Genomic DNA, 288,358 nt, shown 5'->3' on the forward strand with positions numbered 1-288,358 from the left:
GTCGTTAGTGTCAAAGTAACTTACCACAAAGAAACCTCCAGCAACACTTTATGCAGTGTGCAAGTGGGAACAGGGTCAGAGGCGGGGTGACCTATTAGGTAATGAGGAGGTTTCTCAGCAGAAAGAGCCGCCAAAGGACGGCAGGACTGAGAGAGGGCATTCACCTGTGAACTGCGACGTCCTGGTGCTGTTCTGCCCCCCCCCCCCACACCCACCACCACCACTCGGTACCCATGGGCCTTTAAATGATAATCCATATGCAGATTTGGACTGGGACCACAAATAGACCCAGGCATCACTAAACGGTTGACCACGTTTTTAAATCATGACATTTCATGCAGCATTGCTGAGGTGGTACCAGGTCAGGCACAAAGTGGGTATACAGCGCAGTCAGTCAGGGCATACTTGTCTTCTTGGGTCATGAACCCCTAAAGGCTGCACGCTTCACTTCTAAGGGTGTAATGCCTGCCTGAGGTTGTGCCACTAGGAACCGGGAGTAAATGTGGTCCAGGGTACGGATTACCTTTTAGAAAAATACATGGAAGAGTGCTTCCTTTGTCTGTCAGATCCCATTAGATGGTAACAGGGCAGTGAGAGGCTACTGGCCCTCAGCCATGGGGCCTGGAGGGTTTGGTCACTGCTGTACCTGACCCTACTATGGATGTGCAAAAAGGGCCAATTACAACCCATTCAGCACTTGACTCAGTACTAGTGATAGCAAATAGTTATAGGATTCTCAGGGAGGTTAGTGGGTTACAGCCTCTACCATTAACACCACACCCTCGAGCCCAGTAATATTACTGTCAAGCCCAGTCTTCCTCTTTTAAAGCACACAAGTACTTTGTTTTACCTATATTCTTTGGGCTTGGAGTTCAGGTAGTGTAATCTCTAGATATGGTCCCCCTTCTCATACAGTCACTTCTGTTGCTAAGTAGCTTGTATATTCTCTCTCCCATTCCTTTTCTAGTGGCATAGACATGCACGTGGTCTGGGTGTAATGACTGATGGTGTGCAGGACCAAGCACACAGCTCACAACTGTCCCACTCATGAGGGTTGCTGCAGGCCACGCATCGGTTCTTCGAAAGAAAGCAGGAGTGGAGGCTTCTGGGAGAGGAGCTATTCCATGCTTCGGCAGACTTTCACCAGAGACTGGCCTTGCAAGCAGGGCTGCCTGGAATCCTTTGGTGAGTATGCTGTCAGTCACCATGAGGCCATCCTGGTTGGAGGCAGTTCCACAGACCTCTCCAGATGTGAGGCTCCTGCAATGACAGAGTGCTTCTAGGTGATGTTTGGGGCAGAATAGCAGAAGTCCGATTGGGTACTGCAATCTTCAGCATCTCGGTTGCCAGACTATAATTTGGCACATAGTACCTTGAGGGGATGGCCTAATTCGTCAGAGAAATGTAGTCCACTCGGCACCCTTGGCGGTCAGTGCTGGGCTAGTCATTGACTGACACTTCTCTCTAGGGGCACAATCTTCACTTTCTGGTGGCCAGGACTGCACAACACAAACTCAGCAAAGCAAGTTACATCGCCTGGGGTCACATGAAAGCAGCAGGTGCCATGAGACAAATGTCAACCATGGCTTCAGTAAAGCCAACCAATTGGGATCACTTACATGAGTGCCACTGGGGCAAGAACGGGGATGACATGGGAGGCCACACAGGCATGCTTTGGAAGTGCCATTATACCTCTAAGGATCTCATGGGCTCTCTGCAACTTTGGACATGCCAGTCACAGAGTCTGTAAGTCTCTGGTGGACGGGCCCCTGCACACAGCAAACTGCTTCTAGCCTCTTCCAGATGTCAGCTTGTCGGAAAGTAGCCTCTTTCTAGCCTTGTTACCCCCACTTTTGGCCTGTTTGTGAGTATATATCAGGGTGTTTTTACTGTCTCACTGGGATTCTGCTAGCCAGGGCCCAGTGCTCATAGTGAAAACTCTATGTTGTCAGTATGTTTGATATGTGTCACTGGGATCCTGCTAGCCAGGACCCCAGTGCTCATACGTTTGTGGCCTATATGTGTTCTCTGTGTGGTGCCTAACTGTATCACTGACTAATTTTACCAATTCTCATTGGCACATTGGAACACCCTTATAATTCCCTTGTATATGGTACTTAGGTACCCTGGGTATTGGGGTACCAGGAGATCCCTATGGGCTGCAGCATTTCTTTTGCCACCCATAGGGAGCTCAGACAATTCTTACACAGGACTGCCACTGCAGCCTGAGTGTAATAACACCCACGTTATTTCACAGCCATTTTCACTGCACATAAGTAACTTATAAGTCACCTATATGTCTAACCCTCACTTGGTGAAGGTCAGGTGCAAAGTTACTTAGTGTGTGGGCACCCTGGCACTAGCCAAGGTGCCCCCACATTGTGCAGGGCAAATTCCCCGGACTTTGTGAGTGCGGGGACACCATTACAAGAGTGCACTACATATAGGTCAATACCTATATGTAGCGTCACCATGGTTACTCCGAACATGGCCATGTAACATGTCTAGGATCATGGAATTGTCCCCCCAATACCATTCTGGTATTGGGGGGACAATTCCATGCATCCCCGGGTCTCTAGCACAGAACCCGGGTACTGCCAAACTTGCTTTCCGGGGTCTCCACTGCAGGTACTGCTGCTTCCAACCCCTCGGACAGGTTTCTGCCCCCCTGGGGCCTGGGCAGCCTGGTCCCAGGAAGGCAGAACAAAGGATTTCCTCTGAGAGAGGGTGTTACACCCTCTCCCTTTGGAAATAGGTCTGAAGGGCTGGGGAAGAGTAGCCTCCCTCAGCCTCTGGAAATGCTTTGATGGGCACAGATGGTGCCCTCTCTGCATAAGCCAGTCTACACCGGTTCAGGGATCCCCCAGCCCTGCTCTGGCGCGAAACTGGACAAAGGAAAGGGGAGTGACCACTCCCCTGACCAGCACCTCCCAGGGGAGGTGCCCAGAGCTCCTCCAGTGTGTCCCAGACCTCTGCCATCTTGGATGCAGAGGTGGTGGGGCATAGTGGACAGCTCTGAGTGGCCAGTGCCAGCAGGTGACGTCAGAGACCCCTCCTGATAGGTGCATACCTTTCTCAGTAGCCAATCCTCCTCTGGTGGGCAATTTAGGGTCTCTCCTCTGGGCTATTCCTCGGGTAACGAATGTAAGAACTCACCATAGTTCCTCTGCACTTCCCTCTTCGACTTCTGCCAAGGATCAACCGCTTACTGCTCCAGGACACCTGCAAAACCGTAAGCACCTCATCCTGCCGGCTTTCTCGACTGTTTTCTGGTGGTGCATGCTCTGAGGGCTGTCTGCCTTCACCCTGCACTGGAAGCCAGGAAGAATTCTTCTGTGGGTCGACAGAATCTTCCCCCTGCCAACGCAGGCACCAAACTTCTGCATCACCGGTCTTCTGGGTCCCCTCTCATCCTGACGAGCGTGGTCCCTGGAACACAGGAGCTGGGTCTAAGTGTCTCCCACAGTCCAGTGGCCCTTCTGTCCAAATTTGGTGGAGGTAAGTCCTTGCCTCCCCACGCCAGACAGTAATCCTGTGTACTGCGTGATCTGCAGCTGCTCGGCTTCTGTGCACTTTTCCACGACTTTCTTTGTGCACAGCCTAGCCCAGGTCCCCAGCACTCTGTCCTGCATTGCCAAACTCGCTGAGTTGAATTTCAACATATGGGACCCTCCTTTGTGGCTCTGAGTCGACCGCTGTCCTCATATCTTCTAAGTGCCTGTTCTGGTACTTCTGCGGGTGCTCCCTGCTTCTGCGGGGGCTCTCTGAGTTTGCTGAGCGCCCCCTCTGTCTCTTCCTCCTCGTGGTCCTTCCTGGGCCCCAGCAGCACCCAAAATCCTTAACCACGACTCTTGCAGATAGCAAGGCTTGTTTGCGGTCTTTCTGAGTGGAAACAATGCTGCATCCTCCAGCACACTGTGGGACATCTTCTGACCGCAGGAGAAGTTCCTGGCACCTTCCGTTGTTGCAGAATCTTTGGCTTCTTCCACCCGGAGGCAGCCCTTTTGCACCTTCATCTGGGGTTTAGTGGGCTCCAGCCCCCCCTGGACACTTGCGTGACTCTTGAACTTGGTCCCCTTCCCTTACAGGTCCTCAGGTCCAGAAATCCGTCTTCAGTGTTTTGCTGGCAGTTGTTGTTCTTGCAGAATCCCCTATCTTGACTTTACTGTCTTTCTGGGGTAGTAGGGTAACTTTACTCCTACTTTTCAGGGTCTTGGGGTTGGGTATCTTGGACACCCTTAGTGTTTTCTAACAGTCCCAGCGACCCTCTACAACCTACCATAGGCCCGGGGTCCATTCGTGATTCGCATTCCACTTTTGGAGTATATGGTTTGTGTTGCCCCTAGGCCTATTCCTACCTATTGCATTCTATTGTGATTCTACATTGTTTGCACTACTTTTCTAACTGTTACTTACCTGATTTTGGTTTGTGTACATATACTTTGTGTATATTACTTACCTCCTAAGTGAGGGTATCCTCAGAGATACTTTTGGCATATTGTCACTCAAATAAAGTACCTTTATTTTTTGTAACTCTGAGTATTGTGTTTTCATGTGATATAGTGCTATATGATATAAGTGGTATAGTAGGAGCTTTGCATGTCTCCTAGTTCAGCCTAAGCTGCTCTGCTATAGCTACTTCTATCAGCCTAAGCTGCTAGAACACCTCTATTCTACTAATAAGGGATAACTAGACCCGGCACAAGGTGTTAGTACCACAAGGTACCCACTATAAGCCAGGCCAGCCTCCTACACAGCTCCTCCTTCATGTTCGACTCGCACCCTCCCTCTCGTTCAGACAGGACTCTCCGAGTACCCAGGCGAAGTTAGGCAGTTGTTCCTCAAGATGAGACTCCAGTTGATGTCCCTGCATCTATCGGAAGATGGCTGTCAGGCAGACACCAATGCTGTTTGTGCAATTTACTTTGGACATGCTGTAGAGCCCCCCTTCCTTGGTTGGAGAGAACTTGTAACTGGAAGAACAAGCTGGTTAGTAGCTCCCACTTTTATACTGTGTTGGTAGAGTTGGGATGTGGATTCTCTGCCTTATGAACCAGTTTGGATCGATTCCCTTTTCATGAGTCCTTCTCAAGATGTCTTCAAGCCTCCACCTGTCTTGGGTAATGCTCTCCACAACAAGGTCATCGCCAGGCTGGAGCCCCCACAACAGCGGCACAAAGACTACTTAACTATCAACAGCCACACTTGATAGTGATGAGGCAGAGAACACAAGATTTCTCCTTTTCTAAAGGACCCTTCACACCCTGAAAAAAAGAAACTGTAGCCTCAACCCTCAGCCCTTCCACCCAAGAAATGGCAGTCACAGCAGCTCTCTGTGTCAGAAAGGACTAACTGAATATCTAAGGTAAAGCCTGACTACCCCTTGCCCACTTCAGTGTCTGGGTTCCCTCCCACCAGTCTACGAAAAGTCAGTTTACATTTCCACTGTCTGGAAAAGCAACATCATCCCCATCTTGTGTATATAAGCAGGCTGGGGGCTTCCAAAATAGAACCCACAGGCCTGTGTCAAACTTTATTACCTCCATGCATCCATAATCAAACGCAGGGGATATCAGTGTTAGGAATCTGGCCTCATCCTCAGCAGAAGAACATTAGGTGAATGGCCAAGTAGGCTTCCATTCACATGACAGGTAAAAAAAAGTATTGTTGTGCTATAATTACTGCAAAAATTGTTATCCTGTCACCGCCGTGTTACATGTGTGAATCAGTATCACGGACAGTAGTTCAGTTACTACAGAGGGTCCTTCTGGTGCATCCTCCTAGGTCCAGGACAGGCTACTGGTGTAACGATACTGGAGGGGGGGGCCCTGAGAAGAACACAGAGGGGGCCCACTAGCTCCGGAATCACTCAGGAAGGTGCTGTGCTCAGGAGGCTCTGTTAGAGCTCGCCCAGGCACTGCGGGGACTGCAGGGTCCTTTTTATGCCACTGGGACAGGCTCTAGACCAGTTGTAATTCAAGGGCAGGTGTAAGCTTTCATGCACATCCTAGATTGATGTGACAGTAGGGCCAAAAATTTGAAACCCAGAATACCAGATACTCGCAGTCAGGTATGCAGGTCAGGGGTGTTGGAAAATACCAACTTTCTTGGCATGTTACCCCCATTTTTACCTGTATGTCAGTATGTTTTTGCCTGTCTCACTGGGATCCTGCTGGTCAGGATCCCAGTGCTCATAATTTATGGCCTAATGTGTGTGTTGTCAGTAGTGCTTAACTGTTTCAATGAGGCTCTGCTAACCAGAACCTCAGTGTTTATGCTCTCTCTGCTTTTAAATTTGTCACTATAGGCTAGTGACTTCATTTACCAATTTTAATTGGCACACTGGACCCCCCTTATAAGTCCCTAGTATATGGTACCTAGGCACCCAGGGCATTGAAGTTCCAGAAGATCCTTACGGGTTGCAGCATTTCTTTTGCCACCCATAAGGAGCTCAGACAAACCCTTCCACAGGCCTGCCATTGCAGACTGCAGGAAATAGTGTAGACACTATTTCACAGCCATTTTCCCTGCAGTTAAGTAACTTATAAGTCACCTATATTCACCTATAGTCACCAGTATATTCATTTACTGAAGGTTAGGTGCAAAGTTACTAAGTGTGAGGGCACCCTTGCATTAGCAAAGGTGCCCCCACATAGATCAGGGCCAATTCCCGGGACTTTGTGAGTGCTGGGACGCCATTACACACATGTACTACATATAGGTCAATACCTATATGTAGCTTCACAACAGTAACCCCGAATATGGCCATGTAAGGTGTATAAGAGGGTAACACAATCGCTTCAGAACTTTACAGAGATTTCACTTGAAGCCTCGGCCGCTACTCTCTCCTTCTCATATCCCGCACCCGCAAGCAGAATTCGACCCGCAAAGTCTACTCTCGACTTGTCAATGGTTCATCCTAGTGCACTTTAGAACTTACCAAATCTCCATTGAAGGTTTCACTCACACACTTTGACTCAAACTTGACTCGTCAACCACGCCCGATTGACCTATTAAACCGTGAAAATTACAACGTAAACCAAGTGTCTCAAACACTTATCAATATACTCCGGAGTCTTAGACCACGCCAGGTCCGTAGATCACCAACAACCACGTGGACAATTTTTGAGCACAAAGCGCCACACTCACATGAAGTTCGCTGACTTCCCTACTCTCATACTGCGGAGTACGCCCACTCCTACTAAAACATTAGCTGGCCTAAATTCTCATAAACCTCATAATTCACCTGCGATATGCATAAGCTGAGCAAGAGCAAATTCTACGTCACGCATACCTATCACTAGAACGCCGAGAACATCCCCAACTCACTTCGGCAAGCTCCGAGATTCCGGGAAAGTCATTTAGGACATAGGGGCACATCATACCTCAAATTTGCATTATTTCGAAAATACTTCTAAAACAGTGGTCCCTCATCCTAGGGCCCCAAAGGGCCTAAACCGTCCTTTGCTACCAGAACTGTTAACGCGTCCTGTCTTAGATAATTTACTTGTCTGGGACTCGTTTTAGGCCAATTAATCTTTTGACTCTGACTGAAGACACCTTCGGATGAGACAACTAATCAGCATATAAATCACTAGGTCAATAATTTTCTCAATATCCAATATGTCAAAGTAAACCAATCTAGATAGATGCATTAATAAAGTTTGATCACACCATGACCTTTCAACCATGAATGACCACACAAAAAATTTGTAAGATTTACGTTATTTTATTCCCTATTGGTTACACTCTACTAGCAGGTTTATTAGTCTCAAAACCAGAAAACACATCAGCAATGTCACAATATGGCAACTAGAATAAGATTTCATTAACACAAAGATCATAAACATCAGAACAAAGCACGACGTCAACATAGATTAATTTAGCAGAGTATCATTAGCGCATTATTCAACAAAGCATTGATTCAGTCATTTTGCCTATTTGTGTCCATTTTAGTGAACTCCTTAACTAACCCCGAATTAGCATTAGCATGTTGGGCTTCATGATAAACAATTTAGCAACACAAATTTAGAAAACATCTAACTATGGTCTCTATCAAAAGGTAGCAGTTGGTACCTAGAAAGGAAAGGCAAACAGACAATTACAATTTCATTATCATATACTTACCCTCCGTAATGGGTCAGCATACAGAGTCAGTCTTCGTCCTCAGGACATCAGTCGATTCGCCATCAGCCAGGAAACACAGCAAAGTTCAGCAAGACAGGCAATACGGGACACTTCCCTCATAAGGAGGAGAAGTATGAATCGGGCAGAACAAAGATAAGGATGGTTCGAAGAATCAAACAGCAAAATCAGAGTTACAAAGTGGCTAGGTGATAGGAAAAAGGCACGTAATGGCTCATTTCTCCTTGTGTCAAAGGATTATATCAATCTTCTTGTACAGTCCCCTAATTTCCAATTGGGCACATTTTGGTGCATCATTATCTCCATCCAATAATCAGGTAGTCACCTCATTAGGATTGCCACTTTAGAACAGTTCTCACGTAGTTTATTGGCTCTTGTAATTGACGTCTCCAACGGGTAGAATGTTAGGTACGAACTTTATTCTCTGAGGCTCAGTCAGTAGTACCATTGTCTTAAACCAGTTCAGGCAACATTGTACCTGTTGCAAGTTTACACTGTTGCATTCAGCAAGAATGTCTCCTTGAGCAAGTCGAGTCTCATGAGAAAGAATTTACTACGGTTACACACATCTTCTAGCTTCTGGAAAAGTACGGCTACATGTCCTTCAGCAAGTCAGCACATCGCACGTTAGAGAAACACATTTAATATGAGACCGGCAGCTAGGCCCCGACTCGTGCTAACTAAGGCCTAGTTATTACATTTTTGCAACATCTTAACATATAACTCTTGATGCTAGTACAAAATCATACATTAGTACATTAATAATTCATCGTTAGTGAATTTCATTTAATCATCGTATACATTGGTGGGCACTCCCCGTGGGCACATTTCGAACACGCGTTTAGTAAAACATAGCAATACAATTTCTATGCGGCATCATTAGGCATTAATTTGTAAACATTTCATGTTAATTTTGATTCTTAATAACTACACCCCAACAGGAACATCAGGTTGAAGGGAGTTGGTGAATTTTAAGTAGGAGAAATCTTTAATACGTGAAGTGTAAAATTTGTACCCTAATTAGGCATAACAAAATATTCACTGGCCTCTACTTCCAAACTGTTAAAGTCTTTTGTTTAGTGTTTTTATTCGCTTTAGTTCTACACATACTACCGCCTACAACTTTCTGCCCAGCGAAGAAACAATTCACAAAGAAGGAAAATGAAATACCTCAAAACCACAATCACCAGCTCCCTGCTGTCTACACCATCGACCTGCCCCTTCCCATCCCAGGGTATCTGGTATGGACAGTGCTTAATTTGTGCTTGTTGTTTCCGGTGCGGAGCACCGGCACTCATTTTTGAGGGCCGGTGCTTATTTTTCTGCCTCAAGCATTTACTTGCGAGAAAAAGACACATATCTGAAAGACGGAGGAAGAGAAAAACGAAAAAGTGTCACAATGGGAAAAAGCAGAAATCCGCAAGTGTAAGCTGAAGGGGCAGGGAGAGCCTGTAAATGGATTGAAGAGGCCCGAGATGGCTTCAGGATTACGCTGCCTCTGTATTCCGTGTTCACACATTTAATTGCAGCAGCTGCGTGTTTAAGAGGAGTGCTTTGGACATCGGCACCTTTTTATTTACAAATTAAGCACTGAGTATGGCCCGCCCATGAGAGACACTAGATATACAGTAACCAGTATGGTTGTCTGTAGAGGAAATGACACAGTTGAGTGAAAGGCACATGCTTGTTCATTTAAAGGGCTTTAAATTTTAAGGGAATATGTGGAACACTTTAGGATATCAAAGGTAAATGTGATTCCTATACTTGAGAGGACCAACTGAAGCGGAGACCGGTCAGCCTCAAATGACTTAAGTCTAAGGTCCAAAGAATAGGAGATATTTTTCTACTTTTACAAAGGCAAAGGTGTTCCACAATCAAACCAGCCAGAAGGTATGCTTTGTTTGCTTCACCACAAGATTAGGGTAGTTTGATAGCAGAGGTGAGGATCACAGTAGGTAACTTACCCCTTTGGGACTTTCCCATGGGAACAGCAGCCCCAACAGGACTACCTAAGTTCTCATGGGATCTGCAATTAGAACATCCCATTCATCCTGCAAAGTACTTCATCCCAGTAGCTACTTAGTTTCGTAGTAATGCTGGGGTAGATGTGTAAGGGTGCCCATTGTGCACAACCCCTCTAGCAAGTGCTTGTTTTGACCAGTCCCATTACGTATCTCTATCTGAGATTTGTTACTAATAAGAGAGGAATTTGCAACATTGCTAACATTGTGGATGGATACTCTTGCATTTCACAAGGATTCCCTCTCTCCCAGTTTTCTTTCCCATCAATTCTGGCCTCAACTTCTATCAATATGAGTCACCCTTTGTTTAGTGTATACCCTGTTGACATCACATCCCTATAGAGACTCCCATTCTTAAACCCATTTCTAAAGAAAATGAATAATGAGGCCAGGCCTTCAATTGAAGATTGAATGATCCAGTGCCAGACCGCAAACAGTGGAACCGCTCTGAGTCTAGCAGGATGTGCAGTTTTATGACGTTTTCAAAGGCCTTAATTTTTCTGTTGGTGAAAGTTGAGCCTACCATTATACATCTAGCTTTCTTCCACTAATAAAAACCATTTGTATCCATTGCTGGAGTAAACTTTGAGTTGTAGCATGAAGAGAGCAAAAAGAGGTGACTTCCAGGCAAATGCACAGTATTTATCATAATTCCCAAGGGTTGCTCTGTGAGTGAGTGACAAGAGCAAACCTGAGCTCCCTTGGGCACGCTGAAGCCATCAGACCAACCAGAGGGGGTCATTTGTAATCAGGTGGTTGATGATTCATCCCTTTTTTGCTACATCTAGTTTCTCCCATTCACATAAAAAACAACAGTGGGCAGAAAGGAAATAAGTCAACAAGTGTGGGAGATCGAGCCCTCCCTGGGATGTTGCTCAACACAGGAGTCTACTGGAAACCCTCAGCCACTTTCTCTGCTAGACATAATTGTTGATCATCAACTGGAACTAATTGCCAATTGAGGGCTGCTGAGATTCCGGGATCACATTGAACAGATATATCAACCACGGAAGAACCTTCTGTTACTATTTCCCATCCTTGTCAGTCCTAGATGGAAAAGGTAGTGTCGGTTCTGTCAAAGGGTCCAAAAAAGACACCATGAATTTGTCAGCAAACACTGTCAGCTTGAAGGCGTCTCTTCAAGCTCTTTCTGCATTCTCTTGATGCTCTTGCTACTCCTAATAGATTTTGCCAAGTGACTCATGGGTATGATCAAAGAGGAGCTGTGACACATTGCAACAATGTGGAACTTCAAGTTTTAAGTACACATGTGACAAGCTGATACCATTGACCATAATGTGGAACCTTGGAGATGAATAGCTCGAAAGGAGACAATTTATAAAACGATCAAACCCCACATTGGGTACTACCTGGGCTATGTACATCCAGATTACCCTGTTGAACACCTTGCCAGCATCCAGTAAGAGCAGCAGGATGTTGCTTCACATTCTATGGGTATTTTCCAATATGTGGAGGATGTTGTTGTGTTGTCTCCACATTGGTTGTCTGGCTCCACTACATCTCATAAGAGAGGTCGTAACTACACTTCCATTATGCTGGTAAGGATGTTAATGTTCATGTTAAGAAGATACATGCTCCTGTATGAGGCAGAGTATGTTCCTTGCCCTCCTTGGGAATCATTACTACGCCAATATCCAATGCTGGTCATTGAAGAGATGTGTTCAGTGCTAAGATTGGAGCCAGCAAATCTACAAAACACTTTATATAATACAGCAGGGTAACCATCTAGGCCTGGCCATGTCCTCTTTGTAAGCCTACTGATGGCACTTATCACTTCTTGCTGTGTGATGGGTTGTTGAGGGATTCTTACAGTCAGAGGATGTCTTCCAACTGAAGTGAGTGTGCAGAGAGACCTCACTATCGGAGAAAGACACTGCTTCCTCATTGTAAACATTATGGTGAGAATCCTGGGGGTTTCCTGTTATTGGCGTCCCCTATATCAGTATTGCACCCTTCATAGCCTTGATTGCTCTCATCATAGCCTACTTATCTTTGTCTTTAATTAAGACACCAAAATCTTAATTATTTTATTTCCCCAGGGGTCGTGTTTCTGTGTAGACCTGAGGAGCGTTTATCCAGCAGCTTTGAACTTCAAACAGATGGGGGCACGTCAAAACAATGACATTGGAATAATTATTTAATTGATGTCCAAAACAATGGTCAGTTTTGAATACTAGAATTATTCACTGTTGGTTTAAACGGACCAGTTGTAACAATGAAATTTCAGTTACATCGAAAACATTCAACATGGGTTTTGTCTCAAAAAGACTTTCGCAAGGCTCTGAGAGTGAATTCAAGTTTTAGAAATATTTGTTTGATGATGGAGTAACTGGTTTGCTATAATCACGATAGGATCAAGGGAGCTGTAGATATGCTAGTTGTAAGCTGATGGAGAGTATCTAAACTTGCCCGTGACTATGCGCAAACCCACATCTTTCTTTTTCCAGGATATTCTGTTTTCTCAGACTGGAAGCAGTTTGTTTCTTATAGAGACTTTGGTGATCCCTGATGGACCCATCTCTCTTTGTGTATAGAAATTCAGTAGTAACATGTCATTCAATCACCAAAGTGGATAACTTTCTAATCTTCACGTTGTTTAGTGTCTTTTTCACTGAGGAGTAATTGCACCGAGAATAACACACTAATCCTGTCCAGCTTCTCTTCCTGGTCAAATTCCCAGTCTAAGTCATAAATCTGACTTTTTTTAAATACTAGAGCTGCATAACAGCTTCCTAGCCAATTGCGCAGCTACTGAAAGCATGCTGCTTTTCCACACACATAATAAGTTACTCTAATACTAACTTCAAGTTCAGCAGCTATTCTTTTTTTGCTAAATAGCTATGATCTCATTCAATCCAACCAATATATTTGTAACTGTCTGATTAATTTCTCGCATCTGTATTTCGGATAAAGTTCTCTTCTTGGCTAGGTCTAAGCTCAACTTCAGATGTAGATTATTTCCTTGACTGTCTTCCTTCTTCACCCTCATTTCTGCTTTAACCTTTTTTATCCTCTCTAATTTGCATTCAACTCATCTACCACGTCTCTATCATTTTGACCAAGCTTATAGCTTAATTCATTCTGCTCAGTGTTAGTGAGGTTTGTATTAGTCAGCGGGGTAAAAAATCCCATCATACACTTACTCTTGTTCACTCACTTATAAGCTTTTAAAAATCGATAAGCTTGCTTAGTTGCCCATATACACATATTTGAACCATTTGACATAGGAACACATTCTAAGGGACACACATAAATGGAATAAAACAGCTTGATCAAGTACTGATGACAGAATAAGTTGAGGTCCATACTACAAGAAAAAGCATACAACAGGAGTAGGTGAAAGTAAGATGAACCCTCTGGAATCTAACATCCACTGAACTATAAATACTTCTACTGCAACTTTCAGAACTACTAAGACAGTTTTACAGCTTTGCTGCTTCTAAACTCCATGTTAATCTTGTTCCAGGACGAGGGAAAGGGTTTCTTCTTGTTACTTGCAATGTGTCAGACCTCTTTTCCTACTCAATCATCTCTCTCCTAGCTCAAAATCTATTGTGGCAATCAGCTACATCAACCGAATGACCAAGGCTCTGACGTTCTCTGACCATTACCGTAATCTTGCTAAGTTGGTGCTTGACTTTTGTCAGTCTTTGGTCAAAGTGTCTGAGACGTCTTGAATGCCTTTTTGTCACATTGACTCAATTAATGGAGGCTTGTCAGTCGCAGTCAAACAATCAACTGACTCATTGTTCTACACAGATAAGTCCAATCAGGACCTGTGTACTTCTGATTAAGTCTTCACTCTCTTTAGTCTTTTGCTCTCTATCTGTTCAAAATCATCATCACTGATTTCCGTTTGTCTTTGGTCTTCAGGCTCTTTGTCAATTGTCTTTGGTCTTGTCACTTTGGACAGCATCCTCTTTCTTCTACGTTCACTTTTCGGCCAGTTTTCTTTGCAAAGCACTCTCCCTTCTGTTGTACTTGATAGTTCAGGCTCATGAGACATTAGTTTGTCATCAAACACCGGATCGTCTCATGAGGTTCCTTCATTCCTTGCTCCAGAGTAGCTTTCACTTTTTTCTGTTTCAGTTCTCTAAATACCTCTGGATTCTCTGCATACTAGGAGGCTCAGCCTGTGATCTCGGCTTTTACTTGCTGCTGTGGATTCTGCTTCCTCAAATTGAGGTGGACACGTGGAACTAGTGGCTGTTGGCTCCCCTTCTTCCTTTTCTCATCTTATTCTTTCTGTTTGTGAAGTGTAAATCAAGCTAGGTAAGCCTGCATATTTAATGGCGGTGTTGGTTACTAGACTGGCCTGGTACAGCCCTCGCCAATGCTTTTCTAGTCACAAATTGGAAACATGTCTCCTCGCGTGAACCAAGTCCCCGGGGTTCAGGTCGTGGCAGGGGGCAGTCTCCACAGCTTCCACCTTCTCCCATTTAGCTTTTTTAGTTTCAGGTGCTTCATGATGTAATTTTCTCAGTTCATTAAAGATCTGCAATGTGTAGAATAACGTATTTGATACTGTTCCTCTCTCCATACTGCAAGATTTGTGTAAGTGAAACATGCTGGACTCAAGGGCACAATTTTGGGTGACTTTTGTCACATATCGGTTACCTCTGGTGACAAAGGGCCAGATTTAGAACTTGATAGATAGGTTACTCCGTCACAACAGTGACAGGTATCCTGTCCACTGAAATCTAAATCCCATAGGCTATAATGGGATTCAGATTTCAGTGAACAGAATATCCGTCACCATTTTGACAGAGTAACCCATCCGCCAAGTTCTAAATCAAATTCCAAAGTCAACACCACTCTTGTGTGAAACACACATCATGACAGGGATCTCCCTTGGCAACTGGGGTACATTCAGTAAATTTAAGACAAACAATCCATTCTGAATGGGAGAGCCAGATGACATCAGAAATTCTCTCTGTGATCACAGTTGTCTACAGCTCCAACAACCAAACAACAAACAAGCAGAAGGGCAGTAAGCAGTACATTAAAACATCACTAAAGCAAAGCCAGATGAAAATATAATACATTTTTTGCCTAAAATGTTCATTCTAGGCAAACTCTAGGTGTATAGAACAATATTAGCATATCTAGCATACTGTAATAAAAGGCCAAAATACATTTGTTTTTACAGCCAAGTGGACTAAAAAGTCTGCAGACACTTGAAAAAAGTATTACGAAGTGATTTCTGTGCACAGTGCTGAGACTCTCTGCCCACCTTCACTCCCTTACTGAGTTTCCAATGCTGTTCCTGAAAAGGGGAAGTTTTGAGACTGGACCACTCGCAGTAAAAGGCCAAATGCCTTAAAAAAATTAGGCCATTATGCACAATGGCAGAAACTGGCTGCAAGATACACTCAAGAAAACCACGTGACTATCTCCTGTGGCTCGCGCACACCACTTGGAGAGCAGAGACTAGTGCCCCCTTCAGATGACTCCCACAACAGGTGAGGCAAGGCTTCAGATCTACGACCATTGGTATAAGTGAATACAAGGATATTATATGATAGAAGCACCCCTGCTAATTACTCACATTGCTCTACATGCACAGAGACAATGATCTATGTAGAATATTGTCGTGTATGTAGAGAGGCTTTTGTGTCCATGTTTGTGCGTGTGCTTAAACTGAATGATTAGTTCTCCCAGGTTAGGTATACGCCCCACTGTACCTTTGAAAAGAGTTCCACGAAAGCGCTGAGTGATACATTTTTAGAATTTCTCCGAGTTCCATATTAGGCGTAGGGGTGAGTACTATATTAAATAGCAGCTCTACAGGGAGGCAGGTAAAGGGGCCTTGAGACTTTTACTAAATTTGCTCTATAACACCACTCATTTGAAAATGTTCACGGCCGTTTGCTGCACAATCGTAAACGCACTGCATATTTAGGGGTGCATGCATTAGTAGAGTTTTTTAAAACAACGTTAATACCGTAGTCCTCAAGTTACCTTGCACAGAAAATAATCAATATATTCATTATTATCTGAAAGAGAGGGATAATGCTTCGTACATAAAAAGGTGAAAATCTCCAATGGCTACAAACATGTTGAACCCATGACATTCAATTTGCTGGCATATAGGAACAGGATGAACATTAACCCTCTGACCAACTCTATGGCTAGGCCTGCTGGCGAGATTCACCACTTGCTCGAACAGCCATTGGGTATGACATCTTTGCAGCGTTTTTTAGTACTCAGCACAGTACTGGCTTTTGCTACTGTCATGCAAGTTTAACCGACAAGGTGTACGTTCGAGTTGTGCATAGGTAGCTCATAAGGTTTCAAACCTGCTGAAAAGGCCTGCTTGTAATAGATGCATTTTAATATAGTCAGTAAGGTCGGCAGGAGACGAACACTCACAACTAGCCTGTAGTGATCGTCAACTCAAGAACTTGAACGCTGGTAAATCCAACTCAGCTGTTCAACCTTCTCAGGTTGGTAAATTGGGTATCATTAAATAGACTAACAGTGCTTTAAAACGGTGAAAGTATGTTATGCAGTGCTATAAAAATTTCATTTTGCATTTATTAAACCCGAGCAGAGGAAACTAAAGCTTTCATTCTTCTGGGACTGATAAAATGAGTATCACGATTAGGGTGAACATTGACAGGCATTATGAATCACCAGGAGAAAGTTGTGTGTAGTGTTTTATACTCCTGGTCACCATTACTATGATTGTTGACCTAAGCCTACATTACTCTACATATGATGTACATTTTAGACGCATTGTATTTTCCCTGTCTCTTCCAGAAGACAGAATGCAGCACATCTTTTAAAATGTCTACAGTCCCTCACTGTTATTTTCATATTTTGTTAACTTTTATTTCAAAAATTGCCTACCTTTCTAAACAGCTTGAAAATGTGTAATGGAGTCACATCTTCCGTTCAGCATGAGTTCACTGCTGGACTGGAGCAGCATATAAAGTGGGAGGGTGGCAGCCCTCCGAGGGAAGCTGTTAATTGACTGTCAGGCCAGCATTACAGGGAGGGGGCGGGCTGCCTTTTAGCTTCACTGTTTACGCTCCCTAAAATGTCTGTATCCCTCTATGGGAAAAAGGGAGAAGTGTCCTCTTCTGGGTCTTCAGAAAAAATCTAGAAGCTAGCCATGGAGCGAAGGAGGCAGTCCATCCATTACAAACCAAGGGAGGGCGGGCCTTTGCAGATATCGGGGTGCTAGCCTGAACCTGTAATTTCAGTTTAGCAGTCTTTAACCTAGTCCTCAAGGTCAATGCACGTGCTGTATAGTTCATTAAGAAGCCTGGACTAGCCGAGGATGTCACACATCATCTGGGACACTTTGGGGGTCATTCCGACCCCGGCGGTCAAGGACCGCCGGGGCCGGGGTCGGCGGGAGCACCGCCAACAGGCTGGCGGTGGCCCACAGGGCATTCTGACCGCGGCGGTTTGGCCGCGGTCAGAACAGGAAAACCGGCGGTCTCCCGCCGGTTTTCCGCTGCCCTCAGGAATCCTCCATGGCGGCGCAGCTTGCTGCGCCGCCATGGGGATTCCGACACCCCATACCGCCATCCTGTTCCTGGTGGTTCGCCCGCCAGGAACAGGATGGCGGTATGGGGTGTCGTGGGGCCCCCGTAAGAGGGCCCCACAAAGAATTTCAGTGTCTGCTTAGCAGACACTGAAATTTGCGACGGGTGCAACTGCACCCGTCGCACCTTCCCACTCCGCCGGCTCCATTCGGAGCCGGCTTCCTCGTGGGAAGGGGTTTCCCGCTGGGCTGGCGGGCGGCCTTCTGGCGGTCGCCCGCCAGCCCAGCGGGAAACACAGAATCACTGCGGCGGTCTTCTGACCGCGGAGCGGTGTTCTGTCGGGGGAACTCTGGCGGGCGGCCTCCGCCGCCCGCCAGAGTTAGAATGACCCCCTTTGTTTCCTTATAGTGGGACAACAGCTGTAATGGAAAAACACATCTTACAATAAACCTAGCAATGTGGAAAAAATCCACTGTGTGATAGTATAGGGAAGGAGGGAATGGGAACTAAGGATAAAAGGTTGTGGGGAGGAAGGGGCTCTGCTTCTACCCATCGTTTTGGGCACTGAGTGAGCAGCCCCCTATCTCTTAGCAAAACCAGAGTCAGTCGGAGCCACCCTAAAAATCCTGGGGCGGAGCGGTGTAAGAAGCGCAAATGGATCCCTGTAGTGCAGAATAGCATCACACAAGCTGGCATCTAATTCTAAGCAAGGGTTCCCAGCTCGCCTTCCTGCTCTCTGTGTGATAGTTCCTTTTCGCTGGATGAAGGGTGATGAAACCGTATCTCACATGGTGGTGCCATATAAGATGAAGGGTCTGCTAACAATGCACCAAGCTGTTGACTAAAAAGCCAGAAAGGACTGAAGATGACATATTGTGCAGTGCAAAGATATCTGAACACCTCTCAAACATTTTGAGTCTCCAAATAGTGTGAGATTGCCTGATTTTGGAGGGCGAGCTCACTGAGATCAATGGAGATGATAAACAGAGGTGGGGTGCCGAGGGAGACCTGGACCAGAGACGAGTCTAGGGTCTGACTTGGCTTTAAAAGCCTGTGCACAAGCAGGGTCCTGAAAATATTTGGCATGTATGTCATGCAACAAACATCATGATAATGTCGTAGTTTGACTCTTGCTCTAGGCAAGACTATTGGTTTAGGAATGAAAGCACTTTTGTTTGTAGGCGACTAGGCCAATTCTACAACAATTTGCATCTGTTGGCCCAACACTCCCGGCTCACAAGCAGAACCTCACCAAGAACCCCAAACAGTAAAAGGTGATTTGTGGCAGCCTTTACGCGTGGACTCAAGAGTACGACATCTCAGGGGAGTCATAGTTAAACAGAGATTACCCTTTTCTCACCTGAGCAAAATGTCTCAGTCAAGCACAGGCAATGAAGGAGATGCAGTAACATTTTCAATAGGATTTATTAACAAGACTGCAATCTACTATAAATTGCTAGGCATCCAACGATTAGGATAATGAACAATGCAAGAAACAGGATGGTAAAAATGAGGGTGATGATTACAAAGACTTCCACCATATTGCAATAATATAAGATGTAAAGCAGGTGTAAAATAAACCCTAATACCCTAGCATGATGAACCTAATCTCTAACCTAAAGAGAGCTAGGTGTCTGAAGCCCAATCTGCCAGTACCATGTCCATGAGAGGAGCCCCCCCCCCAACCTAGTTCCCTTGGAATGAGGTCTCTAGATCAGACTCAGTGGTGACACGAAGGCTGGGTCAGCATCAAGGTGACGTGTAGCATAGACAGCGTCGATGGCATCGGGTGGGAATCGCTCTGATAATCTTGCCTGAGTGAGATGTATTTATACAGATCTTATAGGACCCCTGACGCAGACCTATGTTCCCAAACAATAGATAAGAAGGCATGCTTGGGGCAACAATTATATAAACAATTCCCTGAAAAGGTACATTATGTGACTGTCACAGGTTGGTGGGAAGGTACATGATGTGAATACCTACGTATCTCATTTATCTTTGACACTGATAGTGATGCCTTTACCAAGTGGTACTGATAATGTGAAACTACAACATCTTAGCTATAAACATGGCAGCCGTCTTGGAAGAAATAAATAAATGTGCTAAAACAGAGCAAGCTAAGTAGTAAAGGGCTAATAAGTTGTCATATGTACCCTCGATATTGGTGAAGATTTTTGTTGCTGATGAAGCAACATTGTAGCAACATTATAGTATATCAAACAAAAACAAGAGGTTTTGTATAACACACAGGCTGAACTCCTAAGTGTTGAAGGCTCTCTCAAACATGATCATGAAACCAAGGAAGTCTTTGTGAAAAAATAAAATATTTGGCTAGGATCACACAATTTCCTGAAGTTGGAGTTATTGTTTACAGTTGTGCAATTCCGCCACTAGACGGGTACCTATTTCGCTCCTGTCCGGTTTACATCCAAGGTTTGCTGTCAACGCTTTCTCTGTATTTCTTGGCGCAGGAGAAGACAGCTTGAGTGACAGACAGTAGCCATGTGAGAACTCGAGGGGGTCAAAGGGCCGAGCTGCGCCAGAGCCAGGCCTCTGGCTCGAGCCTGGCTCTAGCTTTCAGTGGCTCGCCTGCTGTAATGATAAATATATTGGGCGGATGAGGAAGGTTTTCTGGGTGGAGAACCTCATTGCAGTCTATGGCAGGAAGCATTCCGGCTGTCTGTATAGGGAGGATGCGCCCATGGAAGCAGACACCCTCCAAAGGAGAGTGACTTGAGTGTACATGCACAGGTTCTGGGAGGATGCGGTGGTGGCTGCCTCACAGAATCATTCTTCTATGTCTGCACCCTACATTACGCCCCCGCTCACCTCCGAGAAATAATCGGATTTCTGAGCCTCATTTTGTCTTTATCTAAATCGCTTCTCCGGATCTCGGCGGAGTGTTAGTGAAAAAAGCGCCGCGCTTGTGCTGGATCCGAGCTGCTTAGCAGCCATCACACCACCAGCCCCATTAAATGACAGCCGGGCTGGGAGATGGACAGATCCGCGCGCGCTGCCGCCTGATGCAGTGAGTCACGTGCCGGGCGAATGCGACAGAATGCGGAGGGGGCCCGGGATGGGAGAGGCTCGCGCCCGGACTGCGCGGAAGACAGAATGCCTTTTAAGTGCTGTTGTATCAGTCTGACGGTCCGAAGCGTGAATCACCCCACTTATGTTCAACTCGCAGCGGCGCTTCCAATTAGGCCCACCTTTGCCTCGAAGAACAAGCAAATTAGAGTCTGCTAATGGACTCCGGCAGAAGTCTGGGAGCCAGAGCTAAGGCATGACAGGTCTGCCGCGGAGGGGTGTGGCTGCCACTATTACACTCAAAGCGACTGCTAAAGGGACTCTCTAGTGAAAGGGGGAGGGGGCGGAGTTGCGGGAGGGTTGACCAGCCAATCAGTGATCACCGAACAAAGACACAGCCTGTAAAGCTGATTGCAGTCTTATCAGGGGAGCGGCTGCCATCAGTGCACCAGGTGCAGTGGTATCGAGGCCCAGGGCTTTCAGGGGACCACTGCACTCAATCGTTAATAGCACTACTCCTTCGATTCTCAAGGGTGAACTCCAGATTTTCTTGTGGAACATCCAAGGCCTTATAAACCTTACAACCATTAAGGTCTCTGATACATTTGGTATTCCACTGCTGGTTGTCCTGGAGAGGTGACAAGAGGTTTGTATTTCCTTTTCACTGGCTGTCCCTTGAACCTAACTGTGTATTTAGTAACATCTACTAGGGCTCAGTGCCTAAACCGGTGCAACCAAAGGAAGATTGTGCGGTCCTGACAGGCAGCGCATAGCTGCCAAGGTTTCAGATTGCTTATGTGTGACATTTTCATAATTTCAGTGTAACTATGAGGGACACTTTCTCACAAGCAAAATCAAGCAATGAAGAGAAGGGAAATATATAAATATCAGAAATTACACCCATTTGACCAACAAAAATCTCAGCAAAGACCTTAAAACTGTTGCAAAGCATCAGAAATGGAAGGACACTAAACTAGTGCCCAGTTTACTTAGGCCTGTGACCATGACGCGCTAAAAGTAAATAAATAAGGATTGAAGAAGGTACTGTTAGCGCTTCTGACCTCAATAAGTAAATTTACAAGGGGACGCAAATTGGTCGATGAACATTTTGACTTGCAGTTAAGATGTTCTTACCATAGCTGCAATACATAATCAATAACCAATACACAATAATCAATAATTATTAGCAATCAATAGCAACAATAATCAATAGAGTCAGTAATTGTCACACACCATGACCTTTCAGTCATGAATAACCACACCTTTTAGTGACAGAATATTTATTTCCCTATATTAACAATACTAAGGTCATGTAGATCAATCTCAAAATTAAATGAAACACATACAGAAACAATATTGGCTGTCCAAAGCGGCGGAAGAATCGTAATCTAGTCAAAGCTTTAACTACAACACATTCCAAAGTTACGGTGCAAATTAATAACAAACGCAACTGCGTCAAAGTAATCACATTCATTAAGTTTCGCAGAGAAATTCATCAAGCATTAATCCCTATTAGCATGATTTCATTAGTGAGGATCCTTAACTAACACCAGATTAGCATCAGCATACTGGGCTTCATGCAAAACAATTTAGTAACACAAATTTGGAAAAACATCTAATCATGGCTCTATCAAAGCAATGCAGTTGGTACCTAGAAATAAAAAACAAATACGCATAATAATCAACAGTCTCATTTATAATACCTATCCTCAGTGTGGATCAGCAAGCAGAGACAGGCTTCATCCTCAGGACATCAGTCGATCAGCAAGGCATCAGGATTCAGCATCAACATTCAGAAAACACAAGTCTTTAAGCATTAAAGTTAAGCACGTCTCTTGTCAAGACACACAAGAAAATGTTGACCTTTTGGCCAGCAAGAAAATGGGCAAGGAATCTGTCTTCTCTCAGTGCAGTGTTGTTAAATTAAAACTACTAAAACTACTTCCCAAATGCTTATTGGTCAGTTAATCGTATGTTCACACTTTGTCCAATAAAACTAAAACTCCAAATATATGAATTCTACAATTACTCCGTTCACATGTCGTTGATTGGTTTGTCCTGCAATGTCCTCATCATCCGGCTTGTCAGGTAACAATATTGTTGCAGTTTCCACTCCAGTTAGTACCTCCATTGTTCTCCTCCTGAGAAAATCAGTCTCACACACATTACACATAAAATGTTACATTAGTAGGAACAGCATCTTCTAGCAGTCGGTTCTCATGAGAAGCAATTCTCAGGTACGAGCACATAATGCAAAATGGAAAATCACAGCTTAACTCTCTAGGACAGCCATTTTATTAAAAGTTTAGAAATACAGCTTTAACATGAGGCCTGGCAAACTAGGCCAAGATACTTGCTAAGTTAAGGCCTACAATTAATAAAGCTAAAGCAAAATACATAACCCTTAATATGACATACCACTACATTAGTCAAACATATATTCAACATTTCACAGTATTAATTCTACTAATAAGTACACTTTGTTGACATTGGTGACCACTCTTCATAATCACATTTTCAAATGCGTGCATTTTTCTCTGTTATTTTACTTTCTACATAAGTAGTTTATTCAGAATACATGAACACTCGTTAATAATTTTTATTGATACACCTGCACTAGCAGTACTAGTGGCACTAACTAGTCTGTAGAGAGCATCGCCGTGGTAAGATATTGGATTTATTTTGCCACCCATACACTACAGTTCTACAGTCAGTAAGTGTTAAGCCACCCCACATAGTTAGCCCCAATACTCTTACCAGCAGCTGCAACATAGTTCTGGAACACTCTCAAACCTGGTCAGGTAAGAGTGCCTCTTCTCAGGTGCTTATGTAACCTTGCCTATGTGTCAGGAGCACTCTTACGGCTGTTTTGACCAACAGAGCTTACTGCGACTAGGTGTCACTGTCCGGCAGATAATTGAAAAGAGTAGAGCCATTCACAAGGCAGGGAATTAAAGATATCCCTCTTAGCTTTCTCTTCATCTTGTTTGCGTGACAAATTTCAAATCATGCGGTAATGGGGGAACTTTACTTAAATTACGTTACCCTAACACGACATGCGTGCCACTTGGCAGGACTGGTAGTGGTTGTAGTGATGCTGCATGAGGGAAACAGAACTGGATACTCACTCTGACCCCTCCACCCCTCCCCCATTTTGATGCCAGGTAACTGAATTTCACAAAACTTAATGAAATCCGCCATTTTTACACCTGGGGAGCTGGGCCTTATCAGATTTAAGTACCTTATCCGTCCCTTAATGTGTTGCATTGTGGGACTTGTGTTATTTTCTACCATTATAAATGTAGGACAACACAATTCAGAATGAAAAGAGACAAGCATTGGAAAATGTAATAGGATTCCCCATTTGATTAAAAAATATATATATTTTTTAAGTTGGTGAGCAGTTGTGCAATATGAGTGACTGAAACTCTGTACACGTGTTATGACTTGTTTATTGAGAACCTTAATATATTGTGCACTTCCTGATGGTAATATAAACAGGGAAATGAGGTAAAGGGCGGAGGACAAATTAAAACAAACATGTAGCTGATAAGCATGCTTGAAATGGGTGCAGCCACGGGGAGATTACGTAAAGGGCAGAGGACGAACCAAACAAGCTCAGCGCAAGCGCGGGCAAAACCTAAACAAGCAAGGATCAAAGTAATCGATTCAAAGATATCACCCACCTGATAAATAGTACAAGTAACAGGGAGCAGCATGTACGGAGTAACACAATTAGAGGCAGCACCCAAATGTACTGTTAAAGCAATTCAGAAGTGGCAGTTAAATACAAAATAAAATTGCATACAACAACAGGGAGCAGCGTAAAGATTTATCATATAAAGAGTTCACATGTGGCACACCCTGATGCAAAATGGAGCATTTTACAGATCGCCTATGCAAAACCTACTGGCTTTGTTAATGTTTTTTTACATGTTGCATATAAGCATGAACTACTGTGCAACAAGGCTTAAAGAAAAAAAACACTTACACTACCAACACTGACCCTGATCATAGCACTTGTTACTTTAAGCCATGTTGCACAGCAGCCCACGCTGGAGTGCAACATGTAAAAAAAAATAGTGTGGGTGGTTTGGGAAATGAGAGAGAAGGGTGGGAAACGCGATAGAGAGTGGGGAGGGTGTGGGAGAAACAAGGATGTGTTAGAAACCACAGGAAAGGGGTAGGGGCTAGGATTCAGCAGCAGTAAAAGTAGGAGGGTGTTTGAGCTGTGTTCAACATATGTAAATAGAAACATAAGAGTAATTTTGTGCCTGATGTTTTCTCCCCAGAACTGCATCGAGGAGAAAACAAAGATACAATCCTGAATTTGTGAAACTTAATTAGGACCAGAGATTGTACACATCTTCCTAACTTGCCCCTTAACAGATATTTTCTCATATGGGATGGGCAGAACCAGTTGCCCCCAGAGGCATTTGACTTTCTAAAGATCTCTCCTGATGGTCAACAAAAAACAGGTGTTGTTATTCTGAACATTATTACCTTGAAGGGGTATCATGCTGCATTTCGTACCTTAAATTAACAGATCAAAGTAACATGCAAAAGACAGCAGCTAAAAATAGAGAATAGGCCTTTCTGAAGAACCACGGAACTAGCATAATGAGGGACATAGGACAACTACACAGAAAACATATTCAGAACAGTTATTAACAATCAGAAAATGTTCAAATCAGGAAATTACTTGTACTCTAAAATGTTTATTTTATCCAAGGGAAGTTAACTCACATAAAATATGAAGTGCAGGGGCCAGAGTCAAGTGTTTAACACTGATGGAGGACAGGATCTTCAATCAATCAATCAATAAGGCATTATTTGTATAGCTTGACTTGTCACCGAGTGTTTATCCAGGCACTTGATTCAGGAGTTCATTTGAAAAGCCTGGTTGTCAGTCCATTTCTGAAGTGGCTTTTCAGGCTTTGACAGCGAGTGGAAAGAAAGAGCACCCTCAGGCGTAGTAGTGGCATATGCATGGTATCTTTGCAAGACTGATGTGTGCCAAGCAGAGGTTCCTGGTCGGTTGGTGGAAGTGAAGGCAGTGGTTCAGGTAGGCGGGTACTTGGTTATGGAGGGCTTTGTAGGCCTGGGTCAGGAGACTGAAGTGGCATCTTTTCTTGATCGGAAACCAATGGAGGTCCTTCAGTGCTGGGTGAGGTGCGTTCTGGATCATTTGGAGTCTTCACATGTCTTTGGTGGTGGTGCCTGTGCAGAGTGTGTTGCTGTAGTCCAGTCGGCTGGTGAAGAGGATCTGCATCAATGTCTTCCTTGTGCCACTGGGGAGTCACTTGAAGAATTTGTGGAGCATGCACAGCATGTGGAAGCTGGTTGAAGAAACGGAGTTGATCTGGTGTTTCATGGAGAGTTTACTGTCAAGAATGATGCCGAGGTTGCTGTCTTGATCTTTTGGTGTGGGGGTGGGTCTGAGCTCTGCTGGCCACCAGGAGTCTTTCCTGAGACTTGAGTGTCTGCTGAAGATCAGAACCTCAGTTTTATCTGTGTTGAGCTTCAGGCAGTTTTTCTTCATCCAGGCGGATATAGTCTTCATACAGTTGTGGAATTTGGTCTTCGTCTTGGTGGGATCTGTTGAGAGCAAGAGGACGAGTTGCGTGTTAGAAACATAGGAGATGACGTTGATGTTGTGCGATCTTGCGATGTCTGTGAGTGGCGTCATGTAGATGTTGAAGAGTGTTGGGCTTACAAAAGAGCCATGGAGGACGCCGTAGATGGTGCTTGACCTGTGAGGAGAAGGGGGAAGGCTGACTCTCTGGGTGTGTCCCATGAGGAAGGATGTAATCCATCTGAGCGCATCATTTGTGATCCTAATCTGGCATAGTCAATAAATCAGCGTGTGGTTGAAGACGGTGTCAAAGGTGGTGGAGAAGTCGAGCAGGATCAAGACAGCTGCTTCTCCTCGGTCGAGCAGGATGCAGATGTCATCTGTAGCAGCAGTCCTAGCTTTCTCAGTGCTCTGATTGTCTCTAAAGTCTGATTGGGAGGGGTCTACCAGGTTGTTTCTCTCCAGGTGTTTGGTGAGTTGGAGGTTGATGGTCTTCTCTAGGACTTTGGCATGGAATGGGAGCAGAGAGATCAGATGGTAATCCTGGAACTCACTGGGGACTGCAGAGAGCATCTTGAGGAGGGGTCTGATCTCTGCTTGTTTTCAGGCTTCTGGAAAAGTGGCAATGATTAATGAGGCATTGAGGATGGTGGTGACCTTACGGTTGATCTTGTTTCTTCTGAGATTGAAGATCCTGTGTGGGCAGGGATCAGTCGGTGCTCCAGAGTGGATGGAGCTCATGAGTATGATCATGTTCTGTGTGCTGAGTTCAGATGGTCGGCAGTGGAGGATGGTGGGATGCTGGGGAGGTCGGAGGGCTGGGGATTGAAATTACTGTCGATGTTTTATATCTTGTTGAAGTGGTTGGCGACGAGTTCTCTCTGACAATGATGAAGAGTTCTTTGGTTTGGTTGGCGCTGTTCTTGATCCGGCAGGTCATGTCCTCTTTTTTTGCAGCTTTGATCTGGCGGTGGTAGTCATTGTGGGCCATTTTGAAGGTGGCTCGGTCGGTGTGGTTCTTGCTGGTGCACCATCTTTTCTATGGTTGTTTGCATCTGCGTTTTGATTTGCTGAGTTCCAGGGTTCATGTCTTCAACATGTTGTCTTCACAGACCGCTACATAAACAAGCCTAACCAAAAGAAGACATAATTTTTAATCAAAGCCATGCTGTGTCATTTATGCAGTATAAATTCCTGAAAAAATATAATTCTTTAGCAAATGTTCATAGTATAAGTTAACAATTATCAAGCTGAGGTAGGTTTCCAAGATTCTGCTCCATTATCTTAAAGAAAGTTATATTGTATCATGATTGACCATTGAGGCAGTCCATAACACTAGTTATTTGACACCACCTAACTTAGTATTCAAGCCATAGTACAGGATATGTAAAGGTGTTGATGAAGCAATTGACACAATTGAGAACTAAGCCACTGATGACAATGCTTAATTTGCAATCATTAATATTAATTACTGGAATAGGTCTGCTAGTGCGTTATTCTGAAGCTGCCGCTTCAATTCCCCTTTGACTTAGTGACAAGCCTGTTATGCCTTAAACTATTCTGGTGCAAAGGTCCTTTGCAAGGTCCTTTGCTTGTGTTTGTAAAGCTGTGGTCTAAAGCCAGCTTTTTTGCCTGCCAGGCTTCTGTAATAAAGATAAACAAGTTTCAAATAATGTTATTAAGTAGTAGCACACAGTACTTGTGTCAGTTTCCAGAGCATCTGACTGGCCTAAAAACACATTTTTGTAGCTATTTTAGTTGTCTTATTATTGAAACATATACTGCTTCTGTTTGTCATTTATATATCAGACTAAATTGTAAGTGAGAGAACCGGATGAGACCTGAGTGACCACAACTTCCCTGAGAAGCCCAGTATGTCATGCACCCGGCTGCCCAATCATCACCATTCTCTGATGGGGATGAGGCACTGCTAGTTAGCCGGAACAAAACCCGGATTGGAGCGACAGGTGTCACCCGCAGTTGGTTGAACTTAGTCTCCCACACCACGGGCGATTCTTCCGCTCAAAATCCAGAAGTCTTATTAGATTAATGAGAGCCTACGCGACACAATAAGCAGTGGAAGTCAGGAATGCAGAGCAGGATAATGTAATCAAATTGATCTGATATAGGAGACCGCAGTATCTTTGCTAACATAGCCTGTGAAAGTTGTTCTCTTCTTACCTCGTGCTACCTTGGAGTTCCCCGAAGGTGTACGTGCAGCAAATCTGGGAGCTTCCAGCCCTCAATAACACACTTTGGATTAATGTTGCCCAGCGCTGTGTAGTAATGTTCATTTTTTTCTGATTCTGTATTTGTTAATTGTTTGTTATGTCCCGCATGGGCCAAGCATGAGAAAGAACCCTTTGATCAGTTTACTCTATTAGGACAAAAGTATGCATTGTTTCAGAGTATCTCTGAATAAAGGAGTCACAAGTTCTCATTCTTCAGCAGATCATTTTTATTACGTTACCTCACTGAAAGTTACTATAAAGAAATTACTGATGCTGAATTAGCTTGAAAAGGGGACAAGTCATGATATGAAGACCACATGTGTGTTTTGCTAGTGCAGATGTATTTCTCTTTTAAAAGGAATAAACTGTCTCAAAGTAAACTAAAAGAAAATCACTTGATCTCCCTGTGACTGAAAATTAATGCTTCCATCTGTAATGCAACTGGCGCCCATGTAAAGCACTCGATACATTCGGATTACATTCACTATTTCTAAAATTGCTTGAAAAAAAAAGGACGAACATCTGGAGGAGGCGGTGATAGGGAGCACAAGCAGTGGGAAGCGTAGCAGTACGAAGGAGCTGTAAGGCAGAGAAAGGGCAAGAGTGGCATGAAGACGACGGAACACATACTCGTATGAAGTGCAGAGGAGAAAGCATAATTAAACAACATTGACTTGAGTGCCAATCCTCTGCTTCGGTGCCTTACTTTAACTGCATTAGCATAGGCCACTCCAGCACATATGCTGAAGGAAAGAGAAGTTGGTAGGCTTATTGCTATGGAGTAGCCTTCAGAACTAGTGCTAGCACCCTGCCAGAGCCGGTCAAACAGAGAGAGTGTCTTATGAGAAACAGTGAAGCTGACAATGTACTGCATACGTGAAACTTTTAGCAACTACATTACACTCCAAATTCAACTATTTTACACAGTAGCAATGTATCAGCGCAATACACTATGCTATGGTAGGCATCACTTGTAAACATTACCCAATATTTCTTTGAGCATAGACACAATATTAGTTCCATGTGCTCCCCAAAATGTCACTGAAACCCCACCATATTTATACTTATAAGGATACACTTGGATACATGGAAAGCTTCTTAATTCAGTGTCTGAGATCTTGAGCGACTTTCACCTGGTTCTCCTCCGTCACATCACTAAAAGCTGGGACAGTCATGGCGCAGCCGATTCAGGGGCTGATTAGAAGCACGCTGCCCCTGCAGAGAGTAAAGCGGAAAAGAGAGCAGACCAGCTCTACAGGTATTTATTTCGAGGTCAGAGCTTTAGCGCCTGACTCTGCTGGGACATCCACATAAACAATAGACTCGTTTTTTTAAAATGGAGACTCACACAACCGCCAGTTTACAAAGGCTACAAAACCATGCACTGCCTCGTTAAAAAACAAGAACACATACAACAGAACTATTAATGGTGACATTGTGCTTACATTTAAATATACCTGGTCAGTGTTGCAAATTTTTGGGCTTCACAGGAGTCTTTAGGAGTCAACTTTATAAACATGCACTCATTTGGAGTGCAGGCGTAAATTAAAATAAGCATGCTTGATGTGTGTGCAGCCAGGGGGAGAGTGTGTAAACAAGAACAGCGCAAGCACTGTGCAGGCAAAAGCTAAAAAACGTATTTCCACAAAAGCAGATGGAAATGAGTACAGAAGGAAAGGGACACTGATAAGAGAAACAACAGGAAATAGTATACTATAGCCAATATGCTACAGCCAATAGAAATGGAGGAAAAGTAAGTGGCAAGCATACAAACCAATGAAAAGTAAGGGAGGGATGTAAGCCCCTTGCAAGATTTATATTAAATACAATAGATTTCACAAGCACGGCGGCAACACCTAAAAAACAATTGTAATAGTTACTCAAAATTAACATGGGACAGCTGTAAAGCCCTGTCCTTAAAGATAAGGGGGTAGCATTATACATCCTTGGGTGTGTAGCCTTATAAATGTGATGGGGAGCCCACACTGACAAGTCCCAGAGTGGCAACTGTCCTTAGCTTTAAAACAACAAGATTTAGCAAAGCCAATACATCTGGCTTATTATTAAGGGTGTGTTTGTTAATGGATGAGTTTGTGTGGGTCCCCAGTTGCCATAGGAAGTAAGTAGCATAATGAAACATCATCACGGTATAAAACATCCTGGAAGAAAGTAATAGGGTCCCTATTCTGAATTAAGACTACATTATCAGAGTTAAGGTGCACCTTCAAAGATTAGTGTCATAAAAAGGAGCCAGAAGGTGAAGTTTGCAATGTAAGTTGTAAAATTAAAAGGTTTATGTTGGACTTTTTGCCTTACGCAGGGTCATCCCCAGTCTTTTTGCCTCCTTCCTCCTGGTTTTTCTGACCTCTTGCTGTTGGCTCTAGGACTCTGAGCACTTTATCACTGCTGACCAGTGCTAAAGTGCAGGTGCTCTCCCATCTAAAGTTGGTATGATTGGCTTATACCTAATTGGCATATTTAATTTACCTATAAGTCCCTTGTACAGTGGTATCTCTATACCCCGGGCCTGTAAATTAAATACTACTAGTGGGCCTGCAGCGCTGCTTGCGCCACCCACTGAAGTAGACTTTCAAACCTGTCTCAGGCCTGCTAGCGCAGGGCCTGTGTGCACAGTTTTCTGCCACAGGGGCCTGGCATCTAAATTTACTTGCCAGGCCCAGAACTCCCCTTTTACTACATGTAAGTCACCCCTAAGGTATGCAGTAGCTAGCCCTATGGGCAGGGTGCCATGTATGTAGAAAGGCAGGACATGTGCCATATTGCATGGCCTGTTCTAGTAGTGACAAACAGCCTAACTTGGTGTCTCACTGCTGTGAGTGCTGCCTTGAGACCCGCACGGGTGAGTAGCGCGCTTTATAAATGTTAATGATTTGATTTGATTTGATTCTCATAGGATTGCATTAGAAATGCCCTGCCTTATGTGTAAGGGGTATTGTCTGATTTATGAGGGGTAGCGTAGGCGTGTTTGGTATGGTTGTGATGGTGATAATAAATGCTGCTTACTGGTGTGGGTGTATTTTTTATTACTATCACAGAAATGCCACTTCTAGAAAGTGCGCATTTATCTGTGCTTATGACTCTGGTGTTTTGCAGCTTGACTCCAATCCACGTCTGGGCAGAGTGACAGTTGGGGCTTTGTGCATACTTTTCAGACAGCCTGTACACAGGGAGGGTGGAGGTGTCACAGAGGTGCATCTGCATACTGAATAGTCTTCCTGGGCTGAGAGGAGGTAGAGGAGGGGCACACCTGCATTTGTAAAGATTGTGCCCTGGCCTCACACAATAGGGTCGTTAACCCCCCACTGATGTTTGGAGCCTGTGCTGAAAGGAGAGAGGGGGCACTCCCAGAACCAGTTGTAACTGGCTTGAACCTCCTCTCCCTACCATTTGTAAAACACTGTAAGAACTAACTATAAGTACAGGGGAATTTTCCCCACAATTTGGAGACTCTTGGAATCATCTTGGAACTGGACACCAAAGGCTGAAAGGACTCAACAGGAACCGCCATGGACTGCTGCTGCTGTGCTGACCTGTGACCTGCCTGGTCACTGTGAAGGACTTGCCACTTGCTGCCTTTCCCTTGTGCTGGCCTGTAGCTGTGCCCTCCACCTGAGGACCTTGTCTTAAGATTCTGCTCCCCAGGGGCAGGGTGCTGTGGCCCCTGACCCCTGCATCCATTTCTTCACGAGGGTGCTTCTCCGTGGTTTGCAGCGTGCTTATGGAGCCTTGGGAGCTCATAGGCTCCTTGCTGCATTGTGCCCCTTTAAATAAGATCACCGCAGCGGCCCGGGAAGCTGGAAGAACACTCGTGCATCGCATCGGGTGCAGGCGAGTGTCTGCTCGGGCCCCAGGAGGGGTCTGATCTTCTTGTGGCTTCACGGCAGGACCAGGGGAAGGCGCAGGGCGTGCCCCCTTCCCCATGGCCTCTGCGTTAGGAGCAGGACGCTCCTTTTCTGCTGTTAGGTAAAACTGGCATTATTGTGGGCCCCCCCCTTGGTGGAAGGGCCAGTAGAGGCCCGGGGGGGCCCCCAGAGATCACGGGTACTGGGAGGGGCCTGTCATTAAACCGGAGGGGATGCGTGGTGCCCCCCTCCTGGCCTAAGCTGTTTTTGCTGGCTTTGGCCCCCCTCGTGAGGGCCCGTTGAGGTCCTGGGGGGCCCCCAGTAATCACGGTCCCCAGAGGGGCCTGTCTATAAAAGGGAGGAGGTGCATGTTGCCCTCCTCTGTCCCCAGAGTATAAGGGAGGCCCCCGTTTTGCGCATAGGAGCGCCGGGGGCCCCATTGTTCGCCTTCTAGGCACTGGAGGTGCCTTCATCCAACCAGGTACTGTTTAAAGGACCAATATAGTTGCAATCCAAAGTTCTTTCTACAGACTTTTGTTTGATTCATATATTTCCTACCTGCGTTTGATGTTTTTACATATGTGTATGCAAATGTTCCTTTTATGGACACGCTTGCTAATATGTTTTTCTAACTTGCCATATGTTTTCTAATGTTCCTACTATGGGCATTTTATGATATTCTTATGACAAGTGCTCTGATGTAATAACGTGTTTTCCTGACTACTGCTTATGTTGCAGAATACTGAGTAACCTGTGTGTTATGTGTGACTACTGCTAGGTTGCAGAATAACTAATGTGTAACGTTCTGACAACTGCTAAGGTAGCAGGATAGTACTGATGTGTGATGTTTGGTCTGATAATTGCGTTGTGTACAATACAGTATATTTTCATATAATCTGGTGTTGTGTTTCCTTTGTGGTGGGGATATTGCGTCACATGTGTTGTGTGTGTTGTGCAAACGCTTTACACATTGCCTCCGGGTTAAGCCTGACTGCTCGTGCCAAGCTACCAAGGGGGTGAGCAGGGGTTATCTTGGACGTGTAACTCCCTTGCCCTGACTAGAGTGGGTAAGTTCTGCCTGGCTGAGGTGCATACCCTAGCCAACCAGAAACCCCATTTCTAACAGTTTACATCTCAAATGTTGAATAGTAGATCCTTTTAATAGGGGGCAGTATTGTAATTATTTCTTTAAGAAAGTCTATGTTTGTACATGTCAAAAATCAATTAATCCAACAGCATGTTATTATGACAGCAAACTTCAACAAATAGCACACATTTCTTATCCGACGCTTAGGTATTAAAACATCAGACACACATGCACTGACTCTAAGTTGGTCTACAAGTCCTGTCACATCTGCAAACAAAGGGACTACTGTAAGCCACATCGCTGCACCTATAGGGATCACAACTGGAACAATGCAACCATCAATAAAATACCATACCCTTGATAGACAGTCCATCCAAGCAAACAATGAAAACACATGAAGGACAATGGCTGAAGGAGTTGGCTCAAACCCCACTCTCTCCTTGTTGACATGTAGTCTTCGAGCTAGCTAAATTTGTCTGTAGTAAAACCTAAATATCAGGGCTTGCTCAAGGTGTCAAACAGTCTGACAATTGACGGCTATGTAAGTGAATGATATCATATCATTATAAGAGTCATTAGGAAACTCCATGTCAAAGTTTAGATCCAATTTAAGAACATTTTTCTGTTCATCATGCCACTCCATACACCCAGCACAAATGAAGATACTATAACGTGCTCTGACCTCTGTAAACAGCTTACCTGCTCATTGTGGGCATCAGTACCATGACCCACAGTAGGAGGTGACAGAAAATACTCCATTCGATTTCCTCTGCACAAGCACATTCTTCACTATAATGTTCTCTGCTGCCCAACCCTCATCAGCTTAAAATAGCTGCTGGCCCATGTTTACACTAAGAGCACTATGCAGTAACTCTTCCAAGTCTACCAATCTTCCTCAATTCCAAAGCCTACTCCTACCTTAGCCATCTCTCACAGTGGAACACTGACGACAAGACATTGACCAAATGACATGGATAACATCTGAATGTGACCTGCAGGTCACAGGTTCGAATGCTAAGAGGGCCAACTCAATCTTTCATCATTCTGATGTCTACTGAGTGCCAATACATCAGATAGTAATAATAGTTGTTTGTTGCAGTGCTATGAAATGACAACATTGTAGTAGGAAGCAGTATGCAAAAAACAAGTTCACTATTTCAATAAAAGTAGTTCTTCATCAACCCATCCTCACCGCAAAGATAAGAGACCTGAAACATGGCTGGAACTATTGAAATCACAGGAATACATTAAAAACACACCAGACTTTAATACAGCTCTATGGCACCACTAAGGCAATGCAGGAAGTTGTGGACTCCTCTTTCACAACACGCACGGGTTGTTGAGTCTTCAGTTAGTCTCTGAAGGTTATAACACCCGCATCTTGGGTTTGTTTGCTCTGGATGGGAAAATCCCCATTGTTAATAAAGTTGACATTGATGATCTGGTGCAGACCGTTGAATAACTTACCCAGGAACAGTATAATGCAGTAACTTTCTAATGATGAAAAAAGAAAGCAATTCCTTTTGGCACTATTTTATTGCATGTAGAATACCGATTGAAACAAGGTAAGATTTCCCCAGTGCGTGTTACAGAAAAGTGCTCAAAAGCAAAACTAAGAAAATGAATTGTTGCTAAATATTTATGATGCAACTTTTTGCTTATTAAATACATTTACCTGTAATAGAGGTTTGAACACAGAACTGCTCATCTTTGTATAAGCTTGGTAAAAAAAAATCAAAACTTGATTACGCATTCTTTTTGGTATCTAATAAAGCAGAAACTAATAATATTGCCTCAAGTTTATCATCATCTTTCACAACTAAAATGGAAAAAATGTGTTTAATCAGTTTCACACTTAATGTACACTCCGTGATAACACGAAAGCAGCTCCCTTCAATATTAAAAAAAAAAGAAAAAAGGCAGTAAAGAACCAGAATATTATGTTTTAAATACCAAAAACATCAGAGCAAGAATGTCAACTACCAAATACCTGGAAGGTAAGTATATATAAATAACATAGATGGACTATACTTAACTCCACATCTATTGTTACAGATAACAATAATAATTGTCCTACAACTAATACTATAATAATTGTAAAAATAATAATAACCAGAAGAATAAAACAATGAAATAATAATAATGATGACGATGATAGTAATAATAATAATAACTTATTTCCTAATTATTCTTCGTTTCATTGGGCTTTTGTATAGCGCAGGCAGGTAGTCACAAAAAATACACATTCTCGTCTACAGAGAGCACACATTTATTTGTGCACAGATTCATGCAGTCTCATACCCAAGCTAGAAACCTCATCTCTCTGTCATTAATTTCCTTTCTCAAGTTTTCATGACCTTTTGCGCAGCCCATTTAGAGAATGAAGATGCATAGTGTAACAGTAAATGAAGCTGAAGAGGAAAATATGTGAAATAGAACTCCAAAGGTGCCCTGGCATTTAATGTCAGATAAACACCTTACACAGTTTGAGATTAGTCACAATAAGACTTTCTATGTGAGAAGAGTGGCAGTATCAGCTAGTCCTCGGTCGTGGTATTTTACTGCTGCTTTCATGATTTAGAACCTGTCCAGCCTGTACGAGGAAACACTGAGAAACAAATAAACTAGATCACAGCCGGCTTTAGCTCTTTTTTGGATCTCTAAGACCCGTGCTTTAAATGGGCCGGTACTCTCCAGTACTGAGTACCGGCACTTTTTTATTTTGAGAGGGAGAGTACCGGCACATCTCAAGAAAAACGTAATACTTTTAATTGGAGAGTACCGGCACTTCTAAGAAACAAGCAGGTACTCTATTACAGAGTACCTGCACTTCTATTTTTCCATTTAAAGCACTGTCTAAGACACAAACAATAACCTACTGAGCAGTGCACGTGAATGCAGTTCTGTGATCTGCATGGTGCACATTCTTTGCACAAGGCATATTAACCTGATGTGCTACTTTATGATAAGACAAAACTCTCACTAGATAAAACCCCAATCCCTTTCCAGCAGGAACACAAATCATCAGCGTTACCTTGATATTTTTATTTTTACCTGAAAACCGCTGGACATACAAGGACCTCGGCAGCAGGCCGTTTGAAACCCCTTAGTTATTTGTAATCAAAGCTCCCAGAGCTCAGCGCCATGTGGGGCTGCACCAGTCGCATTACTTTAAAGCCGGCCTTGAACTAGCACACCGTAATTTTCCATGAATCAAGCTTTATCATACTGCCTGCGTCCATCATGGCTACTGTAACAACAGTGCTGTCTTTAAAATGGCACACAAATGATCGGAGGAAATACCATATGATGACTTCCTCCAAGTCATATATAACCTCCACCAGCTCCTGTCAGGCATCAGAAGAACAATCCTTGCAAACACATGGACCTCTGGGTCCTTTATCTAAAGAAGATGAAGCTACTTTCTCAGTCAACTCATCCTGAAGCTGGAACACCGGTGAACCATCCATGAACAGGCTCCAAAAGAAGAACAGAAAACGACTGAGGAAGTTAAACAAAAGGTAAAAACAACATATGAAACTAGACCAAAAGATTCGCCCCGTTTTCAAAAACACATTGCAGGGGAACAATACAGTAAATATATCCCGAATGAAGGAGAAACCACTTTTTGAGGGCAGCACCTCACTAGGTAGACAGCAACCTTCCCTTGAGGATTTAAAAAACACTTCCAGTTGTGGAAAAAACTAACATCAGAGAGATCTCCGACATGGGTGGCTGGGCCATCTGCCACTTAACACTCTTTCTAAAAAAAGGTGATGACTGTCGCGGCCCACAAAGAGGAACTCACCACCAGCTCAAGCTCAAGCATGCCACGGGGCTCCACGGCACAAATATAGGAACTGCCAAACAGATGATTGGACACCCGACGATCCAACATGAATAAATGCACAAGGGATCAACTGTTTCATTGTATCCATCTAATCAAAATGGATGGCGGACATCAGAACTCTTATCAGACTGCCTGTACTAAAAGTAATCCGATGTCACTGGCCACTCAATCTCCTATAAAGCTGCTCATCAGATCTAATAACTCGGATTTCCAGAGCCAGACATGGATTGATCGATAGTGTGGGCTCCAATGTCTCGACCGTAGCCGCTTCCTATTACCACGTCTCACATGCAGGAATTCCAGAACACACTTCAGCCAGTGTGAGTTCAAAAGCATGGTCCCAAAAGTCAAACCTGACCACTGCACTTGCTCCCAGTAAGCACAACTCTGATTATCGGACAGTAGAGAGCCTGGATGCGACTTTTATTTTTCATCCGGAATATACTTCTCGTGGGTACGAAGGTATTCTGAAAATAAACAACTTACTTAAATTGCTTTCAACCCTCCCTGGGTTGGGCACTCTTGAATCCAAATATCTGGATTATATTGCATTTACCCCAGGTACCAAAGCCTCCCCAAAGGAGGCAACTAAAGTGCAATTGTTTTTGATCCTGAGATAGCAAGACGTGTGGGGGGCCACTCCATTATTTTAGCAGTATGGGAGATCATCATTTGCAAAGTATCAAAACCAAAAGTCCCATGGCTCCAGGCCGAGTCTAGCATCCATCGTCGGCAGAGGGACTCTGTCCTTTGCTGCTCTAGATGTACACAAATTCCAAGATTCGGAATGGAGCCGATTTGGATCAAGAAAGAACATGTCGCCAACAAAAGAACATGCTGGTTGGCATCCAGCTCACATTGAAAATCAACAAACTACGACCCAAAGCTGCAAAACATCACCATTAATAACACTACTCCTTCCACTCTCAAGTGTGAACGGCAGTTTTGCTTGTGGAACATCTGAGGCCTTGATAACATTACAACCAATGCTAATGCAATGGAAGAAATTAGTTTTTAAAAAAGGGCATTTTTGCTTGCAAATAACTTGGCAGTTGGCTGCTTCTTCATGGCAAGATTTTCTCAAACTCTTCTCAGCAGCCGAACCTTCTGTCAAAGGGGGCCACTCTTCTGGAAGTGTTTCCATCTTGATACACAAATCCCTGGAACTCGAGGTAAAATTGCTGGCTAGTGGTCTGGGTGCATATATCCTTGTGATAGCAGCTGCTCCAAATAAAGCCCACTGTAGGAAGACACCCCCAATTGTCACTGGATGTCTCTACATAAATACTAAGGCCCATATTTATACTTTTTGACGCAAAACTGCGCTAACGCAGTTTTGCGTCAAAAAAATTAGCGCCGGCTAACGCCATTCTGAAGCGCCATGCGGGCGCCGTATTTAAGCAATGACGTTAGCCGCCGGCGCTGCCTGGTGTGCGTGGAAAAAAACAACTTACACCAGGCAGCGCCGGCGTAGGGGGATATGGGGCTTGGGCGTCAAGAAATGGGGCAAGTCAGGTTGAGGCAATTTTTTCCCCTCAACCCGATTTGCGCTATTTTTTTTCACTCCCAACCCCCATAGAAATGACTCCTGTCTTAGCAAAGACAGGATTCATGCCCCTTGGCCCAATGGCCATGCCCAGGGGACTTCTGTCCCCCGGGCATGGTCATTGGGCATAGTGGCATGTAGGGGTGCACAAATCAGGCCCCCCTATGCCACAAAAAAAAACCACTTACCTGAACTTACCTTAATGTCCCTGGGATGGGTCCCTCCAGCCTTGGGTGTCCTCCTGGGGTGGGCAAGGGTGACAGGGGGTGTCCCTGGGGGCATGGGAGGGCACCTCTGGGCTCCTTCAGAGCCCACAGGTCCCTTAACGCCTGCCTTTTGCAGGTGCTAAAAAACGGCGCAAAAGTGGCCGTACGTCATTTTTTTTGACCCGCCCACTCCCGGGCGTGAATTTTGCCCGGGAGTATAAATCCGACGCACATGCCTCGGAGTCGATTTTTTAGACGTGAACGCCTACCTTGCATCTCATTAACGCAAAGTAGGTGTCCACGCTAAAAAATGACGCAAACTCCATGGACTTTGGCGCTAGACGCGTCTAACGCCAAAGTATAAATATGGAGTTAGTTTTGCGTCAAAATTGCGTCAAAAAAACGACGCTATTCCGGCGCAAACGGAGTATAAATATGCCCCTAAACAACCCAAGAAAAAACAGCAATAGGCGAAGTCTTAACAGCTATTAAATTCCTAAGACATCAGTATCTCGCAGCCATGTGGGTAGTGGGTAGTGGAAGTGGGTAGTGGGTATTAGGAACAGCAGAATCCTCCATATGGCAACAGGAGGAAGCCATCGCCTGGCACATCTTAGAGATTGTCCTGGGGAAAATCAAGAAGATAAGGCTGGAGAAAAATGTACCACTACTGTCAATTCATTGGGCCTTAGAATCCTGAACGGCAGAGGTGCACTAGATCTACCTCCATCTTGCACACACATTTCAAGTTCAAGCTCTTCCTTAATTGACTATATTTGGGTATCTGCACAGAGTTATTCTCAGGCGAATAATTTCCAAGTCCAGCACAGTCTGATTAGTAACCACACAAAGCTAACCTGCACCCTCTCCAGGACAATCGCTAGACTCCCACAAACTCATACTATTGGCACTGAAGAGGGCATCTGCAGGCTTCACCAAACAAAATGGTCTACAGCTCCATCAACTATAAAAATGGAAGAGCTGACAGAAGCCCGAAGACTAGGGGCAACGGTGCAATCTGCACCACTCTCAAATTGGGCCCGGTTTTCGAACACCTACTCAGTAAGTTTGTGAGTATGGAGAGTGTTGTAGGAAGCAAGCAAGCAAGCAACCGTACTCCGTAACTGAGACCCCTAAAACAAAAATTGAATCAACTCTTGAGGACAGCTCGTAACAACAGCCCCTTCCTCCCCATAGTGGAAGAGATTCGGAATGCAAGAAAGTCCTACAGAGTAAAAACAAGGGAAATTGCCAGATAAAAAGAAGATTCACTATGGGTAGAACTTTATGAGGCCACAAAAAACAAAAAAATCTGCAGAAGTTTGGAGAACGGTCCAGAAAAGATCAAATGAAAACAACATGAGTGTCATTCCATCCATCTCAGCTTTAAAGTGGATTGAATACATTTCCAACCTGTATCATACAGTGGAGGTGGGGTCTAACCTTGAATCATCAGTAGCTAATTCTGGCCATCTCCATGGAAATCTCGAGCAATAGGGCAAAGACATGGCCAGTAAAGACAAGGTTAAACAAATACTAGCATCTTTTCGAAGAGCAGGGACCCTGGGACCAAATGGCATCCCATTCCGAATATTTAGATCTACAATTAAGAAATTGGTCTGTCTGCTAAGCCCTCCTTTCAAGAACTTTATCATGTTAAATGTTGTGACCGACAGTTGGAGAGGCTCTATTTTAACTCCAATTCATAAAAAGGGTGCAAATGATCAACCGGCCAACTGGTTAATTGCTCTCCTCGACATTGATGGGAAAAGCTTCACAAAAATCCTAAATAATGAACTAGAGGAAGGGGCCAACTCAAAGGCCTTAATTCCCACCACCAAATCTGGTGTCAGACACAGCCATGGAACTGAAGACATCCTGATCATTCTCTCCTCTCTGATCAAGGCCGTCTCCATCAAAGATGCCCCTCCTCTGTACATAGCATCCATCAATTTTACCACTGCATTTGACAAAGTGGATAGAACAAGACTATGGCAAAAGTTGCACAATTGAGGAATCCCAGAACGTTTACTAAGATCCATCAGGGGCCTGTCTACCAAGACTTGGGTGAGAGTGAAAGCATCGGCAAACAGGGTGACAACGCACAAGTTCTGGATAAACAGTGATGTAAAACAGGGATGCATCTTAGCCTCACTTTTGTTAAATCTTTACTTGGCTGATATATATGATGCACTAGCTGTATCCCATTCTTTCCCCCATAAATGTGTGGGCACTCCCACCCATTTCCTTTAGCATGCAGATGATACGCTACTATTTGATCACACTGCAGTGGGGCTCCAACGATCTTTGGATGCACTTGCACAATACTGCAAGGAAAAATAATTATTAGTCAATCATTCCAAAACTAAAATCATGGTCTGTGTAGTCAGACTCACCAAGACTTCCAATAATTCCAAATTTGTTATGAAAGACATAGATTTGGAACAAGTATCAAATTTAAAGTACTTGGACATCCACTTCAATCACCATGGCTCGCACACTACACAGCTTTGCTGCCTAAAGTAGATCTCACTGCCCATGATCATGAGCTTCACAAAATCTGTAAAAAGGATGCATGGCCTAGATTTTGCAGGCTTTTGCAAAGTAATTGATGACAAGTTCAGACCAACCGTAAATTACTGCTCAATGATATTTAAAGACTGTATTGCAACATGGCTGGACAAAGCTCAAACCTGATGCTATAGGCTCCTGTTCCATCTTCCAGATGCCACTCAGTCGACCCAAATACGCTTGGAATTTGGCCTCTACAAACAATCAGTCATGTCAAAGACTCAGTACATGGGCTACTATGTCAAACTCAAGTCAGCCCCCAAATGATCCTTTAAAGAATTTATTTGACTAGGTATTCAAGATCATAAGCTCCAAGGGGAATCCTGCATGAGGAGCTCAATAGAACTTTTGGGCTCATAGAGCATTATGGAACAAAATCTTCTGCCAAAGGTAACCTAAAAAATTCTAGCCAAAAGTGAAAAACAAAAATATTGGGAGAAGAGGACAGGCAAAAACTAGCATGAATGACTCATGTGATTCTATGCATGCTTCTTTATCAAGATTTGTGGAAAGCCTCAACGTATCCAGCCACATGAGACTGGTCTTCAAAAAATAACTTATGAGGCTCTGATTGGGACTAAAGCATACAAATGTGGGAGCCTAAAAGGCTCCTCTGATTATAATTGTTGGCTGTACAAATTTGAGCAGGAATCTTTGATGCACATTGTTTCTCTTTGCCTTTGTTTAAAAATCTTAAGGTGCTATTGGTTAAAGCCAATATTCCACTGTTTGGGCATATATCAATGTAACCAGGCTATCATTGCATGCTTTAGTGGTGTTGATGTGCAGCTTTCAGTTAGGTGTGTGGAATTTCTCAGGGAAGCTCTTATCCTAAGGCAAGCCTCTTGGATAGCTTAATGGGCATTCTGTGTACTGCCACCAGGCTCTAGCCTAAGACTGGTTCCTTTTGTGTCTGTTTGCAAGCATTTGCACAATGCACTTTACCTTTGGACGGCTCAAGCCCGGTGTGACCGCACTGTGCATTTTAATCCCCAGGTAGCATCCTGGTTGTAGCACGCTGGCCATGATCAGTGGAGATCCAGCACGGTAAGCTCCCCTGGCACCAAAGCCCTTAAGTTTGTGGATGGAGGCCCTCCTGGCACTCAAAACCCACTTATAGCAAATCTGTGCAATTCATCATTCAAAACACACACGTCATTGAACAGGGCACCTTAATCATTATTCATTTCGCCGTTATCATTGGGCGTTAAGCCTGATGTTATTACACTAAACACTTTATTCGCCGGCCCGTAGCCCTGTCAATGAACCCTGGCCAGGACTAGTGGGGAATAGATGCTTTTAGCTCAGTTTGAGGATGTGACAAACTTGACAGGCCATTCGACATTGCAAAAGGCACTCTCTGAACCTGGCTTCAAAAATCCTTCACTTCAGTCCGACCAGGGCGAGCTAGGGGTAGAATTCCCTTTGTTATTGCTTTTAGTATTTTTAAATTCCGACGGGCATTTGTAACCTTATGGAATTGTTCAGACCACACGGTTAGCTGGTATAGATAGCGTCTCCGTTGGCAGGTTGGATGGCACACACTGCTCGTCGTGTTTTAGGTCCGTGACCTGTCAGATAAAGTAAGCCATTTCCTGGATAGATTGCCCAAATGTCAGGAGTGGCTCTCCGGGCACTCCAGCCTTTAGATTCAAATGTTACAACACGCCTATTGGCTTCAGTGGTGCTACTTGCCAAACTTCCTTTCCTTTGTATATTTTTTAATTGAGCAATTTTGGTATACTTTGAGATTATTTGAAAGCCCATTGCGTTTTATGCTTCAATCTGAATGTTGTCAATGAATCTCTTGGCAGAATTGTAACTCATAATGATTTTATTTTGACAGGAAGACGTAAACATGAAGTACTTTTATGACATACCGAATTGGCAGATGTATGCTTTGAACTGATTAATCATGACACAAAGGACTCTGCTCTGTTTTAACGAATTTTTATTTGCTTTACTAATTGTTAGGGTTTAAATAGCTAGAAACAATACAATCTATCTATCTATCTATCTATCTAGCTGTCTACACCAGCTGCCAATCACAAATACAAGAATCCCGAATCACTGCATCCTCTTTATTTCCGATGGATTTCCAAAGAATTACATTATAATCAAAACTAAGATGACGATGATGCTATTCTATGTGGCAGGTCTCTGGGAGGCAAATCAAGAGTTTTCATCTCAGATCCAGCATTCTGCCTTGTTTTCTTTTTTTTTCTTATTATTGGGAGTCTTCCGCCAGGGCATGCCTTTTCAAAGGTCTCCTGATTCTTAAGGGGTTGCTTTTGCACACAGCAGGATGTGTTTCCCATTGTCTTGAACTGACCTCACTCAGCCACAGGCAGCCCAAGGACACATTTAGTGCATATCCTGTGTGTTTGTACTTCTAAAAGCTGACCATGAGTCCAACTGCTCAGGGAATTGAGAATCATCTGGGGTGTTCTGATCAAGGCTGAAAGCATTAATGTCAATTAGGGGTGGTCCCTGACTTCCCCATTGTTACCACAGGCCTGCCCTTGCTAAAGCTGTTAGAAACATAAAGCAAACAAGGCTCCAACAGCCACATTTACTTTTTATTGATTACAATCCTTGCTTATCCACTAGCCCCTCAGCTAGAAACAGGAGCATGCAGGGAGGCTAAGGATGAGACAAGGGATGCGATGTCATCTGCATCAAAGGGTTTGTGATTCCAATTCTGTTGCTCTTGTCCTTTGGTGAATTGCAATCCATGAGTAGAGGTAACTCAATAAGTCATACACATGGTCTACCCTTGATCAGATTGTAGGCTTGACCAGGGACATGGCTATCGTTAGCGTAGCAGCTGCAGCAGTGCCCCGCCCCTGAGTTTTAGGGGCCTATATGCCTGAATACGGCTGTATTTCACTACCTAATCATAGGTTAGGGAGCTCATTTTGCCTTTTTGTATTAGGGCCTTTGGTAATCCTGCTACAACACTGGGCCTAAACGGCAGGTCTAAGTAGTGATCTCAGGCCAATCTGCTTAATTTCCTACCACACCAAAGACCTAGAGAAACCCGTCAACGCCCAGCTATCTAACTACCTCAAAACAAACCACATACTGAACCTTTCCCAGACTGGCTTCAGACCTAACCCCAACACAAAGACAGCCCTCATCGCTACCACTGATGACATCGGCTTCATTATGTACAAAGAGGACATAGTGTCACTCATCCCTAGACCTCTTGCAAGCATTGAAAAGCGTCTCCCACACCATCCTCATTCAGTGCCTCCATGAGGCCAGAATTCAGGGCCCAGCACTATGACAGATCAGCTCCTTCCTTTCAGGACACACCCAGCCTGGCCCCTGCTTGTCCAATGCTTCCAATCTGATCTGCAGTGTCCCATAAGGCTCCACACTGAGCTCCACGTTCTTCAATAACTACATGACCCTCCCTCACCACCATCATTCACTCCTAAGAATTCAGCATTGTCTCCTACACTGATAATACTCATCTCACTCTCTCACTATCTGAAGGCACCTCCACCATCTAAGCCTACTTTGTCAGATGCATGTCCTTGGTAGCAGACTGGATAAAAAGGAGCTTCCTCAAGCTCCACAGTGACAAAACAGAAATGGTCCTCTTTGGCAAAGACACTTCACATTTAGTCCCCAGGTTATGTGACCCACCGAGATAGAGCCAAGTCCCCGCCCATCCAACACAGCCAGAATCATGGGTACTGTTATTTACAGAACAATCCCAATGATGATTCAAGTCAACAGAGCCTCCTCCCCTTGCTTCCACAGCCTCAAACTACTCAGGAATATCTTAAAATGGCTCCCTTTGGACACCTGTAAACCTGTCACTCAAGACAGAAGCCTCGACTACTGCATGGCCCTCTATGTTGGCATCACTGCTCAATTCACCAAAAGGCTCCAAGTAATACAGAACACCAGCAAGACTCACACTCTCACACCACACACCCCAATGTATACAAAGGTTTCCACTGGCTCCCAGTACACAGGCATGCAAATTTACAAACCCCTCATGCACAACAACAAATCACTAAATATCCAAGTCCCAGCATACCTCAACAACCATATCTTCTTCCCCACCCCAGCCAGACACCTCTGGTCTGCCAGACTCCTCCTCACCCAAATTCCATACATCTACTAGACCAGAGCCAGAGGCCAAGCTTTCTCCTAACTCGCCCCAATGTGCAGAACTAACTCCTATACTACATCAGAGCTTCTGGAAGAAACAAAAAATGTGCCTCTTCCAATAGAACCCCAGACGGGCCAGTTCCTCCACTTCACAGGTGTCATGTTACTCCTGGATGATGTGTGGGCCCTACAAATGGAAATAACATTAAATAATATCTTAAAAGTCTACCCACGTGTATTTCTAGATTTTTTGCAGCCTCTAACCATGCAGGTATAAATGACATAAATTGATTCTGCCAGGGAAAAGGAATATGCTACAATGTAGAATTCCACATCTAGGAACTTGCATTTGCTCCTTCTATGTCCAGCCATCGTCACCATAATTCGATGGAATGCAGACCGTCATGACTAGCATCTAACCCTTCCCTTTTCTATTGGCTCTTGTCCGCATGCATGTGATATTTCAGGTGATGAAATAGATGGCATCACCATTAGCCCATATCAAATTGTTTTTTTGCAGTAAAACCCCACTCTGCTGATTGCTCAGATAAATACAAATCACTGGTTGTCCCTCACTATAATGATGTCTAATATTAAGCATAAAGATTTCCCCTTCATAAGCCGCACACAAAAAATGTGAATGAGAAAATAAAATTTTAAAGATTTTGAAAATTTAAAAGTAATTTTAAGCAGACTGTGTTTAGTCCATTGTATTTTGTTGGATGGAAATGCTTCTGCTTTCACTCTTAAAAGTGGAATATAAACACTGATTTGCTGAAGCACTTAATGTTAACTAATATCATGTGAATGCACTCAGAGCAGGCACACTGTCAATGACCTGTTTTCAACTTTGATTTGTCAGGTATGTTAGAAATATTATGGAGGCATTATAAAGTTTTACGGACTGTAGGTATTGATAAAAGTCAATGGCAGGCTATGAATGAAGTGTTTTAAGAAATGGAACTAATATTGAGGATATGTTAATAGATACAGTAGGACTATTTAGAAGGGGGACGTCTCATGAAAGGAGGCAAATTAGAGGCCCTAGCAGCACACTGCGCCACCGTATCGTCATTTTATATGCTATGGTGGAGCAGTGTTCCAGTCCATATTTATAAGGCCACGCATAGGCACCTTGCGTGGCTTTTCATGGCCTGGTAAATATGGACCCCTTTCACACACAACACTGCATGAAAGTGGCATTCCATGGGTGTTGCTTGGACTTTTTGCACGCAAAACCCATGAAACCAAAAGGAATCTGACACATTTCTGGATTTACAAGTCTGGGAATGCGTCAGATTCCTATGCCACCTCCGGGGTGGCGTAAAAATTATGCAACTGGAAGAAAAATCTTTTTTTTTTCCCTGTTTTTTCCTCTTTCTATTTGTGCTGCATTCTGCAACACACATAGACAGAGTAAAACACCTCTTCTGATTATTTTTGTGCCAGAAGGTGTAACTTCCTGCACAAAAACAATCATCTCTGCAATGCAGGCATCCTTGTACCATGGTGCGAGGATACCTGCGTTGGAGCTAGGCAGCAATTTGTGCGCAAGGGCAGGAGGAGAGGACAGAAATGCGCCACCCTGTGCCACAGGCCTTGTAAATGAGGCCAGTAGTCTTATATTAAAGAAAACAGCAGATCACATGATGGCCTACATGCCTAGTACTGATGACAAGAATTTTAAACAAAGAAATATTCTGTAATGCTCGGATTACTTAACAGTAATCTTCATTACTCCGATTTTACTTCCTCATCTCATTCCGAACAAATTCCTCATATCACTTCTAGAAAGGGAAGAAGGACAAGGAACATATAGCCTCTCCTCTCCCCCAGAATTACCTGTGTATCACAAAGCACCACAACATTGGCTGATGAAAGAACAGAGAGCGAGGGACGTACGGAATAGGACAAGGAAAGAATAATCGTGGTAATGAAGATTACCGGTAAGTAATCCGAGCATTACCTCCTCATCGTCCTTCCCCGTCCAATTCCGAACGAATGGAGGAATGCCTCAGCAAGACCACTTTCAGCAGCCAAACAAAAGAACCACAAGGAACACAATCAGTGCAAAACTTGAGGGGGCACAAAAATAACAGAAGTCCAGGAACAGAACAAACCACAAGTCAATGACATGAACAGTCCATACACAAGAAGGCGCTTCAGGAGAAGGAAGCAATGGCGAACAGGAGCTCGGAACCAAAAGACAATTCGGAACCCTGAGCAATGTGTAACCTATTATGGGTAATGAAAGTGGAAGGAGAGGACCAGGTGGCAACCTTGCAAATATCCCAGACGGAAACCGCGGACCATTCAGCCCAGGAAGCAGCCATACCTCGTGTGGAATGGGCTGAAATCCCACCTGGAACCTCCCGACCCAGGGCCTGGTAAGCTGAAAAAATAACAGACTTAATCCAAAGGGACAAAGTGGAAGAAGAAGGCTAGCCGCCCTTTCGCACAGTACCAAAGCTGACATAGGTGGTCAAAGAGACGAAACTCGTAAGACCTAGCCAAACAGATCTTCAAAGCAAGGACAACATCCAAAAGAGACAAGGAAGGGTCAGAGACCAAGGCCCAGGCAGGACAGGGAGAACAATTTCCTGCTCATGATGAAAGAAAAAATTCACTTTACGGCGGAACTTAGGATCCAAGGAAAGGACGACCCGGTGCTCAAAAATTTGCAGGTAAGAAGGGCGACAAACTAAGTTATTAAGTTCTCTCAGATTCCAGGCAGAGGTAATGGCAACCAGAAAAAAACATTTCAAAGGAGGGATTTAAGACACACTGACTCCAGGGGCTAATAAAGCGGAGACTTCAATTGGGAAAGCACCACAGGATGGTCCCGGGGGGAAAAGGGCTCAGAAGAGGAGGACAAAGAAGGTGAAATCCCCAGAACAGCTTAGAGGCCACGCCTGAAAAAGATGTCAGATAATCCAATGCAGCCAGAAAAGTCTTAACAGGTACCACTGAAGTTTCAGAGTAGCCACGGAGAGACCCTTATCAAAACATTGCTGAAGAAACTGAAACATTGCAGAGGAAGGGGCAGACACAGGAGACACAGACTGGTCCCTGCACCGAGCATCAAAGGAACCCCAATGATGCACATAAGTCTTGTTAGTGGAACCCCGTCTAGAAGACTGAAGGGAACTGGAAACCTGCAAAGAAAGACCCTGTTTCATAGAGCCCTCCCTCTCAACCTCCAGGCTGTGAGAGGCAAACGTGCCAGAGTCTGCAGAGGAAGGAGATGGACGTACAGAGGGGAAGGCATCACAGGAAGACACAACTCTGGCCCCACTGCCAGGAGATGGAGAAGAGGGAACTAAGGTCTCCGAGGCCAGAAAAGGAAGGATCACTACCACCTCCGCCACCTCTCAGAGAAGGCGAGACAGGAACTGCTGGATCAAGGAAATTGGGGGAAAGGGATAATTAAGACCCATAGGCCAAGGACCGATCAGGGCATTGGTCCGCAATGCACCCCGAATGAGGAACTGGGTGAAGACGAGGGGAAGCTTGGCATTTAAAGGGGTAGCAAAGAGATCCACTGTTAGAACACCCCAGCAACTGCAAATCTGGGAAAACGCTGAATGAGCCAGAACAAACTCCAGGGAGGATGGGAACACACAACTTGGAAGAGCCACCTAACAATTAAACACCCCCTGAATGTGAATGGCCCCTAGCCTGAGAAGATGGAACTCTGTCCAGGACACTATGAGGCGGGCAAGGAGATTGAGGGAGGAGGACCCGGTGCCGAACGGGCGATTTATATACGACATCGCCACCAGGTTGTGCACCCAGACCATCACCAAGTGACTGCGAAGAGGGGGGCAAAGACCTGGAGGGCATTCCAGACGTCCCATAAAAACCCTCCAATTGAAAGACATTGAGGCCTCCTCCAAGGACTAGAGGCCCTGAGTAGAAACATGAATAAGAGCCTCGTAGGCATCTCAGGCCGATTTTCAGTGAAGCAGGATGTGGTGCACTACCGGGCCCAAGTGGAGGCGCATCCAGGGCACAACATCCAAAGTTGCCCCTGAAAGAAAGAAGAAAAACAAAGTAGAAAGGGAGTAGCAAGAAAATGGCAAAGAATGGGGAGAATCACTGGAAAATGTGCCCCATCTTACCACAAGACCCTGAAGATGCAGCCATTCCCTCACAGAAGCTTCCTGAACATACAGGAGATGCTGAAAAGACTGACGGAGTCGGTCAAACCATGAGGCAGGAAGGGACACTCTTCCTAGCTCCATATTGAAAAAGTCACTAATATACTCCAGTTTTCTGAGAGGGACTCAGGTGGGACTTGGAGGGATGGACCAGGATTCCGAAATTCTCCAAAAGGGACACTGTGGAGGCCATATCTGGCAGAGACTTGTCCAGAGAGAGAGCATGGATCAGAAGGTCATCGAGATACGGGGGACCAAGATACCTCTGGAATGAAGAAGACCCACCTCCAGGGCCAGAACCTTGGTATAAATGCTGGGGGAGGACTCAAGCCCAAGGGGAAGAACCCTAAATTGCCAATGTTGAGAGCTCACCGCAAACCTCAGGAACTTCTGAGAGGCAGGAGCCACCCGAACATGAAGATAGGCATACTGAAGATCTATCTTTGTCATCAAATTCCCCAGAGAGACCAGCGGAATCCCCTGAAGTGGACATCCGGAAATGCAGGGTTGGAACAAAGCGGATCAGAAACTGCAGGTCGATGATCAGTCAAAATTCCCTTGTGACCTTGCTGACCAGGAAGACACTGGAATAGCAACCACACCCCCTCTCCTGAGGAGGAACTGAAAGCAGGGCACGTTTCAGGATCAGGGAGGTGACACCATTGGCTAGGGCCAACTTTTTCACCAGATCCCAAGGCCTTGCCGTCTGCAGGAAGAGGGGATCCAGAAACGTAGAAGAAACGTCCAGACAAACACCCTAAGAAAGCGCCCTAAAGAACCCAGGTGTCTGTGATGGCAGCAGCTCAAACAGGAAAAAACTGACCCAGGCACCCCCCAATGGGAGAAACAGAGGGGATGGCCCAGTCAGGAATGATGTTTTGGACCCTCTTTACCACCGGATTGACGAGAGGCATCCCCTGAAGGGGGACCTTTACACTGGAACTGTGAGCGTATAGGCTGGGAATCAGGGCGTTGTCTTAGAAAATGATCCACCCGTCTCCTACCACCATCCCAGGCTTTAGGCTTCTGATGGAAAGGTTGGACATGTTTCTGACTTTGAAGGACTTCCTGAGGACCTCATCCAGTTCATCCCCAAAGAATATAGAATCACTAAAGGGCATGCGCAACAAACAATTCTACTGAGACAAAGCAACCCTCCAGCCTCTGAGATGAAGATGACGTCTAGCAGAAACAGAACCAGCAGTGGCCATTGCAGAAGCCCGAAGAGAGTCAAAGGCAATATCAGAGAGACATTTCGCTTGAATGTCCATACCAGACAGTAAATAAGAGAAGTCTTCACTATCCTGAGTAGCAGAGGAGAGAGACTGAAAATCCTTGACCACGGACTGGGAAGTATAGACCCCATAACTTTCAGAACATAAGGAGAGACTGAGTCCAGCATGAAAAATTTTCAGAGCAGCCTCACCCTTCTTATCAATGGGATCAGTCACATTAACCTCCTCTTAAAGTAAGGAAGGCTTCCCCGTAAGGTTAGAAATCAAACGATCCAAACTGAGAATTTGAGGAACGAAGTCTCCCCTTGGGACAAAGGATAAAGGCAGCCCATTAAGCGAGGAACAGAGACTATCAGGGTCCTTCCATTCATGTTGCAGCAAGGACTGAACAGCAGGGATAACAGGAAGCTTGGGAACGGAAGGACCCTGGAACTGACGGAACCCTTTTCCACTAGTGCAAGGTTGGTCCAAATCCATAGGGAGCTGGAAATTGGATGACAAATAAGAGACCACCAGCTCCAAATCCTCCTTCAGAATATTTTTCCTCTTAGCAGAGACACCAGCCAGAAAACCCAGGCCATCTTCATCATATTTAGGAGACAACCAGGTGGACACCGAAGAAGGGGAAGAAACATACCAGGCAGAACCAGAAGAAGATGCAGGAGAAACATGGGAGGAGTTCCCCTGCGGCAAATTATATGCGTCTGACAGCTGATGAACCATGTCTTGGAGTTGGGAGTCAGAACCCAGGGGTCGAACCCCACCATCATGCACCCCTTTAGGGGGCAAGTCAGGAGAAAGATGGTGATTCTTCTAAGCGTGTTCACCCACGTTGCCAGAGTGAGGAACAGAATTAAAAACACACAGAACAACCTGGAATAAAAGGCAACCGAAGACCCCAGAGGAATACCAAAAAAAAAGAAGGACCCCCGGGCAGATGAAAAAGACACCCAGGGGGCAGAAAAAAAAGGCAAGGGGCTGGAAGGCAGTAACAAGTCCCCACTCCAAGACCCCAGCCACCAGGTAAGGCAAGCCAAGAGCAAGACCATAGGGCCAAGCAGAACTGAATACACCAGGCCCGACTAATTGTGGCAGGCTGCAGCAACCGCAAGCTGCCAAAAACTGAAGGGTAAGGGCAAACATGGAAAAACGGCAGACCCACCCAGGCAAGCACCAACAGGTCTTGGGACAAAGGGTGGCCCCACCGCCATGCCAGGGGCCCAGCTCTGCACAGTGCCCTGTGCAACAAACTGCAACCAAAAATCAGGTACCTGCCGGACGGGAGCCCCGCGGCCATCATGAACCAACCGGCACACCAATGATACGTCAGAAGAAGCCCCTCGACCACTACAGGTTACATTAAAGTACAGCCTGACATAAGGAAGGCTCTAAATTCAGCCAGTATTTCTAATTCTGCAAATAAATATTTAATAGTAACGGCTGGAACAGCAAAGTCATGTGGGATTTTACACATATTGTTAGTGAATTCTGTTCAGGAAGATTAACTCTTGACCTTATTTGATTGTCCTCTAAGGAAGATGCCAGACAGTTCCAGGCTTTGCACTGTAGACCGATATTTCTCCAATGTTATTGCAGCAGTGCCCCAGTTATACTAAAACAGCAACTGGCACACCCACAACCTTTAATTGGTAATAATTCACTTCCAGAGACTTGATCTGGTCTTTTTTGGACTCTGGCTTCATCTGTTTAAACAAACAGATTGTTATGCATAAAATTACACAGAAACCACCAGGTCAATTATTTTACTTATGAACGAGTGCCAGGTTGGAGAGAGCCCTGTGCGCATGTGTGTTGGGCCGCCCCGAGACAGCCAGCAAAACATACATGCACACTGAGGGGAGTGCTTTGTGCACTCCCCTCAGTGCTCGTCACTCCCATGGCCCTACCCCTTTAAAAATAAAATGGTAATAAACATTGTTTATTATCGTTTTATTTTTAACGGTTTGCAGCTGCTGCTGGCGGGAGGGTGACTCTCCTCTGCCACAGCAACGGAGCCGCTGCTGAATTTGGTATAAGAGGGAGCTAGCTCAAACATGCAGCTGCGAGCCTTAGAGAGAACATTTCTATTGTATCAGAAGCTTCTCGAAAGTGTGGTGCTGGCTGAGTGAGTTCTGGTTGAGAGCAGATTGCAGAAACCATATGTAGTGGCCACTTGGAGATGGAGCATGCAATCCGAACACACACGTCGGAAGCTTTTCACGTGTTTGCAGTTTGAGGAGTTGCGCGATCCAGTGATTTGCACAGGATAACACAATCTGTTGGTCAGATTTTGAACTCAGCATTTGAAAGCAGACTCTCCTGTTTCCCGCTCATTGATGTGACTATATGACCCGCTCTCCTCCCATGGATTGGCTGGAAGCACTCGCCCCTTAGGAGTTGAATGAAATATTTATTTTTATTTTTCTGGGACTAATATTAAATGTTACCAAAACGTTCCAGCATACTTGAAGGACCCTATCATGATGCCGTTTTCCGCACTGTACCAGTGCAGAATGCGTCTGTGCTCTTCTTTTTTGGTGACTTCAGCGCATATATTAACTTGAAAAATCTTCAGATTAATACATCATTTTCTGACAGCAGATCTCGGAAACACCTTAAAAAGCAGCATTGTATTTTGAACAGTAACACATGCAGCACTTCTCGCTCTGAGCTACTAATGAAGTGACATAGATGGCGGCAGCTTCCTAAAGCTTCCTGCTCAGAGAGGTGCTATTAACCCCTTCGCTGCCAGGCCTTTTCCCCCTCCTGTGCCGAGCCTTTTTTTGGCTATTTGGAGCAGTTCGCGCTTAGGCCTTCATAACTTTTTGTTCACGTAAGCTACCCACGCCAAATTTGCGTCCTTTTTTTCCAACATCCTAGGGATTCTAGAGGTACCCAGACTTTGTGGGTTCCCCAGAAGGAGGCCAAGAAATTAGCCAAAAAACAGTGAAAATTTCGTTTTTTGTAATAAAATTGGAAAAATGGGCTGCAGAAGAAGGCTTGTGGTTTTTTCCCTGAAAAGGGCATCAACAAAGGGTTTGCGGTGATAAAATCACCAGCTTCCCAGCTTTCAGGAACAGGCAGACTTGAATCAGAAAACCCAATTTTTCAACACAATTTTGGCATTTTACTGGGACATACCCCATTTTTACGATTTTTTGTGCTTTCAGCCTCCTTCCAGTCAGTGACAGAAATGGGCATGAAACCAATGCTGGATCCCAGAAACCGCAACATTTCTGAAAAGTAGACAAAATTCTGAATTTAGCAAGGGGTAATTTGTGTAGATCCTACAAGGGTTTCCTACAGAAAATAACAACTGAAAAAGAAAAATATTGAAATTGAGGTGCAAAAAACCTCAATTTTTCTCTAAGTTTTACTCTGTAATTTTTTCCTGCAATGTCAGATTTTCGAAAGCAATATACCGTTACGTCTGCTGGACTCTTCTGGTTGCGGGGATATATAGGGCTTGTAGGTTCATCAAGAACTCTAGGTACCCAGAGCCAATAAATGACCTGCACCCTGCAGTGGGTTTTTATTCTATGCCGGGTATACAGCAATTCATTTGCTGAAATATAAAGAGTAAAAAATAGCTATCAAGAAAACCTTTGTATTTCCAAAATGGGCACAAGATAAGGTGTTGAGAAGCAGTGGTTATTTGCACATCTCTGAATTCCAGGGTGCCCATACTAGCATGTGAATTACAGGGCATTTCTCAAATAGATGTCTTTTTTACACACTGTCTTACATTTGGAAGGGAAAAATGTAGAGAAAGACAAGGGGCAATAACACTTGTTTTGCTATTCTATGTTCCCCCAAGTCTCCTGATAAAAATGATACCTCACTTGTGTGGGTAGGCCTAGCGCCCGCGACAGGATACGCCCCAAAACACAACGTGGACACATCGCAGAAAACAGACCTGTTTTTAGCAAAGTGCCTACCTGTAGGTTTTGGCCTGTAGCTCAGCCGCCACCTAGGGAAACCTACCAAACCTGTGCATTTCTGAAAACTAGAGACCTAGGGGAATCCAAGATGGGGTGACTTGTGTGGCTGGGACCAGGTTCTGTTACCCAGAATCCTTTGCAAACCTCAAAATTTGGCTAAAAAAACACATGTTCCTCACATTTCTGTGGCAGAAAGTTCTGGAATCTGAGAGGAGCCACAAATTTCCTTCCACCCAGCGTTCCCCCACGTCTCCTGATAAAAATGATACCTCACTTGTGTGGGTAGGCCTAGCGCCCGCGACACGAAACGCCCCAAAGCGCAACGTGGACACAGCCAAATTTTTGAAGGAAAACAGAGGTGGTTTTTGCAAAGTGCCTACATGTAGATTTTGGCCTGTAGCTCAGCCGCCACCTAGGGAAACCTACCAAACCTGTGCATTTCTGAAAACTAGAGACCTAGGGGAATCCAAGATGGGGTGACTTGTGGGGCTGGGACCAGGTTCTGTTACCCAGAATCCTTTGCAAACCTCAAAATGTGGCTAAAAAAACACATGTTCCTCACATTTCTGTGGCAGAAAGTTCTGGAATCTGAGAGGAGCCACAAATTTCCTTCCACCCAGCGTTCCCCCACGTCTCCCGATAAAAATGATACCTCACTTGTGTGGGTAGGCCTAGCGCCCGCGACAGGAAACGCCCCAAAGCGCAACGTGGACACATCACAGAAAACAGACCTGTTTTTAGCAAAGTGCCTATCTGTGGATTTTGGCCTGTAGCTCAGCCGCCACCTAGGGAAACCTACCAAACCTGTGCATTTCTGAAAACTAGAGACCTAGGGGAATCCAAGATGGGGTGACTTGTGTGGCTGGGACCAGGTTCTGTTACCCAGAATCCTTTGCAAACCTCAAAATTTGGCTAAAAAAACACATGTTCCTCACATTTCTGTGTCAGAAAGTTCTGGAATCTGAGAGGAGCCACAAATTTCCTTCCACCCAGCGTTCCCCCACGTCTCCCGATAAAAATGATACCTCACTTGTGTGGGTAGGCCTAGCGCCCATGACAGGAAACGCCCCAAAGCGCAACGTGAACACAACCACATTTTTGAAGGAAAACAGAGGTGTTTTTTGCAAAGTGCCTACCTGTAGATTTTGGCCTCTAGCTCAGCCGCCACCTAGGGAAACCTACCAAACCTGTGCATTTCTGAAAACTAGAGACCTGGGGGAATCCAAGATGGGGTGACTTGTGTGTCTGGGACCAGGTTCTGTTACCCAGAATCCTTTGCAAACCTCAAAATGTGGCTAAAAAAACACATGTTCCACACATTTCTGTGGCAGAAAGTTCTGGAATCTGAGAGGAGCCACAAATTTCCTTCCACTCAGCGTTCCCCAACATCTCCCGATAAAAATGATACCTCACTTGTGTGGGTAGGACTAGCGCCCGCGACAGGAAATGCCCCAAAGCGCAACGTGGACACATCACAGAAAACAGACCTGTTTTTAGCAAAGTGCCTACCTGTGGATTTTGGCCTGTAGCTCAGCCGCCACCTAGGGAAACCTACCAAACCTGTGCATTTCTGAAAACTAGAGACCTAGGGGAATCCAAGATGGGGTGACTTGTGTGGCTGGGACCAGGTTCTGTTACCCAGAATCCTTTGCAAACCTCAAAATTTGGCTAAAAAAACCACATGTTCCTCACATTTCTGTGGCAGAAAGTTCTGGAATCTGAGAGGAGCCACAAATTTCCTTCCACCCAGCATTCCCCCACGTCTCCCGATAAAAATGATACCTCACTTGTGTGGGTAGGCCTAGCGCCCACGACAGGAAACGCCCCAAAGCGCAACGTGGACACAACAAAATTTTTTAAGGAAAACAGAGGTGTTTTTTGCAAAGTGCCTACCTGTAGATTTTGGCCTGTAGCTCAGCCGCCACCTAGGGAAACCTACCAAACCTGTGCATTTCTGAAAACTAGAGACCTAGGGGAATCCAGGATGGGGTGACTTGTGTGGCTGGGACCAGGTTCTGTTACCCAGAATCCTTTGCAAACCTCAAAATGTGGCTAAAAAAACACATGTTCCTCACATTTCTGTGGCAGAAAGTTCTGGAATCTGAGAGGAGCCACAAATTTCCTTCCACCCAGCATTCCCCCACGTCTCCCGATAAAAATGATACCTCACTTGTGTGGGTAGGCCTAGCGCCCGCGACAGGAAACGCCCCAAAGCGCAACGTGGACACATCACAGAAAACAGACCTGTTTTTAGCAAAGTGCCTACCTGTGGATTTTGGCCTGTAGCTCAGCCGCCACCTAGGGAAACCTACCAAACCTGTGCATTTCTGAAAACTAGAGACCTAGGGGAATCCAAGATGGGGTGACTTGTGTGGCTGGGACCAGGTTCTGTTACCCAGAATCCTTTGCAAACCTCAAAATTTGGCTAAAAAAACACATGTTCCTCACATTTCTGTGGCAGAAAGTTCTGGAATCTGAGAGGAGCCACAAATTTCCTTCCACCCAGCGTTCCCCCACGTCTCCCGATAAAAATGATACCTCACTTGTGTGGGTAGACCTAGCGCCCACGACAGGAAACGCACCAAAGCGCAACGTGGACACAACCAAATTTTTGAAGGAAAACAGAGGTGTTTTTTGCAAATTGCCTACCTGTAGATTTTGGCCTGCAGCTCAGCCGCCACCTAGGGAAACCTACAAAACCTGTGCATTTCTGAAAACTAGAGACCTAGGGGAATCCAAGATGGGGTGACTTGTGTGGCTCGGACCAGGTTCTGTTACCCAGAATCCTTTGCAAACCTCAAAATTTGGCTAAAAAAAACACATGTTCCTCACATTTCTGTGGCAGAAAGTTCTACAATCTGAGAGGAGCCACAAATTTCCTTCCACCCAGCGTTCTCCCATGTCTCCCGATAAAAATGATACCTCACTTGTGTGGGTAGGCCTAGCGCCCGCGACAGGAAACGCCCCAAAGCGCAACGTGGACACATCACAGAAAATAGACCTATTTTTAGCAAAGTGCCTACCTGTAGATTTTGGCCTCTAGCTCAGCCGCCACCTAGGGAAACCTACCAAACCTGTGCATTTCTGAAAACTAGAGACCTAGGGGAATCCAAGATGGGGTGATTTGTGTGGCTCGGACCAGGTTCTGTTACCCAGAATCCTTTGCAAACCTCAAAATTTGGCTAAAAAAATACATGTTCCTCACATTTCTGTGGCAGAAAGTTCTGGAATCTGAGAGGAGCCACAAATTTCCTTCCACCCAGCGTTCCCCCACGTCTCCCGATAAAAATTATACCTCACTTGTGTGGGTAGGCCTAGCGCTCGCGACAGGAAATGGCCCAAAACACAACGTGGACACATCACATTTTTTCATAGAAAACAGTGCCTACGTGTGGATTTTGGCCTCTAGCTCAGCCGGCACTTGGGGAAACCTAGCAAACCAGCGCATTTTTGAAAACTAGAGACCTAGGGGAATCCAAGATGGGGTGATTTGCGGGGCTCTGACCAGGTTCTGTTACCCAGAATCCTTTGCAAACATCAAAATCTGGCCAAAAAACACTTTTTCCTCTCATTTCGGTGACAGAAAGTTCTGGAATCTGAGAGGAGCCACAAATTTCCTTCCACCCAGCGTTCCCCTAAGTCTCTCCATAAAAATGGTACCTCACTTGTGTGGGTAGCCCTAGCGCCCACAAAAGGAAATGGCCCAAAACACAACGTGGACACAACATATTTTTTCACAGAAAACAGAGGTGTTTTTTGCAAAGTGCCTACATGTGGATTTTGGCCTCTAGCTCAGCCGGCCCCAGGGGGGGGGAATGCCCTAAAATAAATTTGACCCCCCACCCCCCCAAACCCCCCCTGCCCAGGTGCGACCCATGCCTACGGGGTCGCTACCCCTGCGTGACATTGGCACCAAAAAACAAATTCCCGGTGCCTAGTGGTTTCTGCCCCCTTGGGGGCAGATTGACCTAAAATCGACCAATCTGTCCCCAAAGGGGGCAGAAATGCTCTAAATACAGTTTGCCCCCCAGGGAAGCGACCCTTGTCTGATGGGTCGCTCCCCATCTCTAAAAAAAACAAACAAACAAAAAACAAAACAAAAAAAAAAAAAAACATTTGCCCTGGCGCCTAGAGGTTTCTGCCCCCCCTGGGGGCAGATCGGCCTAATAATAGGCCAGGGGGGCAGAAATGGCCTAAAATAAATTTGCCCCCTGAACCCCCCCCCCCCCCCCCCTGGAGCGACCATTGCCTACGGGGTCACTCCCCCTGCGTGACATTGGCGCCAAAAAACAAATCCCCGGTGCCTAGGTGCCTAGTGGCTTCTGCCCCCTTGGGGCAGATTGACCTAAAATCGACCAATCTGCCCCCAAGGGGGGCAGAAATGGTCTAAACACAGTTTGCCCCCCAGGGGAGCGACCCTTGTCTGATGGGTCGCTCCCCATCTCTAAAAAAACAAACAAACTAAAAAAAAAAACAGAATTTTTTTTTTGCCCTGGCAACAAGAGGTTTCTGCCCCCCCTGGGGGCAGAAATGGCCTAAAATAAATTTGCCCCCCAAACACCCCCCCGTTCCCCCCCCCCACCCCCGGAGCGACTCTTGCCTACGGGGTCGCTCCCCCTGCGTGACATTGGCGCCAAAAAACAAATCCCCGGTGCCTAGTGGTTTCTGCCCCCTTGGGGCAGATTGACCTAAAATCGACCAATCTGCCCCCAAGGGGGGCAGAACTGGTCTAAACACAATTTGCCCCCCAGGGGAGCGACCCTTGCCTGATGGGTCGCTCCCCATCTCTAAAAAAAAAATAAAAAAAACAAAAAAAACACAAAAAAAAAATTTGCTCTGGCAACAAGAGGTTTCTGCCCCCCCTAGGGGCAGATCGGCCAAATAATAGGCCGATCTGCCCCCAGGGGGGCAGAAATGGCCTAAAATAAATTTGCCCCCTGAACCCCCACCCCCCCCCCCGGACCCCCGGAGCGACCATTGCCTACGGGGTCGCTCCCCCTGCGTGACATTGGCGCCAAAAAACAAATCCCGGTGCCTAGTGGTTTCTGCCCCCTTGGGGCAGATTGACCTAAAATCGACCAATCTGCCCCCAAGGGGGGCAGAAATGGTCTAAACACAGTTTGCCCCCCAGGGGAGCGACCCTTGTCTGATGGGTCGCTCCCCATCTCTAAAAAAAAAACCAAACCAAAAAAAAAACACAAAAAAAAATTTGGCGCCTACAGGTTTCTGCCCCTCCCTGGAGGCAGATCGGCCTAATAATAGGCCGATCTGCCCCCAGGGGGGGCAGAAATGGCCTAAAATAAATTTGCCCCTGAACACCCACCCCCCCCACCCCCCGGAGCGACCCTTGCCTACGGGGTCGCTCCCCTTGCGTGACATTGGCGCCAAAAAACAAATGCCCGGTGCCTAGTGGTTTCTGCCCCCTTGGGGCAGATTGACCTAAAATCGACCAATCTGCCCCCAAGGGGGGCAGAAATGGTCTAAATACAATTTGCCCCCCAGGGGAGCGACCCTTGCCTGATGGGTCGCTGCCCATCTCTAAAAAAAAAAACAAACCAAAAAAAAAAACACAAAAAAATATTTGGCGCCTAGAGGTTTCTGCCCCCCCTGGGGGTAGATCAGCCTAATACCAATAGGGCGATCTGCCCCCAGGGGGGGCAGAGATGGCCTAAAATAATTTGCCCCCCCCCACCCCCCCCGGGGAGCGACCCTTGACTACAAGGTCGCTCCCCTTGTGTGACGGCGCAAAAAAAAGATTCCTGGTGCCTAGTGGTTTCTGCCCCCCTTGGGGGCAGATTGACCTAAAATCGGCTGATCTGCCCCCAAAGCGGGCAGAAATGGCCTAAATACATTTTGCCCCTCCAGGGGAGCGACCCTTGTCCAAGGGGGTCGCTCCCCATCTGTAAAACAGAAAAACAAAAAAATCCCTGGTGCCTAGTGGTTTCTGCCCCCCTTGGGGGGAGATCAGCCGAATCAAAATAGGCTGATCTACCCCCCCCCCAGGGGGGCAAAAATGGCCTAAAATAATCCCCCCCCCCAGGGACCGACCCTTGCCTAAGGGGTCGCTCCCCTTGCGTGAAATTCACGCAAAAAAAAAAACTCCCTGGTGTCTAATGGTTTCTGCCCCCCTTGGGGGCAGATTGGCCTCATCAAAATAGGCCAATCTGCCCCCAAGGGGGGCAGAAATGGCCTAAATATAATTTGCCCCCTAGGGGAGCGACCCTTGCCTAAGGGGTCGCTCCCCACCAAAAAAAAAAAGAAAACATAACAAAAATAAAAATAAATAAAAAGATCCCTGGTGCCTAGAGGTTTCTGCCCCCCCTGGGGGCAGATCGGCCTAATAATAGGCCGATCTGTCCCCAGGGGGGGCAGAAAAGGCCTTCCCAAAAAAATGCCCCCCCTGGGAGCGACCCTTGCCAAAGGGGTCGCTCCCGTTGCGTGAAATTCGCGCACAAAAACAAACTCCCTGGTGTCTAATGGTTTCTGCCCCCCTTGGGGGCAGATTGGCCTCATCAAAATAGGCCAATCTGCCCCCAAGGGGGGCAGAAATGGCCTAAATATATATTGCCCCGTAGGGGAGCGACCCTTGCCTAAGGGATCGCTCCCCACCTAAAAAAAAAAGAAATCATCACAAAAAAAAAAAAAAAAAAAGTTCCCTGGTGCCTAGAGGTTTCTGCCCCCCCCCCCCCCCCGGGGGCAGATCGGCCTAATAATAGGCCAATCTGCCCCCAGGGGGGGCAGAAAAGGCCTTCCTAAAAAAATGCCCCCCCGGGAGCGACCCTTGCCCAAGGGGTCGCTCCCTTTTGCCAATTTCACTGAAAAAAAAAAAAATCCCTGGTGTCTAGTGGGGTTTCAAAAGCCGGATTGCAAGCAATCCGGCTTTTGAAACCTGTGAGAGACTTCAAAGGGAAGGAAATACATTTCCTTCCCTTTGAAGCCTCTCGGGGCCTCCCCCATGGGATTGAAAAAGAAATGCAAAAGCATTTCTTTTTCAATCGCGCTGGAAGCTCTGCTTCCAGCGCGATGGGGAGACCCTGTGACTAATCAGCGCGCGCTCGCGCGCTGACGTCACAGGGGGGGTTGGGGGGGTCGGGGTGGGAGGGGAAGGGCTTCCCCTTCCATCCCTGACTTGGGGGGGTGGGGGGGAACCCCACAGAGGGAGCGAGAGCGCTCCCTCTGGGCTCTGTGCAAAGGACGTAATGGTTACGTCCTGGGCACAGCAGCACTGTGCCTCAGGACGTAACCATTACGTCCTGGGCACAGAAGGGGTTAATATGCACGCAGCACGCGCCAACTTCTTTCAGCTGAGTGCAGTATTTATATACCTGTGCATGTGGCGTATCTGTAGAGAGCAGGTGCTGGCCGCAGTACATGTGCTGGACAGAGATACAGATGCCAGTGTCTGCCAAGGTGTAGATGTGCTAAGCACGAGACACTGAAAGGTAGTGGGCACCAACCTCTCCCTGAAAGAAGAGTTTCCCTGTACGAGACAGTGTACATCCAGCCACGGTCTCCTCTTGGCGAGTTTAGCTATTTTCTCCTGAAACCATTGCGTGACTTTTGTATGCGAGATGTGCCCTCAAATGCAACTTTCACATGAAATGACGCCAAAATAAATGTTGTTGTAACTTTGTACAATTTTTCTTAAAATTAAGTGCTTGTTTAATCACAATTTCTACTGTTGAAAGGTATACAGTAGTTGATATGTATTTTAGTTTGTATTTCTCCACCAATGTTTTGAAAAATGAGTAAATTACCTCATACTGGGTGTTAGAAATTGGATATGCACTCTGTGGAAGCAGGAACAACAATCCTAGTAAGGGTGAGTCACAAACACACCTTAAATTAACCTGTGCTCACCTCCTGGTCCCTTGGCACAGAGCAGTTAGGCTTCACTTAAGAGGCCATGTATTAAATAGTTGTGCAGCAGTAAATGTCCCACACATGAAGATATCACACCTGGTTAGAAAACTAGAGCTTAATTTAATCAATGAAAAAGACCTAAATGACAAAAATCCAATAAATAAAAACTGAGTTATGATTTTTTTTAAAGAATAAACTGCAGGACTATCTCGTTGTGCTATACTAGGTCAAATTTCCGGGCGACCGTGATGAAGAGCGGTCCGATACAGAGACCAGCCTTGGCCCACTGCAAAGTACCTTGTTTACGTCGAGAAAGATGCGAGAAGCAGAGGAGGTGATGCGTCATTGTCGATTCTTGGGATGGTGGCAATGAGTCACGCAAAGTGGAAGGTGCATCGGAAATGAACGTGATGCACCTCGCAGTCAGTGATGTATTGCACTTGATTCTTGCAGCAATGGCGATACTCAGTGTTGATGGGGAAGAGCTGGTTCTGAGCAGCGCAACAACTTTGATGAGGGGATTCTGGTTAAAGAAGGACTTTATACCCACTTCCAATGGCCCAGGTCTGGATTGGCATCACTTGGCAGGGCAAGACTCACAGATGGCAGAGTGCAGATGCTGTAGCAGGAAGCCTGTAAGTCTTTTGTGTCACTGAGACTTCAGAAAAACAGGAGGCCAATCAGCTGGCTCTTGGAGTCACTCTGGGTGTTGATGTGGATCCAGTCCTTCTTACCCAGGCAAGGAGGGCAGCAGGCAGCAGTTCGGCACAGCAAGAAAACAGTTCTTCCAGAGCAGCAGTCCAGCAGAGAGGCAGTCCTTGTAGCAGCACAGGAGTCCTTCCTGGCAGAGATCCATAGGTCTAGAAGTGTACTTAGTTGGTAGGGTCAGAAGTCCAGTTTTATACCCAGTGGTGCATTTGAAGTGGGGGATACTTCAATGAAGGGCGCAGAGGTCCTCCCTTCCAGCCCTAGTGCCAGGTTCACTACAGGGGGTTAAGCAGTCCTTTGTGTGGAGACACAATCCCAGTGTAAGTGTGAGGCTGTGGCTTGCTCCTCCCTCCCACCCCCCTCCCAGGATGGCCCATCAGTCACATCTAAACTCCATTTGTGTGTGACTGTCTAGAAGGAATGCCTCAAAGCCAAGCTGTTACCCCACCCCAAACGTGTATTGGAGACAAGATGCAGGCACAAAGGGCCAAGAGTAGAAAAATGGCAACTTTATAAAAGTGGCATTTTCAAAATTGTAAAAATAAATCCAACTTTTCCATTAAAGAGGATTTATCATTACAATTCCATATGTACGAAACATGGCCTAACTACTCCTTCACAATTAGGAATTACAGCTTATTAAATGTACTAAGGAATCCCTAATGCTGTCCTGTGAAAGAGGTAGGCCTCACAGGGGTGGGAAAAGGAATTTGAGAGTATTTCACTACCAGGATATGAAAAACGTAAAATTATATGCCCTGCCTTTTAATTGCACAGAACACTACACTATAGACTACCTAGGGTTTACCTTAGGGGTGTTATACATGTAAAAAGAGGAGTTCAAGGCTTGGCAAAAGTTTCCAAATAGGGGTGGGTGGAACTTGCTGTGTTTCACTATGCAGAATTCTGTGGAGTTAACTAAAAACTCTGCGAGATTCGGAGGATTTCCACGAGTGGCAGAATTCTGTACACCGCATTGCTTGCACTGATTTTTAGCTCCGGGAGCCTGATCCGCTCTGTACAATTAGTGTGAAAGGCACTATGCAGTGTGTCAGAGGGCGTTACTCCTTTTTGCATTCAAGTATTTTTTCTACTCAATTGCCATCTTTCTCAACACGAGCAGCAACTTTCAAACTGCGATTGATAGTGACCTGCCATGACTGCCCATGCTGAGATATCTCTCCGGGAGGCAGTATAGTGCTCGATTTTCTCACTCACGTTAATGTTGGTGAACGGTGCATGAGAAAAAACTTTGCCACACAGAGGCTGAGGGAGTTTTTGAAGCCAGAGGAGCAGAGTTTACCCACCCATAGTTTTAAATGCCAGGTTGACATGGCAGTGTGATACTGCATTCAGGATGCAGTGGCAGACCTGGGACATGTTTGAAAGTGCTACTTAAGTGGGTGGCACAAGCAGTGTTTCAGGCCTACTGGTAGAATTTATTTTACAGGTCATGGACACATGTAGTGCACTTTACTAGGGACTTATATGTATATTAAATATGCCAGTTAGGTATATTACAATCAAACCATGTTTGGGGGAGAGAGTACAAGCACATCAGCACTGATTAGCAATGCTAAAGTGAACTAAGTCCTAAGGCCAACAAAAACGAATTCAGCAAAAAGTAGAGGGAAAAATACAAAATCCAGAAAGGGCCATGTCCAACAATGGATGTCTTACCATGTTCATAACTGCATGAGATAAAAGCACAACTCTCTGTTCAACTAACTTATTTAATAAATTATTGACAATATCTTTATATATTCATCAATAATTGCACTTGTGGTGCTCCCTTCAACAACACGGGTCACTGGTGTTAGCTGGTGTAAACAAGGTGCATATAGATGTGGTCAATGTCTTTATTTAAATTCTGTGTATGGGATTTATATACAATATGGACGCAGAAGGATCATAGAAGAGGCATCATTCTGCAGACGCTCACAAATCTTTTAGGGTTGTTCACTATTGTAAGTGTAGTAGTGTGACCAGATTTTGAGGATCAAAAACCGGGACAGGTCAGACATAAAAGAAGGACTAAAGACATTACTCTTACTTTTTCATATCTGGCCTGTCCCGATTTTTTTGCATAGCTTTGTGAATGTGTGTCTATACATGTGTGTGTGTGTATATCTATCTATATATATATATATATATATATATATATATATATATATATATATATATATATATATTTATACACACACACATTTACAAGACTAAATATATAAAATTAGCTATGGCTTGACCTCCCACCCTGCACCCCCAACACACCCCCACCCACCTCTCTCTGCTCCCCACTTCGTCTCTCTGCTGGGAGCAGACAGGGGACTGTGTTGCCTGACAGTAACAGATAAAATACTTTAATTATTTCATACTTTGTAGGCCTCTTTAACTTATACTTCCCTAGATGATCTGACCTTTGTCCCAAAAACCGGGACATTTATGTAATAATATGACCTTTGTCATTAAACCAAGACATTTGTTTAAAATTAGGAGAAGCGTCGGGAGACCGAGACAGTCCTCTATAAACCAGGAGTGTCTTGGGAAATCTGAGACGTCTGGTCACCCTAAAGTGTAGATCCCCCGAAGGGGAACAAGGCCAGAATCTGTTACAAAGTTACTCATGGAACTGGATAGCACTATCTGCTGGTCTTTTCTCAAGGTAAACAGTCTTCCTTGGGACAGCCTACTTGGTACATTTCGACTCCCAGTGGGACAGGAAAGGGTAATGGAGTCTTCTACAAGACTAGGTGGTCTTTTACTCCTTGACATAGGGCCTCCTAGGAGCTCTGAGTTGCACTCCTATCCACACAGTCCAGATTGTCCCTAAACCTGGATTTGTCATTAACAGTGAAAAAGGCACAACTAAAGAATGTGTTTTATGCAGTGCTTTAAATGGGCCAGTACTGTCCGGTACTGAGTATCAGCACTTCTTTATTTTGAGAGGGAGAGTGCCTGCTCTTCTCAAGAAAAACGTAATACCTTTCATTCTAGAGTACCGGCACTTCTCAGAAACAAGCAGGTACTCTGATAAAGAGTACCTGCACTTCTATTTTTCCATTTCAAGCACTGGTTTAATGTATGTGCTTTGCAATGGTCCCCAATAAATATACTCCATGCTCTCGAAGAGCCATGTATGAACGTTATGAAAAGTGCTCAAATGCCTACGAAGAGGCCTCGAGGAGCAGGATCAGATAAGATAAAAACATTAGTGCTGTAGGCAAAATTGTCTAGGGAAAATAAGGAAAAAAGTTGAGGCACAGAAAAACGGTACTGGATAGAGAGCGACTGTGTCAGGGCATTGGGGAAGCATCAAAGTCACTTTGACTGGGTCATCACCACCCTATCCACACAAGGACTTACTCATTCATGCACACACTCTCATACACACTAACACCCCTTGATCTTTGGGCAGCCATTTTCTTGTGACCAAATCATGCTACTGAAGACATCCAGTTCCAGTGTTCCGCCTCCGGTGAGCTATAGAAGCACAGCCTCGTGATAACTGATATTGGCAGGCAAAATAATATCATCAACCTGTGTACAAGGGAGATATACTGTTTTTCTGGTTCTAATAAAAATACCTCAAATGTGTTGCGAGTCTGAAGATGGTGTCATACGAAATACAAGTTAAAGATTTGCCAAAGATAATCACGGAAAATGGCAAATGTTAAACGAAAACAGTAACATGTTTATATTATAGTCATGCTTTGGGTGTGACATCATGCCTAAAAAGATGGCCCCTCCCCTTCCGGCCTGTAATGTGCAGTGCTGCTAGAATGAGAACGGCACTTCCTTTTCCCTTCTTAGGAATATCTCTGGCTCCTTAGAGCCGGCGGGGCCTCTGCAGCCTCTGCCTGGTCCTCTTAGCAAACAGATGGAGGCTTTGCTGACGCTGAGGCGACAGCTTGAGAACGCGTCTCGCGCACCTCCGAGCGGGGCCTCTCTGCCTTGTCCTCCATCTGCCATAACGTTTTAAAACTAGCAGAACAACTCGAGTGAAACAATTTCGACTTTTTCCATCTGTGCTCTGTTAATTAAGAGGGTAATGAGAGAGCCGGATGAACAAACCCCGCATTAATTCAAGAAGGGATGAAGTGACATCTCCGAGGACGGCCCAAGTCCTGGGATCTACTGGAGGCGCTCATGGACGAAGACGGAGAGAGCCTGTCAAAGTCCAACAACTATACCACTGTTAATTAACAATACCAACAATAACAGAACAGCGCGTCTCTATAAGTTTCACACGGAGCATGCTTGAAATGACATGACAATAAAGCCAAAGCAAACATGGGAAAACAATCTGGTGTTTGTTGCACGGAAGTTTAAGGAAATAAATATGAATCCTGTGCTGCTCAGAGATTTAGAGCCTGATGGGGGCCCTCAGCCCAGGAATGCTCTTTTAAGTAAAGTGATCACAGCAGTACAGGTTTGATCACTTGTGTCAAACGGTTGTCAGATAGAATATCGCAAAAATATTGTGAGGGCAGAGTATCTTGTCAAAAATATCGAGCTCCCAAATATCGATAAGGTAAGTGCAAATAGGTAAGTATAGATTTACTATTCTTAACTCCTCATCTATGTACCTTGACTATCTAGCGTCAAGGTACATGTGTGTGGAGTTAAGCACAGTAAAACTTTGCTTACCCATAGAAATTTACTTTCATGATGTTTTTGTCCTCGCTATTCTTGACACAATATTTTGTCTACACAGTATTTTTGACTCAATATTTTGTCTAAATACCATGTGCCAAACAATACAGTGCTCTGGTGGTAACAATTGCAGAAGGTTTCTCCATAATCAGGACACTGTTGAAATCAGAGTGCATGTTGGTATAATGGTAAGTCTTGGTCTAAAAAGCACTACTGTGGAAGAAAGGTGTATTCACTCTACTCTAACCCTTATTTTTAAGTCAGTCCTTGGCTCAGCCCACTCTGACTTTTCCTCATCACACTGTGCACTTCTTGCTACCCACTCTGATCATTAATATCACACAACCAATTAGTCCATCTTAAGCTTAGGGTATCCTGCTTATCAGCACAATCCTTTCCAGTACCCCTTCAATGTAAAACAAGTCTACTGAATCTCAGGGCCATTGTCTCCCAGCAATTTCAAGATGTCTCTCAAGTCGAAGCTACTACAAAGAACACATTTTGAGCCCTAAAAACCTTCACAAACAATACCTAGAGAACTTTACTGCCATACACAAAGCGGCTACTTTGACAGTGGACTACTTATTGTTTGTCACTGATTTTCAATATCCTTTAAGTGTTATGTTCCCGGCGCTCCATTTATCACACCCACTATGTCCTAAAGAATCATTCTTCTTCCCTGCCAACTAATGAATCTATGTGAAGGTTTTATGTTCTAAATCCTATGTGTTTCAGATAACTGTAAATACAAGTGCAAGCATTTTTTTGTGGAATGGAAAGCTATGATCTTAGGCGTGCATGGGACAGGAGTCCTCATTCCAAGGTCAGTGTACAAGGTGGTCACCTTCACAGATCATTATTCCCAAGATGATCTCTGGCCTTTAGTTGCTTTAGACCATGATAGCATGGGCACTGCTTGAGAAAGAAGCTCTGTTCTTTGCATTGCAGTTCATAATTGTATCAGTGACGCGTGGGGATTGCAGTGGTACTCAACTGTGCTCCAAGTTAGAAAAGAGCTGATTATGCATCCCTTTAATGATCACTATCCATTAACAGTACACTTCTGCTTCCAGGACCCAGGTGCCTCTTCAATCAGTTGTTGACTCCATCTTTACCTTTGACCCTGTACACCACTCAGCCGCCTTATGGCTAGGTTCATGTTATACAAATGCAACATACTTGCGTACATATATCAAATGGTGTGCTTCTGGATAGACCCTAAACCCAGAGACAATGCTACTGGTGGAACTCTGATCCCAAGGTACTTGACATAGAGACGAGGAGCAGTTGTTCTGAGGAAAGAGTTCTATTGTAAAGTTAGTAGTATCCAAAAAAGATCATATCCAGTGAAAATAGGTGTTGGGGGATGTTCTTGTCTCAGCATTATTGCTGATGTGGACAAACCTGACTACAGGATTATTAACACTAAGAAAATGTTGAATACTGTGGTCATGACAGATGAAGGAAACTGAAGGCATGGTCACTGCTACCTAGAAAGCTCTGATTTCAGGGACAATAGTTCCCTGTGTTGCTCATATTTAAAGCAAAAAAACATAAATGATGAACGGAATGCGGAACCAATCAAACATTCACCTCCAGTCACAGATCTGGGTTTAATCCATCAATTCTTTTGCTCACCATGCCACCCCAGTTTGGACCCAGCCATATCCAAACCAGTCTTGACCCTGTCCTCATGGGAACAGTCCAGCCCAAACTGACAGGCCAGGTCCTCCCTGGACCAGAAACAAGCATCCTGGGACCGGTTTCAGGGTACCACCCTTCATCAGCCAGGCTGCCTTGAATCCAGTGACATAGTGAGCACGGGACCACGTCTGGGCATACTGGGGCACCCTTAGGGCAACAAAAGCAAACAAACAAGTGATGGACCGAATGCAGAACCTATCAAACATTTACCCTAGTCATAGATCTGGTTTTAATCCATCAATTCTTTTGCTCACCAGGCCACCCCAGTGTAGACTCAGCCATATGCATATCAGTCTTGACCTTGTTCCCCATAGGAACAGTCCAGCCCGAAATGCCAGCCCAGGTCCTCTTTGGACCAGAAACTTGCATCCTGGGACATGTTTCAGTGTATCACCCTTCATCAGCCAGGCTAGCTTGAATCCAGTGACATTTTAATCCCCGGACCCACATCTGGGCATACTCGGCGCACTTAAGGCAACAAAAGCAAACAAACACCAATGATAGATGGAATGCAGAACCAATTAAACATTCACCCCCAGTCACAGTCCAGGTTTTAATCCATCAATTCTTTTGCTCTCCATGCCACCCCAGTTTGGACCCAGCCATATGCAAATCAGTCTTGGCCCCGTTCCCCATGGGAACAGCCCAGCCCGAACTGCCAGGCCAGGTCCTTTCTGGACTAGAAACAAGCATCCTGGGAACTGTTTCAGGGTATCATCCTTCATCATCCAGGCTAATTTGAATCCAGTGACATAGTGAGCCCAGGACCCATGTCGGGCATACCCGATAGGTATGGGCATTTTGCTCATATTTAAAGGCTACCATTTTAAAGATTGCACTTGACTTGGGGCTGTGGAAGCAAAGAAAACCCCAGTTCCAGAGCAGGCAACATCTCTGTAAGCAGTGATGCCGATAAAGGTGTATACTTTAATTCCATTGATTCTAGGGCTGATGAAAGAAGCTCTTTCATGAAGTATTGTGGAAAAAGCATTAAACAAACTGGCTCTTATGCAGAGTAAGACAGGAATGTCATGGCTATTGGTGCTGCAGAAATCCCTCTTCATATAGAAGAAAGGGAATGTCTTATGCCAACATCAAAACAGCTGAGAAAAACTTATATAGCCTGCTGAGGAAGGCAATATTTCAAAATCATAGATATTGTGACCCCACCAGATAGATAACTACCTCTCTTAATGTAAGTATGTCGGGTGAATTTGTATCCAAAGGTGGGACAAAGGATGAAGCTAGGGGAAATGCTACTCCTTTGGGTGAAGGGTTCCATACCAAAAGTTCAAGTAAGGTTGGTGATTGTTCACTTAGATAACATCACCTATGGAAGAAAAGCCTGTTCACATTTATTTTTGGCAATCCATAGAGTTATGAAATATGACAGAACAAGAAGATATTGGTATACACTTTGTAACAGAAATTTTAGGAGTGAAAAGTCTAGATATAAAAGGAGCAGTGTGACGGATACAGTTAAAACTAAAAAAGGCTTTGAATTTTACTATAAAAGATTTGCTAAAAAGGATTTTAGCTAAAAAAAAAGGCCGATTATAGTGCATTTTTCTAGTTAGATCAAGGATAAGGACGAGGAATTTCATATGATAGGCATGGAAGGAAAAGTTGGGGGAAAGAAAATTAACATCTGCAATGTAGAAGATTATTTGCAGTCTTGGCAAAAAGCTGCACACATAAAAATATAGGCCTGTACAATCTATTTATGTGCTGAGTTCTCTGCCCTAATTGGGGAGTCTCTGCACTCATAAACTTACTATTAAAGTAAGTTCTGTGAATAATGAAAAGGCTTAAACATTCACAAACATGCACATTTATGTTAGACCTTATAGCCTTGGGGTGGTCTCCCCCCAACTTTTTGCCTACTGCCATTTTTCTGACCTAATTTACGCTGGCTTTAGGACTCTGATCACTTTACCACCTCCAACCAGTGCTATAGTGCATGTGCTCTCACCCCTAAATGTGGAAACATTTGCTTACCTCTAACTGGCATATTTAATTTACTTATAAGTCTAGTAAAGTGCACCACATTTGCCCAGGGCCTGTAAATTAAATGCTGCTTATGGGACTGCAGCACTCATGCCACCCACTTAAGTAGCCTCAACCAGGTCTCAGGACTGCCATTGCAGAGCCTGTGTGTGCAGTTTGACACTGCCATATCAACCTGGCAAAATAACCTTTTTCTGCATTTTTATACATATAAGACAACCCTAGGGTAGGCCCTGCACAACGCAGAGGGCAGGGTGCAATGTATTTAAAAGGCATGACATATACTTTTAAGTTTTACTTGTCCTGGTAGTGAAAAACCTTCCAGATTTGTTTTGATTACAGCAAAGCCTATCTCTCCCAAAGGATAATATTGGGATTACCTAATTGCATTTTATAAGTGTAATTCACAATTTTGAAGGGATACAGTTTTCAAGTTTGATGTCTCTGAAATCACAATTTAAAATCACAGTTTATGGTGAGGTCGAATTTTAAATTGTAATTCTGAAAATGCAAAGTTGCATTTTCTTACTTTAGCCATTATGTGCCTGCTGCCTGGCACCTCTGATTACTTGTCTGGTGTGGATGACAGCTGGGCTTTGTGTATTCCCCCTAGACAGCCACACACAATGGGAGCTTAGATGTGACTTGATTGGGATGGGCGTCCGCAGAAATTCTTTCAAGGGGGGGGGGGCGGTCTGCAGTGTCCCGTACTGTTTTTGACAAGGGCTGCAGGTGTACTAGTGCAGGCAGCAAAACACTACGTCAATGTAGTGTTATGCTGCACTGTGAGCCTGCACACCGGGCTATACCTAAATCCCATCTCTCTCTGCTGATGCCCATGTTGATGGGCCATACTGGGAGGATGGGAGGGAAGAGCTGGACCCAGCCTCACCTACACCTGAATAGTCTGTGTCCTGTCCCCACACAAAGGCCTGCCTACCCCACTGTAGTGAGTCTGAAGCCAGGGCAGTAAGGACAGGACCTCTATGCACATCAAAGGCCCGTCTTTAAAGTCTCCCCCACTTCAGAAGCCTAACTGGGTATAAGTACTGGAACTCTGACACAACCAACTCAGTGCACTTTTGGACTGATGAAGGCTCTGTCAGGAGGAAAGGCTGCTGTGCTGCTACAAGGGCTGCTACTCTGCTGGACAGCTGCTTTGCTGGACTTCTGCCTTGCTGTGCTGCCTGCTGTTTCCCTGCCTGGGTGAGAAGGACTGTAACTGTATCACTTGAACCCAGAGTGACTCGAAGTGCTAGCTGGCTAGCCTCCTGATCTGAAGTCTCTGGACCTTAAAAGACTTTCAAGCAATCTTCTTTTAAACCTGGACTCTGCCAGTGGTGACACTGTCCTACCAAGTAATGCCACCCTAGCCCTGGACCTTGGAAGTGGACCCAAGGTGTTTGCTCCAGTGGAACCAACTCATCCTCTGCTGCGTGGACAGAATGAATGCATCACTGTGTTGACGCTGTCACATCACAGACTCTGCACCCATTAAAGTCGATATATCGCCTCAACATTAACACAACTGGAGCCCACACCCAAACTCCACTGTATCTCAGCACCAACACATCACTACCACTGTGTGGGGAACACTGATGCATCTCCGCGACTACGTGGTTGGGAACCAACTCAACGCTCCACAACCAGGATTTAAGTTACGTTGGTTCAGCGGGCTCTATAGGGTCCTTGTAGCCAGCCTGGGCTCCATCACGGTTGGCCTGAACTTTTGACTTTGTCCCGGTCCGGTGCAACCAGATATTCCTGATTGGCGCTTCTTGTTTTTAACTGCTATTTTACTATTTATTCTTTAAAAATTCAAAACTCAAGTTCTATTTATTGGATTTTTGACATTTTGGTTATGTTTTACTTATTACATTCAGAACTGGTTTCCTAAATTGGTGTGGTATCTTTTCCACTGGTTTAGAGTTTGGAATGTTGCACAAATACATAACACATTGCCTCTACATTAAGCCTGCCTGCTCTGTGCCAAGCTACCAGAGGGTGAGCACAGGCTAATTTGGGTTTGGCTTGTGCCTTGTCCTGACTAGGATTGTAGTTTCTACTTGACTAAGGTACTTACCACTGTCAACCAGAAACCCAATTTCTAACTTTGGTGATCATCGGTGTTAGAAATGGGGTCTTTGATTGGCAGTCAGGTTACCCCCTGTCCAAGAAAGGACCCTCACTCTAGTCAGGGTAAGTCACACACAATCCAAATTATCCTGTGCCCACCCTCTGGTAGCCTGCCACTGAGCAGTCAGGCTTAACTTAGAAGGCAATGTGTAATGTATTTGTGCAATAAATCATATAATACCACAATATAACACCACAAAAATACACCACACAGTGTTTAGAAAATATATAATATTTATCTGGATAAATGCAGGTCAAAACGATTAAAGATGAAATAAGCAAATGTAGGGATATCACTGAAAGTGATATCAAGTGTCTTAGAGTTAAAATATTACTGTAAAAGCAATAAAAAATGTCTTAAGTTCACCTAGAAACAACAAGTGTCTCTTGCAGGGCAAAATACCTGGTTTGCGTTGAAAAATTCTCGCAAGGGACAGCAGAGGAGAAGATGCTTGGAAAACGGTGAGTGTACGTCGGTTTCGCCCCTTCATACACGGACTTGCGTTGTTATTTTCCACGCAGGGAAGGCATTGCTTCGATTTCCGGCGCGCGGACTTGGATCCTTTTCGGGTTGCAGGGTTTTCAGACGCCCCGGGGATGATGCGTGAAATCCTGGGCTTGTGGAGCGATGTCACAGGGGCTGCGTCGATTCCTCTCAGGAAGTCAGGCGGCGGCGTTCTGAGCCAGCTTGCGTCTATCCAGTAGGGCCGTGCGTCGAAGTTCCGATTGCGCCACTGGCGCTGCATCGATCTTCTGTCGAGAAGTAGGGCTGCGTCGTTCCATACTCGGTGTGCAGTGAATTTTTCACTGCGAGCAGGCTGTGCTTCGTTCTTGGCAGGCGGTGCGTCAAATTTTCGCCACACAGGGATTTCAGCTGCAGGAGAGAAGTCTGTTTGGTCCTGAGACTTCAGGGAACAGGATGCAAGCTCTATCCAAGCCCTTGGAGAGAAATTCTGCTGCAAAGCAAGAGAGCATCAAGACAGCATGGCAACAGCAAGGCAGCAGTCTTCTTCAGAAAGCAGTTAGGTGAGTCCTTTAGGCAGCCAGGCAGTTCTTCTTGTCAGGGTCGAGGTTCTGGTTCAGGTTTCTTCTCCAGGAAGTGTCTGAGGTGGTAGGGCAGAGGCCCTGTTTCTATACCCAAATGTGCCTTTGAAGTGGGGTAGACTTCAAAGAGTGGCTTAGAAGTGCACCAGGTCCCCTTTCAGTTCAATCCTGTCTGCCAGGGTCCCAGTAGGGGATGTGACAGTCCTTTGTGTGAGAGCAGGTCCTCCACCCACCCAGCCCAGGAAGACCCATTCAAAATGCAGATGTATGCATGTGAGGCTGAGTATCCTGTGTTTGGAGTGTGCCTGAGTGAATGCACAAGGAGCTGTCAACTAAACCCAGCCAGACGTGGATTGTAAGACACAGAAAGTTTTAAGTGCAGAGAAATGCTCACTTTCTAAAAGTGGCATTTCTAAAATAGTATTATTAAATCCAACTTCACCAGTCGGCAGGATTTTGTATTACCATTCTGGCCATACTAAATATGACCTTCCTACTCCTTTCAGATCAGCAGCTACCACTCAACCAATGTATGAGGGCAGCCCCAATGTTAGCCTATGAAGGGAGCAGGCCTCACAGTAGTGTAAAACAATTTTTTGAGTTTTACACTACCAGGATATGAAACTACACAGGTACATGTCCTGCCTTTTACCTACACAGCACCCTGCCTTAGGGGTTACCTAGGGCACACCTTAGGGGTGACTTATATGTAGAAAGAAGGGAGTTTCAGGCTTGGCAAGTACTTTTAAATGCCAAGTCGAATTGGCAGTGGAACTGCACACACAAGCCTTGCAGTGGCAGGCTTGAGACAAGGTTAAAGGGCTACTGAAGTGGGTGTCACTATCAGTGCTGCTGGTCCAGTAGTAGCTTTTAATCTACAGGACCTGGCACATATAGTGCACTCTACTAGGGACTGCCTCAGATGCGTTCTTCAGGTCCTCTCCTACCTGCCAAGCCAGTGGGAAGACAGAGAAAAAGCAAAATGCTCCCATTACCATTTGTTGGTAGTCCCTTTGAAAGGGTGGGCATTGACATAATTGGACCTTTGGACCCCAAGACAGCCTTAGACATCAGATTTGTTCTGTTCTTGGTGGCCCATGCCACCTGCTACCCGTGGGCAAACCCTCTGAGGTCAGTGACTGCACCTCTGGTGGCTAGGGCTTTGATGGGGATCTTTACCTGTGTTGGGTTCCCCAGAGAGGTAGTGTCTGACAGAGGCACTAACTTTGTGTCTACTTACAAGAAGTCTAAGTGGCATCAGTGTGTGTAACTTACAAGTTCACCACACCCTATCACCCCCAAATCAATGGCCTTGTGGAGAGAGTCAACAAGACCTTAAAGAGCATGATTAAGGGTCTACCTGAATCCATGAGTTTTAAGTAGGATGTCCTCTTGCCATGCCTTCTCTTTGCCAAAAGGAAGATGTCACAGAAAGGGGTTCAGTCACTTTGAACTCCCCAATGGCCACCTTGTTGGGGGACTTGTTAAGGAGGGATGGGAGCAAGCTCCCAGGAAACCCTCCCAGGATGTGGTCAGCTACATGCTGGCCCTCTGCAACCACATGCACCACTTCTGGAAGAAGACAAAAAGTAACCTTGAGGCCAGCCAAGAGGTCATGAAAGTCTGGTACGACCAGAAGGCCAGTCTGATGGAGTTTCAGCCTGGCCAGAAGGTATGTGTTACGGAGCCAGTAGAGTCCAAGACTGATGAACCGGCCCTTATGAAGTAAAGGAGCAGAGGGGGAATCAACATAATTGGTGGATCTCTAGTCCCCTAGGAACCTCTTAAGGATGCTCCATGTTAACTGGTTGAAGCCTCACTTTGAGAGGTCCGAAATGAGCATGCTTCTAGTGACAGATGACAAAGTGGAAGAGGAGAGTGAACCTCTCCTTGGCCACCTCTCAGCACAGCAACACAATGGGTCAGTGGAGGGTGTCCACCTCTCTTCCTTCCTGGGCCCAGAGCAGCAGAGCGACTGTTAATAGTAACTAGGACAGTTTGCCTCTCTCACCCCTGGACTCACACACCTTTGTGTCACAATATCAAGACTTGAGATAGCTTAACTGTGAACAACAAAATGTACAGGTTTGCAGATAAGGTGTGTGCCAGTATCAAGGAGGAGGTATCCAATATGCTAGAGGTAGAGGTGATTGAGCCCTCCACTAGTCCCTGAGATAGCTCAGTGGTGCTGGTAACTAAGGCTGACCCACCGGGCACCACTCCAGAACTGAGGTTCTTTGTAGCCTACCAGGGACTCAACTCAGTCATCAGGACTGACGCACCCCCCATCCACAGAGCTACTGAGCTCATTGACCGACTGGATGCCTCCAAATTCCTCAGTAACTTTGATTTGACATCAGGGTACTGACAGATCGCTCTGAAAGATGGGGGTAAAGAAAGGTCAGCGTTCGCAACTCCAGAGAGCCACTTCAGATTTTGGGTGATGGCCTTTGGTTTATATAATACCCCTGCAACCTTCCAAAGGTTAGTTAACAGCGTCCTAGCGGATAAGGAGGCCTTTTGTGCTGCCTACCTGGATGACTACTACTCTACAGTTCCAGCTGGGAGGAACACCTGAATCACCTCAGTGAGGTGCTTCAGGCCCTCCAACAGCCAGCCCTGATCGTCAAGGCCAGTAAGTGCCAGATTGTGCAGAGTTCTGTGGGTACCTGGGTCAACTGGTGAGTGAGAGCAAGGTGCCGCCCCTCCCAGCAAAGATTGAGATTATAACGGCCTGGCAACCACCTAACATTCAGACAGAAGTGAGAGCCTTCATAGGCCTCACAGGCTACTTTCAAAGGTTTGTTAAGAGTTATGGCACCATTGTTCCCCCCTTATCGGCACTGATTGCCAAGAAGTAGCCCAGATTGTTGGTTCGGACAGGGGCTCTCCAGAGAGCCTTTGACACCCTCAAAGAGGCCTTGTGTAGAGCACCTGTACTCAAGGCTCCTGAGTATTCCAACCAATTATTCGTGCAAACAAATGCTTCAGAACATGGCAGATGGCAGTCTTAACACAGCTCAATGAGGAGATCCTAAACCAACCAATAGCCTTCATTAGTATGATGTTCCTTCCATGGGAACAGAGTGCGATTGAGAGAGAAGCTTTTTCTGGAGACTGAAGAAGTTGAGACCATACCTGTTTGGGACTCACTTCCTGGTCCATACAGACCACAGACCCCGTCAGATAGCTCATGCAGGTGAGGAGTGAGAATCCCAAACTGTTGAGGTGATCTATCTCCCTACTTTGGACTTTGCAGTGGCATAACACCAGGGTTCAGACCACAACAATGCTGATAGCCTCTCCAGGTTCTTCTGCTGTAGTGAAGAGAATTCCCAAAGGGTGGGGTAGCTCTCCCCACTTTCAGCTGGGTAGGACACATGATAGACCTGACAGCCTTAGGCAGTCTTACCCCCAGCTTTTTGCCTACCTCCTCAATTTTTCTTGAATCGTTTTTGCTGGCTTTAGGACTGTGAGCACTTTACTACTGTTAACCAGTGTTAAAGTGCATGTGCTTTCTCCCCTAAACATGGTAACATTGGCTTATCCCCAATTGGCATATTTAATGCACTTATAAGTCCCTAATAATGTGCACTAGTTGTGTCTAGGGTCTGTAAATTATATGCTACTTGTGGGCTTTCAGCACTGATTGTGCCACCCACTTAAATAGCCATTTAACCATGTCTCGGGACTGTCATTGCAGTGTCTGTGTGCTGCTTTACACTGCCATGTTGGCCTGGCAAAATAACTATTTTGCCAGGCCCAAACATTTCCTGTGAATAAGGCTTGAGACCTTTAAGGTGATCTTCAGGGTGATTTGGAGTGCTATGTATCAATGGATTTCAATCAAAATGTCTGTCACAAACCATTGATAAGTTACCAGCTCCTCAGAGGAAGTGGTAACCTAATCACAAAGGAAAGGGGTATCTCACCTCAACCCTCAGGCTCTTTGCTAAACCCATCTTTCATTGATCTTACAGCCCCTTCTCCAGTTCCCTCCTCAAACTTTGATCCATCCCTTCACCCACCAACTTATTCTAGTCCTTCCTCAGACTTTACCTACAGTTCCTCCCTCAGAAGCCCACCACCAGCCTGTTCTCACACTGCTCCTGTGTGGTATTCTTTATTACATCTTCTCTCAGTCCTCTGCAATCACCTCCAGCATGTTACCATCACCATACATTTGGTGGCAATAGTGACAAACATTGGCAAAGCCAATAGAACTCTCTTCTATCATCTATTGGCTTTGCCAATGGTTTATAGCCATGCTGCATAGCATACCCAATGCTGTGCATAACTATTTTTATTTTTAAAAAGCCTTTTACAGGGCATGTGTCATTTTGTAGGCACGCACACCAAGCATGCATGTACCTGCTAAATGATGCATGCTTTTTAAACTTTTTAATTTACCCATCCAAGTTTGATTAGCAACAAAAAAGTTAAGTAAAATGCACAAAGGCATTTTGGTTTTTTAAAAGTATTCATTGCATTTGGAACACAAGCAATCAGGTGTAGGTGGAGTAGGCAATACTGGGGAGGACAGGGTAATGTGGAAGCAACACAGAGGAGGCTGAGGAGATGCCAAAGCTACACAGGGGAGGGAGGGACGCACAGTGAAGCAAAACAGCTAGGGGTAACAAATACCGAGTGTACAGGTGGGGAGAAAGAACAACTGGGAGAGAGGAGGATATTGCAGGTTGAGGAAGAAATAGGGAGGCTATGAGAGGCAATTGGAAGAAGAGCACAGGTAAGTGCAGCACAGAGATGGGTGAGGAGAAGCATTAAGGCAACAGAGAGCAACACTGAATGCAGGGGGAGAGAAATACACAAGGGAGAAAGCTTGAAAACACACCAACTCTCAAGCAGTGGAAGCATAGATGCCAGCCAATCAAATAGATAGTAAAGAGGCTGTGCTCCATGGAAGGGACAAATACAACATTGACAAAGAGGAACACGAATGAGGAGCAGGCAAATGAGAGTGACAGGAAAGCCAACCAATGGTAAGCATTGGTGGCCTCCTAAAACCACTGTATTCGTGGTAAGCCACAATATGCCTCGCAGCAGGCAGCGTTTGTGCTGCCTACTTGCCTGATCTAAAAACCTGCCATTTTACTCCACATTTTGCTTGACACTGCTCAGTCATTAGAGAGAGATTAGTTTTAAGTGCATTATTACATATAAAACCTGTGCGTTTGTTGCCATGCAATTATTTAAATACACCCCTTCCCACCTCTCTGCTGGCTCGCATACATGCGTTTTGTTTATGCCTGGGTTTGTTTAGCGCACGGAGAACAGGCATTTGGGTTTCCAAAACAACATTCTCCGTAAAATCAGTGAAGTGTTTAGTTGGGCCCTTCGCAGCTATCAAACAGAATCCATATTTGCCTTGACTGGCGCAGTTATTTAAAAAGTTACCCTGCAATTTTTAAACGAAAATCCATTAAAAAGGCCATTATCATTTGTTTTTTGTAATCAAGAGCCCGGCTGCGTAGTCTGCAGCATTTGGGTAAAATGGGGAAAGGCCTTCCAGTAAATCCTACTGCTCTGACGGGCTCTCTCCCAATCCGAACGCCGCCGTGTGGGGTACTCATCCCAGAACAAAAGAGTTTTTAGCCCGACGCCTTGAGGAGGAGGCTTCTTATTTCATCAACGAAACCACTTTAAATTTCTAATCTAGCACATTAGCGAGATAACTGTTTGATTTCGGCAATTAAACTGCATATGTTAACATTACTCTACCTTCATGCTGTATAAAACTGCGGTAAATGATAGAGCCATTAAACACTAGAAAGGCACAGAAGATGGAGGAGCATGCTTGTAATGTCTATTAGCGGATGATTTAGAAAGTTCCGGACACCCCAATCAATCAGGGAGCAGAAGACGCAGAGATGAACGCCTTGTAAAGCATTGTGGTCACTGGTGGCTGCATTCAACTATCTTGCTGATTTACGTCGAGGCTATCGGCATCGTGTCATCCTTGCGCTGTGGCGAGCCGGCACCTGTCAGTGGAGGGGTGAGAGGCCACCAGATTCTGGTTCCTCTCAGGGACGTACCGCAGCTCCCTGCAGCTCCTGTGGTGCAGGGGCCCCACGCACTTTACTGACTCCTTATTTCCCCAGGCCTATAAACATCTGTGAGATATGGAAGTGTCAGGGGGCCCTCACCATAATCTGCAGAGAAGCCCATCATTTTGTTTAATTCCACTTATTGGTGATGGTGAAGGTGAAGCAGAGAATTATGGATCAACAATTAAAGGAGGATGTTGAACTAGCCACCTTTTCCAGAACCCTGGTTGTGGGCAGCCACTGATGTTTTAGTGGACAGAGAGAGGCAGAGAAAAAGGGGTGCACTACTGGCGAGGAGGAAGTATGCATCACCTTGGCTCCTGCGTTCAGGATCAGCCCGGGACAAGTAATAGGCCCCAGCACCAAAATGAAAGTGGCCCCAACTAGCGGACAGATATCTAACAAATGGCAGTATCAGGGAAATCAACAGTAAAACCAGCCCACCTGGCCATATACCCAGCTCACAACTGCTAAAAAAAACACGACCACACACTGACCTGTGAGACCAGCCCATTGGGCACTGCATGATTGCCCTGTGGGCACCCTGCCTGTGTCCACTGGAGGTGCTGCACTACGCTTAGAAATAATTTGGAGGTAGGTGGCGGATGGAATAAATGATGGCTCAATGATGATAATATATTAGGGAGCAAGGTATGCTGTCTGCAATCCATCTTGGCTATACTCAGATATAACAAGCACTGGTAAAGGACAGGCAGGCACAAACATGTTTATAACAGGGAACTGACAGTGGTAGAGGCAGTGAGAAGTAAAAGAATCTCCATACAATGCAGTGCATGCCCCTCATTGGAGGTTGAATAATACACCCAAAAGGTCAATAGCATTAAGTGAGAAATAAATACTCCTCTGGCTTAGCCTAAGTATAATTGACGAAATTTCAAGCCAATTACTAAAACAAACTTGCCAAAAAAAGCCACTGGTTGAAAGGGGTGTACCCAACACCAGTTGTATTTATACTGTTAAACCAAGCCTAAGAAAGAGCAGAAGCAAGGTGATTTCAGTGGGGACCACAACTCTGTCTGATTGAAATATGATTATTCTACTATGATTATTAATTTACACGGACTATGTTAGAGGTCTATAGAGGCACATGGCACTTAATTATAAGAGGCATAAGGTATTTATGATAATATCAAGATTTATAGGGATAGCTATCAATAAAAAGCCCACTCAATCAAAATGTGGAATGTCATGCCCCATTTGAAGGGCCACAGGGCAAACAGCGGTAACTGGGCGTTATTGTGAGAGCTGTAGGCATTTGCTTATGATGTCTGGGCGTAGGTCCTGCTATGCATCTGCATACTGGGCAAAATACAACCACTTCAGCCCTTGACCCACAATGGATGCAATGGCAAGCAGTCACAGGCTTATCGGGGAGGTAGGGTGCATCAAGCTCAGAACTCACAATCATCTAGCAGCTCAGTAATTAATTGCCCAACCAAGAGATTGCCTTTTATATAAAAATAAAGATTTAAGTACACTAAACAACTGACTACTATACACTACAATCTGCAGGCATGAATAACTACTGATGCGAAAACACTGTATCTGGGCTTCAAGGTCCCTGTCCCTCAATCATCTCCTAACTTGATGTTAGATATGGTACAGCAAGTTTCAGGCACAGGTGCACTGCTACCCGTCCCCCCTGTTCAGAGTTTTTGCACTTAGCTTTGCAGTCTTAGTCCCAGTATGTAAATCATCCTATTGGACCTGGTCCTCACTTCAGGGTCACCCCCAAACTCAATCCTTTTTTATTGGCTTTAGGACTCTGCTCACTTCACCACTGCTAACCAGTGCTAAAGTGCTTGTGGTCTCTCTTTTTAACAAGGCTAAATTGGCTTACACCCAATTACCACTCTTAATTAACGTATACGTCCCTAGTAAGGTGGTACTATGTGTACCCAGGCACAGTAAATGAACTACTAGTGGGCCTGCAGCACGTACTGTGCCACCCACTTAAATTGCCTTTTTAAATATGTTTTGGGCCTGCCTTTGCAGCCTGTGTGTGCAGTGTTAAACTGCCATTTTGGCCTGCAAAAATAAACCTTTTGCCAAGCCTAAACCTTAATTTTTAATACACATATATCACCCCGAGTGTAGGCCATAAACAACCCATAGAAGCAGGGTGCATTGTATTTAAAAAGTTGGACATGTACTTTTAAGGTTTACATGTCCTGGTGGTGAAAAACTATGAAATTTGTTTTTCACTATTGCAAGACCTACCTCTCCCAAAGGATATACATCAGGTTACCCTACTACATTTAATAAGTGATAACCTTTGATTAGCAACAGGTAGGAGTATCACATTTGGTGCTTGTGGAATTGTTAGACTTTACATTCTAGTCGTGGTCTCCCCTAATTTTTTGCTCCTGTTTCCCAGGTTGTTGATGTGTGCTGGACTCTGTTTTTGCTGTTTTTGCTACCCTGGGCACTTTACCACTACTATCCAGTGCTAAAGTGCAAGTGCTCCTATGTAAAATGTATGTGTAATTGGATTTCCATTATTGGCATATTTTATTTACTGGTAAGTCCCTAGTACAGTGCACTAGAGGTGCCCAGGGCCTGTATATACAATGCTACTAATGGGCCTGCAGCACTGGCTGTGCCACCCACATTAGTAGCCCTGTAAACATGGCTCAGACCTGCCACTGCAGTGTCTGTGTGTGCAGTTTTAAACTACCAATTTGACTTGGCAAGTGTACCCACTTGCCAGGCCTAAACCTTTTCTTTTCGTACATGTACAACACCCCTACGGTAGGCCCTAGGTAGCCCTATGGGCAGAGTGCAGTGTATGTTTAAGGTAGGACATATACTAATGTGTTTTATATGTCCTGACAGTGAAATACTGGCAAATTTGTTTTTCACTGTTGCAAGGCCTATCTCTCTCATAGCCTGCCATTGGTGGTACCTTTAAATATTATTAAAGTGTGAATTCCCCTTGGGAGCAGATGGACATGTGGAGTTTGAGGTATCTGAACACACAATTCAAAAATACATCTTTTAGTAAAGTTGGTTTGAGATTGTGTGTTTGAAAATGGCACTTTTAGAAAGTAGGCATTTTCTTGCTTAAACTATTCTGTGACTCTGCCCGTTTGTTGATTCCCTGCTGGGTCAGTTTGACGGTTGGGCTGTTTTCACCTCTCTCTAGACAGTGACACAAAGGGAGCTGGGGTGTAGCCTGCATGTCCTGATGACCCATCTGTGCTAGGAGGGGTGGGGAGGAGTGGTCACTTACGCCTGAATGCGCAGTGCCTGCCCTCACACAATGCAGTCTCCAACCCCCTGGTGTGTGTCTGGGGTCTGGCCTGGGCAAGGCAGCATCTCACAAACAAGAGAGATTTTCCTTTGAATAAGGCCTAGTTTAAAGGCCAAAATGGGTATAAGAAGAGCACCCAAACCCCTGAAAAATTAGATCACTTCTGGACATGAAGAGGAACCTCTGCCAAGGACAAGAGCTGAGGAGAAGTGCTGCCTTGCCTGTGACTGTGCTTTGTGGAGCTATCCTGCAGTTGCTGCTTCTGCCTGTGCAAGGGTACAAAGACTGGACTTTGTTGTGCATTCCTGCTTGGGAAGAAATCTCCAAGGGCTTGTCCTGAGCTTGCCTCCTGTTGTTGAAGTCTCAGGGCCATCAAAGACTTCCCCTGCCAGCACCTGGACTCTCTGCTGAAACTCCTGCCCTGCCAAGTGGTGCCCTATCCAGTTCCTGGGGCCTTGAAAAATAAAGCTGGCAGATCAAGACTGAAAATCCACGCACTGATAGCCGTTAGGGGAAATTTTTGACGCACCTTCCGAGACGCGGCTGAGAAACGACGCATCGCCGGCTTCGTGGCTGAAATCTGCGCTCCATCTGTATCACAGCTGGAAGATTGATGCACGCGGTTGGAGAACAACGTGCAACACCCACTGACGGAGGCTGTTAAAGTCGCAACCCCACATAGCGCTGTTTTCTGATACCGTGCGACTGGATTTTCAGTGCAAACCTCGCTGGACACGGAAAAACGATGCGTCGCTCTCTTGCAGAGAGGAAAAACAACGCACGGCGACCCGACCGGAGGAGGAACGAGCACGGTCTCACTTGCGAGAGAGAAATCGACGCATCGCTGGCCTTTTCTGGCGCACACTCACCCTTGCAGTTTTATTTTGATGCAACCCAGGTACTTTTTCACGCTAACTGTGTTAGCACTGATTTCTAGGGATTTAAGACTCTTTTTGCTTTTTAATTCATAACTTGACTTGTGTATGGTGGATTTTTGTCGTTTTGGTCTTGTTTTGTTTAGATAAATATTACCTATTTTTCTAAACCTGTGTTGTGTGATTTTGTAGTGTTTTCACTGAGTTACTGTGTGTGTTGGTACAAATATTTAACACCTAAACTCTGAAGTTAAGCCTGCCTCCTTGTGCCAAGCTACCAAGGGGGTGAGCAGGGGTTAACTGAGGGTGATTCTCCTTTACCCTGACTAGAGTTAGGGTCCTTGCTTGGACAGGAGGTAACCTGAATGCCAACCAAAGACCCCGTTTCTAACAGGACTTGTAATTTAAAACTCACTTTAGTGGTAAAGTCAGATTCTATAAAAAAAATGCCACTTTTAGAAAGTGGCCATTTTTTGCCTTAACCATTTGGTATGTGCAACCCGTTCCTGGGTCACATGACTAGCTGTAGTTGGCAGTTGATCTTTGTTTATTGCTACCAGACAGTCACACAATGGAAGGTCTGTGTGTTGTCATCCTAACTTGATGAGGGGCAGAGCTTTCACATGTCACACTGCACTTCAGAGACACTAACTCAGCTCACTCACAAATGACTTCACACTAGCCCAGTGTGCCTACAGACATACTGGGACATGGGCAGGGAGGAAGGAAATTTCAAACACTCTGCAGGCGGAAAACTCTTGCAATTTCTTCCACATCAAAGTGGCACCAGGTATAAAAAGGGGGCTGTCAGACCCATTCTTCAGTCCACTTCTCGATCTGTGGGTACTGCAGAACCAGGACTGCCCTGCTGCCAGAGAACTACCCTTCTGCTTGAGGCCTGCCCAGGTGACTGAGAAAGAAGACTCGACCTGCCCCCTTCATCCCATCCTGAAGTGACTCCGAGGGTCACTTGATGGACTTCCTGTCCTAAGCTACAGGGACACTACAAGCTCCAGAGGCCTCTCTGCAATTGCCCAGCTGACCTTTGTACTGGACCTGTCTGGACTTGCAACTAGAGCTGCTTGCGCCCTGCTGGTCTCCAGTAGAGTCATTTCCTGATTCCCAAGATGTGCCTCCTGGTCTTGGACCCTTGGTGTGGAATCAGTTGAGCTCACACACAAGGGGCTATACAATCTATTTGCCACAGACCACATGTTCAGTAGTTGTTTTCCAGAGCTGCACCACCACCTTATGGATAGTAAGCTTACTGGCCCAGGGAGCTTGATCAGAAGGTGAACCGCTGCATCTATACCAGGGTCACTGTTAGACTTTTTGCCTTACGCAGGGTCATCCCTAGTCTTTTTGCCTCCTTCCTCCTGTTTTTTCTGACCTCTCGCTGTTGGCTGTAGAACTCTGAGCACTTTATCACTGCTGACCAGTGCTAAAGTGCAGGTGCTCTACCATCTAAAGTTGGTATGATTGGCTTATACCTAATTGGCATATTTAATTTACCTATAAGTCCCTTGTACAGTGGTATCTCTATACCCAGGGCCTGTAAATTAAATACTACTAGTGGGCCTGCAGCGCTGCTTGCGCCACCCACTGAAGTAGACTTTCAAACCTGTCTTGGGCCTGCTAGCGCAGGGCCTGTGTGCGCAGTTTTCTGCCACAGGGACCTGGCATCTAAACTTACTTGCCAGGCCCAGAACACCCCTTTTACTACATGTAAGTCACCCCTAAGGTACGCCGTAGCTAGCCCTATGGGCAGGGTGCCATGTATGTAGAAAGGCAGGACATGTGCCATATTGCATGGCCTGTCCTAGTAGTGACAAACAGCCTAACCTGGTGTCACACTGCTGTGAGTGCTGCCTTCTCATAGGATTGCATTAGAAATGCCCTGCCTTATGTGTAAGGGGTATTGTCTGATTTATGAGGGGTAGCGTAGGCGTGTTTGGTATGGTTGTGATGGTGATAATAAATGCTGCTTACCGGTGTGGGTGTATTTTTTATTGCTATCACAGAAATGCCACTTCTGGAAAGTGCGCATTTATCTGTGCTTACGACTCTGGTGTTTTGCAGCTTGACTCCAATCCACGTCTGGGCAGAGTGACAGTTGGGGCTTTGTGCATACTTTTCAGACAGCCTGTACACAGGGAGGGTGGAGGTGTCAGAGGTGCATCTGCATACTGAATAGTCTTCCTGGGCTGAGAGAAGGGAGAGGCGGGGCACACCTGCATTTGTAAAGACTGTGCCCTGGCCTCACACAATAGGGTCGTTAACCCCCCCACTGATGTTTGGAGCCTGTGCTGAAAGGAGAGAGGGGGCACTCCCAGAACCAGTTGTAACTGTCTGGAACCTCCTCTCCCTTCCATTGTAAAACACTGTAAGAACTGACTATAAGTACAGGGGAATTTTACCCACAACTGGGAGACTCTTGGAATCATCTTGGAACTGGACACCAAAGGCTGAAAGGACTCACCAGGAACCACCATGGACTGCTGCTGCTGTGCTGACCTGTGACCTGCCTGGTCACTGTGAAGGACTTGCCACTTGCTGCCTTTCCCTTGTGCTGGCCTGTAGCTGGGCCCTCCACCTGAGGACCTTGTCTTAAGATTCTGCTCCCCAGGGGCAGGGTGCTGTGGCCCCTGACCCCTGCATCCATTTCTTAACGAGGGGTGCTTCTCCGTGGTTGCGGCTGCCATAGCGCTGATTGCAGCGCGCTTATGGAGCCTTGGGAGCTCGTAGGCTCCTTGCTGCATTGTGCCCCTTTAAATAAGATCACCGCAGCAGCCCGGGAAGCTGGAAGAACATTCGCGCACCGCATCGGGTGCAGGCGAGTGTCTGCTCGGGCCCCAGGAGGGGTCTGATCTTCTTGTGGCTTCACGGCAGGACCAGGGGAAGGCGCGGGGAGTGCTCCCTTCCCCCTGGCCTCTGCGTTAGGAGCAGGACGCTCCTTTTATACTGTTAGGTAAAATGGGCATTATTGTGCCCCCCCCCCTTTGGTGGAAGTGCCAGTGGAGGCCCGGGGGGGCCCCAGAGATCGCGGGTCCTGGGAGGGGCTGTCATTAAACCGGAGGGGGAGCGTGGCGCCCCCCCTCCTGCCCTAAGTTGTTTTTGCTGGCTTTGGCCCCCCTCGTGAGGGCCGTTTGAGGCCCTGGGGGGCCCCCAGTAATCACGGTCCCCAGAGGGGCCTGTCTATAAAAGAGAGGAGGTGCATGTCGCCCTCCTCTGACCCCAGAGTATAAGGGAGGCCCCCGTTTTGCGCATAGGAGCGCCGGGGGCCCCATTGTTCGCCTTCTAGGCACTGGAGGTGCCTTCATCCAACCAGGTACTGTTTAAAGGACCAATATAGTTGCAATCCAAAGTTCTTTCTACAGAGTTTTGTTTGATTCATATATTACCTACCTGCGTTTGATGTTTTTACATATGTGTATGCAAATGTTCCTTTTATGGACATGCTTACTAATATGCTTTTCTAACTTGCCATATGTTTTCTAATGTTCCCACTATGGGCATTTTATGATATTCTTATGACAAGTGCTCTGATGTAATAACGTGTTTTCCTGACTACTGCTTATGTTGCAGAATACTGAGTAACCTGTGTGTTATGTGTGACTACTGCTAGGTTGCAGAGTAACTAATGTGTAACGTTCTGACAACTGCTAAGGTAGCAGGATAGTACTGATATGTGATGTTTGGTCTGATAATTGCCTTGTGTACAATACAGTATATTTTCATATAATCTGGTGTTGTGTTTCCTTTGTGGTGGGGATATTGCGTCACATGTGTTGTGTGTGTTGTCTAAACGCTTTACACATTGCCTCTGGGTTAAGCCTGACTGCTCGTGCCAAGCTACCAAGGGGGTGAGCAGGGGTTATCTTGGACGTGTAACTCCCTTGCCCTGACTAGAGTGGGTAAGTTCTGCCTGGCTGAGGTGCATACCCTAGCCAACCAGAAACCCCATTTTTAACAGTCACCAAGAAGGTACCTGGAAGTGACCCCAAGAAAGGTGTTTTAGATTCTCCCAGCACAGTAAGGGGAGGGATAGGGTGACACAAACAAGTCCCAGAGTAAGATGCTGGGAAAAGGTTCCCATGCTGCTTCTGAGAAACCAGGAGGATGTTTGTCTCCCAGTTTCCAACCCAGATGCTTTGAGTGTTTCCAGCTGGGTTACAAGCGGGGGCACTCTGTCTGTGCTATAAAACCATTCACTAGTGAGATCTCCACAGGGGTGGCCAATGTGGCCTTAAGGGGAAGTAGTTCCCATGGGCTGATGACAGACCATGCTCTATAGTCTTTTAGTTGGGAGATAGACTCAGAGGGTAAGCTAGTGATCCCTAAGGTTGGAAGTTGTCACTTCCACCATGTGAATGTGAAATAAGTTCCCTGTCACTGCTTTGAGGGACACTGGGGCCAGCCAGACCACGGTAGCTGAAAGGCTAGTTCCCCAGAGCACTACACTGGACAGGTGTAGGAGGACTCAGGCCCAGGTATAGGACCTTTTCTACCTCATGGCTCTGGTCCCCTGGAATGGGGTGTGGAGGTGACCCAGAGGAAGGTCATAGCTAGTCCCCAGAAGCCCAATTGACTGCATTCTAGAAATTGAGTTGCCCCTTTTGTCAGGTGAGCTGAATGAGGGCCACCCAAGGTCCCCTGAAAGTTCCCAAACAGAGGGTATAGAGGCCAAAATAGAAGGGCAGGGGAAAGAAAGGCTCACCCCTGATCCTTTTCAGCCTCAGGGTACTGACACTGGGCTAGAGAACCAGTGTCAGACTATCACCCTGACCTGGTGGAAAGGAGAGCGGAAGAAGGGTGCCTAACACACAGGGCTGTTGCCCCCACTCTGGGAAACCTCAGAGGTCAGAGAACCCCAAATTTCCTGCGGCTTAGCTCTTGACACTGACAGCTGTCAGTGGCCTCTGTTGGTTGCTTTTCTTATGGTCAGAGTTTTCCTTAAGTTGGGGACAGAAGTCTAAACCAAACTGTGGACTGAGCAACATCACTTTGTTGGGTATGGTGTTATTGTCTGCCTACTGAGATGCATCTGTGAGTACAATAAGGTTTGGAGCTTCAAAGAAGAAGTTCACAAGTGAGGAGAATGATTCACATGGGTCAATCCAGTTGCTCAGGAGAGTGTAGACAGGGAGATCCAACTGAGTTGAAAGGGGAGTAGAACTAACAAGTGCCTATGCCCAAGTTCAATCTACTGAGCAGGGAAGCCTATGAAGGTATTTATTAGTGTACCCTTGCTTTAGACTAGAGGGGAATCTTGTTGGACCTAACCATCTCTGCAGGGTCACTTCTAAACCTCTTGCCTTCACCCCTTTGAACCCATTCTTTTTTACTTTAGGACTCTTTACACTTTACCACTGCTAACCAGTGCTAAACTGCTTGTGCTCTCTCCTTTAAATATGGTAAAATTGGCTCACGCCCAATTGGCACACTTAATTTACTTATAAGTCCCTAATAAAGTTCAACATGTACCCAGGGCCTGTAAGCTAAATTCCACTACTGGGCCTGCAGCATGTATTGTGCCACCTACTTAAATAGCCTTTTTAAACATGTCACAGGCTTGCTATTGCAGCATGTGTGTGCAGGTATAAACTGCTATTTTGACTTGATAAAATAAATATTTTTCCAGGCCTAAACCTTTGTTTTTAATATATATATATAATTCACCCTCAGAGTTGAACCTCAGCAGCCCATGGGGAATGTGCATTGTATTTGAAAAGTTAGACATGTACTTTTAAAATTTTATTTGTCCTGGTAGTGAAAAACTCTCAAATTAGTGTTTTTTACGTTCGCAAGGCTTACCTCCCTCACAGGATAAACATTGGTTTACCTTATTATATGTAATGAGTGATAATGTTTGATTAGGAGACAGAATGAATGTTGTGTTTGGTGTAATTTAAAAACCCTTTGTAGTGATAAAGTCGGATTTTAAGTCACAACTCTAAAAGTGCCACTTTTAGAAAGTTGCCATTTTTTTCCCTAACCTTTTGGTACCTGCAGCCTGTTCCTGGGACACATGACTAAATGTAGTTGGCAGTTGGTCTTTGGGCATTCCTCCCAGATAGCCACACAATAGAGGACCAGGATGTGGGCAGGATGGGCCATCCTGACTTCATGAGGGGAGCAGAGCTATCATCTGTCACACCTGCACTTCAGAGGCACTGCTTCAGCTCACACACAAATTACTTTACACTAGCCCTTAGTGCCTGCAGACAGACTGGGACCAGGTTAGGGAGGCAGGAAAAGTCAGACAGCTCTGTCGGGTGAAGACTCCAGAGTTTCTTCCACTTCAAAGTGGGCACAAGGTATAAAAAGGGAAAACACTCTTCAGTGCACTCATGGATCTGTGGATGCTAAAAAAGAAGGACTGTCCTACTGCCAGAGGATTAACCTGCTGGTTGAGGTTTGCCCTTCTGTCTGAGAAGGAAGACTGGACCTCCACCCTTCATCTCAGCTGACTGACCTCCAGTTCAGGGAAACAACAATCTCCAGAGGCATCTCTACAACTGCCCAGCTGACGTTATACTGGATCTTCCTGGGACTCAACTGGATCTGCCTGAGTCCTGCTGGCCCCTGCTCCTTAAAGAAAATGAGAAATCCTGAGGTTTTGGGCTCTTCACAACTGCAAACAGGCCGATTTGCACCAAGATCTTACTGCCAGCACCAGCCACCAAAGCAAAGTTATGGTGTACTAGACTCTTTGCTATACAGCGGCTGCCAATGACAAACAGCAATGTGAGATCTGCACTTGGTACTACAGCATCAACAGCCCGAAGTAACCACCAAAGTGAAGCTCGGCATAAACCATCTGTGACGCCCAAAGGATCTTTGCGCTACAGCGACAATGGCTCACAACACCCATTCTGCTCTTTGTGCAGCAACAAAAAACATATTATTACATTTTTCTCACATTTTCAAATTGATGTGGGATTTTCCTTGTGTTGTGTTTTCACTTTATTACTGTTTGTGTGCTGCATAAATACTTTGCACATTGCCTCTAAATTAGGTCTGACTGCTTTTGTGCCAAGCTACTAGAGGGAGAGGGTTAAGCGTAGGTTAATGTAGTGACTTTTGTGGTCATCCTGACTAGGATTGTGGCTGTTTCTTGAGAAGGGCTCACATCGCCCTCAACCAACAACCCAATTTCTCACACATATCTTCCGCCTCTCACAGCCAGAGTCTACTGTACACATCTGTCCTCACCTTCCTCCTCCCTTCTCCATGAGGAAGATGCACCAGCTCCTAATGCATTGGCACTCGAGGCCTGACCATGGTAGCAGCTGCTGCAAAGGTTGCTACCTGAGATCTAGCCAGCAAGCATGCTCCAGCATCACTAGCAGTTTCCAGGCATTCACAGGCTCTCCACTAGGTGCAGGATAAGTTGGATAAGATAGAGGTCACAGGGTCATCAAAGGCACTTCTCAGAGGAGTTTTGCAGTTCTGAAACCGCTCATGACAATGGGACAGTGGCCTGACCTGCACAGTTCTGGTCATTCGTCATTGTGGGTATTCCGCTTCGGCCACACTTACTGGCTTGCAATGGCAAGATCTGCTTTGTGCATAAATGTTCAGGGTCTCAACAGTGCAATCTCTTTGGGTATACTTCAGGGCAGTCCCATGGTAAAGGGCACCTGCAGGATCACATCATCACAGTCCCCTCAGGCACACGTCAAGATTGTCAGGGTACAGCCATTTCCTACCAACACAAAAGGATGATGGACGGAGTGCTGAAACTTTTCAAACACTCATCCCCAGTCACAGATCTTGTGTGACGAGGAGGATGTGAAAGGCCCCAAGACTCCCAATCTGGGCAGAAAAACCTTGGCAATGGCACTGGCTCCCTGGGGCATGACACAGAGGCACCAACCAGTACGGACCTGCAGCTAAACTGGTAAGAGCTCCCCTGCCAATAAACATTGACTAGATAAAAACTGGCAAACTTGGGACCCATTCTATTGAGTCTACAGAAAGGATATGGCACTGATCCCTAAATTGGCCCCTTTTGCACCTCCTGCTTTCGCCCATCGTGGTCCCTCGTGCGGACTGTGACGCAGCATCACTGGAGCTGCCATTGCCAGGAGTGACGTATGAGCTGGGCGGTGGCCCTCGGACAATGTGATTGTTACGCTAAGAGCCCCTACCACAGGGGGGAACAGGTGGGGTAGTAAGTGGTTTGTGGAGGTATCTGCCATGGTGACCCCCCCACCCCTCCAACAAGCGAGGAGCCCATATGTGACACTGACAAGGTGAGAGGGACATCCAAGCACCTTGGGGGCCTGCCACGAATGCACAATCCTGATATACACTGATCAGAGGTGCACAGAAGAGGCAACCCTGGTGTTGAGGGGGTAGTGTTGCTTGCTACCTAACTCCCTTGTAAATACTAACTGCTGTAACAAAACACCTGATGGACATGGGAAAGCCAAGAGTTAAACAATCCAGTATCTCAGTTGGTATGCCCAAATTTACTGCAACTACATCTGGAGAGACTGTGGGCGTTGGACATTATGGCATCCCCCAGGCAAGTGCAGTTTGACAAAATAGTAGCAGTCATCGCAGATACCAAATCTACCCTCCACCAAGACATAAGTGCTGTCTCGGTAGCACTGGGACTGCTGAGAGCAGAACACCATAAACTGGCAGATAGAGTGTGGGAGGCAAAAGTGGGTATTGAGAAACTATGACCTGCCCACTAGACCTCACCTGCTAGGTTGCAGCACAATCTGACAGAGTCTGCATATGGGAGCATCACGCAGAGGGCCGTAACAGGTGAAACAGTGTTTGCATAGTGGGCCTCCAGGAGGGTACAGAAGGAAATCAGATGGTGTCCTTCCTTGAGAACTGGATGAGGACTGAAGTTGCTCCAAATCACCTGGAGCCCTTTTTCACATTAGAACAAGTGCACAGGGTAACCGCCTGTCCGCCAGCCCCAGCCCACCACGCCCGGTGGTAGCCATGTTACTAAATCTTAGGGAGAGAGATGCCCTATTTCACAGGGCTTGCGCAAACGGGTATACCATATTGGCAATGGGAAAGCCTCCCTGTTTCTGAATTACACAGCTGCTGTCTAGGTCAAGAAAGCCTCCTATATAAAGGTGAAAAAAGTGCTCAGAGACAAAGGCCTCCAGTTCTTTCTATTGTTGGCGGCCAAGCTGAAAATCATGCTAGATGGTTAAACCCACTTCTGTGAGGAACCACAGAAGGCCTTGGACTGGCTAGAAGTCTGCAGACAGGGACATCTCTGGGAGACCCTCAATGGGCACCAATAGAAAGCAAGCGCAGACCCAAGAAACGGCCCAGAAGGACAAGAAGCAGAGGTGCACTGAAGAAGCTGACTAGAACACAGACAGAACAGGAGAGGGTGGCGGCACTCCAGCTGGCAGCGGACATCGCAGTACAGACTGGATCAGAGTCAGAGATCGGCTCCATGTCAGAGAAACACTCAGCAGACGCTGAATCAGCGGGATCCATCCAGGATGGGGGAGGACTTCCAATGGTGACTCCACAAACAGTGAATACATTTGACATTGTAATACCAAACACCCCTCGCTGTTCTGCTCTAATCTACTACCCGGATGCCTCCAGGTGGCCTGGGGCCTGCTGGTGACAAGACGACAGACTTCTTCACTGCCCCCTACCCCATGGGACAGGCAAGGTGATTGCTCAATTATATGCTTATTGAATAGTTCTGGTGTTGCCCGGTTGCAGGCTCCACCAACGATCCTTGACCACACCTGGTGCAGAGCAGAAGCCCGATCATTAGATTAACATTGCCTGCACCCCACCTCCTGAACCCTTCCAGGAGCTGAGCTTGGTGGAGCTGTGCTTATGACTCTGTTTTTGTTGTTGTTATATTCAGTTTGAGCAGACAGCCATTGCTCCTCTGCCCTGAGGATGGGGAGTTTGCTGTTGGGGTTTTTTGCTTCTCGTTGTCTCAGGGAGACCAACGTGTGGGAGGAGGGGGGCGTGGATCAGTAAGTGGCTTGGAAATGTGGCTTGGAAAAGTAGCTTGGAAATGGCTGACAATGCACATTAAATGGTTATTATAACCCAGGGACTCATTTGCTTGACATGGAATGCCCAGGGGATGGGATCCGCAGCCAATACCCATAATATCCACAGATACCTGTGGAATAGAGGGGTCCATATCCCAATATTATAGAACACTCACCTTGCAGGGATGGAGGTGGAGAGCCTATGTCATAGATGGCGTGGCCAACTGTATGCCACTTTCTACTCTGCTTATGCTAGGAGGACCTTGGTGTGGATCAGGACTGGGACCCACTTTGAACATACGCAGTCCCTGATTTACAAAGAGGGACGGTATGGAAAATGAGGAAAAATACTCTTATTTCTCCGCCTTTTCGCTTTTTCTATGTGTGCTGCTTTCTGCTGCACACATAGAAAGAGCAAAGGCCATTAATGATTGTTTATGTGCAAGAAGGTGTCCCTTCTCGCACATAAACAATCATTCAATAATGACGATTTGCTTCTTATATGTGTGCTGCATTCTGCAATATGCCCCTAAGGTTTATATCAAAATGTGATTTGTTGGCATCTTGCTTGATTTGTTCATACAAGTGCACACCTCCCATAAAGAAAGTCTCATGTCACGAGGTACCAGTAGGAGGCAGATTTGAGCAGAAAAGGTCTCTTATACATTTTCTGCACAAATCACACTTCTGCTTACAAAATTTATATAAAACTGTGAAATGCGACATTTCAGGAAATTCATAAATTTTGTATATCACAACACTTGAGAATTATGTGAATTTCATTGCTGTAATTAAAAGTTTGCCTTGACCTATTCAATAACCACTGTCCTAGGGACATCTTTATTTCGAGGCTATGAAATAACTACATCAACCGCTTGCAGAACTCTGGGCCTTGTTTAGAATTTGGCGGATGGGGTTACTCCATCACAAACGTGAGGGATATCGTAATACGGTGGAGGGGATACCCCTCACGTATGTGACAGAGTATTCCCTCTGCCAGCATCTAAATCAGATCCTCTGTTTCTTCATCCTATCCTCAGTCTAGCACCTGAAAATCTCTGTATTCCAGTTGTGATAACAACCCAGGGCTTTTTCTGTCACCTGTTACAAGCTCCATAGTCTTGCTCCATGGCTGCTATTTCATCAAGATGATTTGAGTCTCAGCTCAAACCGCCCACTCCCCCACGCCCCCACTGGGTCACTATTCCCACTTTAAATAATTTGAGTACAGTGCACAGTAAAGTTGAGGAATGTCAGTGTTTTCGTATAACTCACTTCTTTTCTGTACAATATGGTGGTCTCTTCATTAACACAACCGGAGTGTTTGTAGAGCGCACGTTTGTTCTCGCGATAGTATTTTATTGAGGCCTTATGTTGTTACCCAACTTGCTCTCCTTTTACCGACCACAGAATAATGAAAGTGTAACTGGACTCCCTGAAATTCAAAGATTTGTTGAAAGAAATGTATTCAAATTTTATTATGTGCAAAACGTAAACGTCATTAATGCTGAAGAATCGTTCTCCATTAATCTCATTCAATTTATTGTTAAAATGATATTTTTTATCATCCACCTGATGTTCGTTCTAGCTTTCTCAACGAATATCTTGAACTAATTACTGACTTCAACACCAAGAATAAACTGTGTCTTATCCTTGGAGACAATCATTTTCACTTTGACAATTTAAAGGATACCAAATCAATTCGACTATTCTCCCATTGTATCGACATAGGTCACACAATCAGCTAGTCATATTCGATATGCGGCTTGGTTCAACCTAATGCAACTAACTCTCTTTAAATTATTTCTCAGGCATGGTCTTGTCTCTCTCTGATTACTGTTAATCTAAGTAATTGACAAAATGCTATGCATAGCAGAAACCCCTCTTAAGGAAATTGGCCATGGCATAAAATCAGACTTGATCAGTCAAAACAAGTTTTTTCTTCTTCTGTTGTGGTAAATTCCCCTACTTCTTCTTAAGTAAACTACGTAAATGTACTGAAACAGTTGCTGATAATATTGCACGTTTCCACCATTCAAAAATAAAAAAGCATTTCAGTGGAGCTCCCTGATTTACTGATTTCTACTATATTTTAAAAACAATGGTATTTTGTAAGTTTGCGACGATTTTGCGTCAAAAAATGACGCAAATGAAGCGCTAAAAAAGTATAAATATGGGCCTAAATCTAGACAGATTCTCATTACGACCCTGAGAGAATCATATATATGTCCAAACTTTAATTTACAAAAAGCCATTCATTAAGCCCATAAACATTACTGTCCGAATCAACACAATACTGCAGACAACCAACAAACCGAAATATTTAAAATCATCAATGATCCCCTCCTCACCTCTCAGTCCATTAGCACCTAATGATTTTGTAATCAACATTTGCGTTTTGCAAAGAAAAGATAAACCTCATTGATTAATCCTTACATAATAATCTAAGTGTGCCCCTTTCCACTAGCATGAATCGTGAAACCACTATCCCTCTTTTCGATGTTCTTCCAGCCTTGAGCATGTGAGCTTCTGCTTATCCTTGCTTGCAACTGTTTTGCTGCCCCCACACCAACTTTTTTCCTCAATGAATCAAAACCCAATAGTCCGGGTTTCCTTTCTCTTAAACCCCTTCCTATAAATATCATAAACATGGATATTTCTCAGCTCACTTTGTCTATTTGTAAAACCATCTTCTGTGTGGAGTGAGGTGGGGCAAATTGGAGTTGGGTAGACTGGGGTGGAGTGTAATAGGTGAGACTGGGGCAGAGTGGACTGGGGTATATTGGTGTACAGTGATGTGGGGGTAGAGTGGGGTAGAATTGAGTGGGGACAATTGGGGTAGATTGGAGTGTGGTAGTTGGGTAGATTAGCATGGTAGATTAGAGTGGGGTAGATTGAATTGGGGTTGATTGCGGTAGAGGATGGTAGATTGGAGTGGAATGGATAGATTAGACTGGGATATATTGGGGTAGATTGCAGACGAGTGTGGTACATTGAGCAAGAGTGGAGTGCAGTGGAATGGGGTAGATTGAACAGGGCTAGATTGGAGTGGGGTGGATTTGAGTGGAGTGGGTAGATTAGAGTGAAGTTGGGCAGATTAGCTTGGAGTGGGGTATATTGGAGTGGAGTGTGTTAGATGAAGGTGGAGTGGTGTAGATTAGAGTGAGATAGGAGTTGGGTAGATTTGAGTGGTGTGGGGTGGAGTGGAGTTTGATAGAGTGCTGTGGTGTAGATTGGGGTGGGGTCAGGTAGACTGGAGTGGGGTAGATTAGTATGGGGTAGATTAGGTTAGGGTTGGTAAATTGGAGTGGAGTACGTTGAAATGGAGTAAATTGGGGTAGTTTGGAGTTGGGCGGATTGGATGGGGTAGACTGGAGTTGGGTAGTTTGGAGTGAAGTGGGACAAGGTGGACTGGTGTGGTGTAGATTTGAGTGGCATGTGATAGGATGGAGAGAAATGGAGTGGGGTAAATTGGGTAGAGTACAATGGAGTGTGGTAGAGTGGAGTGGGGTGGATGTGGTCGACTGGAGTGGACTAGATTGGAGTGGGGCAGACTAGGTTAGAGTGGAGTAGGGTACATTGGATGAGTGTGCTGGAGTGGAGTTGGATAGACTGGAGTGGAGTGAGGTAGAGTGGGGAAGAGTGGAGGGTAGTGGGATATATTAGGGTGGAGTGGGGCAGATTACAATGAAGTGGGGAAGATTAGATTGTAGTGGGGTAGATTGAAGAGTGAAGATTGTAGTGGGGTAGTTTGGAGTTGGATAGATTAGAGTGGGTAGATTGGAGTGGGGTAAATTGCAGCACAGTGGGGTGGAGTGGTGCGATGTGAGGTACAATGGGGTAGAGTAGATTGGAGTGGGGGTAGATTGGAGTGGGATAGATTGGGTGGGGTAGACTGGGGTGTGGTAGATTGGAGTAGGATAAATTGAGTAAGTTAGATTGGGGTGGAGTGGGGTGGACTGGGCTCGATTGGAGTGGAGAGGGGTAGATTTGAATGGAGTTTGGTAGGTTGGAGTGGGGTACATTGGAGTGAGGTGAGATGGGTTAGGTTTGGGTTGAGTGGGGGCGATGGAGTGGAGTGGGATAGACTAGAGGAGTGGGTTAGATTGGAGTGGTGTGTGGTAGATTGGAGGGGATGTAGTGGAGTGGGGTGAAGTGGGGTAGAGTGGGGTAGATTGGCATAGAGTGGAGTAGAATATGGGAGAGTGGAGTGAGGTAGATTGGAGTGAGGAGTGGGGTAGATTGAATTGGGGTATATAGGGGTAGAGTGGAGTAGGTTAGGGTGGATTTAAGTATATTGGGGTGCAGTGGGGTAGACTGGAGTGGAGTGGTGTGGGGTAGATTGAAGTGGATTGGGTTAGATTGGAGTGGGGTAAATCGGAGTGTAGTTGATCAGAGTAGGGTAGGGTAGGGTAGAGTGGAGTGAGATATATTGGGGTAGATTGAAGCGGAGTTGGGTAGACTGGGGAAGAGTGCAGTGGATTGGGGAGATTGGATTGGAGTGGGGTAGATTGGAGTGGAGAGGAGTAGATTGGTGTGGAGTGGGGTAGATTAGGATGGAGTGGGGTAGATTAGGGATTGGGGTAGATTAAAGTGGAGTAGAGTAGATTGGGGAAGAGTGGAGTGCAGTGGATTGGGGTATATTGAAATGGAGTGGGGTAGACCATAGTGGGGTAGTTTGGAGTGGAATGGGAAAGATTGGAGTAGAGAGTAGTATATTGGCGTGTAGTGGGGTAGATTAGGATGGGATAGAGTAGGTGGATCATAGTGGTGTAGACTGGAGTAAAGTGGGGTAGACTGGAGTGGAGTGCTATAGAATGGAGTGATATAGATAGCAGTGGGATATCTTGGAGTGGGGTAGACTGGAGTGGAATGGTGTAGATTGGAGTGGGGTAGATTGGAGTGGGGTGGATTGGATGGGGTAGATTGGAGTTGGGTAGCTTGCGGTGGAGTGGGGTGGGGTGGAATGGAGTGGGGTGAGGTGGGTTATATTGGATTGGAGTGGGGTAGATTTGAGTGGCAAGTAGTAGATTAGAATTAAGTGGAGTGGGGTGGGGTACATTGGATAGAGTGGAATGGGATAGAGTGGAGTAGATTGGGTGGATTTGAGTGGCTACATTGGAGTGGGGTAGATTGGGAGAGTGGAGCTGGAGAGATTGTAGTGTAGTGGAGGGAGATTGGGGAAGAGTGTAGTGGGATAGATTAGGGTGGGGTACAGTGGGGTAGATTGGGTGGATTAGAGTAGGGTAAATTGGAATGGAGTGGGGTAGATGGGGTGGGGTAGATTGGAGTGGGGTAGACTGAAGAGGGATGATTGGAGTGGAGTAGGTTGGGGTGCGGTTGATTAGGAAGGGATAGATTGGAATGGGGAGTGTGTGTGAATTTAGTGGGATAGATTGTGGTGGGTTACGGTGGGTTGGAGTGTGGTAGATTGGAGTGGGTTAGAGATAGATTGTGGGAGAGTGGGGTAGATTGCAGTGGAGTGGGTTGGAATAGAGTGAAGTGGAGTTGGATGGATTGCACTGGAGTTTGGAATGGACTGGGGTAAATTGGAATGGAGTAGGGTGAATTGGAGAGGTGTAGATTGGAGTAGCGTAGACTGGAGTCTGGTAGATTGGGGTGGATTCAGGTAGATTGGAGTGGAGTGGGTTGGAATGAGATACATTGAAGTGGGGCAGATTGGGGTATATTGGGTAGATTGGGGAATGGTTGATTGGAGTGGAGTGGGATAGACTGGGGTAGTTAGGACCAGAGTGAGGTAGATTTGAGCTGAATGAAGTAGATAGGGGTGGAGAGAGGTAGACTGGAGTAGAGTGGGGTTTATTGGATTAGACTGAGTGGAGTGGTGTAGTGTCGAGTATGCATGGTGTGGTAGTGCACTCCCAATACAGATACACATTTCAATTGAAATGACCATTACATTTTCACCGAAATATGTTTTTACTGCACATAAACTATAATGTGTGCAAATGTCATCATCTAATGTATTGATGCGTTTTGATTAGGGGTGGACAGTGAACTCTGCTATGTTGGTGGAGTTCACAAAGTTTTGGCACTCTGCGCTCCTTCGTCAGACAGCCGGTGGCAGAGCAGAGTTAACCAGCGCACCGCTCACCCCCCCCCCCCCTAAAAGGTAGTCTGTCTCAGAGTGCTTTACAGGTAAGCACAAGAATAATAAATGCATACATAGTACGACAGAACTATATTGCTCAACAGTACAAATTCTTCACTCAATTTGCTTCAAAGTTAGTCATTCTATTACAGCCGCAATACAGATTCTTCATACGAAGTATGGTGGGGATAGTCATTACAAACTTGTTCCAGCCAGCACCGGAATTGTAATTTTTCAGTCCTCCATCACTCCCATCCCCTCACAACCCGGAACAGGAAACACAAAAATGGCAGGTAAAGGCGTTAGGCAATAGCAGCCGATAGTTCCTTTACCATAGACTAGACAGAAGTGAGATATTGGAGTGATGTATTGCTTTGTTCATGGGTAAGCAATCTATCATCTAGGCATTTTCCTCTCTGGGCCTGAACCCTGACTCTATCCCGGAGAAGAAAAGAGCGGTGTGCTTTCAGACTTTTATGCATACAGGGAATGAGCGAGTTGTAGGTGTATAGACGCTCCTCACTGTGGGGTATTACAGAGGGTCCGAGGTGTATGTGCACGAGCTTTCCTTCTGGATGGAAATGTGTGCATGTGCTGTTTATGGGGAAAGGTGGAGCTGTGTATGCGGTCTCTATCCTCTAAAGGTAACAAGTGCAGTGGCGGCCGGCAGCTTTGGGAGGAGGGCGGGCGGGGCACACACACAAACACACACACAGACTCATTCTTTCACACCCAGACACGCACGCACGCTCACCCATTAACAACACTCATTCCATTCAAACATGCACGCACGCACCATCCATTTTACAAATTCACACACATTCATTCTTACACACACGCACGCACTCACATCCAGTAACAATACTCATTCCATTCAAACATGCACGCACGCACCAAACATTAATTTTACAAGATCAAACACATTCATTCTTTCACACACACACACGCACGCACATCCATGAACAACACTCATAACACTCAAACATGCACGCACGCACCAAACATTCAAAGGAAAACATAACACACATACATACACACACACACACTTACCTTCAGCCTCCAGGTCCCAGGAGGGTTGGGACTGCTGCCTTCCTTCATTGGCTGACCTTAGGTCAGCCAATGAGGGAAGGCAGCAGTCCCAGCCTCGTCACAGAGTGGGATGGGGTCAGTGAGACTGCTGACCCCACCTCACTCTGTGACGAAGTGTCACTGATTGACACTCGCCCTGGGCGCTTCAGGGCTTAAACCTGAAGCGCCCAGGGAGAGTGTCAATGGGTGACGCTTTCCTCGTCACCCAGGGGAGGGCCTGGAGGCACCTTTGCTGGGCCAAGGAGATCACGCCCATAAGGGTCGTGATCTCCTCAGCCCAGCAAAGTTCAGCTCAGGCAGCTAGGAGTCTGCGCAAATCGCGCATGTCTGCTCCTGGCTGCCTGACCTGAACATAAAGAGTGTCTGTCAGGCTGACCTTTGTTCAGCCTGACAGACACTCTTCATGGGGTGGGGGGGGTGTGGCCCCTCCGCCCTAAAGGACGGGCCGCCACTGAACAAGTGCTGTTCTAAGGTTGGCTAACGACGGATTTGTGTCTTTAGGCTCATGACTCCTATTGTGCTTTTCAAAGTGTGAGAAGAGGACCAGATCTGTTTGTAAACTTTGCTTTCTGTTCTGCTGTTTGGTGATAAATGCAGAACTTGGAAAGCAGTGCACTCAGTTGTTCATTAGGCAGCACTACTGGTGAGGGATTTTGTTTTGAAAAACAAATCTAAGAAAATAGGAAGGATGCGTTTATTTCTAGTAATTTTGCATAACACAAACCATACCCACCGAGGCATTGGAGTAGTTTACAGGTAAGCAAGAGAAGAATGAATACATTATTAAACAGGACGGACTTAATCAAAAGTACAGATTATTCACTCTAAGTATTCTAAAGTAGGACCTGGTGACATTCAGCCCCATACAGAATTCCACCGAATTATACTGAGTTTTTAGATGACTTCACTGAATTCCAGAGAGTAGATTTTCATGAGTTCAGCCTACCTCTAGTTTTGATCATACTCAAATATATGTTTCCACCGCACTTCAGAATTACAAAGAAAATGTGCTTCATTCGTCCTAACTTCTAATACATTCTGAAACCTCAGCACAGTTAATATTTTTGTGTGTGCTAGAAAAAAGCATTACTCCTCTTTTTACATGGGTAATGAACAGGATTGTAACATGAATTCTCTCACTTTGAAGTCAGAGAAAGAAAAATAAACACCAAGCTTCCTGGAAGAGAGAGTCTGACATTTGACCTCAGTCTTTGAATTCATAGCAAATGTGACAAGATAAAAACAAGTTTTAAAGGCCTGTTCACAGAAAGGAACCTCATGGAAGAATTCAGTAAACAAGGTTTAGGCAATGGGAGGGATGAACTGAACTTGGGGAGCATAAAGCAAATATATCCGGCAAATAGAAAGCCAGAAAAGTGTGAGTTGCATACCACAAAGCAAATGGTAATCAATGAGCTGAATGTATTCCTATGTCAACTTTCTGAAAGCCCACAAGATCTCTGTAGCAAACCAGACAGCTGAGCTGTATGGTAGGCTGCTACCTAAAAATGAATGGATACTAATTGCCTAAAAATAAATATGGATAAAAATGAAATTCTAATTGTAGGAATGACCTCCTGTGGCTCGTATTCAATCAGCTGGCCATCTTGTTTGGGCCTTTACCTACAGCCATATGTTGAAACAACTACTCATTAGAGCCTTGATCACTGAAACTCCATATACGTAGGAATCACTAAAAAAGAATACATAGACTTCAAAATATTTAAACTTACAAGGCCAAACTTAATGTATATTAGTGATGCCCCTCCATACACATCAGAGAAACAGTTTTTTTCCTAACTTTATGTTTTGCCCTTTCACAAACGGATTCCATTTAACACCATCTCCTCCGTACACAAAAGTCTAATCCAACCACCCCATTGCTCCTAAAGCCAAATTAAACAGGTACAAGCCTGTTCATCCTTTGCGATTCTCACAAGCCAATCCAGCAGTACCTTGTTTTAAAACCCTTTATTTAGGTGGTAATTCGTTCTCAGTTCTGGCACTCAGGGCCTGAAAACAGACTACCCACGGAGCTGAAATCCATTTCTTCTCACCTCCTATTCAGAAAACAACCTTAAACATATTTTTTCCCACTCTAACTCCCTCTGCTTCTCTTCTCACTCTTCAGCTCCAAGAGACCTTGGGTGGTAGTTGTGCTTTATACAAGCAAAGCATAACACATCATAAGATAACAGTGCACGTGTGTTTTAATACCAACACCTGGACAGGATGCAAAGGTTCACTAACCTACGAGACCCAACACAGTGACTTCCACCCTCTGATTTCTAGACAGCCTGGTGCATTTTCAAGTACTTTGTTTCAGCACTTCCATCTTAACATTTCAGGTGTAACATACCTGTAGTAATAAATGTAGGACTTGCATTGCGAAATATTGGCAATTGTCTACTTAATCATGGTTGAGGATGGCCATATCATTGGTACTGGATGCCTCTCGACACTTATTCTTTAAACCCAAAGGTGATGGGTGGAATGTTTGCAAAAGTCTGAGCTGCCATGCCAGGTTATCTCTAAATGCTAACACACAACTGGACAGTTTTTGGTCTACCTGACTTTATCAGCGAGGTGCAACTTGAGTCCTGTGGCGCAGCAAGCAAAGACCCCATATCCTTTGCACTTACGAAATTGTATTGAAACACAAAGGTGATGGGTTGAAAGCCTGTTGAAAGCTTGCTAAAATCTCAGCTACTAGTAACTGCTCAGAGCCGGATTCGAGCACCAGGAAAACCAACTAGCAACAAAAGTATGCAGACAGAGTGCACATATGAGTATGTTCTTTGTGCATCAGTAAGTAGTATATATTGTGTATATATTACATACTTTTTAAGCCATCCTGGAGCAAGCATGGGAGATTCTTGTCAGGTTTTCCCAATCTAACACCTATGGGTGAACAAGGTGGGTTAAGAAATTCACAGGTGAGCAATTAGAATATGCCCAAATAGCACATAGACAAGGTAGCCTGGAGCCTAATCAGTGACAATGCTGTAATTAGGCCCTTAAACTATGAGAGCGAATAGCGGTGCAATTCATCGGCAATGTCACCATTTTAAGCTGATTGGTCAGTTGTCCAGTATTCCTTTGAACAGCCTGGGGGTGGGGTTGGAGGTCAGGTGGGTTTCCCCAGTGTAACAATTAACAAAATGTGCTTAGAGTCACTTGTGGGTGTAAACTGGGTGTGGAGGTTAACAAAAAGGATCAGTGGCGTGTGATGAGATTGTGGTGTCATGGCCTTGTGCACTAGAAGGGATCATGAAGATGACCCATTATCCTGATACAGACATTTATTTATAATAATGTAATTATTTGAACAATAAGCCCAAATTGCCTACAGTTATCTAAAAGTTCGGGTCACCCAGAAAGGAAGTTGATCTGTACAACAAACGCTTATTGTTACCCAACTCATTCAAACTCATTTTATTGATCTTGAAAGGGTGGAAGGAGGAGTTAACTCACTGGGATTTGAACCTGTGATCATGAGGTCAGAAACAAGCCTCGGCATTACATGTATTAGTCCACTGAGACACTAGACCCGTCCTAGTCCTATGATACTGCATGGAGCTAATGCACCACCGTCTAGTGGAGAGGGCCAACGCAACTAACAGAAGAAAAACATTTTTAAGGCCTGCTGAAACCCTAAGGGATCATCTACCGGTGGCAGCTCCTCCAGAAGGTCAGTCCTGAGGTTATCACAGAGCCTTCTCTCTACATTGCACTCGTCCAACTGAGGCACCTTAAGGAGGCGCTAAGAGCCTGTTTTCAGAGGCCTCGAGGGTGAGGCCCATGCAATCACTTTAGAACGAGGGTCCTGACCTATAGTTGGCATGATGGACCATGGACAACCTAACAATGTGGACCCGGTGCAGAGAGTGCAAAGCCACATAAATGTGATGGAATCTCTGAAGGTCTCATGCCAGTCTCATGTCAGTCCAAGCCCAGTTCTGAACTCAGTTCATCTCTTCAATCGCAGCCACATGGATACCTAGGTAAAGGGTATTTCCAAAGTCAATGGCGTGCAAGAAGGTATGAACAATGACTGTTGTGTACCTTAAAGGCAGGGTGAATGGGAGGATTTCATGCGAAAAGTGCAATTGATGGAAGCAGCACTACTGAGCTAATTGACACTTGAGATACGCGTGTGCATTTGTGGAATTGCTTAATCTGAATTCATGCCATTTCAAGCATGTGGTTTAAGCATCTATTTTTCGTACAGAAGTGCTTTGAAATACGTAAGTTTGACAATCTCCCTATCTGCATGCCTTCAGGAAGCTAAGAATGTGTGTGCTCCCCCCACGGGAGTTCACGGATCCCTTGGCAGGAAGAATATTCAGATGAGTGGCCCAGTTCTGTTCTCTTTTCAAGCATCCTTCTGGCAGACGTGTGGGTGCTGAGCACTGGCAAGCTGCAGAGACGAAAAAGTAAAAATGTTCTTCACTTGCCCGTGAGATCCTCGGTCTGGCCAGTTTCACTGTGATCATCCGTTTATGTTATTGGGCTTCCACTAGGGCTGGCACGTTGGACCATGTGTGGTGCTGAGTGTAACCTGAACTCTTCCCTGCTACACCTAAATCAACCTCCCTGATCATCTTGGATTGCCTTCATCGACACGGTATGAGTAACAATGGACATTGTAACTGATTCAGTATTACTGCACTCGCAATTCACTATACCTCGAGCTGTGGTAAATGCAATATTACAATTTTTGGTCATCGGATTCAGGAATTTCTCTGGATGTTTGTGCTTGTGCATCAACTCCTGTGCATCTTTTAAGTTAATTTCACTGGATTTTCTCTGGATATATTCCACCTGACTTTAGCAAAATTAATCCTTCAAGAAAATTGAAGGTGCTGGTATTCTTCAAAATGCATAATCCTGATTTATCCACTAACTCTACTTAGATTCGATTGTTAGATCAGCCAGAACGGAGATCTGTACAGAATTACAGTTTACTTGATCCTGAGTGGGTTGGTGTTGTGGCAACATAATCCCGCCCAGTAAAATTGCACGACACTCTAGCTACGATAGCATCCATGTTCTATTCTCTGTTTTGTCTGTTGTGGCAAGGGGGTATTGAATGCTCTCCTGTGCCAGAAGTTAACTGTACCTTCCCACCCCTACTCCTTCAACCTCTACCCCACGAAAAAGCTCCCACATATTTTTACCACATGCTTAAATAGGACCCCGTGTGGTTTTACGCTCTGTACATCTGGTCTCCCTTTCGCGGAGTTTAGATCACAACTGCAAAGTACTAACTCTGTGTTACCGCATGTGTCTTTAAAAGATACCAACTATCACGTTTTTCACAATTTGCTGATCCTGATGGATTAGTCCTTTAAATTTCAGAGGGATTAGTGCGAAGAAGCCATTTGCGGCTGCAATTGGATTTTTGGTTGATCGCATGTGTTTGTTTTAATCCAGGCCTTGATCCATTGCCGAGTTTTACTGGTCTGTGTCTTCCTCTTCCTTGTTTTTCTAATTAAGTGGATGTGTTTGTAATCGACATTGAAGTTGTTTACTGTCTGGTTCCATTCCGCCTGAATGGATTTTATGTAGTTGCTTCTAATGCACTGTATAGCTCTTATTGACCACAACAAAAGTCTATTGAGGTTTTCTAGCACTCTATTCAAACTTTTGTCTGCAGTGAAGTGCTCCTCAGATTTTCTTTTTGCCTCTTTCAGTTACTACTACTATGTTTGTATGCATAGACACGTACACACCACAGATCTTCCTGGTGACCAATAGAGTGTTGTCTGTGTTAGTATTACAAGACTCACAACAGTAATGGTGGAAGGGATATTTTTGTGAGCTTCCAGAGTAAGAGCTGCATGTGGGTTTATCAGGCTTGTCTAGAATGTTTAGTACTATCATTGCTTTACTAAGGTCTTCTTGTCCCTGTGGTGACACTGTTGTAGTTTGATTGTCACTGTGGTGATAATGTTATAGCAGCTTTTAAGAAACCTTGGGACTGATTTACAAAAAGTGGAGATGCACCCAGTGCAACGCTGCTTTCCTTGCGCCCTTTAGCGCCCCCTACTACCAACATGTGTGCACCGTATTTGAAATACGGTGCACCATGGCGCAGGGTAGGGGGTAATAGCATCAGAATTTTTGACGCTATTGATGTACTGTTCAGGGTTAACATCAAAAATGTTGACGCTAATCCTGCAAAGTCCATTGACGTCCATTTTAAACAATGATGTGCCTCTTTTTAACACCTGTTCTGAGCAGGCATTAAATGTTTTGAAAAATGAAGGAAATAAGGGCCAGATGTATCAAACCATTTTACTCATTCTGTGTCTATGGGAAAATGTGTTCGTACATATGGCCCTAAATCTCTTAGATTTCCTTGTGCCAATTTTAAGCCCCCCTAGCAGGTGCACGCCCCTTTTGCATACATTATACCTGGCGCAGGCATAATGTAGCGCAAAGGTTTCCAAAGTGGAGCAATGCATGCACTGCGCCACTTTGTAAGTTTGGTGCGTCGATTTTGGACAGCGCTATGGCAGCACAAGGTGGTGCAAGGGGCTTGTAAATATGCCCCTCTGTTTCATGCTTTGAGCTCTCATAAGGTTCCACCTATTCGAAAATCTCTACTTGATTTCTGTTCACATTAGCTATTCCCTACCCTCACATTTCTTAATGCTTCACTTAGGCTGAGATATATTTCCAAATTGCTATCTAATGCAGCAGCATTACAGTGTTTTTACTCTATAGGATTAAGTCAGATTGCTAGTGGAAACGGCAGTTATCTCAGTCAAGATTTATTGATGTTATGAGGGGTGGACTTCTATTTGTGAATTCGGTTTCATATTCTTTTTGTTTAATGTTTTAAATGTATGAAACCCATATGAGTATTTTCCTTCTACTATTCTGACCTAGTAGAAACAGTTTTAGAGATGTTAGTATACCACTCGTTTCTAAGTGGACTTGCTGGAACTGACTTACGGGTTAGCCTCATTGTCCCATTTTGTAAGTGGGAGCTGTATTTCACCTGAGAATTTTGGGGCTGTATGAGCCAGTCAGCACTGTGTTTGTGACATCAGACAGTTGGCTAATGAAAGGTATGTTATCCATAGCAAGTTGGTGGGGGTTGCCTGTTTTGAGTGAGGAAGTGTCAGCTAGATGTAAGAGCGGTAAGCAACAGCCCCTGCAAAGCCTACTGACCTCGAAACCTACCTACTAGAACTTGTTTGATGTATTTCCCAGAGCCCACTCCTAGGTGGCAGGCTCCCGACTCCATGATCTTAACTGGTCAAACCAAATCTCTGTGATCAGTTAGATCCGTGGCTGAGAGGTTGAGACTGTCTCTGAAATTAAACAATTGCACATGAGCTGTCAAGATCCATTGTGTTGCCAACAAAGGTGTGGTCACTGCACTGCAAGAACCACAGACAGGTTAGGTGGATGGACAGGGTGAGGGAGCCCAGAGGAAAAAGGGGTTCTTTTGAAAGCTGTTGAGATAATCAAGGGTCTTCCAGTGTCCCGCCCCTCAGAAGATCAAACTCCTTAGAATATAGTGATACTGTAACACCATCTTACAGTATGACTCTGTCCCACCCTTATCCAATTCTAAAGGCCTGTTCTGAAATGTAAGCACCTTATGCGGTCACTGGGTTAGTGATCCTAAAGCTCTTTGCGGACAGCTTGACTACATAAAATAAGTCTATGACACTTCTGTTAACCGTGCTCTGGAATGGTACTATCTAATCCAAAGGTATAACAAATTCTTTATTGTGCCTATATATATATTTATGACTGATCAGATGTACCTGCATTAAGAGACTGTGCTCTGTAATGTTTCTGGTATAACATGAGAGGTAAGGGGCTTAGTTGGGAAATGTTGTGCATTGTTCCTGATAATCTAAAAAAGATACTTAAGTGATGTGACATTTATTCAATGTGCCATAATCATAGCTAACGCCACATGAGACTTATGGCTTCATTTAGCTTTGGGCAGATTCAGGACAACTGCCAAAAGTGACAGATATTCTGTCTGCTCTATTAAGAGTATTTTGAATGCAATTGCACTCTAATTATGGGGAATAGGAGTTCCATTAAGATTTGGAGGATGTCCCACTCCAATAAACCTTAAATAAGGCCTTCAGGGCCCAATTCACGAAAGTACTTAAAAGTAGTAAAGTTACAAGTGCGGAGTCTCTGCACTCGTGACAGAGTATCTGCAGTCAGGGCGGAATCTCCAAACTGCAGTTCTCAGTGTGAAGATTCCATCCAGAGTGTGGAGGCTCCACCATGAATGTGGAGACTTCTCACTCGTCACTTTACTACTCGCAACTACCTTTGTGTTTCGGGCCCCCAGTGTTCAGTTTAAAGCTTAAACTAAAAATACAGACTTGTATACAACACAAAATTGATTGAATCATGTTGGACTTTTGTCCTTATGCAGGGTCATCCCCAATCTTTTTGCCTCCTGCCTCCTATTTTTTCTGACCTGTCACTGTTGGCTCTAGGACTCTGACCACTTTATCACTGCTGACCAGTGCTAAAGTGCAGGTGCTCTCCCATGTAAAGTTGGTATGATTGGCTTATACCTAATTGCCATATTTAATTTACCTATGAGTCCCTTGTACAGTGGTATCTCCATACCCAGGGCCTGTAAATTAAATGCTACTAGTGGGCCTGCAGCGCTGCTTGCGCCACCCACTGAAGTAGATTTTCAAATCTGTCTCAGGCCTGCTAGCACAGGCCTGTGCACAGTTTTCTGACACACGGACCTGGCATCTAAATTTACTTGCCAGGCCCAGAACTCCTCTTTTACTACATGTAAGTCACCCCTAAGGTAGGCCCTAGATAGCCCTATGGGCAGGGTGCCATGTATGTAGAAACACAGGAAATGTGCCATAATGCATGGCCTGTCCTGGTAGTGACAAACAGCCTAACTTGGTTTCTCACTGCTGTGAGTGCTGCCTTCCCATAGGATTGCATTAGAAATGCCCTGCCTTATGTGTAAGGGGTATTGTCTGATTTATGAGGGGTAGCGTAGGCATGTTTGGTATGGTTGTGATGGTGATAATAAATGCTGCTTACTGCTGTTGATATATTTTTCATTACTATTACAGAAATGCCACTTCTGGAAAGTGTGCATTTCTCTGTGCTTATGACTGGTGTTTTGCAGCTTGACTCCAATCCACGTCTGGGCAGAGTGACAGTTGGGGCTTTGTGCATACTTTTCAGACAGCCTGTACACAGGGAGGGTGGAGGTGTCACAGAGGTGCATCTACATATTGAATAGTCTTCCTGGGCTGAGAGAAGGGAGAGGCGGGGCACACCTACATTTGTAAAGGCTGTGCCCTGGTTTCACACAATAGGGGCTCTTACCCACAACTGATGTTTGGAGCCCATGCTGGAGGAGAGAGGGGGCACTCCCAGAAGCAGTGGTAACTTGTTGGAACCTCCTCTCCCCCACCATAGTAAAACACTGTAAGGACTGAGTATAAGTACAGGGGAATTTTCCCCACAGTTGGGAGACTCTTTGAATCATCTCAGAACTGGACACAAAAGGCTGGAAGGACTCACCAGGAACCGCCATGGACTACTGCTGCTGTGCTGACCTGTGACCTGCTTGGTCACTGAAAGGACTTGCCACCTGCTTGCACACCCTGTGTGCTGGCCTGTTGCTGGGCCCCTGCACCTATGGGCCTTTTCCTCGGACTCCTGTCCCCCAGGGGCAAGGTGCTGTGGCCCCTGACCCCTGTAAAGATCAAAAAGCATGAGGAGTGCTTCCTTATTTCTACAAGACTAAGCGCTTTGGAAAGTGCTATGTATTTTCGAGGCCTTGCGCTTGAGGAAGAAAAGCACTGCCTATTTTGCTCTCTTAGCGCTGGAAAAGCGCTGTATTGCGCGACCCGGGCTGTAGGGAGTGCAGCGCCAGAGTAGCGCCGATTTCTGTGCCCCCAGGGCATGAAGAAAACGGTTAAATTATCTTTGGAGCAAGCGAACTCCTAGCGGTGCCCCTGGGGCAAGGATCGCTTTGAGGAGCACCCCCGGAGCACCAGAAGGCTCTTACTTGGGCCCGGACGAGGCCTGAGACGGGCAGGAGAGAAGGAAGCCTCTCCCTGCCCCTCTGAGCCTTGAAGGAGTTCTGTTGGACCGTTGGCAGGGCGGAAGCCCCTCCGGTTGCTCCCCTGCGCCACCGGTCCCTTTTTGTGGCCCCCAGTGGGCCAGTACCTGGATATTGCCCCCCCTCGTTGGAGGGCCAGTGAAGGCCCAGGGGGGGGCCCTCAGCAATCACGAGCCCCAGGAGGGGCCCATTCTTGAAACTGAGGCAGTGTGTGTCACCCCCCCCCTCCTTTAAACTTCTCCCTGACTTTGGCCCCCTCTTGTGAGGGCCAGTGGAGGCCTGGGGGGCCCCAGCAATAGTGGGACCCAGGAGGGGCCCGTCAGTAGTGCAGAGGAGCGCCGGGCCCTTTCTTCGTTCCTTGGCACAGGAGGTGCCTCATCAGAGAACCAGGTACTACCAAAAGACAATTTATACATCATAAGTTCTTTTTAGAGACTTTTTATTGATCTATAGGTTGCCTGCCTGTTTCGTGATGTTTCACATGTGTATGCAAATGTTCCTTTTATGGACATAACATGCTAATATGTTTTTCTGACTTGCCATACGTTTTATAATGTTCCTAATATGGGTGTTTATGAAATTCTTATGACAAGTGCTTCAGCGTAATAACGTGTTTCCTGACTACTGCTTATGTTGCAGAATACTGAGTAACCTGTGTGTTATATGTGACTATTGCTAGTTTGCAGAGTAACTAATGTGTAACGTTCTGACAACTGCTAAGGTAACAGGATATTACTGATATGTGATGCTTGGTCTAGTAATTGTGTTGTGTACAATAGAGTATATTTTCATATAACTTGGTGTTGTGTTTCTTTTGTGGTGGGGATAGTGTGTCATGTGTGTTCGCTTTACACATTGCCTCCGGGTTAGGCCTGACTGCTCGTGCCAAGCTACCAAGGGGGTGAGCAGGGGTTGTCTTGGACGTGTAACTCCCTTGCCCTGACTAGAGTGGGTGGGTTCTGCCTGGCTTAGGTGCATACCCTAGCCAACCAGAAAACCCATTTCTAACAGACCACACCACCCCTTCCTAGACAGTCATTCAAGAAGGAACCAACTTACTTTTTGGAATCCTTCCCCTGGGCAATTCAAAAGTGGATTTACCCTAGGAATTAAATGGTATGAAACCAATACATCATATAAAACGTTTATGCAACACAAACCTGCCACCTTAGCTAATTGCATAGCCTCTTTGAGAGTTCTGTTGAACCTTTCCACAACTTCATTGGACTCAGGATGATAAAGCAAGCATTTTATGAGTCTAACCCCACACAACTTCAGCAACTCCTCCCATCTCATGTGAGCAAAGTTTTACACCATTACCAGTTAGTGGGGTTCTGGGAAGACCTTCACTCTCAAAAACAGAATTAAGGAATTTAATAGCACCTCTTAGTGATATCACCTGCAGCCTGTACCGTGGTAGTAAATAAATATTTCCTGTCTAATCCCTAAGAGGTCCTACAAGATCCACAGCAATTTCCTGCCAAGTTAAACTTGATTCTCTTCCTATGATCATCTGCGTAACCTTGGGTTTAAGTAAGTTATCACTATCTGCACACTCTAAACAATCACAGGTTACTCTCTCAATTTGAAAATCCAAACCTGGCCACTGAAAATCTGACCTTATTCTGTCTTTAGTTTTCACCATTCCAAAGTAAACCCAAGTGCTACAAATTGATTACTCTTCCTATTAACATTTATGTATCCACAAACCAGAATCTACTAAATAATAAACTGTCTTTCTCAGACATTTTATTTTTTGTCACCTTATATGGCTTCCAAGTATCAGAAGACCTTCCTTCTTCTTTTAGCCAACCAATTATAACATTCAGAGCCACGCCAATTCTGAATTCACTTAACCACTCTTCCTCTCCAATTGCCTCTTCTGTACCAACACAGACACCAGCCCACCGATCATCTACATCTATTTCTACAAGATCCCCTTAAGAATTTAAGGACACTAAATAAGATAAAACCGTCTGCTGCCTTATTGTCCTCAGTTGGTAAGTAATGTATGGTGAAAATAAATTCATGAAATGTGATTACCCACTTTCTTATCCTTGCCAAAACATTGTCGAAACCTTTTGAATAAAACTTTCTGCCAGAGGCTTGTGATCAGTTTTAATATCAAATCTCATCTCCCACAAAAAAGACCCACTTGGCAGTTAATGCTTCTTTCGCAAGCACTGAAAAATGTAATTCAACATTCGTAAAACAACTCAAAGCGAAATCTGTAGTTCTTTACCCACCATTTTTTTATTGCACCAGCACAGTTTGGCAGGATTCTTCAGTTTAATCTTGTGTACATATTTTTTCAAACAACTTACTTTTTGCACGAAAACACATTGGGATGTGATATTACAACATCTACCTGTGGGTTGTCAGTTTGTTTAATTCAACAGTGACACCCAATTCTTTTTGATGCGGCCAGCTTAAAATCCCATCCACTTTTAGAGCCACATAAACCTTTCATCAATTTCTATTGAAGAATGGTAAATCTTAGTGAATGAAAAGCACCCCAATGTTTCAACAGGTTTGCCTCATAACCACCTGGTATAACAATCTTAGGTTCAACAGCTACATGTCCTTCAAATAACCTCTCATAAATACTCTTTGATATTGTGGTAAGTTTCGAACAACAATCAAACATCATTCAAAATTTTTTCCCTCCAATCTTAACTATCAGGATTTTTTCAGCTCTTCCCATCGACCTTGAGAATCATAGTATTCCTATAACACTTCCCAAAATAACCCTTTTCACCACATGTATTACTACTGTCCTTCGTAGCATGAAATTCTTTGTTGTTGGCCATATGACCAACTAGGCCACATCTGAAACACTGTCCTTTAAATATTTTCCCCTCTATTTTCTCTTTCTTTTCCTTTCTCACAGCCTTGACTACCCCAGTTTCTAAGCCTTTGGAGTCATCATGGTTCTTATGAGACACACATTTCATGATGTTTTCAATCCTTTGGGCTACTATCAATACCTCATTTAATAATGGTTCATCCGCCAGCCACAACTCTTCTCAAACATTCTCAGAACTGCAACATAATAAAAACGAATCTCTAATTCTTTCCTCAATAAGAGGAACAAATTTGGATGTGCAGCTAATTTCCGTAACGCTGCAACATATTTTCCCACTCATGCATTTTTGCCTTCTTACTTTTGCCAATATAATATCTTTCCAGTATGGTTGATACTCTAGGTAAAAAGTGCAAATCTATTATTTCACACAACTGTCATAGTCATTGATTCCTCTAGTAGTATACCACTCCAACTGTGGTGGATTATCAAGGATTCATTGTCTCTCTGCACCTAAACTATGCATAAATATAGCCAGCTTCCTTTCATTACTCATATTTGGGCCACAAACATTAGCATACGTCTCAAACTCTTTTTTTCATTTGATCCTTCTGAGACTTGGTTTACCTGGACTGCTGATGAAGAATGGAAGAGGAGTAATATTCTACATGTCTCCCTCCAGGTTGTACTATACACATCATAGAAAATAAAATACAACATATGTAAACATGATCTTGGACAATTTAAATGGTCCCTAGAAACACTTTATATCACCTTTGAAAAAACAAAAAATCTTAACTATAATACTAGTGCTCAAACTGTATAAATAAAGGCTAAAAGCCTCTCGGACAGCACATACATATATATACATTGCATAGACTGAATCAATGGTGCACCTGTCACCGACAGGTCAAATGTCAAATTTACTCTTACTCAATGTGGTGTGCCTTTCACTGATTAGCAGAAACCCTGCTCCACTTTTACAGCAGATACCATACTTGAGGTCATCAAGTTTCTTAAGTATTAGTAAATAGATCAACTCCACTTTCTACAGCCCAGAAGTTAGCAACCTCTGGAATAGCACAGAGCAAAAATGTTTAATATGTGGAAATGATCCAAAACCCAAATTACGAATCCTCTTTTCTTTCGCTTCTCATGTGGACTATGTCTTAAATGTCAAAGACAAACCCTTCTGTATAAGCCACAGGGAATGCCTCGAGAAATACTTCCAAAGGAATAGTCCTATTTCAGTTTTTGCTAATACAGGAAAATACTTTGCCTCCTGTGTGTTCCACAAATAGAAGTTTCACGTCAGCTTCTACCACTCCCTGGTTGATGCAGACAATGCCTGCTAGAGCTGATTGTACTTCTAGGGCAAGAGTTTTGCAGTTACGTTCTACTGCTCATTGGATGACAAAGGCAAGGCATTCAAATGCAGTGTACAGAACTCTCTGTATAATTGTCCAAAAACTAGAGTCTTCCTCTACAGTCCATGATGTAACAGAAGATATCAAACACAAACCTCCTTTCACTGCAAAGACCAACAGAGCCCTACCACTCAAGAGCATGCTGAACTTCGGGAGTGCTTCAATATGGCCAAGGGGGACCATGGATGTGAATAATGTGTCTTGAGGCATCGACAATATTACCCAAGCATATCCTATTCTCATCGCCAAATGTGAGTTCTGCATATCCGATGACAGAAAAACAGGAGACAGTAAGAGCCTAATTTGGATCTTGGTGGAAGGATTACTCTGTCACAAATGTGACTGTTATTCTGTCTGCCATGTTAAAATTTCCCTAGAATATAATGGAATTGTAATATGGCGGACACAATATGCATCACGTCTGTGACGTACTAACCCTGTCCCGCAAGATCTAAACGAGGTCCTAAGTGTTTTCCCTAAGAGCAGGATTTATTCCCTGCTAGCACCTCATCCACAGCCACCAACTGCCTCTATAAAACCTTGAGGACAGTTCATTTCTCAGCATTCTGTCAATGGATCACTGGCCTCGAAGGACTTGCAACATCACAGTGAGGCATTGCAATTCCATGTTCGTCTCTTTCATTTTTTTTGTTGAGTTCTATTACATGGGGCACTTCTTCAGAAACTGGTGTGAAGGGCGTCTGCACAGTTTTTCTTTTGCATATGTCCTTTATTGTTTTTTTCACAGTTTTAATTGTTATTAATTTCAAAGCTGTTTTCTGTAGTTCATAGTTACCAGGCAGCTTTTACCGCTGTTATTCGTGGTTCTTGTTGTTAATGCTTGATTTAGAAGGAAAATTCTGATTTAATACAGCCATAGTTTATTTTTCTTTGCATTGTTGATTTGTAGCTGAAGGTTTCATGGTTACCTTGCTGTTATTAATGCTTGCCTACCGGTAACGGAATTTTGGAAATTATTCCTATGCTCTTGAAGATGTCAAATATATTTCTGTTTCATCTATTAATGAGTGTGCCTTGATGTTATTTATTGTTTTCACGATGTTGTTTTGCTAGTGAGCATAACCTATTGCTATATATATTTACCCTGAGTGTTCTATCTCAGTGGTTCACAACCTGTGGGCCGGGGACCCCTGGGGGTCCGCAAAGCCTCCTCAGGGGGTCCGCGACTGCTTAAAGAATTTAATAATATTAGGTCCCAACTACCAGTAATGACTCCGTGGGGGTCCCCGGGTTCCAATAATGATTCAGTGGGGTCCCCGGGCTCCAGTATTGATAAAATGGGGGTCCACATAAGTCAAAAGGTTGGGAACCACTGTTCTATCTCAATCTTTCTCTTTCTCTTTCAATCTTTGTCTTTCTCTGTCTCTCCCTCCTTCTCTTGCTCAAACTCTCTCTCTTCCCCTACCTCTCGCTTTCTCTTTCTGCCTCCTCTTTCTCTTTCAAGCCAGATGTAAGTGCTCCAGGAACAAGATGGTGCCTCCTGCAGGACTTCTTTCTTCTATGGTGGCTGCAGTCATATTTGCTGCTGGCGCAGGCATAAACTACATCAGTGTCCTGAACTCATTGTTGCTCTTGGTAATACAGACCACATTTGTCTCCCTGCCACCTCTGCCACAATTCCTGGTTCAGTCTCCATAATGACATTGATCACTAGGAGCATCTAATGACCACATTCATTGCAATCATCCTTCAGCGACTCACTGTCACCCTCGGTGTGGTTGTCTGGTACCATCATTATCAGAGATGTCTAAAAGCTCACAGGAAGATAAATATATAACTTAGTTTGTTGTATAACTAGCAGAAGCTACTAGTGCCTTTCCACCTTAACAGGCTACTCCAAACGTCATCTTTGGTGCTGCTTGTTACTGGTTCATATATTCTAACTTACTTCTCTTTCAATCTCATATGAGTAAGGCTAGACGCTGAAGGTACGGCTGAATAGTATCACAAGGCTTTTACTGGGAGCCACAGGGCTGCTGGATGAGGTGGTGGTGGTGGTACTATTAGCAGACAGTGGTTCATGTCTCAGTATCGGACATCCTACTGCTATGCCTTCATTTAATTGGAAAGGCAAAGAGGAGATTAGCAAGCCTCGTCAGAAGTGGGTTGTGGTTACAGAGGTGCTGGTGTTTCCAGCCACATGGCACCAAGATCGCACAAACACTTGTATGCGATGATGCAGCTGCCAGTGAAACAACTAAGGCTGGTGGTGGTAGTGACATTTGGTGGCATTGTAAGTGTCGTGGTGAGAACCACCGTGTTCAAGCATTTTAATTTGCTCCAATCAATGCTTCGCCTGGTAAGCACTGTTATTCTTTGGTCTGAAAGAGGTTGATTCAAAAGTAATTTTTGCTTGACCTTTCATAAAGGCCATCGATGTTAATTTTATCTATCAATGAAACATCGACCAGTGATTTGCTTTTTTTGCATCCTTTCTTATGCTCTAACTTGAAGGTTTGGCTGCCTAAATAATGTATTGAAGACTTATCCCATTTAAAATGACTATCTAGTTTATAGACATCAATCTATCAGTCAATCAGGTATCATGTTTACATCACTCAATTCTATGCCAATTGTATTTTTTTTAAAAGAACTGCAAGCATTTTCAACTTTATAGGATATGTTGGCTTCTTTTCTTCGATACTGCCTGGATTTATGACTGCCTTTCTGAAGTAGAGTTGGATGTCTTCAGCATACTGTTGGATTTTGATATTGATGTCGGCATAGATGGCCTCCAAGCATTACCTATAACGTTTGAAAACTGTTGGGTGACAGGGCGAAGCACTGGGGGACTCTGCAAGTGATGGGATAGTCTGGGATCTGCCAGTCCTTATCTGAAGGAGTTGCTGGGAACTGATGAGGTCGGATGTGATCCAGATGATGAGAACCAGTTGGTAGTCCACTAACTTGGTCACCTTTCCCCGCCTCTCTTGAGTCTTTGGAGGGAGTTGAGGGGAGGGGACTGCAAATTGGGAAGAAGAGTGGAAGTGAGTCTAAATATTTGGTTGAGGTGTAGGAAAAGATAGTCTGTGGGTGGATACGGTCAGAAGGCCGAACCCCAGAAGTTTCTTATTTTTAAACAAACAAGTAGGATAAAGAATGTTGACGTCATTTTGCGCATGGCGTCTCATAATCCTATTTTTGTGCTGCTGATTCATGGCATCAGCTGGACGGGGGTGGGGGCATGTTGCATGTACGCAAAATGAGTAGTTGTCATTAATAAAGAATTATCTACAAAGTCAACTATGTTTCACTCTGTTCCATGTCACTTCCATCTCCACGGGAAGAAACAGTTAGCCATGTATTTAATCACAAGTACCCACCTCTATAATTCTATATATCGTTCCCACCTGTTGCTTTTCTCTTCCATTGTTTATCATTTCACACTCTACCCCTCTCTTTCTCTAATTCTCCTTCATTACGAGCTCCCCATCCACTCGTGCACCTTCGACCTTTCACTCCAAAGCCCCCTCTTTCTCTTTGCCTTATCAGTCGGCGATCTACCCCTCTCCTCGTCCCTCTTTCAGTTCCCTCCCTCTCTTCACCTCAGTCTCGCCCAGATGCCTGGCTGCTCTTGGAAGCCAGTGGGTAATCCTAGACCGAGACTGGTAAAGAACATTCTTCTCCCTATGCTGAAGGGAAGGAGGACAGATGGCTAATGGAACTGAAAATATTGATCATTCTGTAATGCATGTGTTTTTTCGGAATTGTATTTATTTCAAGTATTTTGGAAACGATGTTCTCGCGGACAATATTTATTCGCTTCGCGGTTTCTGGCCCAATCTGTGTTTGGCATCTCGCTTTCATTATATATTCCGGCTACACCATAGCTGCTAGATCCTGCTGACGTCTCTGACTGGTTAATTAATCTTACCTCCCGCGTGATGAAGTCTGTTGCGGCACGCGCGCGCCCACCAGGCGCAGAACGAGGCGACGCATGGAAAGGCCATTGCACCAGGGACTGGGACCCCTGGGGGAAGGGAGCCAGGGGATCGCTGCAGTCTGGCGATACCGGAGCGAGCACGTGCCCGGGATTTTAAACACGCTTTCATATCAGCCACTCTGGGGTGATTGATGTGAAAGGGCTGGAGGGGCGGGAGATGAAGCACGCCACAAAATACCTCAGCAAAACTTGCACATACCTGCCACTTTGAAAACTACAGCTGCTTCTTAATCAAAGTGTAATGAATACTCTGCAAACACGCCCACCTTGAATCCCCTGAGCGATATAAAAAGCGCACACAGAAAATCTAAGGTGCCAACTATGGAGGCATTATTTCACTGAGACGACAGACTTTAGAAGTAATATCACACCCTCGTAACTAGTAGGAAATTGCAGGAAGTAACGTCACACCCTTATTAAGTCCCTGACATAAAAACAGTATTCTCTGTTTTTAAGGCAATCTGCATTTCAAATACTAGGTTGCAGCATGTTTTTAAACAGCGGTTGATGATAGGCCAAAATGTTATAGAATTTGGCGCAGCAGGGCTCCCGCCCCCTCAAACACACAGCTCCCGGTGCTTTACAGAATGAAAAGAAGCCCCGTGTTTACACCTGTGTAGCCTCCACTGACTCCACCAGAGTAAACCTCTCCCCGGTGGCTGAACAAGCAGGCCCCCCCATGTCACCATGTCTGTCATCCTGCCCTATTAGTGGCAGGGCACGGGTCTCTCATTGTCACTGCCTTCTGCTCTTTGACAAGGAAGGAGCGCATGTACACACAAAGGGGTTCCTTCCAATGCCAGGGCCTACCATGGTAATGTGGCCTTTTTAGAACCAAAACATATTTTTGCATTTAGCCAATGTTTGTTTAATATTGATGTGGGCCTTAAAGCTCCCCTAAAAATAAAGTTTTATATAAAATGTATCAAAACAAAACAAACACTGCACAAGCCAAAGGGCAGGGAGACAAAATCAAACCTATTGTCTTTGGCAACGCTTATCTTTGGACCATGGCACTATTTGTCTGAAGTTCGAATGTTGGGCCTCCATAGCAGTTTAGATGTGCCTGGTGTCTTGAGAGAGTGACAAGTCAAAGTCTGCGTAATAGTGTAGAAGCTGAATCAATTGTATTCAAATACTATTATTACACACAACAATTGTTATAAATGCCTGGCCGGGGTTATTGGAAGGAAACAAATAGCACTTTAATAACCAACTCAACCTATTCCAGTAAAAATTGAGAATAGTGGTACTACCCAATTCCTTGCTAACTCGTGCAAGTGATATCGAAATATATCACCTTTATGCCAGGCACCCTGTTCTTGGTCAAGTCCCAGTTGTGGTTCCCTTCTGCTTTCTTCTTTGGCGGGGCATCTCTCAAAGGAAACAGTAAGCCAACAGTAAGCCGGAGCTCTGAATTGAGAGGTCAGTGCCAGGGATCTCTCTGGAGCTGTCCAGGGTTCTGAAAGTCGCTAACGGTGAAGCGTCTGGAGAAGCCACAAGGGTTTTTTGAAGCGAACACACAGGGCTCAAACCAAAAGGGCACAACTGAGAGAGTCTAAATGATCACCTGGCTCTTTTATAAAATAATGAAAAGTATGAATCATGCGAAATGTAGGTTAATCAAAACTGGCTAAAAGTTAAGCAACCCCGCGTTCTACAGGAAGAATCACACACGGTCTTGTGCATAATATGTTTATTTAGAGATCAAAGCAGGCTAATAGGACTGATATCTCAGCATCTACAGGTTGTGATTGAAAAGTACAATTCCACCAGGAAAACTGGCAGTTCAGACCTGCGCACAGATCAGTGCTGGATACCCCGAAATCTTAAAGAGGCTATAGATTTGATAGAAAGGATCAGAGATCGGGGACATAGCTGGAATTCAAGAATTATATTTTGCAGCCCCGTTGTGGATAGCTACACATCATCAACCAGGGCGGACGGAGGGACCTTCTTTGAAAGTTTAGAATGCTTCATCCACAGGCAAAGGATTTTATAATCAGGGTCTCGATAATGAAAAGCTCACACCATAGACTTCACAATCAGTGATCATGAGGTCAGGGCCCAGGGTGCAGCGGCTGAACAGTTGATAGACTCTCTACAAAATGCCACAGTCAAGGGGCACCCATAATGCGGCTGAGGGACACTCTTCCAGCTCCCATGCAAAGGCTGGTGGAGGGCTGGCTGACAACATAATTGTAGGTCAGCGGGCAAGGCAACAGGCAGGGAAATCCAATTTACAAAGTGTGACATTGGCATTCAAGAAGTGCATTTGCTATGTACAATCACTGCTTCTAGGGGTAGTTCACCTACATTGTTGAAGTCACTGTCCACTGTTTCTGTCTCTGTCTCTCTCCAGACAAGTACAGCTCAGTGTAACTCTTCCACTTCTTGGTCTGTAGCTGCAGCTTATAGCCTAAGGAGCAGATTTATGGAAAGTGGCAGTGCACGGAGTGCAACGCCACATTCCCTGCGCTCCTTAGCACCCCCCTACGGCCACCATGTGTGCGCCATATTTAAAATACGGCGACCAGGGCACAGGGTAGGGGGCAATAGCTTCATTTCATATGACGCTATTGATGTACTCTACAGGAGTAGCGCCAAAATATTGGTGCTAATACTACTCTTCATTTTAAAGAATAGAAGCCCCCTTTTAACTCCAAAAGTGCCGTAAAAAATGGTGCAATGAAATCTCATAGATTTCCCTGCGTCATTATTCCGGCTCCCCTAACAGGGGAATGCCCCCTTTGCATACATTAGGCATAATGTAGCGCAAAGGGTTACAGAGTGGTGCAATGCATGTTTTGCACCACTCTGTAAATACGGCGCTAGCATTTTGGCCACGTTGGGCCACATTAACGTTGAAAATGCAGACATTAATGTGGCCCAAGGTGGCGCAAGGGGACTATAAATATGCCCCTAAGTGTGTGGCAGTTCTGGATCAGCCCCTACCAATCAGACTATGGCAGCATTCGAACATTTACCATCAGGTAATCAGGTAGACTTCACCTTTCTAGGCTTTCTGTCACACAGTAGAAGCATAATGTGTAATGTTCAGAGTCCCAGTCCAGACTTCCATAGCAGGTTTCTCTGTTGTTGGGCTCCAGCATGCTGGTCAGGCTCTCACAGATCTATTCCTCTGGGTAGGTTTTGCCATCTACTAGTTCAACTAATTGTCTGGATGGCGTGGATTATGGATTTCCCCTGAATGCGCGCTCCCAGGGTCCTTAAGCACTTGGTAACAGAAAAGGGAGCTCCTTAGAAGGAGTTTGCCTAACTTAACAGGAGAGAGATGAGCAGACCTTTCCTTTGTTCTACGACCATGCTGTTGACCTAAAATGATAAAGTATTGTTATTAGCCTTTAACGCACAGTGGAGGCTAAAAAAAGCGATGGAGCTCCATTTGGGGCCTTCCTCGCCCCTCTGAAGTCTGCGGGGGAGCACTAGAGCTATCGTCTGGGCGATTGCTTAGATTAGGTGTTACACACACACATCCCAGAACTATCAGGGGCTTTCAGGCAAAATGGAACAAGGTGGCAGGATGTGGAGGCCGGTACATACTTCTGTATTTATGTTCCTGAACGTAGGTAGATTTATTAGATTGTCGGGATGGATACCAATTTGGGGGGAGGTGGCTGCAAGGAAAACAAAATAAACCTTGCACCCCTGGACAATGTGCTATTGGCATGTGAAGGTTCAGGTAAACTGAAGTCTTTTAGATTTAATGTTCGGTGTACAGTCTACAGCAAAGAACTGGAACGGTGTCTGAGAACATGGCACTAATATTCATAGCCTAACTATAGCCTTTCCTGAATCGTTAAGGATCAATGTTTATGTTGTGAACACTGAAAGCAATTCGGCTTCATTTAACAAGTAAGTGTGGGTTCTAGGCCACAATTATCTGACCACACATTGTCCTACCAATTACACGTTTAAGTTTTCTTTCTATTTGGCATGACTTATATAAGAATATTGTTTCGCTATTTTGTTTTATTTCCATGGCTCATTTTGTGCAAGGGGGAAGATATTAGGGATGTATTAAACACTGCTCCAATCAGTGAATTTTGCTAAATAGCAGTCCTTTTACTTAGCTCATGTGTGCTGGGGCTAAAGCTGACTCAGAGCCTAAACACAATAATGGCCTGGATCAGGAAAAACATCATGAGTTAAAAAAGTAAGAGTCATTCTGATCTTTGAAATGATATTGCCGTAGAGCCTAACTAATAGGGGTCTAGCTCCACTTGAATAATCTACCTGCAATACAACAGAGAGAACTAATGATATATTCCTGCGGAGGGGAGATACTGTATCTGTAGAGGTCCTCCTTATGTATCATTGTTCCCTCACACCCATTGTTTCAAGGTAGCTATATAGATGCTGATCTCCTGGAAGCCTGCAGGATTTCACGCCCGTCCCGTCACAGCATATGCCTTAATTTGTGACTCTGCACAACCTCTTGTTACTAAGGGCTTGTGTTGCCCTTCCAACACGCAAGGTGACACAGTGGAACAAAGTCCTTAAGTAAGATTTACTAAGCCATGCAAAGCCACATTGAGGGGCATATTTATACTTGTTTTGCGCCGAATTTGCATCAGTTTTTTTACGCAAATTCGGTGCAAAACTAACTCCATATTTATACTCTGACGCTAGACCCATCTAGCACCAAATTTATGAAGTTAAAGTCACTTTTTGGACGTGGAAACCTACTTTGCCTCAATGAGATGCAAAGTAGGCGTTCCCATGCAAAAAATGACTCTATGGCCTTAGCGCCATATTTATACCCCCGTGCTAAAATCACGCACGGGGAAGGAGGGGTCAAATAATGGTGCAAAACCTGCTTTGCACCATTATTTAACGCCTGGGTCATGGCAGGCGTTAGGAGACCTGTGGGTCTATTTCCATGGTAGAACACCATGGAATAAGCCCACAGGTGCCGTCCCCAAGGACACCCGCACCCACACCAGAGGGACAGCGGAGGATGGGGGACCCCATCCCAGGTAAGTATACGTAAGTACAGGTAAGTATTTCTTTTTTTTTTTTAAGTGCCATTGGGGGACCTGAAATGTACCTGCCTACATGGCACTGGGTGCAATAACCATGCCCAGGGGACCCTGGACCCCTGTGCTGGCCATTGGGGTGGTGGGCATGACTCCTGTCTTATCTAAGACAGGAGTCACGTGGTATGGATGTTTTTTTGTCAGAAAATGACTCTAGGCATGTTAGAGTAATTTTTTTTACTCTAACCTGCTTAACGTCATTTTTTGGTGCAAAACCCCCTTCTTCCATACCGCCAGCCCCACCCAACTAACATCATTTATTTTTACACTAGCCTACCCTTTGCACCGGCTTGCACCATTCCATAAATACGGTGCCCGGCTGGTGCACAGAAATGGTGCAAGCCGGTGCGAAACTTTTTGGTGCAAAACTGCGTTAATGCAGTTTTGCACCACAAAGTATAAATCAGGGCCTAAGTGGCTCTGCATGGCTTGGTAAATCTAGAGCAACTCGAGTCGCAGCCTTGCGTTTCTCTTTTTTGGGAAGGCTTTCTGTGGATGGAGGATTTTGGCGCATTCCCACATTCGTTCCAGATTCACTAAGAATAGTAAAACTGGGAATGTGCCAAAATGGTACGCCATCCCGACATAGGCAAAATGAGGAGAAATATGTTTATTTACCTTCGTTATTTCCCCTTTTTGCATGTGCTCTTTTCTGCAGCACACTTAGAAAGACGGAAAATGCCTCTGAGAATTATTTTTATGCTGGAAGGTGTCCATTGCTGCACTAAAATGTACCTGCCTGTAATGCAAGCACCCTTGCACTATTGTGCAATGGTGCCCATGTTGACCGCTGGACAGCACTCAATCTACCAGCGCAGGGTGAGAGCAGGAATGTGCCTTAACTGTGGAGATATGGCCCATTCCTGCTCTCTCCCTGTCACACAGCTGAGCGCATCAAGTTGTCTAGCTGTGTTGACTTTTTAGTAACTCTGGGCATAAGTGCATGAATGTTTTTGACCAGTTCCAGTGCAAACGCAGCCTTGGAATTGTTTCAGGTGAGTGGTGAGACCTTGAGAACACAACATTAAGTGTGCAATTTCATATTAAAAACCTTTAGGTTAAAAATTAATATGAGTCAATTAATTGTCTCAGTTTCAAGATTGCCTGACCACTGTGGTAAATCAAGTTACAATTAACGAATGCCACTATATAGGAAGTAACATTGCAGTGACGAGTTACTCACTGCTGATACACGTGTTGTAAAGTGGTGCTCACGGTTGATACGACTTTTCACTAGCGGGGAGTCACAGGTAAATATTGGACAGCTAAAGAGTGCACTATATATCGTGTAAAAGTCGTGTAACATCGAGGCCTTTGTATTCTGGGAATTTACACCGTCTGCATAGATTAAACTCCACCTGCCAAAAGAAATGGCTTTTCTCATGAGCAGGAGTGACTTACTTCTGGAAATAAAAGAGTAGGTCTGGAGTACGCCAAGACAAGTCACACAAAACACTTTCTCAATTGGGTATGTAAAGACATAGGGTGAGTGATCTTACAGTAAAATGCTGCACCCCGCTGATCTTCCCCGTACAACACAAATAAAACAAATCCAAATGGGTAAATATCACAATACCAGGTATAGAAATATTGTCTGACATTAATATCGTGTCCGAAATAATGTTTATAAAAAAATATCAACGCATCCAGGATAGGCTCTCTTTCATTACTCCCATTGGGGGATAATTTTAACTATATTTATGACACAATAGGGCATATTTAAGAGCCCCTAGCGCCGCCTTAGTGCCGTCATAGTGACATTTGTTTTATGCTAAGGCAGCACTAAAGTGACTTTTTCCCCATAATGTATGCAAGGGGGCGTTCCGGCCCTAGGTGGCCCACAAAAATGGTGCAGTGAAATTGAAAAGATTTCACTGCGCCATTTTTAGTGTAATTTTTAACAACTGCTCAAAGCAGGTGTTAAATGACGCTCCCATAGAAACTTATGGGCCTCCTTGCACTAGCTTCAACATTTTTGACTCTAGTGTAGCAAAGTGCCACAAAAGCGACAGCATTTTTGATGCTATTGTGCTAATGACAGCCATGGTGCACCATATTATAAATACAGCGCAACCATGCTGTCGTTAGGTGCCGGTATGAGGGTGCAGAAATAGTGGCATATCAGCTCTGATGCATCACTTTTTCTCAAATATGGGCCAATATTTTTATGAGACCATGCTTTGATAAAGGTATCCTGAAACCATACATATTCAAACACTTAACAGGTGATAGAAAGTAAGAACACATGCACCACTAGCACCTGAAGCTTTTTACAACTATAGTATAGCCATCTCCATCCATCTCACTGGCATATTCACTATCCTAGACAAACCCTATTCCTAAAGCAATGTTTCCACCTTCCCCTTCAGCAACACGGTCAGGAGCTTCACTAGTTGGTAGAGTTTGCAAAACTGCATTATTTTTCACAAGAAACTAACAGAACACAGCCCCAATCCATATCTTCTGCCGCCTCCTGTGGATTTACTCACTTTCCTATTTTTCACCACTGTCTATTCTATCTTGCTATGTCAGTGCCTTTTACCATTTGGACAGTAGTCTCCTTGGCTCAATACCTAGTTGATGATCTACTCCTTATCTATGTAAGTTTGGGTTGTATTTTTTACCAAAATGAAATGGGAGAACTAGCACTAACTTGCTGCAGTGTTCGCCTTCATGCCTTGACTGATAGGCTCCTCTATAAATCTTTTGGTTTACAAGCCATGGGATGCACCTTCTTGCTTTGGAGTGGTACTTTATTTGAAATACTACAAGCAGCATTTGAAGCACTCCCAAACCCACTCACTATATTCTGCTGAAGATGGGCAAGAACCCAGAAACACATTTCCGGAAACGCATGCCTGGCTGAGCCCACACTGATGGCCAAAACCTTTCTACATTCGAGTAATCTAGAAATACTATAAACTATGTCTATCATTTTGCAATGGGAGAATTGATGCTCACTCGCTGGCAGTGTTCTGCCTCCACCCTATTATTCTTCGGCTTCTATGGGATTCATTTGATTGATGAGCCATGGAGGGCACCTACTTGCCTCAGAGCAGTACTTTACTTGACATACAACAAGAGCTGTTTCAACCCCCCCCCCCACCCCTAAACCGACACGCTACTTTCTGCTGAGGACCGGGAATGACCCAGAACCCAATTTCCAGAAATACAAGCACTTGCTACACCCATACAAATGACAAAATCTTTCTCTTGGTCAATAATAAAAACACTGTGAATTGCATCTAACTGCATGCAGTGGAAAATGCTACTTGTGATAATCCAAAAACATCTTTAGCTGCATATATCAGAATGCAATGGGAGAACTGGAGCGATTTGCAAGTAGTGATTGTCCTGGAAGGACACTGCAATTCAAATTCCTATTTTAGGTTTTCTCCACTCTCCATCTTAGGTGCCACTTACATTCAGGAAATCAAAATGGTATTCCTTCATGGCCACATGTAACAGACACACTTCACACATGACCTTTGTATACAGAAGTAGCACATACAATGTGTGGTCCAGGGCCCACGTGAATGAAGTGAAGAACACAGTTGCAGTATATTGGCAAACCACTTAAAAGAATCCATAGGAGGCCAGTAGGTGACTCCTACTGGCTTAAGACAGGTAAAAGGCCTATCTTGCCACTAATATAATGTTGCTTCCACCACTGTCAATCTTTAGCAGCTCCGTGAGCTCATAGTAGTCACGCTCAGTTAAAAGAAGGGTGCACATAGTGCACCTCTGCAGACCACACAGCCCAGCTCTGGGTCACATTCCATGATGTGGGATACTCTCAGTGCACACAAATGCTAGCTGTGAGCACTGAGGCAAAAGTATAAAATCTACAGAACGTTTCTTGACAAACCTGATGCAGGAGCACACAATTTCCAAATCTTTGCAGGGTGCTTTTTCTATCCCTACAGATGACATCACAAATTACATCATTGATTGCTTCTTACTACATGCTTACTACTTCTGACATTCTCTTTCTCGCATGACTCTGGGTAGTTATGAAGACTACTAGTGGTGTAAAACTTTAGGGTTGGGCACAGGAACATTCAGGGATATTTGTATATAGTTAGTACAAATAGGAAGGACTAAGCTTTCTTTGCAATTTTACTAATACGGAGTTGGACATGTTGAGGCTGATTCACAAAAGCACATAAAAGCATGCTAGAGATTACTCCTGTAGCTGTACTGCCCTTATTCATAAAAGCTTTGTGAATTGGCTCTAAAATCTTTACATATTATTACAGATAGCAACACCTGCATGTAGGTCATTCATCCAATCCCTCCTAAAATGATTCCTGTGGAACTATTAACCATCCCTCAAGCTTTTAACATGTGGATAACCATAGTCACCAGATGGTCATGCTGTCAAATGTGACACCTATAAGGTGTCCAACCACAATCTCAAGAGATAACCCAACTTTACCCATAATTTTGCAGTATGAAATCATAGTTTCACTCTTACAATTGTAAGTATGGGCTCAAAGTTCCTGAGAGGAAAGTGCTCTTGAGAAAGAAGTATGATCTATTTGATGGTGCTGTTGGTGACACACAGGCACTTGCCATTTGTGGATGCTCGCTTTTCTACACATTTTGGAATATGGAAAATGATTTGCTATGCAGTCAGTTTACACCTGTTCAAGTAGAGACCCTCACTCTAGTTACAATAAGGAAGTCACACACCTAAATAACCCCTGTTCACCCCCTTGGTAGCTTTGAGCAAGCAGTCAGGCTTATCTCAGAGGCAATGTGTATAGTATTTGTACACACACACACACACACACACCGTAACACAGTGAAAACACCACAAAAGTACTCAATACCAGTTTAGACAAATAGCTAATATCTATCTAAGAATATCAAGACCAAAATGACAAAAATCCAACATACACAAGAAATGATATCAATTTTCAAAGTTAAGAGTTCTAATCCATAGGAATCAATAGATGCGTCGTTTTAGCATAAAGTACCTGGTATGCGTCAAAAATGAGTGATGCATCAGAAAAGCAAACAATACGTCGATTCGTTACTCGCAAGTGAGTCAGTGCATCTATTCTTTCCCCGCCAGGTAGGCGATGCATCTATTCTTTCCCCGCAGGACAATGATGCATCAATTTCCGGCCACCCAGCCTCAGTTCTTTGCACTGATGTTCAAGATTTGATGCCCAGGGATGATGCGTGGAAAATCCAAATGTACAGCAAATATGTATCTGCGCTAAACAGGTGATGCGTCGATTTCACTGGCGCTGCGTCGATTTTTCAGCCGCAATGCAGGTGCTGCATTCATTTTTCTGTCGAAATGCCAGAGGTGCATGGATTTTACTTTAGGTCACCAGCTTCAACTTCCAAGGGCCCAAAAACTGAATTTGGCACCACTCAGCAAGTCAGGATTTTCAGCAGAAGAGCCGAGGCACTGGCAGATGAAGTCTTTGATGTCCCTGAGACTTCACAACAGGAGGCAAGCTCAGTTCCAGCCCTTGGAGAACATTGGAAAGCAGGAGGTAGAAAGCAAACTCCAGTCCTTTCACTGGACAGCTCAGGCCAGCTCAGCAAAACAATAGGCAGTGTGCCAGGTTCTCCTAAAGCATTCAGCTTTTCTCCGTATCAGAATGTCCTCAGTCCAGAAGTGTTCTGAAGTTGTGGGGTCAGCAGTCCAATACTTATACTCATTTCTGCCTTAGAAGTAGGAAATTCTTTGTTGTTCACAAGACACTCCTTCTCCCTGTCCTGGTCCAAGACACACGCTAGGGGGATGGAGACTGTATTGTGTGAGCACAGGCACAGCCCTATTCAGGTGAAGGTGTCAGCTCCTCCCGCTTCTCTAGCACATCAGGATATGCAAGAAACACCTCAGCTCCCATTGTGTGACTGTCCAGAGTGAATTCACAAACAACCCAACTGTCAGTCTGGCAGAGGCACAGAATGGTTAGGCAAGAAAATTCCCACTGTGGCACTTGGCATTTGGGGATGCTGGCATTCTACACTTTTTGGAATGTGGAAAATGCTGTGCTATGCTTGACATAAGGCAAAGCCTTGTGAACAAAACATCTTGCTTATTTGTAGAATAAAAACACTGACAAAAGATCACATGATTTTAATTCTCTCATGATTTCAGCAGTATAAACACATAACTAAATTAGTTGTAAAAGCAAACAAGTAAACCCTACTTCTGTATGTACCAAGGAAACAAATACATAAGAAACAAAAGAAAATGGAATGAAAATGTTTTTAGTGAGAAACTAAAGTATCAACATGCTTTCAGACAAAAATTAGATGATCTCCCTACTCCTACCTTCTATAACAAAGCCACATTTGTTTTGGCCCATTTGGAAAGGAATTAATAATTACGCATTTGCTCCTGCTTTATTTTCTATCAATGTGTTCCTAGTTCATTTAAAAAACATCTTTAATTACCCCTTGGTCCCCTTTGTGCTTGTCCCATTCATTGCAAGTGAGATATTCTTATCTTGCAGACGGAAAAAACAACAAAGGAATGCTCGGAAACCTAGCCTCCCTCTCCCTTTCACCTGGAGTACTTAAGGCGTACTTACCCAGCATTCTGCCTGTTCTATTTTCTGTCTGCCGACAGGATGTTGTGGACAAAGAATGAGTTGGCCCCTGCTGGACTGGGGCTCCTCTTGGATTGCTGTCATTGTGGCAGGCTGACTTCCCAGCTGGGCGGGGTGTCACTGGTCTAGTTGCTTGTCTCCCTGCCTGTGGGGAATCGTATGGTGCTCGGAGCCCGGTTCACTTACCTGTTGCTGGTGGTTCGGTGATCTGACTGCCTGATGTGCTCCAGGTGCACGTGCTCCCTGTGAGAGGGTAGGAGCTTGAGAATGTGGCTTCCTCTGTTCTTTTGGACGTGGATTCCTTGAGGCGGTGCTGCAGGTTTTTTGGATAAGTGCTGCCCAGTGCTTAATTTGTGCTTGTTGTTTCCGTTTCTGAGCCCTGGCACTTATTTTTGAGGGCCGGAGCTTATTCTTCGGCCTAAAGCATTTGCTGCAAGCAAAAGACAAACATGGGAAAGACAGATGAAGGGAAAAACTAAAAAGAGTCACAAAGGGAGAAAGTATAAAGCTGCAAGAGTGAGCTGAAGGGGCAGAGAGTGGCTTTTTATGGATTGAAGAGGCCCGAGATGGCTTCAGGATTACGCTGCCTCAGTATTCCATGTTTGCACATTTAATTGCAGCAGCTGCGTGTTTAAGAGGAGGGCTTTGGGCACCGGCACCTTTTTATTTACAAATCAAGCACTGGTGCTGCCCCGCTTTCTTTGGCTTATTTCCCCGTTCCCTTTCCATCATCCCCAGCTGGGCAGGGGTGTTGGGGGACAGGAGTTGCATCTCCCTGCTTGCTGTACTCTGGGGGTGAGGGATGCCTTGGGGGCTCATCCTCCTGCTCCCGGCCGTTCTTTTTGTGGTGTCTCTAGGGCTCAGGACAACTCAGACCACTGCAGCTGTGCTCTGCTGGTTTTGAGTTGGCTTCTCGGCCACTCTGCTTGGCTCCCTCACTGATGGTCTCCAACACCTAGGGACATAGGTGGTGTCCTATGGTGTGCTTGCAGGTGTGTAGAGCACAGCCCTGAGCTGTGCAGCGCTATTTGAGCTGTATTCAGAAAGAGCCTTTATCTGTCAACAGAGACCTCAGCAGTGCAGTGGTAAGTAATCTGCATTCAGTGGGAGCTTTTATCTGTGCAGGGAGACCTCCTATCTATGCATCAGTCACTGCTGTGTGTTTCCTTGTGCATCACATGGCACTACGGACTTCCGGGTGTTCTGTTGGGGTGCTGTGCGGTGCGCTTGCTCATTCTGTGCCTCCGTTTCTCCTGGCTTGGCGTGGCGTCTGAGAGTGCTTTGGCAGTAGGTTTGGCTCTCTTTGGGTTCTGCTATTCCTGATGTGACATTACAATCAGGGTGGCCGACTGTGAAGCTGGGGACCCAGGTTCGGGTCTTGGGTCTGCTCGGCTTTAAGGGATTCTGGTGCACTGTGTACTTCCATTTGTTTTACGTGGCACTTTGGACTTTCGTGTGTTCGTGGGACTGTTGTGTGGTGCGCTTGCACATTCAGTTCCTCAGCTTCTCCTGGTGTGGCATGGCGACTGTGGGGCTTGGGACCCACGTTTGGGTCTTGGGTCTGCTCGGCATTATAAGATTCTGGTGCAATATGTGTTTCCATGTGTTTTGTGTGGCACCCTGAGGTTCTGTGCGTTCTGTGGGAGTGCTGTGTGGTGCACTTGCACATTCAGTTCCTCTGTTTCTCCTGGCGTGGCATGGCGACTGTGGAGCTGAGAACCCACGTTTGGGTCTTGGGTCTACCCAGCTTTATGGGATTCTGGTGCACTGTGTGTATCCATGTGTTTTACGTGGAACTCTGGAATTCCATGCGTTCTGTGGGAGTGCTGAGTGGTGCGCATGCACATTCAGTTCCTCCATTTCTCCTGGCGTGGCATGACGACTGTAAAGCTGGGGACCCACTTTTGGGTCTTGGGTCCCTTTAGCTTTCTGTCATTCTGGGCATGGTACTTCGCCCCCCCTTCTGACTAGGTACTGTGCAGGTGGTCTTGTGTGTCTAAATCTGCCATTGGCAGAGAGAATATATATAGAAAGATATATATATACTGTATATATATATATATATATATATATATATATATATATATATGTATATATATATATATAATGCTGAGGCCCAGTTAAAGTTAACTTCCCAGCTAGCTTTTATTCAGAATAACATAACAGCTCCCACAGAGTACTGACATGTTTCAGATGAAAAGTCTTGATCAAAGGTAAGTGGTTTCAGGTGTTTGTGAAGCAAGTGCACTCTGCAGCACACATAGAAAGAGGAAAACACCTCTTGTGATTGTTTTTGTGCAGGAAGGTGTCCTTTCCTGCACAAAAACAACCTTCCCCACAATGCAGGCACCCTTGCACTGTGGCACAAGGATGCCTCAGTTGGTACATGACAGCAATTTGTGCGCCAGCAAAGGGGGAGAGGACAGAAATGCACTACATCTTGTAGATGTGGCACATTTCTGCCCTTTTCTGGTGGTGCAGGAGGGCACAGCAAGGCACTTGCTGTGTTGGCCTGCACCACAGGCCTTGTAAATGAGGCCCCTGCTATATCCAAAGCCACCTTCTGCCAAGGTTTCCTTATCCAATCTAACATCTCCATAATTGCTGTGCATATCTGCAGACCACTAGCATTTGAATTGTAACTTCCACACTCATGCCGCACCCTCTTTCTCATACCTCATCATAGCCAGCATTCAGCTATGTCCACAAAGTGCGCACTACATCATCTTTAATCTACCATCCTTTGTGGTACTGCTAATGTACTGTTTTAAGTCTTATCTACTTTTTACATATTCCCCTGCAGCTATATATTCAAGATTGGCCAACAGGCTTGCTTCCACTCTTTTCAAAATTGACCAGGTCTCCGTAATACACTTTCTGATATTCTTGAAACAAATTGTCCAGTGCTGCAGACAATTCATGTCCTGTAACACTAGCTAACTGGGAATAAACCACAGTCTCCAACTTTGTGACCACATTTGTCTCAAGACTCTCAACAATTGTGTGCAACCTAAAGACAGTGAAATGTAACCGAGACAATCAGCTGTAAAATTGTCCAATCTCATAGCATACATCACCTCCATTTTGGGTGACAGCGGCGGCTCCTCATTAGGGCGGAGGAGCGTCTCTCCTCCGACAGCAGCAGAAGCTGCAAACCTTTTACAAGGAAAGAATAATAAACTGTGTTTATTATTCTTTTGTTGTGAAAGGGGCGGGTCTTGTGGGGTGGCCTGGATGAGGGGAGTGCACAGTGCACTCCCCTCAGTGTGCATGTGTGTTTGGCTGTCCATCTCGGGCCGGCCAAACACACATGCACAGTGTGCTCTCTCCATCCCGGCACTGTGTTGCCAGGCTGGAAAGAGCAGGCAAGGCTGCAAGTCTGCCTTGGAGTGCCCTGGACGGGCGCTCCAGCCAATCCTAATGCTGCTCTGAGCAGCGTCAGGATTGGCCACAGTGCAGCTTGGAGCCTGTGCCTGCCTACAGTGACAAGAGACAGAGGAATGGCACGGCAGCAGAATAGGCAAGTTTTTATTTTTAATTAAATGTGTCGACCTCCTACTCGCACCCCCGCGTGCCTCACCCACCCGCCCCTACCCGCCTCTTGTTAGCGCAGCGAGCCATGAATGGATCTCAACCAGGATACCCTTGCTGCATCATGCTAAGTGCCCGTGGAGCCAACCCGTCAACTTGTGGTTTATGGTCTGTTAACACTTTGAACTGTCGAAAATATTGCATTGCACATACCACACCTAGCAGTTACTTCAGTGTGACAAAATACATCTACACAGTGTCAATCAGCACCTTAGAAACATGGGGCCAGATGTAGCAACCCTTTTGCGAGTCGCAAACGGCGAAAATCGCCGTTTGCGACTCGCAAACGTGGGTTTGCAATGCACAAATGCATATTGCGAGTCGTTACCGACTCGCAATATGCATTTGCGACTCGCAAATAGGAAGGGGTGTTCCCTTCCTATTTGCGAGTCGGAGTGGTATGCAACTCCATTTGCGACCGCGTACGCGGTCGCAAATGGAGTCGCAGTTACCATCCACTTGAAGTGGATGGTAACCCACTCGCAAACGGGAAGGGGTCCCCATGGGACCCCTTCCCCTTTGTGACTGGACCCCATATTATTTTTTCAGGGCAGGGAGTGGTCCAAGTGACCACTCCCTGCCCTGAAAAATCCGAAACTAAAGGTTTCGGATTTTTTTGAAATGCAGCTCATTTTCCTGTGAGGAAAACGGGCTGCACTTACAAAAAACAAAATGCTTTATTTAAAAGGCAGGTCGCTAACATGGAGGCCTGCTGACGTCAGCAGGCCTCCATGTTAGCGAGTGCCTATACTCGCAATGGGGCCGCAATTTGCGACCCACCTCATGAATATTCATGAGGTGGGTCATTGCGACCCCATTGCGAGTTGCAGTCGGTGTCTCAGACACCGTACTGCATAGCAATTTGCGACTTGCAAATTGCGAGTCGCAGGGACTCGCAATTTGCAAGTCGCAAATTGCTTTTTTTGTACTTCTGGCCCATAGTTCTTATTCCATTCCTTCTCAGTTTTTGCCTGCAGCGGTACTCGACCTAACCCATATGCTCTTGCGTCCACAGCGATAATCCCGTCATGCTTGCCGTCAAATAGTTGGAGGACTGATTCTGGGACAATTTGTCCCTTCGGGCAGTCAAATAAGATTTGTTGCACTTCTCCCCACACAAATATTGCACTGCCCTTAAGCAATTGCTTTAAAGGTTTGATCGTATCTGCAAAATGATTGAGGAGCCTGACAAAAGATATACTTTGTCGGCAAAATGAGAACAGTAGTTCTTCTTCACAGGACTTTGAGAGCATTTCATAGCCTCCTCTAAGGAACACTCTGGTGTCATGCCATCCAGAAAAATACTATGTTGTCTCGTGTAATCAATATCAGCCTTGACTAAATAATATTTTTCTTTCTTTAAGGTCAAACCATTTTTCAAGCTTGCTATATGCCACTCTTGGACCCATACTGTGCTCCTCAACACTTTCTTGTGAACGCTAACATCTTTTTAGAAGCACTTTATAAAACGTTGCAAATTCTGAAGCAAGTATTCCGTAAAACTGCGAAAAACCAAGTAAACTTACATCAGTTCAAATGGAATCCTTTTACACTGAAGCAGATTCTCATGCATCTCATAAATTGTGAGATGAGTTGAATTTTGGTGCAATAGGACAGATTGAGGAGTGCACATCCAAGCTCAAAAACACTGATGCACCTCCCAACTCCATCCGAGCATGGACAGGAGTTTAGCAAAAGATACCGCTAAGAGCTATCCACTCGGTCTCTTCCATAGCACCACTCTGACATACCCTCAGTAACATTATCCTCAAATCATCCTGCATTTAAATGCAAACGCTTCATTCATCTGGAATCTGGTTGCACCTTAATCTGATGCACAAAGTTCATCAGCCTTTCCAATACCTCATGGAATATCTTGAGAAATTCATTAATTATAGTTGTATTAATTTCTTCTGCTTTTGGCGTTTTTGGTTTATGGGTCTGACTTTGTCATAAACATCTTGATAACATCAGTACTCTTGTTTTAGACACAATGTTCACCCAACTGCCATCGTAGTGTGCATTAAATACAAAGGGCCAGATATATAATTATTTTGAATAGCGATTACCTAATTGTGATTTTCTGTGAATCGAAATTAGGTAATCGCTATTTGAATGTATGAAACTCCAGGAGTTTCATTTAGCGTTTACTAATGGCTCGCAAGTCGGCCTACCTCATTAATATTCATGAAGTGGGTCGCAATTTGCAACCCATTAGGAAACAGTAAAATCACAGGGATGGTGGCCTGCTGGGCTTAGCAGACCACCATGTCTGTGATTGCTTTTAAATAAAGCAATCTTTTTTTTTTTTTTAAATGCGCCCGGTTTCCTTAAAGAAAAACAGAATCCGTTTAAAAAAGAAAAATTAAAAGTTTTCTTTACATTGTTAAGAGTAGGCAGCAGTCCGTGGGACATTTTTGCATGCATTCACAAAGGGGAAGGGGTCCTTTGGAGACCCCTTTCAATTTGCAAATGGGTTGCCAACTGCTTAAATTGGTGGTAAAATGCGAATATTTTGCTATCGCATTTGGGTCACTAAACATTCCTGCAAACAATCGATTCAGTACTAGGAAGGGTCTGACTCCCTCATCCGCAGTGCCAATTACTTGCTCGAGTGTGGAGTACCCTACAGCTCAAGTAATTTCAATCTATCAAAGAAAGGTAAAAATCCCCCAAAGTACAGGTCATAGTTAATGTTCTCAAAGCTGCTACAAACAAGTCTATTGACTCATTTCTTCCTGGTATCAGGTGTACACTTGATCTGTCCAACAACACACTTAGGGCCTGATTTAGATCTTGGCGGAGGAGGTTACTCCATCACAAACATCTTTGAAAGGTTAAAAATGTGCTTCCATCCTAAGGAAAGCCTCCTCAAACTCTACTGCTTCCTTTTCCACTAGACTGTGTCGGACCACTGATAAAGGCCAGTGGTGCAGCAAGGATGCTACAGACCCTAGTGGAAGCAAAGATACAGGTTTCTCCCACTGTTTGGTTTGTGACATACCCTGCTAATTAGGGTTCTGGAGGCCCCTTAGCCTTCTGGGCCACAGTGCTACTGCACCTCCTGCACCATTGATAGTTACGCCCCTAAGAAAAAATGCCTGAATAAATATTGCCACTAAGAACGCCCATAACAATGTAAACAGCATGCATTTATATCATAAACTCCCCTGTTCATTCATTTACAAGGGCAGGAGCTACGCCCCTGACCTCTTAACATTTGATTGATGGCTCTATGCCTCGCGGGCTTCCTATATAAATAATGAACAAATTACTCTGTTTAAAATTAAAACAATGTATTAATAATTAACTGGCAACACATTTGTACTGTGTATGTGATAACTGTAATGGTCCAGCACACCAGGAGCACAAGCAGAGTTCCAGCACAAGACACCAGCATCGTTTAGTAACTCCTAGTGTCCATTGATGACAGACAGCAGGGCGGGCACCCAGTAGTGCACACAGTGTGCATAGTGTCCAGTGACAACCATGTACCCAGTGGCACAGCCGGTAGGGTTCACACAGCGTGGAATGCCCTCCTTCAATAAGATCAGACCTCAAAAAGTGTAAGACTGTGGGCTACCCAAGGTAGGCAGCTGCTCTCTAATAATGTAATACAAATTGTTCTACTTCTTAATTATGGTTGCCATACACTCTGTTCTGCACCAGATGCACCTGTCTATCTCCAGATCAATTTCCACGAATGCAAATATCTAAGCAACACTTATGGAACACAAGCACTTATGGAACACAAGCACTTTTGTCAGGCATTAATGTTTCATCTCAAAGGAAATGGGAATGGTTGTGTCCCATCCTTTTGTTGTCTCTGCTGACGGGGCACGTTATAACAGCTGCAGGTAACAGATGATGTGCACATAGTGCCAGCTGTAGGTAACAGTTCATCACATAGTGCCAGCTGCAGGTAACAGTTCATCACATAGGCCCTCATTACAACCCTGGCGGTCGGTGATAAAGTGGCGGTAATACCGCCAATAGGCCAGCGGTAACAAAAATGGAATTATGACCACGGCGGGAACCGCTCAGACAGACAGCCACTTTAACACACTGACTGCCATAGCGGTAGCAACAAGCACCACGGCGATAACCGTCAACAGCCAGGCGGAAGACAATGTACCGCATACACTATTATGACACGCCTATCCACCACCTTTTCCGGGGTGGTACCAACGACATCAAAAGCATGGCGGAAACAGAACACAGAAGTCAAAGGCCTCACCTCTGGTGACTCAGAGAACAACCACAAGGCCATGGAGCCCGAGTTGCACATATTTCCCATGCTCATCTAACTTTTCCTGCATTACGAACACCAACGCCAGCGAAGACGACCACGGTGAGTACTGCCTCCTAGCACACAAGGGAGGGTGGAGGAAAAAGAGAGTGACACACACATGCAACACGCAAAACCCCCAACACCATACACAGAACCAGATGCAGTAACATTACATATCCACCCCGTACCCGTTATGAATAATGCAAGGACAAAATGATTTGAAGAAAGTGAGTGTAATACGATAAAATAACATGAATAAGTGCATCAAAATACAAACGTATATACTTATTTACAAATGTAGGGACACTGCCCAGTCCTCAATGTCCGTGGGCCACAGGGCCACAACACATGGGCCAGGGCCCCACCTCACTCCTGCAACAACATGAAGAGAACACTGCAGGGGCATCAGGTCGAAAATACACAGGCACCTCAGGGGGACGGGGCCTGGGGGGGGCCACGTCAGCTGGAAGATGGTACAACACCACTGGTCCTAGAGGGGGCTACATGCCCATCACTCTGTCCTGGGGAGTGCAAGGCCACAGTCTCTCAAGTGGTTGGTTTGCCCACTGCTTGGTCCTGGGGAGTGCAAGGCCACAGTCTCTCTAGTGGGTGGTTTGCCCACTGCTTGGTCCTGGGGGAGTGCAAGGCCACAGTTTCTCTAGTGGGTGGTTTGCCCACTGCTTAGACCTGGGGAGTGCAAGGCCACAGTCTCTCAAGTGGGTGGTTTGACCACTGCTTGGTCCTGGGGAGTGCAAGTCAAGTGGGTGGTTTGCCCACTGCTTGGTCTTGGGGAGTGCAAGGCCTCAGTCTCTCTAGTGGATGGCTTCTTCACTGGTTCTGGAGGGGGCATTGTGCCCAGTGTGCTTCATCCTGGGAAGTATGGGGTGAGTCGATGGCTTCTTCACTGTTCTGGAGGGGGCATTGTGCCCAGTGTGCTTCATCCTGGGAAGGATGGGGTGAGTGGATGGCTTCTTCCACTGGTTCTGGAGGGGGCCTTGTGCCCAGTGTGCTTCATCCTGGGAAGGATGGGGTGAGTGGATGGCTTCCTCCACTGGTTGTGGAGGGGGTCTTGTGCACAGTGTGCCTCATCCTGGGAAGGATGGGGTGAGTGGATGGCTTCTCCACTGGTTCTGGAGGGGGCATTGTGCCCAGTGTGCTTTATCCTGGTAAGGATGGGGTGAGTGGATGGCTTCTTCCACTGGTTTTGGAGAGGGCCTTGTGCCCTGTGATGCAGATCTTGGGGAGGGCAAGGTCACAGTCTCTCACCTGGGTGTCAGATGCACAGGATTTTCAGGGGCCAGGATGCACAACAGCCCATGGAGGCAGGACTAAACACTGTCCGCCGGCAGTGACGGCTGCTCAGTGGTGGCAGTGGTGGTGCTGGTGGTGGTGCTGGCAGCGGTGGGGGGAAGCTCCAGCCCATGCCCTGCAGCCTCAGACAGCTGCCCACTGGGGCTGCTGTTGCTGGCGGTGGTGCTGGTGGCGGTGCAGGCAGTGGTGGGGGATGGCTCCAGCCCATCCCCTGCAGCCTCGGACGGCTGCCCACTAGGGCGGCTGCTGCTGGCAGTGGTGCTGGTGGCGGTGCTGGCAGTGATGGGGGGAGGCTCCAGCCCACCCCCTGTAGCTTTGGACGGCTGCCCACTAGGGCTGCTGCTGATGGCAGTAGTGCTGGTGGCGGTGCTGGCAGTGGTGGGGGGAGGCTCAAGCCAATCCCCTGCAGCCTCGAACGGCTGCCCACTAGGGCTGCTGCTGCTGGCAGTGGTGCTGGTGGCGGTGCTGGTAGCGGTGCTGGTGGTGGTGCTGGCAGTGGTGGGGGGAGGCACCAGCCCATCCCCTGCAGCCTTGGATGGCTGTACCACCATGGTTGGTGGTGGGGGCTCTGAATGAGTCCCAGCACCAGGCCTCTTGTCCTTCCTGCCTGCACTGGATGGTGTTTGTGTGAGTGCCTGTGGGATGATTTGTGGTGCTTGTGTTTGCCTGAACAACTCCTGTGTGTTGTCCTGGGTGCATGCTGGTCTGCCTGTGTGCTTGGGATAGGTTGGGGTTCAGGGGAATTAAATTGGGCAGGGGAGGTTGGAGGGGAGAGGCTAGAAACTGGGGCAATGGCTGCCATCGGGGAGGAAGCCAGAGCCTGGATAGATCTCTGTTGGGCCGCCATGCCAGAGTGAATTCCCTCCAGGAATGCATTTGTTTGTTGCAAATGGGCTGCCAGCCCCTGGATGGCATTCACAATGGTTGACTTCCCAACAGAGATGGATCGCAGGAGGTCAATAGCCTCCTCACTCAGGGCAGCAGGGCTGACTGGGGCAGGGCCTGAGGTGCCTGAGGCGAAGGAGATGCCCACCCTCCTGGGTGAGCGGGCATGGGAAACATGCTGAGGGGTTGCTGGGAGGGTGGTGCTGGTACAGGGGTTGACGGCTGTACCTGTAGTTGGGGTGGGCACAGAGGTGTCCTCCACCACCAGGGAGATTCCATCGGAAGAGGTATCACTGTCAGAACTGTCCCCAGCAGTCTCCGCTGTGGTGCTCCTCTCGCCCTCCATCCCACTGATACCCTCACCATTGGTGGATTCAGACTCCTGGGCCTTGTGGGATGCAGCTCTCCCCGTCTCCGGTGCCTCTGCTCCTCTGCCAGATGATGCTAATGCACATAAGGACAGGGTGACAAAACAAAAAGGGGGGGAGAGACAAAGGATACCCTTGGTCAATGGCGGCAACAACACCACCATTGGTGTACACGACACACACACACAGGGAACAGCCCTACGCATTAGGTGTCAGGAATCCCCAAGGTGCCGCTTGCATTATCTGTCAGCATCCCCAGTGATTAGGGTTAAATCATATCTCTGTTCTTGGTTAAACCTTCATGTTTCTAAGTTAACATAATGTGCTGTGTTACACAATTGGTTTTATCAAAGCTTGTTTTACCACTGCTTGTTTGCTAATGTGAGCAGGTGTAGACATGTGCTTCTAATTTGGTGTGGTGACTCATCCACATGTGGAAACTCAACTGCTTTCCTGATAGGCAATAAATAGCAGAGTGACGCATGCCTCCCTGCTTGGCTTTGTTTTGATTCCTGATCTCAGCATCTGATTTGGCAGTCCAGCCCCTGCTGTCATCCTCATATTCAGGACTTTTGAGGCAATTATTTTCTTTGTTCTTGTACCAGCTGACACCAGTATTCTCCAGGGAGTTTGTTCTTTGAGCGCCACACTTTCCTAGAACAGCTGGTGTATTTCAGATCTCGTATTTTGGCAGAGTGCTTATCTTGAAGAGACAAATGCATTTCTGAACATTCAACATTATTATTGTAGTTACTTGCCTAAATGTGCTTCAGGAAATCTGCTTGAGCTCAAGTACTACAAAAAGTGACAGTGCAATTTTAAAAGAGCATTTATGTGACTTTTCTTTCTCTAATAGCATAACTCTTGGATATAAATTGTGTCATTCATGCCTGTGTTTCAGTTTGAGGAATTTGCTTTTGAAAGGTTTTTCACACACACAGTGAAACCAAACCAAACTGTGCCACCCTAACTGTTTAAACCCGGAGTGGACATTTGTATTTCTTGGATTGTTTTTGTTCCTTTTAGTTTAACTCTATGCATGCAGGAAAGTTATACGTGATATAATTAATGCCCTTGTCTTTCTTGTGCATCATAAGTGCAACCACAGTTCTAATTGTATTGTGCAACAGTACATCTCTGTGAAGCCAGCCCTAGTGTCGCAGTACTTATTGTTATGGTTCTCAGTTTGGGTTTTTGGTGATGCAGTGTTAGTAATTGTGCCTACAGTTATTATTATCCAAGAAAAGTGCTGGAGCTTCCCTGTGTTCTTCTACCTCTCCCGTGCCCATATCAGAAAGAGAGATTCAGTTTCAAGGAAGCTGAGTGCCCTAACTCTACTATCATTCTGTCAACAATGATCAGCCCCCCCGAAGATACAGGGAGCCTGGCTGGACCCGCAAGACGTGGCAGTGTTTTGTCTCTTTCTCTTCCAATCCCCCTTTCCTTTTGGGACACCTGCCGGGGTGTCTGTGTCTACCAGGAAGTGCAGAGAGGTGTTCCAGGAGGTCAGGGGGCATACCATCGCCCCTGCAGACATCTTGCTTTTCAGGTGAGTGGCCCCGTCTCAAAACTAGGCAATGCAGTACCAGTCGCAATGCTAGTCACCAGCCCATGGCCAGGGATACCTAACCCCAAATGCAGCATACCTGAGACCCAAAGACACCTACCCAGTAGTGGAGGCCTACGAGGTTGTTTGGAGGAGTTTGACATCAGACCCTGCCCAACATGGGCCCTACCCTGCACTGTTCACCCTGGCCTAGGGGCACCCACAGGCCCACATCCCCCACCCAGATGCGACCCCACCACGCGCAAGTAGTATATTGGGGCACTGTACTCACCCCCTTGTGGCTGCTGTGATGCCCCCAAGTGCCCATCCAGCTCCGGATAGGCCACTGCCAGTATGCAGGCCATCAGGGGGGTCAGGGTTCGAAGGGCAACCCTTCCTCATTGGGAGGCCATCCCCAGCTGGGCCTCCGCCGTCTTCTGTGCCCAGCGTCTCAGGTCCTTCTACCGTTTCCGACAGTGGGTGCTCCACCTGCCGTAGACCCCCAGGCTCCGCACGTCCTTGGCAATGGCACGCCATATACCCTTTTTTTGATGGGTGCTGACCTGCAGAGAAATACACATAGGAAAATGTATCAGTGAGTCTGTCCTGCCTGTTACATTCATGGCCCACCATAGCCCTCACATCCCCTTACGCACAGACATTGCCCACCATACATGCAGTATGCTGATCAGGGCCCTTCCACCAACCCCCACCACACGAGGCCCTCACACACAGCACTCCATGCATTCATGCCCCATGCATTGTGCTCACAGTGTACTCACCTGTTGGTCTGGAGGCCCATACAGCATTCAGTACTGGGGTAGGACCCCATCTACCAGTCTCTCCAACTCCGAGAGCGGTGAAGGCAGGGGCCCTTTCCCCAGTGACACGAGCCATGGTCGGTTCCAGACACAGGTCACAGCAGCACTTGCAGTGTAGCTCCTCTCCTGTTGAAGGTCACGTAGCAAGTGAGTGAACTGATAGAAAATGGCAGTCAAATCCGCAGCAGTGCGTACCGTCACCGCCATCGTACATCACCATTGGCCACTGTAACCCATAGGGCCCAATGGTATCCAATGAGGAGTTGCACAGTGGTTCTCAACCGCCTCCCGCAAAGGCGCACAACGTCAGCGGACTTACCTCATTTCCACTTGTCCCTCTATACAGGAAAGGAGGATGCTATTTCTGGGGGGGGGGGGCAGGCCATGGCACCTAACTGCGTCACAGTACACATAGGCACCATTTGGGCCTATCCAACAATATACTGTTACAGTCACAACATGCAATGCAGTGTAGTGTTTGGAAATATGGAATACTGACCAGCTGCTCACCCTATGCCCCTAGATTGCAAACGCTGCAGATGAATAGGAGATGGAGACATCCCCCCATGTACAGGACTGTGGACTTGGCAACAATGGAGGACAGGCACATTATCCTCACCTATAGACTGGCCAGGGCCACAATCACAGAGCTCTGTGCCCAATTGGAACGTGACCTGATATCTGCTATCTGTCAGCCCACTGGGATCCCCCCTCTTGTGCAAGTCCTATCTGTGCTCCATTTTCTGGCAACTGGCTCCTTCCAAGTGACAGTGGGCTTGGCAGCAGGGATGTCTCGATCAATGTTCTCAATAGTGCTGACCAGAGTGTTGTCTGCCCTGATTAAACACATGCGCAGCTACATCGTTTTCCCCCGGGTGGATGATTTGGCCACAGTGAAAGGTGATTTCTATGCAATGGGACATATCCCCAAAATAATTGGGGCTATTGATGGTACACATATTGCATTTGTCCCCACCCGGAGAAATGAACAAGTGTTCAGAAATCGAAAGAGCTTTCACTCCATGAATGTGCAGATAGTGTGCCTGGCGGACTAGTACATCTCCTATGTGATGATGCCTTCATCCTGAGGAATAGCAGCATCCCATATGTGATGGCTCAACTCCAGAGGCACTGGGTGTGACTAATAGGTGAGCCTGGTTCCCACCAGATGGATGTTGGTGTATGGGTATGGTGTGGGCCTTAAGGGTTAGTGTGTGTCTAACAGTCGTCCCTCGATATTTGCAGGTGACTCTGGTTACCCCAACCTCTCATGGCTACTGAACCCTGTGAGGAATCCCAGGACAAGGGCAGAGGAACATTACAATGAGGCACATGGGCGAACAAGAAGAATAATAGAAAGGACATTCGGCCTCCTGAAGGCCAGGTTTCGTTGCCTCCATCTAACAGGTGGATCCCTGTACTACTCACCCAGGAAGGTGTGCCAGATCATCGTGGCATGCTGTATGTTGCACAACCTTGCCTTACATCGCCAGGTGCCTTTTCTGCAGGAGGATGAGGCTGGAGATGGGCGTGTGGCAGCAGTGGATCATGTGGAAAGTAATGATGAGCAGGCAGAGGATGAGGATGAGGACAACAGAAGTGCAATAATACAACAGTACTTCCAATGACACACAGGTAAGACACTCTAATTTCACTTTACATTGACAGTTTTGTGTTTGACATTGTCACTGGCAGGCTAATTTTCCCACTTCTATGCCCACTTACTGTACCCTTTGGCATCTCTATTTCCAGATAGTTGTGCCTCACTATCGCTCCTGGTGTGTTGACTGCAGCCAACTACAGGTCATTCCTATGTATACATTACTGTACAGTTATATTGCAGTGTTTACAGCTTGTTAAACGAATACATGGTTAAATGATTTGACAGACTCCATACTTAAATGTATTCAAATGGAGTTTATTTAAGTGCTAACGATTAGAGGGGGATGAGCAATGGGCTGGGGTGATGATGGAGGAATGTCCAGGATAGAGTCCAGTCTATTTGTATCACAGGTGCATTGTCCAAGGGGGCATAGGAAGTGGAGCAATGGCAGTTCAAGGTGGACAGAATGACAGGGTGGGGCACAAGGGTGACAATCAGGAGAATCTTATTTCCTGGCGGGGGTCTTGGCAATAATCTCTGGCTTCTGCCTGGATCACAGGGACTGTTTGTGGGGTGGTTATCCTTCTGCAGGGGGTGGGGTGCTGGTGGCCTGTTGTTCCTGTGGCGGAGCCTCCTGTCCACTAGCGGAAGCCGGAGTGGAAGCCTGTTCATCAGTTTGGCTTATGTCAGGGGACCGGTGGTGTGCCACTGCCTCCCTCATGGTGTTGGCCATGTCTGCCAACACCCCTTCAATGGAGACCAGGGTGGTGTTGATGTCCTTTAAGTCCTCCCTGGTCCCCAGGAACTTTCCCTCCTGCACCCGCTGGGTCTCCTGCAACTTGTCCATTATCTGGCCCATTGTCTCCTGGGAATGGTGGTATGCTCCTAGGATGTTGGTGAGTGCTTCCTAGAGAGTCGGTCTCCCGGGCCTGTCCTCCCCCTGTCGCACAGCAATCCTCCCAGCTTCCCTGTTGTCCTGTGCCTCTCTCCCCTGAACCGTGTGCCCACTGCCACTGACCCCAGGTCCCTGATCGTCCTGTGTTTGTGGGGTGGCCTGGGGTCCCTGTAGTGGTGGACACACTGCTGATTGATATGTCCTGGGGACAGAGGTTATGGGCCCGTGAGTGGGTACTGTGCTGGTGTTTCCTGAGAGGGGAGGCTCTGTGGTGGTATGGGACTGTGCTTGGGAAACCAACTGTCCGGAGATCCCTGATGGGCCAGGTTGGTCATCCAGATCCAGGCGTCCAGAGCTGCTTTCATCACTGTGGGCCTCTTATGAGGGTGGACTGCATATTGCTGGCACCTCCTCTCCGGTGACGTTCGATGGGGGACCTGTGGAGATGTAAATGCAGTGTTATTGTTTCTGTGTGTGTTATCTTGTGCATGGGTGTGTTGCCCTCTATGGTTGGTATTTCCCTGGCAGCTTTACCTTGTGTGAGTAGTGATTTTGTGGGCTAGGTGATTCTCTCTAATGTGCATGCTTTAGTGATGGGTGTCCATGCAGGTCTGAGATGGGGGTCTGTGCATTGGTGTTACATGCAGGACTTGGTATTGGGATGAGTGGGTTGTGATGGTGGGGGTATGTGGGAGGTGGTGAAGTGATGGGAGTGAGGGTAAGGGTGGGAGTATGTGATGACATGCAGGTAGGGGGGGTGATCGTAGTAAAGAGTTGGCTTACCAGAGTCCAGTCCTCCTCCTCCTGCTAGGCTCTCAGGATGCATGATTGCCAAGACTTGCTCCTCCCATGTTGTTAGTTGTGGGGGAGAAGGTGGGGGTCCAGCGCCAGTCCTCTGTACAGCTATTTTGTGTCTTGCTGCTGTGGAACGCACTTTCCCCCGTAGGTCATTCCACCTCTTCGTGATGTTATCCCATGTTCTGGGGTGCTGTCCCATGGCGTTGACCCTGTCCACGATTCTCCGCCATAGCTCCATCTTCCTAGCAATGGATGTCTGCTGCACCTGTCATTTGAATACCTGTGGCTCTACCCTGATGATTTCCTCCACCATGACCCTTAGCTCCTCCTCAGAGAACCTGGGATGTTGTTGCGGTGCCATGGGTGTAGTGTGAGTGGTGTGGGTGAGGGTGTGCGGGGTGCTGTGTTGGGGTGTGTGATGTAGGATATGTGGATGGTGTATAGGTGATGGTGGTGTGTGTCTGTGGTCTTGTCTGTGGTCTTGCCATCTCTCTTGTGGCACTTGTTTGTATTGAGAAAGGGTTGTGGGTAATGTGGGTGTGTGTTTTATAGTGGTGTGGGTGTGGTGTGTGTATGTGTGTCAGGTGTGTGTTATTCAAATTGTCCAATGTGGTGCTGTTTTGTTTGAGTGTGTGTATTTTGAGCGCAGTGGTATGTACCACCAATGGTTTAGCGCCATTGAACGTCCACCGCAGTGATTCATGGGTCATAATGCTCTGGGTGTAGTTCTATTGGCGTAACGGTGTGGGTTTTGGTACCGCCAGTTTATCACTGACCTTTGGGCTTGCGAAGGTGTGTGTGTGGCTGTACAGTGACGGATTGCTATGTGTGGGTCATAATATGGGTGGCGGTAATCCGCTGCAGCGGTGGTGTGTTGGTGGCAGTCAGCATGGCAGTAAGTGGGACTTACCACCATGTCACAAGGAGCGCCATAGTGCCAGCTGTAGGTAACAGTTCATGACATAGTGCCAGCTAAAGGTAACAGTTCATATGCATGTAGTGCCAGCTGCAGCTACCAGTTCATGTGCGCATAGTGCCAGCTGCGGGTAACAGTTCATGTGCACACAGTGCCAGTTTCAGTTAACAGTTCTCGTGTGCGAGGAAATGCCTCCTTGGCATGGTTACCGCTGACTTTTTGCCTTTGCTGATGCCAAGTTATGATTTGAAAGTGTGCTAACCAGGCCCCAGCACCAGTGTTATTTCCCTAAAACTGTACATTTGTCTCCACAATTGGCACAACCCTGGCATCCAGGTAAGTCCCTTGTAACTGGTACCCCTGGTACCAAGGCCCCGATGCCAGGGAAGGTCTCTAAGGGCTGCAGCATGTCTTATGCCACCCTAGGGACCCCTCACTCAGCACATACACACTGCTTGCCAGCTTGTGTGTGCTGGTGGGGAGAAAATGACAAAGCGACATGGCACTCCCCTCAGAGTGCCATGCCAACCTCACACTGTCTGTGGCATAGGTAAGTCACCCTCTAGCAGGCCTTAAAGCCCTAAGGCAGGGTGCACTATACCACAGTATCTAAGCAAAACCTTAGATATTGTAAGTGCAGGGTAGCCATAAGAGTATATGGTCTGGGAGTCTGTCAAACACAAACTCCACAGCACCATAATGGCTGCACTGAAAACTGGGAAGTTTGGTATCAAACTTCTCAGCACAATAAATGCACACTGATGCCAGTGTGCACTTTATTGTAAAAATACACCCAGAGGGCATCTTAGAGATGCCCCCTGAAAACATACCCGACTTCCAGTGTGGGCTGACTAGTTTCTGCCAGCCTACCACACCCCAGACATGTTGCTGGCCACATGGGGAGAGTGCCTTTGTCACTCTGTGGTCAGGAACAAAGCCTGTACTGGGTGGAGGTGCTACTCACCTCCCCCTGCAGGAACTGTAACACCTGGCGGTGAGCCTCAAAGGCTCACCCCCTTTGTTACAGCGCCACAGGGCATCCCAGCTAGTGGAGATGCTGCCCCTCCGGCCACTGCCCCCACTTTTGGCGGCAAGGCTGGAGGAGATAATGAGGAAAACAAGGAGGAGTCACTCGCCAGTCAGGACAGCCCCTAAGGTGACTCTGACTTCTAGAAATCCTCCATCTTGCAGATGGAGGATTCCCCCAATAGGATTAGGGATGTGCCCCCCTCCCCACAGGGAGGAGGCACAAAGAGGGTGTAGCCACCTTCAGGGCCAGGAGCCAGTGGCTACTGCCTTCCCAGACCTAAACACAACCCTAAATTGAGTATTTAGGGGCTCCCAGAACCGAGGAAGATAGAGTCCTGCAACCTAAAGAAGAAGAAGGACTGCGGACCTGAAGCCCTGCAGTGAAGAAGGAGATGACAACTGATTTGGCCCCATCCCCACTGGCCTGTCTCCCTACTTCGAAGAAAACTGCAACAGCGACGCATCCAACAGGGTCCAGCGACCTCTGAAGCCTCAGAGGACTACCTTGCATCTAAAGGACCAAGAAACTCCAGAGAACAGCGGCCCTGTTCAAGAAACTGCAACAACTTGCAACAAAGAAGCAACTTTTAAAGACCACACATTTCCCGCCGGAAGCGTGAGACTTTCCACTCTGCACCCGACGCCCCCGGCTCGACCTGCGGAAAACTAAGACTACAGGGAGGACTCCCCGGCGACTGTGAGCCCATGAGTAGCCAGAGTTGACCCCCCTGAGCCCCCACAGCGACGCCTGCAGAGGAAATCCAGAGGCTGCCCCTGACCGCGACTGCCTGCTTCAAGGAACCCGACTCCTGGAAAACACACTGCACCCGCAGCCCCTAGGACCTGAAGGAACCAAACTCCAGTGCAGGAGCGACCCCCAGGCAACCCTCTTCCTAGCCCAGGTGGTGGCTACCCTGAGGAGCCCCCCCTGTGCCTGCCTGCATTGTTGAAGAGACCCCCGGGTCTCCCCATTGAGTCCTATTGAAAACCCAACGCTTGTTTGCACTCTGCACCCGGCTGCCCCTGTGCCGCTGAGGGTGTACTTTCTGTGCCTGCTTGTGTCCCCTCCGGTGCCCTACAAAACCCCCCCGGTCTGCCCTCCGAAGTCGTGGGTACTTACCTGCTGGCAGACTGGAACCGGGGCACCCCTATTTCCATTGAAGCCCATGTGTTTTGGGCACCACTTTGACCTCTGCACCTGAACGCCCCTGAGCTGCTGGTGTGGTAACTTTGGGATTGCCTTGAACCCCCAACGGTGTGATACCTTGGACCCAACTTTGAACCCTGTAAGTGTTTTACTTACCTGTGAACCTAACATTTACTTACCTCCCCCAGGAACTGTTGATTTTTGCACTGTGTCCACTTTTAAAATATCTTATTGCCATTGTTGCCAAAACTGTACATGCTAATGTGATTATTCAAAGTTCCTAAGATACCTGAGTGAAATACCTTTCATTTAAAGTATTGTTTGTAAATCTTGAACCTGTGGTTCTTAAAATAAACTAAGAAAATATATTTTTCTATATAAAAACCTATTGGCCTGGAATTCGTCTTTGAGTGTGTGTTCCTCATTTATTGCCTGTGTGTGTAAAACAAATGCTTAACACTACCCTCTGATAAGCCTACTGCTCGACCACACTACCACAAAAATAGAGCATTAGAATTATCTTTTTTGCCACTATCTTACCATTAAGGGGAACCCTTGGACTCTGTGCACACTATTTCTTACTTTGAAATAGTATATACAGAGCCAACTTCCTACATCAGGTAACAGTTCCTAAGCAATTAGGGCCAGATCCGGTCAACAGTTTCTGTGCACTTAGTGCCTGCTCGGGGTAACAGTTCATGTGCACATACTGCTGACCCCAGGTGAAGTTCATATAGTGGCAGCTGAAGGACACACTTGATGTGCATGGAATGCCTGCGGCATAGCATTTCATGTGAACAAATTACTGACTGCAGGTGACTGTTCCTGTGCACACAGTGACACCTGAAGGTAACAGTTCCTGTGCTCACAATGACAGCTGCAGGTAATAGTTCATACGCACATAGTGCCGGCTCCACATAACAGTTCCTGTGTACATTGTACCGCCTGCAGGTAACATTTCTTGTGCACATAGTGCCAGCTGCACGTGACAGTTCATAAGCACACAGTGCCTGCTGCAAGCAACAGATCATGTGCCCATTGTGCAAGCTTCAGGTAACAGTTTACCTACACATAGTGCCAGCTGAAGGTAACAGTTCATGTGCAGATGGTGCCACCTGCAGGTAACAGCTCATGTATACATAATACCAGTTTCAGGTAACAGTTTACCTGCACACAGTGCCAGCTTCAGGTAACAATTCATATGCAGATAGTGCCAGCTGCAAATACCAGTTCATGTGCACATAGTGCCAGCTGCAGGTAACAGTTCATCTGCAGATAGCTCCTGCAGCCTGTACCACTTCATGTGCACATAGTGCCAGCTGCGGGTAACAGTTCATGCGCACATAGTGCCAGCTGCAGGTAACAGTTCTTGTGCAGATAGTACCAGCAGCCTGTTCCACTTCATGTACACATAGTGCCAGCTGCAGGTAACAGTTCATGTGCGGATAGTACCAGCAGCATGTACCAGTTCATGTGCACATAGTGCCAGCAGCAGGTAACAGTTCATGTGCAGATAGCTCCGGCAGCATGTACCACTTCATGTGCGCACATAGTGCCAGCTGCAGGTAACAGTTCTTGTGCAGATAGTAACAGCAGCCTGTACCACTTCATGTACACATAGTGCCAGCTGCAGGTTACTTTTAATATGCAGATAGTACCAGCAGCATGTACCAGTTCATGTGCACATAGTGCCAGCTGCAAGTAACAGTTCATGTGTACATAGTGCCAGCTGCAGGTAACAGTTCATGTGTGCATAGTGCCAGCTTCAGGTAACAGCTTACCTACACATAGTGCCAGCTGAAGGTAACAGTGCATGTGCAGATAGTGCCATCTGCAGGTAACAGCTCATGTATACATAGTACCAGTTTCAGGTAACAGTTTACCTGCACACAGTGCCAGCTTCAGGTAACAATTCATATTCAGATAGTGCCAGCTGCAAGTACCAGTTCATGTGCACATAGTGCCAGCTGCAGGTAACAGTTCATCTGCAGATAGCTCCTGCAGCCTGTACCACTTCATGTGCACATAGTGCCAGCTGCGGGTAACAGTTCATGCGCACATAGTGCCGGCTGCAGGTAACAGTTCTTGTGCAGATAGTACCAGCAGCCTGTACCACTTCATGTACACATAGTGGAAGCTGCAGGTAACAGTTCATGTGCAGATAGTACTAGCAGCATGTACCAGTTCATGTGCACAGAGTGCCAGCTGCAGGTAACAGTTCATGTGCAGATAGCTCCGGCAGCATGTACCACTTCATGTGCGCATAGTGCTAGCTGCAGGTAACAGTTCATGTGCACATATTGCCGGCTGCAGTTGATAGTTCTTGTGTAAATAGTGCCAGCTGCAGGAAACAGTTCATGTACACATAGTGCCGGCTGCACATAACAGTTCACATGCACACAGTGCCCGCTGCAGGCAACAGATCATGTGCCCATAGTGCAAGCTGCAGGTAACAGATGATGTGCACATAGGGCCAACTGCAGGTAACAGTTCATGTGCAGATATTGCCAGCAGCATGCACCAGTTCATGTGCACGTAGTGCCACCTACCAGTAACAGTTCATGTGTGCATAGTGCCAGCTTCAGGTAACAGTTTACCTACACATAGTGCCAGCTGCAGGTAACAGTTCTTGTGTAAATAGTGCCAGCTGCAGGTAACAGTTCATGTACACATAGTGCTGGCTGCACATTACAGTTAATATGCACAGAGTGCCCGCTGCAAGCAAAAGATCATGTGCCCATAGTGCAAGCTGCAGGTCACAGATGACGTGCACATAGTGCAAGCTGCAGGTAACAGTTCATGTGCAGATATTGCCAGCAGCATGTACCAGTTCATGTGCACGTAGTGCTAGCTACCGGTAACAGTTCATGTGTGCATAGTGCCAGTTTCAGGTAACACGTTACCTACACATAGTGCCAGCTGCAGGTAACAGTTCATGTGCAGATATTGCCAGCAGCATGTACCAGTTCATGTGCACATAGTGCCAGCTACCGGTAACAGCTCATGTGTACATAGTACCAGCTTCAGGTAACAGTTTACCTGCATATAGTGCCAGCTACAGGTAACAGTTCATGTCCAGATAGTACCAGCTGCAGGTAACAGTTCGTGTGCACATAGTGGCAGTTGCAGGTAACAGTTCCTGTGCAAATAGTACTAGCAGCCTGTACCACTTCATGTGCACAGTGCCAGCTGCAGGTAATAGTTCTTGTGCAGATAGCTCCGGCAGCATGTACCAGTTCATGTCTACATAGTGCCAGCAGCAGATAACAGTTCATGTGCAGATAGTGCCAGCTGCAGGTAACAGTTCATGTGCAGATAGTGCCAGCTGCAAGTAACTGTTCATGTGCACATAATGCCAGCAGCAGATAACAATTTATGTGCAGATAGTACCAGCAGCAAGTAACAGTTCATTTTCACATAGTGCCAGCAGCAGATAACAATTCATATGCAGATAGTACCAGCAGCATGTACCAGTTCATGTGCACAGAGTGCCAGCAGCAGATAATAGTTCATGTGCAGATAGCTCCGGCAGCATGTACCACTTCAGGTGCACATAGTGCCAGCTGCAGCTAACAGTTCATGTGCACATAGTGCCAGCTGTAGGTAACAGTTCATGTGCAGATAGTTCCAGCTGCAAGTACCAGTTCATGTGTAGATAGTGCCAGCTGCAAGTACCAGTTCATGTGCACTTAGTGCCAGCTGCAAGTACCAGTTCATGTGCGCATGGTGTCTGCTGCAGGTAACAGATCAGCTAGAGTGAAGGAGGTGCACATGTGCTACATGCCCATCGTGTGCTGAGTTAGCAGTGATTGAATATTAAAACTCACCATGAGTTATTTCACCACAACCTGTAAAAAAGCTTCACAGGTCCCTATGACATCTGCTTGGGTAGTGAGCAACATTCACGTATGATCTTCGTGCCAGCCAGTGTAATGATGTCAAGAGACACGTGGCACTTAGAAGTTTATTCCTAAACACCCCACTCAGGACCATCCACCTCCACTGCTTTCACCAGCTGCTCTCCCTTAGTCAGCTCTTCACCCACCCATCCAAAACCCAACACCAATGAACCTCCCCGTGGTTGCTCTTAGGGAAACTTGCACATCACAGGACCTGTATGTACACTTATAAGCCTTTATGAATTGGCCACACAACATCTAACATGGAAAAATTCAAGGAGATTTCATATATAGCTACCACAAATAGGATTGTGGCCTCTTTCCATTGTAAGAGCTGGACCTCTGGAATTATGTTGAAAGGGTGGACCAAATTATGCAGCCAGTTTAATTAAATACATTTTGCAGCAAGAAAAGGCAAATTATGCGGCATAACCCAGCTCATTTTTGTGATAGTATTAGCTCATTATTGTGTATTTTTACACGTTAACACTATCCTGGTAGCATTAGTACTAGTCTGGCACATAAATACAGCAATAAGCAACAGATGGATGACCATTCAACCTTTGCCAAGGAGCTTCCACCGCTCAGAAACACGTGTTGGTGCATTTTAAGTAACTTATGATCTGTTTGAGCTCAACACGTTTTATATTAAAATTTGCAAATTATGCAGCAGATGATAAATATTGCGGCAAATCCATAATTATGCAGAAAAATGCAATGACCGCAAAATTGCACAATTCCAGTGGCCCTGACTAAAAGCAGGTAGGGTTTTCACGGCAGCCTCACAAATTTCTGTAGGAGTATGTAAAAGGGTACTCCATTAGTACTACTTCCTGTACCCATCCATGCGTTTGTGAATCAGGCCCCTAGTCTTCAGCTATTAATTTATGTTATGCTCTGAAACTTACATTCATATTGTACTGGTGCTGGAAAGAGGCAGGAAGCAGCGCATGCGCCATTCACATTTAACGTCTTGCACAAAAGCTTTTCGGACTTGAGAGGCAGAGTTCTTTTCAGATCCATCCATTTAGAGCCACCCTACTATGAAAGAAAGCTCAAATTACACAGCTTAATGGGCCAAAGTCAATATATATACACTAAGAGCAGCCTTTGTCAATAGTTGCCAGCCTGAGTGGTCTCAGAGCTGTGGCTTTGCACATCTCTGAGGTTGCGCCTTTTTTCTATGGATGACCTTCCCATTGATGCACCTGCAATGTATAAACATAGGACACCTTCTTATCCGTTTTTCATGCTAGTTTTTATTCCTTGTTTCCTTTTGCACTTGTGCATTTTTACATTAGAAAACAGGAACCAATGTTCACAAACATGATTGTCTGTACTGTTTTAGTAAAGAACTCTTTTTGTTCTGCTAAAGTTACCTTTATGTGAGAAGGTGTTTCTGCCCATCTAATACGCTCGGAGTTTTTGCTTTTTGATCATCTAGTTTTAGACCTTTTACTGTGGTGCAGCCTCATAACCAAGGACTCACCCAGTAAACTCATGGCAAATGGACTGCGTGTGTCCACTGCCAGTGTCTGCCTTTTAAGAAAAGGGTTAAAAGGCGCTTGGCTAGTTACACATGAACATGTGTGCACATGCATGTGCACACATGTAAAGACTAACAGTGGGAGACTCCTTATTAGATCCGACAGCATTAGGGTGGTTATCTCCCAACTTTTTGCTTGCCTCCCTTCACTTTTCTGACACTGTTTTTGCTGGTTTTAGGACTCTGCGCACTTTATCACTGCTAACCAGTGCTAAAGTGCATATGCTCTCTCCCTAAAACATGGTAACATTGGTTTATTCCCTATTGGCATATTTAATTTACTTATAAGTCCATAGTACAGTGCACTACATGTGCCCAGGGCCTGTAAATTAAATGCTACTAGTGGGCCTGCAGCACCGATTGTGCCACCCACATAAGTAGCCCCTTAACCATGTCCCAGCCCTGCTATTGCAAAGCCTGTGTGTGCAGTTTCACTGCCACTTCGACTTGACATTTAAAAGTACTTGCCAAGCCTTAAATTCTCCTTTTTCTACATATAAGTCATCCTTAAGGTAGGTTCTAGGTAACTCATAGGGCAAAATTCATTTTCGACTACTGTGAGGCCTGCCCCTTTCATAGACTAGCATTAGAGCTACCCTCATATACTGTTTGAGTGGTAGATTCTGATCTGAAAGGGGTAACCAGGTCATAATTAGTATGGCCAGAATAGTAATAGAAAATACTCCTTATTGGTAAAGTTGGATTTAATATTACTATTCTAGAAATTCCACTTTTAGAAAGTGAGCATTTCCCTGCACTTAAAATCCATCTGTGCCTTAAAGCCTGTCTCCAATCCACGTGGCTGGGCTGGTTGACAGCTCCCTTGTGCATTTCACCCAGACACCCACAAACACAGGATACTCAGTCACACCTGCACTCATCTGCATACTGAATGGGTTTTCCTGGGCCAGGAGGGTGGAGGGCCTGACATTTATATTTCAAAGGACAGTGGCCTGCCCTCACACAATGGACTGCCAAACCCCCTACTGGGACCCTGACAGACCGTATTGTACTGAAAGGGGACCTTGTGCACTTCAAAACCACTCTTTGAAGCCTCCCCCACTTCAAAGGCATCTTTCGGTATATATTCTGGGTCTCTAACCCCACCAACTCAGACACTTCTGGAACTGAACCTGCAACATGTCAAAAGGAACTGTCTGGCTGCCCAAAGGACTCATCTGGACTGCTTTGCTGTGAAGGATTGCCACCCTGCTGTTGCCCTGCTGCCCTGCTGCCCTGCTGCCCTCTGACTTTACTGAGAAGTGCTCTCCAAAGGCTTGGATTGAGCTTACCTCCTGTTTCTTGAAGTCTCAGGGCCAAAAGACTTCGGCCCTCATTACAACTTTGGCGGGCGGCAACTGCCGCCCGCCAAGTTGTAACCGCTGCGCGGCCGCCAATGCGGCCGCACTTCCGCTGTGGCCATTTCAACATCCCCGTGAGTTTCTGCCCGCCGGCCCAGCGTGGATGTCGGCCGCAAAACGGGAGCCGGCTCCAAATGTAGCCGGCGGTGTTGCGGCGGTGCGACGTAAATCCATGGATTGCACCACCAGCCTGTTGGCAGTGCATCTGACGAAACAGCCCTGGCGGTCTTTGACCGCCAGGGTTGTAATGAGGGCCTATATCTCTTGAGGAAATTCTTTGTGCGCCGAAAATCAACGCACAGCCTGCCGGAAACGACGCACAACCATCTTGCAATGAGAAAGTCGCTGCACCACCGACCGGGAACAATGCAGCCCGACTTCCCAAGTGAAGAATCGACGCAGCGCCTGCCTTGCGACAGATGCTTCGCCGCACAGCCCTAATGGATCGACGCACAGCCAAACCGGAATGACGCAGCCCGACTTCCCGAGTGAAGAATCGACACAGCACCTGCCGTGCAACAGAAAATTTGACACACTCGCCATACTGGATCGACGCAATGCCTATGACTTTGTCTCGCATGCCCAAGATTTCCCCTCATCATCCCTGGGCGTCAAAAGCATCCCGCATCTCAGTGAGGAACCAAGCCTACGTGCCGGAAATGTACGCAAAGCCCCTTGCAGCATGGAAAGAAACGAGGCATCGGCTGAACCGCGCGGGAAAATCCGACATACACCATATTTATTATACGCATCTCCTCCTCTGAGGTCTCCGTGCGTGATAATTTTGAGGTAAACCAGGTACTTTGTGCTAACAGGAAACGACTGTTGAATTCTAAGATTTAAGACTCTTTTTAATCTTACAAAAGTGATATTTTGAATTGTGCTTATTGATTCTGTATGATTCTGTATCATGTAGCCCTTAATTTAACCAGATAAATATCATATATTTGTCTAAACCTGTGTGGTGTATTTTTGTGGTGTTTTCACTGTTTTACTGTATGATTTATTGCACAAATACTTTACACATTGCCTTCTAAGTTAAGCCTGACTGCTCAGTGCCAAGCTACCAGAGGGTGGGCACAGGATAATTTGGATTGTGTGTGACTTACCCTGACTAGGATTGTGGTCCCAACTTGCACGAGGGTGTATACTTCTGCCAGCTATAGAACCCATTTCTAACACTCCTGTCATGCACAGAGCGGGAACTGCACACAGGTAGCCTGGCGCAGAATGGACTATGCAGGGCTGGGTATTGACCTGGGATAGTCCTTATAATTTGGGTGTACACATATAGGGAAATTCAGTGTGGTTTACTGTCTGGTCTGCAGTGACACTCCATTATACCCTTAAAGGGGAGGCTGCCTTAGTGCACAACTCCACTTCCCTTTGGTCTGCAGGCTCCAGAGTCATGCTGATGTACAGTATAACCTGTGTGAAAAGAACAGTTCTGTAAAGTCCAAAGACATGTCTGTACAGCATATGGGTCATCCAGGAATGTCATATTTCTCTGGCTCAGCTCAGGATCAGATCCCAACCCTTTTGTCACCCTGCTGGGCTGGGTAAATTACCTTTCTCTTCAGCAGCAGGAACAAATGCTGCCTCCCCCCAAACAAAAGGGGCAATTAAGATGCTTAAGTCAGCTTCTGAGAAGGAAAGTAGTGGGGCGAACTGCTGCAACAATCAGCCTTCTGTCACCATGCACCAGGAACAATGCCTGCCCAATCCCATTAAACAAAGGAGGGAGCCCAGACCTCTGTAGCCAAACCAGGAGAGGTGCTCCTTTGAAGATTAGCTGGGGAAGGCCCTGTCAGTGATGTCAGCAAGGGGTGGAGCTGAGACCCCCAGAGTACACGTGGCAAGTGACTCCTGGATGAAGCCATTTTGAGATATCCTAGAAGACTGTGCAGGGAGGTTGGGACAGGGGCGGAGAGGTGATGTGGCAGAGTTTCATCCCTGCTGGACATTCCCGTCCCAACTTGAAAGGTCCTGCACAGGGGAGAGAGCTCTCTTGGGTGTGCTTTTCTACCAGACACTAGAACCAGAGGCGGCTGCCTTTGACTATTGGAAGGAGGAACCCCCTGACTGCCACCTGGCTCAATGGCTCTGACTCTGATTGACCCAGGATCAGTGGGGTCCTCCACAGGACCAGGAAAGCTGGTCCGCTTATACACCCTGAGGAACAGTTGGAGGAATGACTGGGCAACTGCCCAAGGAAGGAGAGGCCAGAGGAAACGTAAAGTGAAGACTGCAACAGGGAGCCAGTGAAACCAGCTCCCTGTAAAATTTGTCACCTTGTGAGGCCAGGAGGCCTGAAGAAAGTGCTATAGGTGGCCAGGGCTCGCCATCAGGAGCACAACAAAACCAACAGCAAGAAAAACGGGTCAAAGTGGCTTGAGATATGGGCAGCAGAAGGATTTCTACCTTTAACCCCTCCAGCGCGAGCTTGAGCGAGTGGCAGAGATTGTAGGCCAAAAGAAATAGGAGGCTGGAAGACAGCATTTTTGCTGCCTAGCGCCAACACAGACACCCTTGTACCATGGTGCAAGTGTGTCTGCGTTGTCAACAGGATCGTTTTTGCGCAGGAAGGAGCACCTTCCTGCACAAAAACAATCCTGGGACGCTTTTTCCTCTTTCTGCGCGTGCTGCAGAAAGTGGCTTTGCATGGCCTCATAGATATGGTTGAAAGGTTTGTTCCACCACTGCATCACTTTTAGTGACACAACAGCAGCACAAGCCTCTCATAAATATGGGCGTTAGTGTATTTTCTTTTTTGAAGTTTTATATAGTGCAAACTCGACCCAAAGGTAGTAGTAGTAATTAGTAATTACTTAATTTTGGTTAAAAAGAAAACCATATAAGTATACATAAGTAAGTTAAAATATATTAAAATGACAAATCAATTCATAGTGCAAATCTAGGCATAAGTATGTATAGCACCATCGAGAAGAGATAAACTCATAGTTTAGACAGCCAATAAAATCCAAAGTGCATGTGCGAACGTATGGGAAACACATACAAACTAAAAGGGCAGTGATGCTCAGTTGAAATCCACAGACTGCTTGTGGCGCAATCACCAACGTAGGGCGTAATTAAAATAGGCAATAAAATCTTAAAGTGCATGTGCGGACATGTGGAAAACAGGTGCAAGCTTAAAGAGCAATAATGCTCAGAATAAGTCCACAGACTGCCCGGGCCACAATCACCAACCCAGGACAAATGACTGGAGGTGATTGGATCAATTCCTTCCCTTGTGGTACACTTGAACAGCCTGTATGCCTTCCAAGGCTGTGAGACATCAGGTGGACAGTGTGTGATGAAATTCCGCCACCCCCCAAACAAATTCCATACACTGGCCAATAGAATAAAATAGTAAAACAATAAAAATGTTATAACATCTCAGGGAGCATCAAGAGGGGAGACGATTGACAGAAATTAGAATGTCCTTTACCCAATTTACTCTGATGAAAATGGTAAAGTGCTAATTTTAAGATTAATATACAAGGTACCACATGGCCAATCCTAGCCCTATCCATGAGAGTTGCAAAGTCTGGGGAGCAATAATAGAAAAGTGTTGTATGTAGCTTGGTTTTGCACCCCTGTAATCTCTAGGATCGCAACCTGTAGATTTAGCATGATTTCTTGAGTAAGCTTAACTTTGAGGCATATCCCTCAGTCTGATGTGCCATGCTTGCTCAAGGTATTTTGCTACTGCAAAAACTAGCACCACCTTCAGATTCTCAGAGCCTCCCAGCGGTGTCTAACACCCAAAAGCTTGCAAAGAGCAATTATCTATTTCCTGTGTGGCTGTTAGTACTGATTTGCATATGGCTGGGTCCAACCTGGGGTGGCATGGTGAGCAAAAAAACAATGGATTAAACCCAGATCTCTGTGACTGGGGGTGATTGTTTGATTTGCTCTGCATTCCGTCCATCAGCTGTTCTTTTTTCATTTGTCACCCCAAGTGGGAAGGGTATGCCCAGACGTGGGTCCCGTGCTCACTCCGCCACTGGATTCAAGCTAGCCTAGCTGATGAAGGGTGATAACCTGAAACCGGTCCTAGGATGCTTGTTTCCAGTCCAGGGAGGACCTGGCTTGGCAGTTCGGGCTGGACTGTTCCCATGAGGAACAGGGTCAAGACTGATTTGCATATGGCTGGGTCCAACTGTGGTGGTGTGGTGATCTCTGTGACTGGGGGTGAATGTTTGATTTGCTCTGCCTTCCGTCCATCAGCTGTTCTTTTTGCATTTGTTAGTACTGAGGGCAAAAAAAAAATGCTCTTCAGTTTCTTTTGTTCAGGCACACAAATAACAAAAGGTTGAGGAGCCTAGCTTGTCCCATTTAGCCGTTAGGGGTCTTCATGGTAGAGACCCATATCTGAATTGGAGATACAGCCGCTTAGCAGTGGGCGGATAGATTTCATCCACAAAATCTTCATAAGATGGAGAACATTTAAAAATTGCTCAGTCAAATTCTCAAAATCATTGTTTAACCAGGTCTGTTCCAGAGCATAGTTCCAGTAAGCTCTTTTCACTATCTGTCTGGCACCCTTGACGGCCACTGCTGGTGAGTTCCAGAGATCTGTCATTTTCAACCAGGGTGACTCTACCTGTGAGTCACAGGAAATTAGATCAATTAGAGAATCCATATAAGGTGTTAAATCCTCAGCTGACCACAGCCTCACCCAGTACAATAAGGGTTTTTTAGCACCGCCACCAAATGTATTGGATTGAGTGCTAAGTCTAGCCACAGTGGAACCAGGGGGGTGCCTTTTAGTAACTTGAGCAAACCCTTATAAAATTATTCTCGACCGTTAAAAGGGCGGTGGCATCAGCAAGACCCCACAACTCTGCCCCATAAGTGGCTGCCGATAGAGAAGTAGCTTTATAAATCTGAAGGACAGGAGACACTGCACCTCCACAGGGTTACCTTCTGTTTCCTACTAATTTGGTATGCTATGGGTTTGAGAAGATTTTTACTCTTCTCCATCTGATGGGCCCAAGTCATTGTATCGGACAACTGGACCCCTAAATAATCAAACTGTTTAACCTGTTCAATTATGGAGCCATCACTTGCCATTCTCCCCTTAAACGACTTGTGGGTATTTATCCCCATGAATTTAGTTTTCGAAGGGTTAATTTTGAGACCCTTCATCTTGCAAAAGGCTGAGAAGAAATCCAATCCTGCCTGTAGTCCCAGAGAAGTTATAGAAATAAGCAGGGTGTCATCAGCGAACATTAATATTGGGAGTGCAGTTCCAGCTAACTTGGGAACATCATTCATACACTGGGATAACCATTTGACTGCCCCATTAATACAGAGGCTAAAGAGTGTCAGGGCCAGTAGGTAACCTTGCTTTACCCCCGACAGATGGGAATCAAGTCTGGTAGGTCCCCACCTATGTTCCACCTCACTTTAGCATAGGTATTTGTGTGGAGAACTCTTAAGATCCATATTAGATCATGTTGCACCACATAACCTTCCAATGTCTTCCACAAGCTATCAATGGGACCAGGTCAAAAGCCGGCCTAAGGTCTATGAAGGCAACGCACAAATGATCCCTCTTCAGGGTAACATACTTCCAGCACAGCAGCTTGAATCGGAAAACCTGGTCAAGGGTGCTGATGTTACACCTAAAACCTGCCTAAGCGACCTCAAGGATGTGATTGTCTGTAACTCAGAATTGTAGCTTGGCCAAAACCTGTCTACAAAATATTTTGGGGGAATTATCCAACACACTTATAGGTCTATAATTAGAGGGTAAGTCCCTTCTTCCTGTCTTGAAGACTGGTACGATAACAGCTCCCAGCCAGGTAGACGGGATTTTCTTACCCCTTATAATAGCATTACTCAATGCATTAAGATAAGGAATCCACCCATCTGGCTGAGATAAGAAGAGATCGCCAGGGATGCCATCCAACACGGGAGCCTTTTCCTTCTCCATCTGCCTTAAGGCTTCCCTAGTTTCAGGCACGGAAAAATATGGACACTCTTTCTCTTTGTTAGCCACCTTCTCTAAAGAGTTAAAGATGGCCACTGGTCCTACCAAACTATCCCTCTCAGACTACTTCTCCACTGCACTCCCATGGTGCAATGGTGCCTGCATTGTAGAAAGCAGCACACATGGAAAGAAGAAAAAACAAGGAGAAATTAAAATATTTCTCCTCGCTCTGCCTGCTCTGGGGAGGTGTAAGGTTTTGGCACTGCCCCAGGTTCACGTGATTAAGTAAATCTGAGGCAGCGTCAAAATCCATGGGTGTTGCATGGGAAAACTAACTGCAACGCCCATGCAACACCTCCCTGGCACAGACTAAGGCAACGCAGTGACTTGCGCTGCTTTGTCTTACTCCATATCTATGAGACCATTCAAAGCCATGCAAAGTGGCATTGCGTGGCATCAAAGATATGGTTGAGAGGCTTGCACTGCTGGAGCATTAAAAAAAGTAACGCTCCAGCGTCGCAAGCCTCTCATATATATGCCCCAGGGTGTGTAAAAATGCAATCACATAGTCGGAAACTAATCACAAGTCCAAAGCTAGAGCGCAACTCCTCAGTAGAATGAGCCTTCAAGGCCCAGTGTACAAACTTTACACACTCATCTCTCTACGAGTCATTTTTGAAGCCAAGCTACCTTTACAGAAGCATATTTACGAATACCATTCTCTAATGAATCTCATCACAGATGCATCAGTTTGTCAACTGATCAAAAAGTGCGTTGAGAGTTCAGGGAGGGTTGAAGCAGAATTGTTACTAATTTACACTGTTTACTAGAATGCTGCTGCTCCCTCTGAGAAAGACTCATAATTGTCTCTACTCTGGAAGTTTGGAGCTTGAAATTATCATTTACAAACAAATACCCAAATGCTTTGAGTCTAAAGACTTTAAGCATTTTCATTGATAGAGTGCAGGCATCCAGTAGAGATTAGGCGCAATCTTGTTTCTTGATATACTTGCATTTGTAAAGATGAAAGTGTGTTGTCAAACAACTTGTCTAGCACATACATGAAGCAAATGTAGAATGAACGATTGCACTAGAAGTCGCACTTATTAAGAAAGTAGATTCAGAGACTGGGCAAAGCTGGGCCATTCTCAACTGCTGTGTGAGCAAACTGTATCTAGGTAAGCTTGGTGTGTGCCTTCTACGTCCATTACATGAGATGACCAATAATTTCAGCTTGTTCAGTGTAATGGGGCCAGTTTCAGTGTAAGATTGGGGCACTGTACTACTCATGATAGATGTGAAGTAACCACCTATTTTAAGGTACAAGGAAGTGGAATGCCTTAGGTTTGTCAACTCAATTGAAATAAATCCGTTTCAGGGTGATGTTGGCAATTGTGTACATTTCATAGAGATGCAGAGTGATGTAATGTTGGACAACTGTACTCGTTCCATATGGTGTGGGGCACAGACATGTAAGCACAGGTTATTTGATATACTTGTATCCAGTTCAGAGCAGTGCTGGATAATATTATCCATCTCTGGGTGAAGTGGGTGTTTTACTTGATTTTTATGGTGATTCTGGACAAGTGAATACATTCCTGCATGATGCAAGATACCTATTATAGAAGAATGTATGTCGGAACAATGCATGCCGGAACAACGCATGCCTGAACAACAAGGTCGGAACAACGACCGCGTTGTTACCACTAATGCCTTTACCACGAATACCTTAACAAAGATTTTTCATTGTAAAGGCATTCCTGGTAAAGGCATTAGTGATAGGCATGCATTGTTCCAGCATGCGTCCCCCCTGACCCCCACCCCCACCCGTAAAAATGACTGCAACCCACCACCCCTCCCCTAAAACCACACCAACCCCCCACCCTTGCCCCTAAAACTAACCCAACCCCCCACCTCGTCCCTAAAATTACCGCAAACCCCACCCTACCCCCAAAACCTAAAACAACCCCAACCCCTCACCCATCCCTAAAACCTAAAGTACCCCAACCCCCACCCCTAAAACCTAAAACCACCCCGCCCCTAAAACTACTCCGAGCCCCCACCCTGCCCCTAAACATAAACCCCACCAACGCCCCCACCCGCCCCTAAAATTACCCGACCCCCCAACCCACCCCTAAAACCTAAAACCACCCCAACCCCTCCCCTAAAACAACCCCAACCCCTACCCCATCCCTAAAACCTAAACTGCCCCAACTCCCACCCCTAAAACCACCCCAACACCCGCCCCTAAAACTAAAAGTACCCCGACCCCCCAACCCCGCCCCTAAAACTAAAACCCCCTGACTCCCACCATGCCCCTAAAACTAAAAATACCCTAACCCCCCACCCCTGCCCCTAAAACTAAAACCCCAACCCCCCCACCCCTAAAACTAAAAATACCCCGACCCCCCTCCCCGCCCCTAAACTGCCCCGATGCCCCCTCCCCTAAAACTAAAACCCCTAACCCCCTCCCCCTAAAACTAAAAATACCCCGACCCCCCACCCCTGCCCCTAAAACTAAAACACCAACCCCCCACCCTGCCCCTAAAACTAAAAATACCCAGACCCCCCACCCTGCCCCTAAAACTAAAACTAAAACCCCGACCTCCCACCCCTGCCCCTCAAACTAAAACCCCAACCCCCCACCCCGCCCCTAAAATTAAAAATACCCCCGTCCCTAAAACTAAAACCCGAACCCCCACCCCGCCCCTAAAATTAAAAATACCCCCACCCCTAAAACTAAAACCCCAACCTCCCACCCCGTCCCTAAAACTAAAAATACCCTGACCAACGCCCCTAAAACAAAAAACCCCAACCCCCCACCCCCGCCCCACTTACCTGACTCGTCGCGTCATCCTCCTCAGCCGACTCCCTTGTTTGTGCCTTAACCACACATGTGCGTTGTTCAGCACATGCGTGGTTAAGGCACAAAACAACAAACTCGTGGTTAACGAAAGCATAGTTCCGCTTTCGTTGCCCACGACTTAGTTGTTCCAGAGTCGGCCTTCAGGGCGTTTCCCATTACAGAAAGCTGCAGCATGATGGCATCCACTGAAGCGGGTGATTAAATGCGTCAGGTTTGACGTGGCATGCTCTAATTGCATCAATCTAGCAATGAGGTTGGGTAATGCTCTCACTACCAACAGGCATTCGTTATTCATTCTAGTTTTACTCTTGCTCATTACGGTCCTTTCTTGTGAGGATTGTCCTCATCAATACAACACAACACACTGTTGTTTAGTAGCAAATTAATACTTACCTCTACATGAATCTTACTGGAGGTGGGACATTACTCCAGCCTCCATCTGCTTACACTGTTACTAGCTAAGACAGTGAAGTTGTCCAGGGAGGGATAGGATTAAGGTCTGTGATGTGGAAGAATAGAGCTAGCATTAATGAAGAATGCAATTAAATATTTTTTACTTAATTTCTGATTCTGAGGAACTCCAAATATCATTCCGGTATTTCACACCCGCCACAATAGTTGTAACGATTTACATTACAAATGTGTCTAATATATCACTGCACCTGGCCCCTAGAAACCCTGACCTACTTCTGATGGTTCCATCTTGTTCTTTCCATCCACCTGTAATGCTGACAAAATGTTTGTGTTTCTGCGCCTGTTCCTGCTCCACATATGTCTGTTAATGGGTCTCCCTTGCCCTCTAGCTAGGATGCGACCATGGCTGTGGCGGATCTCTCTTGAATGCCTGCTGGCGGTGGAACATCAGTCAGGTCACATGTAAATGATAGGGTGGAGCTGAACCTCTGACTCAGGGTGGCTGCTAAAGCCTACCTCTTCTCGCCCTGAAGCCTGAAATGTGAATGACTTGGGCTGTTCAGAATGGTCATAACCATACACTTTAAATTAAGACATGTGAACTTTATCACCTGACCTGGGTAATGGGCTGGTCCCAAAGTCAGAAAAATAATACCTTTGGAACAGTGGAATGAAAACAACACTTTTAAGACGAAAGACAAACCCATACTCAAAATGAATGTTTGAAGGCAAAATGATAAAAAGGTAGCTACCTACTTTTAATTCCACTGCCTCTATTCCTAGTCACAAAGGCTGCTTGCTTTATCAGCAATTAGATATTTATTAGGTCAACAGTATTCCTGAGCACATTTTTTATTGCTCACGAAAGACATTTTCTCCTCAAACCAATTTCCTGCCAGTATTTCCTTTGTTTTTTTAACATAGGCTATGCCTCATATTAAATTGTCACTCACGATACCGACAAAGGAATATCACAAAACCTTGCATAATTTTCACAGCATTTAATTATAAATTTGCGATTCTATGCACCCCTAGCCACTAGTCTCAACTGCAAAATCACTGGGCGAGTCCAGCCTGATACCTGGTAGCTACCATTGGTGATCGTCATGTGGGCAATGCAAATTCTGTCAGGACCGGAGGCTCAGATTATGCTTCTCTTTCCATGCTTTATTTTAACAGCAGCCAATGAAAATCATGGAAAGTAAAAAACTACATGACCCAACATTAGTCATATCACATGATCAACCATAGAGGAGGAAGCCTATAAAGTGTTGCATCACACCCAGCCACTCCTCTTTCTTTGCTGCTTCGCAGCCAGATAAGTGTGATTTATCTATTTGCTTAAACTGTATTGTGTTTTTTAAATGACGTTGGAGCGGGCCTTTCCCCTCCCTCATTAAGCGTCTCTGAACGCTTACGAGTCTAGTGGAGTGGGAGCAGGGAGCGTGGTCTCGCGCTTCCAGCGCAGTCCATCAACAAGCCGGTAAGGTTTCTCTTCCCTTTCCTTCGTTTTATGATCGGCGCTCAGCGTGAGCCCGTTTTTTATGACCCGCGTTTTATCTCCCTGTTTCGGCTCCACCGCGTGTGTATTGGACGCGCGTGTGAAGCCGGCCTCATTCTTGTTACCGGACCTCAGTTTCTGCTTGCGTGTGGAGCGTTTCGGTGGGGCCATTTCATCTTCTTTTGCCGCACGCTCGGTCGGAGCGTTTATTGCCGCTTCCCGCGCTCGCTCGGAGCGCTTGGCATATTTAGTTCATTTTTTCTCCCGGGTCGGACTAATACGCTCAATCGGAGCGCGACCCAGTTTTTTCCTTTTTAGCACCTAGAGGGCATTTAAGAGGCACTGCCTCGGGAATAATCGGCGCTCCTGCGCAGATAGCTTTACCAGTGTTGGGAAACTTATCTAGAGGTGTTACCTCTCTCCCCCTAAGCATCATATTTCGCTTTTAAGACCCTCTGAGAAATCCTGCACCGGCTCAGCTCCTGTTTTACGCCCCAGTGCTGGGACACTGGGGTTGGAACAATTTTGATTCAGGCTGGGCCTGACTTAAGGATTTTTACCCTTCCAGGACAACTCCCTCCACATCTTAAAGACTTTTTTGTGATTAATGTCCTGATTTATTTTCCTGTTGTTAGTATTTGATTTATACTGCTCCTCTGGAGCTTATATCTGCTGCAATTCAGTATGGCTGGCTATGATGACCCAGCCGAGGAACTGTACTACATGGAGGATACTGCTGGCTCTTTTGACCAGGACTTAGTTTATGCGCTTGACGCAGATATGCGTCACTCAGTTAATCAGGCCTTAGTTCAGGCCATTCAGCCCTTCAAACATCACCTCTTGGGCCTAGTAGAACAACAGGTTTGGGCAGCCCCTGGGAGCGCTTCTACATTGGAGGATCCCGCCTTGGCGGCAATTCCGCAACCCGAAAAGCAATTTTCCAACCCTCATGCTGCTGATTTCCAATCCCTGATAAGAAATATGGCTAGAGAGCATTATTACAATGCGGGTTCGCGTAAAAAGGGTAAGGAGACTCCACCTTCATCATCTTCCTCAGAGCCCTCATCAGAACAGGAGGATGCGCCTCCTCGTAAACGTAAGAAGAAAGTCCATCACCAGGAGGTTCCCACCCCTAAGGTGTTAACTTTCGAACCAGAGGACATTGTTCACCCCAGATCCTCTCTTTGGCTACCGCCCCCTGAGGTGGCGGATTATGTCGAGGCCCATATCAGGCATGGTTTTGATAAAGATATTCGCTCGCGATTAAGATCAGAGTGTCCAAGACCAGATTTTCCATCCAAAGTTACAGAGACTCCGGAGTTAGATCCTACCCTAGTAACTTTTCTCAAAAAATCTGCTAAAGACCCCAAGAAGGGTATTGATCACGCATGGCGTGGCTGCCAAGATAAACTCTTAGACGTTTCTGGTCCTCTAACCAAGATCCTCGAATTAGCCTTTCAGGCCAAGGAATCGGGTGATCCTATTAACCCTGATATTTTGGTAGGCTGGGCTCAGAGAGCTCTATGCTTCTTGGGCAATGCTAATTGCGCCATTTCGTCTGAACGACGCAGGTCGGTTTTGATGAAATTGGATCCCAAGCTAGCAGATCTTGCTGTTTCAGAATCAGGACCCGTAGCACAGGGTTTACTATTTGGTTCGCCCTTCATGAAGGAACTATCTAAATTTGTATCCACCTACGCCAGTCTGGACAAAGCGCAAGGATCCATCCGGAGAGTGCTACGTCCACTTTTTCGTGGGGCCGGACGCTACAGAGGGCGTGCTTTCGGCCGTTTCAATCAGCAAGGCCCCCATCGTGGTTCCTTCCAACAAGGAAGAGGAGGTTATCAGGGATACGATCCCTCTACAGCTACCTTCTACCCATCAAGGCCTAGGTACGGCCGAGGCAGATTCCGCAGAGGGAGAGCCAAAAGTCAACAATCTTTCTCCCAGGAGTCGGGAGCCACAGGTGAGCTTGGTCTTGAATTCAAATGTGATTTTGGGGGGCAGAACTCAAAATTTTTGGGGGAATTGGCGTCTGATTTCATCGGATGCTTGGGTCCTACAGACCGTTCAGGGGTTCAAGCTGGAATTTTACGAATCCCCTTATCAGATATGCCTTCCCAGACAGGGACTTTTTTCCCTTCAAGAACACAGTCTTATTTCCGCAGAAATTTTGTCTCTTCTCAAAAAAGGTGCCATTATCAGAGTTCCCCATCATCCGTCAGGTTTTGTCAGCCCAGTATTTCTGGTAGACAAGAAAGGGGGCGGTTCGCGCCTAGTCCTCAACTTAAAAGACTTCAACGGTTTCTTACTTTACCGCCATTTCAAAATGGAGGGTATCCATTTACTGAGGGATGTTCTCCAAGAAGGAGACTGGTTAGTCAGACTGGATCTAAAGGACGCTTACTTGACAATTCCGATTTTTCCTCCCCATCGGAGGTTTCTTCAGTTTTGTTGGGGGACGGACTTTTACGAGTACAAGGTACTCCCTTTTGGTCTCTCCTCCGCCCCTTGGTGTTTCACAAAGGTTATGCGTCCAGTAGTGGAATTCCTTCGTTCTCGAGGGGTCAGGTTAATTGTATACCTAGACGACATTCTTATCATGGCCCAGGATCGAGACCTCTTGTTAAATCATCTCGAATGGGCAGTGTCTCTGCTGCAAGATCTGGGTTTTATAATAAATGCTCAAAAATCGGTTCTGGTTCCCTCTCATCGTATAGAATTTCTGGGGTTCCAGATAGACTCGCTGCAGTCCCTTCTGATTCTTCCTTCAGGGAAGATACGTTCAATCAAGAGAGAATTGAGGTGTCTATTATCCAAACAGACTGTTTCCTTGAGAGCGATTGCTCGCATGGTGGGCCTGCTCTCTTCTTCGATTCAGGCGATCTTCCCGGGTCCATTGCACTACCGAGCCCTTCAACGTTTGAAGATATCTCATCTTCAGAAAGGGCTTCGGTATGCAGACCAGATTCCCCTTTCAGAGGAAGCCAGGGCAGAGATGCTTTGGTGGCTCGAGCATATGGAAGCCTGGAATGGCAGAGCCATATTCAGTTCTCTCCCAGATGTAGTGATAGAGCCCGACGCCAGTCGTTGGGGCTGGGGAGCCCGGTGCGGACCAGTTTCCACGGGAGGCAGATGGTCCAACTCGGAGTTGAATCTCCACATAAATTGCCTGGAACTTCTAGCAGGCTCCTTTGCGATCAAAAGTCTTTCCCCCGTCAAGACTAATTGTTGTATTTTGCTTCGCATGGACAATATTTCAGCAGTGAGATATGTCAACAAGTTGGGGGGAACTCGTTCCCGCATTCTGGCGGAGATTGCCAAGGAATTCTGTCATTTTTGCCTTCAGCACAGGATTTCGGTGGTGGCGGAATACCTTCCGGGGACCAGCAACCTAGTGGCCGATTGGAACTCCCGTCACCTCAGGGACTTCAGCGATTGGAGGTTACATCCCAGAGTTTTCCAAATGCTTTCTGCGAGGTGGGGTCCCTTCTCGATAGATCTGTTTGCATCCAGTCTCAATCGTCAGATGAAACGTTTTTTCAGTTGGAGACCAGATCCAGAGGCATCGAGGACGGATGCTTTCCTTCAGGACTGGTCTCGGGAACTGGGTTATGCCTTTCCTCCTTTCCTGATGATTCCCAGAGTCTTGGCACAGATCAGACGCCAACAAGCGAACCTAGTGCTGGTGACACCTCTTTGGAGGTCGCAGGCGTGGTTTCCGGTGGCTGCGGAGCTGAGTTGTGCTCATCCGCTCCTCTTTCCATTCCGAGAGAATCTTCTCCAGGACCCTCGGGGTCTGTCGCATCCGTTGATCCTGTCAGGCAACTTATCCCTGATGGCATGGCGTCTTTCAGGGAAAGATGGGTCCTCCCAGGACTTTCGAAGGAGTCTTCCAACTTCATTGCGGGTGCCTGGTCCTCCAGTACTCACAAACGATATGCTTCAGCGTGGAAGCGATGGAGTGCTTGGTGTAGTGCTAGGAGTGCAGATCCTTCTTCAGCAGGCAACTGTCTGGTCTTGAATTTTCTTTCCTCTTTAGCAGCTTCTGGGTTAGCCTACCGGTCTATTAATAATTATAGATCCGCTATTTCAGCTGGTCATATACCGGTGGAGGGTAAGTCCATCGAAGAGTCTCCTATTGTTTGCAAACTAATGAGAGGTATTAGGTTAGCTAATCCCCCTCGTCCCCGTTATTCGTCCCTTTGGGATGTTAATGTGGTTCTTCGATTTTTAGAATCTTGGCCTGCTAATAGATTTTTGTCTAGAAAACAATTATCAGCTAAACTCACCATGTTATTGTGCTTGATATCTTGTAAGAGAGTCTCTGATGTTAGGCCTCTGGATTTGGCTGGGAGAGTGTTTTCTCCTGAAGGAGTATCTTTTTCCATTTCGCGTAGAACAAAATGCAATTTGAAGTCTGTATCTTACCCCTGTTTTAGAGATAATCCCAAGCTTTGTGTGGTACAATGTCTTAAAGCTTACGAGGTGAGTACAGAAGAGTTTCGTTCTGATATGGGAGGTCAATTACTCATTTCTTTGGTTAAACCATATCGTCCTGTTTCCTCAGCCACTCTCGCTAGATGGATGCGTTGGTTGCTGAGTGAAGCAGGTATTGATATTTCTAAATTTGGTGCTCATTCGGCCAAAGGAGCTATGGCATCGAAGTCTTTAAGCTTGGGTTCTCGTTTAGAGGACATTTTAAAGGCAGCGGATTGGTCCTCGCCTTCAACTTTTAAAACGTTTTATTATAAACCTATTGTGGATATAGCATCGGTGGTGGTGAATCAGCTTTGAACAAGCATAATCTGAGCCTCCGGTCCTGACATAGAATAAAAAAAATTCTAGCATTCGCGCTAAGAATTTTTCAATTCTATTAAGGACACGGAGGCGAGGATTATCCCGCCGCACTGTGTAAAATATGTATACATAATTGTAAAGTTCATGTTATTTGATTTGTATGTTAATGACTGTACTTCAGTGTTTCCCTCCCGTTTGAATAATGGCTATATAAATATTTATTGTATTATTCAGTTTTTATGGCCTGGACTTTTTCATTTTTTCTAGGAAATGATGAGAAGTAAGGCGGATTGCCGCGATTTCGTTCTTCGTCCGGTCAAGTCGGATGTCGGTTCATCTGTTCTCAGGATTTTTCGTTGGAGGATTTCGTTTAATCTTTGACTTTTCTGTTGCGAATTTTGAACAAAGAAAGAGGAGTGGCTGGGTGTGATGCAACACTTTATAGGCTTCCTCCTCTATGGTTGATCATGTGATATGACTAATGTTGGGTCATGTAGTTTTTTACTTTCCATGATTTTCATTGGCTGCTGTTAAAATAAAGCATGGAAAGAGAAGCATAATCCTCGCCTCCGTGTCCTTAATAGAATTGAAAAATTCTTAGCGCGAATGCTAGAATTTTTTTTATCCTAATAGGAACACATTTCAAAAGATTTGTGGAACAAGAGCAATCTCAAGAATTGTGGGATTGAGGCAATCCTTCGCTGAATAATAATCATCTATTTGGTGTTGCTAAAAGCAACTGCAACGGCAACTTTAACAGATAAAGTTGGAAGGTGGTCTTAGAGATGGATGAACTTGCACTACTAACTCGTAGGAATCCCCCATCGCCACAGGACTGATCCTCCAAACTCCCCTCATATTTTGTTTCAGAATGCTCAAATGAAAATATAACATTCCCAGTGATGAGTTTGCCATCTGGAGCAAAAAAACAAGACACCTTTGTTTATCTCGGAGCAATAAGCACCACTTCTACCTGTTCTCATGAACTTTTACTAAAAGCCCTGGGTGAAAGAAGGAGAGGAAAAAGTGCAGGCAGCAAACTCTGCAGGCGAGAGATGGGCAAGGCCGGTAAACCTTATCCTGAGAGGTCCAGTGACAAACTTCTGAAAGTGGTAAATTCTCCTGAATTATCTTCCAGAGATATGATTTTCTAAACTGATTTTTCAAGAAATTGAATAAATATTTTAGCATCTTCTTCAATCGAATATTCCTTTGCAATACAACTCAACAGAAATTGCAATTCGAAGAAATATGCCAAAAGTGAGGCTAGAGAAGAGCGCCTGATCTACAAAGGAGCAAGTGCCAGATGTACAAAGGGTTTTGATGGTCGCAAACCCTCCGAGTAGGTAAACTGCAGGGTTTGTGACTACAAAGAACAGTTTATGAATATTCTAAACCCAGTTTGCAATTTGAAAAAAAACGTTTGCGAATCGCAAAGGGGATTTAAAAATGTTTATCAATTTGCAATTTAGAAGAGGCGTGTTGTGTGCATTCTTTTAACATTGTGAATTGGTAACATATGTAATAATGGTTTGCCATTGTAATTCTGGATGCAAACAAAGTTGCCAAGTTGGGGTGGCAACTGAGTCATACTTTGAACCCCTTCTCTTTGGGAACCGGCGCTGCAACTTCACTGAAGTTTTTTGAAAATGGAAAACTTTAGTGGAAAACTTTTTGTAACAAAAAGGCACTTTGGTTTCCTTTAAGGACTTGAGCTGCTTTAAAGTAAGGGGCAGATTTAAGAGCCCGTAGAGCCACAGGAGCGTCACATTTCGTGATGCTCCGGTGGCGCTAACCACTTCTATATATTTACAAGGAGGTATGCGCAACTTTTTGTGGCGTTATGCCTCCTTTTAAATATGGGACCTTCCGGTGCAGTTTTCTGCATCAAAGGGGTGTGCAATGGGTGTCGCTGTGGGCGTTCCACCGCAACACCCATTGCTTTTCACTCTGCCCCAGATTTATGTGTAATCGTAAACCTGTTGCAGCGCCAAAAACTAACGCCACCCCAGGGGTGGCGTTAGCATGGCAAAGCGAGGAGGAATGCTTTTATTCTTCCTCGCTTTTTGCTTTTTCCACATGTGCTGCATTCTGCAGCACACATAGAAGGGGCAAAATGACATGGGTGATTGTATCTGTGCAAGAAGATGTCCCTTCCAAAATGACACATTGGTACTTCTATGTGTGCTGCATTTTGCAGCACACATAGAAGTGCAAAATCGCCATAATAGATTGTTTATGTGCAGGAAAAGACACTTTCCTGCACATAAATAATCTATCCCCTCAATGCAAACACCCTTGCACTATGGTGCAATGATGCCTGTGTTGGCAGAGGCAGCTTAATTCAGCAGCGGTGCAAGGGGAAACGCAGGTGTGTGCCGTATTCATGTAAATGCAGCGCATCCCTGTCTTCAAAAGTGGTGCAGCGCAGTGCTGCAATTTTTGGCGCAGCACCACGCTGCACCACTTTTGAATAAATCAGAACCTAAATGTTTCTGCTCCAGCCCACCACCCATGTGCTTGTAGCCAATTGAAGGGGTAAACAATTAATTAGCAAGTAGTTCTATGACCCCTTCCATTCCCTGTTTTGTGACTCAACTAATCAATACAGAAGTCGGTTCACAAAATTAGATACTGTTTAAAAAATGTGGTCACAAATTGAGACCACTATTTGCAACAAGTATCTTAGTAAATCTAGCCCAGTGTCATCTAAATTTGCCCCTGGCAAGTCAAGGCTACTTCCAGTGCCTGTATCTTGGTGAACACAATGAGGAGAAATATCGAAATTGTACAGTCTTTAGAAAACAGTGATAGGACTGATGGATTGATGTTTGAAGATAAGCAGCCATGAAACCAAGTAATGGACCTAGTAATGGCGCTAAAATTGCCCTGTGTTAGTAATGGAATAATGTTCTGCAATGTCTCTCTTGGTACCCGTGTGCCCTATTGAGTCCCATCAGATGCCAACGTTATCTTACCAAGATAAATAAGCCTGCTGCCAATGCAGAAGTTCTCACCCACCAAATGCTAAGCTTGAAATACCCTCCATCTGCTTCTCCATGGAATGTAGCAAGGTGAAGAAGTAACTACCTCTCCCTTATGGCCCTAAAAAGGATGCACATTCTAATGTGGCTCTTGTGTATGTAACTTACCTGTATGTTAGCACATAATGTGAGATGGAAACGTACATATGTCTTTTTCAAAGCTATTAGGGTTGAGTATTGAGCCAACAGTTACTACCTGTCTGTTAGATTTGCTAATATTGAGTAAATTTAAGAAGCTACAAGAAGAGACTCCTCTACATCCTTTAATGTTCCACTTGCCACAGGATGTTTCCCATTCCTAACGTATTTGACTTACGTATGTGTGTATAACTGTTTGCCTTAGGAATATATGTTTCTGCAGATTCCTTCCCTCTTGATAAAGAATCTGAGTGTCCAAAGGAAGCTAAGGAAAAAGAGGAGTTCCTTGAGGATTTACCATGAGAGTGAGGTTGTACTTTCCTCAAAGACTTTTATGTGATGAGCTTCACGACTTCTTCAGCCACTCCTCTGTGTCCCTTTTCTTGTCTTATGCGGCCACCCCTGCTTGTTTTCCAGTATAGACGAGGACAAATTAGACGAGCAATCGTCCCTCTCTCTTTGCTTTTCAGCAGCTCCAGTGTGAAGATTTTTAATGCAAGCAAAATTATATTTAGACCTTCAGGGGCCTCCAAAACCTCCACCAACAAGAAACATTGGCCCTGATTTATACTTTTAGTTAGTTTGCGCCGCTTTTGCATAAAAAAATGACGGTAATGCAGCGCAAAAAAAGTATAAATCAGGGCCATTGTCTGGTCATTTATTGAAATTTGGCACCTTCTTGGATCTTCTTGTGGTAGCACCCTATGGCAGCACCTGTAGTGTACTTCATGTAGCACCGGCCCTGATTACTGGCATGTTTCTACATCATGTAACCAACTATTGTAGAACAACACAAACTTACCTGTAACCAGAGAAAGAAAACACGCATTTCAAAAGCCAATAGGTTTCACTTTGTTGACCTACTGGCTTTATCAATGCTTTTTAAAGATGATAACATTTAATTTGCACAAATAGCCAATTTGTTGTGTGATGTGTATTTGTAAACATACTATCACCCACAATGGTGTCCTAGAGCTATGTGTTAATGGACTTGAGCCTGTATTCCTGTCTGCAGTGCTTTAGTTTTCTGGTAAGGCCTCCAGCCCATATTCAGGACTTTCCTTCCATGTACTTGGTGTCCTCAACTCAAAAAGGGCCAACAGTGACGCCCTGTCTCAGTCCTATCCACAGTACAATGGACCACTTCTGAGGTCTTAAGCAAGCAGCAACCTCCATGCAAGTTCCCTGTCTCACAGATATAAAAAACAATAGGACGCAAGGGGGCTTCAGAATATTCCTTCTCTGGTACAATGGATGCTAGCCAAGAATGCCTTCTCTCTTTATTTACCATTAAACAGAGTGTTCTTGTGGGCAAGAAGAATATTTCCCACTAAAGGGGCTGTGTTAGACCTGACAGCCTTAGGGTGGTCACCCCTAACTTTTTGCCTGCCTCCCTCCACTTTTTGGACACTGTTTTTGCTGGCTTTTAGACTCTGTGCACTTTACCACTGCTAACCAGTGCTAAAGTGCATATGCTCTCTCCCTTAAAACATGGTAACCTTGAATCATACCTGATTCGACTATTTAATTCACTTATAAGTCCCTAGTAATGTGCACTCTCTGTGCCTAGGGCCTGTAGATTAAATGCTACTAGTGGGCCTGCAGCACTGGTTGTGCCAACCACTTAAGTAGCCCCTTTTCCTTGTCTCAGGCCTGCCACTGCAAGGCCTGTGTGTGCAGTTTCACTGTCACCTCGACTTGGCATTTAAAAGTACTTGCCAAGCCTAAACCTCCCCTTTCTCCACATATAAGTCACCTCTAATGTGTGCCCTATGTAACCCCTAGAGCAGGGTGCTGTGTGGGTGAAAGGCAGGACATGTACCTGTGTAGTTTACATATCCTGGTAGTGTAAAACTCCTAAATTCCTTTTTTTTGCACTACTGTGAGGCCTGCCCCTTCATAGGCTAACATTGGGGCTGCCCTCATACACTATTGAAGTGGTAGCTGCTGATCTGAAAGGAGTAGGAAGATCATATTTAGTATGGCCAGAATGGTAATATAAAATCCTGCTGACTGGTGAAGTTGGATTTAATATTACTATTCTAGAAATGCCACTTTTAGAAAGTGAGCATTTCTTTGCACTTAAATCTTTCTGTGCCTTACAATCCACGTCTGGCTGGGCTTAGTTGACAGCTCCTTGTGCATTCACTCAGACACAGGGTACTCAGCCTCACTTGCATACATCTGCATTTTGAATGGGTCTTCCTGGGCTGGGAGGGTGGAGGGCCTGCTCTCACACAAAGGACTGCCACACCCCCTACTGGGACCCTGGCAGACAGGATTGAACTGAAAGGGGACCTAGTGCACTTCTTAGCCACTCTTTGAAGTCTCCCCCACTTCAAAGGCACATTTGGGTATAAAACAGGGCCTCTGCCCTACCTCATCAGACACTTGCGGGAGAAGAAACCTGAACCAGAAACTACATCCTGCCAAGAAGAACTGCCTGGCTGCTCAAAGGACTCACCTGTCTGCTTTCTACAAAGGACTGCTGCCTTGCTGTTGACCTGCTGCCTTGCTGAACTCTTGTCTGGCTGTGAAAGTGCTCTCCAAGGGCTTGGATAGAGCTTGCCTCCTGTTCCCTGAAGTCTCAGGACCAAAAAGACTTCTCTTTTTCACTTGGACGCTCCGTGTGCCGAATTTTTCGACGCACAGCTTGTTCCGCGGCGAGAAAAACGACGCACACCGATGCTGATTGACGCGACGCCTTCGGGACGACCGGAACTTCGACGCACAGCTTCGCAAGGACAACGCCGCCCGACCTCCAGAGGAGAAATCAACGCAACGCCTGCCGTGAGATCGAAATTTCGACGCGCAGCCCCGCAGAACGACGCGCAGCCGGAAAACAAGCAGGAAAATCCACGCACAGACCCGGGACATCTGGTAATCCCCGCGATCCACAGAAAGAGACTGTCCGCGCGCCGGAAAAACGACGTACGACTTCCCTGCGTGAAAAATAACGACGCGAGTCCGTGTGTGCTGGGGAGAAATCAACACACACACCCTTTTCCCACATATCTCTTCTTCTGTGGCCCTCTGAGGAGATTTTCCACTCCAAACCAGGTACTTGGTGCTTGAAAGAGACTTTGTTTGCTTTTTAAAGACTTAAGACACTTTATATCACTTTTCAGTGATATCTCTACAAATTCACATTGCAACTTTATTCGTTTTGGCCTACAATTATCCTGATAAATATTATATATTTTTCTAAACACTGTGTGGTGTATTTTTGTGGTGCTATATGGTGGTATTGTATGATTTATTGCACAAATACTTTACACATTGCCTTCTAAGTTAAGCCTGACTGCTCGTGCCAAGCTACCAGAGGGTGGGCACAGGATAATCTTGGATAGTGTGTGACTTACCCTGACTATAGTGAGGGCTTTTGCTTGGACAGGGGGTAACCTGACTGCCAACCAAAAACCCCATTTCTAACAGGCTGTGAAGTGCCAAAGACACATAGGAATAGTTGAATATATTTCAATACAGCAAAGCCTTCAGAGAAGCTTCTGGGTTCATGCTGCCTTTAACTTCGAGCTTTAGACTTGTTAGCATCATTGTATTGTTGCTCCATCACCAGATCACAAATACTCTGAAGTACAGCCATAAACATTTTCAAACCTTTCTACCAGTGCAAAATAGCCAATGCACATGACAGTGCAAAAAACATGTACTTGCACTGGTCAGTCCATATAGATAATTTGCGCCTGAGCTGGAATTATTACTTGAAAGGGGTGGGAATCCCTTTCAAATAATAAGCACAATTCTTGTCACGGCGAACCACAAAAGTCACTAAATTAACTTGTCCTTTATCCTCTTGGCGCTTGGCACAAAAGTAGTCAGGCTAACTTAGAGACAATGTATAAAGTATTTGTGCAACACACAAACAGTAATAAAATGAAAACACAACACAAGAAAAAATCCAAACCTGTGTGGAAACATATAATATATATTTTTTAAATAAAATGATACTAAAACAACAAATATCCAATCAGTAGAACTAGAGATATTGAATTTTAAAGTAAAATAGTACCAAGAAGCAGAAAGTGCTCCTTGTGGTTATCTGGTCATGCGAGCCCAGTGGAAAGTAACAAGTTAAGGCCATTGGTGATGCAGTACAGGTCAGAAACAGGGGGCTGGCTAGTTCTGCTGATGAGCCATTTCCCTGAAGCCAGTGCAAAGAGTTCTGTTGAACTTCGATGAGGTCACGAGGAACAGGCTTTGGGTGCAAAGAGCAAGTCGAGCATCACGGATGGTTTGACTCCAGTGGCATGGGGAGCACAGGACCCACGTCTGGGCATACCCATCCCACTTATGGCAACAAATGGAAAAAAAAAGAATAGATGATTGTTGGACTTTTGCTTATGCAGGGTCATCCCCAGTCTTTTTCGCCTCCTGCCTCCTATTTTTTTTCTGACATGTTGCTGTTGGCTTTTCAACTCTGAGCACTTTACCACTGCTAACCAGTGCTAAAGTGCATATGCTCTCCTGTCTAAATTGTATGTAAGTGGTTTATCCATGATTGGCATATTGGATTTACTAGTAAGTCCCTAGTAAGGTGCACTAGAGGTGCCAGGGCCTGTAAATCAAATGCTACTAGTGGGCCTGCAGCACTAGTTGTGCCACCCACATAAGTAGCTCTGTAATCATGTCTCAGACCTGCCCCTGCAGTGTCTGTATGTGTATTTTTACACTGTAAATTCGACTTGGCAAGTGTACCCACTTGCCAGGCCTAAACCTTCCCTTTCCTTACATGTAAGGCACCCCTAAGGTAGGCCCTAGGTAGCCCCAAGGGCAGGGTGCAGTGTATGGATAAGGTAGGACATATAGTAATGTGGTTTATATGTCCTGACAGTGAAATGCTGCCAATTTCGTTTTCACTGTTGCAAGGTCTGTCTCTCTCTCATAGGATAATATGGGGACTACCTTTAAATATGATTAAAGTGTAGATTCCCCTAGAGAGTAGATGGACATGTGGAGTTTGGGACCCCTGAACTCACAATTTAAAAATACATCTTTTAGTAAAGTTGATTTTGAGATTGTGCGTTTGGAAATGCCACTTTTAGAAAGTGAGCATTTTCTTGCTTAAACCATTCTGTGACTCTGACTGGTTTGTGGATTCCCTGTCTGGGTCAGTTTGACAGTTGGGTTGTTTTTCACCTCACACCAGACAGGGACACAAAGGGAGCTGGGGTGTGATCTGCATTTCCTGATTAGCCATCTCTGCTAGGAGGGAGGGGTGGAGTGGTCACTCTCATCTGAAAGGACTGTGCCTGCCTCTGACAATGCTGTCTCCAGCCCCCTGGTGTGTGTCTGAGGCCTTGCCTGGGCAAGGCAGGATTTCACAAGAAGGTGTGAGTCCCCTTTGAAGAAAGGTGACTTCAAAGACTAAAATGGGTATAAGAAGGGCACCCAAACTTACAAACTTTAGAAACACTTCTGGAATCAAGAGGAACCTCTGCCTGGAGAAGAGCTGATCGCTGAGGAACAAGTGCTGCCCTGCCTGTGACTGTGCTTTGTGGAGCTTTCCTGCAGTGCTGCTTCTGCCTGAGTAAGAGGGCAAAGACTGGACTTTGTGTGCCTTCCATCTTGAAGAAGAAATCTCCAAGGGCTTGATGTAGAGCTTGCCTCCTGTTGTTGAAGTCTCAGGGATAGCAAAGACTTCTTCCTGCCAGCACCTGGAGTCTCTGGAGAGACCCCTACTCTGCTCTGTGGTGCCCTTCCAGTTCCTGGGACCCTGAAAGGAGAGGCTGGCAGCCTAAGGACAAAAATACACGCACCGAGCACCGTGCGGAGAAAAGATCGACGCGAATCCGATCGCGGCTGAGAAAACGACGCGACGCCGGTTCCGCAGCTGAGAAACGACGCCGCAGGAAACGCGACCGGAGAATCGACGCCCGGAGCAGGAGAAACGACGCGCAGCATCGCTGACGAAGGCTGAGAGATCGCAACCTGCGCCGCGGGACTTTCGGACCGTCGCGTGGCTGGCTTTTTCGACGCGCCTCGCCGTGCCGAGTTGTTTTCGACGCATATAACCGTGCAGGGTTATTTTCGACGCACACCGCCCGTGCGGGGTTATTTTTGACGCAAACCAGGTACATTTACACGCTAGCAGCGCTAGTGTGTAGTTACAACTACCTAAAGACTCTTTGTATTTTAAACCTTTAAAAAATCATAACTTGACTTGTGTATGTTGGATTTTTGTCGTTTTGGTCTTGTTTTGTTTAGATAAATATTTCCTATTTTTCTAAACTGGTGTTGTGTCATTTTGTAGTGTTTTCATTAAGTTACTGTGTGTGTTGGTACAAATACTTTACACCTAGCACTCTGAGGTTAAGCCTACTGCTCTGCCAAGCTACCAAGGGGGTAAGCAGTGGTTAGCTGAGGGTGATTCTCTTTTACCCTGACTAGAGTGTGGGTCCTTGCTTGAACAGGGGGTAACCTGACTGTCAACCAAAGACCCCATTTCTAACATTGGTGACCAGCGGTGGGATTGGACTTGTATTTGTACTTGACATACAGTAATTAAGTGTACACTACTGTTTTGATCTCAGACCACTACGTGACCACATACTACTTGTTTGGTGATCTTTTGATTTTTCTCTTAAGGACTCTTTTTATTCTACTTCCATGATTTTGCTGATCCCTTGACTGATTCTTTTTACTTCATTGGGAAATTATTTTTTTTCTGCCTTTTGGAACTTTGCACTTGTGACCATCATGTCTCAATCTGGAGATGCAACAGCTGGAGCTGTGTTTGAAATGGAGAAACTGAAGGAGTACTCAGTTGCTCAATTGAAACAGTTCCTTAAAGATCTTGACTGTCCCACTGAGAGCTCCACCAGGGAGGGGGAGCTGCAACAGGCACAGAGGGCCTGGGTGACAATCAAGAAGGCTGGAAGGCACGCAGAGGAGGAGAATATGGGGGGGGAAGTGCAGAGGATACACAGTGGTGTACTGGAGGAACCTGTTACGCCTGGGGGGAGGGTCCCCAGGAGGGATGGCAGGGTGTCACCCAAGGGTCTGACTCCTGAAGAGTTACAGGACAGACAGGCAGAGAGGAAGTACCAATGGGAGCTGAAAAAGCTCGATTGGGGGTTGGAAGAGTTGGAAGAAAGGAGGAGGAACTTAGAGATTAAAAAAATGATTTATGCTTACGAGCTTAAATTGAAAGAGCTGGAAGTCATGAGGGCTGAGTCCAGCTGGAATGGTGGCAGCAACAATTGTGTATCCAGTGATGCTGCAGAAGTGCACATGCCCAGAGAGGTGGTGCCCTACTTGAAGGAGGGAGTTAACACACGCCAGGAGGTTCAGGGGTATGAGGTAGCTCCAGTGATGCACAGGGTCCCTGAGGTGGATTGGGGAACTGGCATGGGGAGTCATATTCCTACTGGTGGGAGGGACACTCTACTGACTCTAAGTGAGAGTGACAGGGAGAGGGGTTCCCCCCAGGTAGAAGTCCTGGTTATGGAGTGTGAAAACATCCCAGAAGAGTGTGGGTTGAGTGTCAGGGACAGTCAGGTACTGTCTCACCAGTCTCAGGAGGGTGATGTGGGGTGCTTTTTCAAAGCAGAGTCACTGGATGGTTGGGTGAAGGGTACTTTGGTTAATTCATGTGAGGGGCTGAGTGATGTAATTGCTGGAGAGCATATGTCTAGTCCTTATTTTCCAGAGCTATGCCAACACCAGGTGGAGTGTGAGTTCTCTGACCCCAGGGAGCTTACAATGGAGGCAGACTTCTGGGTGAGTACCAGAGAGTCTGAAGAGGCATTTGGGGGTGCTCCTGAGAGGAGTGGTCTAGGTAGTTCCCAACCAGGTGAGGTAGGGAAGGATTGTAGTGTCCCAGGTAGGTCCCAGTGTAGTGGGATGGGTGAGGGACCCCATGTCCAGTCTCAGAGGAGAGGGAATGGGGATGGGTTGAGGCCCAAGGTGCCCGAGATCCGGTCCCAGGTCCTGGAGGGTTCCCTGCGGGAACACCAGGAGGGGAGCCTAGCCTGTACCATAGGGCCATCTGTTGAGGGAGACCCCACAGTGTCAGGAGAACTTGGGGGGGCGGCTGTAGCCAGCGTCCCACCAGTTCTGGTGTCTGGCAGTACCACTCCTAGTGAGGGGGTGCAGAAGTCCAGACAGAGGGTTGAGAGGGGGTTGCGGACCCCAGTGGAGAACCTGGAGGGTCAGGGGTCAGCTCTGAGAGCAGAGCCCCCCATGAATGACCTTGGTAAGACCATTTCTGGGTTGGGGGGAATCCAGACTCTGTCAGATGGGCAGAGGTCAGGAGACCTGCGCCAGCCAGACTCTTGTGTGGCCCTTCGGGACAGTGTGTCCCTTGAGGGGGGTAAGTGTGCCCCCCTGGAAGTCCTGGTGTGCCAGGCAATGGTTCAACCGCAGGGTGGTGACTCTGGGTTGAATGATCAGGTTCAGGGGGTAAACTCTGACCTGATGGGGGGTAAGTGTGCTCCCAAGGAAGTCCTGGTGTGCCAGGCAGTGGTTCAACCGCAGGGTGGTGACCCTGGGTTGGATGACCAGGTTCAGAGGGTAAACTCTGACCTGGTAGGGGGTAGGTATGCCCCCCAGGAAGTCCTGGTTTGCCAGGCAGTGATCCAGTCTGTGGGTACAGACCCTGGATTGGGAGGCCAGGTTAAGGGTGTCCCCCTTGACCTGGAGGAAGGGGCTACTGCTAACAGTGCCCCTACCATGTTGTCTTCTGGGGGGGCCACTCCTAGTTGGGTGGTCCAGGACCCCAGAGGAGAGGGCAGGGGGAGGGAAGCCTCACCCCTGGCCCTGGTCCAACCTGAAGGTACAGACCCCAGGTTGGAGGATCAGTTGCAGGTTAACATCCCTGCACTGGTGGAAGAGAGAGTGGTCAAAGGGTGCCAGGCACCTGGGGCTACAACCCCCCACTCTCCACGGTCACAGTGGTTAGAGAGGCCTGAGGTCGGGCTCTCATCCCTGACAGTTGTCTGGGGCCACTGTGGCTTGCTGTCCTGGTGGACAGAGTTGCCCCTAGGGGGGGGAGGACGAGAGTCACACCCCGGGGGTGGAGTGGGCAACACCACTGTGTTGGCCCTGGTGGTACTATCTGCCCATTGCAATACATCTGTGAGCAAAGTAAAGTTAGGTGTTGCACAGATGGCGTCTGTAGATGTGGAGAAGGGTTCCCCATGGGTTAGCTTAGTGGGCCCTGAGAGTATGGACAGAGGGATCCAACTGGAGTCAGGAAGGCGTAGAACTGGAACATGCCCCTGCTGTTGTGGGCCTGGGTCCATGTTCTATCGCCCCAATCAGGGAAGTACATCAAGGTATTGATTGTTCTCCCCTGGCTTTAGGCTGGTAGGGGGTCGTGTTGGACTTTTGCTTATGCAGGGTCATCCCCAGTCTTTTTCGCCTCCTGCCTCCTATTTTTTTCTGACATGTTGCTGTTGGCTTTTCAACTCTGAGCACTTTACCACTGCTAACCAGTGCTAAAGTGCATATGCTCTCCTGTCTAAATTGTATGTAAGTGGTTTATCCATGATTGGCATATTGGATTTACTAGTAAGTCCCTAGTAAGGTGCACTAGAGGTGCCAGGGCCTGTAAATCAAATGCTACTAGTGGGCCTGCAGCACTAGTTGTGCCACCCACATAAGTAGCTCTGTAATCATGTCTCAGACCTGCCCCTGCAGTGTCTGTATGTGTATTTTTACACTGTAAATTCGACTTGGCAAGTGTACCCACTTGCCAGGCCTAAACCTTCCCTTTCCTTACATGTAAGGCACCCCTAAGGTAGGCCCTAGGTAGCCCCAAGGGCAGGGTGCAGTGTATGGATAAGGTAGGACATATAGTAATGTGGTTTATATGTCCTGACAGTGAAATGCTGCCAATTTTGTTTTCACTGTTGCAAGGTCTGTCTCTCTCTCATAGGATAATATGGGGACTACCTTTAAATATGATTAAAGTGTAGATTCCCCTAGAGAGTAGATGGACATGTGGAGTTTGGGACCCCTGAACTCACAATTTAAAAATACATCTTTTAGTAAAGTTGATTTTGAGATTGTGCGTTTGGAAATGCCACTTTTAGAAAGTGAGCATTTTCTTGCTTAAACCATTCTGTGACTCTGACTGGTTTGTGGATTCCCTGTCTGGGTCAGTTTGACAGTTGGGTTGTTTTTCACCTCACACCAGACAGGGACACAAAGGGAGCTGGGGTGTGATCTGCATTTCCTGATTAGCCATCTCTGCTAGGAGGGAGGGGTGGAGTGGTCACTCTCATCTGAAAGGACTGTGCCTGCCTCTGACAATGCTGTCTCCAGCCCCCTGGTGTGTGTCTGAGGCCTTGCCTGGGCAAGGCAGGATTTCACAAGAAGGTGTGAGTCCCCTTTGAAGAAAGGTGACTTCAAAGACTAAAATGGGTATAAGAAGGGCACCCAAACTTACAAACTTTAGAAACACTTCTGGAATCAAGAGGAACCTCTGCCTGGAGAAGAGCTGATCGCTGAGGAACAAGTGCTGCCCTGCCTGTGACTGTGCTTTGTGGAGCTTTCCTGCAGTGCTGCTTCTGCCTGAGTAAGAGGGCAAAGACTGGACTTTGTGTGCCTTCCATCTTGAAGAAGAAATCTCCAAGGGCTTGATGTAGAGCTTGCCTCCTGTTGTTGAAGTCTCAGGGATAGCAAAGACTTCTTCCTGCCAGCACCTGGAGTCTCTGGAGAGACCCCTACTCTGCTCTGTGGTGCCCTTCCAGTTCCTGGGACCCTGAAAGGAGAGGCTGGCAGCCTAAGGACAAAAATACACGCACCGAGCACCGTGCGGAGAAAAGATCGACGCGAATCCGATCGCGGCTGAGAAAACGACGCGACGCCGGTTCCGCAGCTGAGAAACGACGCCGCAGGAAACGCGACCGGAGAATCGACGCCCGGAGCAGGAGAAACGACGCGCAGCATCGCTGACGAAGGCTGAGAGATCGCAACCTGCGCCGCGGGACTTTCGGACCGTCGCGTGGCTGGCTTTTTCGACGCGCCTCGCCGTGCCGAGTTGTTTTCGACGCATATAACCGTGCAGGGTTATTTTCGACGCACACCGCCCGTGCGGGGTTATTTTTGACGCAAACCAGGTACATTTACACGCTAGCAGCGCTAGTGTGTAGTTACAACTACCTAAAGACTCTTTGTATTTTAAACCTTTAAAAAATCATAACTTGACTTGTGTATGTTGGATTTTTGTCGTTTTGGTCTTGTTTTGTTTAGATAAATATTTCCTATTTTTCTAAACTGGTGTTGTGTCATTTTGTAGTGTTTTCATTAAGTTACTGTGTGTGTTGGTACAAATACTTTACACCTAGCACTCTGAGGTTAAGCCTACTGCTCTGCCAAGCTACCAAGGGGGTAAGCAGTGGTTAGCTGAGGGTGATTCTCTTTTACCCTGACTAGAGTGTGGGTCCTTGCTTGAACAGGGGGTAACCTGACTGTCAACCAAAGACCCCATTTCTAACAATGATGAACGGAATGCTGAACAAATCAAACATTCACCCCCAGTCACAGATCTGGGTCAATCAGATCTGGTTTAGGTCTGACATAAGCTAGCCTGGCTGATGAGGGTTGATACCCCGAAACCAGTCCCAGGATGCATGTTTCCAGTCCAGGAAGGACCTGGCTGTGCAGTGTGGTCTGGACCGTTCCCAGGGGGAGCAGGGTCGAGAATGATTTGCATATGGCTAGGCCCAAACTTGGGTGACATGGTGAGCAGAAAAAAGGATGAATTTACTTTTCATCCATTTCTATTGTCTGCAGCATACTATTTCCTGCATTTACCAATGCGTGTTCCTCGTGTGTTTCTTATCAGTGTCCCGAGGCCCAAGTACCCTGTTCTTCCGCTTTTGGGTAACTTTGTTTTATGTCCTGCCTTCACAGCGCTTGTTCACAGTGCTCCTTTACTTAATCTCCCCATGGTTGCATGCATTTCATCCCTTCACAGCGCCATTTCTCCACAAGCTTCATTTTTGACCTAATAGGCAATAGGTCTTCACCAGCACAATGAAGGATGCAACTCTGGCATCAAGAACATGGCAGCCCCCTTGCTTTCAGAATGCAGACCTTTGTCAGCTATTTTGGAATGCTGTTCATTGCCCTTTAAGACCAGAAATCTACCACCTATGTTTTTTGTCACTCTGTTTTGCTGTCTCATTTATGCCAGAAGCACTTTGAGTTATTCACAGAGGTCAAATCAGACTACAGTTTTAGTTAGCTAAATCTTAATTTTATGCAACAGCCGAGGTATTAGTTAAAGGGGTGTCTTTGTAATAACAGCGACGGTTCTGTTGTACTTGTGCTTTCGGCAGCCTTAGGTAAACATTGCAGCGTGTTTCATTGTCTTCTAACAAACTAAATTAACAAGGGGACATAAGCACCTGAACCACAACATTGCCAGCCACAATCTTAAACTCTGGTTGAAGCAACAGATTTACATGCAAGGTCCAGCTCTGTTATCCTTTCAGTGCTCAGTGTAGGTTGCATCAAGTAGCTTGATAATGTCTTTCCAAGTTAGAGGGGCAGGTTCTTATCCCAGGGCCTATTGCACTGTATGAAAACCTTGAGTAGAACTTTTGCTTTGCCATCTTTGTCAAAGTGTAAGTGGCATTTAAAGCATGTGATTATTTTTTAAAGTGTTTGATCCTTAATGTGGGCATTTCTGTAGCTAAAATCTAGAATTTAATCCAACTGAGCTGTGATGAAGGAAGCTTTTTATGTACTCCCTAAAGTGCTGTCTTAAAGAGCCAGTTTGTTCTTATTGTAGTTACCTAGTTTCCTATTAATCCAAAGACTATATAGTTTAGACCTTACGCCAAAAAGGGCTGTACATCGCTCTAAATATTTACTAATACTAACTAATCAATAGTAACCTCAGTAAACTGAGTTTGTCAATTTTTTTTTTACACATTGCAGAGTAGTTGAGCTGCTGTGCAATATAACTTCAAGAGAAAAAAAAACACCATGACTTGGACTAAAGGCCAAACCTAGTGGCTTTGCCAAAGCTTGTTTAAATACCACGCACTCTGCCCTCGAGGTGGATAGGGACTACCTTAGGGGTGACTTATGAGTTTTAAAAAGGAAGGGGCAGGACTGTCAAAAGGTTCATTTTGCCGGGTTGAAATGGCAGGCCTGAGACGTGTTGTACAGTACTACTTTAGTAAGTGGACGAACGAGCGCTGCTGCCTTTAATTTACAGGTAAAAGCATTTACTTGGGACTTACAAGCAAATTAATTGTAGCACAACGAGTTCAGCAAAGTTAGGGAGTGAAACGAAAAGTATGGAGAAATATCAGGCCAAGTAGTACGGTCCTGCAGCAGCCAATCCAGAAGTGCGCTGTACTAGTGTAATGTTAACTGCACGGGCCCCGGATGATCATGCTCCCTGACCCGGTCATGCTGGTCCTCCAGTTGTCAGCTGATGGCGAACAGCACAGTAGCAGGCCGAAGAATCAGATTTAGGGGAGACAAAGATGATGGACTCTTTGTGAGGGTTATGCATCCCCCCCCCCCCCCCCACAACACTAGACATTTTAAGGTTGAATACACCAGTGAACAAGAGGACTGTTTCTGATGTTTCGCGAGAGACGCCCACAAAGATTCTCAGTGGTAAGTGATGCGGGCAAGGCAGGGTCAGGGGGTCATTTCATAATGCCCATTTGCGACCCTGGTACCTGCATAAGCATGCTGCATCTTTTAAAGCCTGCTAAACTCCGGTATTAAATATTGATAAAACACTCTCCAAAGAAGCTTTTCGAATGAGTCCTTGTCAGCACTGTACTGTCTGCAATTATGGGAAGAGCTCTGGTTCTTTGTTTATGTATATTTTTAAGTGCTCGCCTTCTATGCGGCTTCAAATGGTAATGAGGCCCTGTGGGACCGTGGCCTCTCGCAGCCCCAGCTTGGTAATTTGAAACGCACCTGGAGTTAATTTAACATTAATAGCACTAATGAGAAATATGAGGAAAAAAAGGCGCGAGGAACGCACGGATCTTGAAAGGTCAAAAGAAACAGGACGTATTGCAAGAAGTCGTGGCGCGAGATGGCGTCGGAGATTCGAGCAGGGTAAAGTTCTGGCCTCGGACTGTGAGCGAAAGGGCTCGGCTGCTCTATCGTAAATTGAGCTCCGAGTATACGTGATACGCACAGCAAAGGCCAAATATGCCGCCTGGTTATAAAACACGCTGCCGCTAATCAGATCTCGCTCTCACGGACCCGGCTAATGCACTTCCACTAGTCTGCCGACGCGCTGCCGGGAGAGTGAGGCTCTGTCATTTCCCCAGGTGATAAAATGGAATTGATAGCAGCTCATCAATGCACCCAAAACAATCATTTCATAGGGGATATAAAATTCACAAAATAATTCTTATGTGCAGAGATTATCTGTTCTTCTCCAGGAAGAACCTGCTCCGTTTTCATGTCATCCTCTTAAAAGCCTGCATCTCTGAGCTGAGGAACACAGCATCCATTTTGTGAGCATGCTTCGAGGTTACTAAGCAAGCTGGAGACTAGCAGCGAGGCAGCTCAATCAATATCTAATGGCACTGTAGGCAAAACTGAACATGACTTTGGCGGGGGGGGGGGGGGGGGGGAAGGGGGCACATCTGTATAAATCATGGTAATTTAATTAGCAAAATAATCAAAAACTACTCAAAATTATGTGCACCTGTGTGCAATAAATACAAAAAGAACAAGTGATGGAATGGAATGCTGAACAATGTTAAGCATTCACCTCTAGTCCAGTGATCTGGGTCTAAATCCATTTCTTTTTTACTACCCATGCCATTCCAGTTTGGACCCAGCCATATGCAAATTAGTCTTGACCCTGCTCTTCATGGGAACATTCCAGCCTGAACTGCTAGGCCAGGTCCTCCCTGGACTGGAAACAAGTATCCTGGGACCTGTTTCAAGGTATCACCCCTCCTCAATCAGGCTAGCTTGACTCCAGTGGCATGGGGAGCACGGGACCCACGTCTGGACATACCCGTCCCACTTAGCGAGACATATGCAAAAAGAACAAGTGATGGGTGGAATTCTGAACAATGTCAAACATTCAACCCCAGTACAGAGATCTGGGCCTAAATCCATTGTTTTTTTGCTACCAGTGCCATTCTAGTTTGGACCCAGCCATTTGCAAATCTGTCTTGAGGCTGCTACCCATAGGAGCAGTCCAGCCAGAACAGTTAGGCCAGGTCCTTCCTGGACTGGAAACAAGCATCCTGGGACTTGTTTTGAGGTATCACCCCTCATCAATTAGGCTAGCTTGACTCCAGTGGCATGGGGAGCACAGGACCCACGTCTGGGCATACCCATCCCACTTATGGCAACAAATGGGAAAAAAAAGAATAGATGATGAACGGAATGCTGAACAAATCAAACATTCACCCCCAGTCACAGATCTGGGTCAATCAGATCTGGTTTAGGTCTGACATAAGCTAGCCTGGCTGATGAGGGTTGATACCCCGAAACCAGTCCCAGGATGCATGTTTCCAGTCCAGGAAGGACCTGGCTGTGCAGTGTGGTCTGGACCGTTCCCAGGGGGAGCAGGGTCGAGAATGATTTGCATATGGCTAGGCCCAAACTTGGGTGACATGGTGAGCAGAAAAAAGGATGAATTTAACCTAGATCTGTGACTAGGGGTAAATGTTAGATTTTTCCGCATTCCGTCCATCATCTGTTCTTTTTGCCTATGTGCAATAAGCCTAACCACTCGCAATCACTTAGAGTAGCATTCTAACCCATTTTTCTTTTACCCACCATGCCACCTCTGATTATACCCAGCTATATGAAAATCAGTTTTGACCCTGCTCCGATAGGAACAGTTTAGGCCGGACTGCCAGACCACGTACTCCCTGAACACAAACAACCTAGGACAGGTTGTGCCCTAGTTAGTGCTTATGAGTCAGATAAAACTGTAGTGACAGAGTATGCACAGAACCCATGTCTGGGCTTATCCGTCCCAACCACTACCTCCTTCCAGTTTTTAAAGGAGTAGAAATGCATTGTCTGACACCTCCTCTGGACTTGCTATTGATTCAGGGCTTTTCCAAAGGCACTAACTGCTGGTGGCCCTAAAAGCCCCAAAGCGAGAAGATGTCACAGGAAAAAGAAGCTTCTACTTACTCATAATAGAGCAGACAAACCAGCAAACAAGGTCATCATTCTTCAAAATGAACAAAAAAGAAAAACGAGAATCAGTGGAAAATTCAAGACAAACACCAGCATAAATCAGTGCAGTGCAACAGAAGAGTCATTTGCTAAAATAAGTTCAATGAACATTCAAGTCACAGATGGAGGTTAACTTCAGGTATATTTAAACTCTATAGTGGTGTAGATTTTGGAAGAAAAAGTGCACACTGCCTAATACAGTTTTAATTTTTTTTACACTATAATATCCCTTTCTAGCCTAGATAAGGGTGATGGTGTAGGCAATCTGAGATCTCTGGGTAGAAACCATTTGTAAACTTTGATATTACATTCTTCCAAGATGTTGACAGCTTTATGCGATTTCAACATGGAGAACATTACAACTGTTGTATGCTTTTGAATGTCTCAAAAAGAGTCCTCAACAGTGAGCCTTTGCTGAACCCCACTAAAATAAAAAGAGACCCAGCATGCAGTGATGCACACTTAGGGCCATATTTATGGCCTAGTTTGAGTTGCTCTTGCACTATGCAACCATAAGTGAGATTTAAAAAGCCACACAAGGCCACCTTGCACTGCCCTGTGTGGCTTCATAAATCTCGAGTAATATAACTGAGTGCAAGTCGTTGTGTTACACTATTCTGCGCCAGGGAGGCATTTTCCATGATTGCCCACACAACATCCATGGAGTTTGATGCATTCCCAGGTTTACTAGAACCTGGGAATGCACCAAAAAGATGCGCCTCTCCAGGAGAGGCATAGCAAGCAAAAATTTGTTTATTTCTCACAGTTTTTTCCTCTTTCTCTGTGTGCTGCATTCTGCCTCTAAGGATTGTTTTTGTGCAGGAAAGTTTTCCTTCTTTCACAAAAACAATCCTGCGTGCTATGCAGGCTCCCTATCACCAGGGTGAAAATTTGTGTGCGTCGCCACTAGGCTGCCAAAAGGGCACCAGTGCGGGAGAACCGGACAGGAGTGTGCCATATTGGATAAATATGGTGCATTCCAGCCCTTTCCCTTTGGCGCAGGGCAGAAAGGTGACTTGCTGGGCTGCCATGCGCCACAAAGCCCATGAATGTGGCTCCTAGTATGTTGATTGACAGTTGATTGACATTTGTCTGCCGTTAGGTGGTTGGACTCAACAGTGCTTTCCCTCATTGTTTCGCCAACCACACTGCAGCACATGATGCTGAGGTGCTCGCACAGAACCAGAGGGAAAATGTGTCTGGCTTGGAACCTTCCCTTTTGAACAGAGGGTCTCTGCAAATTCCAGTAATCCCTTTCCTTCTACAAAAAAGCAGGGATTCAAACATTTTGGCCCGCTTCCTGTTGTATAAATTAACATTTTCATGGGTTTGGTGGTATGGCGACCCTCCCTTGTTGAAACTTGATGGTGGGTTGTTGTGTTTTCCATATGAGGATACAGTAGCAAATAAGATGATTGAATTGTTCTTGTGCTATGCTGAGGTTGCTGGGGGTGATGGCAGACGGTAAGCTGCTTGAATGCTTTGGAGCGCTTGTATCCCTCTTTTCTGTGTGCTATGCCATGGTTTCTGGAGTTGATGACAGCACACATTGAGATAGTCACAGGACTGCTATACATAATATCATCTTCCCCACCACCACATCCTTCTATCAATTCAACTTTTTTCCTCCCTCACCAGCAGTTATGGTTTTTAGGTGCTCTTCCCACACAATTGCATATTGATTTTTCAGATGGGCCAATTGTGCCCTGGGATCATAATGTTAACCTGGCTTATCATGAAGCACTGATCTGAAACAAAGTGAGTCTTCTGTGATATGCTCTTATGCGGCCTAAGTGAAAAGAAGTTCCAAACTTGGGAGGAGAGATATCTTATCAAGCGAATATCTGAAAAAGGTGTTGAGGTTGAGCTGGGCATATGTGTTTGCATTTTTCTAGGGCAGGCTGTGACTGTGGTAGCAATGGTTGTGGTTGCTGCAGGTGTTTAGGCTTCTTGAATAGATGAAAGCAGGTGGTTTTAGGCGTGACGTATGATTAAAGCCGGTTGAATATAAGTGATCTGCACTTCCTATTGGCACTCACCGTACAAAAAATGACTGGTTCATCATCTACCCCTTTTTCAAGACACTTGGGCACCTTCCTTTTGCCTTCTTTCTTATGGTGTTTCTCAAAGGGTTTTAACATATGTCCCGAGATCATTCGAAGGGGGCTTGGAGAAGACATTTTCTTGCGTGAGATTGTGAAAATGCTGTGTCCAAAGGAAGAGCAGTGGCAACAACTTCTTACTCTGCAGCAGGTTCAACTTCCTACTATGCTCCTACCTCCAAAAGGCCAGGTGTAGCAGACTGTGGTTGTTGTTGAGTTTCCTGTGAAGAAGGTTCAGTTTGCTGCTTTGACAAATTGATCTCAGAGTAAATTCTCAGCCATAACTGCAGTCACGGAGGCTTTTAGAAACATCTGATCCAGTTTTGGTGGTGTTGCCATTATTGATCCAGGAGTGATCCTCCTCCTAGTCTCTTCCTACCCAGGGGAGGCTACAGCAGGTGCCCCACATTGCCAGAATAAGGATGAGAACTTGATAACACTTGTAGCAACAGTCTTCTTCTTCTCCTCACTGGCCACTTTCTTGGCAGAAGACTACTTCTTCAATGTCATATTCTTAATGTCTTGTATAGGTCAGGAGCAGGATCAGAAGCACTTAACAGAGATGTCTCTGAACTCTGGTGTCAGAAAAGTCACAGACCTGTCTCAGTCTTAGCCAGTATTATCATCTTGGAAGGGGGTAAGAATTTTTGTCAATACAATGATCTAATCACCATCATAATCTTCATAACAATTTTACAAACAATTGATCAAATTATTATTAAAAAATACCTGGTGTCCCTGCAGGGCCCAGGGGACCCCAGGAGGCAAGCAGAAATCTAATACATTAATGTATAAATACCTGGAAAAAACGGAATATATCAATTATTTAACAATTAATAAATAGTAGTTGTCCCTGCAGGGCCCATTGGGACCCAAGAAGAGGAAGAAGGGAAAGCAAAGATAAAATAAGTACATTCATAAATTAGCTAATAATTAATTTGAGCTCCTCCAGGACCATGGGGCCTTTTTGGGAGACTAGTAGTGACAGGCAAAAATTGAATACATAAATAAATAGTTGGTGTCCCATCAGAGCCCAGAGAGCCCTCATTGGTGGCAAAAGGCAAGCAAAAAATAAATAAATTAGTTAACAAATAGTGTCTCTCCAGGGTCCATAGGCGCCTCTATGATAGGAGAGGTGTATGCCATAAATGAATACATTAATATAAAATACTTGATGTGCAGCCAGGGCCCGTTGGGTCCCTAGGAGAGACAAGGAAAGGCAGAGAAAAATCCAAAAATTAAATAATAAATAGGTGATCTCCCTCCTGAGCCCTCCCAGCTGCTACGGGAGGTGGAGATTAGGCAAAAACAAAATACATTAATAAATAATTGATGCTCCTCTAGAGCCCACATGGCCCCTATGGGAGGTATGGAGAAAGGGAGGCAGGCAAAAAAAGTAAATAGAATAACTAAGAAATTGTTGGTGTTCCTCCAGGGCTCATCGGACCCCTATGGAACAGGGGCTGTGGAAAGGCAAAAAATTAATAAATTCATTAATTAACAGGTGTCTCTCTTGGAGACAAGCGGATAGGCAGAATCAATACAAAAATACCTGGTGTCCCACCAGGGTTCAGAGGGTGCCCATGGGAATCAGGAGGGATAGGCAAAACTGGATACATGAATTGATAATATTACCTAGTATCTCATCAGGGCACAGAAAGAGCAGACAAAAAACAAATAAATAGATAGATGTGTATTACATACTACCACTATCAGCCACAAAGACAAATAAATATAACAGGAAAATATATTGGGAAAACACAAAATTGAACAATTGCATGTGCAATGCCCGCAGAAAATATAAATGGCAAAATGATTATTATTCAGAAATACACACTGGCTCCAGAAAATAGGGATAGATCACCACAAAACTGTGCAGGATTTGCAAGAAAAGTATTGCAAAATATACACCCAAAATGTGACTGGGCTTATCCATAGGCCTTCTACTACACCAGCAAAACAGCAACAATAAATTCAATAGTACAGCAAAATTTAACCAGTGAGAATACATTGAAATAAACTTTAAAGATGCCTAAAACCCCCAAAATCACAAGGCATAAATTACCCCTGCAAATTACATGTAATTGTTTAAAGAAAAACAATTAATTAACTGTCTCATACAACCAAAAACACCCTCAAACAAAATGACGGGAAAGCACATGAGGAAGAACTATGGAAAATGTCTGACAACATGGGCCAGGACTCCTGGGGCCACCCCAACAGTATACCCACAAAAATATAACCTAAATTTGGCATTGTTACATGGCTACCTAGAAGCCTCCAAATAAATTTAAAAAATAGCTTCAGACCACGAGCAGTGAGATTGTGAAAAATACATTTAAAGATACACCCAATGCCTACCGTACTCTAAGTCCCAAACGATAAAACACACTAAAGTAGGAAGATAAACCTGGACAAAATTCATAAAAACACCAGAAAGGAAGGAAACGTTCTGAGCTCCATGCCTACACTATCCAAAAATATACATTTTAAATTAACCTCAATGGGTCTGCCTTGTACCCCCTTAATTTAAGCTCTAGGTTATCAGCAACAAACAAAATGAAAAACAAAAAAGAAACAGAAGTTGTAGTGCCTGACAACATAAATAGTTTGCAAAGAACTGAATTTAACATTCTTGATTTTTCAAAAAAAAAAAAAGTACAGATTTCAACTTCCAAAAAAGGATGATGCAACAGATATTGCATTTAAATTGAGGAGTGATATGTTCCTTCCAAAACAGAACCCCAAAAAAGCAAAAATGACCAAGGGCTGGATAAAGCACAAGGAGAAGTCTTCTGAACTGAAAAACGAAGCTGATATATAAGTACAGTTGCCTCACTCTCTATGCACTTCCTCTGTGAAATCAAAATACAACAATAAACAAAGTTGCCTTTCATGCTTAAAATTTACCCGAATAGTACCCTGGAGTAAAAAGGTTGATGCAAAAAAACTTTTCAAGTTATTTCGTCAGTACCTGCGTCAGTGGTGGCTGGTGACTGAAAGCAGTGGTGGGGCACAAATACAAGACGGAATTGCACCTTGTGAGAGAGCCTCACTACCCACGTATTTCCATTCACCTACTCCACTGCCTTTGGTCACCTACCCATTTACTCATCCACATTGTCATCCACAGGCATTCACACAACTCTTATACACAGACACCCACATTTTCTCAGCCACTCTGTCAAGCCCTGCAAACACATTCAAACAAACACACATTGCCTCACCCATCCAGTATCCAGTTTCAGTGATAAAAGGTACACGTTTATTTGAGCTGCAGATTACATGTTTAATATGACATATCACGTCATTACTCTGCAGAAGAAATAAAACAATAACTAGCCATGATAAATTACTGGAACCATTACTGCCTTTGTGAGACGAAATCACCTACATAGGTAGTGAAAGGAGAGGAGAGCTGAGAGAACATATTGTTTTCTTATTGTCTGTAAAAAAGATAGAGCTCCAACTTACTTGTGTGCAGAGTTGTCTTTGGCATATTTATGACTTGAGGTCTTCAGGTCACACTCCTGTCTCCCAGAGAGCCCTGGATGGAGTTATTTATTGTATTTATTCAATTTCTCTGCCACAGACTGGGGATTTTCTTTGCAAAATGCCACATTCTTTTAATAAAATGTGACCCCTGGTACGTAGACCCTTCTGATCACACCCCACCATTTGAGCAAATAGGAAAGGGTGGAGAATAATATCGGAGTGATATGAAGTTTTCAGAAACCCGGGCTGAAAAAAAAACGCTCCAGGCTGTTTACAATCAGAGCTTCTGGTGGAGGAGGAGATAAGCCAGGGACGTCACTGCGTTCTGAGAAAACGTAAGGGCTTTGAGCCCTGTCAGCCCTACTGTGCAGCTTTCAGCCACATACTGACGCAGGCGCAGTGGGGCTTTTCAAAGTGCACAACTTTCACTCCGAAAATGTTGTGCAGAAAATGTTTTACTTTCATCATGTAATCAAATTTATGCTTCCCTAGAGAGTCCAGAAAAGGCTAGGGGCGCAGCCCCTTAGCCCTTGAACACCAGCCGCCACTGACCTGCGTAAAAGAAATGCGGCTGCCATTCAGGTCTGTTGCGTTGATGCTGTGCGTTGTTGCTGCGGTTCGATCACTTTGGTCCCTGGACAAACATCTAATTTATTCAAGATGGCATAACGTGTGATCTTAGACATCAGGCATCATTTTTGCAATGTAAAGTTCCAAAGATTATGGCAAATTAGACATAATGAAAATTACAACAGGGCCTAATGATGAATCAATGAATTATTTAAATTTATGCCAAATCTGAGCTGACTGAGACACCGCCGCCCCTGGGTTTTTAATCACACTGCAGATTATCAGGCATCAAAGTGCATGTACGTCTGACAAATACTTAGGGCCATATTTATACTTTTTGACGCAAAACTGCGCTAACGCAGTTCAGCGCCAAAAAAATTAGCGCCGGCTAACGCCATTCTGAAGCGCCATGCGGGCGCCGTATTTATTGAATGGCGTTAGCCGGCGTTAGCCGACCGGCGCTGCCTGGTGTGCGTGAAAAAAAACCACGTACACCAGGCAGCGCCGGCGTAGGGAAAAATGGCGTTTGGGCATCCAAAAATGGGGCAAGTCAGGCTGAGGCAAAAATATCGTCTTAACCCGATTTGCGCCATTTTTTTGGGGCGCCCAGACGCCATTAACATGACAAAGACAGGAGTCATGCCCCCTTGCCCAATGGCCATGCCCAGGGGACTTCTGTCCCCTGGGCATGGTCATTGGGCATAGTGGCATGTAGGGGGGCACAAATCAGGCCCCCCTATGCCACAAAAAAAAAATATATATATACTTACCACAATTTACCTTTTCTTCCCTGGGATGGGTCCCTCCATCCTTGGGTGTCCTCCAGGGGTGGGCAAGGGTGCAGGGGGTGTCCCTGGGGGCTTGGGAGGGCACCTCTGGGCTCATTCTGAGCCCACAGGTCCCTTAACGCCTGCCCTGACCCAGGCGCTAATATCCGGCGCAAATGCGTGTTTTTTAGTCCCGCCCACTCCCGGGCGTCATTTTTGCCCGGGAGTATAAATACGACGCATATGCATCGGAGTCATTTTTTAAGACGGGAACGCCTACCTTGCATATCATTAACGCAAGGAAGGTGTTCACGCAAAAAAATGACGCTAACTCCATGGACTTTGGCGCTAGACGCGTCTAACGCCAAAGTATAAATATGGAGTTAGTTTTGCGTCGAATTTGCGTAAAAAAAAAACGACGCAAATTCGGCGCAAACGGAGTATAAATATGCCCCTTATAGACTATAAATTGATGAGTCAATAGATCATTACAATTTAGGAATAATCTGTGTTGGTCGCCATAGAATTCCTTTTGATAGTGCTCCCTAAGGTTGGTAAACAGGCTAAAGCATAAAAGACATGGCTCCCCTCTGAATACATATTGGCACTAAAGGCAAAACTACAGGCTCATCAGTCTACTCATTACATGTTATAGCAACTCTCAGTTTCCCATTTTAGGGCACTCTTCTAGACTGGTAGGATAGCTGCAACATAGCAGAGGCATTGTTCCTTTACTGCATTGACATTAATAATGTGAGCAATTATAGTAGACAGATTCAAAGGGGGCAAGACCACTGAAATTATGAAATAAATATAAGCACCACATGTGCTACTAGACCCTTGGAGACTCTTTGTAGGGGTTAACTGGTCATATTTTCGTTGTTGATTGATGTATTCAGGTGTTAAACAGGACGAATGAAGTGAAACGTTTGCCCAGATAGCGTTATTATAAGTCATACTTTGATATAAATTAGCACAGTCACAGAACCTGCTTCATTACTGGTCGTTCCTTGCAACATAAATTGGTTGTGCCACATAATTTGGAATTTTGTCATTTCCCCTACAGCCCTGAACTAAGGTTATGAAATGAATACAAATTAATGAAAATCCGAGTTTCCCCGTAGAACACATAGGGGCAAATTTAAGAGCTCCTATCACCTCCTTGCGCCACATTTGTGTCATTTTGTTTGACGCAAATGTGGCCCATAGAGGCCAAAGACACTGCATCATATTAACAAAGTGGCGCAGTTCATGCATTGCGCCACTTTGTAACCCTTTGCACTACATTATGCCTGTGACAGCCATAACGTATGCAAAGGGGGCCTTCCCCCGATAGGGTGGCCAAAGAATGGTGCAAGAAAATCTAAGAGATTTCCTTGCGCCATTTTTTTCGGCACTGTTAACACCTGCCCAGAGCGGACATGAAAAGGAGGCTTCCTTTGCTTACAATGGGCCTCTGGGTGCTTTGCAGGATTGGCGTCAACAATTTTAACACTAATCCTGCAAAGCGCCGGACTAGCGTAAAAATGTTTGATGCAAGTCCCTAACTACCGCCATGGTGCACCGTATTTTAAATATGGTGTACACATGGTGGAGTTGGGGGGGGCGCTAAGGGGTGCAAGAAAAGTGGCGCAGCTCTGTGGGCAGTACCATTTTTCTTAAATATGCCCCATAATTTGAGAGACCGCTCTGCTATTGCTAAGCAAGCTGTGGCAATGCAGGCATGGCTTCCCTGCATCAGATGACTGTTGGATGGTCAAACAAGATTGAGAAAAACAACAAATCTAAGAACTCTAACAGTAATCTAGCTCTAACAGTACCCATAACTTTTACTGTTCTTAATAATATAATGTCAAGGCAGCATGCAAGAGAGATGCAGTGCTTAATTTAAGCCGGTATTTGCTGATGGGGCCCACCAGCACTCATTTTTGTGGATGGCACTTAATATTTCCTCATCAGATAATTAACCACGAGGTAAAAACACACAAGCAAGAAAGAAGGAGAGTGTAAAAGACAGAAAATCTGGCGCAAAGGGAGAGAGCAGAGCCCGGCAAGAGTGAGATGAAGGGTAGGCGGAGCTTTAAGCATGGTCACTCATTCTTTTACAAATTAAGCAGTGGAGATATGCTTTATTCACTGTCCCTTGGCTGTCGTAGGAGAAAGCTTAAGCTACCACCAACAATCCAAGACATAAAGAAACAAACAATATCATACTTACCAAGAGTACTCAAACTGACCTTAATGAGCCAATGGTGACTAGATAAAATGGAAAACGGACACACACACTTACAAAAACGGAAAAGAATGAAATAGGAAGACAAAGTTGGTAAATAAGACACGGGGAAATAAATAACATATAATAAAACACATCTTCTCCTCTCCTTTAAGATGATCTAAAACATTAGAAGCTATTACATGCAAACAATTATGAACAAACAAGATAAATGAATTCCAGAAATGGTAACCAAGCGTCCCGAGAATAGGAGGCTGGAGCTTCATTAAACTCTGTAGAAGAAAATCCCGAAGCACGAGGTAATCATGTCATTTATGTGAACACATCATTCTTCAGGTGTCTGGGATTCCTTATATCACTTCTGCTTCTACTCACATTTCCACTGATGTGATCTTCCACCAAGTGTTACCTAAAATTATAATTTACAAGCATTTATGAACTAAATAATACCAAAATAGCGTTGATGAAAGCCTTGGCATACGTCTCGTCCAAAAACACGTGATCCACACTTTTACTTTCACTCTAATTTTGACCACGACCTAATGGACTCAGATTCACAATCTCTCACCATTCAATGCGGTGAAGACCTTTAAACACTCACAATTCTGCAAGGATTGGAAAATCAGGAATTGCCATAATAAATCAGTCTGGGATTTTACGCTTTAAGTAAGTTCTTGATTTCAGTCTTTGACTGTTTAAACTGATGTTTGGCATTTTATCCTAATTTCATTTTTTCCTGATTGATTTGAACATTCCTAGTAGAATATTTATGCGTGTCGTTTTCAACTCTCTGCAGATGATTCTTGGCCAAGGAACTTGAGTTCAAATCAGAGCATAGCATGTTGTTGCTTAGTAATACAAAATAAAAAAAACGGTGGTTTCTGATAATACCACCATTTTTTTCAAGTAAAAACAATTTAACGTCCTTCGCAGGTAAAGGCAGTGTGTATACCCTTTGAAATTTCTCTACGAAATTCCTTGAGCATGGTTAGAACAAACACGTACTTTTGTGCACAAGGACATATTTTGACAAAAATGCTTTCAACTTCGAAGAAACAAATTGTACCCCATTGTCCTAATAGTACTGCGAGGGAAACCTTCCTTGTAGTAGCTTTCTTTCAGAAACTTCAAGACGTCGTTAGCAGGGTGCTTAGAAAAACGTAGTTCCCCCCACTTTAAAAAATAATCAATAGAACCGCTATATATTTGCAGGCACTTTTCAGCCATCAAAAGGGCCTAAAATCAATGTCTTAATTGCCCTAAGGTACCTAGGGAGATGTAAGAGGAATCAAGTGTTTTCTACAATGATTTTAGAGAGCTCATCAGACTTGGTGCATACTTCACAATTTTAGACAAAACAACAATGTTGTCCAGATATGGCCACGAAACCTAAGCCCTAACTAACTTCTTTTCAGCCACCTCTCCTAAATGAACTTTGTCTGCAACACAAATATTTGTACATCTAACACAATCCTGTGGCACAAACCTATCAGATAGAATTATTGCTTCACCTTCACAAGGACAAATCATCCTCAACTTTCTAGAAAACCTAAAGTGCTGTCCTTAAAGCACTCTACCTCTGCCACTTTAACTGAACAAATACTTTACCTTGATCCAACATACAATCAGTGCGCAGCCCTCTCAATCACTCAATCACTAAACACTCTTCCTCGCTAATGTCCTTCTTGACCAAATTTCCAGCATCCGACACACAAGCTACAATGTACTCCTCAACAATCACGTCCTCATTATAATCATTCTGCACTCGGGGTGAGCTGGGCATTCTGCTCCCACATTATTCTTTCATAAAAAGGACTCTATGGAAAAATGATATTCGTATATTTTGGATAAAATACAATGAGTGATTACCTATCATAGTCATAATATCGAGGACAAATGTTTTGACAGGTAAGTAAGCAAAGATTTTCCATACCTAGCTCCACATCTATGTACCTTGATGATACATAAATAAATATATATATATATATATATATATATATATATATATATATACTTTTTATTATTCCTAACTTCACATCTATTTACCTATAATATATATATATATATCTTCAAGGTAAATAGATGTGAAGTTAGGAATAATAAATGTATACTTTCCTATACACACTTATCTGTCAATATTTTTTGTCCTCGATATTTGGCTACATGAGTACCGGCACTTTTTTATTTTGAGAGAGAGAGTACCGGCACATCTCAAGAAAAACGTAATACTTTTAATTGGAGAGTACCGGCGCTTCTCAGAAACAAGCAGGTACTCTGGCACAGAGAACCTGCACTTAATTTTTTCCATTTCAAGTACTGGGTATACCAGATATCGAACACTACATCCAAGTACAAATGAGCCTTAAGATGGCTTGACTGGTACTATTTTGGTAAGTAAGGAAATTAAGGTCTTGTTATCCCAAATGTTACAAGGATGAGGCAGCACACAAAGTTAAGCGAAATCCTTTATTTGCAGTCTCACAGTGATGCAGCTAAAGATGACCACTTAATCTTCCCAGCCGCAGCCCTCCTTTAGGGCGGAGAGGCCACGCCCCCCCACCTTTTGCCCCTCATGAAGAGTGCCTGTCAGGCTGAACAAAGGTCAGCCTGACAAACACTCTTCATGTTCAGATCAGGCAGTCAGGAGCTAGATATGTGCGATTTGTGTAAACTCCTGGCTGCCTGAGGTGAACTTTGCTGGGCTGAAGAGGTCACAGCTCCTATGAGCTCCTTGGCTCAGCAAAGGTGCCTCAATGCCCTTGCCCTCAGTGATGAGGGGAAGCGTCACCCATTGACTTCAAACTGGGTGCTTCAGGTTTAAGCCCTGAAGGGCACAGGACGAATGTCAATCAGTGACACTTTGTCACAGAGTGGGGAGGGGTCAGAAGTCTCACTGACCCCATCCCACTCTGTGACGAAGTTGGGACTGCTGCCTTCCCTCATTGGCTGACCTAAGGTCACCCAGTGAGGGACGGCAGCAGTCCTAGCCCTCCTGGGACCTCCGAGCTGAAGATAGGTGTGTGGGTGTTTTTAAATGAATGATTGGTGCGTGTATGTTTGAATCTTGATGAGTGTTGTGAATGGGTGGGTGTGCGTGTGTGAATGAAGGAGTGTGAGTGTGAGTGTGCTTTCCACCCGCCTCCCCCTCCTAAAATTACCGGCCGCCACTGAATCCACCACTAACACCCCAAGACGTAAATCCACTACAACATAATAATTATTGAGAGTACATGAGGTGTCTTTCACACAGCACATGCTGTAAGGAAAATCAGACATAAACATATAGAAATCAAAGGAGAAAGGGAAGATATACAAAGCAGAGAAATAAAGCACATGGAAATAAAGCACAAAATACAACACATCTCTTTAAAAAAACGACATCAAAATGCAGTAGCCCCCCGCAACCTACCTTTATTTCTTTGTACTCATTGACTTTATGCTTGTCTTTGACCATGTACAGGGCTCCACTACCATTTGTTCACCCTATAGAAATATCATATACATACCTACAATATATAGGGGCATATTTAAGAAAAGTGGTGCTGTAGACAGTGCAGCGCCACTTTTCTTGTGCCCCTTAGTGCCCCCCTAATGCCACCATATGTGCGCCATATTTAAAATACGGAGTGCCATAGCAGTAGCTAGGGGACCAACATCAGGATTTTTTTACACTTGCTCGGCACTTGGAAGGATTAGCGTAAAAAATGTGGATGCTAATCCTGCAAAGCACCCAGAGGCCCATTGAAACCAATGGGAGCCTCCTTTTAATGCCTGCTCTGAGCAGGCATTAAAAGTGCCAGAAAGAATGACGCAAAGAAATCTCTTAGATTTCTTTGAGCCATTGTTTCGGCCTCCCTAACGGCAAACCCCCCCTTTGCATTAATTATGCCTGGCGCAGGCATAATGTAGTGCAAAGGGTTACAAAATGGCACAATGCATGCATTGCACCACTTTGTATGTTTGGTGTGGCGATTTTGCCCACGTTTGGCCACATTAGCATAAAACAAATTACACTAGTGTGGCACGAGGAGGAGCTAGGGGCTCTTAATACTGCCCCATTATATATTTTGAGAGCTCTGCAGCATAGCAGACATGTTTACCATTAGAATACGTCTACTAATAACTGTAGCTGAACTATTTAGGAGTTATGGATTCTGTGAATTTTAACACAACTTGTAATTTGTGGGAGCAATGTATAGCTTGGGAGAACACACACATTGTTAAGCAGGCTGAGCCACAGCAGGATTTGTGCTGTGGTAAACAGATGCTAGTGCTGCGGCTGATTACTATTGAATGGTCTGATGAAAAAATACTAATATAAGAAGAATGCAGACGTGAATTACCTTTAATGGACTATATGCCCTAGCATGTAGGAAAGTGCTCTTCCAATATTTGGCATGTTCCTTTTTTTAAAATTTGTGATGTACCCCTTTATAGAAGGATAGGTTTTACTGGAAGATCATCTGAAACATGGTGTGCTGCAGGCACAAACTGTGGAGTGTATCTTGGACTGTGTAGATATAAAGAGGGGTTTGATGGAAAGAAGAAAGTGGTAATATTTGATTGACAAAAAATCTGAAAGTACAGTCATATTTAACCTGAATTAATTACGCATTTTTATTACATACATTTGCAAATGCAGAGGGAGAATCATTGGTTTGCCAACAATGGCATGATGGCATTTTTAAGCAAACACCCGAAGTTGGTTTAGACCCATAGGGACAAGATTCCAAAATAAGCAACATAGTCACCATGCCAGACCTCGCCATTGTTCCACCGTCAAGGACCACGAGCTGCAATAATGAGAAGGGGGACATGTTATACAAGCTTTGCTTTTCGAGGGAAATGAATTGCTCTACACGAAAGCAAATTTGAAGGCTATGTTTCCTTCTGAAGGCGTGGCAGTAACATGGTGCCTTAGGGTGATGTACGTCTCTGAGGAGTATCAGAAGTACACATGCACCTGGCACTCTGGGAATACATTAGCAGATGCATCTGTGCCAGCAGGGACACATTATCTTAGTCCTGAATGTACTTCTGTAAAGCACTGTGATCTAGAATTCTACTTAGTTTGAGAGGGAAGAGGACTATATTCAAAGAATGCTTTGACTTGTCAAATGAAAGCCTAGGCCTGGAACATGCTTTTCCTGATGACTGACACGAAAACATCTAGTGCCCCTCTGAGCCAGTTTGAAAGGTGAAGAAAAAATGTAAGTAATTTCAACATGAACTTTGATTTGATAACAACCAAAGAAGCTTGTGGGATATGAGTATGGAATCTCTGCATTATGGGCTCCCTGTTTTCATATATGACATAAAGTACCGCGGATGTACATTATAGGGATATTGCAAGTGATTGAGGAGCTATGTGACCATAAAGTGGGAGGAGGCCTAAGGATGAATTGCTTTATAGGTCATGGACGTCTAAGGTGGCTTGCAATATCCTTTAAACAAACAGCAGAGGGTATTTTTCTTAAAATACATAATCACACCATCGCATGCCCACAAACTGCTTAAATCCTTGGTGTGTTGCTGTCTCATGGTAAAGAGATAATATGGTTGCAGACATGGAGAATACAAGCACCAAAAGCAAAAGTGTCTAGAAACAGAGAGAGAGAACCCGTTTTTACTGTAATGACCACCATGTTGCAAAAGATTGTACAAGAAAATATTGAAGGCAGACTGTCAAAGGGTCACAGTATGATCACCAGAATATCGAGGGACAAAATATGGAAGAGCAAAACACACAGAGAAGGTATGGATTGACTGTTCTGAGCTCCACATCTACTTCCATTGCATAAAAATACACACACACGCACACATCCACATACACACAAACACACACACACACCTACCTGGTGGTCGCCAGTAGGTAGTTTCAGTTAGGACCTAGTTTCCATAGGAAAGCATTTTTTTTTCCTAATAACTTTGTTGGCTTCGTTGGAAAAATCTTCACGAAATTTTGAAAAACTACTTTTCCAGTCACGTCAGCTGCTATCTGTAAAGCTTCGGGGAGATCCAGGAGAAGTGGGGACGAGAAAAAAGGAGGGGGCCCAAAAAAAGGTTTCACCATGCAATTTCCCATAGAGATGTTAGACACGACTACAGCCTGAACCGATAAACGAAATTACACCAAATTTGGCAGTAAGCCAGAACTTGGTCGAGAAAAATATCTTTTTGCAATTTGAGGTAAATCTGTTCAGTAGTTTTGGAGTAAAAAGATTTATGTATAAAGAGAGGCGTGGTTCCTCCATGGATCTGGGTGGATTCCAGAAACCATGCGCCAACAGCAATGCTGTGATGGGTTGGCCCCAACCTTACTGGAAAGTTGCGGCTGCCATTTTGTCCATCAGGACTCAGTTAAATTTTAAAGTGACAGAAAGGGTCAGGGTAGAGGTACCCTGACCCCATGGGACTGATGGAGCGCTCTGTCAGGGACTCCTCATGGGCAAGACATTGTTAAAAAATGTTTGTTTTTTGAGTCCATGAGGATCTGCAGATCCACCAGGATCCTCAAGGATTCAGGCTAATCCACAGATGCAGTCCCCAATTAAATAAACACATACAGCCACTCACAGACCCACACACTTACTCACACACTCACACATCCACTTACACACCCACACCACCACTCACACACCTATACAGCAACTCACACACCCACTCCCAGACCCAGAAAACCACTCACACACCTACTCACACACCCACTTATATACCCACATAAACACACACAAACCCACTCACACACCAATACAGCCACTCACAGACCCCCACAGGCACTCACACACCCACTCACACAGCCATGTACACACCCATACAACCACTTACACACCCACTCACAGACCCACGCAGCCACTTACACACTCACTCACACACCTATCCAGCAAAACCGTTAACACACCCACTCACAGACCTATCAGAGACCCACACAGCAACTTACACACCCAATCATACACTCACCTATCACCCACTCACACATTTTCTCACACCCTCATACAACCTCCTACACACCCACTCACACATCCATATACTCACTCAGTAGTGGCTGATGACCTTTGAAAGTGGTGGGGCATGTAATATTTAAATATGGCGAAAACGGACAGTAATTGCATCATAAATAGAACGTGCCCAGATCACCTCTGTGGTTCGAATCCCATTTTGAAGCATTGCTGCAGAATGGAAATCATAATGCAGAGATCACATGTGGTACATTCTATTTAAAAAAACATTTACAGTTCGTTTTAAGCGGGTATTATCAAGTATAATCTTACCTTCACACCTTTATTCATCTTGCAGTACTCCAGAGGTTACATTCTCCTGCATCACTCTGTCTGGCTGTAAAACATGTTGGCCCCAGAGAACATAAACCCAAAGTTTCTTAGCCAATCTAAACACTGCTCTCATGCTGCCCATAATACTAAGCAGCATAAAAACAGTGCAAGGATGGCTGGGTCAGGCAGACACAATGCTCCATCGGAGACCGATGGGGATGTGTCTCTGCTATTCCAGCTTGTTTGCTGCATTGGTTCTGGAAGCCTGAACTGTGCATGTGAAGCTGGCCACAGTGAAAACACCGGCCAGTCTGCCATGTGCAGTTCAGAAACATTTGCCTCAGCTGTTCCTGAGTGTCCTAATGAATGAGAGAGCCCTGCAGCCCTGATGGTATGGGAATAAGTATTTAGCAGGGTAAATGAGTTAAAAAATTGTCTGACTGTTGAGACTCCTAGTAGGGGGTCAACGTCCCCACGTCCCTATAACGTAATCAGCACTGCAGCCACTCACACACCCATAAAGTCAAAGTCATTCACACACCCTCTCACACACCTATACTGTCACTGATACACCCACTCAAGAGACCCAGAGAACCACTCACACACAGACTCCAAGACCCACAAAGGACCTCAAACCCCGCTCACACAGCCAGGTACACATGCATACAGCCACTTACACACTGACTCACAGACCCACACAGCCACTTACACACCCAGTCACACACCTGGACAGCAAAACTACTGACACGCCCACTCACAAACCCCGTCAGCCACGTACACATGACTCAGTGACCCACACAGCCACCGCAGAGTCAGAGCCGGGGTTGCGTGGGGGAGCACTCACCCCGCATACAATTACAGAAGTGCCCTGGGGAGTTGGCAGTCCCCAAAGCTGGGGGAAGGGCTGTGCGCCCCCCTCCCCACATATTAGAAATAATAAGCCCCATTGAGGTGGCAGTCCCCTGTGCGGTAATAGGCCCTGGAGGGGGGCCCCATGCACCCCCACCTTATTTTTTTATGTGCCCCTGGGACTTGGTCCACCCAGGAACTTTAAAAAAACAAGCATGGGCGACCACACTTTCTTTTAAAAAAATGTAAATTTGTGGTGACGTTGTGAATTTGCAGCAATTTATTTTTTAAATATACTTTTTTACTTGGGGAGCGGTCCAGAGCTAAGGGGCCAGGAATACTCTAAACTGGCCCCTTTCCTTTACTTTTTTCCTGGTACTCAGTCGAGTCCTAAGATGACTGCCAACACTTCCTTGTTTGAAGTGTTGGCAGTCAATCAGAGCTGTGCAGCTCCGTGAACAAGCTCTTTTTCTCCATGAAGTCATTGCAAAGAATTTGCGACCTCAGATATACAAATTTATTTTCCCTTTAATTTCTCAAAAATGAATTAATGGATTTACACCAAATAAGCAAAAGCACACTAGCTTTCTGCCAAATTTGGTGTGATTACGTCCAGTGGTTCAGGCTGAAGTCGTGTTCAAAGGTCCAACAGGAATTAAGATGGGAAATGCACCTTTTTTTACCTCCATTTTTTCTCGGCCCCCGCTTGACGGATAACCCCAAAACTTTCTGTGAGCAACAACAATCACCACCGGTACACTTTTGCTGGTGAGTTTAATGAAGATTCGTCAAACGGTGCCAAAGATATAGGCAAGTCAAAAAACACTTTTTCTATTGAAACATGGTCCTAACGTAACTACCTACTGGCAACCGCCAGTAGGATATATATATATAAATGTACTTGTGAATTAAATAATTAATAATATGTGTATTTGTTTGAAGGATGCTCATATCTGTATTTTTTTATTGTTTTGTGGTTCGTATTATCAAAATTGCTTAGGGCAGGGTCAGATGACTCAGTGGGGGTCCTCGTATTCCAATAGTGATTCCTTGGGGGTCCCTGGATTCCAGAAATTATTAAGTGAGGGTCCCCAGCAGTGGCGGTTTCTGCATGAGGGTGTCGGGGCTCCGTCCTCGTAAGTTCTTAACAAAAAAAAAGTGAAAACAAACTCCCCTAACTCCCTAAAACAAAAATGCACACACCTCTTGCTTGGGGCTGGGGCCCGGCCGGGGCTACTGTCACGTGACATGAGACTGGCAGGATGATGACGATGCATTCCATTGTCCTCTGGGCAGGGCAGGCCCTCCCCTGACTGAGTCTTTGTTTGCCGGGCTGACAAGCTCACAGCCTAAGGCCTGTGAGGTCATCAGCTCGGCAAAGACATAGCTCCGAGGACCAGTCTCCACCCCCTAATGACGTGTGGGTAAAGTTAGCCCCGGGCGCTTCAGGCTGAAGCCCTGTAGCGCCTAGGGCTTCACGTCAGTCAGGAAGTGGAGAGGATGGTCACCCCACCCTTTCCCAATTCGTCACGGAGGGTGGGTCCAGCCCTGTGACAAGTTGGGAAACGGTGGGCGGGGTAGAGGCTGCAGGCAGCAGGCTCAAAATCGAGTCTGCACAGTTTGTGTTAGCAAAGATGAGGTGTCTGCTTCCCGCACTGCTGTTGGGAGTCGGTCGGACGGTTGACTCCCTTCTTCTAAAGAAGTGAAGAAAGAGAGGATGCAGCAGTTACCAGCTCCAGTCTCTGAGTATAACTCCCTGGCCACTCCAAGCAAAGGGTACAGATAATCTACCAGGACGGCTGGTATCCACTGCATGACGTGTGGGGCTCCTCTTTCGTATCTGGGTGGAGCAGCCCCATCAGGCACGGTGACGCTTCCCACAGAGTCCACACTGCAATTATTCACTGTCCCTCCCAAGCAGCGGCTAGCCTGCTACATGTCCTCTAGTGCGCTGTGGCGCCCTATCATGTGTATGGAGCGCATAAACATGCAATTAGAATTTCATTTAAGGTGTTGCTGCAAATACAAATCTCTGAATTATAGACTGTTTTTCTTAAAAAATGGAGGACTTGCCTAATGTGACACATGGGGTCGCGACGCAGCTGTGCATTAACAGTACACAACGCACACCATGAACTGAGATGTTTCTGTGAGCTTTAAAAAAAACAGGTCATGTCTACTGACTGAGTTAACCCGAAATGCTACCAAATGACCAGAGACCACACATTCCAGTCGTAATGCATTCTGGCTTCGTCAGTCATACTTCATTCAGTTCAAGTAGACTGACACCGGTGATTCATACCACGAACACCAACGGCGGAGTACGGGATGCGTAGTGATGTGGGGCACTCGGGTGCTCTAGTTCTGCGGTATCCAATTGAATATTTGTTCTTTGATATTGTGATTTTTTTTATAGCAAGAGTTCATTATTATCAGTAGAAGTAGTAGCAATGGTAGCATTGCAGCAGAGCGTCATCATTAGTAGTAACAGCAGTTGCATACATTATTATTACTTTAATGGCGATCACTGTTAGAAAATACTCATATAGAATGTTGCACGTTTCTGATGCTTGCGCTTTCCTTGCACTTTTCTACGCATGTGCGTGCCCTTAGCTGCAACAGCAGCCCTACACATGCGACCCTGTCCTGCAAATGCATGCATTATATTGTACCTCTTATCAGAGCGTCGCCCTCACCCCCCCACCCTTTGACACATTAGTGCTCCCCCAACAATTACCCAAAACGAAAGGATCGAAAACGCGCTCAAACACACAGGTGAAATTGTGTGTCTTGACTTGAAAGGGACGGAGCTCCTGCACCTTACCCTGCTGTCTGCAAGGTCTGAATTAAGTACCACAACACTCTTCACTGAATGTTCTAAAAACTCATTTATTTAAACGTCACCGAGTAATAGAGAAACTGCACCTCCTCAGAGCCAATAAGTGCTATACAAATGCAATTAAAACAGTAAAGTCAATGTGCAGACAAAGGCCTAATTTCTTAATGTTTGGACTGCGGGAGGCGAACATATGAAAAGCGTCCTTCATTTAAGGTCTTAAGTTTGCCACATGCTCAATGCTCTCTTAATTTGACGGAGGCAGCACCCTGTGCAATGTGTGTTCTCCGTTATGTCAGTGTGTGGCCCTGGCACTGGGCAGACTGCCTGTTGCAGTGTTTTTCATTATGTAATAATCACACACATCATATGTGAACACAGCCTGGGAAGTTTTCACTCAAACCCCTGGGGCGGTGGATGATGAAACTCTGCATTTAGGGGTCAGTTCTCTGTTCGCAACTCAGATTCCAGGGCAGGTTCTGGAATGTCTCGAAGCCCCCTCAGTTCCCTCCCCTCAGTACCATCTTGGCACACTACAGCTCGCTGGCCATTGCAGCTGTAACCCCTTCCTCTCCAGAAGTCCTCTCTTCTAAAAGAATCCTGTTATCCGGCGCCGCCCGTGCCTTCAAGGGCTACAGCCACAGGTCTCTCTGGCCCTTGGAATTCAGTCTTTCATCCTTCCTGAGTCGGTACACTGATTACCAGAACATTGGGTAATAGTAACAGCTAATATGTACATTTGTTTAAAGCGCATACAAATGTCGTATGGCGTGCACGCACAAGTGGTATGAAGTGCTATATAAAATTATATCTTATCATGTTGGTCTTATAAAATATTATGCATACATATCTCTGGAGGAGTGGTTTTGATATATCTTTGCCAGTCTGAAAAGGTGGTTGAATGTACTTTGGCTGGAAGGTCATTCTGCAAGCTGACCAGTTTGAGGATTGGGCACATTGTTGACCCGTTTCTATTTTTTTCTTAATATTTGTGCTTTAAAAAGCTATATTTGGATCCCATTTTTCAACAATTTGCAGTAAATATGTGGTTTGAAACCACCATTTTAATCCATTTTACTAAAAATGTTCTTGCGGGTGGAGAACCCCCTGCACCCTCCTTTTCCACTTTGGGCTCGCTCCTTTTACTCAGGTATAAAATCTCTGCCCCACCACTTAGAAAATCCACCAGCCGCCACTGGTCCCCAGAAATCAAAAGGTTGCAAACCATTGCCCTAGACTCTTACTGGCAGTGCTTAATTTGTAAACGAATAAGTGCTGGGTCCCAAAGTCTTGATCGAAAGCCCTTGACTGTCCCTAATGAATGTCAGGAGTGCCAAATACGAAAGCTGTGTGGTCTTGATTCCACCTCATGCCTCTTTCATCCTACACAAGACACTCCCTGCATCTTTAGCGCACTTGTTCAGGTTTATTTGTGTCACTGTTTTTCAGATTTGGGGGCTTCCTTCTTCCTTACGCCTTGTTTTTCTCTCTCTTTCTGTGGGTCAAAGTCCGATTAGGAAAAATAAGTGTTGGTGGGCTCCAACTGCAACCACCGGCACAAATTAAGCCAAGGAGACACGTGCGCAATTAATTTGTGGCAGGAAGCGGGTGTTGGGCTGCGGGCTTTAAAATAGCTCAGCCTCCCACTTGGCAGCTTGCAGCCACTAAAGAACCAGCTCCTGATAAAAAAAAAACAGAAAATAAACTCTACAAACAGATTGTAAACAAGTTCCCCAACTGTAAATAAACAGACGGTTTCAAGATGAAAGCGCAAGCAGACAATCAGTTGGGTGACGATAAATTTTAAATGAGTGATAAGAGTATTAACAAACTGAAAACAGGATTTATGCTTGTCTGGGGTCTATGAAGGCGATATAAAACTGGAAGGCTGGCAGGAATGTGCTAGGCAAAATATAAATATGTGAGGCGTGCTTCTGGAATGAGTTATGGTTACATTCTCTTACTTGTACCTGAATAGGAGGGAGGTTACTTATCTTCTCGCCTTACAACAGCACCGACAGTTATGGCTGGCGAGCAGGCACGGCGAATGCACCTGTGACGCATATAAATCAAATCTGAGCAAGAGATCCGCTGTTACCAATTTGATCAAATACGGAGGCAGATATTGAGATATGTGTAATACTATTGTCCAAATGGAAACGCACGAGCCATAACTGCTACAATTAATCAGTGCCGCTCCCTGTGCAATTGTCGCCGCGTAGGATTATGGGTAAAAAGGCTTGATTAATAGGAGCGCGTCACCGTCCGCTTTATTCAAAGCTGCCTTCTCGCTCTCCTGCATTTTCGCTGCTGACATGAGTCTGACATTGTGACAGCTGTGATGGAATGAGATATAAGCGAAAAAAATGCGTGTGTGTTGGGGGTAATCCTGGGGCTGAGGGCGATGTTGGAGGTTTGTGCACAAAGTAGAGACTAGCAAGTGGGTCATCCTGGGAAATATTAAAGCTGCCCCAATGTGATTCTCTCCTTTTTCCACATTCTTGCTGGTAAAGCTAGACTAGCCCCACTTAAGCCCTGCTTCTTCACATCAAAGGCAGAAAATTGGACTGGAACGATCAAGAGGCCAATACCCAGGAGCGTTTCACAGGATGCTTAACGTCCATCCTAGTAGGGTGCATGAAAGCTGGCTGCAAATCAATTCTACAAAAAGCGAGGTAATGGTGATTAACGCTCATCATTCTCTCTGGACCCAAGTATGGTGGTCTCCAGATCTTGTTCAACGTCCTAGTCCCACTGCCATAGCCATAAATGTAGGTGTTGACCATATTTGTCATTCAATCTGCAGGCCACTATAGTCTCTTGTCTTTTTAAGGCCTTGCAAAAAAGTTCTGGACTTCCCCCGATTATCAGGTAGAAAATCTATCATCCATCTGGTGACCATCCCGAGACTGGACTTTTGTAGTCTCCTTTATTTTGGTCTGCCTATATGAATTTTAGCGCTTTCAGGAAGTCCAGAACGCAGCAGCCCACTTGGTTCTAAAAGTACTCTGACATGTCTCAGACCAAAGTAGTTTACGTGACATACATTGGCTTCCCATCTATAGGAGGATCTTTTTCAAAACCTTGGTACTCACTTATCAAGCCTTAATCCAAATGTGTCCTTTAGGTATCTGCAAAGATTGGTCTGTCCTTACACCCCAGCAAGAACCTCTCCGAAGTGCATCAACTCACAGAGCCCAAGATCCATCAGTCTAGGATAGGTGGATGCTCCTTTGAAGTTCTTGCCAGTAGACACTGGAACCACCCCAACTGATCTGCATAGAGGACCATCCCTTCGCCAAGTTCCAAGGATTTTAAAACCTGACTTTTCAACTTAGATGAACTACTCTTCCATGGTATTGAATGACCCTTGGGGCCTCACTTTATACATTTGCCATTCATTCATTCTCTTTTAAGATAGTACCACTACTAACTGAAGTATTCCTGAGGCGTCCAACAGAGGTGTACACTGAATACCTTTAATGAATTAACAGGAGTAGTGGGTGTTTTTGTGATCCAAGTACATTATTACTCAGAGTTGCATTTCACACGCAGAAGGGGCGTATCTTCGCAAGGCAACCCCATTTAACAGTCACAAGAATCAGTCGTACAAGAGGTCATGAGTAAACCTCACGAACTAAAACTTTCCGAGGGATACGAATGTTGCAACGAAATAGAAGTGTGAAAGGATTTCTCCCAACTACAGAGAAGTGATGACCATGCAGTCGTGACAGTGTCCTGTTTTATCTGTGTGTTCCTGTCCTGTGTGATATATTGTATTCTATAATAAGGATATAGTCAAGTTGGAAACCAGGGGGCACATTTACCCATTTTCATTCATTTTTTACTTCATTTCAATTTTTAGGGCCTATTTGAGAGTTTTTTACTCTTTCCCAAATGTGATGGATACTTCAGTCCACCTAATTACAAGTGCATTGTGTCCTATACCTCTTATATTAAAGTGAATGGGACATCTGTCAATTTGTGACAGAGTACCCGTCTGCCAAACTCTAAGTCATGACCTTAGTTTTTGATGAAAACAAGGGCTTGGGCATATTAGTAAATCAGTCTTTGCTAAGGGTGTTTACACTGATCCACCCAAGTAATGCCTCCTCAATGAAAAGCAACACTTTTTGTTGCTGGGTAGAGAGCACCTTTCCAGGGCAAATATCTTTTGAGCTGGATAGAAAATACTAATGCACTGCATAAATTTGCTCCACATTGTGACAGCAAAAAACCTTAGTAAACCTGTTTCTGAGTGTTGAGATGTGTGCTGCACCCTGTGTACCTCTGCAGTGTGGTTTAAAAAAAGTACGGCTTATGGCTCGATGTGCACATTGGCGATAAGTGGGCCCAGACTTTGCTCACACACCTTCAATAACTATTTGCGGTGGGCCTGTCTGGTAGAGCTACTCTTCGCAATTCTTCAGATATGGTTTTATGGAACAACTGTTTTGGCCTGTTGGAAAGCAAAGATGCAGATTTGGTTTGAGGTAGTGATATTTGTGGCTGATCATCAGACTGTTCCTTATCCTGCAGCTGAGTGCCTGTCTGCTGCAAACCTGTTGGTACAACTTTTCCCCGTCCTTCTCGTAATCTCTAGAGATGTGCCGCTGCACAAACTAGACAGCGATGTTGGCTGAGAGGGGAGCAGCGCAGACCACATATGCATTTCTGTGTGAAAAAGGTCACTTTATTGAAACAAGTGCTCATCCCAAAAAATCACTAGGCCTCTGCGCCTTACGAAACGAAACCTCACTATACAACATGTGCCTATGGTCACAGACTACCCACCCTTAAAATCCCCGCCTCCCCCAACATAGTTATCCTGTAAATGTCTAATTCCTATCCTTCTGCACTATTAAAATTGTGACCTTTAAATTCCCCTAACACTTTTTTTTTTTTTTTAAATGTGTTTTTATTATTTATTATCACACAACAAAATTACACAAGTGAAAGCTGTCAATAAGAATAACATTTGCAACAGGTTCGTTCATCACATCACCCTAGACGGCTTATGTACCATGACTGGGCTATGCTGTACTTCGCCCACTTCCGCGCCACTGCCAGAGAGAACGTGTTGCCACGGGCTGGAGCAGGGGGGGGAATAGTCCTGACTGGACATCATATTAAAGCATCCTGTTGCATTGAAAAGAAAGAAAAAAAAAAAAAAAAAAAAAAACAGAAAAGAGAAAAGAAAGAAAGAGAAAGAGGGGAAATACTGTGGGGGGGAGATAAAGGCCGGGGGGGCCCCCAAGACGGAGGAAACGGGGGCAGAGGAGGAAAGGAAGACACGCGCGCGAGCATTGGGTCATGCGTCCCTTTGTGTGCTGGTGTTATTGCTAGTTGGTTACCGCCTGTTAGGTTATACGATTTCATGTTGTCTCCCCCAGCTCCTGTCCGCCTTCCTCTATTTGACATTCTGATTCGAGCCTGATGAAGGGTGGTTGCGCGCTATCACTGGGGGGTTACAGCTATTTAGGACTATAAAATGCAGATTTTAATGTTCGTTGGGGGGATCGTTCAGGGCGGGCGTTCGTCATCTTTTCTTTCTATTATTGCTACGAAAGAGTTCCAGGTGTCAAGACCTTTGACCAGAACACCCTTTGTTGATAGGAGCTGCAGCGTGTCGGCTTCGGCCCTGGCCCAACGCCGCAGCTCCGATCGCCATTGTTCAATGCTCGGCGTGACTGGTGCCTTCCAGTGCATGGCTATGAGGCGTCTGTACAACACCAGTGCCAGCGCTATGCATCTTAGGGTTTGTTTCCGTCTTTTAAGGCTTGGACCTACACCCAGCAAACACAGCTCCGGGGTGGGGGACATTTCAACAGCTGTCCAATCAACAAGCAGTACTATTATGTCTTCCCATACTTTCCGGATTGGGGGGCATTCCCAGGTCATGTGGTAAAAGGTGGCTTCGGGGGTGGCGCATCTAGGGCATGTTTGCTTTGAGTGGGGGAAAATACGGGTTATTCGGTGAGGTGATAAATATGTTTGATGTAAATAATTAAACTGGGTATAGCGAAAACGCGGGTTGCGTGATACTACTTTTGTCATTGTCAACGCCTGATTCCAAGCGGGTTGTGGTAGAGGCTCTGCTAGCACTGCATCCCACTTGTTCTTTGATTGTACTTGTTTATCTTCAGCGCAAGAAGTTAAGATTATGTATGCTCTTGACACATTTATTGAATCTTCTATGCTACCTAGCAACTCATGCAATCTAGGGGAGATATTTGGTTCTGAGTTTTCATTGCCCCAGCAAAACCTTAGTGTCTGGCGTACAGCTCCATATGCTATAAAGCTTCCGCGCCCCAGTTCATATTTATCAATTAGTGTATTGAAAGTTAGGAGGCGTCCTTCACTATAGATGTCGCCGATGGTGCGTATTCCCTTTTCTGACCAACTGTTCAGGCCAACTCTAGCTGCTATGTTGGCTATTTTCGAGATGGCCAAAAATGGAAGCCTGGGGGAATATTGTGGTGTTTTATTGTTCATGATCACATGGTGGCCCCATATCCAGTGCGCAATTTTCAGTAGTATGTTGCGTGGGTGTTTGGGGGATTCGCGATTCATCAAGTATTGTATTAAGCCCCTGTTCCCCAAAGACGAGTGGATCATCTGTGATTCAGCTCCGTCTGGACGGCTTAGCCAGGATGAGATCCATTGTAACTGGGAAGCTGCGTAGTACATTTCGAATCTAGGCGCTCCCATTCCACCCATTGTTAGTGGGTGGTGTAATTTTGTTAGTGCCACTCGCCGTCTGCCGTTGCCCCATATGAGATTTATTAATAGGCTATTCAGAGGTTTAAAGAAAGAGGCTGGGAGAGTCAGTGGGAGGGCCATGAAGAAGTACAACAATCGGGGCAGGATCACCATCTTCGCTATGGCTACTCTGCCCAATGGTGATAGAGGGAGTGAGCACCAGAAGGGCAGGGAGCCTCTAATGGATCGAATCGCCTGCCCCAAGTTGCCGTCCCTGAGATCTCGTGCGTCGTGATATATGTTTACACCCAAGTATTTGAAAGTGGTGTAACACCATTTCAGTTCGCCAGGGTTGGAGGATAATCTGTGTGCTTCAGGGACAGGACACATAGGGAATATGCACGACTTAGACCAATTTACCTTGAGTCCGGCCAACGTGCCAAACCTGTGCAGTAACTTCAACACTTCAGGTAGGGATTTTTGGTGATCTCGTAAGAAAATAAGTGCATCGTCTGCATATAGCGACACTATACGGTGTGTGTGGTCGTCTCGGATGCCCCATGCAGGGGCTACCGCTCGTAGGTGAGCTGCTAAGGGTTCGATTGCGAGGGCGAATAAAAGCGGGGATAATGGGCAGCCCTGCCTGGTTCCTCTCTCTATTTTAAACGGTTGCAAAATCGTGTCGCCCGTTTTGACTCTTGCAGAAGGCTTAGTGTAGAGTACCTCTATCCATCTGATAAATGTTCGACCGAAGCCCATACGGCGCAACGTCTCCATCAAGAAGGGCCAACCCAGCGTGTCGAATGCTTTTTCTATGTCCAGTGATACTGCCACTTGAGCATAGTCATCCGTTCGTGAGTTCGCCATAAGGCGCAATAAGTTTCGGATATTGCTAAATGTGCTCCGGCCAGGTATAAATCCAGCCTGGTCGTGGTGTATCAGGTCCGGCATACATGGGAGCAAATGGTTGGCTAGCAGTTTACCGAGTAGCTTACAGTCTGTGTTCAGTAGTGATAGTGGTCTATATGAACGTACATCCAATGGGTCTCTCCCCGGCTTAGGTAGCACTGCTATCAGCGCTTCACGGCATGTGTCTGGTAGTTGTCCACGCTCTAGCGCCTCCGTCAGCGTCTCTAGATATGGGGTTAGTGTTTGAGTCGGGAACATGCTATAGTATTCAATAGGCAGTCCATCGTTGCCTGGTGCTTTGCCATGCGGCAATTGTTTTAGGGCCTGCTGTATCTCATTAATATCAATTGGTCTTTCCAGGTCTGCAACCTGAGCGGTCGTTAGTTGTTTCAGCTCGATATCAGTAAAAAACTCGCTCAGTGATGTTTCGGGTGGGGGGACGGGAGCTTTGTATAGTGTGCTGTAATACTCCTTAAAGGCTAGGTTGATATCGGCCTGTGCATTTACTATTAGTCCTGTTTCTAATCGGATGGCTCCTATGGGGGATTTCCGGCCACCATTGTGTATGAGCCATGACAGTAATTTACCCGATCTGTCACCCTCTGCGTGGTTACGAGCTATGTAGTGTCGATGATCAAACAGACCTAGTCGTCTATCAGCTTCGTGCCATTGTGCACGCTTTCCAGCTAGTTCTGTGTGTGTAATCTCGCCCCTGGCGAAGTCTTTCTCGAAAGAATGTACTTCCTTTTCTAAGTTACTAAGCTCACGTGCTAGTGTTTGACGCGCGCCGACTGTTGCTGAGATGCATGTTCCTCGTATGACTGCCTTATGTGCGTCCCATTCTGTTGATCTAGAGCCCGTTGTCCCCTTGTTTTGGATGAAGTAAGAGGATATGTGTATGGCTAATTCATCTCGGAAAGGGGGGTCTTGTAGCAATCGGGACTGGAGGCGCCAAGTTGGGATGCATGTGCGCGGGCTGCCCCATCTGAAATGAGCGATGAGAGGGGAGTGATCTGAGATTACCCTAGCGGTGTAATCAGCGCTAGTGATCTTGTGGGTGATGTCTTGGGAGATGAGGATAAGGTCTATGCGAGTGTGGAGGAGGTGTACTGGGGAGTAGTATGAGTATTCGCGATCATGGGGGTGTATATGCCTCCAGGTATCTATGAGACGGTGGTCTACCATCCATTGACGCAGCATCTGCGAATTTTTGATTGCTTGGGAGGCTGCTATGGGGGGGTGTGATCTATCCGTATCTATATGTGGAACGCAGTTCATATCCCCGCCCCAGATACATGTAGAGGGTAGGTCGTTTGAGAAGTGTGAGATTGTTTTGTGTAGGAATTCACTTTGTCCGACGTTCGGGACGTACAGTCCGTTCAGTGTTACTGGTTCCCCATCTAAGTGGCCTGTTAAATGTATGTATCTGCCCTCTATGTCAGAAACGCCGCGCCGCACAGTGTACGGGACCCCCGGGGCTATCCATATCAAAACCCCTCTTGCGTATGATGAATTTCCCGATCCGTGGACCTGCCCGCCCCACTTTCTTTTCAACCAGGGAATATCTACAGGGGTAATGTGCGTTTCTTGGAGAATGGCTATATGAATATTGTGACGCTTTAGGTGCGCGTGTATCCTATTGCGCTTTCTTATGCCCGCCATACCCTTAACATTCCACGTCATTATATTATATGTTGGTTCCTTTTTTGTCATGTTAAGTTAGGTTGTTGCACACCTATTTTTTTGTACAGTTGGGTCAATCCCGTGACGCGTCCAGAGACTGCTGTTAGTCTAGTGCGCGCTGCCCACCCACGTCTCCCCTCCGCCACCAGCGCCCGCCCGCCAGCCCCCCCAGTCCTACAAAACAACATTATCATAAGAGAATAATAAAAATGAGAGCAAAAAAAATAGTAGGCAAAAGGATATTTCGGGTAAAGCCCGGAGATAAACATAATGGCACAACTGGTGCCTAAACTGCAAACTGCGAAGTTAAGTTCCATTCGGGAGTGACTTGGTAGTCGGAGAGCGTGGTTTTGGTATAGCCGGGCGGGAACCGACCCGTCTCCAGGATAATTTTGTCCCTGCTCGGTCCAAATTGTAAGTACAACCGCTTTGGTTACCCTGTTAGTCCCAGTCAAGGAAGCTAGCGGCCAGTTCCCATCCCAAAGAAACCACCAAGCACCGCTCCAGGCCGCATAAGGGCGGAAGGTCGCGTGTCCCAACGCCGGACTCGTGTCTGTGGCGCAGTTCATATTCCCTCACGAGGTCTAGAGATCATCCGCAACGCGCGGTGTAAGGTCAGGGCCGGCCAGTAGGAAGGAGGAGGATGCACTTGATTCCCCTCCTGGGGATCCGCTGTCTGTAGCATCTGTGTCACTTCGGGTTTTGGATTGTGGTCGAGTGAAGGAGCTAGTTTCCCTTAATATTTGAGCTTGCTCTGATTCCATTTGCGATTTCGTTGGGCGCAATGTGGTCTTGCTTTGTTTTTTTTTCCTCCTGGAGCTGGGTGTTATCCAGTCCTCAGTTGTTGTCTTTTCCGTTGGCGGGCTGATCAAACCTTTAGCGTGAATCCAAGTCCATGCATCCTCTGGGGTAGGGAATATGAGCGTTTTCTCATCTATGGTGATACGCAGGCGGGCTGGGAACATGAGAGAATAAGTTATATTATTTTGTCGCAAGATTTGTTTGATCTTTACAAAGGTTGCTCTTCTACGTTGTACTTCCAGCGTATAGTCCGGGTATGCAGATATGTTATTATTTTCCAAGCTGATTTGACTGGAAGATCTAAAGTGTTGAAGAACAGAATCTCTTTCTCTGTGGTTAAGAAATCTAGCTATCATGGGTCGGGGTGGCGCTCCAGGCCGAGGGGGTCTGCCCGGTATTCTGTGGGCTCTCTCTATCATTGGTGATTTTGTGGCATCCTGAGTTTTCATTATTTCTTTCAGCCAGTTTTCTAAGAAATCCTCGGCTTTGGGTAGTTCCAATCGTTCTGGGATGCCAATGAATCTGATATTGTTACGTCTTGAGCGCCCCTCTGCTTCTTCAGCTCGGTGTTGTAGCTGTGCCAACTCAGTTTCCATCTGTTTGAATTTGCTTTTCATGTCTTTCATTTCCGGGTGAACCGTTTCTAGCGACAGTTCAGCATTATGCACTCTGTCAGACAGTTTGCGGTGGTCAGCTCGGAGTAGGGAGACCTCCAGCACTGCGGCATCAATTTTCCCTTCTAGCGAAGTTTTGGTTTCCATAATTGCCTGCATAATTTTATCAAATTGCTGGGAGTGTGCGCGTAGCGTCTCGCTCAGTTGAAGTTGCGTTGCCTTTTGCATGTCCAGTTGGCCCATGGAGGGGGGGGTATCTCCCTCCGCAGAAGTCCCTGTTTTGGAATGCTTAGGCTTGACCATTGTGACCACTATGCGACCGGGGAGAATTAGGCCGTGTGAAATCAGCTATGTGTACTGGTGGGGCGAAGCAGAGCCACGCACGTCAAAGTGGGTGATTTTAGCGTTATCAGTGGTCCAGGCGTGGTTGCTTATTTTCAGGGATATTAGGAGTTAGTATGTTAATTTGTTGACTGAGGCCCTCCTCGTTGCAAGGCAGAGAGCTGAATGCCACTGGCCTGGTACAGGTGCGTTGGGTTTTTCACTTATTTGCTTGTGGCTTGATACTTTGGTGACCCAACGTGGTTGTTTTATGTGCGTTTAATTTATTCTGTGCCAGCGCTCACAATCTACTTGCTTCAATTTCTTTATCTTCTTCCTGTTTTTGTTTTTTTCATTCTTTTTTTTTTTCTCTTTTTTATTTCTTTTTTCCTTTATTCTGATTTTATTGGCTCCTCCTCTCTTTTTTATTTATGTATTTTTATTTTATTTTTTGTAAATTTTTTCCTTCTTCCTTTCTTTCCCGTTCCTCCGCCTCTGCTTCCTACTTTTTTATCTTCTGTGCTGGGTGCTGGTGCTTGAGGGTCGTGGTCGCTGGCCCAGTGCTCTGCACGGGAGGAGAGGCCGAAGGTCCCCCCAGCCGGTCCGGTACACTCCACCAAAGGCACGCCGGGGCCCCCACTCCACCCGGGCACGCGTCCGCCGGCCGCCTCCACAGATCAAGGGCGGAGTGCCAGGGCGAGCCAGACGCCCGTTCCCGGCGCCGACACGTCCAAGGCCCGACCCCGCAAGGAAACACCGCCCAGTGCTCCCGCCGCAGCGTCACCGCACGACGCTGCTACCAGTTCTTGGTAGGGGGGCCACGTGGAGCTGTAGGGATGCTAAGCCATATCAGGGGGGGCTCGCTCACTGCCGCGCGCCCCCCGTGTTTCTTGTTGCTCCGATGGAGCGCGGCCGAACCGGAAGCCGCGGCGTCCCCCAGGCCGCGCCCCAGCCAGCAGGCCCGCTCCCAGGGCCCACCGCAGTCCAGGCCCAACAGCCCTCGACCCCCCCGGCGATCCCACGGGGAAGCCGAACGGGGCGACCCGACCGCCGTGCTCACGTCTCGCCGGCCGCGGGAGGGCCGCCTCACCTCCCGATCCACAGCACCAGGCGCGTCTTGCTTCCTCGAATCCAGCAGTTGATCACGGGGCCATCCGCAGCTACTTTTGTGTCCTTGAGGGCTGCCCCCGGCACTGGGGGGGTAGCCTCAGCATTTTATGGCCGACCGGGAACCAGGGACCAGGATATTCGGCAAGAAGGAGGGCCGCGAGCGGAGCTCTTTTCTCAAGCGTCCGCTCCGGCCGCCATCTTGGCCACCTCCCCTAAATTCCCCTAACACTTACCCTGCATTTATTAACATGTATCCAAATTTCCTACAGCTTCACATTTTATGTCCTGCCTCATCCAGGTGTGACTTTATTGACACCCCTATTTATCCTGATTCACCAATGGCAGCAACAATAAGTTTATCTCAAACCAGGCCAACTTATCAGCCAACTGCCACTTAAAATGAGTCCCTAGCCCTGACTTTTTCTGACCCTCCTCACTAGGCCCCACTGTTTAACCTGCAAATGTTCAATGCTCTAGCCAGAACCTCCTGCAACTGTATCAAGTACAACTCCATCCTGTAGCGTGACAAGTGAACTGCATTCCCCCCAAAAAATTCCACAGTGTCATTTTTCAAGTCAGTGTGCTGGACCCTACCCAAGTGTTCGTACTTGCAGAAAAAACACATCTCCCTATTAATCTTTCTCCTGGCCTTGTCAATGGTAGTCTTTCACCCCTCTACACTCTCTCCTCTGAACAAATTCTGTTCATATGATGTAACACCCCACCCACTGTTGCTTTATTTCCCTCTAATCCTTCTTCACCTCTTTTTAAAAACGCCAAGCCTTTGCTGATGGCCATATCATTTTCTCCCAACTGAATCACAGGACACCCCAGCATATATGCCTTCATAACAAATTGTTCAAATATTGTAAAAGTTCCTTTCACCGCCTGCCCCCTTTACCATACCATGTGACCTTCAACAAATTTTCATCGAAACCTAGATTACTGCCTTGACCCCTCTGCACCTCGTGCCTCTCCACCCACTAAATAAAAGAGTAGCCCACTGTTCAAATGGATAGGTCGGCAGCCTCTGAGCCTGCAAATACACCTGAAAAAACAGCAAATGAAAGCAATGCACAATGCCGCATTCAGATTCAATAATCTGCCCTCTCAGCCCGAAGTATTGTCTAAAGCAGTCAGAAGACCATATGCCCAGCCCCATTGTATTATCTCTCCAAGCCGCTTCGTGACGTTTCAGTGGCCACCCCAATCCTGGACGAGTGTGTGCATATTCCCCTGGCATCTCCCAGGGTCGCCAACGCTTTGTGCAGTACCACTATCAGCTGAAAGGAAGTCACCTGCAACTTATTTTTATGTCTGAAAACCCCATGCTGAAGTTCCCTAAAATATCCCACATCCTCTCTCCCCAATGGACCTGGCACAAACCCTGTGCAGGGTAAAAGCACTGAGTTTCCCTTTGATCTCTGATCAGTCTCCACCTGCAGACGCACAGCTCCAGGCTGTTTCCCTGCTTCACAGCATTGTCCAACTCAAACCTCCCACACCCCTCCCCCAACAACTTTGACACCCGAAAAGCCCCAAAAAACATATATGACATCAATGTGGAAAACAAAATCGTCTCTACCTCCCCATCGCCTCTCGCTGACAAGGTCCCCAAGAAATTACCAAACACCCGCTGCATCAACGGTTTTCTCCTCGCTCCCCCTTTTCCCCTCTCTCTAGCACAACCTTCAAGCATCCTTCTCCCAGCTCCCCTGCCGATGAGGTATAGCCCCAAAAAAGGCTGCCCATAAATGCAATGTGTGCCAGCTTCCCAGTTATTGTGACTCATGTCAAACCCTTCACAATCAATGCCAATATAAACTTCTTCTCTGCTCCAACCTGCCGGTGTCCTCAGCACACCTTTGCTGATGACTTCCTCCCATGCCTGTGCACATTAACATCTGGTTGACTCTGCCAATGACCCTACCACCAGCTAGAACATCCTCTGTCGCCTATGCTCCACATATATGCATATCTGCCAGCAGCTGCATCTTGCCCTTGTCTGCCTCCATGGTCAGCCCATGGAACCTCTCCCACTGTGAACGAGACAAAGTATCAGCAGTGTGATAGTCCACCCCTGGCACGTGTCTTGCTCTGAACAAAATGTCATGTCACAAACAGTCCAGCATGAACACCTGCAAATGCATAAGTACCTGAGCATCCCTGACTAACCGCCTGTTAACAATACGCACCACTGCCATGTTGTCGACCCGAAACAGAACTTTCTTGTGTGCCAATTCCCTCCCCCATAGCGTAGCTGCCACCACCAGAGAAAATAATTCTCGAAAGGCAATACCCCCGTGCAATTTGCTGCCCCCGTGTTTCCAACCTGCAGGCCCCTTTTCTGCACATCACCTTCCTTACCAGTGCAAACCAAATCCCAAATCCCTCTACTGCACATTTTAGTCGCACTCTTTCGGTGCTGTTAACAGAATACCATAGAACTCACCCAGAATCTGTTGCTACATTGTAAATCCCCCCGTACTGATGCTGTCACCCTCATATGATGATGCAGCTGTGACACACCTGCTAGAGACATACCCAGACACCTGCAAAAAGTCCTGCCTGCTCTGACTCCCCTTCATGCAAAGTTCAAATGCCCCAACAATACCTGCGCCTCCCTCACGGTCACCTTGGCTTTTGCCAACAGAGAATCCAACAGCAAATGCATGGTCACATTATTATACAGCAGTAAGCGTGCTTCCATGGACACCAAGGGCCTGATTCAGACCCTGGCGGCCGGTGACCGCCAGGGTCACCGGCCACGGGAGCACCGCCGACAGACCGGCGGTGCTCCAAAGGGCATTCTGACCGCGGCGGTTCTGCCGCGGCCAGAAACGGTAAACCGGCGGTCTCCCGCCGGTTTACCGCTGCCCTTGGAATCCCCCATGGCGGTGCAGCTTGCTGCGCCGCCATGGGGGATTCTGACACCCCCTACCGCCATCCTGTTCCTGGCGGTTCGCCCGCCAGGAACAGGATGGCGGTAGGGGGTGCCGCGGGGCCCCTGGGGGCCCCTGTCGTGCCCATGCCAATGGCATGGGCACGGCAGGGGCCCCCGTAAGAGGGCCCCACTGTGTATTTCAGTGTCTGCCTAGCAGACACTGAAATACGCGACGGGTGCAAACTGCACCCGTCGCACATGCCCACTCCGCCGGCTCCATTCGGAGCCGGCTTCCTCGTGGGGAGGGGTTTCCCGCTGGGCTGGCGGGCGGCCTTCTGGCGGTCGCCCGCCAGCCCAGCGGGAAAGCCAGAATGGCCTCCGCGGTCTTTCGACCGCGGAGCAGCCATATGGCGGTTCCCTCCAGGCGGGCGGCGACCGCCGCCCGCCGGGGTCAAAATGACCCCCCAAGTCTATTTCAGTGCCCACGAATGATAGGATGGTGCTAGGCCCCATGGTCTTCTACAGTGCCAACAGCACCCCCTATAGTCCCGATGAGCTATGAAAACTTACCAACTGTTGCTGGCAGTCTGCAGAACCAGGTTGACCTACAAAAATGAAATAATTCAGGTAATGTGTCATCGATTTATGCGCAGTGCATCATGTGAATAATCACTGTAAAAAATAGTTGAAACATTCAAACAATGCACAGGCAATCGAGCACCCCATGGGCAGTGATTTGTCCACTTACCATTGTCCGTCAAACTGTATGCCTAGCAATGAAAAATCCTCTGGGTGTACTGGCAACAACCTAAAGGCAGATTTAATGTCCCTCTTGGCCAACTGCGCCCCCTTTCCCACATGCTCAACAAGTCAAATAAAAACATGAACAGATGAACAAGTGACTTATGGTATCTCATCTGCTATGAAATCATTGACTGAATTCTACTCTGCATAAGTCAAAATTGGCCCTTCTCTTTCTTTGGAACACCACCAATGGTTGAGACAATCAGGTCTGTCAATGGCCATTCATTAAATGGCCCTGCCATTATCCCCTCCTGAATTTCTTTAAGGAGTTTCTCTCTTACCACCAGTTTATGTGCCTTAGCTGATTTTAGATTCTCGGGCCATCTGTATATTCTCGGGCCCTCATACCCCAACCTGAAACCCTAGCAAAAACCTACCTGCAGCAGCTTAGTATTCTCCCTGTGATCATATTGTGCCAACCAAAAGTCCAACCTCTCCAGGTTAATTGGCATATGAGCCCTCTCCCATTGCTCCCTGTGTTCCCGCCCCCCACTAAGCCTGAGGAATAGGCAGTGTGTGCACCAAAGCTATCTTGTGGCTGTGTCCACTGTTCTGCTTGCTGTACTTGGAATCCCCTGTTGCCACATGACTGTGCACAGATGTGCATTGTGTGTGCCTAATCCTGCAGTATTCCCTTGTACAGAGACCTTTGTTAAAGACCCAACAGGCACCTAGCACTCCCCCCTGCCCCTTTGCTGCTATCCCCACCTCACCCCTCCCCGAGTGGGACGCCCTTGAAAGGGCCAGTATACAATTGGCAGACCACTCACAGTAGATATAGTCTTCCCAAACTTAGCTGGCCCCATCGTGTGCTGCCATGGTTGGAATCGATTTCCCCCATTTTGCCTCTGAGTCTAGGGCTAGACGGGTCCGGAACTCATCATAATATTGCACCCAGGCATACCCCCCCCATACAAAATCTTCACTTTCCTAATCAGATCCATGTATTTGAATAACTCCACACACCGCTCAGGGAATGTTTCACTGTAAACATTTTTATTTTAGATTAGAAAGGCAGCGATCCAGTTCTCATTTGTCATCAGCACCTTAGGCCTCTTCAACAACTCATATTCCTCTTCTTTTTATCCCTCTTTTGCCCTTAGCTCCCTGTGTAGTAGCTTGAACATTTCAACGCATTCCCCCTCCATAATTTTTCCTTTGTGAACAACATCAAGTGCGAGCCAAGAGGCTTTGTCAACCCTTGTATGGCGCCTTCTTGATCTTTAAGGCTTTACTCTCCAACCCACCTACTTTCTGTGTTCCCTCCCTCACCTGACCTATCCCCCTTTTCTCTTTGCTGGTTGTGCCAACCTGATCACCCCTTACATCCCCCATTGGGCATTGCCTCCTGTGCTGTCTGACCATGTGCCTTTTCCTTGGGCAATGGGGCACTCCTGCCCTTAGCTTCATGCACCTGTTCCTCCAGGTCCACTTCAGTATCCTTTACATACCTACTTTTTCTTCAGAATGTGCCTCCACTGCACATGTCCCCCCCATGTCCACCCTTGTGGAAACCATCACCATAGTGGTTTTGTCACCCTTACCTGGCGTCACGGTCGGAGTCCTCTCTGGAGCCTTCTGCCTCACCAGTTGCAAAAGTCCTCCATGACTACCTTCCGCATCATGCCTCATCCATGCGCTGGGTAACTCCTCTAAAATACTAGGCACAATCACATAAACTGTACACCACTGGCCGCTGCATGCACTGCTCTGCCACCACCTGCGATCCTCCGCCACCGGAGCTGTCTCATCCACCACTTCACCTTCCTCCAGGCTCATGTCATCATAATCTAACTATGTGTTATCCTTCCCTAACTCACGTATATAATGTGGTGTGTCAACCTGTGCATACCATGTCTGAGCCACCTTGTGCTGTAGTGCACCTGTGTCCTCCGAAGGTTGCCATGGGGCCATGGTGCAACATCCTGGCAGCGCTAACGCAGTCTGACATCTGTTCCGTCGACATCTGGCAACATTGTCCCATCTGATATGATGCACTGCCGAGGCCATACCAGACCTTCATGTGGCAATGGTGGAGTCGTCACACATCATCGTCTGGCTGGCCATGCCGAGCCCTGCTTTTACTTCGCCTTGGGGCAGTGAGCCGCACGACGTTCTACCGAGTCTGCTAGTACACCGTCGTGTTGCACCTGTAAGAAAAAGGGAAGACATGGAGTGATGGTGTCCTTATACCTGCTCTCCTGCCCCCCTTCTACTTCCGGAACCAAGAACCATCTCCTTGCTTGCTCCATCCCCTTGCGTCTGACAGTACCAGCCCACCCTGTTGAAAAAGCCACAACTGTGCCCCAGCAGGAGCGTTAGTCCCCACCCGGTCCTGTATATCAGCTGCTGAATGCCTCCTCCTCTGTGCGGGCACCACGCCCTGGCCTGTTTCTTTGCACGTGTATACTTTCAATTGTGGCAGTCTACTTGGCCTCCATGTTGACCCTGGTCCAGCCACCCAAGCGACCCCAAGGCCCACTTCATCCCTAGTGCCTTCAAAACCATCGCTCCATTCTAGAAGGGCAGCAACTGCTGCTGACACTAGCCACTATGGGACCCCTGCTGATATTCCCATGTCAGAAGTTTCTCCTGTACTCGCTCTCTGTAGCGGCTCCGAATGTCTACCCAACTCCCACCCAGTCTCCACTGATTACCACACCCTTACTCCCGGAGGGGCCCTCTCCAAACCCCTATCCTGTGCAAAGGACACTCCTATCCATCTCCCGACAGCCTTTGCCCCCTTGGCTGTTTCCTTCTCCACCCAGTTGGCCTGTGTCTGCCTCTCATGCCACCAGTCTTCGGTGGGCCTCTCAGCTAAGGCTGCCTCGGTCCCTGCCCCCCCAACTTCGGGCTTCTACCATCTCCCAAGGCCCAGCCATGCTATCCTTCTGATGTTACTCCCCCTCTCTTCCTTGAGGTACTCTCCAGTCCTGTACCACTCCCTACTGTCCCCATCGTGCTTGACATGACCCCGACAACACATTGCACTAAGATCTTCTCCCCCACTTCACCCCTTCCCAAGCACCTCCCTCTACCGCCAAGGGCTCAAAACCTACCAATCCAAAAATAACTATACTGCCAGCTCCAACCACTGTGTCGCCATTCGCAAAATAGTGCCAGTGAGAGCGAAATATCCAATAGTATAGCCTTGTGCTATCTATTCTATCAACGTAGCTCACAAATAGCCCAGCAATGGCCTGGGCTGTACCATGCCCCCAATAACCCCGGGAGGCACACCTCCCTCAGGTTAGCTGCCCCCCAAAACGCAATATGCCTGATTTAAGAAAAGTGGCACTGCACCGAGTTCAGCTGCACTTTCTTACGTCCCTTAGCGCCCCCCCTAATGCCACCATGTGTGCGCTGTATCTAAGATATGGCGAACCATGGCGGTACTTAGGGAAGCGAACGTCAACATTTGTGACGCTAGTTCAGAGCTTTGCAGGTGGTTTTATATTCCAACCAAGGATAGTTAAATGACCATAGAACTACTGAATATATTTTTTATCCTCTTTCACAATGAACTGCACACGAAGGAGGCGTAGTATTATATTAATACGAGGGAAAGGTGGTACATTTAAAAAAAGTTTTAATGTTAGTCAAGCTAAACCCATTCACTGCCCTGGTGTTTTTGGCACACCTGTGTGCTTGAACTTTTTTCTAAAGAAAATTGTCATTATGTTAAAAAACATATACCTCTTTGGTCTCTTTTCACACCCAAACAAAACATGTAGAGGATGACCTACAGTTTGGAGGAGAAGTTACTTTGCCACAAAGTTGGAATACTCTCTCCGCCAAACTTACAGTCTACTCGCTCGATTTAGAGGTGGGTGGGCAGAGAGTAGGTACATGACAGAGCCTACTCTGGCTCCGACCCCACATACTTCTCCAACAGCCTGATGGAGTACGTCATCGGTGTAAGTCATTAGATCGTTTACCTGATTTAGAATGGGCGGCCAGGTGGCTTTTTAGGGTTGAGAGCACAAGTGCTCTGGCCCCTTTTGTAATCTCTCTGTGGGTTTTTAACCATGCCCAGGTCACGCCCATCAGTTTGGTTGGTTCATGGGCTTGCCTTTTAAAATTCGCTTGATTTCATTAGTGAAAGGCATGCATACGTCATGCCTTTTCTGGTGTTTAGCCCTCCTCAAGAACACCGGTAAAATACTGAAAACATACGAGGCTCTGTGTTTTCCGAATGGCTTCCGGACTACTTTTTCTTACTTATGCAGCGCGATCTCACTGGGCAGTAGTCGAGCACTTTGCATGACATCGACCCTGTTACATGAATAATTGCACTTTTGCCCATACGTATGACTGCGAGCGAATTTCTGTTTCCTTTTGTGTGTCACCTTCATGCACATGGCGGCCGTCGGATTACTTTTGTGAAACCGTTTTATTTTTCATTTTCAGTTTATGTGGCAAGAAAAGTCTGGTTAGGAGTTTACAACACTAATAGCTCTAACTCGACCAAATGCATTGCAAATGCTTGGTTTTTTTCGCTGTGGCCGCCAGGTAAAACCTAGCAGCGAGAATCAGTAACAATAAAAAAGTGATTCCCATACCACTGGAGAAAACTCTGATGGTGTTAGGGGTCATTAGTTTTACCTTTTTTCGAAATCTTACTCCCACCTTGGGAGTTTGTTTTAGAAAAAAGTCATACTATGTAAAAGGTTTGACATATGGCTGTCCAGTTTTACAGAGCTATCCATTAAACTTCTAAAATATTGGCAGGAGCATCAGTGATGGCAGTTCCCGCCACTGTTAAGAGATGGCTGCGGGCTGGCAGACATTTCTAGATTTGGGGGAGGAGATGTATGTCATGGTGACAGAATGATTCACTCAGTCACCTGATGGACTTTACTCCACCCTTTAAACTCTGAATAAGGCACATAGCATTTTGACACATTCACTGCTATGTATTTGTGCGAATCCCACATCAATATCGCAATGCAGTCTGACTATACAATGAAAAATGTAGAGATAGCTTGAGATTTTCAACAAATGTGCCCAATACTTTGTTGCATTTCTCAAATTGACTAACATAAATCTTGAAAAGCTAACCAAGAAAATGTTGTCACGAATATCTGGAGTCTGGTAATACAAATAAGTGTGAGTTTCTTAGGTAATGTATTCTGAACAATTAATTATGTAATATTAGGGCAGATCATGAAATTGTGCCACAATTACTGTTTATGGTGTACTGTTCATTTAATGTCAGATATGTGGAAAGTATAAAAACTCTGAATGTTTCTGATTCTTTGCATCCTAAGGAATCTGTTGCTGCAAACCAAACCAACCTCCCTTGCCCTCAATGAGTGGACAGTAGAGCACTATGAACATAAAGTTGTCAGATGATTAGCAATTTTTATTCCAAGAAATGATCATTCCATTCAGTATCCATGCAGGAATACATCCATGCCAAGCCTTGACTCCCGGCTTTTCTCCCTTGAGTCTTCAGAGAGTGGGGATACCACACTGCTAGTTAAAGATTTTTCCTTTGGATAAAAAAGACAGTGTCTGGCTTCTTCCTGGAGCACAAATACACAGGGCCAGATTTATCAAAGCTTTTGCATCGCCTTTGTGCCACGCACGGAAGCACAGGGTGACACAAACCTAGAAGGAGATTCACCTAGCTGTGCAAGGCAACCTTGCATGACCCTGTGTGGCTTGGTGAATCTGGAGTACCACAAGGCAGTCCAAGTCATTGCCTTGAGTTACTCTGCCCCAGAAAAGCATTCCACAGGTGGAATGCAGGTGTTCCCATGCATCCACCCATGGATTTTGGCACATTTCTAGATTTAGTTTTTTCCTCTTTCGACATGTGCTGCATTCTGCAGCACATATAGAAAGAGTAAAAATCCTCAGGGGATTGTTTTGTGCAGGAAAGTGTCCTTTCCTGCACAAAAAGAGTTCTGCCAGCAACGCAGTCATCCTTGCATCATAGTGCAAGGGAGCCTCCATTGGCACTAGGTGGCACATAGTGCGCCAGCACAGGGAGAGGACAGGAATGCATCAAATAACGTTAAAAAAGGCACATTCCTGCCCTCCATTGTGTGACATTTTTATAGATCAGCCTACAGTTTTTTCACTCACAAGCTTCTCTTGGACTGAGAAGAAGTGGTAGATTAGGGAGGTGTATGTAACTGAATCAGGAAGAGGGGATTGGAAGGGAGGGGGTTAAGAACAATCCAAGTCCATCCCTTTCCACTCAACAGCTCATAATGTATTTCTTCTGGTGAGGGAGTGGTGGTTAGTTGCTGGGTTGCTCATCCTGTCCCCTCTTCCACCTTTTTCCATTCCACCAAGAGAAAAACATGGATATAGTTAGAGGGCATAGCGAAGGAGGAGCTGGGAGCAGTAATAGCTGTCTTAACCCCTTCTGGCGCTCCACTCACCAGCTTGATCCTAAAATGGAGTTGGAAGGACAGAACATTTTCCTCTCAGGCCCATCAATATATGAGTGACGTCACTAGCAATATCACTCACACACATATTAATGAGTTGGCCCAGAAGTGAACACTGGGCTGCCTTATTCAGGTGCTAGCCAGTGCCCAGAAGGGACCAGGACTGGCAAAAGCCCTCCCACTACATTCACAGTAAGCAGAAGCTTGACCCCCATCGAGGGGATCAAAAATGAAGGAAAAACAACCGGCAGGAGGATTCACATATACAGATATATACATACACATAGTCATCACATATATATACATCTTAAAGACTTTCTGGATCCACCCTTTCATAACATATATTTATATTAATAGGGCCACCAATGAGTTCATTGTTAAAAGGTAAATGTTTGGAATGCCATTTATTCATTTGTGGTTCCTTTGAGGAATTTGGTACCACATGCTAATAGAATACAAACATTGCCATTCCTATTGGCTCGCTGTTTTTGACTGTGCCAAAGGCTGGATGCTTTTGAAAATTCTACAGGCATTATCAAAGATAAAGGTGGAACCAGTCATTGCTCAATATGAAAGTTTAAGAAATATTGGGCCTGATTTAAGAAAAGTGGGCTGCACCCAGTGCAGCGCCATTTTTCTTCCGCCCCTTAGTGCCCCACTAACGCCACCATGTGTGCGTCATATCTAAGATACGGCGCACACATGGTGGTAGTTAGGGAACTAGCGTCAAAGTTTTTGACATTAGTTCAGTGCTTTGCAGGATTAACGTAAAAAATGTTGACGCTAATACTGCAAAGCCCATTGAGGCCCATTGTATACAATGGTGTGCTTCCTTTTCATAACTAGTATGAGCAGGAGTTAAAAGTGCAGAATAAATGGCGCAAAGTAAAGTAGATTTCTTTGCGCCATTTTTTTGCCCCTCCCCCAACGGGGGAACACTCCATTTGCATACATTATGCCTGGTGCAGGCATAATGTGGCGCAAAGGGTTACAAATTGGCACAATGTATGCATTGTGCCACTTTTTAAATTTGGCACACTGATTTTGGCCTCATTGGGCCACATTAGCGTAAAAAAAAAATTACACTAATGTGGCACAAGGAGGCGCTAGGGGCTCTTAAATCTGCCCATTATCTTCTATACTTTCAAGATGGCCACTGTGTGCATATACTCACATGTAGATGCATCATGGTGGCCATCATGAAAGTATGGGAACTAAAATGTTCTTAAATTGAAAGATGGGAAGCACCACAATTGGCTTACCTATGCTAGGGCAATTATAAAAGTTTACGCACTGGCAATGCTAGTAGTAGAGGCTGGTGGGAAATTGGCAGGGGAGGAGAGAGAAAAGCACGGGATGGAAGAGAAGGGCCTGGAAGAGGGGAAGAGAAAAGTGGCAGATGGAACTTTACAACGTCAAGCCTCTGCACTGCTCGGTGCCAGAAGGAGGTGCCAATAGAACATGACTGGAAAGAGGGAACGCAAAGGGAGGAACAAGAAAGAGCACAAGAGTTCAGTAGTGAAAAGAAAACACAAGTGCATGGTCCGGAAGAAAGAGAGAGGAAGGAGCCTAACATGCATTCCCATCGAGTGCTAAATCATAAATAGCAAATGAAAAAAGAAAAAATAGTTCACTGATATCAGCAGTGGAAGGATACAACTAATATACTGAAAATACAAGGCAAGCTAGATATGCCAGTATAAGCTGAGTCAGAGAACCAGACACACTCTACCGGTAGATAGGATAGGATGTTTTTTTCCAGGTAACTTTAAGAAACCTCGGCATGAAACCATTGGTGCTGTGTTTTATGGTTCCTGCTTCACTTACTTCTTCCACCATTAGAGTTTCCTGTACCTTTGTTGTTTTTCCCCTTCCTCTTCATGTGTCCTCTAAATGGATTTTTTTTTGACCTGGGATTTAGCTGGCATTACCATCCTGCTGTCCATGCTGCTGATTCCTCTGCTCCCGAACCTGGAGAGGGTTTCCTTGTACTTTCCTAGTTTTGTCATCTGCCTGTCACCTGAAACACTGAGCAAGTTTGTTCACTGTCTGATGTAAACAACCTGTGAAGGCTTTCTGCGCCGCGTATTTCATATTTTATCTCTTCAAAGATCCCACACCTATACTGTGAGCCATACCCTCGATTACCCGTTAATGACTGACCTCCAACCAGCCTCCAGTATAGAAGGTCCTGCAGCTTACCCCCTTTCTCCTCAGATGAGTTCACAGTGGAGAGCCTCTACATGTGTTTTCATGTGCATGCCTTCCTAGAGAAGAGATTGGTGGAATACCACCAGAATCTGCCTCAGTCTTGGCCATTAAGTCTAGTCATGACAGTTTGCAATGACATTCTGCAATACGTGGATTCTGATATTAATCGACTATGACTCAGTCCATTTTGAAAATTCAGGTAGATCTAGAGATTGTATGACAAGAAAGGCCTTTTCTTTTAAATTATATTTCCAAATTAGGATGAAAGAAAGAAAATCTATCTGCGATATTCATTGGTAGTTTCTACTTCCGCAAGTGTTACTATACCAGTTTGATGCTTACTATTACTAATCTATCAGTGGGATTTGCAGGAATGCCAGCACCTGGAGAATATACTGGAGAACCTCATACCTTTAAAGCTTTTTTTAGCCCGATGTTGATTACATTTCTTTAATCAACCACATGTGTTTCATCTTATTTGACCAAGGTGGTTCTGGCTTGAACTACTCCTTAATTAGCAACAACTGACCTTTGTAATGATTTATCAAGATTTTATGGACCGATTTGAGAAGGGAGGCAGACGTTTCAGATGGCATGTATGGGTCATCTATCTTTAAGGCAAGGGTCTAAAGAAATAATAGCTTAGGTTTGCTATTTTCAACAATTGGATGGATGAACTGGCTGCAACTGGCTTTTACAATGGGATGGGGAGAGCTTAAGAGTCCATTGGCATTGATTGTTAATGTTGCAGAGCGAAGTGCGACAAAGTGTGCATGAGAAGAAGAAGAGATGAAATTTTAAATCCTGCATAATAATTTCCTCTGATGAGTTTTTAGGGACAAAAAGACAACAGGTGGAGGACCTGGCTCGATTTGGCTCCATATGAAGAATATTAACAATGGAGGAAAGAGAAAAAAAGACATCAAGAAACATTGTGTTTATATCATAGGAAGAAAGAAGATCTTGGCCCTGGTTCACAATTCAATACATGCCCTTTGTAGTACATTTTATAGTACTAGAGTAATAATAGAAAACTTACCAGAAGGTGCTATTCACAAACTGCACTTTTGTAGTAACTTACACTTTTGAGTAAGTTTACCACTTTTCAGTATATACAAAGTGCACTTATTTTGTAACTTACACTTTTGAAGTTAGTTCCTACCGCCATTTTTTCTATGGGAAGGCGTTTCAGTACCAGTGGTTGGCCATGTGTAGTGCTAGACTTACTACAAAAGTGTAAGTTCCTACAAAAGTGTGAGTAACTACAAAGGAACAGTTTGTCAATACCAAAAAGTAGATGAGTTGCTCCTAAGGTCCAACACCCCTCTGCTGTTAACTAATGCACATGTTCCATGAGGCGGTGGGTCACAAAGCAAGGTTTGGACCACTTGTTCCTCAAATAATTTGTGGTGTCATAGCTAAATAGGTGAGCCCACCTAGATTTAAATGTTGCGTTAGCTCGTGTACATATAAGAGAAGTAGCTTGTCCAATCAAAAGTCAAAGTCGTACTTGTGATCTTGTCAAGATGGAGTGGGAATAGAACATCGGCTCCGGATAAAACACTTGTTTGTAAGATATACTTAGGATTTAACTGAGGACTTTTGCCTTCTACTGTTACTTGAGCCTTTAGAAAGCCCCAGGCTTTCAGCCACCAAAGGGACAAAACACGTGTCGGCTGGCTGATTTTCTAGAACTTTACAATAATAAAGTATATATTCGGATCACAAGTACGACTTTGACTTCCGATTGGACAAGCTTCTCCTTATATTTGTACTCAAGAGCTAACTCAACATTTGAATCTAGGTGGGCTCACCTATTTATTTATGACAATACCAAAAAGTAGTAAGCTTACTCAAAAGTTTAAACTTACTCAAAAGTGTAGATTACCTTTGTGAATCAGGCCCTATGTGTATAATTGCCCTGAGGTGTAAGAAAACTAAAATGTTCGCCTATGACATGCAAACGCAGGGTCAGCAAATTCACAGAACAAGAGTTTACATCCAAATGTACATATTTCAATATTAAGCTATACATTACAACTCTTTAGGGTCCAAATGTCATGATGGCTTTGATTAATAGCATGGCTTTGGGGTGCTATATTAATCAGACGTTTGGGGAAACCCACAATGTCAGATTCCAATTCAAAACAGTAGCAGAGGCAATAAAAGACATTGATGGAAGACCCTTGATCTCAGGAGTTGTGTGCTGGGAAACTAAACCCCTTACAACAGTCGTGGAAAATGGACTTTTCATGTTATCCCATCTTTCTCATAATGTGAAGCTGTCTTAGATTCCAGGCGGAAGCAATCCTTATTGCAATATTTAGTAGTCCAGAAAGGTTACAATGCTTCAGAAAGATTGCAGGAGCCAGTTTCTTTTGAACATGCCCCTCATTTGATTACGGAATTTCATAACAGTTTACCCCAAAAGCTACCTCCTACAGTTAGGGTGGAGTTTTGCCATGGCACACTGTCACAAAACATTTCTATACTCATCCCAAACCCATTTTATTACTTTCATCTCCAAAATAACCCTGCCTAAGCTCTTCCCTCCTCTACCGCATCTAGCTCACCCCAAGCCTCAGTTTACTACCATGATCTCCCAAACAACCCTACTCAATTTCCCCTCATTTATCTCACCTTTAACTCATCCAAAACCCTTCCTGCCACTATGATCTCCCTAACTTTACACAGACTCTTCCCTCCTCCATCTCTCCTTTACTCATCCCAAGCCTCATCCTATTACTATACTGTAAACTCCCAATTAACACTTCTGGATTCTTCCCTCCTCTTTCCCTCCATTACTCTAGTCAATCCAACTAACAAACTTGCATATCATCTGCTCAAATTAACTCATAATAACACTAATACTGTACTCATATTTTCCTATACTAATCCACCAGTAATTCCTCTTGGGTTCCGATATAGGGGGTTATTCCAACTTTGGAGGAAGTGGTAATCCGTCCCAAAAGTGACGGTAAAGTGACGGATATACCACCAGCCGTATTACGAGTCCATTATATCCTATGGAACTCGTAATACGGCTGGTGGTAAATCTGTCACATTTAGGACGGATTACCACCTCCTCCAAAGTTGGAATAACCCCCATAGTGTGCTCCTCGCTGAAAAGCGCTTCAACGCCTCGTCAGGAGAAGTAAGCGCTATATAAATACAATTACAATTACAATTTAGAGAGGTTCATGAGACTAGCCAAGTGAGTAGTAAGTTAGAAAGAACTTCCCGCAGTTTGATGCACAGGAAAACAGCACAGAAAAAATCACTGTATAGCTAGACCATGTCTGGTTGTAGATGATGGCAGATGGGCTCAGAATGAGGGACTGTCAATATATCGTGAGTCAACCAGACTCCGCTCTGACCACGAAGATGACCGCAGGTGTACCTGGCTGCTGAGGCCTAAAAGACAATTGCAGTTAATTCAGATCAATACCAAAGATGTCAGACATCGCAGGTTGACTTCTTCTATTTAGGGTGGGATTGTGGCTGGATAGGACAATACTAGGGAGAGGTTTTACCTGATCTTGAAGGTCACAAGCAGGAGATTGAAAGAAAATCATTAATGCATCAAATGCACAGATCTAAGCATTCAAAATAAGCATGCAGATTTAAAGATTCAGCATTGATAACTGTCATAAGAAACATTGTAATGCACTGGAAAACAATTAGGATCCTTAGTACTTGTAAATGGAAGATGGATGTTCTGAAATGGGCCTCAGCATTAGAGGTGATGCAGAAATGAGATCGCAAAGGTGTCTTACACAACAAATGGGATGCCTTGTTGTTTGAGCTCACTGCCAAATTAAATAAACACCACTGTGAAACTGTTGTATACACAAATATAAACTTATTGGATAGGCAATATTATGCTGATCAATTTGCCTACATGGAGGGTGTTTCCCTTGTGGGTTGTGTTGTGGAGATGTCATTACCTCTGTGTTGACCAGTTTGGGTGCGAGACAAGGACACTACGTGTTTCTTGAAATGGATACTCTGGAGATCTTCCTTATTGGATGTTGCAGATCTAGATTTCGCATACGGCATGTGGATGTGTGATGGAAATATTGATACCGGATACTGATGTTACACTACTGTTACAGTTGTTGAACCAAACAACACTGAATAGTGCTATTGTTTGTATCTGCTGTTATAATATGTTCTCACTGATATCAAGCAGCACAATATAATTTGTAAAACATAATCAAGAGCTATTAAAAACCAAGACAATTGTGCCTTGACCTGTACTATGGTGATCCAGAGAGATGATTGCACCTTTTCCATCCCCCGGGGTACCCATGAAGAGTGTGAGTAGTCCCGAGTCAATTTGGACAGAGAAGGGGGGCCTGTGAGAAGCCTTGTTGCCCCTGAGGTTGGCCTACGCATAACTACAAAAAGTCAGCCCTTGTGAGCTGTTGTGACCACTGAACACCTGTCCACCTGCTCCTGAATTGCTCTGAGATCTGCAGAGGCTTCTGTTCCTGCTCACAAGCTGACTGTCTGCCAACCATGACCCAAATGAACACAAGACTAAAGAGCAGGGACCCAGGAGGAGCCTCCCTGGAGTCATGGTTTGCGCACCCTCCTTGAATTGGGAAAAGGTTTGTGCGTTGATGAAGTCGGTGGCTATCTGACCAACAAAAGTGCCGCAGAGCAGACTTACTCAATGACATCATAGTTGAGAGACTGAGCACAGTGTTTTATAAAAAAGGGGGTAATGCGTACCTGAGACAAAATCAAGCTACCTTGTTTATTTGTGATGGGGAACTCCCTGGACTTGAAAGGTGTGAATCTGGGTGTAGAAGGAGGCATGTAGACACAAAGCAAGCACCAACTCCTTGGGCATTAAATTGCATGTCAACTAGGCGTGGGCAGGGAGTTCCACTCCGTTGGCAGAGCTAAAGGAGTTTTTGGCACTCCATTCTCCGTTTACAAGGCCCGACCCTGCTTAGCGCTTCTGAGATCGGGCTCATTCAGGACAGGATGCCACTGTGGCAGGTGGCAGTGGCACTCCACCACTCACGGAACTCCACCTCTGTGGAATTCCACAGAGTTGTAAATCAACTCTGCAGAATTCTGCAGAGTGGAACTCTGTGAGCTCAGCCCAGGCCTTATCTCAACACTATTGTGTGAGTTGTATTTACTTCTGCAGTGTGCAGTAAAGTTTGTTTCTTGTTGAAAGTAAAGCACTGGGTTGGACATGTCAATAATTGTGCCTTCTATGTGATTACTGAGTCTTGAGCTAAAGCACCCTCACACTACTCCCTGCCCATGAAGCCTGTGACTACACCCCATCATTGCCGAGAGAGTCAAGTGTTGAAGGGGGGTACTTAGCTACATTTTGCAGAGGTGTGGTAGGTCAGACCCTGGACATGGAAGGAAACCCCGAGGATGAGGACCTATTGCCCCTGCTTGCCTCAGGAACAAGGTCCAACAGTGACAAACCACTATTCTTTTCAGACAGAACTGTAATGGTGTTACTAGTTCTGGAATGTGTGCTTTCAATGGAAACCTACAAAGAAGGGGTGGATTAAGTAGTCTCATTGTGTATTACTAAAATACACATTTTGAAAGCATTTGAATTTTGAATCTTTGTGTTTATTTTCTGACCGCCTTTCTTATACTGTGTGCATGCTATGATATGTTTTGTGTAATACACTTTTTAAACTGCAGCAGTCTATCTTATACTGTGTGTAATATTTGTTTTAAACTAATTACTTAAATATTCACTGTGCTTCCTGTCACATACTGGGATCTTGTAGCCCTATAAATATGCATGTCAATGTTCCCCAGTCCACCAACTAGGATTCAAATCAGTGACCCTCCTATTACACTCACAGACATCTGAAATGAACAGCATTTCAGATTAGTTGCACTTATTTTTCATTTAAAATGTACCAATATATGTATGCATAGATGAAAGGCCAAAAGAAAGTTGCAGAATACTTTGTTCATTTTAGTCACATTTCTTATCCCAAATTGACACCCAGACTCGGAAATCATAAAACATAGAATCAGTGCTTAATTTCAGCCAGTGGTTTCCTTAATTGTCAACACCAGCTCTTATGACAGCCTACCACATTGCGGTGATGTTTGTCTAATTTAGAGAAGAGCACAACAGCAGATGTTTATTGATAAGATATATATATATAATTACTAATAATTTCCACGCAAGCCATCCCTATAGCTTTGGGGGACATTAATTACCTGAATTACTACATTTGTAGGAGTGTGATGGTTAGTAGTTGTGTCTGTACTGTCATTGGCCGCGATGGGAGGGGCAATAGGTGGCGCAAGCTGCAGTCACCTCCTGACTTGTGCTTTGGTGACCCATAAAGATGATTGCACCTTCTACGTCCACTGGTCCTGGCACATATTTTTTTTTTTTACAACCTAAGCACAGCCTGGGATCATTGTTCCCATACTTTTTTATGCACTTCACCCATTGCAAAGGGGGAAACAGGTAACTACTAAAGAAGATGGGGTGATGGCCTTTTGTTCCAAGCTGGTGGCGAAGCATTAATGGTTGAATCAGGTCTTAAGGGGTGGGTGGAGTGCTGGTGTTAGTCATGTCACGGTGGAAGATATCAGAAGCCACAGACTGGTTAGAATGAGTAGGGATTGTAAACTGTAGCGGCCTCGTGCTAGCGTCTCATCCCAGACTGCAACAGGGGACTGTCACTGTGACTTCTTGGAGTGAGATTCTTCACTATTTATTTGTTTATTGATTGATTGATTAATTTAGTGGTTTCTCTATAGTATTAGAACACAACGATATACTGCTAAAATTGGAGCATGTGCATATATTCCATTTCCTGCTGTGGAGATTTGCACCCGGAGCACCCTGGTGTGTTTTGTGCAACTTTGCATTGATCTCCATGAGTAAACCAGTGGCATATTAATAGCCCCTGCTTCCCCAGCGGTGCGGGGGGGAGGGTCCTAGATCTCCCGGGCACTCCCTGCACTGTGCACGGCCCCCCTGCCTGAGTACGCCTGACAGGGTCCAAGCGTGGGGGAAGGGTAGCCTTTAGGGCAGCGACCAGTGCACTGACTTTAGTGTGGGCGCTGTGTTTAAAAATAACTTATGGATTAAGAAGCACTGAACTTGCTCGCGCATCTAGCAGTTTACAGGCAACAATAAAAATGTCAAGATAACTATTGATTAATGTTACTTCTGGTGAGAGATCTGAATTTTTTCAAGTGGCAATTTTTACTCATCATAAAGTAACGCAGAGGGATAATGTGCCTAATGCAAAAAACATATAACATGCAGATCACAAAACTGTGAGTAAACTATGAGTAGCGCTTAAAAAAAAAAAATGAAATATGTCAGGGAGGGGCTATGGAGAGGTGAAGGGCACTGCTGCAGAGTGGTAGTGAGGGAATTCATGGAGAAGGTCATGTGGGAGGGGGCGCGCCAAAAAAGACTGGGGCACCACCAGCGCTAATGCCGGCCCAGTTTGGGATGCCCACTTCATGTATTTTGCAGGTGGGCCCCTCCAGTTACGCCACTGGAAACGCATGAGAGACAAGTTTATTTTGTCTCTCCCTTCATGGATTGTCTGTCACCAGACAGTGGACTGCTGATGCCACCTGACAACTTCTTTCAAGAGGACCTTGCTGGCCTCAAAACTGTTACATCATTCCAGCTCATACTAATGTAAGTGTGCACTTACAGGTAAAGTTCTTGATATGGGTATTTTGCCCATTTCTAAGTGTCCCCAGTGTTGTCAGATATACAGGACAGAAATGACATAATTTGCCCAGGATCAGTCAATTCATTCCATTAAGGCAAATAAGATTTGGGGTGACCATCAGTCCCGAATTTGCCGGACGGTATCGGTTTTCTTTCACCTGGCCCTGCAAAATATTCTAAATTTAGCATATGTCTCAGTTTTCATAGGGGTCGACCTAACTCAGAGGGAGGCAACTTTTCATGTGTTTCAGTGCATTTAATTTTAGCAGCCCATTGCAGAAGGCAATTTAGCTACGTTTAAAGGTCTCATTTAATTCCCCTTAATTTCACATTGTGAGTCTTGTTCAGTGCTATCAGTTACGTCATTCTGCCACCAGGGCAAAGCAAAATTGTAGCTCTGTTTCTGTGTTTGTGAAATGTTCTGGTTTGGGGGTTTCAAAATATGGTTTCCTTAATAGGATTGGAATCCGGGTTCTCTAATTCCAAACTCGTAGTTTTGGGGGCTATATCTCAGCCCTCTATTGCAGATACCAACTTGTTGCAAGTGTCACGCACTTCTATTTCTAGTTCATTGGGGCGTATTTACAGGAAAGTGGTGCATCGGTCCTGATGCGCCACTTCTCTTGCGTCACCCCGGCCCCACCTAACGACACCATGGTTGTGCCATATTTACAATACGGCACACCATGGCTGTCGTGAGGCCAATAGCCTCAACATTTTTGGGGCTATTGTGGCGCTTTGCTGCACTAGCGTCAAACATTCCAACTCTAGTGCAGCAAAGCACAAGGAGGCCCATTGATTAAGATGGGTGCATCATTTTAACGCCTGCTCTGAGCAGGCATTAAAAAATGGCATATTGAAATGTAACTTTCACTGTGCCATTTTTTGGCCTTCTTGCGTTGGAACGCCCCGCCAAGCATATATTATACCTTGTGCAGGCATAATGTGGCACAAGGGTTTACAAAGTGGCGCAATGCAAGCATTGCGCTACTATGTAAATGCGATGCTGGAGAAACGCCTCCTTAACTCTGCCTTAGCTAAACAAAATGATGCTAGGGCGACGCAAGGTGGTGCTAGGGGCTTGTAAATATCCCCATTATGTTGTTTCCCATCGGCATTCAACATCAGGCTCATAAAATAGATGCAGCAGGTGCAACTGTGTGTCACTGGCATGTTGCAGCGCCGCCCGCGCACGGACGCTTTTAAGCACCTCACGCAAATGAGTTCAGATGACAAAGGAAAAGGGCGGTTGCACTCAGCTTTGACGTGAGTTCACGAGAAGTGCTGTTAGATTTTGTTAGCTAACACGACGCTCTCGAAATACAATTTACCATGAAGCGAGATTGAACACAGTACTGTAACATGACATGAAATGTTTGACATATTAGATTTTTCCATTAGAAATACTGACCCTACTGGATGAAATATTACTCCGTGCCACTTTTGTGCAAAACCCGTTATCTGCACGTGCTTCAAAGGGGCGCTAGGGGGCTTTAATGTATACGTGATGCTGTTTTTTTTAGTTTGTGACAACGCACTGCCCTCCAGTGGACATTTTAAAAAGTGCCAGCTTAACAAATTGTAACATTTTCTAGACTTACTTTTCAAAGAGGTCGTGCAGTCCTTTCAGAAGTCCTAAGTCAATCACGCCTTACTGACCTGGCTTCATATTGTGGCAACTGGAACCGCCTTGGAGCTTACTCTCCCTATTAAACCCAAAATTGAGCACTAAAATGCACTATTTTAGCAGTTGGTCCTCCTGGTAGGGAAGGCGAGCAATCCAAGGCTTACTCAGAGAGGTGGTGTGGGATCAGAGAGTCAGAACTCTATAGAACATCGGTTAGTGGGTAATAATTCAATGTCCGCCCAGTACTTTAGTGTGTAAAAGAAAAATAATGTATTTCTAACACACAACACAATTCCTGTTCTAATCATCAGAGGACTTTGCCAGCAGTATGCCAATTGCAACTAGTTAGGACACTAGTCTGGGGGGGTGGGGGGGCAATCTAATCTCTTTCCTTCGGTCCCTGAACAACCAATAGCAATCAGGGAAGTTGTCCTGGAGGTCCAGCAGCTCAGCTCATCCTTCTACACAAGAGTTGTAATTTCCAGTCCTCGTGAAGTTTGATTGTACTTTTCTCCTTTTGGGTTGGACACAGTAACTTTCTATCCTTGCATTCCTGACGGCCGGCCCTGTAGCTCATTGTTAGTCGGCAACTACAAGTCACAAAGTGGTGAGCGCTATGCATGGGCCAATGAGCAGGACGCATGCACTCCTCTCCCTCACCCAATCTACGTTGTTACGAAGCACTAGCAGGAAGGGGTGGTTGAGCTAGGAGTCTCCTCTCTAGAGGAAGACAAAACAAGCTTCCAAAAGAAAACGAAGCTGTCCCACTGGACTACATTTTAACCTGAGGGCGCAGCCCTTCCGGTGAACAATAGGAGGCCATGTTGGGGGAATCTCCCTATGGTTAAAAGAGGCACTCTGTCTCCTCTCCTCTATATTCAAAGGGTTGACCTGCTGCAGAAAATCCAATAAACATCTGCTGACTGGGATCTCTCCTACCTTTCATCTGAGGTACCACTGGGATGAGAAAATGCAAAATTATTTCCAGAGTGCCTATGGGCAGGTATATCACACTCCACATGCATCCTCTATACACGCACATAGGAAGGCGCATGCAGCATCGGTATCCCACGTGGATAGGCACAGGGGCCTGGCTCCTGGAGGCTAGCAGGCCAGTTAAAAGAGATTAAAAAAAGAGGCCAGTATGTCAGGACCAGGTAAAAAGTCCTGCCTTGACACAGAAATCATTACCCCTGCCACAACAGTACGTCATGACCGTCCAGCAAGCTGACGGTAGTCATGCCTGATAAGAAGGGGGCACATAGAGTGCCCCTCCAGACCACAGACATGCTCTGGGGCTCAAGCCATATTACATGCACGTCTCTAACACACACACACAATCGCTGTCTACGCTGAGGTGGGACTCAGATTCTGCATCTTGTTATGATAAACGCAGGACAGACTCTGCAGAGCCTTGTAGGGAATCTTTCTTGGTCTGAACAGGGGGACCTTTTTCAGCTGTTGAACACCTGCCAATGGAAGGCATCTATGACATTTTGAAAGCCGACAATAAAAATATGTTTCGCCCTATTGAAAATAACATACTTTGAAATATGGTATGGTTTATTGCTTTTATTTTAAAATCATTGCACCCATCTTTTCCCCATCTCTATTTTGCGGATCCGTTGAGCTGCTGCTGCTGTCAATCTCGCTCTCAGCTTAGTAAATACCTAAATATGTACAACTCCAAGATGTTACACAGTCCGAAGCAGTCACTCCACTGCGTACCAGAAAAATCTCATGTTTTTCATTATGAAGGAGACTACATTCCGGCCATCCTCCCCTCTGCTTTCCAAGAGGGTGCCTCAGGCAACGAGGAAGACCCTACACAAGGGAAAAGTCTGAGGCATAATAAGGTGACCAGTGAGTAATCTATGTGCTATTACTCGTCCCTCTCTCTGGTTTCAGTCTCCACCTAATATATGGAACAAAGTGCTCAAGATGATATGTTATTAAGATACCATATGGTGCAAATGACATTATAAATCACAGAAGAGTTCCTGAGGAGTGACAGAGAAGTCCCCAATGAGTTCTGTGGCCAATAAGCAATGGGAGAGTTTCTCTACAAGGTACAGAAATCCAAGCTGACTTGCTACAAATGTTTCATGTATTTTATTTCCCTGGCAGGGCCAGGCTACCCTCGTGGGTGATAGTGCGCTGTACAAATACAGATAACATAATATAATAGTTAATCACATAGCATCATTGTCCAGGTAGCCCCGTTTCAAATTCTTGGTCTCTCCCTCCTTCCTATGATAGGCATTTTCTGGTTGAAGGTAGATAGAATAAATGGAGATCTGTACTGAAAATAAACACAGTGGCTACATTGTTGCCAGTCCCTATGTCAAGCAATGTAATGTAAGTCACTTTCAAAGCCTCCAGTGGGTTAGAATGTCTGGTGATGAGAGGAAAATAAGCAAGAAAAAGAAGAAAATGACAAGGCAATGCTCAAAGTTCTTACATTAATCTCAGCCGCTGGTAATCAACCTGGGCCACACTCGAATCTGTCATTGTTTCCTTACTGTGCCACTGCATTCAGAAACTGACCATATGTATTTCAGAGTTGCCTACCACACAAGGGACGGTCCACCCCAAACCACTAGCATCCCCTCCTTAGGGAACACACACAATCCTAGAGGTTTTTCAGCATTACTGGGCCACGTCAGTGAGGTGCATTGAGTACATTGGCAGAGGGAGTACTTTGCCCTCGCCTGGTATGCTGCCACCTCTTTGCTGCGGTACAGTGATGGGGTTTGAGGGACTGTGCTTCAAATCCGTTTCTAGGTGAAGGCTGTGGTGGAGACGCCAAAGGAGAACATTGGGGGACTAGGCACCAATTTATTACCTAATATAGGACTATATTACATTGAAACCTGCAATACATGTATAAATCTCTGCATCTAATGTTATATATGTGATATCATTACTTACCTGTGATAAGGAAATATAATCATTACTGTATTCTATATCGTGGTACGGGTAAGTTGTGATGTTGAAATGCCTCTCCCATAGCCAATAAACTGCCTAAAAGCAGATCAATAAACTGAGAATGCAACTTCTGCTAAAGTCAATGATAGGGCTAAACCGGTCCTGGGTTGCTTGTGGCCTGGTTCAGGAGGACCTGGTCTGGCAGTTTGGGCTGGGTTTCCATTGGAGCAGGGTCAAGACTGATTTGCATACGGCTGGGTTCAAACTGAGGTGGCATGGTGTGCCAAATAACGGACTGCGATGGGTCCCCAAGTAACTACTAGATACTGAGATTGCTTCAAGCATTCCATTCATCACTTTTTGTATACTTTAGAGCTAAAATAAATAAAAGAAATATTAGCCATTCCGATCTTGTCAGGACATTTCCCAGTGGTTAATCTCTGTCATTAGTTGTTGGGGAGATATTTAAGCCCACAAGTTGGTTTATTGCACTGATGGCATTTCCTATAAGGAAGCAGAAATGTATCTATACTCCCAGCCAGAGTTCCTCCAGGTCACAAACTACAGAGACCCTATCACGGCTCCAAACACAGCCAGCTAGGCTCCAAGAGCCATGAGCCAAAGAAGGACAGGAAAGCTCTTGGAATAACAAGCATTGGCAAAGCAAGCAAGCTTGGCATTTGAATGGTGCGTAGGTCGGGAATGCACATGCTATAAACATGTCAAAGTTATTCGCTTTGCCAATGCTTGTTTTCTGGTTGCACTGGGGATCCAGCACAGAGAAAAGAATCACTCCCCAATGCTGCTAGGCAAACCACCTACTGATATGAGATCTATTTAGTGTCAATGGAGGTGGCAGGACACACCCAAACAACCGCTAAAAACAGTGAAACTAAAATGCTGGTGTGTGCTCATACAGGATGTTACTGACAATGTCTCAATTCACTGGCGAAGTTCTGGAACAATAGATGCAAATAGCTGAAATAAAGTAAGAATAGAATACAATAAGTTTCTCGTCAGTGCCACTTGCATCATACATATCGAGTTTAAGAAGCATTGGCAAAACTAATAGGTCTCGGCCGTGAAAAATACTGGTTTTGCTAATGCATTTTAAAAACATTTTAGCCTCTACTAATGAGGGACTTTTGTAAATCATTAACATATTTTTTATCAAAATGCATTCAAATATGACTTTTGTAGATGCCCACTTATCTGCACAGTCTTCTTTAAATTAGATTTGTTAAAATAAAACAAACCCCATTCCTAGATGCCCACCATTCATTTGTGCATACACACATCTTTGAAAGGTGAAAATACCATTTTAAGATGCTCACCCACCAATAGCACGAGGGGCGGTGCAAAATAAGTTAGGAGCCGGGAGGCAGGAGCAGGGAAAGGGCAGATGTAGAGGGAGAGGGAGACCGAGAGGGGGGAGAAGGGGGGAGAGAGAAAGAGAGGGAGGAGGGAGAAGGGAGAGAGCGAGAGTGAGGGGAAGAGAGAGAATATTCCCTCCCATGCACTGCAAAGCAAGGACTCACACCAACAGTGAAAGGATACTATATTCAATCGAAACACTGTGAGACCAAAACAGGCCTAGGTGGGATACATTCAAGAACAGGCAAGAAAGATAGTGAATCAGGAGCACAGAAGCAAAAAAGAGAGCAAACCCATGCAATCACCAGCATGGGGCTGACTCAAAGCCCACTTTTACATGTTTACAGGATATATGTTTCAGGAAACAATGAAATACAGGTATCCTGCGTCCAAGAGACGAAACAGGAAGTGATTTGTGTGGCCCACTTTATGAAATGGATAAAAGGGACATATCCAAAATTACTCACCATTTTAGGGGGGGAATGGAGCACTTATCCAATGGCGTAAGCTGATCTCATTAACTAAGGACTGGAGAAAGGAGGAGGGAAAAAGTTGACAGGGTCGGTCATTCATTTATTGTTTGACACTGTTTTTCAAGCCCTCACCCACCTTGGATCATCCCTACTTCACTTTTCTGTAATATGCCACTTTTAATCTTAAAAAACATGCCATTCTCAATGAAAATAATTCACGGGGAAGAAATAGAAAGGTGTAACAATGGCAGCACTGTTCCCTCTCTTTTGTGTACTAATTTTGAAAACATGACCTCGAGAGACAACACAATTTGCTGTATCTGCTCGTGGTTTCTGTCTGACCTTGCTTGACCTCGCCAATGATTCCCTTGTCGAAGAGACTTCCGAATCAATAAATAGGAGTTATGTTCAGTGAAGGAAGCAAGCAAAACCAGTGGAATGGAATGTGCTCCAAGTAATCGCCAGTGGCTCAGATTGATGCCAGAGTAACCATCCTCAGAAGTCCAAATTCTATGACTGCCCCTGGACTCTTTCTTTTTCTCGCAACGCGTAAACTGTTGCTGTCGGCGGTATTTCCGCCTGTCAATAGGCATCACGTTGGAGGTTTTTGAATCTGCTGGACCAAATGTTAGTCACAGGAATACCTCTGCCAACAAAGAAAAGTAAAATATTAGGCCAATGCGGTGCTAATATAAAGCACTGAGCATTTTAACACTGGAACATTAAAATACATCTGCTAGATGTTACAGTCGATTCATTCAGACAGGGCACAGATCTATTCGTGTGATCGAGCCAATATCACAAATAAACTGTTCAAATAAGCTGTCCAGATATATGCACAATTATAAATGATTTAAAACAGCTCCTGTTGTTTGTTTTGTGTGACGTGAAAAAATGACTCCTACGTTTAACGAGTGATAGGGAGTGTGGAAAGCAAGAGAGCGTCCTTCTATGCCCCCGCCTGCTCCAAATTCTATCTTGCTAATATGTGCAAAAGGGCACTGCCAACATGTGTGGCCACCAGAGCCTGGCACTTAACTCTTCTGTTAACCCACCTTCTCTTTCCTTTGTTCTGTTTTTTAAACCTAAATATGCACGACAATTCTTACTCATGAGTCATGTCCCCACAAAATATACATATTTAACTTTTTGCGAACGCGGAACTACTTTTCTGAAATCGACCAACTGGGCAAAGAAAACATTTTGAATTAATAACTCACATGGATTAAACAATCTCCTGTCTCTAAATAAAATCAAGCGGTCTGTTCAGACTCTACATACACAGCAAGGTCTGACGGGCAGATGTGAAATAACATCTCCCTTCTGTAGTGCAAAAGGGGCATAGGCGTCTATGATACAGACAATCAAAGCTGAACTCATTTTATCAAATTAAAGAGAACATTAAAAGTGACATTTAAAACCTTCCATTTAAAGACAAAACGACATAGTAAGGGGTAATTAGACACACATTCCATCCTACAGAGAAAAGGGCCAAGAAAGTGGACAATTTCGGAAGATAATTACAGATATTCTTTTTTGTAAGGCAGTTTCCGCACTCATGTCTAGTCTGAATTACACATCTAATTACCATCTCGCATAACCTTGCTTGCAATATTCCTTCATTGGCAGTGAATAAGGCAATGTGTTGAAACCTCCGGCTTTTCAGAGTAATTAAAGGTCCTGTTCATCTAAGTAATATACTGTTATTGTTCAGATTCCATTTGAAATGTACCACACATTTACTGAAGACAAAGGCAGTCCTATAGCCATTACTCTAAAAGCTTGGGCCCAAATTTAAGGATGGCCTTGCACCATCTAACGCCACATTAGCGTCATTTTTCTGGCGACAATGTGGCTTTAGATTGCAAAAAACGCAGCACCGTATCTACAAAGTAGCGCAATGCATGCAGTGAGCCACTTTGTGACACTTTGCGCCACATTATGCATGCACTATGGATAATATATGCCAAGCGGGCGTTCGGACGCAAGGAGGCCGGCAAAAATGGTGCAATAAATCTACAAGATTTCATTGTGCCATTTTTGTGTCATTTTTAACGCCTGCTGAAAGCTTAAAAGGACGCACCCATTGGAATCAATGGGCCTCCTTGCACTTTGATCCACTAGCATCAGAATTTTTGATGCTAGTGGAGCAAAGCACCACATTAGCGGCAAAATTTTTGACACTATTTTTTCTAATACCACTATGGTACACCATATCTTAAATACTGCGCACACATGGTGGCATGGGGGGGGAGCGAGAAAAGTGGGGCTTTGCGATGTGAAGCACCACTTTTCCTAAACTGGGCCTTGGTGTGCTCTCAGACTAAAGGAGCTATACATCCTTTGCTTATTTCAAAAGCAAAAGATATAGCAGAATGTTAAGGGTGTAAACTTATTATTAGGAGTGGGCGGTGAACTCCGCTCCGCTTGCAGAGTTTGCGAAGCTTTTCCCACTCACTGCATAGAGAGAGGAGTTCCAAAAAACTCTACATAGTGGGGTGGAGCAGAGTTTTTTCCTTGCTTGCACTCATCAACAGTGAATTGGCAAGCGCCAGTAAAGAAAATCTTACTGAAGATCACCTCCGGGTGAGATTTCTTAATGAGAGCAGTCGCGGTATGGTGCAACCACTCACGTTGAGAAACCTTCCAGTCGCTTTGAGGTAGCTGCTGCTCGAGTAGGAAATCAACTCGAGCAGCAGAAAAAAAGCAGCGCCCTCTCAATCAGAAGAATTTATAGAGCGCGCTACTCACCCATGAGGGTCTCAAGGTGCTTGAAAAACGGGGGGGAGGGGGGAGGGTTACTGTTCGAACAGCCAGGTCTTGAGGTTTTTTCTAAAGAGCAGGAGGTCTTTGGTTTTGCAGAGGTTTGTGGGTAGGGAGTTCCAGGTTTTGGGGGCGAGGTATAAGAATGCCCTGTCTCCTGTGGCGGTTCGTTGGATGCGGGGGACTGTAGCTAATGCGAGGTCGGCTGATCGGAGGTTGCGGGTGGGAGTGTGGAAGTTCACTCTTTCGTTGAGGTAGGTCGGGCCGGTGTTGTGGAGGGATTTGTGTGCGGGGATGAGGATCTTGAAAGTGATTCGCTTGTCTATGGGGAGCCAGTGAAGGGTTTTGAGGTGTGGAGAGATATGTTCGTGTCGGGGGAGGTCCAGGACGAGGCGTGCAGCCGTGTTTTGGAGTCTCTGGAGTTTGCGTCTGAGTTTGAGTGTGGTGCCGGCGTAGAGGGCGTCTAGTCTAGTCTGCTGCTGATGAGTGCATGGGTGACTGTCTTCCTGGTCTCTGAGGGAATCCATTTGAAGGATTTTTTCAGTGTGCGGAGTGTGTGGAAGCAGGAGGAGGTGACTGCATTGATTTGCTGTGTCATGGAGAGGGAGGGGTCCAGGATGTTGCAGAGGTTGCGTGGGTGGTTTGCGGGGGTGGGTGTGGGGCCTAGGGTGGTGGGCCACCAGGAGTCGTCCCATATGGTTTTGTTGGGGCCGAAGATGATGATTGCAATTTTGTCGGAGTTAAGCTTGAAGTGGTTTGTTGTCATCCAGTTGGCGGTGTCGAGGAGAGCAGCGTTTAGGTTGGTTTTGGCGGTGGTGGGGTTGCGGGTGAGGGAGAGGATGAGTTGGGTGTCGTCTGCGTAGGAGAGGATGGTGATTCCGTGTGGCTGGAGAATGTTGGCGAGGGGGATCATGTAAATGTTGAAGAGTGTGGGGCTGAGGGAGGACCATTGGGGGACTGCGCAGATGATTTTGGTAGCGGTAGAGTGGAAGGGTGGGAGGCGGACTTTTTGGGTCCGGCCGGTGAGGAAGGAGGTGAGCCAGTCTAAGGCTTTGTGACAAATTCTTGTGTTGTGGAGGTGTGTGTGGAGTGTGTGGTGACAGACGGTGTCAAAGGCAGCGGAGAGGTCTAGGAGGATGAGGGCGACGGTCTCGCCTTTGTCGACTCTGGTCCTGATGTTGTCAGTACATGCGATGAGGGCGGTTTCCGTGCTGTGGTTCTTGCGGAACCCGGATTGGGAGGGGTCCAGGGTGTTGTTTTCCACGAGAAAGTGGGATAGGCGGGCATTGACTAGTTTCTCGGTGACCTTGGCGGGGAAAGGGAGGAGGGAGATGGGGCGGTAATTGGAGAGGGCCTCCGGGTCGGCTTTGTTTTTTTCTAGGAGAGCGGTGATTTCTGCGTGCTTCCAGTGATCTGGGTAGGTGGCGGAGTCGAAAGAGGAGTTGATTATGTCGCGGAGTATGGGGACGATGGTTGGGCTGTCATTGTTGTAGATGCAATGAGGACAAGGGTCGGAGGGGGATCCGGAGTGGATGGAATTCATGGCTTTTTCGGTTTCTTCGTGTGTGATAGGGGCCCAGGTGGTAAGTGTGGTGGGGGGGTCGGGAGTGGGGGTGGAGTTGGATGAGTGAGCGTTGTGTGTGGTGGGTGTGAGTGGTATGAAGCTGTTGTGAATGTCCAGGATTTTGTGGAGGAAGTGGTTGGAGAGGGCGTCACATAGGGGTTGTGTGTGTGTGGGGTCTATGTTGCTGGGTTTGGGTTTGTATAGCTCTTTAATGATGGTGAAGAGTTCTTTGCTGTTTTGAGAGTTGTTGTCCAGGCGTGTCTTGTAGTGAGCTCTTTTGGTGGTGCGTATGAGTTGGTGGTGGGTACGGATGGAAGTTTTGAGGGTGGAGAAGTTGGTTGTAGAGGGTTCTTGTCGCCAGCTTTTCTCCGCTTGGTGGCATTTGCACTTGGAGGCTTGGAGTTCTGGGGTGAACCAAGGAGTGTTCTTGATGTTGCGGGTGGCGATGTGTTTTCTGAGGGGGGCTAGTGTGTCTGTACAGGTAGTGATCCATTTAGAGGGGTTGTGCGCTCCTATATTGGGGTCGTTGGTGTGGGGGGGGTTGTGAGCCAGTTGGAAGTTAAGGCGTTCTGTGGGGATCTTGTTCCACATGCGGTAGGGCGTGGTGTGTTGCCAGTGGTGTGTGGGGGGTTTGGTGAAGGAGAAGTGGACGCAGTGGTGGTCGTCCAGTGGAGTTTGGTGGTGTGTGTGTAGGTTATGTGTTGGCTTGAGGTGACAATTGCATCGAGCGTGTGTCCTGCTGAGTGGGTGGGTGATGTGACCAGTTGTTTGAGTCCGAGATTGGTGAGGTTGTCTATGAGGGAGGTAGAATTGTGGTCTTGAAGGTTCTCCAAGTGAAAGTTGAAGTCACCGAGGAGGATGTAGTCTGTGGAGGTGAGGGCGTGCGAGCTGATCGTGTGGGCGATGGTGTCGCAGAAGGCGGGGCGTGGTCCAGGTGGTCTGTAGATTAGAGTGCCTCTGAGGGTGGAGTTGTTTTTAATGTGGATTAGGAAGTGCATGTGTTCTGTGCTGTCGATAGTGTCTTGGGAGTTGGTGGTGACTTTAATGGTGTCTTTGTGTAGGATGGCGATGCCACCTCCTGGCTTGTTAAGGCGGTCCAAAGCTTATTTCAAAAGCAAAAAATATAGCAGAATGTGAAGGGTGTAAACTTATTATTAGGAGTGGGCGGTGAACTCCGCTCCGCTTGCAGAGTTTGCGAAGCTTTTCCAACTCACTGCATAGAGTGAGGAGTTCCAAAAAACTCTGCATAGTGGGACGGAGCAGAGTTTTTTCCTCGCTTGCACTCATCAACGGTGAGTTGGCAAGCGCCAGTAAAGAAAATCTTACTGAAGATCACCTCCGGGTGAGATTTCTTAATGAGAGCGGTCGCAGTATGGTGCAACCACTCACGTTGAGAAACCTTCCTGTTGCTTTGAGGTAGCTGCCGCTCGAGTCGGGAATCAACTTGAGCAGCAGAAAAGAAGCAGCGCCCTTTTGACCTGCGCAGGGAGTCATTTGTGCTGATTTTTCAGCGCAGGACAAACAACTGGTGCTAAAAATCAGCCCGAACAGCACAAACTAACGCACTCTGCCGCTTGCAGAATTCTGCATAGCGAGGTGGAGTTTTTTGGGCATTTCACAGTGCCCAGCATAGCGCAACTCCCCGAACTCTGCCCAGGCCTACTTATCATACTTTATAGGAGTGTCATATTCTTAAAGAATCCTGTTGAAACGTTCAGATATTGGCAGCCTTTTAAAAAAAATGGTTCCAATTTCCCCTTCAATTTTGCCATTTTTATGCTACCAACATATATATTTGGATAGAGGGACTCAGGGACGTAACAATCAATGGTTCAGCAACTGCAGTGGCACTGGGGCCCAGGGATGTGATGGGCACACTGGACCCTTGGCATACCACTTAACCAGGGATAAGGTCCTGCTTTCCTTGCTTGCTTTAGAGTCCGTGTCCACTTTGTTACCCCTCTGGAGCAACTCCAAGAATGACGGAGCCTTATGCTTTCTTCATTGTAAAATCGTCTCAGTACCTGTTTTTGGAACATCTTTTACAAATCTGGCATTCAAGTTTTATAATACATTTATTCCTAGAACATTGACATATGCAAATTTGAAATATTTCACTAGTGATTCTTAGAAAAGTAAAACATGTCAGAAATTACATAGAAGACAATTAGGGGCATATTTATACTCTTTTTGCGCCAAATGTGCGTCAAAGATTTTGACGCACATTTGGCGCAAATGGTGCACCATATTTAAACTTTGACACCCGAGCCTGTGCACGTCTTAATTCCTCAGTGTGCGTAATTTTTTGGATGCGGGAAACTGCCTTGCGTTAATGACATGCAAGGTAGGCGTTCCCGCCCAAAAAATGACTTTAAGGCCTGTGATCCTTATTTATACTCCTGCGTCATTTTGACGCACAGGAGGGGGCGGCCCTTAAAAAACAGCGCACAGCCGGATGTGTGCCGTTTTTTAAGGCCTGGGTGATGGCAGGCGTTAAAGGACCTGTGGGCTCACTTCCATGGTCTCTGACCACGGAAGGAGTCCAGAGGTGCCCTTCCCTGCCCCCTTGGACACCCCCTGCCACCCTCGCCCACCCCTGGAGGACACCCATGGGTGGGGGGGACCCATCCCAGGTAAGTACAGGTAAGTTGAGGTAAGTATTTTTTTTAAAAAAAATTAAAGTGACATGGGGGGCCTAATTTGGGCCCCACTGCATTCCACTGTGCCCAATGACCATGCCCAGGGGACAGAAGTACCCTGGGCATGGCCATTGGGCAAGGGGGCATGACTCCTGTCTTTGCTAAAACAGGAGTCATTTCAATGGGGGTTGTGCGTCAAAAAATGGCGCAAGTCCGGTTTAGGCATGACTTTTGACTCAAACCTGACTTGCGCCATTTTTTGACGCACAACCCCCATTTTCCCCTATGCCGGCGCTGCCTGGTTTGAGTAATTTTTTTTTACTCTGACCAGTCCGAAGAGCCAGCTAACTTCATTCCTTAAATAAGGCACCCGCACGGCGCATATCGAATGGCGTTAGCCGGCGGTAAAATTTATATAAAAGTATAAATGTGGGCCTAAATGAGCAAAACTGTAAAGCAAGAAGGTCCAAAATGCCAAGCGAGAAATCAGTAGCTAGGTGGTGACAATTTCAAACTACAGGCAAATATCTGAGACATGATAAGAGAAGAAAGTTGAACGACTTCAGTGTGGATACATGCTCGTTTTCATACGTATTGCTTCTGATTGCATTCCGAAGCTGTAAATATTCTTCACCTTTTGAGAGGAAGAAGCAAGACTAGTCAAGGCAGATGAATAGATTTATTTGTCTCTGCAGTACCCCGAAGAGAGGAAAAGGCTTCTAGAGCAGGGTGGCTCAGCTGCTATCATCCTCCTGGATCTCAGCATAACTTTTGATACTGTCAATCATGATATTCTTATTTACAGAATTCATAGCACAGGAATTCGGAGAAGTGCCCTTGCTTGGCTCCAATCTTTCTTCAAAGGTAGGGCTTTTCAGGTACTTGAGGGAAATTGCAGCTCAGATATTTTTCCATTAGACTGCAGAATACCACAAGGCTCTTCTCTAAGTCCTACACTTTTTAATTTGTATATGCACCCACTGGCAAATAACGTCTTCCTTTTTGGGATTTCCATAACAACATATGTGGATTATATCCAACTGATCTATGCTATCTCTCATAACCGATGATATCCATCTGATCTATGCTATCTCTCATAACCATCGCACTTTCTCATTGACTATTGGCCATTGTCAAGAGAAAGTAGCAAGGTGGATTAAGGACTTTTTCCCTAAACTAAATGGTGACAAGACACAACTTATGATTCTCAATAATTCCTTGAATCTGTACATTAATCTTGGTTAGCTGAGCTGTCTAGGCACTCCTTCGATCCCCAAGACAGGCATAAAAAGTCTAGTGGTCTGGTTGGGGAATTCTCTGAACATGTCCACCCATGTCATTAAGCTAGCAGCTACTTGCCATGGCATCATTAGGATGCATAGGAAAATTCTTCACTTCTTGCCTCCCTCATCTAAAACAACAGTGGTCCAGGCACTCATTCTTTTCCGCTAGGACAACGGTAACTCACTATATCTCGTAGTCTCTAAGGCAGTAGTAAGAAAACTACAGGTAATACAGAACTCCACTACCAGAATTCTTAGCAAAATTCCCAACTATGAGTCTGCATGGCAAGCCTTAACTTCTCTGCATTGGCTACCAGTGGAGCAGCGGGTTAAATTCAAAACCCTCTGTATAGCCCACAGGTTCTTCATGACAAAGTTCCTGAGATCTCCCAACAATTGATTACTCCTTATATCCCTGCAAGAATTCTCACATCGACCGATGTCTCCCTGGCTAGGATAGCAATCATTAAAAAAGCCAGAAGCGATGGTTGCCTATTTAGGTTCAAATGTTTCCAAATTCTGGAAATTCCTTACCTTTCACCCTATGGTTAACTGTGGAGGAATTTCTTTTTTGTAAAAAGTTAAAAACCTGTCTTTTCAATGACTGTTCATCCTAGTGCCTATAGTTTGGCTCATTTCACACTGAACAGCTCTGGGACGCCTACCAGTAGCCATGAGCTCTACAAGTGCTCTAGTATAGAACAGTACCCAGTGGAAATGCTTGTTAACCAATTGCAAATGGTTTCCATTGAGTACAAGTATATCAGATCTTTATTCTGCACCACTATCCTAAGAATTTCAAGTTTGGGGGTCCTGATGCAGGGTTTCAGATAGGTATACTTCAGTGTATTTGACTTTGGTTGAATGGGTTCTAAAGGTTGCTTATGGTGTATCCTGCAGTTAACGGTGGTCAAACAGTGGAAGACATTAAGTAATTTGATTACAGAGTTTCAACCACACCGTGACCTGAAGGATGAAAGGCAATTAGGGAGTGTTTAATTTGAGCCAATGGTTTCCGGTGCTCAGCACAGACACTTAATAGTCAACACTATCTGTTACATGGTGGCACTGTTTGCCTGATTTAGAAATGAGCACAACAGTAATTTCTAATTCAAGATACTTTAACAATGATTAATACCTACAGCCCAAGCCATTCGTATAGCTTGGAGGGCCTGGAATATTCTGAACTGTCACAAATGTAGGAGTGTGATGCTTAGTAGTTGTGTTGATGCTGACATTGGCAACGCTGGCAGAAGCAAAGTGTGCTGCAAGCCGCAGTGGCCTCCTAGAGAGGGCCATGGCACTTAATATTTTAGAAATCAGTCACTGTAATTGGGGTCCTTCCTTTACAGAAAATTTAAACCAAGCAGTTCTTCCATAATGTGCCAGTGTCACAGCATTCCTATGTAGTGGCTAAAGATCTAGTTGTAATGCAATGTATGATGTAACACATGTAATGTAATGTGTTTTGCATTTGCTTAACAGAGAGGCAGGACTAGGAGCAGGAGCCATTGCCCAAATCAGCAACTAATATGGGCAAGTAATGCCTTCATCTGCCTGAACACATGACACAGCAATTCCTGCAGACAACTTTTGTGGAACTTATAATACAAAGGGACATACCCCAATTCAAGTATGTGCGTAGGGACACACTTAGTGGTTTGCTGATAGCTTGAGGACCCTCCACCCTAGCTTATACCCACAAAATCATCAAGACTGATCGTAGGACCTTCAGAACCACTAACTCCGATCTTCTACTAAAGACCTGAAGAAGTTATGTTTACACAGAGATAATGCTTCAATGTCCTTAGAGTGTATAGTTTCCAATGACAGGTAAACCATACAAGAATGATAAGTTAGAAATAAGCATGTCTTTCCGAATACACGAACAATAGCTTTAATAAATGCCTTTCAACTATAATAACCTTAGTGGGTCATTAAGATTGTAGAAGGCAGTCTGCCAAAGCCATTGTGGTGGTGAAATCCTCACTTCTGACTTCCCCATGGCATACTATCTGCCCTATTGTGAGTGGACTGCCAAGATTTCTGATGAAAGTGATCCAGCTGACAAGGTCGGAGCAATTTCATTACAAATAAATCTAGAGCTGGTGCCATGTATTTTTGGCCCACCCAAATATTTGTTGGTTTATTTTTTACAAGCAAACTCATAAAGTTGGAATGTGTTAGTGGAAAAAAGAAAAGTCAATGATCCCGGCAGCCTTCAAGTAGTGTGGGGTAGTTTGATATTCCTGGATGGTGGGACTTAGGACTGCCAGGTCAGTGGTGGAGGCCAGACTGCCACACAGCTGATGGTCCAACTGCCCGATTAGGTCGCTGATGCTCAGACCGTCAGCGGTCCGTCACCACCTCCAGGACCAGAGGTGCCGATGGGCTGACAGCAGACCCAGTTCCTTAGTAGCCATAGCAGTGCTGAATTCAGCACCGCCATGCTGATTAGGAAATGGTTTTCCACCAGCCTGTCTGTGGCTGCTATCAAGTGGCTGGTGGAGAACCTCAAAGGGGGCCACTGGGAGCCACCTGCACTGTCCACGACCATGTGTCCTGCACCCTATGCTGGACCCAAGGAATGCGCACTGTCTGCATGAGCAGATAGTGTGCATTATGTGGGTGCTGCATGGCCCGTGCGCTGCTGCAGTGGCCTTGGATCCATGAGAAGCCAAGACCAATGCAGCCGTTGGTGTTCCCACTGGCACCATGGCAGGAAGATTGTAATAGGGCGGGAGGAGAGGCCATCGGCCTGACGGTGGCCTCTCCTCCACAACTTCAGCAGGCCACGTGCAGCCCGCCGATTTCGTAATCGGGCCCTTAGTGTACTTTCTTCTTTTAATGTTGACAAAGACAATTACAGGTTATATCTTAACAATGGGAAGGATGAGCAGAATAGGGCCACAAGCCCTAAAAAAAGCAAGGCTAACCATAGCCATTTAAATCTGACTTAAAGTAGTAAGGAGTGGTTGATGTTGCTCTGTTATGTGCCTAATGAGCCCAAGATGTGAGTTTTTGGATAAACATGGCAGGCATTGGCTCTACACTGCAAGTGCAGACTTGAGCTGCAGTATCCATTAAACTTAACTTACTGTGCTCATTGGTGTTGACATTCAGAGGTTAAGAGTGGTCTAGGACAGGAAATTACACTGAATGGCTACAACTGTTTTAGGTCAAATACCTCTTGCTAGTGGTGAGAGCAGAGTGCTTTGGTTGGAGGGCGAGATGGGAGGGATCAGACAGGGGGTATGGAAGTAAAATTAACTTGTGGCAACATATAAAATGTGGTTTCACAAGGCTCACAGGTCGGAGAAGAGCTGGGCTAAGACTGAACTGAATGAGAACTATCAAATCAGTGACATTCTGCAATCCTAGCCAAATCAATGAAAGCATCGCAAGCTTCCTGCCACCACTTTATCTCCTTTCCACCCTGAAATGTCATTCACTACTAATAGTGAAAGTGGAAATTGCCTGAAAGGAAATTCTAGAAGGTTGGGAGGATGCCTGTGTAGGTAAATTAGAAATAACAAGGGTTGCTAGGATCAAAGAAAGTATTAGACTTGCATGGAGGGTACAGGACCAAAGGGTAATATGAGGCAGGCCTATTCGCTCCTCTTTTGCCTGGCCAGCACCCTTCCAAGCACTTCGCCCCTCACCCTCACATGTGTAGGATGCCAGTCTGGCTAGGGAGTGAGCAATGTCCCAACTAAGGCATACGTGACTGGTGCTTGTCTGCCCTTGTGAGCTTTTGTGAGTTTGAGAGGGGCTTCTGACTTGAAGCTTGGCTAAAATTTTTGACTTTCATCAGTCTAGTAGGAGCAATCTGGGCTACTGTGAATGTAGTGACAGTGCTCATTTCATTTGTTTTCATTCTTTGCCTACTGTTAGCTTTTCCTATATCTCAGATAGAAAGTGTGAAGTTCTTAGAACACATCCAAAATTGCTGATATCATCATTGCTACACCCTTTGTAGGCTGACATGTTTTTTGTTTATGCTAATGTATGCGCTCATTACGAAATGACCTGCTGCAATGTATGTTTATTGTTTACAAAGATAGTGGCTTAATGTCACCATGAGGAAAGAGCTCACATATTTTAGGTCATTCTAGGTTAGTCCTGCAGAGATCTTGTTCTTAGTCTTAATTTTTATGGAGTCCTCAGGTCAGTTACAAGTTTGCATAGAGTATGATGTGGTCGCACTCCATACAAAATTATCTTCGGAGCACCTATGTATGTACTTGATTTAGATAATCCGGGACTGGTGGTGGAAGAGCAAGAGTTTTACCTGGCCCAACATTTAACTATTTTAAGGAGCTACCAAGAGATCAGAGACAAGCTATCTAATTTGAAGCATTCCAAACCCACCACCACCAAAGTGGTCCTTAAAGCTGCTGATGGGTGGATACCCAAAACAGGTGATCTAGTTCAAGGAAAGCTCTTTGACAGACAAGTATTTGGGGCATCCTATAGACCTCATAATCCAGTTCTTGGGTTAGACTGCATACATAGTGTAATTCTGCCTTTGTTGTCTGGTTCAAAGAGGTACAGAAAGTTGTACATTGATCACATTAAAATGCATTATGTGGCCACATTTGTTCAGCAGCCCATGAAGGCTTTGGAGTAGAGCCTCGAACCCTCTCCTTTTTCTGAAGAAGCTATCCTAAACCATACTCTCAATCTTTCTGTGTTTCCATCTTTCCACCAAGTACCAGATTCTTTGTAGGATCCTGATGCTGCAGTTTCAGCAATCTCAACAGTCCAACTACTGCTATGGTTTACTATGAACCCCTGACTGAGCCAACATCAATTGAAATTATGCCCTTGAAAGAAATAACACTGTGAAAATGACTTTAGAATACGTGATTTGCTAACACACTCCATGTCACCTGCTGCTTCTTGCTTACTATTGGTTCTGTGTCAGGTATCTAATACCACCAGGCTCTTACTTCTGGATCAATACAGGAGTGTTTTTTCTTCTGATGTGGCTTATTATTCAGAATTTTGTTTTATTATTACTAAATGGACATTATGGCCCTCATTACAACCCTGGCGGTCGGTGTGAAAGCAGCGTTGATACCGCCAACAGGCCGGCGGTAAACAAAATGGGATTATGTCCCTGGAGGTAACCGCCAACAAAGACCGACACTTTAACACACCGACCGCCAGGGTGGTAACGGCCGCTGGGCTGGAGACTTCGATCTCCAGCCCGGCGACTGTCACAATCACACCCTTGGGATTACGACCTGGCCTACCGCCAGGGTTTTCGTGCCAAACTTACTGCCACGAAAACCATGGCAGTAGGCACTATCAGTGCCAGGGAATCCCTTTCCTGGCACTGATAGGGGTCTCCCCCGCTCCCCCTTCCTCTCCCCAGAGTCCTCCCACACCCTCCCCCTCCCTCTCCTGCCCTTCGCACATATACGCGCACGCACGCGCAACCATATACACACATGCACACATGCATACCCACCCACGCATGCACACATACATATCAACACACCGCAACACACACCAACATACATTGACACACACATGCATTCACAACACACAACACTCACAATCACTCATTCACGCATGCATTCAATGCGACTCACACCCGCATGCACGCATTCCAAAACATACACACCCCCCCCCCACATACACATAACATCCCCCACCCCCATCTCCGGTCGGAGAACCCGACTTACCTGCTTGCAGGGGGTCCTCCGGCTGGAGACGCTCCGCGGCGGTGCTGTCAGCAGCAGCATCCGCCAGCAAAACACCGCCTGGCCATATCATTGGTCATGAGACGGTTGGCAGTGTTCGCTGGCGTGGTGGTGCTGCTGTCAGCAGCGCCTACTTACCGCTGTCCTTCGGCGGTGTTCCACCAGCATTCTGGCAGTATACCGTCAGCGGTCATGATATGTGTAGACAGCTGGTAGCCACGGCGGCGGTATGTTGGCGGCTGTCGCCATGGCGGTAGGCAGTAGATACCGCCAAAGTTGTAATGAGGGCCTATGTTCCTAAAAAACAATGCAAATATATCTGAATCTAGAACTGCAACCACATTCTTCTTCTCACAGAGCACAATGGCATCAATATGCTGTGAACATCACCACATACACTGTGCTGGATGCTATGGTTTGGGAATACTTTCCTTATCAAACAATGGGATCCACAAGGTTACTACAGATTATCTATAGTTTAAAAACTTCTGTGGATGATATAATAATTCCTGATTCCTTCCTATTAATTGGACTTTAAAACTGTTAAATGTATGTTAATTTTTCAAGCTTACATAAAATTCATGGCCATCACTACATACACAGAATTATTTTTTCCTGTAAGATATACAACCGCACACGGTGAGAACATAGACAGGTGCAGCCTTTAAATAGCCACTCAATTCTTTTGAAGAAATTTCCTTATTTCAGTAGTGCTGACAGGACTTCAGCTCTTTATTATCTGCAAAAAACAGAAAGGCTCTAAAAGAGTGTTCCTACCAATAATAAACTGATCTGCTCCCATGGGTTTATTGAAAATCTTGCTCTACAATGTAAAGAAAACATTGATGGGAAATATATTTGGGAAACTGAATTTTGGCAAATTCAAGGTTAAATTCACCGTATTTAGAGCATGCCGAATACCCAGAGAATATGTTTTCTGGCTAAAACAATCCAGCAGACGAGCTGCCAGGGATTTGAGCTCACGAGGAACTTAAAGAACACTCCATTACACAAGTCAATATGACCTGTTTTCCAAATTGGCAGAGAAAAGAAAACATCACAGATGCTGAGTTAAGTGACATGATCCAAAGTGATATTTATAATTTGACTAAGTTACTCCCTGAAAGCATGGCCTTATGGCCCATTAATATTGATATATGCATGCATTGATTTTTTTTTTCCAAAAATGTCCGGGTCTTTGAGAGAATTGTTCAGACGCCTCGTAAGGTAGATGCACTTCTGTAACTATCACCACATACGTTGTGGGTAAGCTGTGTCAATAATGACTAGCACATTCCAGCCTGTTGGCTGTAAAAGAGCACCGGTTCCAAATTTGTTAAAATGTGAATTTTTCTGAATTCTCTTGGGGCAAAATCTGGGCAAAATTAAATGTTTTATAGTTGCAGCAGCTGGTTATGAAATTTTAAATGAATGTCAAAATACTCAGAAAAAGAGGCTACTGAAGATAAGCAAACTAACATTTTACAAGTTACATTTAATGTTATAGTCAATGGTATGCAAGCTCTCTCCAAAAGAGTGCATTCCCTTAATAATACAATGTCTTCAGCACTTGATCGGCTGAACGAAGGACTAAAGTCTTCTCCAACATGGGCAGAATCAGTTGAGAGCAATTACTCACAACCAACTTCTCTCAAAAGAAGTGCTGCGAAACCCTGGCATTTTATTTTGGCTGTGAGTGGCTATCTGTACTGAGTGAGCACTGGATTCTATCATGTTGCTTTACAACTGAGACTCGTCTACTGGTGCATGGGTTGTTTGCAAGAGACAGAGCCTAACGGTCTACTGAAGGTGTCCTTTATGGCATTTATCAAGGTACACCGACATTTGAGACCATTGAAGATGTTCCAAGTCTATTTCCGAGGACTGCATCTGCCAGTTGTGAGATATGCTAATATAATGACCAAATCTCAACATCTAAGTCATCAACAGCTTCAATGCTGGAAACACTTAGGCCCATATTTATACTTTTTAGCACCGCATTTGCGCACTTTTTGACGCAAAAGCGGCGCAAACTTACAAAATACAATTGTATTTTGTAAGTTTGCGCCGCTTTTGCATCAAAGAGTGGCACAAATGAGGCGCTAAAAAAAAGTATAAAAATGGGCCTTGGTCTGACAGGAATCGACATACAAGTGATGTCGCCATCCCTGGGTACTCCGGACATCCAGGAACTTCTTCAGTGCCTATGTCTGTCTTCTTCACCAGTAGTTGCTTCCAAGCCTACACAAGCACTCCAGGCACTCTGGCAAAGACTCTTGGACAGTATAGTGATCTCATGACACCATCGCTGGCTGGAAATCACCTTCCAACATGAAAAAGGAAAACATTTTCTTGTTTTTTTCAATATGAAATGAAGAGAAGAATTTAAAAATTGACAGTTTGTACCTTTAAAAAAATATATATATATATATACATTGGCCCTGCTGCATTTCTGAGAAACCAAACATATTGCCTGGTTTGCTTTCTTTTCGACACACATATATTTTTAAAGTATTTTTGTATATGCAATGTTTTTTTCAAACACTTTTGTTTGGTCTTTCATAAGTTGTATTTGATATATATGATGATTCAATGTTTCTTAGGAGGACACATGTATCAAAATAGTGCTATCTCAACCCACAATCCGGGGATTGTTATGAACACCAAGACATCTCATTAAGTCTGAATTCATTCTTTGGATACAGTTATGTTTTCTTTATCTATAATAAAACGTGTGAAGCTCTTGGAGCACATGCAAAGATGATGATATCACCTGGCCACCCACTCTGTAGGCTGACATGTTTTTGTTTATGTTAATGCATGCAGCCATTACAGTACAGACCCTTACAGTGTAAGCTTATTGCTTATAAAGATAGAATCGTAAATCCAGCATGTGGATAAAACTGTCATATTTTGCACCATTAGTTTAGTCTTCCAGAGGTTTTAGAGTGTTAAAACCCTGTTTCGTTTTAAAAATATGAGATAAAATAATCGGTCAAACAGTATATACACCCAAGATCTGACCATTGATTAGGAGTGGTCTTTGTGCTAGAACTAGTGACAGATGTCAAGCCATACTGCAGAGCCTGCTACTTTCAATCAGCAAATTAATTCCAGAACCCGTGCAGAAAGTTTATTTCACAGAGAGCAAATATTTTGCTTTCTCAGCAGCACCCCGATAAAAGATGAAACCAGCTATTCAAAGGTATATTGTGCGATCCAGCTAAAGAAACTCTAAAGTTGGGTTTGCTGTATAATGCTATAGCTAAGGTCAGGAGAGCACTTATATATATCTTTAGGGCTTTACCACGTCAGAAACTTGCTAAAATGCTAGAAACCTATATTCTCCGTAGTTATCATTTATGTTTTATGCACTATGCTAAGGACTTTAAAATAAACTTTTTAAGTTATATGTACCCCTTTATTAGTGCTATCTTTGATTGTATTATTCATAAACTAAAAATGGTTGCCAGTGTCCCAGAACTCAACATAAAGGATAGATAGTAACCAGAAAACACTGCCTGCCCTGGATTGTTCATTGGGCTCATGTAAAGACTGCAGTGCACCTGGTTGTCTAATTCAATGTTGGTGCATTGAACTGAGTCCTTGCATTTGAGGGTTAGCAATCTGACCCTTGCGGCTCTGGGAGCTCCCATATTTCATATCAGGGCTTTTTCAAGATGGGATATTTTTTCTTCAGGGTAGCAGTCTTGATTTTTGTGCCACTTCCTTCCTCATTCATGAGGTATATTTGTTCAGCAGTGGGCAGAATCCCTGCCTTAAAAAAAATGTTGCCTGGCTACTTGTCATATCACTAATTCCCATTTTTGCCCTTTTGGAATCCTTTTACACATTCAAACCCATCTCTTCTTGGCATACTTTGCCATTGGCATTACTGAGCCTTCTTTGATTAACCTTCATTTATGGTGTAGATGAGTTAGAAATAGAAATGGGGTCTCTGGTTGGCAGTCAGTTCGCACTCTGTCAAGGCAGGGACCCTCACTGTAGTCAGGGCAGTGGAGAAACACACTTAGATAACCCCTGCTTATCCTTTTGGTAGCTTGGCACAAGCAGTCAGACTTATCTGAGAAGCAATGTGTAAAGTATTTGTACCAACACACAGAGTAATACAGTGAACACACTACAAAATGGGCACCACACCAGTTTAGAAAAATAGATATTATTTTTCTAAATCGAACAAGACCAAAACGACAAAAAATCCAACATACCCAAGTCAAGATATGAATTTTTTTAAGTCTTACTCCATAGAAAACAATAGAAACATTGATTTTACACAAAGTACCTGGTTTGCGACAAAAATAAAACCGCACGGGTGAGCATGCATCGGAAAAGTCAGTGAAGTGTTGATTCCTTACTCGCATGTGAGGCCGTGAGTCGTTTCTTCTCTGCTCAGGTAGGCGATATGTTTCCAGACAGGGCACCTCGGATCCACGTTGATTCACGATGACTTTGACACCCAGGGAAGATGCATGAGAAATCCGGTCACATGGTTTTAGAAAATCACGCTGCGTGGAGCTTGTGTCGTTATCTGCAGCCACAAGCAGGTGTTGCATCGTTTCTTCAGCCGCAATGTGTTGCTCTCCCAGCCCCGATGCAGGTGGGGTGTTGATTTTAGCTGCGAAGAGGGTGGAGAGTTGTTTATCAACTGCGTTGCAGATGATGCATTGAAAGTCCAGTATTTGTCCCTTTCACAGGCAAAGCAGCAACTGCAGGATAGCCCAACAAAGCACAGTCACAGGCAGAGGCAGCACTTCTCCTCTGCTCTTCAGCTCTTCTCCTTGGCAGACATTCCTCTTTGTTCCAGAAGTGATCTTGAAGAAATCTAAAGTCTGGGGTTTTGGGTCCAATACTCATTCCCCTTTCTGCCTTTGAAGTAGGCAAACTTCAAAGGGGAGTCTCTGTTGTTTACAGGATCCTGCCTTGCCCAGGCCAGGCCCCAGACACACACCAGGGAGTTTGAGACTTCATTGTGTGAGGGCAGGCACAGCCCATTTAGGTGTAAGTGACGATTCCTCCCTCCACTCTTGTTCAGACAGCTCATCAGAATATGCAGGCTACTCCCCAGCTCCCTTTGTTCGACTGTCTAGAGGAGATTCACAAACAGCCCAACTGTCAGTCTGACCCAGACAGGGAATCCACAAACAGGCAATGTTGTAGTCGATCCTATTTAGTTTTAATGGGAATCAGGATTTTATCTTAGCTTTTGGCTTGCAGGCCTGTTCCCCCGTCACCTAGTGACTTTTAACCTACTTAGCTTGCTCTGTTTTAGCACATTTATTTAATTATTTTCTTCCAAGATGGCTGCCATGTTTACAGTTAGGAAGATGTTTTAGTTTCACGTTATCAGTGCCATTCTGTAAAGGCATCACTATTGGCGTCAAAGATAATCCTTGACAGTACTTGTCTTTGTAGGGATCTAGGCCAATCCTACAACAAGTCGCAACTGTCGTCCCAACCCTCCCGGCTCACAAGCAGTACCTCACCAAAATCCCAAACAGTAAAAGGTGATTTGTGGCAGTCTTTACGCATGGACTCAATAGTGCAACATCTCAGGGAGGTCGTGGTTAAACGGGGATTACCTTTTTCTCACAGCAGTCTTGCCTAGGGTAAGAGTCAAACTACAACAGAGTCACAGAATGGTTAAAGCAAAAACATGCCTACTTTCTAATAGTGGCATTTTCAAACAATCTAAAAACCAACTTTACTAACAGATGTATTTTTAAATTGTGAGTTCCAAGACCCCAAACTCCACATTTCTATCTGTTCTCAATGGGAAACTTCACTTTAAGGATATTTAAAGGCAGCCCCCATGTCAACCTTTGAGAGAGATAGACCTTGCAAAAGTGAAAACTGAATTTGGCAGTATTTCACTGTGAGGACATGTAACACACATCAGTACATGTCCTACCTTTAACAAACACTGCACCCTGCACATGGGGCTACCTAGGGTCTTGCTTAGGGGTGCCTTGCATGTATAAAAAAGGAAGGTTTATACCTGGCAAGTAGGGTACACTTGCCAAGTCAAATTAGATGTTTGAAACTGCACACACTGACACTGCAGTGGCAGGTCTGAACCATGTTTACAGGGCTACTAATGTGGGTGGCACAACCAGTGCTGCAGGCCCACTAGCAGCATTTGATTTACAGGCAGGGGGCACTTCTATTGCACTTTACTGGGGACATACTAGTAAATCAAATATGCCCATCTTGGAAAAGCCAATTACACATACACCTTACACAGGAGCACTTGTACTTCAGCACTGGTCAGCAGTGGTAAAGTTCCCAGAGTACTAAAACAGCAAAAACATAGTCCAGCACACAGTCAAAACAGGGAAGCAAAGGTAAAAAAGAAAGAGGAGACCACGCCAAGGATGCCTGGTCTAACAACATGCAAATAGCATTCCAGTACCAGAATGGTTAGCCTGGTAGAGTGCAGCTGCCTACGCGTGTAAATCTGTATGACAATTATAATTTGCACATATACCTCTCACACAGCATCACCCATCACACTCTGATGTGCTGTATCTCTTAACATGATAAATGCACTTCGGTGGTCATCACACATAACATGAACACTTCCCACACAGGCTCAAAACAAAAATATCAACCTTCCAACCACACACCCTTCACGGTGTTGCCTGCAATCTATGCATCAGCACCCACATAGGGGTAATACATGCTACACAAGTGCTACAGTACAATACAATACAATGACCTTGAAGTGCAGGCAGTTTTATCCCAGCGTGTCAGGACTGTACTAAGGTTTGATCAGATGTTGGAGTCCAGGTTTTGGAGGCTATACTGCTTCCTTCTTTAAATTATTTTTTATTAACAGAAAGAGATGCACTGTGATCGAAACTGTATCTAAGGCACAAGAACCATCGAAAGAGGAACATTTTAACGAGATATCTTTTTTACTGCTATTCTGAAGGCAAGCAGAGAAGCTAAGTGGTGAACTGAAACTGGGTCCAGAGGAATGAAGTGATAACCACAAACATTTGTTGAAGAATTAGAAAAACAAGTATGTCTATCTCCAGAGGTTTACAGCCTGGCGATGGCTGAAGGTATACTCTTTTTCAGAATTCACCAAGATTTCCAAAGTTGTGTCTGGAAACATGCGACAATAGCAGGTTTTGAAGCAAATTCCCCAAGGTTTCCAAAATTGTGTCTGGATACATGTGACAATAGTAGGTTTTAAAACGTATTCCTAGGGAATCTTTGACAGTTTTAAATTGGTCCTTTGCAGATACATTTCCACATGCAGATTTGTACATAGCAGACAATCGCACAATGGGAAATGCCATCAGATTCGCACAATGACCTATTTTATTTGCTTTCTCTGGGAAGATATTTGGCTCTGCTCCTATCAAGAGTAAATTTCTGATCTTTTCCAGGGTGAGAATGAGTAGAAGAAATAATCGTGAATAGACTAATATGTTTGTGGGTGTGTGCAAGCTAACAATGCATTTCTGTACTGGTACACCTACTTATCACCCAAGTGAGTAACTCCTTTTAGAAGTGTAACATACATTTTTGACAATTTCAAAGTGCATTTATACTCATGAACAGACTAATTGTGCATGTAAACTAAATCTACTCATGTAAATAGTTCATGAATTTGCCCCTTAGGGCTTGATTACGAGTCAGGCCCTTAGTACCCATGATCTGAAATGACATCCCATTTCCATCAGGACCTTTTCAACACTGCTCAAATTTAGGAAACAGTTGAAGACACGTCTCTTTAAAAAAAAAAAAAACGGGACCCATAAATACGTGAATCTGCACTCTCATAACCCCACACCCATTGGTATTTTTACTCTATCATAACATCTCTGCCTTCAATCCAGTCCAACACTCTCCTGACTTTCAGTTAGGGTTGTGGTATAACATGCTACATATATTCATCCATTAGTCTGAGAGCATCTCTATTGCATCTTTCTAAAACATTAATATTCTGCCTCACCTGAGCTAAAGTGCTCTTGTAGGATGTGTAAACTGTCAGACTGGACTGTTGAATGAAGTCAGTTCATACAGTTGTGTCACCTGTGCAACACATTAACTTCCCCCTATGAGGTCAGAGTCTGTATGTCATGGCTTCTGAAACCTGGGGTGTATTTCTGATATATGAAATATGTTAGTAAGATTTCTGTCATATGAGAGTTAAATCCTCTGGGTGGTGGTCGAACCTGCAAATGTTATGACTGCCTTGGTGTAGCTCGGATGTCTAAAACACACCTTCTGAGTTTGTGTACTCTGTGGGTTAGCTTTGTTGTGTAATGACTGAGCCTATATATTCTATTTCATCAGAGTTATCAAGTATGTGAATACTTAAAGGAATCGGGGCAACACTTTCTTAACGTATGGTCTCTGAACAATGACATTTCTTGAATGTACTGGTTCCTATTTTAGGGCCAGGTGTAGCAAAGGGTTTTACCCATTCTGTGTCTATGAGAAAATGTGTTTGTACATATGGCCTTAAAGTCCTGGAGTAGCTCCCTTACAAATGCAGCAAATGTGACAAGTGACCCCAAAAGAACTCAGACTCCAGTTTTTATGTATAAATGGCATGTGGGTGGATAAAAGAACACACGCCATGTGTGGACAACGCTTTCCGTGGGGTGAAAGGAGTGGCAGTGTTGTTTTGCTATTTTTTGCACCACACCAGTAGCATTGCATTTGGCACTACTAATTAGCAGAGGTGAATTTAGCCCTCATGCTAAACACATTTATTAAAAGAATCACATTCAGTAAAATGATGAATGGATTTGTTGCATCTAACTAATTTGTACTGAAAAAGGAGGCTGGCTGATCTGTCAATGAGGTGGTATGTCAGAATATCAAGTAAAAAATATCATGCAACAAACATACCTTAGCCAGAATATCGAGTACCACCATGTCATGAAGGGCAATATATACAGGTAAATAAATATTTACTATTCTTCACTCTACATCTATATGTCTTCAAGATATATTTCTCATCAATACTCGTAGATGAGGAGTGAGGAACAGTGATTCTATGCATGGCTAAAAATAATTGCTTGCACAATATTGTGGTCGTTAATATTCTCATTACAATATTTTTTGTGGCGATTCATCAAAATGCCGCTCAAAATGTTATATCTCTACTCAGGTATATAAAAGGCTGCTTCATGATATTATTACATGTTCTGACTGTAATATTTTTGTAGCGTTTCCCAGACCCGGTATTAAGTATAGTCAATCTCTCCTCAGCTATATATCCCTACCTTCATGATATGGAAATCAGTGTTCTGTCTATGATATTTTTCTAGGCTTTCATGGATGTGGTGTTAAAAATAGTAAATCTCTACTCAGCTATATATCCCCGCCCTCATGGTGTTCTGGAATTCGGGAATTCGAAGTTCTTCCTGGCTGACGTTTTTGTAAGGTTTCATACACATGGTGTTAAGAACAGTAAATATCTACTTCAATATATATATATGTGTATATTATATATATATATATATATATATATATATATATATGTATGTCTTCATGATGGTGTGTTAGTCAGTTTTATCACTTTCATATTTTTATAGGATTTTGTAGGAGCTGTGTTATGGTGTATGGTTTCATAGATGTGTTATTAGAAATAGTATACTGCTACTCAGCTATGTATCCCTGCCTTCATTATGTTGTGGTTACCGATGTTCCCATTATGATATTTTTGTGGGGTTTCACAGATGTGGTGTTAAGAAAAGTAAATCTCTATTTCGATATATATGTGTTTGCCTTCATGATATTGTGGTAGTCAATGTTCTGTGATATTTTTGTAAGGTTTCACAGATGTGGTGCTGAGTAGCTAGGACCATATTTTTCAATAGTTGCGTGGTACTTGCGGCACGCAACGGGGTGCAAGCGTGACACAACTACTAAGTGTGATTTATTGGACCCCTGAGCGGCTTGATAAAACTGGAGTAATGCAATGCAGTGAAAATTGTTGCGTTGCGTTTCTCTGCCCCAGGGAGGTATTCTATGGGTGGTACGTGGGTGTTCACATGCAACGCCCATGCATTCCCAGGTCTGTCACTTATGGCAAATCTGGAAATGCATCAAAGCTGCTATGCCTTCCCAGGTTAGGCGTAACAAGGAGAAATATGTTTATTTCTCCTTGTTTATTTTCTCTTTCTATGTTAATAGTAAGAGAAAGAGAAAGACATAGAAAGATGAAAATGCCTCAGGGGATTGTTTTTGTGCAAGAATGTGCCCCTTCCGGCACAAAAACAATTCTGCTTACAAAGCAGGCACCATTGCATCATGCTGCAAGAGTGCCTGGGCTGAGGCTAGGCAGCGTATTGTGCACCAGTGATGGGAAAAGACAGGAATGTGCCTTATAATGTTAAATATGGTGCATTCCTGCCCTTTCCCTGTCAGACAGGGCAGCATGGTGGCTTACTGTGCTTCATAATTATTAGATAAAGGAGCCCCAGTTAATCTCTACTTATTTGCCTTCCTGATATTACGGTAATTGACATTATATGATACTTTTGTGAGAAGAGATTTAAAGCACAACATTTTGCTAGAATATATTCAAAGCTGTTGGAGTTCTGCTCAAGCGATATTAGTGGTTGGAAATGTTTGGGTGAATTGGAAAACGATGATGAAATACTTTATCTAACAGCTCGGAATGAAAAAACTATTAAGATGTGATCGACGGGAGGGAACCGATTCGGCTTTTAATAAATGTGATCAGATGTGTCGCATGACTCAGTCATTGCTCATGTCAGGTGCATTAGAGCCACGCTGTGTTTTAATTTAGCTGCTCTGTACAGAAAACCTATCTTTGTGCTGTGGATCGAATAAGATGCAGCAGCATACATTATCCAGGCTCTTGGTTTTTTAACGTAGGAGATCTCAGCAGAAAAGTGTCACTGTACTGCGCCTGGGATGCGACCTGCTTCGATTTAAAATGATGTAATGACTGCAAAACTGAATCCGAACAGTATCTCTTATGCATTCAAGGTCTGCACTTCCATAAGGAAAGATAAGGAAGCAGCTTTAGCACACCATCCCTATGTGGCTACTCAGGGCCATATTTACAAGGAAGTGGCGCATCACCAGTGATGCGCCACTTTTCTTGTGGACCCCCTTGCGTCCCCTAATGCCACCATGGTAGCACCGTATTTACAATACGGCGCACCATGGCGCATGTTAGGGGCAATAGCATATTTTTTTTACTCTATTGTAATGTTATACTGGATTAGCGTCATAAAAAATTACGCCAATCCAGTATAGTGTTAAGAGGCCTATTGAAATCAATGGGAGCCTCATTTTTAAGCAGGTGTTAAAAATGATGCTAGAAATGGTGCAATGGAATCTTGTGCCATTTTTAGCGACCCTTCAACAAGGGAATATACCCTTTGAATACATCATGCATACATTATGCATGATGTGGCCCAAAGGGTTTACATGGTGGCGCAAACCTAGTTAGCACCAACTTGTAAATATGGAGCTATGGTAGTGGCCCGTTAGCGTCACATTTGCAGCAAACCATTTGCTGCAAATGTGGCGCTAAGGGGTGCAAGGGCCTTGTAAATCTGGCCCTAAGTACTAGAGGCCCGAAATGTTTCTTTTTTATCATTGTATGGAGGGCGCTCCAGAGGGAAGATGCAAATTTTTTCTGGAGAGCCAATTATCCTCTCTCATATCCTGCATACTTTTAGACATACAAGTAATTTCCAGGTGATCTCAATTCGATGTGGCATTTTTATACCACCAATATGCTGACAGCCAGTTATATTTTTAGTGGCCTCTGACTGTCATGAAGGCGGGAATATCTGGTGGGATGGTGTTTTAGAAAACAAACTAAGAGGCAAGCAGACAAACCTCAGAGATGGAACCCACTTATTCCAGGAAAATGCTTACATTTCGAGGGGTCATCATATAAAAGTACGCTAATCCAGTATAGTGTTAAGAGGCCTATTGAAATCAATGGGAGCCTCATTTTTAAGCAGGCGTTAAAAATGATGCTAGAAATGGTGCAATGGAATCTTGTGCCATGTTTAGCGACCCTCTAACAAGGGAACATCCCCTTTGCATACATCATGCATATATTATGCATGATGTGGCGCAAAGGGTTTACATGGTGGCGCAAACCAAGTTAGCACCAACTTGTAAATATGGCGCTATGGTAGTGGCCTGTTAGCATCACATTTGCGGCAAAACGTTTGCAGCAAATGTGTCGCTAAGGGGTGCAAGGGCCTTGTAAATCTGGCCCTAAGTACTACAGGCCCGAAATGTTTCTTTTTTATCATTGTATAGAGGGCGCTCCAGAGGGAAGATGCAAATTTTTTCTGGATACGCCAATTATCTTCTCTCATTTCCTGCATACTTTCAGACATACAAGTAATTTTCAGGTGATCTCAATTCGGTGTGGCATTTTTATACCACCAATTATACAACCAGTTATATTTTCAGTGGCCTCTGACTGTCATTAAGCCAGGAATATCTGGTGGGATGGTGTATTAGAAAACAGACTGAGAGGCAAGCAGACAAACCTCAGAGATGGAGCGGCCATATTATAGAATTATTCCAGGAACATACTTACATTTCAGGGGATCATCATGAAGAGCTATATACAAGTAAGGTAAACAAAGTCCCCTACCTTGTAAATTGTTATTTCTCTTCATGGGGTTTCGAGAGGTGGTCTATGGGGTACTGATCCAGGCAAGATTTTACTGTATGGATGTGAGATAAAGTGCCAAACAATATATCTAAATGTACTTTTTTACCAAATCAAGGGTCCACCTGAAAATCTGTCATGGCTCCCGCTCTCATGTGCCAACATTGGACACCACTCTTCAAGACCTTGTTCTTTACTGGGCAGCCTTCAATAACAGGAGGTGTGCTGCGTGATGCAACCTCCCAACATTTGTAAAAGGAAAAGCCAATTGGACTACAAGGGGTGGTCACCTCAACACATGCACATCATGTAGGAAAGTAACATCTTACCTGGCATGTTACCCCCATTTTTTACTTGTGTGTCGGTTTGTTTTTGCCTGTGTCACTGGGATCCTGCTAGCCAGGACTCCAGTGCTCATAGTTGTGGCCTGAATGTGTTCCCTGTGTGGTGCCTAACTGTGTCATTGAGGCTCTGCTAATCAGAACCTCAGTGCTTATGCTCTCTCTGTCTTTAAAATTTCATTGCAGGCTGGTGACCATTTTTACCAATTCTGATTGGCACACTGGAACACCCTTATAATCCCCTACTATATGGTACCTAGGTACCTAGGGTATTGGGGTTCCAGGGGATCCCTATGGGCTGCAGCATTTCTTTTGCCACCTATAGGGAGCTCAGACAATTCTTACACAGGACTGCCACTGCAGTCTGAGTGAAATAACGTCCACGTTATTTCACAGCCATTTTACACTGCACTTAAGTAACTTATAAGTCACCTACATATCTAACCCTCACCTAGTGAAGGTTAGGTGCAAAGTTACTAAGTGTGAGGGTCCCCTGGCACTAGCCAAGGTGCCCCCACATAGTTCAGGGTAATTTCTCCGGACTTTGTGAGTGCGGGGACACCATTTCACGCGTTCACCACATATAGGTCAATACCTATATGTAGCTTCACAATGGTAACTCCGAATATGGCCATGTAACATGTCTAAGATCATGGAATTGTCCCCCCATGCCAAATCTGGTATTGGGGTGCCAATCCCATGCATCCCCGGGGCTCCAGCATGGACCCTGGGTACTGCCAAACCAGCTCTCTGGGGTTTTCACTGCAGCTACCGCTGCTGCCAGCCCACAGACAGGCTTCTGCTTCTGTCCTCCTGGGGTCTGGGCAGCCCAGTCCCAGGAAGGCAGAACAAAGGATTTCCTCTGAGAGAGGGTGTTACCCACTGTCCCTTTGGAAATAGGTGTTAAGGGCCTGAGAGGAGTAGCCTTTCCTGGCCTCTGGGAATGCTTTGAAGGGCCCAGATGGTACCCTCCTAGCATAAACCAGTCTACACCGGTTCAGGGATCCCCAGCCCCTGCTCTGGCATGAAACTGAACAAAGGAAAGGGGAGTGACCACTCCCCTGTCCATCACCACCCCAGGGGTGGTGCCCAGAGCTCCTCCACTGTGTCCCAGACCTCTGCCATCTTGAATGCAGAGGTGTGAGGGCACAATGGAGGCCTCTGAGTGCCCAGTGCCAGCAGGTGATGTCAGAGACCCCTCCTGATAGGTGCTTACCTGACTACATGGCCAATCCTCCTCTGAGGGCTATTTAGGGTCTCTCCTGTGGGCTTCTCTTCAGATAACGAATGCAAGAGCTCACCAGAGTTCCTCTGCATCTCCCTCTTCGACTTCTGCCAAGGATCGACCGCTGACTGCTCCAGGACGCCTGCAAAACTGCAACAAAGTAGCAAGAAGACTACCAGCAACATTTTAGCGCCTAATCCTGCTGGCTTTCTCAACTGTTTCCTGGCGGTGCATGCTCTGAGGGCTGTCTGCCTTCACCCTGCACTGGAAGCCAAGAAGAAATCTCCAGTGGGTCGACGGAATCATCCCCCTGCTGACGCAGGCACCAAACTTCTGCTTCACCGGTCCTCTGGGTCCCTCTCATCTTGACGAGCGTGGTCCCTGGAACACAGGATCTGGATCCAAGTGACCCCGACAGTCCAGTGGTCCATCTATCCAAATTTGGTGGAGATAAGTCCTTGCCTCCTCACGCCAGACAGTAATCCTGTGTACCGCGTGAACTGCAGCTGCTAGGGCTTCTGTGCACTTTTGCAAGGAAACTTTATAAAAATATTTTGGGGACACAAACTTATATAAAGGACTTTAGTCATTACTGTCAGCATCCTATCCCATGTTGAAACATCCGGGCTCCCAAACGGCACCATAAAGTTCTTAAGCTGAAAGGCCTCACAGTACAGCCTCAAATCAGCCAATGCAAGGCCTCCTTTTTCTAATCTACACCTCATTTTTTCTAAGAAAGCCTGACTGCCTCAGACACCCAGATAAAAGTTATCTTCCCTTGGATTTTTGGAATAAGTGTTTTGGGAAAAGGAAGTGAAATACAATTAAAGAGATATGCATATTTTGGGCGGATGGATATTTTAATTAAGTTAACTCGCCCATATATTGTTAGTGGGAGATTTTTCCACTTAGTGACCGAAAGGTCAACATCTCCAGCCACTTTCCCTAAATTATGTGTTGGAATTGTTTCCAGGGAACGAACAATGGAGATACCAAAGTATTTCATCTTTGAATTCATCTCTCTGTCGAAGCCTATTGCATTCCAACACATAGGCCTCATTACGAGTTTGGCATAATCACCTCCTTTAATAACCTATAAAATTCAAAGGGGATAGCATCTGAACATGCAGCTTTCCTATTTATAGCTTGTTTCAGATGTTCCCTGATTTCAAGCACAATAATTTGGGTAATTAGGCAATTCTTACCCAAATCCATAAGCCCTGGGGGTTCCCTATTCCTCAACCATCCCCTAAGCCTTTTTAGCTCTAGATAGACCTCTTCCATACAAAGAGATGAGAACAAGAAAACCAAATATTCATGCATTTCACCCGACTTATTGTAATTATCCTAGTGGGGATTAATTGCCAACTCCTTTTAAACGTTATGGCTTCACCTGTTATTTCGCAGAATGTAGAGAGGGTCTTTCTGTTGTGACTCTTGAGGATCATAGGCAATGGGACTCTTTAAAGTATATGAGTTGTTAATGATTTGGAAATGCTAAGTGCAACAGCCACAAGACAAGTCGATCTTGCAGCAGTAGGATCTATTCAGTATGCTCCTCAGCTAACTATAAGCAATAGATTTGAGACTCCTGCACTCTCTGTGAGGTGTTGTGGTGGGTGTAGTTGGGGTGGGGTGTACTTAATATTATAGTTTTCCCCTTGTCCAGTGTTCATATCGAATTCAAAAATGCCAATTAGTGGTGGGTGGGTATCCCTGGGGGTTTGGGGACAGGTATGGGTTGGGCACTGGGTGGGGAGGATTGGGGAAACATTCAAAATCATTTATCTAGTACACATGGTCACAGCTTTTCTTCTATAGCAATCATACTACAGCCCGCAGGAAGCATTGTTTCTAATGGGTATCGCCCATGCAAATTTTAGGACTAAATGGGGATAGGTAAAGAGATAAGGATTCTAACTTGGAATGTAAATGGACTCAGGTCAAGGGGGAGGCAGACATCTGTGTTTCACTACTTGGAAGATAACATGGCCCATATCATAATCTTGCCATAGACCCACCTGACAGAGAGTCGGTGGTCATGATTGTTGTGAGGAAAGGAGCGGGGTAGAATTATTGGACCCTAAAACTGACTGCTCCAGAAGGTGGGTATGTGGGTGGATGTGATGTTTTAATTCAATTTTCAGTGTGTGTGCTTTTATACTCCCAACATGGATGAACCATCCAGCCTTTCCATCCTTGAGTGATATTTATTGGAATTTCCACTACTTATAATTCTTATGGCGAATTTAACACCTTGATGAATGTTAGCACATCTGACCTTAATAAGTAAACTTACAAGGGGACGTGCATCGCCCATGTGATGAACCTTTTGAGTTGCAATTAAGATGCTCTTGCCATAGCTCCAGTATATAATCAATAACCAATACACAATATCAATAATCAACAACAATCAATAACAATAATAATCAGTGGAGTCAGTAATTGTCACACACCATGACCTTTCAGTCATGAATAACCACATCTTTTAATAAAAGTTAAAGTATTTATTACCCTATATTAACAATGCTAAAATCATGTAGATTAATCTCAAAATCAAATGAAGCACATACAGAAACAATACTGGCTGTTCAAAGTGGCGGAAGAAACATAATCTAATAAAAACTTGGGGCCATATTTATACTTTTTGACGCAAAACTGCGCTAACGCAGTTTTGCGTAAAAAAAATTAGCGCCGGCTAACGCCATTCTGAAGCGCCATGCGGGCGCCGTATTTATTCAATGACGTTAGCCGGCGTTAGCCGCCGGCGCTGCCTGGTGTGCGTGAAAAAAAACGACGTACACCAGGCAGCGCCGGCGTAGGGGAATATGGAGCTTGGGCGCCAAAAAATGGGGCAAGTCAGGCTGAGGCAAATTTTTCGCCTCAACCCGATTTGCGCCATTTTTTTCGACTCCCAACCCCCATTGAAATGACTCCTGTCTTAGCAAAGACAGGAGTCATGCCCCCTTGCCCAATGGCCATGCCCAGGGGACTTATGTCAAAGTATAAATATGGAGTTAGTTTTGCGTCGGAATTGCGTAAAAAAAAACAACGCTATTCCGGCGCAAACAGAGTATAAATATGCCCCTTGAACTACAACACATTCTAAGGTTATGGTGCACATCAGTAACAAAGTCTACTGCGTCAAAGTGATTATATACATTCCAATTCAGCAGAGAAATTAATCAAGCATTATTCCCTATTATCATAATTTCATTAGTGAGGATCCTTAACTAACATCAGATTAGCATCAGCATGTTGGGCTTCATGCAAAACAATTTTGTAACACAAATTTGGAAAACATCTAACTGTGGCCCTATCAAGACAGTGCAGTTGGTACCTAAAAAGGAAAAGCAAATACACAGTCTAATTCATAATACCTAACCTCAATGTGGATCAGCAAGCAAGAGTCAGTCTTCGTCCTCAGGACATCAGTCAAATAGCAAGGCATCAGGATTCAGCATCAAAGTTCAGAAAATGCAAAGTCTTTAAGCATTAAAATTAAGCACGTCTCTGGTCAAGACTCATAAGGAAAAATTGACCTTTCGGCCAGCAAGAAAATGGGCAATGAATCTGTCTTCTCTCTGTGCAGTGTCATTAAATCAAAACTAGTAAAACTATGTCTCAAATCCCCATTGGTCAGTTAATTGCATGTTCACACTTTGTCAAATAAAACTAAAACTCCAAATCTATGAATTCTACTATTACTCCATTCACATGCCGTTGATTGGTTTGTCTTGGAATGTCCTCATCATCCGGCTTGTCAGGTAACAATATTGTTGTAGCTTGTACTCCAGTCACTATCTCCATTGTTCTCCTCCTGAGAAAGTCAGTCTCACACACATTACACACAAAATGTTACAATAACCAGAACATCATCTTCTAGCAGTTGATTCTCATGAAAAAACTTCCATTGTGAGCACATTTAAACAATGCAAAATTAAATCATAGTTTAACTCTTTAGGACAGCCATTCATTAAACGTTAGGAAATCCAGATTTGATATGAGGCCTGGCAAGTAGGCCAAGACACTCGCCAAGTTAAGACCTACAATTAATAAAGCTAGAGCATAATGCATAACCCTTAATATGATGTATGACTACATTAGTCAAACATATATTCAACATTAGAGTGTTAGGATATTAATAAGTACACTTCGTGCACATTGGCGGACACTCTTCGTAATCACATTTTCAAATGCGTGCATTATTTTCCGACGTTATTATATATCCTACACAAACCTTTATTCAGAATACATGAACACCCGTTAATAATTTTTATTAAAACACCTGCGCTAGCGTGAACATTAATCGTGACAGAGTCACCAAGGGAGATTGTATCCATACACCAAAGATCAGGCAAGCCTTGAAAAGTATGTTGAAAGATATGGGCTTTGTGTATGTGTGGGGATATTGACTGGGACAACAGAGGGGTTATACATACCACAGTAAGAAGTATGGCAACTTCCCCAGATTTCATTACTTTTTTGTCGATTACAGCACTTTGGAGAGAGTCAAAGAAGTTAAGCATTTGCCGGGGTCACCATTCAGCCGTTATTATGCTGGTGGAGCTTCCTGTCCAATGGGAAAATCCTAGGTGGACTGTTAGTCGGGCCCTTTTCCTAGATGTAGGAATTGGTCAGATTCTGGACAAAGTCAGTCAGGATTTTTTGTGGATATTATAGATTCTGCTCCCATAGACACCCATAAGGCTTTTATGAGAAGGGTCCTGTGTAGTCAAGCAACATACAAGAACAAGCAGGTCAGAAATGAGTTTAGTTCTCTTGAGCGAGAAATAGGGGCACTTGAGTCCATCGTACAAAGACACAGAATCCACTCATGGACAGGAATCAAATCTTAAAGTGGTTGGAGGATGATCAGCTGAAATATAAAATTAAGGTTGAAGAGAAATGCAGAGAAATGGCATGTTACGTATTTGAGGCTTTTTGAGTACGGGGAGAGGTGTGGGGCATTACTGGTATGGAAGGCAAGATCTGAGAGGCCCATGAATAATATTAAAGACTTGGTAATTAACCCCAGGGGGATATTTCTTCAAGGCCTCTCTCCAGTTTTTTAGATTGACTAACATTGAAATTACTGGGCACTAGTAAAACATGTTTATAAATACTATTGAGTTCTCCTCTTAGTTGCAAGATTGCACTCTCAAGGCAGTCTATACTACACTCCCTTGGATACTTCCAGGAGCATTATACATACCATATATAAGCCATCTAATAATGTCTCCCTTGTTGCCTAGATTTCCTGGAAACAACCTGACTCATTCTTCCTAACAAATCCCAGGCAATCATCAACTTTATTTTTGCGTTCCTAGTGTGCAACATTCTAACTTAGGATCTTAAAAGGACGAGGTGTGGGTACTCCGATATTTATCGCACTCCCGCTTTCTGGAAGTGTGAGCACAGTATATTCCTATGGCAAAGAATGGGAGAATCTTGCTAGATCAGCTACCAGCCAGTCCCACCTTTCAAATCACTAGGAGCTCTTTCGTTTTGATCCTCGGGAAGAGAGATTTTATTTTTTCCACTTTTATGGTTAAAATGTACTTTCAGGTTCCCTGGTTCACCCTTGAAGTGAGTACTAGGACTATAGCATTTTTCTAAGCTACACTATTAAGGCTGTGTGCAGCACGCTCGTATTGCTTCCTTCCTGCTGCTAAGATGGTGGCCTACGTTTCTTCCTGCAGTCGGTAGCTCTTATTTCCCAACTGAAAAAGTAATTAGTAAATTTGTTTCTGTTGATGAGGCCTATATGATCATGGACGATTCTCCCTGCTCTACTGTAGCCTTCCCCAAGAACTTTACTTGCAAACAGTGCTGTATGGTAATAATGATTGTTTCTCTTCTATTGATACGAAATGATGTAAAATTGGAATGTTTAAGTTAAATCACCGTTATGTGAGGGGACACTACTGGCCAGGGCCAGTGTTTTTGAACATGTTTTAAATATACACAATTGTTTATATGCGAGTGATGATACCTGGGTTTTATAGATAGGTCACCTTTTTGTATTGTGTGTATGTATTTTTATGTATTTGCCTTAAATGTTGTTTAGCAGCCTTGAGGAAGTTCATTTTTGAGTGAAGCATGCTGGCTAAGATTACATTGTTTTAAATGAAAACAAAAGGTTTTGCAAGTAAAATAAATAAGACAAGAATTTCAGACACTTTTGATTGGACTCTTTATTATGAGTGCTCCCTAAATTCATAACTACATGATTATGGCCCTCATTACAACCCTGGTGGTCGGAGATAAAGCGTGGTAAGAACGCAAACAGGCTGGCGGATAAAAAAATGGGATCACAACCACGGCAGAAACTACCATCATAGACAGCCACTTTAACACTACGACCACCAGGGCGGTAGCAACAAACACTGCGGTGGTCAGCGCCAACAGACAGGCGGAAGACAATGTACTACCCACTGTATTATGACAGACCAATCCGCCAGCTGATCCAGGGCGGTACCAATGACATCAAAAGCACAGCAGAAACAGTACACTGAAGGGGAACCACTCACCTTTCGACACTCAATGCAGAACCAGGACGCCATGGAGCCCGAACTGCAGGTCCTCCCCATGCTGGTGTATCTACTAATACACCAGGAATTTGAAAGAAGGTGGCAGTGACGACGACGGTGAGTACTGCACCAAGCACACAGGGGAGGGGGGAGGAAAAAGAGAGTGACACACACACGCAACACGCAACACTCCCACCCTCACCCACAACAGAATACACACAAATACATGCATCAACATTACATATGCACCCCGTAACCCTCTGGAAGAACGCAAGGACGAAAGTAATGGAGTCAAATCTTTCATATATTAGAAATAGGCAGATAAAGTAAAAGATTTGAAAAACCAGGATATACAAATATTTACAATATGTTCAGAAGGCCGTACACTATCCTTTGCAAATGTCCATGGTCCAGTGGGCAAAAAAATCATGGGCGAAGCCCACACTTGACTCCTGCCTCAACACGGAGAGAACACCCCAGGGGCATCACTTTGAAAACACACACGCACCTCAGGGGGAAGGGGAGAGGGGGCACCTCAGCCGGAAGATGGTACTACGCCACTGCTCCTCGAGGGGGCAACATGCCCACTGCTTGGTCCTGGGGAGTGCAAAGCCACAGTCTCTCAAGTGGGTGGTTTGCCCACTGCTTGGCCCTGGGGATTGCAAAGCCACAGTCTCTCAAGTGGGTGGTTTGCCCACTGCTTGGTCCTGGGGAGTGCAAGGCCACAGTCTCTCAAGTGAATGGCGTCTGGAGGGGGCCTTGTGCCCAGAGTGCTTCATCCTGCCAAGGATAGGGGGAGTGAATGCATTTCTCCACTGGTTCTGGAGGGAGCATTGTGCCCAGTCTGCTTCATCCTACCAAGGATAGGAGGGGTGGATGCATTTCTCTACTAGTTCTGGAGGGGGCTTTGTGCCCAGTGATGCTGCACCTGGGGTGTGGCAGTTCCCATTCCCTCACCTGGGTGTCTGAGGCACGAGATGTGCAGGGAACAGGTAGGATGATACTCCATGGCAGCAGAGCCACATTCCATCCTGCTGCAACTTAGGCTACAAACTGCTGGCAGTGCCAGTGCTGGTGGTGGTGCCTCAAGTGGTGGGTGCAGGGTCCAGGACATCTCTTGCTGCCTCGGACGGCTGCCCACTGGGGATGCTGCTGATGTCCGATGTAGTGGCACCGGCTGGGCATGTGGTGGTGCATATGGCGGTGCAGGTGGCGGTGCCTGCGGCGGTGCCTGAGGCGGATATGCTACCAGTGCTGCCCGTGGTGCAGGTGCTTGCAGTAGTGGAGGGAGACACCAGGCCGTCTCCAGCAGCCTCGGACTGCTGCCCACTGGGGATGATGCTGGTGATTGTTGTTGTGGCTGCAGCGGTGCAGGGGGTGGTGCAGATGGTGGGGCAGGTGGTGGTGCAGGTGGCGGTCATTGCGGCGGTGCTCACCGTGGTACAGGTTGCTGGCCTGTCAGGACAAATGGTGGTTACCAGTCCATCAGCTGGAGGCTCTGAGCCCTGAAGAGACT

Source organism: Pleurodeles waltl, chromosome 6 (genome assembly GCF_031143425.1).
Source record: "Pleurodeles waltl isolate 20211129_DDA chromosome 6, aPleWal1.hap1.20221129, whole genome shotgun sequence".
Taxonomy (NCBI): domain Eukaryota; kingdom Metazoa; phylum Chordata; class Amphibia; order Caudata; family Salamandridae; genus Pleurodeles; species Pleurodeles waltl.